The sequence below is a fragment of the Eutrigla gurnardus genome (genome assembly GCF_963514095.1).
Source record: "Eutrigla gurnardus genome assembly, chromosome: 11".
NCBI lineage: Eukaryota > Metazoa > Chordata > Actinopteri > Perciformes > Triglidae > Eutrigla > Eutrigla gurnardus.
In genome coordinates, this window is record NC_139925.1 from 14122180 (window position 1) to 14410537 (window position 288358).

The 288358-nt window shown below is 41.8% G+C and overlaps 1 protein-coding gene across 2 annotated transcripts; it reads right to left on the reverse strand.

Annotated features, from left to right (window-relative positions):
• Positions 1–13785: 13785 nt before the first annotated feature.
• grid1a (glutamate receptor, ionotropic, delta 1a) lies at positions 13786–229429 on the reverse strand. 2 transcript variants are annotated; one of them, XM_084020808.1, is made up of 16 exons: positions 228837–229419; positions 227103–227258; positions 95328–95612; positions 80682–80887; positions 53561–53614; positions 45057–45230; positions 41957–42118; positions 40269–40388; positions 32282–32383; positions 30844–31041; positions 29562–29892; positions 26978–27116; positions 21071–21266; positions 19496–19662; positions 17703–17943; positions 13786–14536 (listed from the first exon to the last, which is right to left on the reverse strand). In XM_084020808.1, the coding sequence occupies exons 1-16, from the start codon at positions 228913–228915 to the stop codon at positions 14099–14101; spliced, it is 3048 nt and encodes a 1015-aa protein (XP_083876934.1). In that variant the 5' UTR covers positions 228916–229419; the 3' UTR covers positions 13786–14098. The 2 variants fall into 2 exon arrangements, with proteins under 2 accessions (XP_083876934.1, XP_083876935.1); XM_084020809.1 differs by having other exon boundaries at positions 14401–14536; positions 17469–17943; positions 228837–229429.
• Between the last annotated feature and the right edge of the window lie 58929 nt (positions 229430–288358).

The window sequence follows — 288358 nt, forward strand, 5'->3', positions numbered from 1 at the left end:
ACGCCAGTCGTTGTCTTTCCACTGTTTCTCAGAAAGGAATAAAACAGTGATAACAAGCAAACAACCTCAGCGTCACTTTGCTGCAACAGGTTTCATTGGCAATGCCAACTCTGTTCTGCAGAAAAAATAATTGCTTCTCAAAAAACATCACCAGAGATGGCCAGATGATATCTTACTCATTTGCATAGGGATATATTTTCCGCAGTAGAAAGGAGCTAAACTTTGCGTGGAATGCACTGTGATCATCAGATCTTTTTGGATTAAACAAGCAAGTGGAACAAATTGATGGAGTATCAGCAGTACCTGCTGTTCCCCTCATACGTTGGTCAGAAATCCACTTCACTTGGAGAACATGGAGTTGCCATTTGCTGGATTGATTAAGTTACAAGAAGTGAACAAAGTTTTTTTCGCCCCCATGACTGAATCTTTAACAGACATTTTTCGGTTTTGTGAGTAAATGTGAATTATTGCAGCAGAATGTTTGCAGATTAGTCAACATAGCAAATCACATATAGTATTTCAACTTCCACAATTAATTGAAAACATTTTTTTCTGAGAATTCATTCTGATGAATTGGAATTTAAGGCATTTCTGGCATGTGAATTTGCACATTTCTGACTGCCTTCACACCTTGTAAAGAATGAGTGCTGAAAGCAGGCAACGTAGTTATGTACCCGTTTTTGCTGGGGTTGTCTAATTTATTTTTTACCAACAAAACTGTGAGATATTATAATCACAAATAAATGTCCAATCACTTATAATGGTGGTGGTAAATTTGGTAAATGTTTCAGTAAAATTAAATACATATTTAATAACTACTGACATCGTTAAGTTCACTTTTCTAAAAGTTCAGTTGTTTATTGTTAAGCCTGGGTTATAGATGTTTAAGAAGCACATTGGTTTTCCAAAATAATCTGTATCCTTTTGATGTAATGAATCCACTATGAATGGTATATTTGAACATTTAATATCTGCTGGAGGTTAGTGTGACACAAGGACACCCTGTTTTTATTTCAATTTTTTTCTTTACCGTTGCTGATCCAAACTGCTTACATGCTGATGTTTTGCAGGTACAATATTTACCATGTAAACTATCTTAACTTAGCAAGCCAATATTTAAAACACACAAACGTACAACCCCCAAATTAATCACCATCAGTTTGTACACCTGTTATTTTCTGTGTCGAATAAAGACTCATGAACACATTTTGAATTATCAATCAACAGCTCTAAAGACCATAAGCAATTAGGATAAATAGTTTCAATATTTTTGAATGTTTAACATTCTTTCCTTGATAGCCCAGGGCTGTTAATGATAGATTATATACAATTAATTTCAGTTTGAATAGCTCTGTCAATGTTTATTTATAAACAAACAGGGCAACTAAGGTGTCTAACGTGTCTAGTTATTGTTATAATTATGTTAAATGGCTCAATGCACAATGCAGAAGCAAATGAAGAAAAACATTTCACACATGCTGTATGTCACATTTAGAAAAAACAACCACATCAAAAAACGTTTTCATCAATTTGACAACACATTAAGACGTTGGCTATCGATGTAGAAACCACAAGCAAATATAGAAAAATGCAGCAACACAAAAAGAAGTTTGCAACGCAGTAGTAATTAGAAAAAGATTAACAGTGTGGGCCCTAGTTTCGTAGACCAGGCGCAGTCAGCTTTCAGCGCACCTGCGCCGCGCCGACGGGGTGTGTCCGCCTGGACTTTGCAAGTTTCGTGCACCGCGCAGGCCGGCGCAGGCTCGCGCAGGCACACCTCCCGACTCGCCCACCGGCGCAAGTGGGAAAGAGGGAGGAGAAGAAGGCGTGAGTGGGAGACGAGGAGGAGACGAGGCGTGGACTGGGATAAACACAGCCGATTCAGATCTTCACCAATCAAATGAGCTCCTCTCCTCTCCTTTAATGCGTTAGGGGAGGTTCAGTGCAAGTTCCGTCACTTGACAACCCGATGACAGAAGCAGCGCCGCCGCTGTGCGCGCGTATCATAATAATAACAATGCCGATATTATAAAAAACAGGAGAGAGAGAGGGAGATGTTTTGGTCCGAGAGGCTGAGTTTCCGTTACGCGTGCCATCCGCCTTTGATCTGACGTCAGATGTGACGGGACAATCTATATAGATATAAATTCACGTGTTGATTCAGTTAGTTGCATTAAATAGTGTTTGTTGTGATTATTTATTGCATGTAAATGTGCCTGGAACTGTGGAAACCTGCCTGTGAGGTCAACCAAACTTCCGATCCGCCAGCTGTGATTCGCATTGAATGAATGGACTTTATTTACATCTTACGCCTTGCGCCGAAAGTAGACCAGGTTGGAGCTGGCGAGCTTTCAGCGCAGTCTCGGCGAGGCTTTTTGCCACGAAACTTCCGCTACGCCAAGCTGAATCTGTGACGCCCCCCCCTGCTGCGCCGCCACACCCATCTTGGCGCAGGCGATCCACCAAACTGCCAAACTGACGGTGCGCAAGGCTGCGCGGGTCGAAACTTGCACTGCGCCGGCTGCGCCACCCTGCGCCGGTCTACGAAACTAGGGCCCTGTATCTCCAGTGATATAGCAATCTTAAAATCATAGTGTAGAAACTCACTTTTTCCAACTCAAAAGTGCACTTCCAGCATCCAGAAATTCAAATAGGGGTCCTTTCACTTGTTGTGCTCCATGTCATATTATTTCATTATCCTGTGGTATAATAGTTCATTTAAACTGTGTTAATTTAGTTGTAAATCTTTACTCTATGTATTATCCGACTAGCAGATACTTGTTTTTAAGAGGTTGTAATTTGGTGTCAAGTGGAAATTTAGTAGACTTAATAGCTTTTAGTAGCATGGTGAATGGTTGATATTACGGCTGGCCACATACTTGGCTCCCGTCTGCCTTTCACTCACACCCAAAAGAAGGGGAAACTCACCCAGAGGGCCTGTTAAAGAGGACGGGTGCCTCTTCAACACAACTCTGTCACGTCTGTCTGGATTGCTGGTACACACATTGGTGGTACATGTCTTTTTGTTTGCTAAGGCTGTTGGAAGGAATACTTTTCTAAAAAAGCAACAAACATAAGAGCATGTTTTAGGTAGATAATAATGGCTTAGCCCTGGGTGGTCGACATGGTGCTTCTCTTACAATGACAAGTTGTGCTCGTTGTTGACATGCCCTCCCTATTACAATGAAAAGTGCAACACTGCAGAGGATGCTTCACACCTCTGCAAACATGAAAGTCAAATCTCTCTCCAAAAAAGGCATCTATGAACTGCTCCAAGACTGAAAATAAAATAAGTAGAAATATTGCATGTTGATCATTGCCCATTATCATGCAATATATGCCATAGTTCAAATGAAGACACACACAATCAACCTACAAATCCATCCAGTGAAAGTAAATATACACATAATCATCTGCTGTCTCTAAATACCCACCATTGGACCAGACAAGCTGTGCAAGAGTGTGCAATAATGAATGCAGTGGCATATGATGTTTTTGTTTGTGCTGGACTATGACACGCATATATAAGTCATAATAAAAAATTATTAGTTGTATCTGCTGCAACATCGTAATGTTAAAATTTGAAGTATGCACCGACAACACTAAACCATCACCATCAAAATGAACAATGCTTAAAACCCACTCCCCCAGAGAGCTCCCAATCAAAGGGAGCTAAGTTGTATTGTGTCACCATGGCAATTACCAATACACTAAAATGTGTAAGACTGTATATTGATGGTTCCTCTGCATTCCTTTTTTCAACGCTGATCTGAAGCATAACAAATCAAAACTGACTCAAGGTGCCAAGAGAATAAGTACATTTATTTACACATTGTTACAGTCGTGTTTATTGAGGTCTATGATGAATAATATTATGACCGCTAGGTGATGGATCTCTGATACTGTTTCTTTAATCTGAACCAGATGGTCACACAAATTGCCACTCCAAAATAATCCTAAATAAGTAACAGTCTGTTGCTTGTTGGAGGCGCTTATTAGATATCCTCCAAAACAATGTGTGTTTGTATTTGTGTGTTGTTTTTTTCTTTTTTGTTTGGGCAGTTAACTCGACTGCTTCCTCTACACTTTAGAAATAGCATCTTCATTAACGGGCAGGCTGCAGGCGAAGAAGAAGTATATCGAGAATCAGTGTGGGTGCACAACAACCTGTTTGCTAGAAGAGACCGTCTTCCTAAGCACGCAAAAGACAGGGGGGAAAAAAATCTCTTAATACAAACATTCAAAACAAGCAACAGAGAAGGAAGCATTTTAGACATATTTGAAGAGACAGATATAGTAAGGGAGAAATCAGATGGAAAGAAATAGAGAAATATTTGGATTCTGCCCACTCCCTGGGTTATGTCTGGTATTCGGTGAGAGAAAGAGCCTCTGCGGCACAGAGCATAAAACTTTCATGGCTCTGTCTGTGTCTCTCTTGGATTATTTATCAAATACTGAGGGGTTGTTTATCTCACAGCTAATACTGATCTGTTCAGGTAGGAGCCGGCAACTTTGCATATTTTTGGGCCTCGTAATAAATATTAATCTGTTTTCCAGCAACATGAAGATTAACTTTTCTAAGTGTAAAATAAGGTGGTACGCAGCTTTAGAGTTCTTCCAATGTTGTCTGGAAAAACATATGTGACATAAATGATTTAATGAGGTTATTATAAGGGATGGATATTGTGCAGTGTTGTGATTCACCCAAGTTGAAAGCTAACAGAAAATAGGACTAAAATACCAAGCACAGTCCAACGGAAACAAGAGACCTTCTGTTATCAAAAGCAGTGTCTGTTGAGGTAACCATAGGTTATTGCTAATTGACCCTATTGAGCTCCGAGGGAGTTGTTTTGGCTCCACAACAAAATCATTAACTTGTCCTAATGACTCCCATTCTAAGCCATGCATAGGTCACTGATGGCTGTATGTCGCAGAGAGGTGCATGAGAGTCCCCGGCTATACTGACCTGCCACAAGAATAATGCTGAGAGGTCATCAGTAATGATGTTGCTACAGTTAATAAAAAATATCACAGATTAGCTTTTTTCCTATAGATCATAGTCCATAATACATGGAGTGAAGGCAGTCTCGTATTGATCCTGCAGTACAAGCTTTGTACAGTCTTGGACCTGTTGCCATAAAAATGCATTTATACGTCCTGCTGAGTTGCATGTATCTTTAAGGTATAACACATGCATTGAATGTATCTCTGTCTTCAACAAACATTTGCAAAGCTTTTCAAATATAAATCAACTGCATTGTTACATCCATGTTAACCTGCTTGCAGTCTTCTTCCCTGACATCAATGCCAGCTAATTAATAAACCAATGCAATGGCTTGTTGTGAGATGATCCTGAACTCATTTTATTATTAACAAGAGGAGGATAAATGGAATGTATGAATATTCAAATGAAAAGAGGACTTCATCATATTTAAGATTTTATTTTCCTCAGTTGACCCGATGGTGTTTGTGGTGTTATTTTTAGGCATGTAAACACCTGAGCAGCCAGGCCAATCACCTATGACACCTAAAGGTCCGAGCATACGGTACATAAAATATGACACAAAACCAACATTAGACGTCACTTTTAACATAAAGCCTGGAGTGCATCCAGCTGCCTCTATTAAACAGATCACCAGTAGATGAAAGTAGGTTATTACACTCAACAAAAATATAAACGCAACACTTTTGTTTTTGCTCCCACTTTTCATGAGATGGACTTAAAGATCTAAAATTCATTCCAGATACACAATATTACCATTTCTCTCAAACATTGTTCACAAATCAGTCTAAATGTGTGATAGTGAGCACTTCTGCTTTGCTGAGATAATCCATCCCACCTCACAGGTGTGCCACATCAAGATGCTGATCTGACATCATGATTAGTGCACAGGTGTACCTTATACTGCCCACAATAAAAGGCCACTCTGAAATGTGCAGTTTTGTCTCACAGCAAAATGCCACAGATGCCACAAGCATTGAGGGAGCGTGCAATTGACATGCTGACAGCAGGAATGTCAACCAGATCTGTTTCTCGTGCATTGAATGGTCAGTTCTCCACCATAAGCCGTCTCCAAAGGCGTTTCAGAGAATATGGCAGTACATCCAACCGGCCTCACAACCGCAGACCACGTGTAACCACACCAGCCCAGGACCTCCACATCCAGCAGGTTCACCTCCAAGATCGTCTGAGACCAGCCACTCAGACAGCTGCTGAAACAATTGGTTTGCATAACCAAACAATTTCTGCACAAACTGTCAGAAACCGTCTCAGGGAAGCTCAACTGCATGCTCGTCGTCCTCATCGGGGTCTTGACCTGACTCCAGCTCGTCGCCGTAACAGACTTGAGTGGGCAAATGCTCACATTCGATGGCGTCTGGCACGTTGGAGAGGTGTTCTCTTCACGGATGAATCTCGGTTTACATTGTTCAGGGCAGATGGCAGACAGCGTGTATGGCGTCGTGTGGGTGAGCGCTTTGCTGATGTCAATGTTGTGGATCGAGTGGCCCATGGTGGTGGTGGGGTTATGGTATGGGCAGGCATCTGTTATGGACGAAGAACACAGGTGCATTTTATTGATGGCATTTTGAATGCACAGAGATACCGTGATGAGATCCTGAGGCCCATTGTTGTGCCATACATCCATGAACATCACCTCATGTTTCAGCAAGATAATGCACGGCCCCATGTTGCAAGGATCTGTACACAATTCTTGGAAGCTGAAAATGTCCCAGTTCTTGCATGGCCAGCATACTCACCGGACATGTCACCCATTGAGCATGTTTGGGATGTGCTTGACCGGCGTATACGACAGCGTGTACCAGTTCCCACTTATATCCAGCAACTTCGCACAGCCATTGAAGAGGAGTGGACCAACATTCCACAGGCCACAATTGACAATCTGATAAACTCTATGCGAAGAAGATGTGTTGCACTGCATGAGGCAAATGGTGGTCACACCAGATACTGACTGGTTCTGAGTCCCCAGACCCCCAATAAAGCAAAAAAATGCACATTTCAGGGTGGCCTTTTATTGTGGACAGTCTAAGGCACACCTGTGCACTAATCATGATGTCAGATCAGCATCTTGATGCGGCACACCTGTGAGGTGGGATGGATTATCTCAGCAAAGCAGAAGTGCTCACTATCACACATTTAGACTGATTTGTTAACAATGTTTGAGAGAAATGGTAATATTGTGTATCTGGAATGAATTTTAGATCTTTAAGTCCATCTCATGAAAAATGGGAGCAAAAACAAAAGTGTTGCGTTTATATTTTTGTTGAGTGTAGTTCTTTATTTTATTACTGCCCCTAAATATGATGAAAAGACCAAAACCAACAGACTACAAATCACTTGAGCGATCTCCATTATTGTTCAAAATCTATGAACAACACAAGGACCACATTGTTGCCAGTAACGATACGTTATTATGACAAGCATGACAGCTCATCAAACTAACAATGTAGTGTAAACTGAGTCCTTGGGCATTCTCAGTGACCTCCTGCCTGACATGAAGCTACTCTACTGAGATTAAACATAGTCACAGAGTCGTTTCACCATACAGCTGCAATTTAGGATAATTGACCGTGTTAGGCTGTCTTGTCATGTGAGCGGCTCCAAGGTCGGGTTTCCCTCATCGCTGTTGTCAAAGGATCTGTTATAAACGGTAGGTTTTTACAAAAAAACTGAAGTCTTGAGACTGCTTTGATATAAAACTTAACACCAAACACCAAAACTCCATCTTATTGTTTTCCTTCTGACTTTCTGCTTATTGTAGAATTGAATAAAATAATGCTGCCTTCTTTCTTTTTGTCACTATAGGCATTTTGTTCTTTATTGGAATAGTTGAAGTACAAAACCGACCAGGGGCTCTGTGCTTGGGTTCAATGTGAATCAGAACAAGCAATATTTGAATCAGAATCAGAGGAGTTCATGCCAAGTACTTTTTGGGGGATTTTTTGGTTTATATTGTAAACATTGTCAATCAAATCTGATCAAAATACACCCACACAATCTTGATGGTTGGATGATGATTTTTGAGTGTTAACTTTGTTGCTTTTCAGGAGCTTTACTTGTTTGTTTTAGCTTTAGATACACAGACACTACTTGTTAGTATCAGCAGGTTTCTACATAATAAAAATATACAGATAAAAATAATCACAGCAGTAGCCTTAAACATCTTATACATCTGCTGATATAGATACTGTTTACTGTCGGGCAACTGAATACATGTGAACACCAGCTTTAAACGACATGCAGTTAGATTTAAGATGATTCATGGACGAACTAATCATACCAGCTATATTTATTCTACACAGGCAAGTTGAAACTATATGGCATCCAGCCAGTATGTTGTCATGTGTACAGATAACTGCAACATTTGAGGAATATTTTTGCTGTGAGATGACTGTCTAACCAGGGAGGCAGTTTTTAATGCAGACATTATTCAGATGTCTCAATAGAAAAGAGGGAAAGTGGGCAAAACAAATAAATGTTTATTTTAAAGTTTGGATATATTTATGCAGGTAGTCATATTTAAGAAACGTCTACTGGAGGTGGACCACCAAATAGTTTGAGAAGTGAAAACACATGATTTCACAATAAAGCATTTATGCAGCTTAACAATGTGAAATATCACTGTGTAACACCTGTGCTCTCACAGCAGAGGTGCTTTTGCTTCATGAAAAATTCAACATTTTTTAAGGAACAGCGTTTCTTATGATAATGCCAGGGATGAGATGCAAAATTGTACAATTAAATTGTATTCTATTCACATGGTATTTATTTATTTTTTTCAGGAAACTTTTGACATATTTAGTAGTCAGTTTTTGTCCACAACTTGGATTTAGAATGAAATATAGCAACAACTATTGTTGGCTGGATTAATGTATACGACATTCGTGGTCCCAAGAGGCCGAACCCTAATAACTTTGATCACATGACTTTTCATCAGGTCATAATTCAAATTTGCATATAGTTTGCTTTATGACCAAATACCTGCAAACAATTAACATCCACAGCAGCCACAATTGTACTAATTAGTGCTAATTAGCAGGCATAAGCATCCTTACAGGCTAAAGACAGATGGTGATAATAGGAGTCATGTTTACTCTCAGTTTGTTGTTATTGTCTTTGTACAGCCTCACATGCCTGCTAGCTAACTAGACATGTTTTTACACTTTCTTTATTGTCCTAACTTTAACTGAAACAGTTTTGTTTTCATTCCGTAAGATGTCATGTCTCGGTCTGGTGTGCTGCCCCTGTCACTTTATTTTATGAATGTTGTAAGTCATTTTCTGTTAACTTTGTTACTTACCTCTCATCTCCTTTCAGGTCACACCCCCTTCCTCGTGTGCTGCCCCTGGTCTGATTGTCTGCCCCGCCCTGATTGTTCATTCCCACCTGTTTCCCATCACCGTTGTTACCTCTTGTATTTAACCTCATGTCTCCCTTTGATTCGCTGCCAGTTCGTTGTACGTCAAGTCCTCGTCCCAGCGTTTTCACAGTTAGGCCGCGTTCAGACTGCCAGCAGAAATCCGATTTTTAGCCCATCCAGATTGGAACCGGATGACTCTTTTGAAGTCTGAACAGTCCCAAGTCACATGAAATCCGATTTTTGCGAAACGGATCGAAACCACCTCCGGGAGGTAGTTTCAGATCGCATTTGGACAGATGCGTCTCAGTCTGAACAGCTCCAAACACTCAGATCGGATTTGACTGTCCGTGAGGTCACTCTACGCGACGCCAGACCTGACCCAATGCGCCAAACCACCCGCCTGTTTCAAGTTGTGGAGCTACGTTACCGGTATGGAGCAGTCGGAAGAGGCCAAAAACATCAGTCCTTGGACATGCCTCCATCTTGTTTGTTGTTTTTCTCGTCGCTATTACATGACGTCACACAATACACGCCTCCGCTCCGACGTCGTTGCTACAGCAACCAGTCAGATGGGTCACTTGATGTGGCCCAGTCTGAACAGAGCCAAATGAGATTTGGACACTTGCTAAAACAGTGTGGACAGTCAGCCCTAAAAATCGGATATGAGAAGGAATCAGATTTGAATCGGATTTGCCTGCAGTCTGAACGTGGCCTTATAGTCACGGCGTGTTTGAACCTTGCCTGCCTTTTCTCGACCTCACGTTTTGGATCCCTCTGCCTGTGCTGACTGATCATCTGTGTACCAACCTCTGCTCGTTTGAATAAACCCTGCCTGTCTCATGCCGGTGTCCTGCATTTGTGTCCAGCCCATCTGTAGCCTCGTTCACAACAATATGTTGCAAGTGGAGTATATTAAAATGATGAAAACACCACTGTCAGAGAGGTCTGGTGACTCATAGGCCCAATCTCAATGTCAACACTCACGGACTCACAGGCTTTGATGCTCGTTCCTGTAAAATCCCTGAGGCTTTAGGGCTGCCATTTACTAGGTGACGTCGGTTGAGTCCCTGAGGGTTCGGGGTTTGAGGCTTAAGAGGGGACATTGAGATTGAGACTTTTAGTGTATTTACCAGGTTTGTTTCCCTGGGGCTGGGTGGCCAACATCTTCTACCACAGTATATGTAACGTTATATATCTTGGTTTTGTCATACATCACGATGCAGCAATTGTTTTGTAAATTCAAGTAAGAAATGGTTAAAGATAACCATAACTTCAACACATTTGATTAATTTCTTCTTTCATTTGAAGCTTCCGTACAAACAAACCTGAACATGATTTTTTAAATACAAATTATTTAAAAATGGAAGCTTCAAAGGTTTTCTGTATTCAGAGCATTACTACTGCAGAGCAGCGAATCACTATTTTTTGTGTTAACGCATTCATTTTTTTAACAAACTAACGCTGTTGAATCTCTGGGTAGGAAGTTTAAAGAGTTAAATCATAATTTATCAAAATCTCTAGTATGTAGCTAAACAGACTCCCTAAACTGTTTAAACTGTTAATTATGAATATCCCTACTTCAAACTCTGATCTGTTTGTATCTGGAAACACAAACAAATATTTTCAAAGTTATTGTATACTGTAATGGTATTATTAAGTAATCATATCATTATTGGTAAGTACTAAAATTAAAGTACTTGTATTCGGTCCGGTGCATACGCCTTCTGTCATTTATCTTCCCACAACAATATCCAGAGAAAATTAGAATTTTTCGAACACATTTAGTGATGGTAATTAATCGTGATTAATCCACAGCTACCCTGTGATTAATCTGATTAAAATATTTAATCGTTTGACAGCCCTGGTTATAACATGACATCTTCAATAACCTCTTCAGATGAAAGTAATATCAATAGCTCCTCTGGGGAATTGGATTTTTTTTTGAAAGCATGCAAAATAAGGCAGAGCTGTATCTGATGTGGAAGTGAAAGAAGGCCATGTCATAAGATGAGTCAAAAAACAGGCAAGACGAGACTCGGCTCAGCTCTCCGAACAAGGTCAGCGGTCCCTCTGAGCGTAGCCACGGAGACTGCAGCACCACTCAGCACCGCGTTTTAGAGTGGCAAGCTGGACCGCCAGACAGGGAAGGTGACGAGGGCATATCAACAATCTCAATACACATACGAGCGCCAACAAATCTCCGAACTCGAGGGAAGCAATTTCAAAGCCCTTTGAAGTTTTCAACTTTAGAGGCTCGGCCAAAGTGAAGCCACCTTCGTTATTGCTTGAAAACGCGAACAAACACTCTTGCACCATTGCAAGAACCTGAGCGGGTGTCATACCGGTCAACACAGGTGGCCATGTTTGCAGCCAGGGATCGTGTCTGCAGTTGTGACTTCCCTAGGAACTTTCTTTTTTTTCACCTGGGAAAACTCTCCCGGAGGTGAAAATGAGCAGATGGTGATTCCATGTGGATCAGAGGAGGCTCTTGTTAGTGTACAGCCTAACCAGGGCAACGCTGTGGGCCGCTGGGTGCAATGATCGTGCTACACAGAGGAGAACGGGCAACACCTACACCATGTGTATAAAGCCGTGTATAAGTACTATAAAAGCAATACAAGTGTAGTTGAGGAGTGAATGGTTTACATGTCGTACAGATGGAGACCATACTGTATTTCTCAAAGTGATTTTAATGAGCTGTTCTCATATAGTATAGTAAATGTAATTGCATTGCTTTTTCTCTGGTTGTTAAATGGTAGATAAAACTGACGGACGGAAAATAGAATCCCTTTCATGCAGTGACTGTTTTGCTCTCCCTGCAGCATTAGTCAAACCAGCTGTTATCTGATGCACCCCTGGTAGACAGGTGGACACGTTTCGGTCATGGACATTTGTCATCTGTGTGCACCCAGCGCTGACAGTGAAAATAATCAATTTAAAAATGTACATTAACCAGAAAGATAGCCCGAAATGCTATTTTTGTCGGTCTTTTTGACAATAGGTTTTAAAAAGCCTATTTCTCTGTAGGGCTTGTGTTTGCACTTACCAGAAGTTTGGCTGATTAGTTGTTATCTCCAGTAGCAGCCTGGAAGATTTGAGCTGAAGATCTCGTTTAGAGGCAGACGTCAGCAGTTAGCTCTGTGTGCAACAGGCTGCAGGTCAGGGGAATCTGTTAAAATCTCACTGTCTTCTGCACGATATCTTAAATTTATATCGCCATATTGTGTAATGCGCAGCAACTTTTTATTATACAAATAAATGAGTACACAAGAGTTGGGCATGCTGACTGTTTTTGTTTGTCTGGGTGAATTAAAGTTTGACCAGTTTGAGATTCTGTAACTTGAAATTACAGCTGAATGGTTGAACATCTGATTGAGATGTCATTAGCTGTTGTAGGTGTGCTTAGATCAATTTGATGGGATTTATCGAAGAGCAAATTAAGCTCCGTAAGACTGTCCAACTTGAAGGTGGCGTTCAGACCAACTTGAGTTTCCAACACCCAAAATTGCTTCCCACACACACACACACACACACTAATGCTGCGGCTGGCACTGGTGTCCAGTTTGTTCAGAGACCCAGTGTGTGTCTGCTTGGACTTGTGTTGGTTTGAAGGTGGCTCGAATGTGAGTTATTATCCTCAATGGATGGCTTTTCGTCTCCTTTAACTGCATGTGTGCTGATAGTGGTCCCAGGGTGGATCACAAGTGAGGCCTTTTCTTGGGCATGAAGTGAGATTATCAGTTACTATTAATGGTTAAAATGGACGATAGCATTTAAAGGTTATTAGATCGATGGAACTACAAATGACAGACAAATCCTTTCTTGCCAAAAATATGTATAAAGCTCATAATTTATGGATTTAATCAAAAAATACATGCCGTTTTAAACAGTTAACCCCATTTAAGTAAGGTCCCATTAACATAAACCATGTCTTCACGCACTAATCATTGTTTTAAATAAAGATTAACAGCTGGTGATAATGTTTTGCATTGCAGCCAGTACTTTGCATAGCCCTCTTAACCTGGGGATTTCCCCCTAATATTTAAAACAGTAGCTCATACCTCAGACCTTTTTTAATGATATATACAAACTAAAAATAATGAGCCAAATTCCTGGAAAATGTCTCAACATTTCAGGCTCTTTTCCCTTGTGTTAAACTCTAAAACACCATTTCATCAGCGATCCCAGTCATAGATACATAAACACACTAAATGTTTCAAGCAAAGTCTCAGTTGTTTTTGTATTATACCTTTTTTTTATTTTTTTCATATGAAACAAATCAATTCTTCCAATGTCCTCCTTTTTGTGAAATGTCTTTTTTAGCATGAATTCTCACAGTATACATTCAATTAATGTTGATCTGAAAGAAAACATCTCCGAACTTGGCACTTAGAAAACAACCACAAAGAATTGTCACCTTTATTGATTAAGAACAAAATTTACAAAGCCATTCAAACAGTCATTTTTTTAAACAGTTTTTTAAACTCAACTGAGAATAGTCAAAATACTCTTTTTAATGTTGCTTCTCTCTCTCTTTGTACTTACAAATATGTACATTAAAGTCTGTGTCTTGTCACATGTCGTCCCACTGACTCTTCATCACTGGTAATAAAAACTTTTGTTTTTTGTGTTTTATTTATATCTCTTGACACTGTTAGCACTCTGTTTAGCTCGCCACTATCTTTTGGAGCTGGAGTGTCTGTGAATGTTCGGTGTGCTCAGATGGATGTCCCGTGGCTGGGGTCACTGGCTTCTGGGATTGGTCCTCCTGGCACTGGTTGGTAGGACATTGGCATGGGTGTCTTGACTGGGCTCTGCCGAAAGAGCCCCCCATTGGGTGCCCTGTGTTTGCAGCGGATAGAGGGCATGGTGGCACTGCTGAGGGGCAGGGGCAAGGTCCTGCCAGTGGCCATGCCCAGTGTCCTTCCTGCCCCATGACCCTCCTGGAGGAAGGTGGTCACAGAGAGTCGTGACGGCCCCCGGTGGCCCGGGTAGTCCCGAGCAGACAAGGCCTCCAGGGACTGGCTGGGCTGCATGCTGCCAATGTCCAGGGCAGAGATCTCGATAGACTGGCCTGGCAGCTGCTTGTGAGCCAAGTCCTCGTCCAGGAGGCTGTTCAAACGATGGTGGACCTGTTCCAGGTTCACCTCCTTGTCCTGGAGATAGATGGAAAGAAAGGCAGAGCCACAGAGGGTGTGGAATAAAAGAGGCCAGGAGAAAAGAGGTTTTGATTGAAGGGAGAGCATGAATGTAATTAAAGGAGGAGTGTGATAAAGAATGAAAGGGAAAATGAATGTGCAGTGAAAGGGATTAGGAGGTTATAGGAAAGAAAGGGACGGGGACAGAGAGTGAACGAAGACAGGAAAAGACTCGGTTATAATGGTAGTTTCAATATCAGCATCATGTCCAGTTTACATGCAATGCAGTCTAGCTTATTATTATTGTTGTTCTATTCACATTACTTTGAAAGGTACTGAAATAACACAATGGTTAGATTTATTCAGGAAACCCAAAAATATATAAATTAATAATCTACAGGAATTTTTCAAGCAGCCAACACCAAGAGAGACATTATCTTTAAACACTAAATCTTAAATATGGGGTCGTTAAAGGTAATGTCTCCACTTCAGAGATGAACTTAAATGAAGATGTCTCTTCATGCAGAAGTGTTTAAATTTTCTCCACAATTAGGTGACCACACATCTGCAGTGGGCGACTCTTGCATGAAGAGCATCTGCTGTTAACAAGACAGGCTCCAGTGGACGCAGAGATCTAATGAATCAGACTGTGTGAGACAATAAAACCCAAACGAAGACGAAATACTTAATGGCACTTGTTCTAATCATCTACATTACATCAAAGAATATTTTAACATATAACAGTGAGGTAAAACAGGTGTGGTAGAGGGGAGGGAGAAGCCAAATAAGGCACGTGAATGACACATTTTGGCTGCACCCTACCCTCCACACAGGAATATCTTTATCAGCATGCACCCATTTAAGTCGAGCCACACCAACAGACAAAACACACACACAAAAAGCCAAATAACGGGAGAGACTATGGGGTGAGATGACAGATGAAGCAACTTATATCTACCCCTGCCCGGTCCCATGCCCCGCCCCTTCGCCCCCTGACACAGCCAATGACCATCCAGTACAGTATGTCAGGCCTCTCCTGACCTGTGTCAAGAGCCTCCCAGTCTCTCCCTCTGTCTGTCCATATGTGCCGCCTCCCTTCTGGCGAAGCGCTTGTTATGTCATTATATGTCAATGGACCAGAAACCCTTTCCAGACCGTAATCCTTAGTCACCTGCTGAAGATCATAGACAACGAAACATTACCAAAACGGTCCGCTGCGAATCCGGACATTGACATATAATTGCAGTTAATTACTACTTAGGTGATTAAAGACATAGTTGACATTTTGGGAAATATTCTTATTTGCTTTCTTTCTGACTAAAATATTCAGCAACCTTTTTTTTTGGCAAACCATCTGCTGACTATAGCTTCTATTTTATGGACAGATTTGAAAAAAGTATGAATTAAATATGCACCAATTTAATTTTCTATGCGGATTCTGATTTCCAATTTTTATTTTGTTTTTTAGAACTCTGACCTCCCAGTTCTTATGTTCTTTTGTATACTCACATTGACAGCAGAAGGCTCCAGACTATTTATTTTTCACCACTATTCCAAAAAAGAATTTGAAAGGTCCTGAAGTCAGCATAAATCTTAAAAAAAAAATGCTTATGTTGTCTATCTGGGTCTATATTTTCGTGAATTCAAATGATTTGGAAATAAATACATTTTTGCATTTTTTTAGGAAGTTAAACCGGCCATAATTACCTTTGTAATATATTTTTTTATTGATGTGTGAAGATTACATGATCAGCTTCATAATCTACATGGGCTCAATACTTATTTTTACTAAATATAACTTGAACGCATCATAATGTAAGTCAGTCAAACCTCTGTTAGTTTGGTGCTGTCAGCAGACAGTCACTCATATTCAATTACAATATAATAATTGTCAAGTTGAGTTGTTCCTCCACTGCTTATCTTGGGTCTGCCGGTTTTGCAACACATCTTCTCTCCCCTCACTGGTTTTGAGCTCGAGTATAAATTTCCTCATCTGACTTCAGAGAAAACAAATACGACTATTTCCCAAAAGGTCAAACAATTCCTTTAAAAAACTGATGTGTACAGCTCTGCAGCAGGTTTTGTTTGAAATAGCTTTCATGATGTCCACATACTGTGTGTCTGTGCTGTCATGGTGCTTGGAACTACTGTGATACTGGAGTGATATGCCAACCAAATCATTTTGGGAAGAAAAATCGCTTGAAGTTGTGGCTACAAAGTTTGTAATGACAAAAACACGTTGCGTAAATAGCATAATAGACAGCGATGTTTGTCTGTTGTGAATCTCATGACAGCAGTATGTGGTTATTATGAAAGCAGCTGCACGGAAAGACGATCAATAGCAGTAAGTCAAACTCTCATATGCACCAACAACCAGTAGTTTGATTTACTGTGTCCATTCAGGACAGGGTCGGACCTTTGAATGGGTGTCCTCTTACTGTAATGTTGGACTGTCAAGTCAAACAGGCAGGTCAGCGCCTACATTCTTTGCTATCTGCTTTTGCTCACACTTTAGTTTAGGGATCCATGTCAAGCCTTAGTTGTTTGGACGCCTGGTGCAGAGGGGCTGCCCAGTCGACCGCAGCCAGATGAAGTCAGAGCTCTAAAGCTTTAAGACTTGAATGGATTAGCTAAAGAGAGCTATTGTACGACTGAAACACTCATCGACTCAGCAGTACAATTTCAGTGTGTTGTTTTGAATTTACAATTCAACATTCTGCTTACTGTTATCACGTCAGCTGTGGTTTTCTCACACGAGCACCAGAGACTGCGATTGTCTATTCGGGCCAAAGTGTAAAACAAAAGTGAATGTTTTTGCGTGTCAGTATGAGAGTGTTTCAGAGAGAGAAGCCTCAGAGGTCCCTAACAAAGCACCCCGACCTCTCTCCCAACATGAGAAGGAATGAGCAGATTGATCACAAGATGTCTGGACTATCATCGGGGGGCACACCTATTACAACTGGGTGTACTGCAGCTCTACTAAATCGGGGCTGGCGTCAGCGCCCGCTGGATCCATAAAGTAGAGTGTGGCAGTGGCATCTCTGGGCAGGACCGGGGGGCCCGGGGGTCTGGGTCTCGACCGGGGCCTTGGTGGGGCAGGGGGACCCGTTGTGGCCACCATGGACCGGTTCTGGGTTAGCAGGCTCGGGACTGGGCCCTGGCCCGACGAGATGTCAGTTGTCACCTCTTTGGGCTGCTCTCTCCGGCAGTGGTTGCTGTTCCACCAGGTCTCCAGTGCCGCCACCAGGAGCGCCAGCAGCAGCCCGGCGGCTAGGATGCAGAACACGCCGGCAAAGCTGTGGAGACGCAGCGCCCGTCCTTCCGGCTGGGCGTCTGCGTGGCTCTGCAGGTCACAGCGGCCTTTCCTCGGCCACCATTTCTGCTTCAGTATGTCAAGGTCACCTTTTTCCTGAAGTTCCAGTATCCTGTGGAGAAGAAACACCGAGTTGTTATTTCACATAAATGGGAACGTGTGAGGTCATCATAACCTCAGGGCACTGGACAAATACAACTTTATTTCATTATAGCATTTATTTAAAACTAATCAAATGACAAAGACGTTGGTGATGAGCATGGGAAATGACATTGTTTATTTTGAGAAGGGAAATTTATATAACCATGCTGTGCATGACTATAATTACTTGATAATGCTATGTTCATGTACTGCATTAGCATTGATTGCTAGCTCACTAAAGACCCACAGTGGGTATAATTCTATTAAAAGATGCAGTTCGCACAGCAGCAGACTGCAAGATGTGACGGATTGTTGAAACAATTTCCAAATGTTAACGAGAGCTCAAAGGCCAATTCTAAGTCAACAAGGCAAAGAAGAAAAACCCCAGCTCCAACATTAATTGTATGATATCAAATTGTATCAGCATTGAAACAAAAAGAAGATCTTATACTACAGACAGTTCATTAGTTATTGTAGAATCTGAGTCCGTACCATTAGAGCGGTTAGTTTCTGCACTTTCATTATTCAAAATCTTCAACAGTGAATTGCACACGTTTGTGTAGAAGCCTACACATTCACTCAAAGCAAAACGCTTTTGACCTAAATGCACATTTACACTCATGAACCCACTTCCAGTATTCACAATGTCTTTCTTGCAAGTCAATTAAGATCTTTCACCAACGTTTACAAGGCGATCAATCCTCCCATTCAAATGGTGTCTGTCTCTGATTTAATTGAAATTATTTAAAATCTGGTTAAACTGCACTGAAAATGTTTGTAGCAGAATATTTCTATTTCTGGGGAAAAAGCAGATTCATCCAAAACAATGGAATATGTATTTCCCAGTCTGTGTCTTCAGGAGAAACAGTGATGAGAAAAAGTTCCATGTAGTTACCAGTCAACGTTCATTTAAACAGTACTGCTTGGTGTTTCATTTTATTTTCATAGCTCTGACCATCTGGAGACACATTAAATAGCCAAAAAATAGCTCCAGCGAGGCAATAATTAAGAGCATTCAGACGATCACACATATTGCAAACAAACCTCCAGGTCAGTCAAACTTTTTGGAGTAAACCAAAGGCGAAAGGTAAACGTGAAGAACAAACTAAGTTTCTGGTTTCACTTCAACCGACCGTGCTTGTGTGCGTAGTTCTCATGGTGTTGCTGTGCAGTGAGGGATTAATGGGGCTCACTTTTGGTTTTACCTCATAATAAAGTGCTTTGATAAACTGGTTGAAGTGTCGGCTCATTTACAACCTGTCTGCCTGCGTGTATTTCATGCTCGGTTGGACCTATTTTTAGGGATGTGTCTGCGTTTCCAAATATCAGCAATTATTTAGCGTGTCAAATGTTATGAAAACTGTTGGAACAGATGACCAGACCTCCGCAAATGTTGTATATCATGGGTTTCCTTAAATGATTTTTACAGGTTGAATGATACAAACATCAGGAATTATGAGCTGATTCCATTACTGCTTCAATGAATACATGTATCAATACACAGGTATAAGATAGATACGTACTTCTGAGAGAAGAGGTCTCTGTAAGGACTGCCGTGCTGCAGGGCCATGCCGTAGCCTCTGGTGCTCATGCCGTTTCCTGCTACAGTCAGTGTGCAGTCGTCATCTGTCAGAGCGGCGTACTCCACCACCGCCATGTCCCACAGAAAGGCATACGACTCTCGCTTTGCCTGGTTAGTTTACAAAATAGACATGTGAAGGATCAAATACATGGCAGATGTGTTTAAACCTATACAACTACATTTTTTATTCGTCAATTTAGGAAAGAATGACAAGAGTTTTTTTCCTTTCAAGCATGTCGCTGTGTTGGTTGTGCACAGGAAGACTTTTCACTGGGGAAAAAAAAACAATTAGCGGAGCAAACATTACAGTTAAATGTTTGCACAGGAATTAGCAAAACTATGCGTCACCCTAATTAGACTAATCATTGCAACATTAGATTTCTTTAAAACGTTTCGGGAAATAGTTGCATCCCTTTTTATTTTCCAGCTTTGCATTCCTCTGCGTGTAGCATATTTTCAGAGATCATGTGCTGTAGCCTTAAGCGCACACTGTGGAGAATATGTAGGACAACCACAGCTGAAATCTGCCTCTAATATTTCTGGACTATTTGTATTTTTTATTTATTTTTTTTATTTATATGTACGCACTTCCCTGGCTTTCTTCCCCGTGGTGTCACTACATCCTACGTCTTCCAGAGTAACACTGTGCTCTCAACAAATACAGCTGAGCAGCCTTTTCACCTCACATCTCATTAGGACTGCACATGGCTTTCAAGTTCACTCAGCTTTAATAAATAAACACATACCACAGAAGTCACATTACCATCAAACTTAAGTCAGAATGAACACTTGCAGAAGTTTGTGGGCTTTGAGAAGCACTGTAGTAATTCAGCAACTGTGTCTAAAATGGCTTCTTCTCATCAAATAGGTTTGGAATTGTTTTTAATTTATTTATGTATGTGTGCAATGCAAACTTGCCTGACAACGCTGAATGCAATTAGCTGCCCAAATAATAAAGTAATGTAATGACAAGTGCATGTGTCTAGACTCGAATCTGTTTAATTATGGATTATTCTTCAATCTGGTGTTTGTATGTGTTTGTTTATGTGTTTAAGGAAGGTGGAGAACAGTGAGAATGCATGAAATATTAATAGAGTAGCACACAATGAGAATAATTGAACACCCTCACAATTGAAGAGATGAAAAAATATCACTCACATACCTCTGTGGACCAGGGAACTCATTTTTTTCCTAAATGGTGGTGTGACTTAAATATAAGTAAAACGCTATATCTATTTATCATCAAGGCTGGGCTGATGTTTCACATGAGCCGGAGATATAATTATATTTTTAGATCAAATATTTAAGAGCCTTTATAGAATCAGAGGATAAATCAATGCTTTTATTTGCAGCCTGTTTCATGTGAAAGAAGAGCTAAATACAGTATTTAATTCATGTGTTGGTTCAAATTGAAATAATTTATTAAATAGTTTCATTTTTAGTTTTCAACACCAACAGCATGAGTTAAAATTGTTCTGGCAACATTTTGTTTATGAACACCAAAATAAATGCACACCTTCTTGATTCCATCTGATGGGCTGGAGACCGAGTTCTCAAAGGCGTTGTTCTTGTTGATGGTCTTCCAGAGCTCAGCAAATGTACTGTCTTGCTCCAGAGGGTTGGTCCCTTTGGCCTGGAAGTACTCGTACACTGCAGAGTCCCTCACTGTACCATAAACCAGATCCACCTGCTTGGACAGGTCCTGGAATGACCTACAGTCATGGTGAAATAAGGTAAGTCATTAAATGGATTTGAGGAAAAACATGAAATCCTTTTTAAAATCATACAGAAACAGACCTTTAGAGGAGAACAATTCAGTTTGTCATGTAGAGAACTAAAATTATATGACTATCAACAGGAAATATATCTATTCTACTTGTACATATTAGAGAGCCCCTCAGGTTCCAGTCGAGAATTACGATTTTTTTTATTTTTGATAGTGGGGATTTGATTTGTTAATATTTGGATCACAGACTGTCTTTGATTTAACAATGTTTTATTTAATGATACTGTTATTCTTTCATACCATTATTTTTCCACATTGCTGCTAACAATGCTGTTACTGCTTACAATATGCCAGCTTGTAAAATCTAAATCATGTCTTAATCATAAATTGCATGTACAAACACTTAGGGGTGGGCGATATGGCAAACATATCATATCACAATTTTATTCAGGCAGGATCACGATCCACGATCTTATCACGATTCTTTTTCATGTTGGTTTGTAAGACTATTTTGCAAGTTACTGAACAGTAAAACCAAACTAATTTCCCTATTTAAAAAAATATAGCCCTGCAAGGTAACAAAACTGAAAGAATAACAGACCATTTAGGCCAAAGTACCTTTTCGAACAGATTTTAATCAAATTTGCAAGTGCAATTCTGCAAAGTATGAACATTCAACAAGAATTTTAAAAGGTAAAGCAGCACTATAAATAGCGGAGAGAGGTGCGCAATATTCAGAGAAAAAAGTCGCAAATTTATAAAGTAGCAATTTTGCTAAGTAACATTCCATTTCAATTAAAACCATTCAAAATAAGTTATAATTTTTTCAAATTTTATATGTAATATTCAATTTGACATTCAGCAGTGACTTTATTTGGACGAGATGTTGGCGAGAGGTTAGGTTGGGGTTGTATTAAGTGCAGCTTAAGGCTACTCCACTACCCGGTCTGTTCCTTGTTGTCTGGTCGCAGGAAAATAACATGGATGAAATGAGACGTCAGGTTAACTCAGCAACGGGAGGTCATTCGATGGCAGGATACTGTTATTAGCCCTGATGAAGACCTACAGCCGTCCAAAGATGTTGGCTTCTTTAAGGATTTAACCCCAACAATAAAGCCTTTCTAATACTGCCTCTCATCTTTTTCTATCATTTCTATCAACATACCTTTACAAAGAAATGCATAAAGTTACAGTCAATCTCCTGCAAATTGTGTTAGGAAACAGTTAAAAGGTAAAATATCCAGATAGTCCTGTCCATCATTAACATAGGCAATTTCTGACAGGGTTTGAACATTTCTCACTCGTGCCGCAGCAGCATCAGCATCAGCATCAGAAAAGACACTGAGCTCGACAGGGATTCCAAGCTGCACCTGGAGTGTGCTGCTTGCTATTCTGATGATGCTTTCCCCAGCAAAAATACTGTTAGAGCATGAGGCGTTTATTATGAAAAACAAGCCTCATCCTGAGCTGTTAGTATATGTTAAGTTATACTGTCTTTTAAAACAGCCTTGTCCTGTGTTACCTCCCCCCCCCCCCCTTGTCTCCTGTTGACATACAGTGAATGTTGGGGCCAGGGAGATCATCGTGAGCTTCCTGTTAAGATACAGCTACTGGAGGCTTTTATTTTGAAGAGGTTGGGGAGATGGGGAGGGAGAGAAGAGGACTGATGTCTGATGTCCATAGGGAGAAAAGGCCCTTTGTTTGAGAGTTCCCAAGTCCTGTTTGTGTGTCTGTCTAGAATTGGAGCAGGATCGAAAACTGGTAAAGTTTTCTTTATTTTGGTAGTTAACATGAGAGTCTATGCGGCAGTTGAGTTCATTTTTAATTTTCTGCTGTCCACTGTAACTGCTGACTCAGCAACCAATGGTTGCTATGGTGAAGGTAACTGCGTTGTGGCTCCTCAGTTACCTGAGGGGTTATGACCCCCTGATGAACACATGGTGGGAACTCTGTGCGTGTACTGGCAAAATTGTGAGCAGGGGAGCAGGTTAAACTGTTTGCTGTGTTTGTTTCCGGTTAACATGGGAGCCATGAGAGTCAGTATGTTCAGTCTGTTGGAGATCCTCTGACTTTCAGGTTCCTGTTACCAAATATCAGTCTGTTTGCTTCCTCAGGACATGGTAAGAAAGAGCACACATTACCTATATTTTGATCTGAATTTATGTATGATTTTCAAATTGTGGGAATGCATCCACTCTAACTGTTGGCTCGCCCTGTCTAGCTCGGAGCATTCTGTACACACCAATAAAAAAAAGTGAGAGGGTTTTACTAAGCTTCAAAGAAAGTTTCATATCTTAAAAAGTATGAATGGGATTTAAATATTGAAAAATGACCTGAATGTACAAAAGATGTGGAACATTTGAAAGTAGGAATGCAGTTTCTATGTGAATGTATGAATGAGAGCTGTTGAACTTTGAACATTTGTGCTTCCAGCGTTCACACCAATAATAAAGATGTAAAAGTACATGGGTTGTGAATGCTTCTAGAATTCAAACCAATTATAAATATTAAAGGTCATATTGATAACATTTTTATGTCAATGAATAGTTAAAAAAATAATACACCAACAGAGCTTTTAGAAAGGTGCAGAATCAAAAGTATCAATTCTCGTGAAAAAATGTCTTTTGATTGTCGATTTTTACATTCACATTTAGTGTGTTTATTTCGGTCTTATAAAAAACAAATACAATAGACAAATATAAAAGTATAGATACAAAACAAAACATAACAAAACAAAAACAATTTTTTAATTAATCATTTAAAAAAAAAAAAAAATTAAAGAATTGTGTCTGTCTGTAGTTAATGTTTTGTTTACCTCTGTGTAGATGTGTAGACGTGTGGCTGCGGCTTCTAGCAAGGCTTGTGAGCCAATAGAATAATGACGTTGGTATCACGTGGTATCTCTGTGTTGTCAGGGGTCAAGAGTCTTTGGAGTTGCCAATTAGTGTGGAAAAAAGTAACGGAAGAATGGCTGAGTGTGACGGTAGGCGAGCGGCATTTTGGTACCAGAACTAAGTGCTGAGTACAAAAGGAGGAGCAAGACCAGAGTGAACATTGGTTCAGCGTTTGATCATCGGAGTCAGCTGAAGGAGTTTCAAGGACTGAAAAGCCACGCCGAGGCCACTTTCCTTCTTGACCGGTAAGATATCGTTAAAGCTAGCTTTTAGCTAACACGAACAATGGCAACCCATTGAGGGCGCATGCGCTTCGAACAGCTATGTTGTGACGTGAATGCAATGGAAGGGGGGAGTGCGAGGGCAACATCTAGTGGCTGGATGTTATCAATGTCAATAGCACCTTTAAGATCCATCCGGCTGTAGGTTAAAGGCCCTGCATTGTAAGATCAGAGAGTCGGTAAAGTGATGATATCGAGCAGTGGCTTTTCGAAGTAGATACTGTATGCACTGTGGACATATATCACCTATTTTTCCTTGATAGCCTTTGCTTCTCAAAGCAGTGCAATGCACACATTGATTTGCAATCAATACAGAGGTCCAACCCAGTTCATTAGATGTAATGGCTGAAGGATGACTGAAATAAGCCCAATACCACACACACACACACACACACACACACACACACAAACACATTTCTCTTCTTATGTGTGCATGTCACTAAATAACTGACCGCACAGTTGGTCACGGTATTATTTATCAAAAGAGTTCACTTAATTAGCATTTAAGTCATGTGATATCCTGGCTCTCTTTGGCTCCCTCTCAAACATCTAATAGTTTTATATTACAGAGAGCAAGGGAGAATAAAACACCTTTCACCTCTTTGTCCCAAGGTGTTTCGAAAAGGCTTAGTTACAGAAAGAACAAACAAAAAGAAAAATAACATGCAGTGTTTGAAGAAAATGTATAATATGCAAATATTATATCCGCATCCGCAGCGCGTGAACAAATGCTGCATTCAAGTGCTTCTCTAAAGCGCCGACAGAGCCAATTCAGAGAGAAATACAAAGCATGGAAACATGCAATTTTATTGCAAAACCGTAAATACCTCAATTCACAAGTGCGTATTGAACCGTGCATGGAGTAGCGTTAGGTTCAATATTATATTGAGAACCGTTGCATCCCTGATATATACTGTATATATAATATCCAGACAAAAAGAACATTTTCTGGCTATGTCTGAATGATTAAAGTTTCTTTACAGTTCATCACCTCCAGGACATTTGATTGCTCATGAACATACTTCGGTTTTATTACACTGTTTGGATTTTTCGCATCAATTGACATAAGCTAAGAGCTGTGCACTGCTTAGCATTCGCTCCCTCTCCTCACATGTCCACATTTGGCTATTTGTTCAACAGAAGACAGATCCAATGCAATCAAAGGCCTCTCTGCCCATTCTTTGGGGAGAGACAGCACACCAAATTGGATTCACTGACAAATAGCATTTGGAATGAGGACAGGCTAGTTGTTAGGCAGTGGGTCAAAAATTACAGAAAAAGCAGACAGAACCAAACACCAACTACAACTGATGAGAGATGCACTCAGACGCACCTACGAACCAGCACCTTTCCCTGTAGTAAAAATACTGAAACATAGTGTATGATACCTCAATATCATCCCACACTTGCAGCATAAACAACCCTGTTTCCACATTGTTGAAATAGAAATAGGTCAAGAGATATATACATTCGTAGCTTTCAAGGGGAACTCAAATCTTATATCCAGAACTTTGTAGCATAGCACATGCAACTGAACTGTCAGCAGTCAAGTTGCATTGGGAGTAAAGTAGGTAGCAGGTTTTAGTAAAGAAGAAAAATAGACAATATCTCAGGATCTGGCTTGCAATGTATTGGAGTGTAACGCTAAATCATTTTTAAAATTTGAAAAAATGCATTTTTACAGACAGTCCTCATCCCATAGTATAGATCAGTGGGTTAGTTGCTTCAGTGCTTGAGATTCTAAATTACACATATTCACATCGACACACAATATTTATTAGAGAGCCGATCCAGGAAAGTTTTAATCTGTATCAGTATCGGATAAAATAAAGCGCATCAAAATCTGATCTTTTTTTATTTTAACTGAATTCTGTGTGTCGGCCTTCCAGTGTTTCAGCACTGATCTCTATAACGACAGCTGGGTGTTACACTGAGAGCATTTCTATGCATATTAGAGTTAAAAATTAATGTGTAGGATGTGAAAAATGATTTGCAAGATTTGCACTGGTGATTGACTTCGTTTGGCAGCTGTTTGTTTTTGCTGAGCTCCGATGGTAACAAATCTGACTGTGGCTTTCTCTGTCGCTGGCTGCAGGTCAACTGTCTCTTATTAACTGCATGAAGGGCTAAAACTCAGAGAGTCAAGAGAAAACAAATTCAGGAGTTGTATTTTCCCCACTTTTGACAAATAACATGTCACATTGAGAAGGCAACGGCTGTTATTTCATGTTGGATACACATTTGATAATTTAATAAGTTGGTAAATATAACTATAATAATATTAAAGGTGGGGTTTGGCCAACATGACGTTTTATATAGAAATTATACACTGTAAATTGTATTTCAGTGCTTTTTACATTCAAGGTCAAAACCCACAGAATAATAGAACCTAAATGAATCCTTTATTACTGTGTCTACAGTACACATGTACTTAGAAACGCATGAAACATAAATAAATCACTGGTTTTTGCAAGTTAAATCTTGTGGACAAACAATGTAAACATGAAGAAATTGGGCCTTACCGGACAGCGTTGTCCATGCGTGACACGGTGAGGTAGGCAGCCAGGTTTGCCGTGTATGACGAACAGACAATTAGGGTGAAGAGCCACCAGCTGCCCATAACAATACGCAGGGCCACTGATCCCAGGATGGAGTCACTGCCTGTGGAGGAGCAGGTACACAGAGGCTGATCATATTATCATGGTATAACTACGCACTGTACAACACCATCTCTTATCCCTATTTCACTGGACAAAAACCTTAACATGCACTGCAATCCCATTCGAGCAATATATATATGTCATACATTTCATGTAGAAGCTATAATGCTGCCAAATGTGTAGGCATGCTATTATTTTTTCAGTTAGTATTTTATGAAATGGGAGGGGCAAGAAAAGAAAGGCTCTTTAAAGCTTAATACCTTGTGTTTTGAGTCACTTGGATTATTTCCTGCATTTCAAACAAGCTTTTAGGAGATTACAAATGAGCCATACTTTATCATCAAAAAGGGATTTTGTAGTATTTTGCAGTGTCTTCATGCATGTCTATAACAATGAAATAAACCTGCTCTCCAGGTTTAAAAATACATTTATAAGATCTTATTACAATTTTGGAACGGACTATTAAACATACTCCATTAAACTTATTGGACAGTCTTCTTCTGAAACTCACATTGTTTTGTGCCGTTAAAGTACCCAACATTTTGTGTTAAAGCTGCTGTAAAGTGAAATTTGTTCTCACTTACACGAATAATAGTCATCTTTAAAATTAATTTATGACCGGAAGTGAAAAGCAAGACCCTTGAGCAAGACCCTTAACCTGACTGGTTTTAGTGGAAAGCCTCCAGCTGTGAATGTAAACAGGGCCTTGCTGAAAAAAATAAAACATTGCTCTCATTGAAACTCTCCTGAATAAATAAAGGCACAAAAAGAAGAAGAAGAAGAAAAAATGTAATTGCTGTAAATTTTCATTACTTATTTTCCCAAGTACTTACTATCTTCAGAACCCATCTAGCATGAAATGTTACTTGCACATTTTTATATTCTATTACACATCCAAATCCACTTAACCAAAAACTGCAGGACTCATTAATATTCAATCCTCTTCCTGTCTTTTTAATGCTCTTTCTTTCGAGTCAATGATCGTTTGCCCCTCCTTGTTTTCTGTGAGTGGAAAAGACTGGTCCGTCACGTTAGTTTTCCTGTCTTCTCCTTTTCTCTGCCACACCGACTCCTTCTCTCCAAATATCCAACAGCATATGAGGTGCATGAGAAAAATGTCAGCACACATTCTAATTTTGAAGAGTAAAGCCATAGAAATGTCATCTGAGAGATTCAGGAGTGTGAAATTTAATGAAAACACATTTGTCTGAAAGTGTCACAATCAACACAGCTGCACCCTTAGGACAGTTTAAAAAAAAAACTGAAGGCCTGTCAGATAGATAAAACCCCAGCATCAGTCATTTTTATTACAAACGGCTTTGACTGATTTCTTAAGGTCATTGAATGTGAAATGTAGATCTTGAAACTTTGCTGGATCTTGCCCTGCCGCAGACCCTCACCGCGGTGCCGCCGCTCTCCTCTTTGAAACGAGCGGATTAACTCTCTGATCACAATGAAACAGTGTCATTTTCATCAGTTCTCCTCGATGGGAGCAGATTATTTCCTACCTCTCCTCGACCTTCTTATGGAACAAAAGGAGGGCAGTCCCTGTTTGAAAAGGGCAGCGTGGAGGAAAGTCAGCCTGTCTGTGGGTGGATAGTTTAATCTGCATGAACATACAACTAAACCCAGCCAACTGTTGGCATATCATTAGGAGATCATTGGGGGGATGTGGTTGCCAAGTTTCTGCTCTCGAACAATGGAACACTATGCATCAGCATTCAGATCCATTTCAAAGCAACCTACGTCATCAGAACAAAACAAATGCAATCCACTTGACTGTAACAGAAAGTGGCAACGTTGGAACGCAAGCCAGAAAAAAAGAAGAAAAAAAAAAAAGACTTGGAATTTAGCTTCTCTTGAGATAGTGGGTGTTGGGTTAAAAAAGGCTCATAGGCAGCGTGCCAGACTTTGATAGATGCTGTTCGGCATTTAACATCAGCTGCTGAAAAGTCATTTATCCAAGCCAGACATACCTGGATCATCACCAGACCTAAAGATGGGATGTTCTCCCTGACAAGGGCACCTTTAGAAAATGCTATGGTGGGCGTTGTGCCTTCAACTGATTCACTACTGAATCAGCATTTGTTGTATACTGACATCCCCATGTGCATTTTCATTTATTAGACTAATTTTTTTATATTTTTAATCTTCAATCCTTCATCTTTTGAAGTATTTTTTTTTTCTTCTTTCACTTTTATACGGCTTAGATTTAGGGTTGGACATCTAAGGAGTGCACGGCTGGCTGCAATGATGCACCACTGAGGTTTTCATTCATTCAACAGTGACATTGACTTTGTCAGGCAACACGTCTTCAAACATAAGTGTTAAATAGTAAACGGTTGATTTGGTAGAATGAAAACCTGCCTTATCCCAGCCTTGCAATACATAACAAATGCATCATTTTAAATCAAATTTAAATCGAGTATCAAGCTGTATCACCCACCTTGTTGCACAAAAGCACCATAGACAATCCAGATGGCACTCTGAAGTGAAGTGGAGACAGAAGGCGGCGGGTGGCCTCCTGCATTGCTCTGGCAGCGCACTGCCTGGATGCGCCTGAGCAGGAAGATCATAATGCCCACCACAGGGATGGCTGCGGCAATGCACGCCCACACCGCCAAGTCAAATGGTGCCAGCAGAGAGAAAATGTTGATCTTTTCCTCCGACTTGCGCATCAGGATTCCGACTGAATAGTCCAGGTAGCGCTTGCTGAAGTCCACCACACTCTCACGCTCCGGGGTGATAGTGATTGCTGATACGGCCAAGTCAGCTCGCTGTGGATGGAGTCATATATTTGATTAACTTCATAAAATTTCTTTTTAAATGATATGAAGAGGTGTAAGCCTTTTGTATGTTGTTAGATGTTGGAAAGATCATGCTTCCACCGGGGAAATAAACTTTTTACCCAGTCCGTGGTTGACTTTAAAGCTAGTCAACCAGGGAGATCATTGGTGAACAGTGTAATTCTCGAGTGCTTTCTCTGTGATATTATGTCCCCTATGTTGAATATGTAGAGTGTATGTACCTTACACTAAACTGGTGTTTGTATGCCTCTGCCAACCAGTGTCTATCCAAAATGTCACCACTTCATGTATCCTATTAGACTGGCCTATCTGTGTGAAATTGTCATATTTAGCATATGAATTCTTGAGTCACAGCTTAAAAAATGTGTTTTGTGGTGTCACATTGACCTTTGGCCATTAAAAATCAGTTTGAATTAGTTCAACCTGGAATGCAAGTGGATGTTTGTGCCAGAATAATTACACGTCTGAAATCCAATAGAAACAAAATGTAATATCCACAGAGAAGTAAACACTGTAGCTGAGATACAGTACATAAATCAGAGATTGATATCATTTAATAAGCCATTATGTAATGAAAAATAAGTAAACTTCTATCTCTTTCCAAGGGAGTTAAAATCCCATTATCATTATGACCCAGAACAGCATTTGTCAAGGTCTCAAACTTCAGTGTCCTTCCAAAAAGCAGAAAACAGACCCAGTTCAATCACTCTGTGATGTCACCCACTGGAGAAAAATGATGTGCAGATAGAGGCTGTTGGCCCGTGCAGTGTTTTTCTAATCTTTTCCACTTTACTTATAATTGGGATCCGGATTCAAAACAAGACAATGTGGCCTGACTCCCAGAAAAAAATACAAAAACAAAAAACAATTGGAGTGAAATCGGGACATTGATTGATGGAGATAAAATGAAAACACACCAACCTTGCCAATGAGTTCTCCTATCATGCCATTCCAGGATCCGTTGGGGAGCACTGAGCCATACTTCCCATCTCCGACTTGGTAGATGTCATACTTGAAGCCCAGGATCTTGGCCAGGGCGTCCAGGACATCAATGGAGAATCCCTTGTATCTCTTGGGTTGGCCCAGAATATTCTCTGCCACCATCACAAAAGGCTCTTCCTGTTTGCATAAATATTGTACTTTTTAGATGACTTGACAATGAAAATGCTGAGAAATGTGAATTTGTGAGGATTTTGTCTCAAAGCCCTCATTTATTCTAGTTTCAAGTTTAGAAAACAAACAAGAATGTGTACTTTATCCCAGGCGTGTCATTTAGGAAAATGCACCATAATCTCCTCGGGCCAGATTGGTGGACCGAAGCGAGGGAACGTTCAGTCATCTTAATTTCGAGATGACACCTTTATGAAGAGCTTCTTAGGTATTCTAAGTTAAACTTCATCGAAATAAAATAGTTTCCTCAGTGACTGTTGACCTGTAACACATGGTGCCACGGCAACCGCTACGGCTAATCAACGTGGAAATTGCCGTTTTAAATTTATTGCATCCGACCATGGTTCTTCTTTATGGGTTGAAAGTGTCAGGGCAGAATTAAATAGGTAAAGGAGGAGTAAAGAGAGTCGACGAAGACAGGAGGAGAGGGCGGGGTGTTCAAGTGGGCTGGGGGCAAATGACTTGATTAAGTGACGCTGCCACGGGAGAGCTGAGCAGAACCAATGTGAATAAATATGGTGCGTCATGTGTGAAGAAGAGGGAAGAGGGGGAGGGAAAAAAAGGGATAGTGGGGGAGGGAAGTGATTTCAGCTGCTGGAAGTTGTGACGTTAGTTGAAGAAAAACTGCTGCGATGCGGGATTGATTATAACCGCCTTCTGTTGCTTTAGATTCACCAGATGGAGAGTTCCCTCTTCTAAGTGTGTATGACCAAACAGTGTGAAGTAGACTAGAAGAGGTCTAGTTCTCCAAGATCCTTGCTGGTCTGACAGCCTCTACCAGCAGAACCTAAAGCACCTTGTATATCATGGTAAATTTGCAGATAGCCAACAGATTCTGTATTTCACTCAACTGAGAACACAAATAGACTTTTTCTTTAAGACAGGCTATTAATGGAGACAGAACTTCATTCATTAAGCCCTCATGCTTTTATTGTGAAAGATCTGCATGTTGAGTTTCATTAACAGTGGCTGAACATCGAACAAGGCAAAGCGACATTAATGAAAATGAATCTATCAGCGAAAGTAAACAACATGTTTCTCCATTTATTTCACAGAAGAAGCAACTGCTTAATCCGTGGGTGTAAAGAACAACCTAATGAATGCCTTTACCTCTACTGTGGTCTTTGTTTCCAAATATTTGCCTACTCAGGTCAAGTGTTAATAGATTCATCTTACTCCTACAACTTACCAGTAACGTTACAATCTTTAGCGTCACTCCCTGCATACTGCTCTCGATCCGGTTCTCCTTTAGGCTGCCGTTCAAACCACGAGTGGAGTCCCAAGACGCCAACTAATGGAGAGAAAGAAAAATCAGATGGATACGGATGCATAGATCAACATGGAGCAGGTCTCTGGGAGACCAAGGTGCCAAACACCATATTAATAAACAATGAATAGCAGGATAACAAAGTGAGAGAGCTACAAATAAATTCATCATCCTGTCATTTGCTGACTCTGTAGTGACATTTATCAACGAGTAGCCAATGTACATGATGAAAAATGAGCTGGTTACCAAGACAACAAGCGGCAGCCATTAGTATGCTTTCAGGACCGTCTGGTTAGGCTTCACCACAGAATGCTGCTTTGTATTGTCTGGCTTTGTAAGCAATACGGAATACTTTAGACCTGTTATCATACAGATGGAGGAGGTGATGATGATGATGAGAGGAAGGATGGAGGAGCTGAAGTACAATGTTGAATAATGAGGACTTTTATCAGACTCATCATGTCAAATATTCTGAAGAAAAGCCAAACACAGATATACATTTCACATGTGTTACACATCCCTTTTTGTTTTGTGAATCTAAACTACCGCTAACCTTTAAAACTCTCATTCCACCCTGTCGACGTTTTGAACCATGTCTCAAGTCAGGAAGCTGATGTTCGTTAAATTCTTAATCAGCGCTGCGAGCCGGACAAGGATTCTCAAGGATCTGACAAATCATTCGGAGTGGTCAATGAGATTTGAGCTGACAGGACAAGAACAGTGGCTCGGGGACAAACAACGTGCGGTCCAGGCCGCGGCACACCTCAATGTGCAGCACGTGTTCCCCGTCGGCAGGAGGCTCTTCCTCATAGAAACGCTTCATTAAAAAACAGCTCACTTTTAAAAATGTTATGCAAATGGATCTGGGGTTTTGTTAAATTAATCAATTTAAAATGTTTTATTTTTGTTCTAGCTTTTCATTTTGGATCACAGTTTGCTACTTGCCATTTCCATTCATTTTAATAACTAAATATAACAGCACGCAATTCAATACAAACATTTATTATGTGAGTTTACACAATAGTTAATCAGTCCTGATATGTTATCACTGCCAACTGTCCCAGCTTGAGTTCAAACCAGATCATTTCTGACTAGATGAGAAACGGCATCGGTGTCTCATTTTGGCACAATGAAATCCTGCTGAATCTTAATAGGCAGTGTGTATAACTCACTTTCATCAGCGAGGGGAAGGTTTAAACAAAATGCTGAAAGACTCTTGGCCCCCTCAAGAAGATGGATCTTGACTTTTCATTCAATATTAAGCAGAGAATGGTACCAGAGATCAAAAACGCGAGGAGGTGTCGAGATATATTTATGCTCCAAGATTTCATCACAAGTCCTGCAATTAACTTTGAACTCTTACTTCATGAAATGATGAGGCTGCTTTACTCTTTTACTTGATTGGACATGGGCAGTTGGGCTTGCGCCTGGGGGAAAAAACTGAGTGTATTGTCTGTTTAAAAAAAAAAAAAAAAAAAAAATTGTATTCTCGTGATGTTCCATTTGGCTAGATTGATGAGAAAAACAAAATGAACAAACAAATCTATGTCACCATTTGGAAAGGCGGATGATTATACAATCAATGGAAAACAATGATAACTACGGATACACAAGGCAGCAACAAAAGGCGCAACCGTGAATGAAATAGAAGCATGTGAGGCAATGACAAAGGCCTGCAAAATCACTGCTATTAGTTAAATATTGTGTTGTTCACAAACCATCTGCAGAGCATGAGCTCCTCCAAATACTCAGCCTTGAGATTTACACTGCCATGTACAGCCTCGTTGCAAACGGCTACAAACCGCTAGTGAATCAAGTTTATAACCTCCCAGCTCGTACGGGTGTACATAAACAGTTTTCTCCCCATTCAGGATGTCACTCATGATGTCTTTATTTAAGCCATGTGTGCAGTGTGTTTGTTGTAAATATAATATGAGGCTATGCAGTACTTTCTCATAAACTGTGTTCATACCATAATGAGCACAGTACTGCACAATATAATTGTAATAGCTTACCTGTTCATCTGTGAATGCAGATGTATCCGACTGTGTCCAGTCATGTTTTGTGTGTGTGTTTGTGTGTGTGTGTAGAGGCAACATGTCAGACTGTGTTGCGTGCTTCACAGGGGACTATTTTCTCCATGAGCAACTTCGTCCTCGGTGAAAAAAGAAGAAAAAAAAAGACGGAGCAATCTCTGCTCTGTAAACTGAAGAACACTAAAGAGGAACGCTTCTACTTCACAGAGCTGTGCACACCAGCAACCCACTGGGAAGGTCACAAACAATACGTATAGCGGAGGCAAACTTCCTGCATATAAACGACTAACACTTCAGTCCACACAGTGTGATCTTTGATTACCAGATGTTCAAGGGCAAGACACAGACAATTCGGACTGAGAACAGATGTGTCGTATAAAAACATGCAAATCATGTCAGTAAAAAACACATTTTTGTTGCTTGACAACAAATCTCTTCAAACAAGGCTGAAGTGTCAGCTCATTGAGGATTTAAGTTTAAGATAGTCTCTCCTATAAATATGCATAGCATTCAGTCACCAAGAGTGTACCTATGAGTGAGTATAACTGAGATTCCCTCTGGAAAATACATGCTTTGTTTTTGTCCACAGCACAACAGAGAATATCTAGCCAATGAGATTTTGGTATATAGAATTTGAAAATGTACAAATATAACACAAGCACTATTAAGTTAATGGTCACGATGCTCAATACGGTAAAACAATCATCTGTAAATGGGCTGGGCAAATGCCAATGACCACTTAAATCAACAAAGGGATGAAAGTCAAATTGGATTCATAGCGCTACAACCATGTCAATTACAGTATACCTCTGAAAATCTTATAGAAATGGAAGCATTTCCACTGGATCATTATCCCGTAGCTAGTTCCGTTCGCCAGGTGCTTACATATTGACAAGCCCATCATGCTACCGAGCTTCTTATTGAACCACGCTCTGACGCACCAACTGGATTGACAAGACTGTGCATGCTTCTGTGTGCAAGTGCCCATTGAACATTAATAGCAGTAAAAAAATTCGAAAGCAATTTCCAGCCAGGCCAATTAGGCTTTTTTTCCCGTTATGAGGTAGGCGCTTGTGAGTCTGCTTATATGGCTTATGTGTCGGCGTCACTGCTCTAACCGAACTCGAAAGCAGCATAACTCATTTGATTGACAGATAAACATTATTTTGTGTCAGAAGTGGGCGAGAAGTCTGTAGATTTGATTGGATAGAAATACTAGAAAATTCCCCCGCTGGAAATTTTGAAAGGGCCACGGGGGCTACTGCCGGAGTGTTTATACATTACGATGAGATTCTTCGAGATTTCAAATGGGACAGAGTTGTTTTAGAGGCAAATACAGAGACTGCTTGCTGAAAAACTGTCCCTGAAAGGAACACGCATCAGCAGTTTTGCATGAATTTACCTCTAAAATGGCTCCGTCTCGTAACGTTACATTATTATCACATAGCGTGGTGAATTTGCAGGTCACAACTTGTCCACAAAAGCGTTTTGGAGTTGTTGGATTGTGTATTTGATGAGTTTGATGAGTTTGATGAGTTTGATACATGTCACCGAGCTCAGCTGTCACTCAAGTACTACCGAGTACTACCGAGTACTACTGAGACTCAAGTACTGAGAACTACTAGGTACTATGTATTGTCAAACAGTTGAGTGCTTCGCTGTACTGAGAATTATTGAGAACAACAAAGAGCAGATCATGTAGGTGATGCTGAGTGTTTCAAATGAGCTGGCTGATGATATGGTCGGTAACAATATTCCATGAGAGAGAATAAATTAAGGTGTGTGGAGAAATATCATCCAATATTTATCCAATAACATGAGTCTCTTAATGATTTACTTTTGCCGGTGTGGCAGTAGGGTCAAGCTGCAAAAATGCAGAATGCGAGAAATGTCAACACAGTATGACCATGTTGCAAAAATGTTGCTATCATTTAAAGTGGCCAAATAAATAAATCCACACTGGATATGAATATGCCACCACTATATAGTTTTTGTGATTTATCAAATAGAATAATGATAATATGTGTTGCTGCTTCTTCACAGTGCTGTTATTCCTGATGATGAAAGTCCCAGCAGTTTCAAAAACTGCAGGAGCCAGAGAGTACGTTTCTGAAATATTTTCAGACATATCCGTGCTTAACAAATTAATCATTGGATCGACCCTAAAACCCCCCTGCAGATGTATTGTTGGCAAAAGAGCAACATCTTTCAGAGACTATTTAATGCAATTTCAAGTGTCTGAGCCAGTGAGAAAGCCTCCGGACGAATACGTAAGCAACTGCAGTTTTGTAGACGCAACACATGAGGCACATAGAGTTCAAGTGTCCTGGGCCCTCACAGCCAAACACATCAACTACTACTGCTTAAAGGGGTGATGATAAGCACTTGGAACAATCTACCCTGTAATCCACTCGCAGGGCCAAAAAAGCTTAAGATGAATCTCAAAAAAATCGAAATAAAATAAATTGTTTAAATAAACTTAAAATTCTCTTCTTAAGTGATATTATAAGCAGTGATAAATGTTTTTGTGCCTGATTACTTTTTCCCCAGCAACATTCAGCAAACAATAGACCGGGTCAGAGACGAAGGCCCGCCCCTACTCGGCCTCTGATTGGCTCAGACCATGGTATTTCTTCTTCTCTCTATGCTGGTGGGGGGAAAACATTTTGCTACACACATAAACATACCAGCTAATTGTTAGGAGCACCGGTGCGACCAAGGGAAATATTTAGTCGCACGTCACTGATTTTTGGTTGCATGTGCGCCCAAAATGGTCGCACTCTGAAGCCCTGAACAGCCGACTGTGTTCCACGTTTTGTTTGGTTCGGTGCAAAAAAGGTAAAGCCGGTGTAATGTGGGGTCTTCATTACAGCAGTATTGATCCAAAGCTGGCTTATGAAAGATAGCTTCTCTAAGAGAGAGTGGATGTTGCACATGAATGCACATAAATAAATGAATAGTGCCACATGCTAAATAGAAAGCTTCAAATAGACCCTGTGATCACTTATGGCTGATTCTGCTGATTCGGGTGATTGGACCCGCAATCCTCATCGGAGCACCCCGACACTTGGCTCTGTTCGAGCAGCAGAGGAGCATTTGTGAGCCGGCCGTGGTCAATATATAGCAGCAAGATTTGGCTAGCTGTTGGGGTATGGACTCCGGCTTATTTAGAGGAACAATCAGCTTCAGTTAGCTGCAATCAGGCTAGCTTCGGACCAGTGTTGCCAAACAGAATTGGATGGATCCTAGCACTGATTGCAGTGTGTTGTTCTTTAAATCTGGCAAGGATCGAGGCATTGGCTGACTGAGTCACCACAACGGAAAGAAATTCTCTTAACTTTTAAACCTGAGGTTGTTTTTCACCTTCTTGATTTTAAGGACAATGGCACTAATGGTTAGACTATTTAAAAATGATATTTGCTATGTGCGACTTTTATGAAAAATATATTTTCACGCACTTTGCGACCAGTAAATTGAATGAGGAGAATCCGGAGCTGCTCCTTTCAAAGATACGCACAACATCAAGAAGACATACATCATTAGGGTGATGTTTTCATAGAATAGTACAAATGTCACGAAAAAAATGCACTTTGAAAATACAATAATGCCGTCTTCATGGACACTTTTGACTGCTGCATGACGCACGCAAGATGCTTGTCTAGGAGGAACAATTACACTCAAATGAATTGACTTTTCTCCATAAAGAGCTTTGTGTCAGCTGGAAGTCATTAGCAATATCTGCTTAGAGACGAGCTGACACATCAATAAGAGCAAACTGGGAAACCAAAACAACAACAACAGCATCGATCACTCTGCTGCAGCACTGGATGGAGGAGAAAACTCACAGTAGCCAACCAGGAAATAGTATTTCAGTCTTCATTACAGTGTCTAACCAGGAAGACGCCTCATCTAAGAGCCATCAGGCTTGGGAGAAAATGGACTGAATGCAGATAAACGATGATGGAGAGGGAGGAAACTAGGGCTGAAAAATGGGGAGAATGGGTTAGGGAGGAAGAGAAGAAGGGAGCGGAGAGGAGAGGATGGGAGACGATATGAGAGGAAAAGATAAAAGTGGAAAGGGACAAAATGAGGATTGGCGCTGCAGGGGTGGATGTGGGTCGGGGGGTGGAGCACGCCATGTAATCACTGTTACTGGAAAAAACACAAACATGACAAGATGACATTATAGTACAAAGCTGAGGTAAATAGTGTGGTGGCAACGAGGAAAAAACATGCGGAATGCATATAAGCATCCTATTACAGAGAGTTTAGCTATATGTACATAATAATAACGAACACCATTACTGAATGCATTTGTCTTCCCATTATCTGGCCTTGCTGTCCCTTTCTGCCTCTAATGATTTTCAGATACAAGTGCCCACATGGGCTCCCTGGCCTCCTCTGTCTGTTTGCCTGGCTGCATGCTCTCAGTGTCTGAAATGCTCTCAGTGTGTTTTGGTGTAAACGTGCTTTGGGACTCCATTGTTTGTGTTGTTATGCTGGTGGACATGTGTATGTATGTTCCTGTGTGTGTGAGTGTGCGTGCGTGCATGTCAACACATGGCTCTGTGTGCAGTGGGTCTCTTCCTAGCTAATGCTAATGGCCACATTATGATGAATTGGCTTCATGATTTCAGTTAGGCTGAGTGGTGATTAAATCTTCATTACCGCTTCTGGTCAGTCCTGCTCTACATAGATTGCCAAGAAACCCAATTCCTCTTCATTCTGCAGGAAGTGCCTGACTGAATCAGGACATCCACAGCCACAAACAAATTACAGCTACGAGAAGACTGATACAAATAATGCTCTCAATCTCTCACTGCAACACTCAAAAGAACAGACAGGTTTCTCAGTCAAGACTTCATGGTCAGCTCATGAAGCCCGCTCATTGTTTTTTAAATGTCCACGCTCAACACTTACCACACATCAAACGTACACCGACAATAGTCAAAGGTGAAGTGGAGGTGAAATTTGATTATTTATTTATTTTTTGCAAATCTGTGAGTAAAGTTAAGAAGCACACATTTGATTTATTCTAAGATTGAGGTGGTCCAAGACAGGATGGTGGGTGAGGTGAAGTGGAAGATTATAGTGGACTGGTCTGGTTGATAAGGGAGCTCCAGTAGAGGGCGACCTGATACCCGACACCTCACTGTCAACCTTTAAGCCCAGAAACGTGGTTCTCAGGGATCAGAGTACAGCTGATTCCCAACCTACCAGCTTATTTATTTCACCTGAAAGGAAAAACACACTGCAAGGTCCTGAGGATTAAGATTGAGAAACAGTAGTGTATGAAAAAACAACATGCAAAAACAATAGATTGATGCAAGTGTTTCAGTGTTTGTACCTATCAGGCACTCCAATGGGCCCCCAGGAATTCTAGTAGAAGTGGTACTCAATTCTGATCCCTGAGGACAGGCGTCCTGCAGGTCTTTTTACCTCCCTGGTAGTAAATCAGCCACACCTGACATGTCATTAATTGGGACTAAAACCTGCAGGACACCAGTTCTTAAGGACGAGAGTTGTTTTTTTTTAATATCAAGCAGTAGATGGTCACATTGAGACAATGAGTAAGCCGACATCTATTTTCATCAGTGCTTTCACAGTACAGTACCTTCTGTTTCTTCAACACCTACAGAATGGAGAGTCATGTAAGTCTGTTCTAGCTCTAATTGAATGGGCTGTGATCTAATGCATACAGTATATATGGCACAGTTGCTTAACTTTGTGAAATGAGAAAAGAATACTACTGTGGACTACTGTGTTAACAGTTCAGCTACATAGTGATAGTATCTCTAAGCTGAAGACAAGAACAAAAAACTACATACAGAAAAACATACATACATAAATAAAAAATCATATTCTGGACTCACCCGTTTCACATCTTTCCCAAAGGTCTCACTGTAGCTGGTTCCAAGAATCTCAAATTGCACATGGGAATTGGAGCCTTCAGCACGGAAGTCCATCATTCCAGTCAGGCCACTGATCCGTCCCTATAGCAACGACAAGCAGAACATAGTTATTGTGTGAAATGTCACAAAGACAGCAGGAGCAATGATGGTGGTGTTTAATAGCATTTAGTGTTTCAGTTCCATAGGTGTCTGCGAAGAAAAACAGCCTGCGAGCATTAATTAGTACCAGATGTGGGTAGTAACGCGTTACATGTACTCTGTTACATTTACTTAATTAACCTTTTGGATAAATTGTACTTGAAAGAGGAGTTTTAACCTCCTTAAGACCTGGCGGCCGTCCACATGTGTGGACACCACATTTTGGGGTGTCTATACCATAATACTTAGTTATGTTAGGAGGTGGGCAATATTCTGAGAAAAAAAGTCGCAAATTTGCTAGTTTTAAGTGGCAAATGCTTGTTTATAACGATGCTAACAACCGGCATTTATGCTTGCTTACTTCCCATTGATGATTTCTAATTAATCCATCCCAACGTGTGACAACGCTTTGCTAAGGTCCTTAGGGTGATGGCTGTTGATCGTTATTGTTGGTTGTCATCTTATGGGTGATGACAATTTGGCCCATATACTTTTTTCTCAGAATACTGCCCACCTCTTGGCTCCGTTTTTTTATTTTTTCCTACAGTGGCCCTAATACGCCATCATACAATGAGCCCAAATAGCAAAGAGAAATTAAAAATGCATACCAAAAAAGAGCTCAGGTCTTAGGAGGTTAATGCAACCTACTTTTAACTTTTACTTGAGTATATTTGTGAAGAAGAAACGCAACTTTCACTCCATTACATTGCGCTACGTTCTGCTCCTTACTTTTATTTTTTTATCCATTTTTATTAAATGCGCAATCTATTTAGAGTCTTCTGTCGGAGGCTATCACATGACTCCGTTTCACCAATCAAATGCAGCCCAGCAGTCAGATGACAGTACACAAAATCTCTGTATAGATATAGGCGTACGTACACACAGCAGCACAGTGTAAGATAACAGTAAAGTTTTTTTTTTTTTTATTGTTTTAGTTAAAGGGATATTGTTTGGCAGTATCTGAATTGGCACATTGATATTTTGTCTATTTTACATTCATGCTCTGTTTATTGAACCAGTAAATCAGAAGTTACTCAACAGTTACTCAGTACTTGAATAGTTTTTTCACTGAATACGTTCTTACTCTTACTCAAGTAACTATTTGGATGACTAATTTTTAATTCTACTTGAGTAAAATGATTCTAAAGTAATACTCTTACTTGAGTACAGTTTTTGGTTACTCTACCCACCTCTGATTAGTATCCAGCATCTGGTGTGAATCAATCCTGATGCCAAACCTGGAGATCCCATTTAATCATACAGTGTCCCAAGGGTATTTAAAAAATGTTTTAATTTTAATCTTTTGATAGTTTCCAGCAGGGATCAACGTAGTTCAATTGAGTTTCCAAAGAAGTGTTTTATTGTATAAACCTTTATACTTGCTCATGTGGAATTTGTGTACGTTAATTTAATCTTCCATGGTGGGATTTTGAAGACGCTTTTATTCATCATTTCAAAATACCAAATACACAGCAAGGTAAAATAAAAAAGGTAACTTCCAACTCAAATACCTTTTGGATGGTGTCCAACATAGACCATCCTCCATTCCAGGGCTTAGTGGACTTCCTCATGCAGTTAAGGCTGGCCATACTGTGCCACTTCCTGTCCTCTAGTTTTCTGTAGAAGGCGTTGGCTAGCATCAAAACACTGTCATACAGGTAGAGATTGGACACCTGTTGGACGAGGGGGAAAAAAACAAGCAATTTTGATAAATGCATTCTCAGATTGCACAACAGAGAACTGGATACAACAATCCAGAGTTTGCGTTCACTTCTCTCTTTTGTTTTTTGGCCTCCAAAGATATCACACAGCCCCTCGGTGAACCCTTGTGAGTGAGGCAATGAAAAAAAATGCACTTGTCTTTCAGTCTGGTCCTGTGAGGAATAAAAGCTTGTCTCCTTGTAACTTGGACAGAGAATGGACTGGCGGGCATTTTTTTTTTATTATTTTGTCTGTCACTCTTGTAGTTGTCATTCGGTGTCAAGATGAAGACGTGGTATCTTTCTTCGATATGACAATGTTGAAGGCTAACTTTCTGGTGAAGCACTGAGGTCGATTTGCTTAACAGGGGATTGCTATTCCTGCAGCAGGTGAAATGACATGCATGATACAACAAGAGTCAAAAGGTGCGATCTGAAATCTGAAAAGAGAGGCACGTTATTTACGGTCCAATCATCCTCCATCGAGTGCCATCAGTCCAATTGTTTCCCTCCGACTGCAGCGTCCCCTGTCAGGATACATATCTACCCCTCCTGTCTTGCTGCAACACTGGATTTGATAGGTCCTCTGGGTCAAGTCAAGTCAAATTCTCCCACAGCAGAAAGATCCATGGAAGCAATACTTAGTGCCACTCCAGGCATTCAGCTCATGACACCACTAGACTTAATCCAAGCCTCTCCGTGGTGAGACATCGCACACGTCAAGCTTACTTGCCTCAAGGTCACTCGGTCAGGAGCCGAGTCCAGATGTAATGCAATGTAGTAGCTCTGGATATCTGAGATTACACCGCAGCTGCTCGTGAAAGGGATTAGTGAGGTAAAAAGGCACTGCAATCTACTCAGTGTAACTATTCTGATGAGTTCCCCTATATTTAACCCTCTGTCGTGTAAAATTGAGAGCTGTGGTTGCACATACCACATGGTTTTTGCCATCTGAGTATAAAAGGGAAATGAACATGTCAATAGAGCTACAGGGATCTGCACTGCCGATGGTTTCAGCAAAAGAGAAGACTAAGAGGTGTAAGGAGGTGCTCACTACAGGAAGAAATAGGTGGCAGGGTGAGTAAAGTTATGAAGACCCAAAGGATGGAACGACATTGTGTTGTCACGGAGCTGAAGGGCATAGCTTCCTTTATTGACTCTCGTTGTCAGAGAGTACATCATTTACCATAGGCTGGGTTTCTGGTCGACAAATCCTTAATACAAATCATAGATAGCATAATCTTTTTTATAGCATAGAGTGCCTTTCACAATAGAAAACCTTTGTTAGGCACGCAATATCTCAGCAGTTTATGCATCAATAATATATTGTTTTTGTTCACCAGACATTGAATGTTTGCTTTTAAATAGATTTGCATGTTAATGAAAAACAAGCTTTCATTTTCTTATTTTACTATATTTTACTCTGTTCTGCCTGTTATTCCCTAAACCCGCAGGGGTCATTTATATTCATGGACGTTCATGTCCTTTTTAATTGCCTTATCTAGGGAGTTTAATCTTTATTCAGTTGCATACATAAGAGTGTTAAAATTTGTATTCATGTGGCACTTGGCAGATGCTTGTCTAAACTGTCTTACAGCATGGCTGCATGCTGTAAAGTCACTACTGAAACTGTGAAAAGCGTGTGATCAAACAGGGAGCATGCCATCACAGCATATGATACTGAGGGAACAACAAAAAGACGGCATCGTGTTTGTTTTATGGTTCTGCCTCTCCGGCTGATAAGAAGCGTCCCTCCTGTTAGCTGCTGTAGAAAGTGGATGAATGCTGGTTGTTGCCAAGGCACAAAGTTGCTGTCCTAAGAATACTCACAACAAAATGGGTAAAAATAGGGATAAAAACACAACCTTGCCACTGGTCAAATACTCAATACAGCCTCATCCATCATACCGCTTCCATGTTGTGCATTCAGCATCCTGAAAGCTCAGACTCACCTGTGAAAGTAGTTTCTGTTGGTTTGGAGCATAATGTGCATTTGCATTGACAGCAGAGCAATTTAGGGGGGTTTGAACATTTCCTTTGATATTGATTGATACTTTTTCATGAAACCATTGGAGTTCATTGTAACCAACTGAATTCAAACTGACCACAGAAAGGGCCGACCTTTAACAGCTACCATTCAAGACTACGGTGGGTGACCATTTGAAACTCAAAAGCTGGTATTTTGGCGTCACTACAAATTATGGTAGAAGTTAAATTCACAGTTGAGACCAAATGTATCTGTATTTCTTTCCCTGTCTGTACTTGGAACATGTTGTAATGTGACCCAATATGAACTAAGAACTTTCATGTTTTATTGCTCATTACACTATTCACGGGCTGCAGATTTTAGTTTTTGCATTTGATTTGTAAATGCTCTTCTTTTCTGATGTGTTCTGCTGGTTAGAGGATTATATAAAAAAAACAGATGTTGGTAAGGGAACCTTTTTGTGGCAGATTTTATTTGTAGAGCTTTGAAGACAAAGCTCTTTGTTTGCAAATGTATTTTTAGAGTCTTGTCGGTCTGTGTGGGCACTTCAATACACATGACACAATAAGTCACTTTTGTTATACTTCTATGTGTCTACTTGTTATTTAGAAGGCTATATCAAAAATGTGTTAACAGTTTCAGTGTCATTTTTTTAGAAGGTTAAAGCAGGGACCAAACAATAAGTGGCCCATTTTGTTTTTGTTGTCTATCCATATTTAAGAGATGCTGCATTTTTTCAGAAATGATTGCAGTTACTTTAATGAAATGTATCTGCCACATGCACTCATTAAATGTATTTTGATTGTATAGCTACTGTACATCTGGTCCTCTGAAATAATCCTTACGATTTTCTGTTGTAACAAGTGATCTATTTGACAATAATTCAGGAGCTTCAACAGTAGGCGTTTTTTTTTTTTTTTTTACCTCCAGGGACTGCAGATAGCCTTCCTGCGGGTCGCAGAGCAGGGAGGAGATGCGATGATTGTTCCTCATACAGCGAACGTTGGTGTCTCTCCATAATGGGAAGATCTGACGAATGATGGTCATCCGCCCCAGGGAGCTGTGCACCAGCTCCATGATGTCTGCGTCACTCACCTCCTGAATAGAAGGACAACAGGAGGAGTTTAGTTTAACAAATCTTCACTTTTAATCCTACTGTAAAGTTTTTTTTTATTTTTTTATCTTAATGGTATTTATTTGCACAGTGGGGGAACAAACCATGAATTATGAAGTTTTTGAAAAGTTTCAAATAAGAAACATAATTTCAGAAGGTTTTCCATTGCCTGTGCCTGGTTCTTAAGCACCTGAAGTATCAGATGAAAAATAGGGGATTACAGAGCGATAAGATACGAGACAAAATTAGGTCATTCTAACAAGTAAAATGGAGTTAGAGGTCAAGGTTGTGATCAACTTGATTTTGAGATTTTTCTTTCTTTGTTGCTGTTTAGGACATAAACCCAATATATACAGTATTACCAATTATCAACCAAAACTTCATTCACTTATCATCTCTGTCCCAACATTGGTTAATTCAATAGCTTGAATGAATTGAGTGCATGTTTTAAGCCAAAACCACAGACATTTTAAACAATTGCTGTATTCTCATATGTCAATAAGCTAGAATTCCTCATAGAGGAATCAATGACCATCATAAGTATATCCTTCATGGTAATAGTGTAGGCGACCTGTGGCCTTCTTCTGTGGGGGATGAGTGCATGGAGGTCTACACAGTGGAGGGCCAGATCAATATTCATGAGACACTGAGCAGCCTGCCGGTCCCCAGAGCAAGACAGTGGTCAATGCTGAGGCAGGCAATCACTCAGTCTCTTGAGAAACGTTCGGTTCATACACTATCTGATAATAAAGCTGTGAGGTTACTGTCAGGTCAAAACTTAAGCAGCTTGGGGGTTGATACTATCCTTAACCACACATGCCTGAATCCAAGTTTCCTATCTGATTTCCTAATCAGACGGTTTGATCTCCCTCTTTTGCATCGACCTCTGCTGTTAATGCCGAGGTCTGTCCTTCCTCCCCGTTAATTGCTTCAGGCTCCCCACTTGGTATGTTTATCTCGGATGAAAGTCAATATTGATATTTTTGTAGAAACTTACTTTTAAACCCCTTTTTTCCTCACATGCACATCTCATGTCATGTACTACTTGCGATGCAAAACCACTCATGAGCAAACCAAATCGATTATATGGATTCTTTCTTCCAGAGCACAGTATTCCCAGTCCATGTGAGTGGAGCGTGAGTAAAACACTCTTCAGGTGATTCTAGCTCATTAAGTTTAATCCACCAACTTCTTTTTTTCTGACTCAGTCAGGTGGAAATTATGAATATTCATCAGTTGCCGTGACACATTAATCAGATGAATTATCCCGTATGGTTCACAGAGTTGAACCGTCACGTCTAAGCTAATAACTCCCAGTGCCATCCAGTCCAAGTGTTCTGTCAGCATCACGGTGATATTTGTGGCGTAACTTGACCCGGCAGTGACATTGACCAATGGGACATGGCGGATGTGACCTTTTTTTCTTTTTTTTTACCTCTGTTTGAGGAGAAAGTACAGAAGATATGGCATATTTCACTTAACAATATGCACACAAAAAATGGCCCATTAGTATATAAAGAATACAAATGGCTGACACATCAAGGCCTCTGACCACAATGGCCACCCCATGGACTTTTAGAAACAAGTATTATTAGTCTAATGATCTCCTTTATGTGATTTATGATAGCAAGTTGAATCACAATATTACTTCGGAGCTGTCGCAAGCGTTTAACATCGTAATTTGCCTTTATTTGAAACCTACGGCTCTCACACGATCAGTTTCGGTGGAACGTGAATACAGCACAGCCCGGCCACGTTTCAATGACAGCCAGCGTTCAAAATACAATCACAAATCAAGTTCAGATGACTGATTATCCTCTTTGTGCTGCTCAGTCAATGTCATTAATCATTCACTAGAAATATATATATATTCTTAAAATGACTGGTAATCACAATAATGATTTAATTGGATGTTGTGGTGCTTTTTTAATCTGCAGGCAGAATGAGAAGTGATGGGAGTCAGGGAAGAAGAGCGAAACACACATTAATGTACTTTCAGTGTATGGTTGAGAAAAGGGCAATTATGAAAAATATCTCGACATTACTTTATTATTCAGTTGATAGAATCAGATGATTGGTGTCCTATTGTCCTTTTAGAATGGAGGGAACAAAACCCTCAGATGAACACAAGTACACATGTTTGCCGTGTTGTGATTCTCTGACCATAGTGATCTGAGCTTTAGTTTCCAGTATGTCAATATTTATATTATATATTGAGCTTCTCTTATTAACATGAAACAATGCAAGGTATACCATTCGTCAAGTAGAACAACTGGAACTAAATCAATGAGTTCATATAGCAAAGAGAGATGACATTTACTTGTTTTGACTACAAACAAAACACATCACACATTTTTGTGTATTAAACAATACAGCAATGACTTATTTGCATTATGTATTTAGCACATTTTGGGGGCTTGAAAAATGACCTTCACTGTAGATTTGAAAGGTTTCTTAAAATGCAACCACAGTTCTAAAGAGGTTACATGTAAGTGAACTTTTTAACAGCGTAATGATCTGCACTTAGTCTTTTATTAACAACACTGCAAGTGTTAAATCAGACTACATGTATTTTTAGTGAAGGAGGTCAATTCACAATAGGGGGAAAGTAACTGGTTAACTTAGCTAACTGTGCAGTAACACAGACCTGCAGCAGCTCTTCAGTCAATCGTTAAATCATCAAACTGGGATGTTATGCTAATGAGACATCAGCTAGGATTTCATTGAGCTTTATTAATAGTACTCTCAATCACTGCCAGTGAGAACCGTTAAATAAGGTAAACAGCTGATTAAATTATTTATTTCTTATTAAATATCCAGTGGCAGGTGTAGCACTTTCAACTATGGCACGCCATAATTCTGTGGACTTTGAATTTCTCGAAAAGTATGTGGAAAAATCGAATACCGGTGTAACCTGCATATAATTTATCAAAAATGTTATTAAAAAACAGTTGAATTCAAGTTAATCATATGCACATCCATGTACTCTACGACTAAAAACAGACAAAAGCAGAAGACTGGCTGCTCTCAGACCACCTGAATAAAGGAAGGACCATTTGCAACAACATCTGTTGTGTGCAGGCAGAAATGCAACACAATTTTATGCCAAATTGCTCTGGCACCGTCTGATCTGCAGCGACATAACCGTAGCTTTGGCGGTGCCAACCCCCTGTGTACCAGGTGCTACCTAAGAGCACAGCACTACGACTGGATATATGATTCTTGGATATCTTATGCAAGATAAGGTGGAACAACATGTAAATAATGAATACATGAATGCACTCAATTTTAGAGTTCAATCCAATATCCTACTACGAGTATGGCGCGGTGTAGTATCTATATGTGAGCTGGTGTTGAGGATTGTATGGTTATGATGGAGGTTTCAATGAAACATGCTGTAACTGCTGTAACATTTAGATCAGGTGGTACATGAAGGGAGTCGCCTGTCTGGGGTCCTTTAGAGCTATGACCACGAAGCGGGACATTTCCTGTGGTCACCATTTGTTAGAACATCATTTATTGACATCTGAATTGGGTTTCTGCATAGATTCTCATTGGGGTTAATTGCACAAAGAGTCAGAACACCAAATCCAGGGTTTTGATAAATGCAGTGTTATACAGCACTGTGAGCAGGCTAATTGTAAAATGAAAAAGACATTCTGGTAAGTGTCCTCTGAACTAATCCACGTTCTTGTCCCACAGTCTGCTATAGGGCAGGCGTCAGAAGGAAAAGGGTTTTCATCTCAGTTGCTTGACATCAGTCATACCATGACTGTCCTCCTCGACGGTGTCTGTCAAAGCAGGCACAGCCTCCTAATCCATCAACCGTTCTGAGGTGTCAGCGCCCCACCTTTGAAGGGGAAAAAACAACAACAAATTCTCCCGGACTGTGCAATCCATCTGATTCCACTCGACAGTGTCAGAGGCAGACAACCTTCTGTGTGCTGGCAGCTGCAGGACCCTGCATGTTATCCGTGGGTGGTGGAGGGAGACGCCCTCCTGCTCACATCAAGCTGCACTTCTTACACTAACTTTCAAAGCTTTTTCTCTCTCTTTTTTTTCTCTTCTCCATAAACATTAAGTTGGTCATTTGAGCGCTGAATAAGTTTGATACCCTGAAGCCCTATGAACTGTGTTGCCATTCAAACCCACTCCTTTTGTTTAAAAATGTGTTAGCGTCAATCTCAAACTTAAATGTTTGCAGCTGAAGGAAAGTTAGTTGGGAGGAAAGTTCATCGTTTCAAACTCAAGCATTTTGTTTTCATTAAAAGGACACATACATTTTGTTTCATAATGTCTTCTTCGGCTCTGGAAAAACTAAGTGACATCATGTCACGTTTGAAAGACCAGGTAGGGAAGGTCTAATAAAAAAAAATGCTATCAGGATGCATTATCGTAAATAAAAAAAAAAAAACGTGTGTTTTGGATTTTGACCCAGGGACTAAATGCCAGGATATCTCAAGTCTCTGCTGCAGCCCACAACTTTATATTGAGTACATCCATGTGTGATCCACAACCTTTAACCTATCTCCTGCTTCTTTAGGTTACAAGGTGAAATAAGTTTCATTGTTTATGCAACCAAACGTAGTGTGTAGCCCCTCTTTTGCTACATAAGAAAGAAAGAATACACACCATAATAGTATATGGTGGAAGATGGAGGATTACTTTAGGAGTCTCAGAGCCTGAGGAAAGAAGCTGCTCTGAAATCTGGTGCTACGCCAGCTGATATATCTGTAACGCTTGCCAGATGGCAGCGGGGTGAACAGGCGGTGGCTGGGGTGGGTATTGTCTTTTAATATACTCCTCGCAGTCACCTCTTCTCACCAACATCCCTGACGCTCAGTAGATGGGTACCAATGATGTTCTGGTTGTTTTAATCATCTGCTGTCCTGGACGTGCACATCCCATGTCACTGACGTTTCTGGTCAGGATGATTGCTATTGCTCCTCTGTTTAACTTCTTTTTTTCTTCTTCTTTTTTCCAGGTTGGCTGTGATGCTGATTCTCCACTCCACCATTGATGTAGACAGGGGTGTGTGTCTTTGCCTCCTTTTTCCCTAAAATCAGCTCCTTGTTTTTACCTATGTTGAGCACTAGGTACTCCCCCCTCCCCCTGCCGGATCGTTGATTCCTCTCTAGGAGGGCGCAGAGCGAGGTACTCAAGCACCAGAGTGCTAGGTTTACCACTCACTTTCATGGGGGAGACAGTGTTGACTGCTGAGCGGAAATCAACACACACTATTCTGATGGAAGAGTTCCTCTGAAGTGACATCCTCTGTGGATGTGATCGTAGGCAAACTGTCCAGGCTTGTGGTCTCTGATGTGCTGGAGGACCAGTTTACTAAAGCACTTCATCAGAACGGAGGCGAGTTTGAGACACTGCAGACTTTTAGGTACAGGGATGATGGTGCGTTGAAGGAGGTGTGAACACTCTCACTGTGACAGTGATGTGTTCGACATGTCGGTTATGACATCAGTTAGCAGTAACAGCCAGGGTTATTATCAGGCACAGCAGCTTTACTCATATTCCCTCTCATCTCACAACTGCTGTGGTGACGGATCGTGACCGGTCCTCTAGAGGCAGGGCAGACTTTGACAGCTGACTCTTTGTTGAGGAGATCAGAGCGAGCATACAAGGTGTTCGGCTCATCTGACAGTGTGGCCTCATCCACGCTGACACCGTTAACTTACTGTATGTAATATTGTCTCTCTGTTGTAGTGCTCATGCCGTCCCCGAATGAAAACATGTTTTATTCCTTTTTGTTTAGCCGTTAGCCTGTCACACCTTATTGTTTTCCAACTTGTGATCATACTCACTCATCATCATCATTTCCCGTCTCTATCCATCTCACTCCGGGCTCTTATCGCATTTCGAGCTTGACAGCGACATTCATCGTGCCACATGTTGCCGCCGGTGGCAGATTAGCATAACCGTTTGACGTGACAGTTGAAAGGAATGCGAGACCTAGCTGACTGTGGCACGAGCCCCGGGGGCGCTGGTGGGGTGGGCAGCAGTGTGCCTCAAGATCACCTGGTTAAAAATGAATGTCACAACTCAGTGATGACCAGGCAGCTGAACAGAGCAGCCGTCTGCAGGGGACAGTCGGTGGAAAGCTGTTATTTCCCTGCAGGATATTGTGATACAGCCAGAGTGCATCTGGTCAGGCTAACAGGATTTCAATGAGTGCAGGACACATTATCTAGTATATTACAGCTGTGTAGTAAAGGTGGGAGTACAGAATTCACCGGCTGCTGCTACGGAAGGGCAGTGATTCGTTGTTGTTGCAGTTTTGTAAAATAACCTGGAAAATATGACTCTAGAAAATAGAAAAATACGTCAAATCCGATAATCTCATTCTGATCATCACTTTGTGAGACGGCCCTCTCGTGCCTCGTTGAATTCAAAAACCTTTCACACACTCTTTGTGCTATCAGGCATGTTAGGTGCTTCTCAGAAATCACAGGCTGGAAACAAATTAGCTTTACACCTTCCTTCAAATCACATTCCCCTTTAGAGATAAGCAAGAATTGTGGATGAATGTTCTGCTGTTATTGACATGCCTGGTTTCAATTTACACGCTCATGTTCTTGATAAAAAGCACACAAATGTAAAAGGCTCTATGAGAAAACAAGGATCTCAGTGGAAGGTGAACGAGTAAGATAATCTCACAGTCTTCATGTGAGAACAGATCTGGAGGCCAACGTCTATGAGAAAAACAGGATTGCATGAGGAGTAATTGAATTTTCTTGTTAGCCTTTTCAGCGAGGCTGTGTTATTCTTAATTCAAGGTGAGTGATGGATTGAAAGGCAGGGAAAGAAAAAAACGAGAAAAGGACAATCAAAGATTACAGGAATAATAAAAGATAACGGAGGGAAAAAAATAGTTTTGCTGTCCTTAGAAAGTGAGCAAGAAAAGAGAATGGGGATATATTTCAGTTCACAGACGCAACCAGGCACGCACTTCCCATTTAAATGTGTACCAGGGAGGGTTAACGCTACAGTGAGCTCCATCACATCAACCATTACGTTGAGTTGCCATAGACATTAACATGCCATTAGTTCATACGTTACTGGAGTCTGATGCAATTAAAGCAAATGTCTTGGTGGAAGTTTGAGGTAATTGACTGAAAGTCATGCGTGAGTCTGTATGTGAATACTGCTTTAAATAAAGAATCACAGTTCCTATCTCATCATCTCATTTGAGAAAGCCTTGTTGGAGACATATCAATGAATAAATATGATTTAAGCTGCCAGTCACAGAATAATCTTCAAAGAAATCAAGGTCTCGTTAGCTGTTGTAAATCAATACTTATGTGTATGCTAAAATGCATGGTGGAAATGATTTAAAACATGCATGGTAGTCATTCTAGAAAAGTGCATTAAAGTTGTTCCACCAAACAGAAGGTTTCAAACACATTAAGCCTCATTAAAACATATTTTGGTGACTGAAAACCAGTGAATTGCTGCACAGTGAATTTCTATTGCTAGCTGTTGATTAAAGTTGAATGTGGGCTGTGGGGAATATGCGTTTTTAACTTCTGTATGTATGTAGAGTAAATTCTCCACACAGAACTGCAGTATCTGAATGTTGAATATCGCTAAAATAACCCGGCTATTTGGGCTACGTTCACACATGAATCATGCTCCATGGTTATATGGATCAATATGTGCCATGTTTTGAATGTTGAGCACATGCTCAGATGTTCGTATGTGTGAGGTGGTGACATTTGAATAAAACCAATGGACATTGATGTATGCGTTTGTGTGTGTGTGTGTTTTGCAGGAAGCTCTGAATAGGCACATCACTGCTAATATTCCAGATGAATCAAGAGGGAGAACACTTTTATCTAATGTCTTTCATCCACTGCTTTTAGTATCGGACCACTCCTGTGACTCCCCCCTTTTATCTCCATATTAACTTGAATCAATAGAAATGCAGCGCTCGGGCACTAAAGCTAAAGACTACGGTTCTGTATTCACAAAGTGCACCTGAATTCTGTGTCGTTACAGCCACTTTAGAATACCATTTAGGTCAATGACAGACACACAGAGTGCTGATACAGAGGGGAGGAAAGACACACGAACAGTTAAAGAGAGGGCAATTAAACAATATAATAATAAAGGCTGTGATCCTCGGGCAGTCATGATTTATATAAAAAACGAAATATGTGCTGCTGATTTCAATGAATATGACATTTTAAGAGTGAGCCTGTAGGTTTCCAGGTGTCCATGTGTTGTGCAGTCAAACTGACACTTAGATCTAAATTAGCTAAATTCACCAGGTACACACAAGTGTGTTTGTGTTTGGCCTCACCTCATTGGCATAGACCCAGTGACTGTCCTTCGACGCCAGGTTGGTTTCCACAGCCTGCAGTGATGAATAAAAAGAAAAAGAGAGAAGACAGACAAAGGATGAAGGACATGTTATGAACCTTGAGTGCAATACATTGGCATTGTACAATAGTCAGTGTCAGTCTGCCCTTGGGTATCTCCGGAGCTTAAATTGAAAGACGTCCTGGATCACAGAGAAATCTCATGGAATCGAACCAGCCATGATTATGTTATTATTATGTTGAGCACAGAATATTTTTACACTGGATGTAAGAACGAAGCCTGTAGAGATGAATGTGCAAACCTCTTTGTGAATACTAACTGGTAAGATGTTTAAAGCTCAGACAGACAGACAGACAAACCTTCATTACCCAGAAACCAGGCACTGTAGTGATAGTGCAGGTAGATGGATTTCATTTTCAGAGGTGAAAAACTCCACCAACACGTATAGCATAAAGAATAACTCCAATGCCAATGCATTCCTGGAGTTTTGACCTCTTAAAATTCAATCAGTGGCACTGTAAAGAAAAGCTGTGCACTCTCAGGACATTATGAACGTTATGAACTCTTCACACCCAATCCCTTCTCCATCCACCCCGGTGTAACATGCAGGTGAAATTGTGCCAGAAATCCCTCCTATTTTTTAAAATGTTTCTTGGTGGAATCTTTGTCTAGGCAGATAGCGGCCACTCTGTGAGAAGTTTGGTTTCAGTCAGACATAGAATGGAATTATTTGAATACCTTATGTAATATTCCCTCTCTTCATCCTTTCACTCTGCTGTCATGGTGATACATTCCCTATCTGAAGTCTTTGTCAGGCAAATGTGTAAACCTTGTTACAAACACCGAATCTTTTTTTCCCCCTCAGGTTTCTCCACCTCAATTACAAACACCGTGTTTCTCTTATATATGAGGATTAGAAATCAGGTTACGCTTGGACTGTAATCGGTTTACTGAAGCGCATATAAATGAATCAAGTGACCGGAAACCTCACAGTACAGGTGAAAATAGCTCCCCGTGGAATTACCTAAAGGTATCTGTGTCATTATGAAGTTCCTACACCTGTCATAAAACCGCACACATTTGACATCTGTCACGCTTAACGTCTCAATGCGTGTCCCCTCTCCTGCAAATTGCTATCATTAGTGTCTAAATGAATCCCTAAGTAATGAAGACCGATGTCTCAACATATAACAGGCGGAAACATGATGCATTTCTACTCAACAACGCCATGCTCATCAATAATAGCTGCCTGGTGCAGAGCACAGCACCCGAAAGCTGCCAATCGATCGTCTAACCTTGGACGAGTCATGATTTGATTTTAATGCTCCCCTCGTTCCCAGATTGAGCTCATGAAACTGCAAGAGAAACCAAACCAATGCAAGAGCAATATTTACCTCCACGGTTGAAATGCCGCATCTCTCGTGCTTCAAATTAAAGACTTGTCTATATGCCGCCAGAAATGAGCCTGAAATCCAAATGTATGGGCAAAACATTATGATGGATGCTATGAGACATCAGACAGATGCTGGATTTATGTAGTGTAGAGCAAGGACCTGTGTTATGGGGACTACCTTTTAGTCTGCACCAAATAAAGTTGATTCTTATGTGTTGGAATGTTTTTGTTTTTCAAATTTCACGTTTCAAAGACCATTTGGTGCACAGTACAGCCCCTTTTTTCCTCATTCCAACTGTTGTCCACTGTGCATAATGAACTAGAATGAAATACATTGCCTGTGCTGTTCTTCCATCAAGGTTCGGAACATTAATTAAACACATTCACAATGTTGGTAGTGTCATTGATGTAGACATTTCTATAATATGGGCCGTTATCATGCTGCAAGTGACATTTCAAATGTGATAAAGGCAGAGAAGAAAGGAAATATTTCACTACTGTGTCCACAACCTTCCGGCAAAATATAACACTGGAGGGCCTGTGTGTGTGTGTGTGTGTGTGTTCATTTTCTCGCAGGCGTGGAACAAAGCACCATTCGGAGAAAAATGAAGGCTACAATGCGGAACGTAGAGCTGTAGGGACCACTTTAGGCAAAAGGTGAACAAAAAGAAAGCGCAGAAGCAGATATATGAAAGTGAACTGTGTGTGTGTGTGTGAGTGTATTTGGAAACTAACACTGAACAGTGTTATTTTTAGTAAAATGAGGATTTTTCGTGCAGGAACCATGTTTGAGTTTTATTATTTCAGTTCCCCAGCCTAGCTTAATGTGCCATGTAAAACATATCCTTTTGTAGATAGCACGAGGCAGATTTTCTCCCATGGATAATCACATTAGCACTCAAACCATCCCTAAATAACACAATGGGATTGTTTGCTTTGACGAGAGACATAACTTGACACATTCTTTTATCGGCGTGACACTGTAAACGTTTAAGTTAAAAATCACAAAATAACTAGGGGGTTTCATTCATGTAATATGCATGATGGGGAAAAATCCTTTCATGTGTGGGCAATCCATTCATTCTAATTATAATAACGTCTCTCTGGTCCTGAAAACATATCAGGGGATGAGAGCTGTTGTCTGCCTTGAAGAAGAAGAAGAAGAAGCTTGACATTCAAGAGAGACGACAGCTCCTTGAACTGCATTCACTGTTCTAGACAAAAATCTGTTAGTGAAAAACAAAGTCAAGTACATTAGTGTGGGTTACTTAATGTGTACCAGCTGGGGATGCAGTGTTTTGTTGAAGCCCCGGGGCACAACAGGACCCACCACTTGAGAAGTTCAGCCCCAGTTCACTGCACAACTCAACACTTGACGATTTTAGACACTCTAGAAATAAAGCCTTGTTAAGCAAAATGATGGTTTGCGTGCTGCTGTATGGATGTTGAAAAATGCATAACCGTGCTGACCGGCTGACGGGTTTGAGAGTTGCTGTAACAGACTGAACGTTGTACTGAATTTATAGCCAATCACTGTCATTGTAGTTAACTTGTGAATCTGAGAAAGCAAAAGATTTGAACGACTCAAGTTTTCAATTTCACAGGAAAGTGAAATATACCGTTTATGTCAGAATGCTGAATCAAGAGTTTCCATACATGGCTTGTTTTCTGTCAACTCTAATTGTGAGTAGCCCATTGTTCAGATTAATTTGTTGAAAAAAAAAAGTGATTTTCATTGAAAAGTGTCACCAAAGATGGTGCGCTTCAGGGAGCTGCTCATTTGGATTCAAAACGTGCCAGTCTTAAATACAAAAGCCTCTAATGTCTCTGTACAATTTTTTACATTATTTCGCCCAATAAGCCCTTTCCTAATCGCACAAAGTCCTACTTGAGCTAAGCAGGGGTTTCCCCCTCTGCTTCAAAATAATCACAACCAAAGCCGAAAAATCCAATGGAGACCTTTAATGTTATCGACATCCAGACAGAGTAATTTCTTGCTTTGTGTGTTTTCTTTCTTTCCATTCACTTCAAGAGATGATGTAACGGTGGAACTCTGGAGAGCAATGCGGTGTTGGAGACGGAGGCTTAGACAAGAGCCTGGAGTGACATCTAAGGAATACTCTACTGTTGATAAAGCCGCTGCCTGGCGACGGTAAGATCTCTAATCATAGAGGCAAAGTACCCGAGGCATGTTCTTGTACAGTAGCAATGCCACAAAGGCAGCCAGACAATGCCAACTCCAATTTAAAAGCGTGACAGCCGGTGAGGGATTGAGAGGAATTGTGGTTAGAAGGATGTGAGAATAGGTAGGGGGGAGGTTTGGGCAGGGTTCAGACGACTGAGGATGAATCTTCTGAATGTGAGAAAGACGAGAGCGCCATGTGTAAACTCATTCAATACAAATATTATTCAATACAGATATTTAAATCATTCATGACATGTTTGAAAGCAAAGCCAGTTTGAATTATACACTCGTTCTTTTTTTTAAGTGAAGGAATATTCGGTCCAACACAACATTCCTGCAGTAAATCCTGCTTTCACGAAGGTTAGAATGTTCAGCTTCTGTTAAAACTGTGTTAGAGAGGTTTCGGTTCATTTTTATGATAATTTTGGGGGATGATTCTCATTTTGTCCAACCACATTTTTTACTGATGAGTGTAATTAAATTAAACTGTAGTTATTATAAATACAATGTGTACATGATTGGTTGATTAAAATTATCGTCTGATAATAATAATAATAATTACAGCACAACAACTACTGCATGTATTCCAACAGCGACATTTCCACTAAGATGTATACTAAATTATAGGAAAGATATAATAACCTACCTATAGACACACACACGCACATATACAACATGGTTTGTGTAGTAACAACAAAAACAACTTTCTCTTTTTACATCACAGTGTACAGAAGTCAAAGTAAATCCCACACCCAGCAGCTCAGATAACGATCCAAACCCAATGCGTCTTGCAAACAGTTGCTGCAGTCTCACAATGTGGAACAAGCACTCTACTTCGCAGCTGGAATAAAATAAACACATTTGTTCACTCGGTGCATTCGCTGTTCACTGGATGATCCACAAATATGCAAGATTTGTTCATTCAAATGTCTCATTGGTTTTAGTGAGTCAATCTCAATCAAGGAATCTGAATGTATCCGTGTGAATCTACACCTCCAGTAGATTCTACCTCTAGATCGGTACGTATAAATATGAATCAGTCCCTCCGATCACACAGCTGCATCCCCAACACTCCCACGATAAAAGAAAATGTCACACCATCGACTCCCTCGCTGCCTGTGTTAACTTGCAGGAGACAGAATGTTCTGGGGCATTTCTGATGCAGCATAATAAATGAGGATACAATTGATTTATTTAAGTCAAATATTAAAAACAAATATCACAAACTTGTGGCAGAAGCAAATTGGCTTTTGCATCGCAGTATATTACATGGTGTGCATTACACATTCATCTGTCGTTTTTGGGCTTGCTATAAGTGTATCTGACTATAGCCGGTAGATCCAGATACATACTAAATCATCTGATACTAACCTCTAATATTTATCCCTTCATTTATCGTACATATATGATGGGTACATTTGTGCACCCATTGTTATTTTCTTGTCACTGAAATGCTTTCAGAATGCAGAGGCTTCATTTGAAGCAGAATGCTTCATTTGCCGTCCTCCCTTTCCCTCATTCACAACAACAGATTGGCCCCTTGGTATCACACCATAGCTTTGAGGTCAACTTTGGTTGCTACGCACCCAAAACTGACCTCGTTCATTGAAGCCGGGGCTTTTTGCACAGTCTCAGTATTTGGCCATAATTTGAAGGGTGGGCAATGAAAAGATTTTTTTTGGAGGCAGTCCCGCCTTTGTGTGTTATTTCAGTGTAAACATCTCACAAAGAAGCCAGGAAGGACTAATGAGGTCTGTCATGAACGATCCACAATAGCCTCTCTGAACCAGCCCAGCCACCGTTGCTGGGGTAACACACCTCCAGCGCACTTAATCTGTTCCATGGACGCAGCATTGAAGACAGATGTGCCAACTGCACTCAGGGCGCCTTTCGACAGACAGGTGATACACAGATATACGAAGGGACACAAACACATGTTAACATGGCCATTTAAACCACACATGCATGGGTTGGTTCAGAGCCCGGGTTCATTACCGCCATCTAACCATCAAGTAATGACTGAAGCTCAAAAGACACAATAACCGATGGAAACACGAGCAGTCAGCTGGAATAGTGATCTGCACTCCTGAGTGGTAATCCAACACCTGATCAAATCTCTCCTGACTGTCAGTATTCAAAACCAGGTGGCCCTCCCAAGAAGATGGCAGACACGTGTCACATTAAAAACAAATCACGACTCCCATCTGCCCGAGTACCGGGGCCGCTAGCTTCTCTCTGCATGTAGTTACCATCCCACAGGCTTACGCTACAGCCATGAGTGGAATAGCTAATGTCCCCGCAAGGAGACTTTCCATTTGGCACATTAGCCTCATTATATGGACTGAATTACAGGAAATGTAGCACTGTACCCAAGGTCCATTTGGAATACTATTTTTGCAATAGCAATATTTAACTACAAGTACAATTCATAATTTTTTTTGTCAAATAGTATTTAGAAAGCTAAAATCTGACATGTGCTACAAACTGAGGATAGATATATTGAATTAGACTGACTGGTTTTCAGCAATATCACAGAAGCACGTTTTTCTCCCATGAACTATCCCTCCATAATATCTGGACGGATACTGAAGGATGTGAAGGCTGCTCCTTAACTGTACCTGTGACACATTCCCCCTTTGGACCGCGGCACATTTTGTGAGCTGTAATGTTGTGAGGGGAATTTCCGAGAGTCACTAACAGGATTAAAACTATGTGTGACATTTTATGAATACCACAGCTAGCTGGAGAGCCTCCTGAGTTCAGGTAATCAGCAAGGCATAAGAGCTGTCAGGGCGAGGGTTTTTGGAAAAGTTGCTATTTTTTTCCCAAAGTGCATGGACTTAACCAATCACACCAACAATATTGTAATGAGAAGGTATGTACATAAATAAACCAGTCACATCTCTCTTCTACTGAACCACTATAAAATACACATATAGTACTCAAAGCATTGTTTTGTTATTCTGGTTGTGATTGCTTTTATTACTCAAATAATATTTTTCTCTTTGAATAATGCAGCCAAATAATTCCTCCTTTTTTTTAAATAAAATAATGAATAAATAGTGTGAACTAAAAACCTAATACACCAATGCTGATGAATTGATCATGTTGAGGTAGTTACACTCTTTTGTAGGCAGAAAGCATCGAGAACATATCCAAAATATTCAACTTTCTCACAGGTTTGATTAGCCGTTACTGTTCCACATCTTGAGAAACAAAGCAAGCTCAGTAAGTGTGAGGCATTGTGAACAATCTTTAAACACAGATAGTTTACAGGGAAAAAAATAATTTAGTTAGTATTTTAACAAGACACCAATGAACCCTTCTTGAACAACCCATCTTAGCAAAATGCAAATGACTCATCTCTGCATAGCGTCCTTGGGGAAGCACTGAGCGTAAACTAAAACCCATCACCTGGGGGAAATTTATGTTGTGGATCTTTGATGATATTTGCAATTGGATTTTTATTGCACAGCTGATGAATGTAATAAACCAGGATAATTAACACAGAAGAAACTGATTACTTCACCGTTAGTTATTTTTGTTCAGCTGTGACTACAGTTACAAGGACACGCAGATATAAAGTCAATCTACTGTAAAAAAGACACAAGCTTTTATATATTCATAACACCAGCGCAAATGTAGAGTTATGTATACACAACGGTATTTTAACACAGTGTGAAATGAGAGGACACTATTACACAGACCATTAATGTTCTACAGAACAAACACAATAATTTGACACTGCATGAGGATTATATTTTTGGAAACATGACAGATCTTTCCTGACCTCCCTGAGATCGTTTTTTGTTTTATTTTTAAAAACATGTTCACGAGTCTGTAGCGACTCTGTGATGCTCTTTAGTGTATCAAGAAGGATCCAAGCAGAAGCATGAGACACCATTGGTGTAGGATATAAGGTGACAGCTAAACCCGGGACCAGGACGTCCGGGTAAGACCTGCAAGTTGACAAGCAAAATCCGAAAAACATCAAGACCTGTAATTCACAGGAATGCATGCTTAAGACAATAAGCAATAGAATGCTATTTAAATGCACCTGAATAATGCATGGCACCATTACCTAACATTAGTCAACTGATTTAAGGTGAGCGAAATACAATAATTGCTTTCCATAAAAGCACTTTGTACCACCAAGGCCATTAGCTTGGAATAATGGATCGCAAAAGTTTCCTTTCACACCGAACTTCACACCCAAAATACACATCTTAAGAGAGAGTTAAGTGATTTTTATTTGGAAACATATAAATAATTAAGCCACCCCTTTAGTCAATGTTGCATTCCAAGCAGCATAGGTAGCATCTTACAATACTGGCTCAAACAGAAAACCCTCCTTTTATTTAAACTTCGGGGACTAGTTCTGTCTAGAGGTGCTTGACTAAATAGAACTCGTTTTGTTCGCCATAAAAGCTGACATGGAAGTGAGACCTAATTACCCCCCCTATTTTTACAGCCAAAAATAGACCTGTTTAAACACATGCAAAGGGGTCCTAGAGGAGCATTGTAGTAAAGTTGTCGAGCCCTCCTTGTCCTTACATCACACCCATGCCTGTGCCCTAGCATGACCCCTCACGCTCTCGAGGTATCTTGGACTGGTTTCCTACATACAAGGAGACACTGCCCACCACGTAAGAACACACAGACACACATTGGCAGATGAACACAGACACACTGCTGTAATCTCTGCTTGAGGGGACAGGATCACCCCGTCATATGATGCAACCACCTCAAAGTCACTGCTCACAGGCGGCTGCCAGGCGAGGAGAGTGAAAACAATGTTGAGGTAAGAAACCCGAAAGAATGAAGGTATTATTACTAGACGAGGAGCATAGTCCACTGTCAGATTTGATCCTCTGGCACACCTTCCACGTCCCTTATTGTTTTGTTTTTTCCCGCAATTTGCAACGCAGTGTATGTGAACGAGACATACAGTTTGCAAAGCTAAGAGAAAAACACAATATACCTTTTTCTGTTCTCGAAACAACATGTTTGTGCGGTCTGGGGGTTATGATAGAAAGGTAATCACTCCCTGCTGCAAAGCATACCTATGATGGATACAGCCTTTAATACGCACTGAACATATGAGGGGCTTCAACTCAGCTGAGAGTGGCTATTTCTGTCTCACTATAGAGGTTCATCTGTAACATATACAATAATAGATTGTACAGTATACTGTTTGTACAGGTTTGTATGCATTTAGACATAAGTACATAATGCATTTTGTATTATATAAGTACACAGTATATGTTGTAGGTTGTGTATAGATTTAATAAATGTAGTATTTTCTGTGATATTTTTGTACACACTTGAACTTTCAAACCTACATTGGGTCTTTTGCACCAAGCAAGCATTAATGCTTCAGGTTTTTATACATTTCCTAAAGAGGAAGTGTGTCACCCCCCTCCTTCAACCCCCTAGAGGAAGTAATCTGCATAGGGTACATCATTCCAAACCCGTAGCACATTAACAGAACCACACAGCTTATTAATAGCAACACTGAATAAACTGGATGTGGGTTTGCCACCCTATGCACTGTATCACAAGTTTCCCCAACCTAAGAGCCAGTTTGGTTTTTAATATTATCTTAATGTCGACTGTGGGTCAAATGCACACGTCTATTATTCTTCCTCAAAAGTGAGTCTTGACAGACAAAACAGAAGAAGACGTGTAACTGCCTGCCAAGAGAAGAGGAGTGAGGGACGACATTTGAAGAAATTGCTGCTTTTCTGGAACATCATCCCGTGAAAATAAGACAGGAGATGTCCACCTGTGCAGATACGCACCTTACAGCCACTGGTGTGAAGAAAATAACAGGTGTGGCTGTCCAATGTGCCAACGTGTCCGGATTTAAAAACTCCATCCTCACTCAATAACCCTTCTTGATGTAATTGAAGCTCTTACATTAGAGCTCAGTGGCTGGTGGTAAGACTGCTGCACGGCGGCTCCCTGTAGTCTCTAAGAGGTGAGAAGCTCCGCAAAAAGACCATTCAGGCACAAAGCTACTCTGAGAAAATAAAGTTAAGAAAATAGACACGCTCATTAAATAAAGGGTGCAGCGAAAAATTTCAGCTTGTAACAGCCTTTCATCCAATATGAAATGTCAAGCTCTCACTGTCTCTGATCTTCAGTGGAGTAAAGAGGAATATTTTCAGGCTGGAACAAAAAAAATAAAAAAAGGGGCAGAGGCCATAACAAATGACAAACAGGTGTGCTTGATGCTTTGTTTCCCCCTAAAAACACAACTACAAAGACTATCTTATAAATCACAATGTGACTGATGGATCTGTGCTGATGCCATTTCCCTCTTCTTGAACAATCAAGGACTTCTTTGTGCCTCTATGCGCCAAACTCATCCTAATTAGGTATTAGTGAGCGAGATAAGTGGGCAGGCAAATAAGAGAGAAATTAGAAAAGAGGACGCAAGAGAGGTAACTGTGGGAGGTGAGCTGGGCCAAGGATGAACGTGAATCTCATCCTAATTATTCCAGCACAGGGTGAGACGTGTCTTCTCAGAACACCACGGGAAAGGAGAGGTGTTATGGAGAGTGGGAGTGTGAAAGTTTAAGTTTTGACATAATGCTAATTCCAAACAGCACTGTCAGCCAGGGAGGCAGCAAGAGAAAAGGCGAGGAGAAGGAGGAGGAGGAAGCGATGGCCCTTTGCCAACTCTTAGCAATGTTGAGAGGTATTGTTAAGAGATATGTTATTTTTTGTACGAAATGTTTAATGGTGGTAATGTTTTGCTTAATCAGCGCTGTGTTTACAACAACGGGCTAAGTAGAGCACGCAGGTATGATATTTGTTCAGGGGCAATGAGTACTTAAACGGAGGCTTTTATACAATTATTCCCAGTAAACAACACTTGTGGGCAATTAGAGCAAGGTCTGGATACAGTTGTACAGACAATACATTAATAAAATGTGCTGTAAATAAAGCCTTTCTTAATGCTATTTTTGTATTCCCCCAAGACCACTGTGGTTAGAACAGAGATTCAAAGAGTTTTTCTCTGAGCAGTGGTTAATGCCTTGCATGGCAGGAATCTAATTTGCCAGTGCGCTCTGGTTGTGGTCTGGAGTAATGGTTTGCTGCTTTAGAGCAGGCACAAGCTTTTCTATACACCTGAGGAGCACTTTAATTTAATCTGTCTCATCAGGATCAATAAATGTGTCTGAAATGGGCTTTTTTTTTTTTTGGAGATACTACCCGTTAATGGTCCACAATGATTTTAGAGTGACCATTTTCTCCAAGCTCACAGATGCAGTCTGGTGCTATACGGGAAATGGACTTATCAGGCCAGAGGGCCACGGCACTGCCAAAATGTGCAAAAGCAAAGCTCTTAAGTACATTAACAGAGGACTAAAAAAAAGACATGATGTGAAAATTCACTTTTCAATCTCACAGCCCCTTTCGATAAAGTATGTACTGTAGCGAAGTGGACAAGGAGGGCCGGGATGAAAGAAGGATAGGAGGGATGGGAGACAAGGGTTTCCCAAAGCTCAGAAGAAGGCGTAGTCAGGGGAGAGGATAGAGGGTGCATGATCAAAGCCTATATTTTGAAATCACTTACTTCTCCATTAGTTTGATTAATGGGACCAGCCTCACAGTCAGACAGAGGCAAGGGGCTTGAAAAATGATGCAATTACTGCTTTTTGAATAGAGGGCTGAAAAGGCCTTCTTGAAAGAAGGATCTGGAGGAGATTCTACCGGGCATCCTGGACAGTAGACTCCCTCCTCTTCATCCATCTATCCCCCCCGCCGTGCCACACACCCTGAGGCCCCACAGCACTGCCATCAACCCCCCCCCCACCCCTGAGGCCTCACTCATCAGGCTTAGTGACATGCTTCACTGGCGCTCCCTAAACCGGGGCAGCACACAATAAATTGTGATTAATATGTATCTGCAGCATCTTTCAATGTCTGCGTCACATTCTGTTTAATACTCAGATGATGCTCCGCTCAATTCCCTAAACGCAGTCTTTCTTCATTGGATGTTTTCGTTCTTGACAAATATTTCCAGCGCATTGATAATGTTCATGTAAAAAACACTAATTGTGCAATATGAAAAGAATATTACGCAAACCTCTTGAGTGATCAGCTGCAATAGAAACGTCTCAAGTGCCTCTTGTAAAAATGTTTTGATAAAAGCGTAAGTCAGTTATCGCCGAAAGGCTTTGAAATCACGTCGACTTTAATTGGGTGGAAATAATTAGACATTATGCATTCAACAAAAGGAAGCCACTATATCCTCTTTTCATGCCTTGTCTTAAGTGTCCTGATCTGTGTTACAAAAGAAGAAAATACAATATTATCTAAGCATTGTGTGGGCTGAAAATTAAATTACAAAAAATAACAAAAATGATAGGTACAATTTTGTGAAGGGGAACAGAAAAAAATATTAAGGAGAAAGACAGACAAAGACAGAAGGACATTATAATGTAATGCATTAAAGTTTTCAGCTGCATGTTGGAGGTAAACACAACTGTTAGACAACTAGAAAAGGAGAAAGGGCAGGAAAACCTTTGCTTTAATTCAGCAGTTCTTAAATGTCACCGACTTCTGTAGATTTGTATAATAACTGCTTTTCACCGCTCCTCTGTTGTAAACTATGATTACATTTTGTGCTCTGTGAGAGTTGTCCTAATTATTACTTTAATGAGACAGAAAATGTCTATTTCCCGGCAAAGCCTGGGAGAACTCTTTAGTTTATTTATCGACTTAGTGTAAAATCACAGTCACAGTGCCCATGGTTGAATGTAACACCTCTGAGACCTGTCATGTTACGTCAGCCTGTGTGCCTGCATCCTTGCTTGTACGTGTGTGTGTGCATGCGTGCAGAAGTGTTTATCAGGAGAGATGAAACATGGAGAAAAGTAGTAAGAGTGCTGCAGGAGAAGCTGGAGGGATGCCCTTTAGAGAAAAGTGAACACAAGTAAAAAGGGCAGTTGGACAAAAGCAAAAATACAGAAAAACACCCCCAAAAAAACAAACAAAAACATGTGGATTCACAGATTCGTGAAATACATCTGTGGCATTTCTCACATTTAAGTTGATGAAAGGCTTGCATGACAAATGATGAAATATTTCAGCTCTAAACCACGCTCAAATTAAATACCAGATCACCGGTAAGTGTTAGCACAAAAACATCAAGCAACATTCTTGGTGGAGTGTGAAATGTCCTCATGTGCTCATTTACACATTAGCATTTACAGTGATTCTCTCCGGAGTGCTCTTTGGGTTTTTTGTTTTTTTTACATAAAAATCAGTGAAGGATTTTATTCAATGCTCCCAATGCAAAGTAAATCCGCTGATGCAATTGCAGAAGTACTTGGAGCCTTATGACATTCCCACAGCCTTGTGGAAACAGCATGTTTATATTAATAACAATAATAATAATAATAATTGTGACTATGTATGATCAATAACACAAATGATAATGGAACAGTGGAAATCTACAGTTTTACAATCTAACTTTGTAAGCTGTAAGATTTCAGTCAATCAAAATTATATACTATATAATATTCACAGTAAAGGTTATATTCAAGATATAAAATAGATTTGTATTTAATTGTGAATTTCATATTATACAACAAACCAGAGGCAAAAATCAGATAAGGCACCAATATCAAGCTGCTGTGGTAATTTCCTGAAGACCTAAACTGACTGATACGTGTGATACACTAATACATCCTTTCACTTATTCATGCTGCTGGTATAACTTTGGAAAACATCCGTTTTCTAAACTGACCCCAGATTATAGTTCCTCCCCAGCCGCCTGCATATCTTTACAGTAGTCGTGCATAAATGAGATGCAGTATTATATCGTTCTAATGTAGGTGTTAACACAGACCTGCGAAGGACACATCAAAGGAACATATGAATATGCATGTGCACACTCAGTCATACATATTAAATATTTTGTGTAAGAGCAAAATAAGGACAGTAATAGGCAAGCAAGTAAGTACAGGTAAGAGAAAGGTAATAGGAAACCTGGAATGGAGTTTATATTTCTATCATTTCCACTGAGGCTTTAATTTTCTCCGGAGCTTTTGGGTGGCGATACGCCGTGTGCTGGGTACCAATACAGCACTTGTTTTCCGAGCGGTTGGCTTTGCAATTACCCTTATAACTCTTACTGTATTTTGAGCCTGCCACATGGGAATTGGGCAATGATCCTGAGCCCACAGCAGCAATTTCACAGACAGAACCCTCTGACAATATTGTAGGGTTTTGGTATAATTGCATCTCATATCATGCTGCAGGGCCAAGAATAAGAGTGATATACTATGAGTAATAAAGTTATTAACATGACAATGTAACTGTGTTTTTTCACATTCCAATTTAAAAAGAACATGAACTATTGCAAAAAACGTAGAAATGTCTCAAATGTGTCTACGGCACGACAAATTAAATATATAGTGGTCAATTAAGACGTTCTAACCTGTTTTGTGCTCTGAATCTGCCGTCAGCTAATTTACTGAAACAAAAAGAGAGCAGCGCGCTCTCAGAGAGCAACTCTGCTATTTAAAGGACTTCTGTCACTTATGCACAACTCCAGAGGTCACCAGATAAATGACATACACTTCAGCGGGTACCTTTTACGAGATTAACCTTTTTTTTCCCCTCCCGAAGAAATAAAGATTGCCCAAGAGGTTTACCGTTTCAATGATGCTAAGCATGACTCATAATCGCAAACATCAATCAAAGTTTATCACCATCTGTCAAGACAAGACTTTGTTTAAGGTGCTGCCAAGTGTTTTTGTTCTCCGGCTGTAGTAAACATTTCCTTTTCTCACTGAGCAGAAGCATAAAAGACAAGGTCAGCGTGGTCGCAGCGAGGAAGCCATCTGCTGTCAATTGCTGTTTTCATCACTTTCCTCATCATCGTCATAACCACTTTACCCACCATCATCATCCTCATCAGTGAAACAATGTTCAAGTTGTTTACACTTTGATGGCCCTTTTCCACATTTCAAACAGTCCCCTGACAATGACTAATGTGAAGGGATAAGCCTTCAACTCGAAACACACCGCGGTTTTAATTCTCCAGCATTACTCATGAAAAGCCAAATTATTTATGAAAAGCTCTTTAACTTTATCAGATGATTCATACTCGCGCAAGTATTAACAATCCATCAAGTAAAGAGCTTGCCAGCTGACCCGGTTTCAATTTTAATACCAGAGTTTGGATATACAACCAATTTCTCTTGATTATTCCGCCCTCCCATGAAATATGTACCTGAAGAGGTGGTTTTATTTAGATTTGGTCGAAGTGAGCTCCCTTGTTACAAAGTATGTTATTAATATATGAAAACTCGCTGACTGAGATTCTCAGCAGCTCCCTGGGGCTGGTGTTAATTGATCATGGACGGAGAGGCAGCCATGTATTATGTACCTGTCAAATTATAGCGTTTATTCATCACACAAAGCAATTAATGTTTTCTTTTTATGCAGTGCAGTTTCTCAGGTAATAAAACTTTTGTGGTGAAAATTACATGGACTTTCCAAATTTAGTCGAACCAACTAATAATGTTCTCCATCAAGCCAGTGATGGAATTAACAATTAAGTATCGAGGGCTATAAACTGACTCTACTATCCTCTTCTAATATCTACGGTGATGCTAGAGTTGTTTTCACCTTGTGGGTCTTCATATGTCATCATGGCAAAATGTGGTCTTAGACATCTAGTGTTTGTACTTCTGTCTGTCTGTGGACACATTTAAAGAAAATAAAGTGTGTGATCTGGGCACGGGTGCCAGAAATAAGGTGTGAGGAAGTGGGGAAGAGACGCTGGCTCCTTCATTTTACACCCCTTGTCTGATTTGGCGTCGTCTCTCGTCTCTAGGTTGGGTCTATTATCGCTTATACTGTGAACATTATCTGCACTACCTCCGTGTTACCAAATTACTGCAGGGCAATAGAGACTACTAAAGAGAGTACGAATCCATACCGCAACGTATCGGTCTGTAACGCAGACACAGAGATGACAGAGCAAATAGAGAATATTACAGAACAAACCAAGTTTGCAAGGCGGGTGAGGAGAAATGAACAGAGGAAGAGAAATGGAGACATAGACAAAAGTATACAGTGCAATAAGAGAGAGACAAAAAGGAGATAAGGTTATGGGGGGATGCAAGGGCAGAAAGATAAAGTGCCCAGGTAGAGAGAAAATACGAAACCATTAAGATGGTAAAAATACAAAGACGAGGAGCGGGAATGTCCTGCAACGGGGACGGAGATACAAAGAGAAAGAGAGAGGAGAGGAGGGAACAGAGGGCAGAGGAGGATGAGATGTAGGACAATGATAGATCGCTTTCTGGCAGGCTCAATTTGTCATGCTGTTATTGGGAGGAAAATGGAATAGAGGAGCAGCAGTGAGGGTCAGAGGGAGAGGACAGGGGTCCAGAGGTGGAAGAGTTAAGCCAGGAGGGAGCAACACCCACAGAGGGTAAGTGAGATAAACTCCACACACCTCCTCACCTCTGGCCTGCAGCGGATGATCACTGAGGTTTCAGTGCTCTGATAAGTCCATCCCAGTAACCAGTATCCTACCATGGTGGACTAGGCTATGTTTAAACCTATAATTTCAATAAGTGCACATTGCTTTACACGTAGCTGGATGTACTTGAGTTGGACTGTTCCACTTTAAAACTCCAGGTTCCTGTTGTGTTGGCTGGATGAAAACACGCTTTCTTCATTAAAGGGGGCATGGAGTTAGTATTAGTGTTAGTGTGGGGTATTTTGGGATTCTACAACAAAAATACTTATGGCAGTGCAGGTTTACATGAGCAGTGGGATTTCATTTGGTAGATCTTTATCCACTGTCCTTTGGCCTTTTGACAAATAAAACAAAAATATTGTAATTTATTAATAAATGTATGGCAATTATGTTCAAGCTGTAACAGAACTAAACCTAAATTACATTTTAATTACAAATGGGACATTATTGGACTATAGTTCTCAAGAATAATGCAAAAAATACAATTTCAGACTGTGAAAGTGTCTCCTTATACAGTCTGGATCATCTTGACACTGCATAGTCTCTCACATGTCCTCTATTCAAAGCTCTACCTACCCCTATTGTGATGCTTTGTTTGTCACCACCATAAACTCTCCCAGCTCTCCATTCCAAATGATAACACTCGTGGCCTTCATTTGTACCATGGGCCGATCTGACTGAATCTTCTGGGTCGCTGAGTGTGTTTTTTCTACAGTGTTTAAAACAAATCCGGGCTGAGAAGTACTTTGGGAGCTTTGTAATTACACCTGGCCTAACTCATTAGCCCTAAGGGAGGGGGTGTAGACGAAGCTGGCAGTGATGGATCTAGGAAAGGAATGAGGGGTAACGCGGTTAAGGCTTGCATGTGTTTGGGCATCCTTCTGCATGGATGCAAAGGATGTTGTTTGTGCCAGCATACGCTCCCCTGAACCAACACCACGCACCCTGTGTCAGGTTAATGAGTCATGCCGGGATAAACACTTCCAGGTCACGGCCAGCTTTATTCCTTCTGAGAGGGGAAGGGCAGCTGCCAAGATACAACTATGCTGCACACAGCAATATTTAGACAAGGGAAAATAAACACAATTACAAGAATGTAATAATTGTGATTGTTTTAGTGTGTTTTGTAAAGATGAAAATGTATGTTGAAAACCAAATGAAATAGTAAAAACTGGGGGAAGTTGTAAGAAAAGTAAGTAAAAGACAAATACTGGGCCAGCATGTGATGATAGTCTAGACAAAGGGGACATTAGCTCTTACTGCTGATAGGTGCTGTAGGTGGGAAATGGTTTTGGACCTTTTCCACAGTTTGAAGTTCAAGAGCTGAAGATAATAAGAAGTTAGTAACAACTGAATTGAAAACATTTTTCTCAAATGCTGTCAGCTTTTGTAAGTATGCTGCTATTTGTGGAACGTACAAAGAAAAATGGTATCACCCTTTCACCTGAGCTTTCAAGCGGACGAGTCTTAAAACATCATTTTTTTCATAGTGTCTTTAACCTCTGACACTCTGACTTTGACAAACAATTGCAAAGGACACAGAAACACTACGAAGTGAGAGCTAACTGTCAAGCGGTATCTAACGCCTTTCATGTTAGAAAGTGTGTGTGTATGTGCGTGTGTGTGACACTTGCATGCTAAAATGCGTGTGTGTGTGTGTGTGAGTGTGTTGTACCTCCACAAGCTTTCATGTCAACGGCTCTGAATTCCCCAACCAAGGAAAAGCCCCATAATAGCATGTCAGCTCAGACCGCTTTTAAATCACCATCCACAAGCGTTTGTGACAATAAGACGGAAGAGTCCTTGGCATCCAAACACAATTCCAAGCAAGGGCAAATGTGTTTATTTCAACTCACACTCAAGTGTCACTAGGGTCCATTTTTAATCAGCAGTCAGTGGTCTCAAGTCTTGACAAGTGAATCTGCTTCCAACACTGGAACCTCCCCTCTGCCACGCAGCCAAATGGGTACACACGTCCTCAAAGGCCTTCCATGCTTTTGATGTCACTCACAAAAGAGGCAATGTGAAGCAGTGGTGAAGAAGTACTCAAATATTTACCAAGGTAATACTTGCAATACCATATTAACATAATACCATATAACAGCAAGAGGTTAAGTATTACAGTAGAAGTACTTGGCAGAATGGTGCCTTTCAACAAGTTATAGAATTGTATATTACTGGAATATTATTACGGATGCTCAGTGACGTTGTTAGGTTTACTTTAGGGGGGCTGAAGCTATCCTAAATTGTTCCCAAGCCCCCCAAATATTTTTTAAATTAATTAATTTCTTAATTTTGTTAGTTTTTTAGTTTTTTTTTGTCTTTATTTTCAGAATAATCTCATAGTGATGAAAGGGTATACATATAGTTTTATGATTATAGCATCATAGTCCGTAGAAAGAATATATTTTAGAAAGAAGCATTTCTGTAAAGCCTATTTGTCTGTCTGTTTAGTGTTCTTTTTTACATACACTATCCTCATTTTGTGGGAATAAATACAAAATAAATGCATACAAAATACAGTTACTTGTTACTAGCTTGAATTCTTCATTGGTTGTTGTGTAGTTCTAATACAGAACTAAAAAGATGCAAGCACAAAGATATGCTTCTCCTGTGGGCTTAGCCCCCCCTGTCTTTATATCCTAGTGACGTTCCTGCTGATGCTTTAACGCATTAATCCCATGCATCTGGTGGAGTAAAAATAAGGGTTAGAAATAGTTCCCTCTGAAATCTTGTGAATTTGATATATAAAGCAATTGAAAACATTGAAATAACAAAGCAAGGTAAAACATAACCAAGTAAACAACAAAAATAATCCTCCATCACTTATGACCCACTAGTAGTGTGTGGCGGTGTCAGTATCGTCAGAGACTCTGACCTCTGCCCGTGTTTTCTCTTTTCTTTTTCTTTTACCGTGTTCGGTACATTTCTGGGCGTTTCTCTCCCTGTCCCTCTAACTCTGCCTCCAGCTGTCACTTCTCAGCCTTTTCTCCCCCGGAGCTCTGTTCTGCCCCGGCTGACGCCGTAATCGCTGTCGTCTCAGTCGGAAGATCAGCAATCTCTGCTGAATTCTCCTGTCCGGACACAAATACTGGCCCTAAAACTAAAGCTAAACTAGGTGGCTAGTGTCGCTGAGTTGGAATGAATGTTGCGTTTACAAACTGCATACTCATTATGCCTCTAAGTACAGTACTTACTACGTGTAAATTTACTTAGTTTATTAATCAATGAAGCAAAGACACATTTTCACTGATTTGTTTCATCCCACATGACATTAATAACTGAGGAAACACAAAGATGTGAATAATTATTTACTTAAATAATATTCATCATCAAACTTTCGGAAGTTTTTCTGTGACAGAACAAGCAAAAAAAGGTATACATATACACATGTTTTTACATGTTTTTGAATGTACTGTAAGCAATGGAGAGCAAGCTGTTCCCAGCATGCCTCTCGGCGGTCTATCAGTTATTGTACATAATGCACTATAAATAACTATGTGGATTTCAAGAGCTCACACTCCAGACTCCATTTCCTTGGTCCTCACTATGCACCCACCAAATGAAGTCTTCAGATGAATGGTTGTCATGAAAAATAGAAGGTAATTATGAGCTTTGCAATATATCAGTATCTTAAAATGTCATCAGATGATTATGTAGTTATGGGGGGAAGTTTTTCATTGATGTTTAAATGGTCATAACAAAGTACAAACTAGCTTTAGCTGATTTTTTTTTTTTTAAATAAATGTGATTGGACCATCTTCCAACTGAATTCATTGAAACTGTCAAAGTAGGAGGAATGTTTGATAAACTTGCCAACAATTTTGCACCTTTTCCACATAAGTTGCATTTACACATTCACAGGGAACATTAAAACGCTTACATCTGCCTGAATGCATACCTTAATTATCTCTTCGCACAGAAGTAATCTTCATCCACCTGTTTTAAAATCCTCCTCTGTCAGAAACCATACTCAGTTCCAGTCTTGCAGCACTCCTCTCTTTTGTCTCTCTTCACTGCCATCTCTTCCATAGATTTCACCCATTATTGTTTCACACAGAAGTGCTTTATGTTGGAAGAGCTCCCCATCTCTTTCTCATCTTTGACCTTTCCTCCCTACAGCCACCTCCTCCTGTCCTGTCTCTCCCTGCATCCGTTTGTGCTCTCTCTCTCTCTTCTTGTCTCCCTCTCTTTACCCTCCTGTCTCCCTGGCAGCAGGCAGCAGCGCTTGTCACTCTTGCAGCGGTGTATCCACCGCAAAGGAGGCGGCCCTCACCCGGCCTCTGCGCCATCCATCACCTGACCTGGAGCGCTGGCATGCCAACTGGCACTACCTATTCCGTTTGCACTCGCATCAACACCTTGAGGAGGCTACTGTCCCGCAAGCACACAGAGAGAGAAAATGCAATAGAATAAGGAAAGATTCAACTACAGACCAAAAACCCACAGGTCTAATATCCCTAATGTTAACATGTATTAGTCTTACTATTAAGGCATACTATTCATTTTCACAATTCAGTAGAGGTTTGGGATCAAATAATTTCGGGGACCCCCTGCAGTAAAGCTTTCAGACCCCCTGTCGAAGATTTCTGGCTTAAAGTATTATAATCAGTGTTAGTGAAAATTAATGATTATCTCCCAAAGCCAAAAAACAGAAAGCCAAAAATCTAATTTGTGTGTGTTGAAAATATATAGCTTGGAGCTACACTGTTGACAATTCATTGGAGACGGACTCTGGAAACTCATAAAATATGTCACGTTGCTGTAGCTAAATGTGCATCGTTTTAGGTAAGTGATTTAGCAAATTCTCACCAATACAACCCAAGGACATCGGAATTGGACAGTTGAAAGCTTAAAATCCCACTTTATGACCCTCTAAAAGGTTTGCGTGACTCAAGTGAAGTTATCCGATCATAAAGGGAACAGAGAGGAGTTGGGTGTCAGGAACGAGGCAGCGCTGAAGCTGACAGAAGACGCTACATCCTCTCATAGCCAAAGTAAATGAGAGGCGAGATGGCAACTGTCTGGACGGGAGAAAACACGAGCCCAGAATTTCAGCATAAAAATTGCAGGCGCTGTCAATGACATGCATCTTCTTCAAAGAATATGAAATGACTTTGGCCTGAGAAAAGACTGGGGAAGTGACAGCTGACTTGTGACAGAATATCCTGCGGGAAGTGGAGCATTATCGGAATAGAATACTACAGAAAAGACTTTTGCTAATGCACTTATGTCCTTTACCGTTCGTCAGGTGAACTTGAAATGAAAGAATATACAGTGTGAATAATATAGTCCAGCTATAATAATCCTTTGATGTACTGCTGGCCTGACAAGGATGCCTCTCTTTTATCTGCTTAATGCGTAGAGACAGTTTCCCCTGACCTGCACTTGACCTTACAGAGGAATAAGTAAAATGTTTTTTTTTTATTTTCCAGCCGCTAAAGTCTCCGATATCCTGGAAAATATTACAAGCGTCCTGGTCGGACATCCCCACGCTAGAGGTAAGATCGGGCCTAAAAAATCCAGCCCGACCCGACCCAGGCCCGCGGGATTAAAGCCCGACCCGGCCCGAACCCGAGCAATTAACTTGATTTGCAGGCCCGAGCCCGAACCAAACCCGAAATTTCATATTTTATTTGTGAGGACTCAGAGTACGTCCTTAAGAATCTAGCGCGGCACTTTAAGAGAGAGAGAGAGAGAGAGAGAGAGAGAGAGAGAGAGAGAGAGAGAGAGAGAGAGAGAGAGAGACGGGGAGAGGGAGAGAGAGAGAGCGCAGAGAGAGACGGGGAGAGGGAGAGAGAGAGAGCGCGCAGAGAGAGAGAGAGCGCGCAGAGAGACAAAGAAGAGCAATAGGTGCGTTTCCATCAGCTGTTTAGATGCGCATCTAGATGTATCGCATCGGAAAATGATGATGGAAACGCCGTGATTCGCATTAAAATCCCCTGATTCGCACAAAATGAAATACGCTCGCTATGGCCGGGTTTTGGTTGATTCGAATGGGATGGAAACAGCTGTATGCGAATCAAGTGTGACGTAGCGCACTTTCACCCCGACTGCTTCCGGTGTTTGACATTTAAATAGAGACCTCAACCACGCCGAACTGTCGGGACTCTCACCGTCAGAGCTTGCTGAAAAGCCCTCGGACATCGGTCAAACACCGGCCCGCCCAGCCCCACGCGAGTCCACACAGGCGGACTCTCCGTCGAACGCGAAACGCCAAGACGCGCAGCACGCAAACCAGCCGGGAGACAGACAGCTGAACACGGCCGAACTCGGGCCACTTGTGCCCACAAGGCTGTGTGAAAAGCCCATGCACCTCACCCAAGCACCGGCCGGTCCAGCCGGTGTCACCGGCAGGAAGACGACGGAATGTTTACAGGCTGGTTGCCATGCCAACCCGCGGAAAATCTCGCGTGACTTAGAAAACTCGCGCGAATCTGTAGTTTTCACCAAAGTCCGTTCTTTTGATGGAAACACACATGATTCGAATTTCTTTTAATGCGCATTTCCCAGTAATTCGAATCACTTTGGATGGAAACATGGCTAGTGACGGGGTGGATGTCTGTGCTGCGGCTCCTGTCCCGTTTAGTTAAATAGCAATTACAGCGCCCTCTCTGTTTTTTTTCCCCTAATTATTTATTTTATAACAAGTATTCCTCAGTTTAGTATCTTATTCTCCACACATCGTTTACACATTTCTATAAACATATATTAAAAAATAAAAAATAAAAAAATAAAAAAATAAAAAATAAAAAAAAAGTCAGCGAGAGAGAAGCCCGGCCCGACCCGACCCGAACGTAATGATTGACATTTTATACCCGACCCGACCCGAAATTCGGGTCGGGTCGGGCTCGGGCTCGGGCTCGGGCTTAAGATCTTACCTCTACCCCACGCTCAGATCCATGTCATCCATTTCAGCTGCAGTGACTTTCCCAGTCCTCTAAAAAAAAAAACTTGATTTAAGCAAACCCCATTGATTCACTCATGGACCACGAATAACGATTTATCATCTCCGGTCCCATCCCTCGACTCAACAAGGGCCACACCTGGCCTAACTGTTCTATCCATAATGTGTATTTTATTTAATTTTAACCTCTGAATGAAATGTCCAGCCTTTTTCCAGGTGGGCAGCATCTACCCAAAAAGGTCTCAGCTCCTGTAATAATATGGCATAATTATTGTACATTTTACCACATGTCCACTCCCTGTCACTTCCAGTATCCAGCCAACCTCACCTACTCCAGCTACCCATAGGTATGCATCGCTCTAAATGCAACAGTAACTTCACTCAAGAGTTTTCTGATCTCCTACACAAAAGGGTGGAGCTAAGTACAACAGAACTCTGAACTCTGAATAAGACATTTTAGGTGACTAAACATTTTACAATTAATTAATGAATTAATGTTTACAGAGGTAATACATCAAGTCAGCCAGGTGAGTCGCCCCCTGCTGGCTATTAATAGGAATGCTAGTTTAAAGTAGCTTTGCTTTGGCTTACTTCTCAGACACAGAGGTCGACGCCTGATCTCCTGTCATTCACTGCCAAGCGTTTTGATAAAATGTTTTCAGAGATTTTGACATTCACATCTGTTGCCCATCTAAACCCCATGGTCAAGGGGGTTTTATGCTTGGTGGACTCTTTTAATCTTGTTCAATCTGCTGCAGACACATATCCGAAAGGTCATACACTACCCCTTGTGTTTACGTCTGCCTTCTTGTCCCCTTCACTTCTCAGTCCAACTCCCGCCACCCGCAAATTTCTCCCAACAATTTCTCCCTTCACGTCTCCAATGCCCTTTCCTCCTGCACCACCACCGAGAAGCTAGTTGCTCTTTTCAACTTATCCAGCTATGACAATCTGGATTGTGTAGGTTCTTTAGAATTGAAAAGAGCCACATTGGGTTGGGTTCCTTGACTTGACTGACCTCACCCGTGCCCTGAGGCAAGATTGTAGGAGGGTACAGCACAAAGTGGAAGAAATACAAGACCTGACCAGCTATAAGACTCCTTTCATGAACTGCCTGCCTGACAATGGTGCCTCTCTTTCATCCATCCACATTTCCCTGACCCCACTCAACCTTGGAGAGGGATAAGTAGGCATGTCTCTGCGGTAAGCAGCACTGCTGCTATAGTTGATCAACTTTGGATAGTTTCATGAAAAATACTTAACCATTCCTTAATGCATTCTGTCACGCCTTGTGCAAATTGTCAAGACCACTAGTACCATCAATCCTATTAATTAACCACATTTCTTAACATTTACATCAGGGGAAAAAAACAACAGATTTGTCGCCTGTGCTGAATTTTCACTCCAGCATTCTGTCGAATTCTCGTCACCATGGCAACTTTACTTTTCTCCTCTCGTGCTGAGACACTCCATGAGTACTTTACCCTCCGAGGCATCATCATCATTCTCCATTCAGATATTAGCATATTTACATTTTCTCCCCAGTATCTAGTGGCTGTGTGTACACTCTGTGACAACAGTAACAGCATCAAGGTATTAATGTAGCTTTGATGACTTAACAAATCTCCACTTCTCAGACATTAACATATTCACAGCAGGATTTGGGTTCTGCGCTTCAAGATGCCTCATGTTAATTGTATTGTAAGGAACACACCTGGTTTACTTGTAGATGTAAAAAGATGTCCACAGCAGTCTCTGTGTGTGTGGGTAGTAAAGCAGTTAATTGGAGTAGAGGGATAGATCAAAGAAGAATTTATTTTGAAACTGAATGCCTATACAGTAAGTCCTTCATGTTCCGATTAATAGTGAAGCCTTTAACAGAGGCTAAATGTTCACTGTTCACTGCCTTTTTCTACATTTTCTATGGTATAAAGTATATAGTATATAGGTATAGTATAAAACATTCAGAAGACTAAATAAAAAATTCAGAGCAACAGAGTTACAAACAAGTATTTGCTATGCAGGGATGTAGTGTGTTTTTCTGAGCTGCGTTTCCGTAGCCAGTCCTACGGCTTGTGCATGTTAGTGCACATGAGTCCCAGTGTTGGCTAGCTAACAGCCGCCACTCTGCACTGCACTCACATCGCAGTTTAGGTGAATAATTGATCCTCGCCTCCTCCAGTCCGCATTGGCGGAATGTCTATGGGCAAGGCACTTGCTTCCGAAATTTGCCACAATAGGTGTGAGTTGAGTTGCAAAAATGTGTTAATGACGCCTAGGAAGTTGTGTGAGTATAAGCTTTCAGATTAGATCCCGATGAGCTGCCGGCACCTTCATGATTGTATGAATGGGTGCGTGTGTGTGGATGTTGACATGAAGGAAAAAGGGCTTTGAGTTGTCAAAAAGCAGCATGGTAATATCAAATGTCCCAGGAGGATTCACTCTTATCCTCCAGTGATTCTTCAATGTAATTGGGCTTACAATGCAATAACATAACACAATCTGGGCATGTATTTTATATCCCTTTTGTAAAGCATTTCAATCTATCATTATATGTTGTTTTTTCTTTTAGTTCCTTCCATCTATACTCCAATACAAATGTATCTTCACTGAGTAAGATGGATAAGTATACAGAGCTTAAGTTAAGTCTTTATTCCATAGCAAGTGAAATGAAAAGAATTGTGAAATTATTTTCCACCAAGAGAAAATACCTTCTCAAGGTAAATAAATCTTATATCATCTCATTGAAAAGACATATTGGAGAGCTTCCTGTTAAATAGGTGGTGTAACCTTTATATATATACAACATTTGCATTTTAACAACCCCTTGTCTACTGTCCTGTATTTGAGGTCCAATTTGATCAATGATTTATCAGTGTTTCACTGTCCTTGTAGACGTGCAGAAGATGAAGTGTCAGACCGCGTTTACTGGGCAGAACAAGACACTCGGGTCACTTTAATGTTGCCATATTTTCACTGTTCCCAACACTGTCAATGCCACACCAGATGGTTCGTCAATCATGCCAAACATCTACAGTGCAAAATGATTCAACATGGTTTGACCCAGTGGTTATAATAAAGTAAAACTCCTGCATACGGTTCAAGGAACACCGTACACTTCTGTCTGCCCTTCGAGAGGAGACCATATAGAAATGTGATCCTTGTTAACATAACATCCAACCCAATTACTTTTAGTTTACTGGAATTTATGTAAGTCATGGGCACGGCAGCTCTTATGAGCCGTTTATAGGAAAGGGAATCTGATTAATGAATGAACTTGAATGGAGCAAGGGGAGATGAAAGAGGGAAAGATGTGCGCTAAAGTTGGAGTTGGCATTTACTCCTACACGTTCCCATGATTCTGTCTGCTGTAGCCTAATTGGCACACATGATGTGTAAAGAGCAAATGGAGGAGAAGGTAGATTCCAGGATAGTATGAGCTGCAACAACTAATTGTTTAAATTGATCTAGTTGTGAATTAATTTCATCATTGTGATGGTCATAATATTTTTAATATATATGATTAATTTAAGTTATAAACAACAGATGAATTACCTATTAACATAGTTGTTAATTGCAGCCCTAGTAAAAGCTGAGAAAGAGAAGGAAGATGCAAATCACCTGTGGCTAGGACTTTGACTTTGTTTGAATTTTGCCTGGGGATATGTTTAATGCTGTGGACGTGTGCAGTAAACAAAACTCCCTATATTGGCAGTGCAGTGAAGACTGAAATATTTTTTTTTCGTTTACTATCGAGAGATATATTTGTAACATTTGATGAAGAATATTGGCATCTGAAATGTGTTTTTCTTCTGGCCAAATCAATATCGAAGGCAACACACACACAGTCTGATCTCTGCCATCTGCTTTAGGTCAGAACTCCACACAGTTGAGACGGGGAGTTGCATCTCTTTCCGTCAGCTTTAACCAATGAAGGTAAACAAGTGTGGGCTTAGTGAGAAGTTGCAGGTGCCAGGCAAAAATGCTTCCCTTCAGGAGTCATCAGTTTTACTTTTATACATGTTTTCTGTCAGACCCTTCCCTTGTCTCTTTGACTGTAGTGCCGATCCCTTGATTAAGAAAGGTCTTGAATGTAGCCTACCTGGTGGATGAACACCTGTGCACCTCGAGGGCTCATGAGCAACACGGCCCGGCGCAGAGTGTCCCGGTACCGGTTGAGCTCCTCGGTGCGCATCGTGTTGAACAGGTCAGTGAAGACTCTGCTGACGTTGCGGTCGACCCTCTGCAAGGAAACATCCAGACCTAGACGAGACGACTGGTCCATGAAAGTCTGCAAACCCCGGATGTCTGAAGGGGAAAGAATGACAGCTTTTAGGTTGATGTAAACATTTGTGGACATAAACGGACAGAAAATTCAAAACACTTTAGGCAGCTGTGATGTTTTATAATACCGTATTCCTGAAGACTTTCCTAAGAATTGTGGGAACAGCCTGTAATTTCAGCACCTGCACACTATTTTCAGGCTTTGTTCAAGGCGCTTCAAGGCAGGTTTTGTTCTTTGCTCCTGATCTGAAGCGTGACAAAACACAGCAAGCACTCCTGTCTTTCTGTTTCCTGGGGTTTACAGGATATGAAACTGCAGGCAGGTGTTGCTGTCCCAAGAGATCCAAGTGTGTGTGTGTGTGTCACACTATACAGGAAACCACTTAAAAGAAGCCTGTACACACAAAGTATAGGTGATGTGCAACATAGGGCTCACAATGAGCGCAACAATTCCAGCCGTCACAATAGGAGCAGCAGGCCAGCGTGAGCCAAGACATACCGCACTGTTGAAGAGAGGTTAGGCAAAATCACTAGGGCCAGACCCCTTACTGTATCCACAATGTGTGTGTGTGTGTGTGTAAAAATGGATGGATGGGTTTTCCCCTGTTGCATCTCTGGGGGTTTGTTGGGTCATCAAGTCAGAACAGATGATATACCGAGGGATAAAAACGGGCAAACTGGCTCAAACATATATAGCAGCATAAATGCACGAAACACACACACACACACACACACACACACACACATCTATAATATATGTAGGGGTGTGTGGTCCTTATTTGAGGCGATATGGCATATAGTTTTTAGATGCTCGGGGCAAACACTGGAAATTAGGCTAATATGAAAGCCCTTGTCTTCGTCTGAGCAGTCAAGCAACATATTGGTATCTCCCGTTGCGCAGTCTAGAGCTCTGGAGCTCTGGGCAAAGTGAGACAGCAATATGACTAAGTACTATATGGAGCAAATCATAAAGAATTAGATGCATTCTTCGATTTTTCCTGCCGTTTGTTATATTGCAATTTATTTTTAGGGATAACAAAAAAATCTCCCAGAATAAAAATGTTCAAAGGGCAGAACAAAACATGAAATTAAATCATTCATCATTTTTGAAGCCTCGCCAAACTCTTACTGCAGCACTCTTCGAAAACTCTCTCCCTTCCAAACACACTCACACACACACACCTCTTTGTTTTTTCTTTGTCTCCAAATTGAAACAGTTACCCTCGGTGGTGTTGCTTTGAATACAATGGGCAAAAGCTCAACCTCTGAGTAACCCCTCCTTGTGTTAGCGCACCAACACAATTTGTAAGTTAATCATAGTTCCTTCCCTCCTGTCCCTTGACTGGACTATTGGAATTAATTTGAGATACTTTATTTTCTGTATTCAGCTGCAGATAACATGGCAATATTGACTATGTACTAAACATATAATCTGACTTAAAGTAGATTCTGTTCTTCAGTGTGAGCCATATGATACAAAACCCAGAGGTTAAAGGAGTGTAAAACTTCTGTACATCTGTGATGACTCATGAGCACAAATTAACATGTGGAGTTGAAGAGATTTTATAACCGATCCAAGAGGCTTCGTCAACATTATTATTTACAGCAGGATGCCTACGAGAGTCTTAACATGGATGGACGTTGTACAACCTGCATAAATTAGATGAACCTTCACAACGTTTAAACTTCCAATGCAACATACATCTCAATGGGACAAACCTGGTTAAATAAAGGTTTAAAAAAAAAATCTTTAAGAAGAAATAATTCAGCTTTTACATTTTTCCATGTTATCTTGTAATTGGTTGCTGTGCTCATTATTATTTAAGTTTTAACTTAGTATTTAAATTTTTTTGTTTTACTTTGTATTATTTTTTAAATACAATTAGAAAATGGTACTGTTAAGGAGGTAGATTACTGTTACAAGTTATTTGATTATTGATGTTTGCACTTTTGTCTTGCATGTTGCATTTTCTTGTAAACCAAAAGCATTTCTTTTTACATTCATATTTATTATTTTTTTATTGAAGAATAAGCACATGTGTGTGTGTGTTAGATCATTAGTGGGTGTGCAAATGATCAATAGTATTATTGGCGCCATGGAGAAGGGGGAGGGCCCTGAAGCAAATCCTGCTCAGGGCCCCATGAAGGCTTAGGCCGGCCCTGCTTGTGGCTGAAAACCATGTATCTCCCAAATGGGAAATAGAAGAAACATACTGCAACAAACAAACTGGGTTTTTAATCCAAAGAGGTGTCAAGGGAAAGCTACCATGCGATAACTTCTCTAGGACCCCGATAGAAACATCGGACTTCAAAGCCAGCGTTCCAAACCCATAGCAGGCTTTTCCACGGGGCAACCGTGTCAGCCATGGTCAGGGCTGCAGAAAAGAGGATTAACGTGGAATTAAAGGTCTGATTTCTGGACATGTTTACCCGAGCATCATTTCTGAACACAAATCTGCTTCTGAAAGTTTCAGATATCAAAACTTAACCCTTCATCTTCCCCTCATGTATCAGCATCCTTCTCTCTCTCAACATGGCAACCTACTCAGTCAGCGGCAATTCTGAAGCACACCCGACCAATTGTATCAACTCTTCACATGATCAAATAGAGAATTGACATCGCACAATAACTATACTATAATAACTACTAAATCAATCATCTTTGGATATCTGTATTTGACTTTATATAGGGAATATATAGCCTATGGCACCAATTTAAATTTAATATGAGGTCCTTTTTAAACAGGCATATTTCGTAAGTGGCATCTGAATCAAGACATTGTTGAAGGGCCCACTCTCTCTACCCCACAGACCCCAGTGCAACCCCTCTGCCTAGATCGTCACCCCAGTACTCTGTCCTCTCTTAGACGTATCTGTTTGGGAAGGACAGGAAAGAAAGATGGAGGTAGACTGAGAAGGATGAAGTTGCTCTAACATCCTTCATCGCTCTCAGCTCTATCTTACTCGTGTTGTATGTAAAGCGAGACTCCCTCTAGGATTGAAGCGATGCAGAAATGAGCATCTCATGATCAAAGGGCTCAGAGGTTTTTTACTGAGCTGTCAAGCTGTGTTGCAATCCAAGCAGTAAAGCCCTAAGAAAATGGCCATGCTATCAGCCTGTGTTTACGCAAAATCCAGATGAGTCAATTAAAGCAATCACTGTTTTACTAGTGACAATAAAATCAGTTAAATATATGTAATATGGGTTTTGGGGGGTATATCAGAAGTGCATCTGGTGCTGAATGTGTTATGATTTGCCACAAGTGCAATTAAAGCTATTTTTATTATACACTACAACAGTTAACAATGTATTTTTAGGTAAATATGGGGATATTGACTACCTGGATAAAAGGAAAACAAAATACTGTATATCTGATGGCATGGATGCGAGAATTATACAGCAGGGCTAACATGTGGTCGATGTGGATACGAGAGCATAACACATTCAGTCTTTGTCTGTCGATCTGTGATTTGTACATAATGCATCAGGAAATGGGCTCTGGAGACAAACCAACGCCCGCAGTGGAAAAACACGAGGTGGAAGAAATCCTATGTTCTCACACCATGCAAAGCACAACTGTTCAAAAGGCCCTTAGTGTTGTGAAAGGCAGCTCCAGACTGGCCGCCAACTCCTAGAATTAGGGCAGAGATAAAATTCTGAATGAAACAGATAATTCGAAGATATGCAACACAAGGTCGTTCCATTCAGATCTGTAACTCCAGTTCGCCTGATTTTAATCTCATGTTAGGATCTCTGCCCATCATATAATTATAGGGAATTAAAAAAAAAAGAGAAATGTGAGGCCAAGAGAGAGCGGATGAAGATGAGAGAGATGGAGATTTTCACAAAAGCCACAAAGTTAATTTTGCAGAGGAAGGGACAAGGTTAGTGTGGAAGAAAACCTAGGTGCTAGCTTATAGCATGTCAAGGTATGGACCATTTCATATCCTTTGAAACAAACAGAGACATTTAGCTGCCTGAGCTGATGCCATGTTTTAAATGAAAAATGATATATATTTATATACATACACACACAAACAACAAAATGGTTCCAGTCAAAACAGTTTGGTCTGAATGTGCAGAGTGTGTTAAGTTATACAGTCACAGACTCAATTATTTTTCTCAGTCCAGGCTTGGTGAATGGTCTCAAAGATCCTGTCCAATGAATGCATTTTTGGCAGCGCCATCCTGCAAGTTTGGGTATAGAATAAAATAAATGGCCCTACTGTGTAACCAAGTGTGACTGGCACACTTTTGGGATGCTGTGTGCTTAGATGGGAGACCAGAATGCAACAAATTGAATAATAAAAATGGGATGATAATGCACAAATAAATAAAAACAGAAAAATCATCCCTGCACAAGACTGTAAGGTCAAATTTCAAGTAAATTTGACTTATTTATCGATTTTAAATTAGGTCAGGTTTGGGGTTAAAATAATCCATTGGGATTCAGAAAATTGAGACTTTTTCTACTTTTTGTCAGCAAATTGTTGAGCATCAACACAAACTATGCAAATGAAGGCTTACCAATTGTTTTAACCTTCCATAAAAAGGTTAAGTTCCTTTCTGTGTGGTCATGCATGCAAGATTTAATTATTCATTTCCAACTGGTAATCAACCCATGAGGAGAATAATGCAGCAATACCTGAGTGCAACATCTGCATATTACAATTTCCTACGGTGTTGCGATGGACATTTTCTTTATAGTTCTTGGTGAACCTTTCCAGATGAGATTTAACAAAGAGAGCTATCAGAGCCATTCCCCAACTGGTATGTTTATACAGTAGTATACATATTTGTATGGTTTCTCTTCCTTTCCTTTGAACCCACCTTTCTTTCTTTTCTTTCCTCTCCTCTATTCTTATGAAAGCAGATCACCTGTGTGTTCGCACCCTGTGAAGTCACCTGGCAGGTTAGTTGGCAGTGTTATATCCTCTGTGTTTGTCCTGCCTGTGTTATAAATGCCCTTTCTGCATAAGGAACCACCTTCTACATGGGACCAAAAGCAACTACATCAATCTCACACCTAATCCCAGCCTAATTCTCTCCTGCTCTAACAGAGCCAGTCACCACGGGGTGGCAGAGATGGATATAGCTGCTTCATAGTCATTACTAAGTGCAGGTTTACTCAGACAGACCTGCCAAGGAGCCTACTGCTGCTCAAGAAAACAAACCTTTAAGATTTCCGATAATCGCGCCTCGGTCGCCACTTATGCTCTCCTTGTTATTATAAAATTGTGAGTCGATTTTACAAAAGCTTTTGTTTGCAGATAGTTAACCCAATGTCCCCCCTCCCAAACCGAATCAATACGGCTTTCTTTTACACGCACACAACTGAGAGCACAATGTAAGTGCAACCTAAATGGCATTTACAAAAGGCATACAGATAACATATTGCAAACCTTTCAAGGGATACAAATCGTCCACAGCCATGCTATCGGCACTATGAGGCTGTACTTTGGCACAGCAGTGCTTTGAGCCAAATGCTTGTGTCAGCATGCTGGCGTGCTCACAATGACACTGCTAATGAGCTGCAGGTGAACATACAATCAATGTTACCAGCTGATGTACCAGCTAGTTTAGCAAGGTAGTGTGCAGGACAGGTATTTAGCCATGAACCAAAACTTGAGACAAATTAAAATGTTGAGCTGATGATGCCGCTAATTGGCAAGTGAAAAAATGGGCTATAATGTTACAATTCATCCAGAGGGGGCAATTTCATGGCAAAACATGTCGAGACACCACCATCTGACGTACATTGCCCTCTGTATATTCTGACATAATATACACAGTTACTCTGACATCATTTCCAATCAGGTTAGCATCACTATAGTACAGCAATTTTGGTTAAATCATTTTGGATTTGTTCAGGGACGATTGTAAAGAGAGGTGACATCACTGTCTTTTCGGTACTCTGAGAAGGTGTGGGTCACACAGGAAGGCATGTTGTGTCTGATTTAGATCAAAGCATGTCACGACAATTTGCAGCCATCCTGCTGAACGGTGTCTATTGAAAAGACATGGTTGGTAAAACAAGGGGAGAGGAGAGGTCATGGTCAGATTTAAAATGAATTGAAATAACCCACATCTTTTTGTTTCACTGCAGGAACTCAACCCACAACTACAGGTTCAGACGATGTCATTTCATTGCAGGCAACAGAAAAAAAAAACAGCCAATAATTGTATGTGTATGAGAGTTTAATTTGATATCTGGACACTGATCAGTTTGAGAATTATGCCCACAGTGTTCAAGCATTTTTCATTAAGAAGTTTGTTTTTCAGTGGGAGGGATGAACTTTATGACCTTGACATGCTCTGGGTCTATTTTGTCCTTTTCAAATGAAATCCGAGGCATTTGCCTACCCTTCAGAGTTGTCAAGAGGGCAGCCCTGTTTGAAGAAAGCAAAGCAGAGTTGGCTATAAAAAAAAATGTTGCTGATGAGAAAGAAATATGTATGTGTGAAGGGTCCTTTGTTTCGCTATGGGCTGTTAAAGGGTCATCACATAATTGTGTTCTCTCTTATTTGCCTGAAGGATAAGGATGTATTGCAGTTAAAACAAAGCCAGCTCCCTCCAGCACACGAATAAGGTTATTTCTGTTACTTTTATTATGGAAGATGCTCTCTCATAACAGAGAATTAAATAATGTGTTGAAAATGTACAATGACGAATGGAACCAGAAGAGGCGAAGTCTTGGAAGTTGTTTACATAATGGGCCTTTTATGCAACTGATACATCGCTGAAGACCGAATGAAGAATGAATCACCTTGCCTGACACATCGCAATGAGATACGTTGCCAGGTCAAGGAAGCCGGCTGTTCAAAAAACAAGGAATTGAAGAAACATGATTAAATAAAATAAATATTGTCTGGATGAGTGAGATATATAGATGGTGTTTTGGGCAATTATTTGTACGTAGAGCTACAGCGTGATATCTGACTTATGTTAAAGGAGGTGCTCCATCTTTTCTAGCCTTTGCTTTATAGACTAACACACCATCAGCAAACTGATGACACAGCAGCGTGGCAAAACTCGGCCTTATCCCACGACATTCAGGAATCCGTCAGTTCCCCCTGCTGTTTCATGTTCAATAAAGATGGCCTTTGGTAGTGCAATTACGCTTCTAATGAATCTGTAAATTAAATGTCCTTTTGAAACATTCCGTCAGTCTTTCATTTTTGGTTTGAGTTTTAAATATCAGATTTAAAAACTAATTGAATGTGATGATCTTTCTGATCTCTGATAGAATCAAACACTGACTTTCCAGGCAGATATATCAAACGACACAGACTGAGCGTTCTGATGATAACACATCAGGACAGTGTCTTGTCATAGTCGCAGTCAATCAGCAAATATGATTAGGGCTGGGGGGGATGCAATGGCAGTGTGGACTTCTTGTCCAAAATATGAATGTACTGTAACATCAGTTCAGAACATTTCTCAGAATTAATTGAAGTCAGTATCAGGTAAAAATGTTATGGAAATGAAATTCCATATTCAAACAGTCTTTTGTTTTTCTTCTAGATTTCTTTGTCTTATATTATTGTAAAATCAATATCTTTCAGTTTTGGTCTGTTGGTTGTGAAATCATGAGTGCCTTGCCAATAATCTTTAGACGTTCTTGCTGAAACCAAAGAATTACCTGTGTAAACTCCGCAAGTAATACATTTACATGACAAATAGAACATAAATCCAAGTAGGCATTTCTACACAAAAAGTTCCGTACGTGAAACTTCGGAGAGGAGAATGTGACAGATACCATGAAAGGAACTTCATGGGGATGACACAATATTGTACTTGTCCTTTTCATGTTCAACGTATAGAGAGGAAGAGAAGGCATTGACAAGATCAAACTAAGAAGCTGATCTGAGGCCCGTGCTGCGAGTTAAAATACATAATCTCATTTCTCTTTGATTTTCACTGATCTGACAAGGTGAGTTACAAGTGATGGGGTGTTCAACACCTGTCTGCCAAAGTCTGTACTTATGAAGGTTCAGCAATGATTGAGGAACAAAGATGTCTCTGAACAGTTCGCAATGAGAGATGTTAGACATGGTAATATATACACACACACACACACACACACACACACACACACACGGGAAACACTGCTATATATATATATATATATATATATATATATATATATATATATATATATAGCAGTGTATATATATACATTTTGAATAGATTCATAGATCAATTTGACCAATTTCTTACAAACTGCTGGTACTGATACAAATGTTGACATATTAATGGGGTTGAGGAGTTTAAGCATTCAAGAAAAGATGAAAACAAAAATGACTAAAACACAGTGCTGAGCCTTTATACTATTAGTTTATTATGACTATTATCATTATTATAAATATAAGTGGGTGACTATTCCTCAGCCTTCCTTGGTGTTTTGGTTTTGACTCAAGCCCTGTTCATATACGTCGCCACTCGCCCATCTCTGAGCGACAACTGTCAATGGAATGTGAATGTGTTCTAGCGGAATGTGGCCAGGACAGGCGATGCGATGTGGGCGGGGACGGAGATAAAATACGCCTTGCCATCGCAACGGGGGAAACAGAACGTTGATGAGCCAAACCAGCCACGAGGATTCCCCCTTATAATAAGCGCTGCTGCCCTCCTGTTTAGGCCTATCATTAGAGCCGCTAGTTAAGTCCTTTTGCCTTGATAAAATAATTTTGGGCGAAGATTGAGACTATGTCGTCCTAAATCGATGCGGTGCACCATAGTCTCGTCAATGTGTGGGAAACACTGATATATATATATATATATATATATATATATATATATATATATATATATATAGCCCTGTGTTATAGTGATTATTGTTAAACAAAAGAAAAGCAAGTTACTAAATAAAAGAAAAACACTACACAAGTATTTATCTTTACAATGCATCTGTTGAAGAAACTGTAAATAACTGTACACATTCAGCACATTTTAAGTGTTTTAATAAAGAAAAAACACATGAAGATCTATTCTGATGGAAAGTAACTGTTTTTGTTTTGATCTTAATCCACAGGAACAGTAGACCGTTAGCCCTCTAATAAATTAATTAATCAAATGTGGATTTTTGGACAGTTTTTTCCTCAAACAAAATGGTAGAGTGATTCACAGAAGTGTTTTTCATTTTGTTTGATTGGATCTCTCCCCGGGACTGTGTGAGTGTGTACACACTGACAACTTCCTGACTCGCCTGTTAATCCTGCTGCACATGCTAAAGAACAACACCTTTATGTCTCTTTTAGGTGGATATACTGCGGCTACCTCTGCAAATCCACAGGATGTTTTTTTAACACAACTAAAACTGAAAATGTGACTAATCAGTCAGACCAACTGCCAGCACCGATGTGGGTGTACAGCCGCCGTTATTGAGCCTCGGTCCTTTGATGTATGAACAGAAATATGTCCGTAAAAGCCTCAAATGCTGGCATCCAAATGTCACATTTGTGATATGTTGAACTGAAAACAATGAACATACAATGAACACACAATAACAATATTACACTGTTTTGCTGAGGAGAAGATATTCTATGAATGCTTGTATTTGGGCTGCATCTAAGATTTGAGAACTATGGCTTCTTTTGTAGATTTTTTTAATTTGCAGAAAAAACATGTTAAAAGTATTGTTTCCTAAATTGTAGCAACATTGCATTTGTTCAACAATGCCCGCTCCTAGTAGAGAAGTAAACCCAACTCAACTCATGTCTGAGAGCATAAACACTGTACACAAATACATAATCTAAATAAAACCGGCTGCAGCTGCTCATATATCCTAGGCAAGAATTCAACATTGTCTCTACGTCTTTAAATACTAAGTGGCAACACCGATTTACAGACGGCACTTTCCTCTCTAGGCAGTGGTGAGGGTCACTGTATTACTGCTGCAAGGCAGGCACCATGGGTATTTTGACTGTTCTGTGATGAGGATTCTAATTAGCCGCTACATTCCTTAATTTAACGAGTGCAGAGTTAAGCAGTGTAACACAAGCACAGATGTCAATGGTGCCGACTTTGCAAGACCTAATTTAGCAGACTTGGGGAAAAAAGGGCTATTTTGTAAGAACGACTATTTCCATCCATTATTTCTCACCAACAGTGCCTTGTTACACAGAGCCCTCATGCATTGGACATAGGTTCCCTCTCACAGGACTTGCAATTTAAGGCTGTAATGCACTGTGCTGGAGTGAGATGTTATACATAAGGAGTTTCTGATAGGATATGACTCATTGAATGGAACTGTGTTGCACCAGGGGGAGATTGAAAACTCCTTAAAATGCAGATGGATGGATGGAAAACAAGACAGACAGTCAGACAGCATATCTTTCGAGTAAGAAAAGGAGCTGGATGAAAGACCTTTTCTGTGGAAGAAAAATCGTAAAAATCGGAAGTACGGAGTGGGTCAGATTTGTCAAACCAGTATACGGTTGATGGCTCATGTCTAGGCAGCATGACGAGCCAGCTACTTTATATGGTTATGATCAACAATGTCTTTTGAAAAGGGGCCAGAAGATGTAGATACTGTAGGTCTCTGTGGATGCTGGGCCCTTGTGGCAACAAGGAAGGAGGATGGAGCATGCAATCAGAGAAGTACAATGAGCAGCTGCTGAGGTGGTTGTGGAGGTCATGATTATGGGAGGTAGGTTTTCAGTAGAAAAAAACTCAAACGGCCTTTTTCCACAAGGAAAAGCACAAATGTACATGGCCTTGATAAGATCCGTGCTGGATGTCGACAGTATAGCTCATTGATCAGCAGCCAGGAAATTGGATGGGATTCAGGCACTGAGATTGTTTCAGAGCTTCGAAAGCATCACCAGGACCTGCATCACCAGGACCTGCATCACCAGGACCTGCCCCACAGGTCCAAATGGCAATTAGAAATGCTGTTGTAATTAAGGAGGTTGTGACTTTGAATGTAATGACTTTGTATCTGGCACTGAAAAAGTTATTTCCCAAAAAACAAGCTTGACAAGTTTTGGAAAATTTAGGACGCCTTCTAAAATTCCCTGGAAAAGTTGTTAAATTCGGCAGCCGTTAATATACCTGTGTACACTATACCATGTGTGGGAGTGTTGGATCTGAGGATAAGCCCTTCAGGAGTTTACTGGTGATGGCTCTGTAGATGTGTACCAGTATAGTGATTTTACGATTTATGAAGATGGTGCTAATAAATCTGAGACAGGAGTGATATGATGGGAGGTAATAACACACAGAATTGTAATCAAGAGAAGTGAGAGTTTACACAGTGGAGATGCTGGCATTGTTGGTTGCACTACGATGGATGGAAAACAACTAGGTCACAGTGATAGTAAATCAGGGAGGTCAACTTTAATGTCAGTGTTCCACCACAAGTAGGGGGATGGGAAATCAAAGAGTTGGCAAAGAGGGCTTTAAAGAAGCTAAATATAGAAATGCTAATTAGTGTCAGTGAAGCAGAGGTCAAATGTCAAATCTGGGGGAAAACAACTAAATGTGACAAGTTACTAGCAGTGTTGGGTGAGCTACTTTGAAATTATGAGATAAGCTCCCAGTTGCTTTATATCACTATACTGTAATATCCCCTCAAAGAAATGTAGCCAGCTAAGCTTCCCTAACATGGCAAAAGTAGCAAACAAGAATGGAAATTATTTGTTTTACAAAAGTCAAATCATTGTCATTAATATAAGAAATGTAAATTATGGATTATATACATGTCTAAGATAGATATAAATGATATAATCAGGGAAACACCACACAGGCCTGTTTGAGTGAAGGAAGAGGAGCCAGTGGAGCCCATAGTTCTGAGTTATAGGGGGTACGGATATATACGGATATATGAAAAAGCACATCAGTAGGATGACTGAACATGGGTGAGAGAGCACATGTTAAAGTACTATTCACTTTTTTAAAGGACACAGGGATTTTATAGGATATGATGGTATTGCAGGGATATGGTGCAAGAGTGACTGGAAAATATAGCGAGGAAGCATGGAGGATAAAATATAGCTTGGGGTGTTAGTGTTTGGCAAAGTTTTTTTTTTAAGGGATTTAGATTGAAGTCTATTGTCATATCCACTCTAGCAGTACATGGTGGTAATGCAGCAATAAGGTGGGGGTCGGCCACAGTGAAACAAGAAGAGGAAGATGACGACTGTCAGAGAGCTAGTGAAAAAGAAAGAAGCCAGATAGATACCAACAAATCTAGTCAGACAGACAGAGAGCCAGGTAGTCAGACAGACAGAGAGCCAGGTAGTCAGACAGACAGAGAGCCAGGTGATCAGACAGCAGTGGCGGCGCCAGGATGGGGCTTGGTTGGGCTATAGCCCCATCAAGAATTGTGTTAGCCCTACCATTAGCCCTACCATAAAACCACCAAGAAAAAAACAACAACAAAATAACCAAGAAAAGTGCGGAGTCCAACAGCACCACCACGTCACGTCGTAACGGCATTCAGGCAGCTGCGATTAACTGTCACTGATCTGGGTTCATTAACAGACTGTACTGTCCGCACGTCAACGTCACTCATGTGAGCCCGCTTTTAGTGTATGCTCGACACAGAGACAGTAGGCTACTAGTTTGTAAGCTACCTGGCTCTAGCAGTTAGCGTAGCGGCTTAAAGTCACTCACGTTAAGTTAACGTTAGTAAGCTGGTCAAAATTTATCATGGATAAATTTGTTTTTAAACGTCGTCGGACGGAACAACAGATGGCGGTGGCGGGCGTGTTGGATAAAACTACGGACACACCGTTGACACCTGCAGGGGAAGATGACCACTCGGGTCCCGGCTGTTAACGTAACTATTCACGTTTCGCTGTCTCTGTCTCTCTCTCTCTCACCGTGTGTGCGTGTTTATAGCTGTGGGAGGGTGTTGTCAGCGGCACCGCCAGGATTCAATTTCAATGTACGCGCAGAAACGGCAAATACAACAACAAAAGGAAAAATACTTTTTTAAGACAAAATCTAATGTTTTCAGTATCAGTGAAATCAGTAGTTTATATCATGGTGATAGGCCCCGGTGCAAATATTTTTTTGTGCCCTCCATCCCCGCCCTAAACACAAGCGCACGCTTGTGAGCACTCCACGCACGCACACACACGCTTGGACACACACGCACAGTACGGTATGATAACTCTGCCGGCCCGGGGGGAGAGACATGCATCGGCTCGGCCCACAGTGCTCAGCAGCAGAGAGGTGACGAGACTAGAGCCGAGCTGTATTGTGTAGTGGAGAGGGGCCAACACATGCTATGCATGTAATTGCGCACACACGCGCGATCGTCCACTCAAATGCGGCTGCGTCTCTCCAGGTCACTGTGTGAGAGAAAGAAAAGCTCTGACTTGCTTGGTCAGACTTTGTTTGGTGTCACCCGCTGATTTGCATAATTTAAATATCCAGCCCGCTGAATCTTCCAATCCGGCCCCGGTTCAGCACCATCAATTTTTTTTTCACCTTCAAAAACAGTGACAGTGCGTACTGGATTCCGGCTGGCGGCGCCACTGGGTGTTGTTGTATATTCACATTGAAATTCTGGCATTGATTTGAGCCCCACCGCCGTATGAGTTAGCCCCACCATAGTTGAACCAGAAAAAATACTCTGGCGCCGCCACTGTCAGACAGACAGAGAGCCAGGTAGTCAGACAGACCGCTCACTCATTAGTTGGACAGAAAGATTCTACTCAATGCTGAGGTGTCACTTACTAGACTAAGAGTATCAATGTCAAAAGAAACCGAAGGACAAATCTCTGTAAATGTGAAACAGCATGTAACATACAGTACATTCACATGGAGCACTGTGATTGGCCATCGGCTGGAAACGTGTGTGGGGTCAGTAGGTGTCTGTATTCCCTTGGAGGCTTGCTTTACTATCCTCTTCATCAACCTGTGGCCTCTGTACTGGTAAAAATAAACAGATTTACGCTCTTCTCTAGATTGCACTCTTCCAAGTAGTAAAACGACTCGCCAACAGCGGCAAATTAACTTCTGAGAAACGCCAATGCAGCGATACATTCTCTTCATCTTTCTTACTCCTCGGTCCACAGTCCTTTGCCTATTGCCAAATCTGGGTCATGAAAGGTGTGTGTGTGTGTGTGGTGGGGGGGGGGGGTCATTGCGAGAAAAATGAAACAGGAATGGAGAACATCTGAAAATATATAAAGTCCTACTGGGACACCATCACTCTCTGGTGCCACAAATGAGCCAATTAGGCTCAGACTGGTCTCTCCACGAGAATGCTACATATGGTGAATGTGGCAATGAGATTTGTGTTTTTCCCAACAATGTCTGTGGAACTTTGATTTATTTTTCAGCAGTGTGTGTGTGTGTGTGTGTGTGAGTTTTTTCTCAGTTCCTACTCCAGCATAGGAAGTGTTAATATGCCTATTGGTTTTGGAGCATTAACATTTAGATGAAAGAGCTGAAATGATCTTACATACAAACATCATGTGTATGGGACTCTCACACGTTTTAACTCACCGTAGTCGCTCTCATAGAAGATGATGAACTTCTGCCAGTGGAGTTCCGAGATGAGGGTGAGCAGGACGTCGTTGATCCGAACAGGTGGACGGGCGGCCAGGGTGTAGCTCTCTCCGTCTGGGCTGGGGTTGAGATGGCAGGCAGCACGGGGCGTGCCATCCCCGTTCCTCTGGATGAAGAGGTGGGGAATGTGCATCGAATCCGTCAGAGACTGCAGGGCACTTGCGGCTGCGCAGCCCGTGGACGTGACCAGAGCGAGGATGCCCTGGTTCATCAGCTCACATGCTGGACCGGAGAAAGAGTAAACGGAGAAAGGGTGGATGAAGCAAAAGGACAGAAAGAGAAGAAAGGGACATACAGATAAGGACAGAGGAGGAAGAAAGAAAAGGAGATATATGGAGAAAAACAAGGTTGGGGAAAGGGAAGTGAAAAAGGAATAAATTAAAATATGGTCAAACTGATCAATTCCAACAATAGTTTGATTTAAAAAATCATTCATTTTTTATGAGCGCCGTACATTTTTAAAGAAAATGTGCTCAACTGGTTTTAAAAATTGAAGATGATTCTTTGTGTATCCTACTTAGGATTAAATCTGAGCCTCTGCAATCAGAGGACAGATCACAGAGAGGAGGGACCTGCTACTGAACTTGTATTTTAATGTGTAGATGAGCGATTTGGTTTGGTTGAGTCTAATCCTTGTCCCCAGACTAAAATGAGACAGCTGATTAAAGCACAGATGCCTGCTTAAGTCAACAGTCACTTGAAAACGGCACATAATTCAGAGAGCTACAGGAGTTGCTGTGGTTGTCAGCCAAAAGCACAGAACAGCAAAGTCATAATTAAAAAGCAGGAATATTTTAGCTGAATGCAGAAAGTTTGATGCATAACGATGCCTTCCATGAGTCAAAGCTAAATACCGTCCCACAAATCCTTCACATGCTCTCTTTTATGAGCATATGGCGAATATCTGTCAACCAACTCAGATTCAGACACATATTGTACTTGTCATGTCTGTGCTAGGTCTTAACACCCCAACGTTTTATATTTACACATGTAATTCTGGCCAAATCTGCTTACAATCCTCTTAAGGCAGGTCAGCATGTCTGCTGGAACAAAATGCCCCAAAAAATCTAAGACGAAAATGCCATCCATTATGTCTGAAGTTGACGAGAATAGCTGTTCTATCCGAGTGGTGGTAAATATTTAAAGAGAGATTTGAATATGAAGTGATCAGGCACTTATTTACTCTTCAAATGATCTGACAGTTGATCAATTACATAAAGAGACATTTCATACCAAAGCCACTCTATGTTAAGTGTACAGTAAAGATAGTATCTTTAATACAGTTATGTGTATTGTAAAAGTGTGTTTTTCTTTTGTTGTTGTTTTTACTACAGTTGGTTTTCAAGTGCATTTAAAACATTAATCTGCAGAAAAAAGATAATTACATGTTTGACATCCCTAGGTTTAACACAAGCCAAAACTAATTGTGCATCACATCAGGCAGTTTTTCACCGGATAGATTTCTTCGAAAACAGAATTATTACACAATATTATAACATTTCTCCGTTGAAACCAAGTCTTATGTTACTCTCAGAGGAGAAAGAAAATACACATTCAGAATTGTTGACCCTACACAGTCTTGATCTACGCTTCTCGTATTGTATTTTGCCTCTCTGAGGCTACAAGATGCAAAACACCGGAATATGCAAAAAGAAAAAAAAGGGAAAGTGATGTGAATCTGAAATGCAAAACCATTTTAATGAATATTAAATTTGCATTTAATTTTAGGACTCTATGTCTGTTAGGAGCTGCATAATCATCTACTACAGGGATTGTCTAATTTCACATGTGGCACAGGACAGGCCACTGAAAACGCTGCCTTGAAAATTCAAGTCACCATTTGTCACACAGCGGGGCTCTTATAATTTTAGCATAAAGAGCTGAGCATATTGTTCAAAACAGCAATTAAACGTTTCCTCGCTGCGTTTCATAATGCCACTTAATTATAAAGTCTACCTCGATGTCTGCAAAAATGCAGCACAAGGACACAGCACGAGTCCAAGACATAGAAACAAACACATACAAGTAAGACACCCTTAAATTAAATCCACCGTGATACCGGAGGAAGGCGTGAAGCAGAAGTAGGAAAGAAGGAGGGTGGTTTTGGAGAAAAAGGCATTAGGGATGAAGTGGGAAGCCTGAGAAGGAGGGGTGGGGAGGGGGAGAGAGGGGGGTGGGGGGTTCTGTGAATGGAGCCATACTGGAAAATGGTTGTGTATGTATGTGTGTGTGTGTGCGTGAGCATGGATGACAGAGTAGGAGGACTATTAAAGTGACAAATGAAGATTTCAACTACTGACTTGCAAGCACAGGAGTGCATTAAGGCTCTGTAAATCATGAGTACAGGGGCAACTAAATAACACGATGAGGAGGAGCGGGAAGCAGGAATTCCACCCGGCCAAGCTGGAGCAAGACGCACTGTGGAAAAGTAGAACAAGGAAGAGAGTGCAAGAGAAATAGTAGAATGTAGCTTTTTGCATGAACGGCCCAGGAGAGTGCAACAAAGACTTCTCCAGAGTGTGTTACTGTTTCTGTGTGTGTGTGTGTGTGTGTGTTGTTGACACAAAAAGAGAGCATGGACGCCAGCATGTGCACTGAGGCACTTGGCTAATAGTCCTTTGTGCAACATGAAATGTGAATACTCTGCTCAGCAGGAAGCCACATGATTGACAGTAATACAAATCTAGCACACGCTCTAACACTGATCCAGTGTCTAAATGTGTCAGCTGGCAACAATGAACTGTACATCGTACTACACATTGGAAACGGAGCCGGTTTGAGAATCACTGGTGTTATAGCTGCATGTTGAATGAACAGTTATATATATATAAACATACATATATTGGAGCTGAATGGTTTCATTTATGAATTAGTCAATAACAACGCATTAAGTAGCCTACCAATTTTGAAAAATGTTCGACTTTTCTGAGAAGTTGCATAATTTGTAATGGATATTTTCAAAATGTTTTGACATTTCATTGATTAAACAAATTGAATCCTCAAAGAAATACTCTTAACAGATAATTGAAATGAATTGCTAATTTGCAAAGTGACTGCAGTATAATATAGAGATGCACCGATTGCCATTATCTTGGTCAATTCAAAATATTTTTCTAATTCTGATCCGATTATAACAATAATAGACTCACCCTCTACTACCATAAGAGACCCTGAAAAATAGTTTCAACCACCCTAAAATCAGTGTAAACTATCAAAAAATGTGAATATTATCCTTTTACTTTGTAATTGTCATCTACTCTGGTTATCTGTATAAAACACACAACTCAAATGATTAGATATTAAATCATAATTCTTTATTGAAATACTTGCTTTGATTTTGTTATGATTTATAAGCCATTTAGAGCTAATGTAAGGAAGTTAAAGAGGTCATAATTCTCTCTCTAATGCTTATTTTATATTGCTCTGAAGATATCTCCTTCAAACAACTGCATCTAGCCCAAAACTAAACTTTACTAAAAGTAAAAAAAAAATACTTTCACCCAATTCTCATTTTCACTGAGTAGAGCTGTAAAACTATCATGTCTAACCACATCTATGATTTATTTCCTCCACCCTGTCCTGCAGCCACTTTTATCAGAATGTGGCTGTGTCTGCGGTCATTTTGGCTTCATAATGTAAAGCCAAGGTTCATTATAGAGGAGACAGCCTTCTGACAGGAGGCAGGAGTACTCTAGAGTCATTGGCAGGGATGATAATGGTGGAATAATGACTCTTAAACGTTACCCCCGAAGTGGACAGGGACCATCACTCATTCCCTGCTAGTTAAATGACATCTAATGTTAGCAGTGTTAAACACCTTAAAGGAATAGCTTCTTTTGCCAAGACAATCCATATGAATCATCCAAAAACCATTCCTCTATTATAATTCTATCAATTTGGACTAATTTGATAAATGCAGAGACTGTGTGTATGGATAGAAATGGATGGGAGGAGGGATTTCTTTAACAAAGTCAATGAGTCTACTATAATTAAAGGAGTTCTAATAGGGAGACGCAAACAACAGCTGTTGTCTTTGGAAAAAAAAAGAGATTTACTAATCTATCAAATCCATTGTGGAGTCATTCTCTTCTCTGTAATGGAGCGGTTGATTGATGGTTCATGAAGTAGATCAGTAGAGGTTAGTGAATTTTTAATAATCATCACTGCATATCTTGAAAAGAGCGTTACAACAATCACTGATGAGATCTTGTATTTCCACTTGTCAGCAAATTCACAGACCGAATGAGGGGAAGGAGCCGAGATTCTTTGTTCCCACAATGAGAAACCATTAGAAAGGGCATCTGCCATGTGCATCAGGGTTGATCAACAAACACCGCATTTTTCTGCAGTAGACCAGTTCAGTTATGCACGGATGGTCTATAGGGAATGGGAAAATTAGCATCTAGACACCAGGCTGAAAGAGGACATTACGACTTTGTGCCACACAATCTGTTTGCTCCATGAAAACACCATGTCATCAGTGTCTTGCCCTCATTTTACCAATGTAACATGAAGGGCAGAAACAAACCACCACACCACTGATGTAGTGAATATTTTATTAATTGGGACTGTTTCAGTGATTTTACAGTCTAGATAAGCCAGTCTCATTTAGTTTGCTCTGACTCAGAGCACAATCATGGGATTCAAAGGAGTCGCCACTGAGATAAATGCTGCAATGTTTTCAACACCCCTCTACCCCGCAGTGACAATGGTGTAACTCTGATCTAATTGAGACAGCATGTAATGCGTGATACTGAATTGTAGCATACAGAGGTCATTAAAAAAAACGTGTTATTATAATGCTCCTTGTTATTTTTCAGGATGAGCCCCTGGTTATTACATGTAAATATGAAATCATTAGATGAGGAAGCTGTTAAACCTCAAAGTAAATTAGATTGTGACCACAAGAGTTAGATTTGGATGAAATACAAACATTTATTTCACAAAGAAACTTGAGTATCGACTACACTATTGAATCTGAGTTTAGATTGCCAAGAAAAAAAAAGAAAATTGCAAAGATATTTAAGGTCTACCAAACATTTACATACCACTGTGTACTTGCTGCATCAAAAAGCTAGAACATATTCCTCAACTTTTTTTTTCAGCACAAAGGAGTGATTAGAAGATAAAGTGGTGATATTGAGGTACCCTCACGCTAAATTGGTCATTGGTGGTTTTTAAGCATTCAGCAGGGAAAACTAGCACATAATGTGCAGCTTTTTTTAGCGTTTTATCTGCTGGAAGATTCATAAGAGCTGTAAGTGATCCATATCACCCTTGGCGAAGGGGAGACTGGATCTTGTGTCCTTTCCTCATTATGAATGAGGCTTTCCACTCTACTTTTGGCAGCTTCCCACGACATAAAAGCTCCTCGCCACACCGAATGGAGAAAGGGGAGAGCTCAGTATTATACGGCAGCCGGACCACAGCTTAGCTCAAGGTTTAAGTGTGCGGCAACATTGCATCTCCAATAAGGATGAATCGTCCCACCATGGCGCTCTCTCATTCACTCACTTGTCCATTGCCCTTTCCCCATGCCTGCACTCCTGCTGTCAGACTAAGATAAGGGTACATATCCCCATCAATACTATTGATGCTAAGACTGCCCATGTCATCTGAACTGTGAAGGAGGGTTTCACTGCTGCAAATAATACCCTTCAGACAACTGAGAGGCAGAATGGCACAAATAGACTTCGTACAATAGATACTGGTTATATACAGGGAGTACGACAATAACAACAACAGCACCCATAAGGCACAAGCCAATCCAATAGCCATCATTTGTGAAGCTTGAATGTTCAATTTTACATTTTGTCCAAAGGGAGGGGCAAGAACACCTCGCAATACAATGGGATTTTATAAAACACTACCAGACGGATGTGTGTTTCCAGGCTGAATTGTGGGTAAGTGTATCTAAAATGATGCACAAGACATCAACAGTATGGTGTTCGTGTATTTGGATTAGCTGTAAAATATATTTATATTTCAGTGAGTTTTAATATTTTCAACAAAGTTGATGAAGGCGATACACAATATGTATACGATGGAGTTTTTAGTTTTTTTACTTGACGGACAGCATGAAAGGCCCCCTAAAGTGAAGCCAAATAATATCAATTGCCCCCTGTGGCTGGCTGCGTTGAGGTTTATAATAGTTGAAAGGTATTCCATGGCCTTTGGGTGCCAAAACAGGAAGAAGAAAAAATGGTGCACAATAAGTTCTGACTTAATTAACAATACAGATATTTCCATTCTGCAATCTCAAAAATCAAATCAACTTTTCTCATTTGACTATCATATGTTATGACAAAGCCACTTATTGTTGACTTCAGCACTTTCTAATGAATTTCTAATGGCTGATATGGCAACACTAACTTGTGAATAACTCCCTATGATGCCGCAACGTTGCAGTACAAATGCTACACTCAATCTTATGAAGCACGACTCAACTTCATTTGAGAAAAGAGGGATGGTCCTTTGTGAGCTGCTCGAGCTCACAAAGGACCATCCCTCTTTTCATCTAAAGCTTTGTGTTTATGGCGGCTGTTTTGTGTTCTTCGCTCAATTTGTTTTTAATATACATTTCTGACATTGGAGCTGACAAAAGACGATAGCCGCTTTGCCCTGTGAAAGTTATGCTTGGGGGATATTTTTGACATCTGGTACCCGAGGCCTGCAGTCTAAATGTCAGCAGCCCAGGAGAATAGCTTGACTGAATTCAATTTGAATCCATTGTGCATAGAGTTTGTAAGCAAAAAAAACAGCAGAATTATTATTATTATTACTGAGGCGGCGCACCCAACGCGTCGTTCTCATAAAGTGCTGAGTCACAGACTGGCCTTGCCGACACTGAAACTAATGCCAGCAGACAATGATATAAACAACACCACCAAAATGAGATACAACTGGCTGCCGTGCCACGTGGCATCAGTTTCAACTGCTGGACGATTGGTAGTGACTTAGTGTGCTTCACAAAGCAAACATGGGCGGGGAATCGCTGCCTGCAACATGAAGGACATGATTTAAATGGACTGTTTCTAAGTCCCGCCTTTGAACGCAGACTGGCCAATCCTAGCATAGCTGCAGCCTTCACTCTGCATAAGGTCCAACAACTATACTGCTCTGACTCTCGTGCAATTATATTATAATTTTTTGTGTAGTCATGGTTTAACGTTATGACACTTGTTACCTGGAGAGGGTTGGAAAGAGATCACGCTGTTGCTGCTAAATCAGTTTGACATAATGGATATATCCTAAAAAAAAAAAAATGCATAATGTAGAGACCCTCCTGTCTGTCTCTCTGAAATCACCTTTTCATTATTTTTTCAAAAAATGTATAATATGTATTCAGTGAGTGCAGTAAGTGACGATGCAGGCTGGTAGCACTGACAGAGGCGAGGGGGTGGGGCTTAGCGAAGGCTTCATCCTAACTTCATATTGATGTCTCGTTAAAACAAGAAGACAAATAACACTCTGAAATTGCATTCATATTGGGCCATTTAAATGAACCCTCACCACTCTGTGCCCCTCTTGTTACGACTCCATTCTCTACTTCATTTTTCATAGTGCTTTCGACTCTCTGTCACTTGCTCTCTCATCAACTTAGCACAACCACTGTTCCTTCCAGGGCTAATATGGTCAGTCTAATGTGCATAACAAAGCCCTTTGAATACACAATGATGTTTGTGCATCTGTTTTTTTACCAATATGAGGCTGATAAGCCCCCAAACAATTAACATGAAACAATGCCAGTTAGGACTTGGTTCTCCATTGGCAGCACTGTGCTGCATGTTGAAACAGGTAAATAGGGATATATGGCAAACATGTGTTTATGATGATTGATTTGGATGGCGTTATCGAGAAAGACCGACGAGCATTATCGGAGGATAATCATGACCCGTTCGCCATTGGAGACAGGGACACGCTGGGTGTTTGCTCATCTGCTGGAATTAGAAACATTAGGAAACCCCTCACGCGCGCTCTTGGTATTGTGTCATTTGCTACAACATCTCATTTCTTTGTCCGTCTTTGCAGTTTTCTGGCCTCCTTCTTGCTCTTTATGGCTCACTGTCTCTTTCCTCTCATCTAATCATTCTGTGTTTGCCTCCCACTTGTCCTCTTCAGCTCACCCCACGATCACAATCTGGCCTTGTCTGCCTCGGCCCATCTGCATCTCGAGCAACACCTCAAACATGCAAGGTAAATCATTCATTATCATAAGTTCATTCAAGTGGGCTCTCTGTCTTTGCGCTACAGAAGAATAGAATATGAAAACACAATTTAGTGTTTTATTCATCTTTTAGAAGGGCTTGTTCCTTCCATAAGCGGATTTTATTTTTTAATTCAACAACAGTGGAAAAATAACGAGAGCAGGTCAACACATAAATGAGCATAGCTAAATGTGCAAAAGAGCAAAGGTATGTCTGTTCTATGAAATTCAGAGCCAAATGAAATTTGTGATGTGGATTCAGTCTGAATTCCTGTCCAGCACCGTGTTCTTTGATTTCCCTGACAGGACTAACATGTGGCTTACATGATAACAGTGCAAAGAGGTCCCCGAGGGCTTAGGAGTAGAACCTCTTTAAGTGTCCGAGTGATTTATAGTTCCGCTCTGACATCTCAGAGATACAAGTTTTTAAATTCTTCAGGCAACCCCTCAGTTTATAAATGGACTTAATCTGTCTGCAGAAGCTAATGTTTCGGCAGCAATGGTAAGTGAGCAGTACCACAGCTGATTGTTGGTTCAAAGTGGTGTTGTGGAAAAATGAATCTGCCCAATAAAGATCAACAACCAGGATCAGCTTTTTCTCCGAGGTTTATTCCACTAAGTATTCTCATCTGCAGAGGAGGTTCACCCCTTGCCTTCTGATGCAAAGGTTCAGAATCAGCAGGAACGACCCTGAGTCCAACAACAGTCTCCCTTTTAAGGAGGAGGAACCAAAGGACGGATCATGTCCTATCTTACAAAGACAAGATGTACAGGCAAGGTCAAGATTTACAGAACACAGGCGTCATAGTCCTGAAATTATCTTATGTCAATGTGGCACTCATGTTCATATCATCTACAAACAGGCATTCATTTTCGTCATAGCATAACAGTCAGATGAGGAGATGCGGATCGACGTCTGGCCTGACAAATATTCTGATTATAAAGTACAAACATCCAAAATTCCCATTACAGTGGAAAGAATGCTACCATGGTTACCGATAGCTTGCACCTAAGTGAAAATGTACTGGCCGAGTGATATTGTCATGCAACTGTTTGTGTTTATATTTTGGCAGCAGTGTGCATTGGTACTATAGCAACCAGAAGCCACATTTAGTTGAGCTGTTTCGTCTACATTTTACATATTATTTGGGGGGAAATAACAGAAGAAAAGAGGAATATTGATAATATTTACATCCTATACTTCAGGATGTCAGGTTTTGACAAACTAACAGAGAAATCTAATATTTATGTTGGCATGTTAGATTTAAGCTGAAGTAACTTCACTGTAAAAGAATAGGCTCAGCTACTTAGCTATGCTATCCTCCACTGCAATGACGTTGCATTCACCATTTCAATGGTTTACGCATGATTAGTATTTGGAGACAGTAGCACTACAGCATGTTGGCCAAACTACTACAAACACTGACCAGCTCCACTGAGGCTCATGTTGGCACACAAGATCGCAGCCACCTGTTCCGACAGCTTGAACAAAGCCAGACATGTGTTCATATGTAAGCCTAATGGCAGATAGGTGCTCACCTACTCTGCAGAGTAGCTCCTCTAAATCACTGCTACCATTATTTACCGAGACCTGACTCATAGTGAGAAATAACCTTCTTCTTTAAGTGTTAAATCAGCTTGATGGGCTGACCCATTCTGCTGAGTTGACAAATACATAAATGTAATGGCAGGCGGTGAAAGGCACAGGACCTGTGTAATGTAGCTTTTGGCACTGGTACTGTACCGTCAGTAAGGGACTTCCTTGAAGGACCTTAATGACAGTACCAGTGCTAAAAATATACCAAATTCCTGTGAGGTACTTTAGATAAAACAGGCATATGTAGATGTTCGCTGCTCTTTAAACTCAAAAAGGTTAGAGACAGAGAACTTAATATTCAAATTCCTTGTGTTCTGAAAGTGATTGCTTTAGCTCGACTGCCAATCCTTCTGTGAACCAGAGCCTCCAGCTATGTGTAACTTTCAGCCACGTTGACCTTGTTATTTTAGTTTGCCACAATGATAAGTGTTGCTCTGCTTCTCAGTGACCCCAGAAATATTCAACATTCTATAAAGTATTACAGTGTTTTATCTGGCAATTGGGTTGGCATGTAGCAGTTTTAAGATCCCAGATATTCAGAGGAGTTGGCCAAACGGAGGCTGAGCATGAGCGAATACCGGACTTGTGCTGAGAAAGAAGAGTGTGCAGGGGCAGCTGTGGCTTGGAGGTGGAGTAAGTTGTCCTCCAATCGGAAGATGGGCGGTTCCATCGGCTCCTCCAGTCCATATGTCGCAGTGTCCTTTGGCAAGATACTGAACCCCAAATTGCCCCTGAAGTGCCATCAGGGTGAGAATGCACGTGAATGTGTTAGATTACCTCCTGATTGGCAGCATCATGTTGCCTATCAGCTTGTGTGGCAGACCCCCCTTTGTGGTCAGAAGACTAGAAAAGTGCAATAGAAATGCAGGTCCATTTACCATTTCAACCATTTTCTGTAATAGGTTAGCAGTGTTTCTGTCGGATGTGTTCAAAACTAATCTGTTCAATTAATCTTTAGCTTTTTTTTTCTTAGTGGGTGCAGTAATCTCTACAGACGGTCCTCACAAGGTAGACATTAACTGGATTGCAATTAGCACCAGTAAGGTCTTTAGATGAAGGTAATGGTGTGGGTAAAAGTAAACAAACTCCAATGAGGCAGATGGAAGACTATTCATTTAACCTGTTCACAATCCAAAGCCATGTTTCTCTCTCAGGGGGGGTCGGCTTATATGCAAGCCATTTGGAGTGATTTAAGTAAATTGTGCATTGACCAATTTGCAGATCCCCTTTCAGTCTCCTTCATTCTGGAAGGAAGGGTAATCCTGTTAATTTCCTGTTGTCAGTAGTATTTCTTTTTCAGAGCACCAGAATCGTCCAGGTTTCAATAAGCTGTTATTATCTGAAATTGACATGCACTGAAAAAAAAACATGAATTATTTAAACGAGATCAACAGCCAGCAACTAATCCATCAAAGTCCACAGTGTACTTATGATTGTCCTTTTTGAAGATATATTCATAAATCTGTTTTTGTTACAATAAAGCACAAATACATCTATATTCTGTAACATGACATGAAAACAGTTAAAATGATAATTTGTAGTTTTGCTTGCCAGTTTCTGATAAACGTAGAGGCTTTGGCTTGTGGTGGTAGACGGCTTTTTGCTTTTACACTCATCTTGCACATATTACCTCATCATACAATTTAATGATCCCTAATAACTGAACGCAAAATGTTTCTGAAGGTTGAAAATGTATCATTCAGAGCAATTGCCTGGCACATAATGGTGGTTCTTTCTTTTGAAGAAGAAGAACGGGCTTTTCCCGAGCAATCTGCTCCCTGCTTAACGTTAGCACTGCTCTGTTGAAAAACAAATTAGCTCATTATCCTTGGAAGGCTGGGCACATAGGAGCAGTGTCCTGACGAGCCAAGCCTTTGGAAGTGCCAAGCTGAAAATGTCAACATACTACCTTGAGAGTGCACATTAAAATCAGGCGGTAATGGCTGTCACAAGACAGATCCCCATTATGAAGTCCATTAAGGTGCCACACTCCTCCCCGACCCCCACAACAAAAAAACACCCAACAAGCAGTGGGATTTTAAAGTTCAAAATGAGCATCTGTAGGTAAATGCCAAAGTGCCAACAACATCCATTCCTCAAAATATTCATTAAATATCCACTGAAGGAGGCTTGTGTCAAAACATACTTTTGTATGCATGCATGGATGTTCAAGGACTGCCTAACGTCATAACTCCCTGGTGTAATAGACAATTGAGTTCACTAATGTCACGATATTGCCTGAGTCTGTCCTGCATCCGACACTCAACCTGTACATACAGTAGGCTCATTATTCAAAGGGCAACACATTGTTGAAAACACATTGGAGATTATGTATTCTTGCTGGTAGTGGTTGTGTCCTGAACTGAATCTACAAAATAATATTTTTTTTAATCTGACAGATGATACGTTTGCCAAAAGGCAGAATAAATGTCAGTGAATTGTCAGTTACAACCAGGCTCTAAACATGCATTCTCTCTACTGGCCACCAGGGGCATGCTCCTCGATTTGAAAATAAAAGTCCAATTGCATGAAAGTCTATGAGAAACTAACCCATACTTCTCAATGGATCCATTCCATCAGTAAACATGAGTTTATGGTCTCATTGGCTACTTCCAAGTCTTCTTCAAGACTAGTAATTATCATTAGTAAATGATGGTCCCATTTTGACCAAAGATGGTAAAGCAGGGTTAGGTTGATTGACAGGTTGCTGCCGTGGCCTCGCTGCTGTGGCTACCATTCAATCAATGGAATTAGCTTCTAAAATAACTTTAACACTTAGCTGTAAAGTTCACCTCGAATTATAGAAGCTACCTTCGCACCATAAGCCAAATCGACCCAGATGCATTAAGTATGCTGCTTTCCCGCAGTCGAAATATGGTCATGTCCGTTCAGTGATTGCACAAATTCCAATATGAAGACTGTCAAAATCCAAGACAGCAACAAACAAAATGTCAAGCTCAAGGCTCCAAAACCACTATGTCCCCTTCCATTATGCCGTTCATGGTTGCACATTCTCTTTGTTGTCATTTCCCTAAAGCATTTTGTGGCACAATTAAATTGGCCTGTGTGTGGCAGGCACCAGAACTACTTCAACTCAGCAAGACACTTTCAGATAAAGCCCCCGCAACCGTTTGTTTAATTCCAGGAGTTCTTATCGTCTAAAATCCTCAACAGCAAACCACTAATCATTTCTTGAATTAGGATCCAATTTCCTAATCGTCAGCCCTTCTCTTTGTTTTGTTGTGTTCTGCACACCAGTTTTTTTATTTTTTATTATTAATTTCCTGTCTTGGGATTTGAGTTGTGAGCAGAGAAACAACCAAATGCAGAAGAGAGGCTCCTCATGCATGAAATGAAAGAGGGCTTTGCCCTCCTGTAAGGGCTGACATTGACATATTCTCTAAAAGGTAAAAGCCTGCATACACTTATTGCATTTTACCACTCTGGGTTAGATGGCCTTCCGGAAACACAGATCCTTCTTCAATTGTATATGGCAGTGCACTGCCAATCTATAACACAACTGAAATATATGTTAGTCATGTTTGTATGCCTGTAGCTATAGCATGTTTGTATGTTCTGCACCTTTATTAAATGGGAGCAGTCTTGTGAGAGCAGATCAACAGGTCTGACTATATAACTCATGAACCTCCAATCATACTGTAGTCACTCATTAATATTAAGTCTGTGAGCTGATTCTATGTATTAAGTGAATACTAACTCATCTCAACAAGTATTAGCAGTGGCTATAATTGAATGATGCCATATCATTATTATAATTTGAGCAGTGCTTTTACCCTGTTTATTTTAGTCTCTGTTAAATCCTGTTATGTTGCTGCTACAACAAAATAATCTCGAGGGGAATCAAAATGTATTTATTAAATTCTATCTAATCCCAGATTAACCTTACTGCTCTACTTGTATCTCCAGGTACTGCTCCAAGCGACACAAAGCTGCGTATTTTTCTGTGTGCCACTTCAACAGGTGGCATGGAGGAGTCTCGAGCCGAGCCATCTGCTTGAAAAAAAAACTGAGGTAAACATGAGCAGACAGAGAATCCAGTGGAAATGTGATCTACTCTGTGTAGTCCCTAAGTAAACTGTCATCCCCCATAATGCAAGAAGGGAGCAAGCAAAAGTGGGTCTATTACCATGTTGATGACATCAATTTGAAGTGTCAGTACGGGGGTGAGCTAATACCCGATTCCTGGGAGGCTGCTCTCTCGTCTCCTCGGCCTCGGGTTTCTACTTTGATTAAAATCACAAACCAGCCATTGTTCCACACACCTCTGGCACCACTAACCCCCCAAACTACCACTACTCCCATACTATTCAATGTAGCTTTTTTTTTTTTGGTATGAAACACAGGTGGCTTACTGCTGATTCACTGTCTTCTGCACGGTGCTCAAATGATCACCGCTCCCAATGACCCAGCAGCCCCGAGCTGCCATCTGCTTGAGGACTCCTGCTGTTCTCGTCTCCGTCTCTCAGATCCTAACATCTTCTACGTGTGCAGTCCCTGATCGCCGTTCCTTGCGTCTGTCTGCCAGCATCGGCACCTTTCTTCTCCCTGGTGTGCCCCCCCCCCCATCCACTCTCATTTCATCTCTCTACAACTGCACCACACATTTCCAGTGCAGCGATAGTTTCTACCCACAACACGGTGTAGGAGACAAATCACTCATTAGCTATGGAAGCATACCTATACTGGGAAACTGATAAACCGTCTACAGCTAAATGTACGTACTGCTACATTTGCTCTCTCTCATATAGGGGCTGTATAGGTATAATAGTATCATTACAGTATTCATGGTTGAACTTAGAATTAATCAAGGTCTCTTGTCAGCATCACGATTCTCTGCCTGCATATAATTAAACGTAGGCAGACAGCACCAGAGAGACTCTTCACAGGTAGAAGTACTGAGTAGCTGTGAATAAACCACAGTCCCTGCAGAAATTCTCTCTACATTTCTCAAAGCCTGAAACACCTTAAAAAAATACTTTGCAGACAGGAATGGCTGGATAAAACAAGGTATATTACTGAATAGGACAACTTTTAAATGTCATATTTGAATACAGACTTAAACTAAAACAAGTTTGGGTGATTTTAATTAAAATACAGTGAACATGAGAGTATTTCTTGGTTTTGCATCCATTCAGGCCTCCAGGAGTTTCAATTGGACAGCTGGCTTTGCTTTGCCAACTATTATTTTCTTTCTCTCCCTTTATTTCTCACTGCTCCTCTCTTACTAACCAGTAGCTCAACTGGACAAACCCTCTCTCACCTCTATATAATCTCTCTACTGTACTCTCCAGTGCTTAGCCTCATCTCTAAGTCCTATTTGCTCCTTGGATACTGCAATTTCTCTCTCTGTGTCTGTATTGTAAATGAGCGAACAAGCAGGCGTGCACTCGATTTCCCACTGGCTTTGTTGTTGTTTAGCCCCGAGGTCAAAGTGAGAGCAGAGTGAACCAAGCAACCCAAGAACAGCTGCATTTGTCCGTTCTCATGGGAGCTGACAGCTAATACGACTTTTTTTGTGTGTTCATGCTCTCCATATACAAAACAATGATGCAAATCTACATATTTGAAGGAATAGTTTGACATTTTGAGATAAAATTGATTCACTCTCTGGTTGAGTTAAATGAGAAGATTGATACAGCAAAAATATTAAGATTAAAGCTGGCAGCCAGTAGAAAAATAGTATCAACACAGAGGAAACGGCTAGCCTTGATGGAAACTGACTTCAAGTACATAACAAAATGAAGGTCCAGCTTGGGTCAATGTTTAAACGTGTTTTTAAAGTGTTTCATAACTGCTGGTGAAGCTTTGCCATACCCCTTCATACTTCAGCACATGTGCTTTAACACGGAATAAAATGTTCACTTTGGTCCATCTGGCTATTGAGTAATATCCAGAAGAATTCAGATTTTAACAAGGTGTAAAGATCATCTGGACCAAGCGTTCTTCAGTCCCCATCAAACAGCTTATAACCAGATGCCCTCCTGCTCGTTCTCCTTCGCCTACTTGTCTGTTCACTTTATTGCATTTACAAGCCTCTTTATATGGGCCCTGTGATGCTAGTTGGCTAATCCCACACTCCTGCTCTACTAAGAACCTCCCGCAGGTAGTATGCATTCCTTGACAAGGATCCTGGGTCTCCTACTTAACCATTAAAAGGAGAAACTGAATGCATTCTGTTCCACACAATGGCATACAACAGAGCATCACTGAGCTCCCAGCAGACTTGGTTTCAGATACATTGCTTCCAGCCTCAAACTCGTCCGTTTAAAGGCAGATAAAACGAACATTGCATTGGATATTGCTGCAGTGTGGTAAATTAGCGATGCAATATCTGCAGCAAAACTGGACGGAGAACGATTGACTCATACCTGTCAGCAATCTCAGTCACACTGCCCACTTCCATCCAGAGCCCCCCTTGCTGTGCACCTGTTAGTGTACCTCTCAACCATGACTGATAAGTGGAAATTAAAGCTCCCTTTGAGGGAGGGACAGCTTTCTCATATCCCCAATACAGGCCATCTGTTTTAAAGGATAAGGATTGAAAGCCAGCTCTGAAGTCTGATGTCTGATTTTATTGACTGCTGTCAAGGAAATGAAGCAATAAACGTACACTTAATTACCATTACACTAAATCTGCCCATGCCCATCGTTTATTTAAAACTTGATTCAAACATTTTGTTACTGCTGTTTTCACCATATATTCTGTTGGATATAAATGAAATGCAGTGAAAGCTCAAACTGCATCCCCTCATCTTATCACTTTTATGACTATTACGATGAAATGTTAGCGTACGTACAGTAGCCTACAGTGTGCAGATCCAGGAGCAGCATCCACAAATACCTCTATTTGTATAAAAATGCAGACAAAAGTATTGTTTTTTTCATCCTGTATCGGCTTCTTGTCTTTTTGAAGTGTTAAAGTCATGTTGTAGCTTTCCTGTGTTGCAACCCCGGAGGGCTTCTGGGAATTACCTTTACGATTACTCCAGATGCTCTCATCTGCTGCCTCGGGTTTCATTTTACATCTTCTTTACTCCTATTTCACTATCTGATCCAAACACTGATCGCTCAAGGCTTTTTTTTTGTGGTGTGCTCAGAATCAGATGTTTTGTTGAATACCAGCCCGGAAAAAAAGTCTAAATATCTCTCTAAAAAAAAAAAGGAAAAAAAAGAAAAGAAAAAAGATTTGTGCTGTCAGAAAACAGTCCATGCACATGGTCTCAACTCAATGCCACACATGTGCTGTCTTTATATCAGGCTCATATCTGTTTCATTCACTGCCACTTCGCTCCATTTACTATCCATGAAGAGATCAGGCATTACAGGTGTGTAGAACTTGGCTATCTCCGCCTGTTGAGTCCCCCGGGCCTATTTGTTAGCTGTCAGTGACTATCTACCTTCATCCCTGCCCCATTGTGCTTGCTGGCTCATGCTGCCAGGATCTGCCATTCCCGTAGGGTAACAGCAGAGCTCTGCATTTTGTTAAATCGATCCTGGGAGATGCAGAAAGAAAGAAAGAGAATATGAGAACAAGGATGAGAGGGAAAATGATAGTACCACACCGGGACGCTAGTTAGAGGGTGATGCTGAGGAGCAAGCAGACAGGTTTGGGTTGACAGAGCATGAAGATAAAACAACATGATGATGGATAGTGGAAATGAGACTGAAGTAACAAGGCAGATCTCCCTGAGCAACAGATGGCTGGTGGGTGAAAGGGAAAGATAAAATGATGAGATGAACAATGTGAATCAAACAGAGATGGAATAAGCGTGATGGGAGAGAACGATAATCAGCGAGTATGAATCTTGCTTTTCCGAGCGGTGCATGGGTCGTTGCCGAAAGCAGCAGACGGCCCATTAATATGTAGCATGTGTTTATTACCTTTGACCGACCCGATACCTTTCCAGCCCACATGTACAGCACATGTTAAGAATGAGAGGATGCTGTGTGTCTGGGCCAAGCCAGGCTGGGAGTCACAGAGATTACAACTCACTAGGGGGAAGGAAATGACAGAAAAAGCCTAAAGCGAAAAACGAGAGATGCAGTAGAGGATTGGCTGATGGAAGGAGGGATAACCAGAGAGAGAGAGAGAGAGAGAGAGAGAGAGAGAGAGAGAGAGATCTCTGAGTGAAATTGTAGGTAGCAAGGCAGCCGGATGGCAGTCTACACCAAGAGCCATACATTTTCATTAGCAGTCTCTTGCTGTCTCAAACTTACATCAGCAGAACACACACACACACACACACACACACACACACACACACACACACACACACACACACACACACACACACACACACACACAATGTTGGAGTCACATACATAGTATGGAAGCCTGTGTGCTGGCAGTGGAAGTACATGCAAGTGGGCAAAAACAATCCATCTAAAAATAACAGTGTCTGCCATAATGAAACTAAAAAAAAGTACATAGAAGTCACCCCTCCAGATTGTGGTCCATCCCTGTACGGAGAAAAACCTCAAGACAGAGAAATAGGTGTACGCCCTGCAGACAGTAGATTATTTTACAATTCAGGCATGGCTGAAAATGAGGGTATTACAAATGATATGACATTGGATGTCAATGTCAAGCTTCTATAGAAAAATGATTTCCCCTCATAAACATTGTCCTCTCTCTTCTTCGACCCCCACAGGTGCACACCTATGTACAAACGCACTCGGAGGGCAAAGTGCTCTTTTGTCTGACAGCGGTTTTGCGGTTCCCCCGAGTGATGGAAGGCAGAGGAGCGACCTGACAAGGACAGACAGAGACATCTCTCTATCACCGGGCCTCTGGCCCCGGGGGCATTGATAAGAGCAGACATTTTAATTTGCTAGGTGAAAACAAATGCCTCAAGACTCTGCCTGAAGAAGCTGGCTGGCCCAGGGAAACCTAATGGGCTCATGAGTACCGCACTGGCAGAATGGACATCAATTACCATGGTTCCTTATGGTCATTGATTTCTAATGGATCCTGTGCCAAAAAAATCTTTAATTAACTAAAACAGAGAATGTGCCGTAGTATTAATATGATATAGTCTCGCATATGCAATTTACAGGGGGGAGATATATGACCTCAATATAGATGAATGATAATGAAATAGTTTGACATTTCAGGGATGCATACATCTCTAACTGAGATTTGAGTTTGGATTAATACCACTTTCATATCCGTCTTTTATATACCACGCCATAGCCAGTATAAAGACTGAAAGCAGAGGGAAGTGGCTAGCTTGGCTTCGTCCAAAGGCTGAAGGTAATTATACAGACACAAGCACCTCTACCTACAAATTCCCACTAAATATACCTTCTTTGTTTGATCTGTAACACCGAATTCTAAAAATAGCCATTTGTTTTCTTATGAGGAGATTTGGGCGGGCCGTTTCTTGGACAGGTGCAGAGACCTCCTGGAGTGTGGCCCCGTGAGGCCGTTCTCCTTCACTTTCAGACAAGTAGCGCTGTTTAAGCTATTGACAATCAATCCACACATCAACATCTTCACAGGCGATCAGAGAAGTGCTCAAACTGCCGAGGGTAAACAATAGCAGTGGATTTCCGAATCATGCTCTCAGCATGGTTTAATCTCACAATGCCTTCAGAAAATATTTGCTCCATGTACTGTATTTGGAGGAGTTATTACCTTTGAGTTGCTTCAACCTCTTTTTGAACATGAACAGACTCCAAAACTGAACCACACAGTGCACAAGACAATAGGCAGCAATGTAAAGGAAAACAGATATTTTTTGTATCGTGGACATAAACACTATGGCAAAAAGCTTTGTGTCATTCGTAAACCAATCTGCAAACAGCAAACAGAATCAATGAGGTGTGGTTATGAAAACCACCCTGCACTTAACACCAAATAAAGTAGTTTGTTTGCAGCAAATCTGACTTTCACAAGAAAAAGAAATATTACCTTTCGAAGAAGTGGGACTGATTTTGTTGCATTTTGGCAAACAGATCTGTATGGACATTTTAATATAAATTGTTGGTTTTAGTTGTAACCGACAATTCGGGACGGTTTAGAATACGCAAATAAAAGCCAGAAGGACCAAACTGTAACTCTAACTTCAAAAGAAATTCGGAATATAAAAACTTTCCTAATAAAAGGCTTTTACACTCCAGCAGCTTTTTTATTTCTTGCAAAAAATTTAGCTCACCAATGTATTTTTTTCTAACGGATGTTTTGTAAGAATGTGAAAATATCATGGCAAAAAAAAGCAATGTTATTTTTTTCAGAACATCGATTTCTTCTGAGCTTTAGCACCGCGAATAAAGGCATCAACCAATTACCTTTCACAATAACAGCCCGAAACATATACACTGAGTAAGTGAGAGGGAACTCAAATTCACTAACGACATAAGGAAGCATTTTGCATTCTCGTGTTGTTAATTCACCATGGCCTAGAGTGAAAAGGCCTTAAAGGAGTAAGTGTAAATCTGACTCTCTCAGTTTAATAATAGTCTTAGCACAAGGCTATCAAGAAATCTGCGGAGGGCGTTCTCGTTAATTTCAAGGTGAAGTAAATATTTTGATGAATAAAAGTAGGCCAGCGAGATGTGCTGGTGCAGCTTCAGAGATATAAAGGAGTCGATCCATAGAGTTTTTTCATGCCTTCCCCAGTTGGTGAGATTCTTCAGTAATGAGAAGGTTTAAGGTGTATTGCTCTCTTATCAGAGAGCTCTAAAAAAACATGTTTGGCTCAGGATGACAAGTTGTAGAGGTGCAGAGAAAGGTAAGCTATCAGTGTGTTATTTTAGAAACAAAAGGAGGAAGACAGAACTAACATCCCTGTGTTTCTGGCAAAGATTCAAACCGTAAAAGTCAGAACTGATAACACCTAAACACGAGGTGTCATCAAAGGATGAGTGCAGATACAATAGTGAAGTGGATATCCAGGCGTTTTCACACCTCTGTGTGATTCTGTTCCGTGTTCTGGCAGATGATGTCAGCACTCTGTGCGATTAAAAAAAAGTGTGTCATCCATTTAAATTATTTTGCAAATTGATCCTCAAACCATCAAACAGCTAACAAGCATCGATCTCCATCTAATAATTTTCAAACCCAGTAAGTGATCCATTTCAAGTGGTTATAATTTACAAGGAGTTATTGACAGAATTGTTGACTGTCATGCTCCATTATCTTAACATGTGTTTTTCCTTTGTTTAATAGCTTCAGCCTGACACAAAATCTTCGACATTGATTTAAGCCAGTTTCGTTGGGTGTGTTAGCAGGCTGGACGAGACGACACGTCACACGTCGTGTTTGTATGCGTGCACAGATCTTTATTTGACTCCCCAAGTTCTGAACTGTTGTTTATCTGAAAGATAAGCATTTATATTCTGAGAAAATGCGTGAACTCATAAAGCGTAGAGATTCGATTTATTATGACAGTGAATAACTTTTCAGCAAAGATTTATGTCAACTGTTTGTGGACTTTTAGTCGGAAAGCAGCAATCCTTCTGTAATGATGGATCACGGTCATGCCACAAAAGCTTCACCTGCTGCACCCATCCATCCGTCCGCACACAGGGAGGCGGACAGACAGGCAACAGAATAGAAATCTTCACGTTCAGCCCTGATGGATTGGCAGGAGCGAGACCCACACAACTGTAACTCAGCCAGTGGTTACAGGGCTGGAGTGATGGCTGGATGGAGGACGGATAAAATGAGCTCATGTCCTAAAATAACAGAAAAAAAGACTATTTCGAGCTCATTAGGAGGAATCTACACAATATGTAACCATGTAACATTTTGAATAGGGTTTTTTTGTTAAGCATACAAATTGCCATGTTCAGTCTTTTTGGCTACAAATGTGTTATTACTGAAGGGAATAAAAAATAAAATAATTAAATCTGTGACATCTTATTTTCATGCATGACAAGTCAAGTAAACATTCAGAAACACCTGAGGTGAAGCAACATCTATAGGCCAGAATGTGTTTTAATGAAGGTGACAAGTGGAGAGACGACCAGGCGATGTCTCAGCCATCTTCTGATGGAATATCACTCCCTTTACTAGTCCGTTATTCGTGTCCATTTTAAAAGACAGCTATTTTCTTGTGACGGTTATAATGGATACACTATCTGAACATATCTCTAGAATATTTTATTCAGAGATGTTTTCTTTTCACAGCCTTCAGCTGCAATTTGGGGTTCAGCATCTTGCCTAAGGACACTGATTTGCTGGTTGGAAAACCACCCGCTCTTATATATTTTTTTTAAAAACAAAATTTAAATAAACTGAACCTTCATTGAAATGACATGTTGGCTTGAATGTGCTATCATTTCAAAACCGTCAGAGGTGGAACAACGGTGCCGTCCCCTAGCGATCAGATCTCAAATAACCAATATTGAATCTTTCTTTTTTTAATTATTGCGATGGTATTTACACATCCACATCCCAAACAAGATTCTCCGGCCTACTTCAGTGTCCATTATAGAGGTAAAATTGGCCAAGACATGTATTCAACAATACAAGAAAAAGCATACAAACACTCAATCACATGAACACACAAATGGCTCCTTGTCCTGGAGTTGGGGAAAAGAACAAGCCTGATGTTGGCAGTGACCACAGGCCTCGTTAACAATGCCAAAACAAAATGCTGCACTAATCCCAATTAGGCTTCTGTAATGAGGGGAGCCTGCACACAAGGAGGAAGTGCCAGGCTGCATCCCCAAAACCCAATTACACAGCCATCCAGGCAAGAAAAGCAGTGACAGAGTCCAGCAATGTGTGCATGTGTATGTAAATTTGCACATGTGTGGGTGTGTGTGTGTGTGTGTGTGTGTGTGTGTGTGTAGGCATGCAAGTGCAGAGATAAGGCCCTAGCCATAGAGCAACAATGATGGACACAGAGTAGGGAAGCAGAGGAATTGTCTGGATGCACAGGAGGCTCAAATTCCAAAAGAATACATACACAGAGCAAAACTTAATTTAAAGTCAGTGTTGTTCTTTAAGGGAGCTCGATGTTCACACATGAAGTGTTGCAGCTGCAGGCAGCAGCCATTTCAAGTAACAACAAATGAGAGCAAACTTTGTTTCTGAGGTGAGACATGAGGTCCAGATAAAAATGTCAGCAAAACTCACAAAAAGTTTTACAATTGATGTTAAGAACCCACTCCAATGGAAGGTCTACATCATATTCACAATGTTGGAGTTATCAGAGTTGAGGTAATTAAGAGTATTAAGGGAAAAGGTTACTTTGGGTGAAATGTTCACCGTTTGGTCAGGTAGACTCAATAGGTAATTTCTCCATTTCAAGCAGGCTTATGGACATGACTAGAGGTGTGAAAGCCATTCATACTTTATTGAATATTCTCTGGGTGCAGACCCCCCCAGTCAAAGGAGGCGAGGTGATTTCAGTACAATTTTTTTCAGTACAATTTCAATCAGACACACCTTTAAACACACTGCACACAAATTCAAATGACCTGCAGGCAGAATCTGTATTCATAATGTCATACTGATTCAGTAAAAGATTAAAATTGATTTCTTAACTTTTTTTTTTACACAAAGTTTGTGAATCTTCAAAGTTTTATGAATCCTGCATGCTTCGCTTTCCCTGCCTGTGTGTGTGTGTGTGTGTGAGACTGTGTGTGACTGCATTTACGATGCTTTAATGTTTTTGTTCCGATAGGTAAAACGTTCCATTAAAACAATGACTCTTAAATGGAATAGGAGGGAATCATTTGTGCCACATTACCTGTCAATTTCACCTGCAGATGACAGATGACATGGCATATGGTGCAGTGATTGCATGCTAACTCACTGGATTAATAGTCCTTGACTGGTGCGTGTGCGTGTGTGTGTGTGTGTGTGTGTGTGTGTGTGTGTGTGTGTGTGTGTGTGTGTGGAGAGGAAGGAGGAAGGCTGTCTCCTGTAAAGGTCACCCGGTCCACGATTAGACACATCAGCAGGGTATTAGCAACAAGGGAACTGCCAGTGCCTTTCCCCAATCAATGAAAAGGATGCCATGTAAAAGGACAGCTACCAATTGTATCAGGCGATACCGTTAAATCCCCCATCATAAATGAGTCTGAACGTCTCGGCAGTGAGGAAACCAACACTCCAAATATGGAATTAATTTACCTCAAAAGCGTCTAGTATTACACTGCAGCAATAAAACAGATTAACAAAGAAAATGAATTAAAAATGAATAAGATCTCTAGAGGTTGAATTGGATAATGGTTTGCAATGCTATTACTGGGCCACTAAAAGTGGTGTTTCATACGTGGACGATAACACTGTGTGTGTGCGTGCATGAGTCTGTGAATATATGCCATTTTCTTTTAATTCTCTTATCATTTAATGTTTCAGGGAAACTTAGCCTTGCATTTAAAGCCTGCTGCCGCCACTGAAACACCTCTAAATCCCTTCACACATAAACGCACAGCCATAATTGAATTCCTCCTATTTTTCAGAGTAATCTTCAAGAAGCCCTCACCTCTGGCTATTTTTATGCTCACGGTGCTGCAATTCAAAGTTTGAATGACAGTAGCATTCTGATGAAGTGCCTTAATGCCTTACCCACACACACACACACACACACACACACACACACACACACACACACACACACACACACACACACACACACACACACACACACATTGAATCACACTGCATTTCTCACTGAGCAGACTTTTGATCTATCACCGTTTCTATAATTTCTTGATGACTTCATTTGACTAATGTCCTTGAGGAGAGCTAGTAGTAAGAACATTAAGTGTCCAACGTATTCATGCATGTTGCCTCCAGGAGTCATTGTAGCTCGAGTCAACACACAGGTCAGACAACATCTTTGAGTAGCTGGGTGATCTGTTATAATAAAGTCCTAAGTCAAGAAATCTGGTTTTATTTAGATAAACTAATCAGAAAGAAAAACATCCATTGTTTTGGACATCGAATGAGAGCTGTCCAGCAAATATTACAGCAACACTAACAACAGGCTCATTGGATTTAGTGGGGATTATTATTATAACGCAAATTGCGATATTTGTTATCTGGTTCTAATTTTCAAGCATTTCTGCAATTTTGTAATATTATTTTCAACATTACAAGAAAAGCTTCAAATGTCAGACATTGTATGACCCCAAACTAGCAAGGATTAGTGTTTGCAAACGGTCTTCCAATAACTAACAGCATGATTAGAAATTATGTTTTCTTTTGCAGTGAACAGTTCAAGTGGGGGTTCTGAACTAACAGAGAGTGCAGAAGTAAAACCACTCCAGCTTTGTTTCAGATCTGCCTTTCTTTCTCATGGTCCTCTAGTGTGAGCCTCACTTACATCTAACATGGGTCTCCCGATCTATTCCTCATCGCCAGCGTGTCAAATGTGTGAGGAGCTGGGAGCTAAATGCCAATCTGACAGAAAATGTATCTCTCGTTTTCCATTTTAATTCTGCACCTGTCTTTACTCAGTGCTTATTTATTTCAACCAACCGTACCCTTCTCCACCCAGTTATCCAGTCCAATGAAGAAGCAGGAGCCTGGTGTTTATTTGTAATTCCAATTACAAAGTCAATAAGTAGACGGAAATCAGAGGTCTAGCAATTACAAAAAAAAAACTCCTTCCAATGATTGTTTTAATTAGTTGCCTGTGCTTGAAGGGACTGCACAATTCAAAAAGGCCTGTTTTTAATTGAGAGAAATAATGATTTGCCTTTTTTCTAATGCACATACTGTATGCTGACGGACTTATATCACTGATATGCAACTGGAACTGTGCTCAGCACATACATAATGAAAAAACATTGGTGCTGCAGGTAGGGTTGCGAGGAATAGTCGACGTCCTTCATCCACAGCTTAATAGAACATTAATATATCCTTTTAGTGTCTCTTAGTCTCTTATTAACAGACAAAATATAATTAGAGCTGGAAGCAGCGATGACCTGGTCCTCACACATCTGCACATGTCGGGTTACTGCTGGGACGATGATTGACTTGGAAGTCATTTCCTGCATGGAGTGCGGTATCTACCACCTCCTGTGTCCACCACGTAGCGTGAGAGAACTCACATTAATTATACATCATGTTGCTGTATGTCAAGTGTAGACCAACCTATGTGAGTTCCATGTAATTGGATGATCTTTGTCCCATAACCTTTACTTCCTGTAGGTAGTGATGTAGATAAGGGCTGAGATCTAGTATATGGTATTTTGGGCAAATTAGATGTAAAGTGAAAGCAAAACCCATCTCGACAAAACATGCAAGTTGTACACAGAAAATCAAAAATAACTTTTTGCCTTCTGCAAATCTATTTTAGAAACATGAAGTTGAAAACGTGAATTGCAGATGTATAATCCCTTGGGTTGTTTTCAATGAAAAGCATGTGCTTTGAATGACTTTTCACACAGCCATATACTACATAAATTTGTACCGTGTCACTCTGGAAATAGTAGTTAGGAAGTGATAAAGACATCAGTAATTATTAAGATAAATTTATTATTCCAAGGTTGAGCATCAGACTTTAAATTTTCTTAATAATTACATATTTATAAGATGGTACTTGGCTGAAAGCTACGAGTCATCAGTGCTGCCTAAATTACATTTGACCTTCAGCCCACCTCAGCAATAAAAATCAAACATCAAGGAGGCTACTAAAAAAAAATTTTTTTATTCATCCAACTGCACCAGATGACTCCAGCTCTGAATGGAGATCTGCATTATCTTGGCTTGTTCTATGATTTATGTCTAGAATGAGAGGTGGAAAGTAAGCTGGGGATTTAAGTGCAAAAAGTGGGAAGGTGTGTAGAGAAAAAAATGTCCATGCTTAGTTGGGCCACGCTGGCTTGGTGCTTTAAATGGGTGATCCATTTCTAATGTTTCCCAGGGAGGCCTCAGCAGTAGAAAGTGCTTACTCGCCACGGACTAGACTGTGCTGTGATGCAAACACGGAGCTCGTTGGATTCAAAATTAACGACCCCAGGGAGAAAACAGTGCATATCAATCGAGGCCACTGAGAATCAATAACTCCATGGATAATCAAAGTAGAAAACGCTGCTATAGAAGTGACCAACAGAGGACACCATCCATCCTTGCCTTACTGTGGGGGCAAAGGTCAGAGTCAAGTGGAAGGAGGATCGAAGGAAACTACATTACAATCACATATCCCGGAGACAACACTGTATCTCCTTGTCCACCATGGCGGGGCAGGCAAAAAGAAGGGCACATCTCCTGAAACCCATTATAGAGGATACACTACAGTAGGGCAATCAATGTCACTTAACACTTTATAGTGAACCCGGCCCACTTTAGCCGGAGGGAATGATGGTTGAGCACTCAGCAATCTTAATTAGTAAAATATTAAAGGCCTCTAATAGGCACTTTAGCTTTGATGGATGGTGTGGACCTGCCCACCTATTGTGATGTCACAACAGTGACCTGCCACCGATGACCCACTGTGAGGGGATGCTTTATCCTTCAGATTGGAGACATGAAACAGCATTAATAAAGGTCCGAATCCAACCACCAGACTATGACGTGGTGCCATGCTGATCCCACTTTAAAAAAGGTACAAGGGGGAACCAGTGACATCAGTCTGACCTTATATTATTGTCCTGTCATTTCATTGTAGTTGCATGACTTTTATCTGTTTATATTATTGCCTTGCAACCCCCATTACACTCTCCTGCATGGACACAAGTAGACTTCTTTTTTTTTGCCTCAGCTCGATATGTTTTTTCTATGTCTCCCTCCACTGACCTTGAGCTGATCGGGCAAGATTGATCGGCGCTCAGATGGAAGGAAAGGAGGAGACATAAAAATGAAAGCAAGACCTAGAGACCAAAGAATGAAAGGAGACAGTTGACATCCAGCATGTCCTCTCTCCGTGAATCGTGATGATGGCTTTCTTTTTAGCACTGCTGGACAGTAGTCATTACCCTTCTTTTCAGAGAAGTACATTGTGAACCCTTTAAATACATTACACTGCTTTATTACACCGCTCTTTATTTTAATACCCCATTTCCCCTCCCAGCCATGTACTAACAATGTTGCTCTTTAGACAGCCCAAGATGAAGATGTCCTCTTAACTGTGATTTAAGCTTTCTAGCAAGGTTTCAGTCCCAACTGGCAAGGTGCAGAACTCATTGTGTAGACCCGGCAAAATCCATATTAACGAGACACGATTCAGAGTGCAAGGCTCGACAAAAGCAAAAAAACAACAAAGATGGCAGCTCAATTCATGCTTGACATTCTTCAGCCACAAAATAACCGATATTGGCTAAATCAGATATACTTCATTAGTACTAGGAACATATTGACTCTATTGATCCACTGCAGTCAAAGTATTTTAAATGTAAAAGTATGTAGGTCTTAAATTGCATAACTATTTAAAATCGAATTATAACAGGATCAGAACATTGTACCATAATATGTCAAACTTTATGAGAGTACAGTTCTAAGACATCCTGAAAGTAATCCTCACACTGCTTCAGATGGATATTCGTAAGCGTCCTTTTTGCCACATTGCTGTCTAGGTTTGCATGCGTCCATTGCAGACAAAAAGAGCAATTGTGCGATCCAGAGGACGCGTCAACAGGTTGACAGGTTTCTCTTTGCAGCCTCCTATTCTGTCTTTCGCCACTGGAAGAAGCACAGCAGTTTTGGTGAGAGTATGTTCAGTGGTTGAGATAGGGGGAAAAAAAACACCTGAGGCTCAGCTGCAATGTTTTATGGAAAACGCATAACTTTGGTGCCTTCACATCAGAGCTATACTCCTCCATACTGTTGAGACTTTGAGCCAACTGTGCCATTAGGGCTGTACTAGTTTGAGATTGTGTTTACCGGGCAAACAAAGACAATTCCACACTTTTCTTTTGACAAAGGAGAGACAACATTGTGCAACAGAACACAAAAATGCAATCCAATGCACCATCGCCACATAGTGTAGCCTCAAACATTACAATAGACATAATATCTGTCTACTGGCACACACACACACACACACACACACACAGAGATATACACGTGTGTGTGTCAACTGAGTAGAGGGGAAAAGGAACCAGCAAGGATTTCAGCATCAATTTTGACCAATTAAAATGGTCAAGGTCAGGTGGTGCAATTGCGCAAAACATAAAAAAAAAAAAGCAGGGCGAGCATTTTTTCAAACAAGGGCCACATTGCTTAGCCTGTTTGCTGCTGAAGAGGAACGCCGGGCCGCTGCGACTATGCACGCTGCCATCATTTAGTGTTAGAAAATCTAACCTGCGACAGGAGCCTTTGGCCAATCACAGGTCATTTCAAAGTGAGGGAGTTCCTATTGGCTTTACAAGCGCAGACTAGCGTGCTGTCCTAGTCTGTAAACCTGATTCAACAGCAGAATAATTTGCAGAAAAACTTGCCGTTCCATTATTGGCAAGACTTGCGGACACAAAATCATATCAAAAAGCGTCCCTCAATATCTCTGAAGTGTTGGAGAGAATATGTTGGTTTAGCCTTTTGCTTATGACCATCTCACGCTACAGGTATCAGGCTAAACTATCAGCAGCATTTTCTCTCCGACGCTGGGTTCACACTATAATGTTGAAAAAACACAATCACAAGCAGTAATGACATGTGAATGTAGTGGATGGATTTTGAAATCTGATCATGTGGAAGGTGAATCAGGGGAACCTGAAACTCAAGAACAGCAGGGAGAGAGAGAGAGAGAGAGAGAGAGAGAGAGAGAGAGAGAGAGAGAAAGTCAAAAGCGTGGCATGCATATATATTATCATTAATCAGAATGAAATAATTCATATCACATGCAATACATAATTTATATTGTTGATGGTGGACTATCAGTGTATTTTCTTGCAAGATTCAGTCACGGCTGAACTATAGCATTGCTTCCATTTCTGAAATGCTGTGCCGATATTGTAATTAGATAACACAGTATGTCACCTCAAAAGGGGTTTACAGAGTAACAACAGGAGGGCAATTCTCATAGAATAGAGAAGGATCACAATTGGGATGATTTTAAATGACTAGATATTGCACAGGTTACTAAAAGAAGTATGCACATTTGGTAGACTAGGGGCAGGACTTAGGATAGAGAAGGGAGACAGGAGAGCTGCAGGATGAGGGCCGTATAGACATACTGGAAGGAACATTCATCATGCGTCTTTCCATCCGCCCCCCAGCTTCAGGGTCTCCCTGTGTGATTGATAGTCAGCATAACTGTGACTAACATGTTGTCCGACTTAATTAGCAAAGATGAATGGCGGCGTGTTGAGGCAGTGTCGGCCTTGTTTGTAAAAAAAATGCCTGTGTGTGGAAGCTGGCTGCCCACCAGAAGCAGTGAAGAGTAAAACCATAACACCTTGCCAGCACAGGTTAGTGTTCATTGCACGGTGTGAAAGACAAGACAAAGTTAAACTACTTGATGCATTAAGACTGAGACAATCATTCTTCTAGTGCAGGTTTATAGCTGGGATCACTAGGATACTTGACTTATACATAGATGTTACATCTATCTATCCATCTATTTTCAGACACAATCCTCTGTTTATTCCTATTTAAATGCATCAGTCATCACTTTTGACCAGGTGCAATGATTACATTATGTGTCCCAATTACCCAGGTGAAATGAATTCAGGCATAACATTTGTTTGGCGCTGTAAAATACAAGACATTTGCAAATTATTCCAACTTCATGGGTGACCCTGTACATTGTGGGATATGCAAAAACCAGAGTCAAATGCCTTGTATGCGCAGGCATACTTTGCCAATAAAGCCGAAGTCACATCTTCAGTCACCTCACATACCAGTCACCTTGATGTCTCTCAACCCTCTGTGTAGTTTCTGTCTAATCATTCCAATAAACATGCAGACTTCTCAGGGGATTTGACCAAAGACGACCACCTGCTGCTCTTAATTCTCACACCTCCAATGCTTTACACAGCGTTACATAACTCGAGTAAACTGTAACATGGCTTCACCTTCACACCACGGATATACAGCAAGGCGAGTGTGATGAACTTCAAGCTTAAACACTAAGCATTTCCCACTGAAGCAAAGTTGTGTTTTTACTGTCAGAAATAGCAGGGCTCATCACATCACAGTGGCAGCAAAGGGGAATGACTGTCTCTAACTGGAGGGGGCTGAATAACAGAGGTCAAAGTGAGCTACTACATTTTGTGTGTGAGTGAGTGAGTGAGTGACCATTGCTCTGTCCAAATTGTAGTTTTGTTCGTTGTTTTTTCTCCCCGCAATTTTGGGACAGGCTGTACCCCCTTATGAATGCCATATTCTCTGTTGTATTCTACTCCAATCATAGATTTATATCCCTATGGGAGGTGGCTGGAGGTGGGTTCCTGCAGAATGTCCCTCAGTAACAAGGCAATGAGAATAGAGAGCTAACCTATGCATGTGAAAACTGGACATTGATCTGCTGCTGTGACTGTCATCTCTACAATGCATGTGCCCTTGGATAGCCCAACAGGAGTAGTGTATAGGGGTCATAACCGCACACAACTCTGGCTGCAGCTGAGAATACAGAGTTTTCACATCTCACACCCAGAGTGACAAAATCCCAGAGATGAAGAAATGTTACCATGACCAGAGTGAAGAAAAGATTAAGGGCACACTCACACTCAGCAATCCGTACCGTGCCCAGGCACCCATAGTCCAGGCTTGGAGCAATGTGATTGTAGGGCAGCAGAATCCTGCTTCTGCACAGTACGGAGCAACTGGGCTAGTGTGAGTGCTCCCTAAATGATCAAATTTTGGTCCCACCCAAACTAAAAACCTAATGTCTGAAGACATTTTCAGTCACGGCAGATCATTTCAGTGAGTCTTAAATATATGGGAATGAGTGAAGTGGCAAACAACAATTTGAACCGTTTGAGAGGAAAGAGTAAAATAAAAATAACCTCACGACTTTCAGAAAATGTTAATCTGTATGTGTTGCTTTTTCCATCATCGATGACATTGGATTGTTCTTATGATTGTTATTGTGAAACTCGGGGGCAAAAGAAAATGAGTTGGAATAATATTGCAGTTTTTTTTTCAGCCAACGTTCTGCCTCAACAACAGTAAATCACTCTCTCCAAAAAAACTTGATTGTTTCAGATGATGGCTTTTCAAATGATAGAACTTCCCCACCAGCATTTGGTCACGCTATTCATTACACAAAAGAAGAAAGGGCCTCTGGGACATAGAAAACACAATTCAACTAATCTTAATGACTATAAAAAAAAGCGGGTCAGAAGCAAGTAAGGTGTGTGGGATGATGAGGGGAACGCAATGCAGAAAAACTCCCAATACTCTCTGTCAACTACTTGAGAAATGTCATTAAAAAATGTAACTGCTGGACTTGTGAGGAAGACATTTTAATTTACTCAGACAAGTAGGCTTGTAGCACTCTAATAATTTCCTGAAAATGTAATAACGCCTGAAAATGTAAGACAATATGCACTTAACTCGATCGAAAATGTGATAAAATCCAATAATCTAATAACTTCACCAATAATGTAATACAATATCAGGACTGATATTGTATTACATTTTTACTGATAATGTCACCTTATTACATTATTGGGAATTTATTAAAAATTTTACGCTGGATGTACTGTCTGGGATGTACTCATACTTCTTTCTTTCTTTTTGTATAAGCAGATTATATATAAATATGGTTGACAATGGTGATGGAGGAGGCCTGGTAAATCCAGGCCTTACTGGAGTTGAGGTTGTTTTCTCACAACTGTAAATCTGACACACACACACACACACACACACACAAACACACACACACAGATTACATGGACGGGTTATTACAATGTAAAGTTCACTACTGGTAAAATAATTGAAAAAGTCACAAGCAAAGACAGATCGCTCTTATTTACACAGATGTCAGCTAGCCAGCATTATCTATGAGCCGAAGAAGTCCGGACGGAGAAGCAATGTTATGAACTAGCTCTGGTTACTGTACGACCAACAAAGTCAAATGCAAGCCCCTAGTTTTAATACTAGAACAGGGTTAATGACAACTTCACAATAGGTTGGTTTCACGTGACGTCACAGTGCTGCATCGCGAACGCGCTAAATCCAGATGGAGGGCAGGAAGTGAAGTCTGCCCATAGAACTGCCGTGTGAAAAAGTCAAGATGCCCATGTTTTGTGTAGTTTACGGCTGCTCCAATCGTTCTACCCGTGAAAAGGAAACGTTTTTTTAGAGTACCAAAGGTTGTCGTCCATAAAGGTGAGAATTGTAAAAAGCTCACGGAATAACGCCGTAAAAAGTGGATTTTAAACCTACGTCTGCAGGTCTGAGAGTCGCTTGGGCAGTCGCAGGCACCAGTTGCCTTCGTCCCCCCAAGTTCAGACTTTGAGATTCCCGGTGCGGTGCGTGGGCCCGTCTCGGGCTTGCCTGCCTCTCCGTTCGGCGCGCTCCCCCCTCCTTCCCTCCTTCCCCGACCCTCGGGCCGGCGATGGGCGCCTGTCGGGCCCGCATGAGTCGGGCGCGGCTGACGGTGGACTACCCGTCTCCGTGTTGACCGCGTTACGCGTACGCAAGTCCGACGGTGCCGCTCTAGCGGGGGAAACGAGGGCAGTGTCGACAGTCAGGGTTTGGCGGGTCGCGTCGGCGGACCCTCCTCCTCCGCCTCGGGGTACCCGATGCCTCAGTCCGTGAGCCTCCTCCGGGAGCCACATCCCTCGCTCCAGAAAACTCACTCATCTTCAAATCGCGCCCCCGTTACGCGTCATCACAATCACGTGACTGAAACCAAGTTATAAACACAGAGGCTGATGCTAACACTGAAGCTAACTTCATTGGTAGTGTAAACAAACCAGGCTGTGACAGTTTGTTTACACTACTACTACTACTGCTAAGTACGAGACGACAAACAGACTTGACACAGCCAGGTTTGTTTACACTACCAGAGGGGTATTCCATCAAACTCGCTAAGTGCAAAGCCGGGCTTATTTCGATAAGCCTCGCTACCTTTAGCGAGAGTTGCGTTCCATCAACGTGACTTGAAGCACTCTCCACTAAGTAACCATGGGAATTTATCCGACCAAACTAGCTTGCCCCGGGGCAGGCTAACCATCAGGCTTACTTTAGCGGGGGTTTCAGAGAAGGCTGTTTGTCGTAAACAACTGTACCAGCAGAAGGTTCCGCCAAGCCGACAAACCTGTTCCGACAAACAGACTATATTTTCAGCAAGTGTCTAAGAATACATGCTTGCAATTAAAAAAATATGAATGAATCGTTTATTTCCTGAACACCGACTGGCCATATTATTATCTAAATACATATGTAGGCCTATTTCACATGTTGTTCATACCCCAGTTGGGTAAGTGGTGATGCACCTGCCCCCGGATGCGGCCAACCCGGGTTCACATCCCGGCGAGGATGTCTTATGTGTTATTTTTTTTTTGCTTGCATAATTGTCTTTCGATCAGAGAATTAGACCAACATTTTTTTGTAATTCAAGTTTTTATTTCTTTTATCTCTGGTGTATGACATTAGAACATTTTACATTTTCAGACATCTTATGCACGTTACATGAGGTGTCAGTGGCATAGAAAAACAAAAATAAAATAAGAATACCACATAAATTATGTAAATGATATAAATGATGCGATGATGTAATGATGACCAACATTTTACTTTAACTATAATAAATATGTCATACAATTTCCACAGAACCCAAATATAACTTGCAAAAACATGATAGGCATAAATATGTTATTATTAAAAGCATGTTATAGATCCCAATGACAAAGGCATTGCTGCATGCAATTGTCAGCCACATAAATTCCTTTCAGGTGAGTTCATTAATTAGTTCATTGAATGTGTTCATTGAATTGTTGAGATAAATGTGTTGGTCAATGTATTTACTAGGCCTATCTAAGAGAGAGAGAGAGAGAGAGAGAGAGAGAGAGAGAGAGAGAGAGAGAGAGAGAGAGAGAGAGTGAGAGAGAGAGAGAGAGAGTGTGAGTGAGTGAGTGAGTGAGTGAGTGAGTGAGTGAGTGAGTGAGTTCCGGCTAAAGAAAGACATTTCTCAAACTTCCATACGTTACCTCTACACTATCCTCACGTTAGTGAAATATTCGTCAGTATTAGGCTATATTAGAACATGTTACTCTTATGGTACTTAAGCATTTGATCGCTCGCCAATTCTTGCCCAAGCAGCCTCGCAATTTTTATTTATCACTACAGTATTCCCTGTTTTGGTTATGATGGGTTTGTACTCCTCGTACAGTTCCATCAATAATTTTTGCTCTGGTCTTTTCTGCCATTTTCTCGATGATTCGACATTCACGGTTCTGGTCTGGCTTCATATCCCGTGAACACGCGTAACTCACGACAACGTTAACCTGGCTTGAATTAGCGCGGCTGAAATGCGTTAATGGAAAGGGTTTAGCCACAAGTGGAAGTTGGCGTTAGTTCTAACCAGGCTTAACCAGGTAAGCGCCGCCTTAATTAGCGAGTTTGGTGGAATACTCCTCAGTGCTAAAGCTAATCTTCCTTGCACAAATAACAGTATTACAGAACTATAGTAACTCTGATAACTGATAGCATCTGGATGCTGCGTTATCCTGTGCGTCAGGATATTTTATTACATTACTGGTGAAGTTATTACATTATTGGGTTTTATTACATTATCAATTGAGTTAAGTGCGTTATTACATTTTCATGAATTATTACATTATAGGGTGCTACAAGGCTAATGTGCTATATTTGAGAAAAGTGAGCTGTGAGATTACTCTTAGTTTTCTTGTTTTACTGCCATTGAGTTCTACATGCAAAACTACTTTTTTTTTTCTAGTTGCTCGAACGAGGCCGCCGTTGTATCATCAACACAAATATGATGCACAGCAACTTCGCTTGCGGTTGAAGGGTCATGTAAATATGCAAGAAGAGCAAAAGTTCACCATTCATAGTTGTTTTGAAGCCACAAGCTCATTGAGTATGTCACACGGCCTGCGGCGCCATCTCTGCCTATGTTTCCGCAAAGCTGTGATGTTTTGTAAAAAGAAACACAGTTGCGGCGTCACACTGCAAAGCAATTTTTTTTAGAAACAGCATGTTTCATAAACATATTTTAACTCTCTGTGATTACGGCGCAATCTTCTGTGTAAAAAAAACCCCAAATGTAACACTCGGGAGGGTGTGCTACGGCAAGTGTGACACCCAGTGGGAAAGGTCGGTACAACCGGTTCGGTCCGGTCGTTGGCTTAGTATCAGACTGGGCTGAAAATGTTTAACCCGGGCCAAGCCCACCTTGTAGTGTAAACAAGGCAGGTTTATATGAGTGAGCATCTCTGCTCCATGGTGGTGGCATCACACTGACATCTGGCAATGTAACTTTGCTCAGTCAACAACATGTATTGTTAATGTGGTCATTTAGTTTGTGATGCTTAAAGGGGGCACTTTAATGTTGACACTGACAAAGGCATAGACCAAGTGATGACAACACCAATTACCACTACAACGTGCTTAAAAACACCCATTTCTTTGACTTGATGGGCAGCAGATAGAGTCAAAACAAAAACACTGCTGCACTGACTGTGGTATCATTCAAAGGCCAGAGGAAGTGAGCCACACAACAGGCAACTCTTGGCAGTCTGGTGTAGCAATGAGGCATAAGCACACTGTATACCACTATTAACAAGACATCCAGCCAGGCGGAAAGAATAACAAGCTGCATGTCACAAATGCATTTGCCGGTTCTGGGGTGACAAGATCTCGACTTGCCAGGGTCAACAGACATTTCTGAATTATCTTCCAAAGCAGAACATTGTGACATAAGCCAGTTAAGCATTTGTAACACCACAAGAATAATGACTATCCACTGAAAAGTGAAAATGGTGGCCCTCTGTACATCTCTATGCCTAGCAGTCAGTTGTGTCCAGCTTGCCTGGCAGCAACAGGCCACACATCATGCTGTGCAAATGGACCCTCCTGCTTTCTAAATGAGATCATGGCTCTCGACACCCTGGATGACTCGGCCGTTTGGATAAACAAGAAAACTGTAACACACAGAAAAATATCCCATATAAACACACACATGCCTGCCAGACCCTCATTAAACCATCACCACCTTCTGAAGGCAACTTATCCAGCGGGTGAGGTGGCAGCGAGCTAGCAGCAGCCCTTTGTCCACGCCTCATTTACCCAGGAAGGGGGTCGACAGCAAAATATGCACTGTGAATATTTACACGCAAGTGACTGCTGCAGCTGCCAGTAGTTTAATGTATGGATCTATTTTTTCTATCCCGTTTGAGTGTATAAATAAATATAAATATTGAATGAAGGAAGGAATAAAACAGAAAACCCCTGAAGGGCTTTACCCTATTTTCATCTATCATCTATCTATTATCTATCATAATTTTATCTAACATCTACCTAATCATTCAGTCAGTGCCGATCGTACTGCTGCATTCTCTTCAAAACGTGGATTTTTGTTGAAATGGATTGTCAACATGCTGGCGCTGAGTACGGAGATGGAAGCTTATTTTTACGCGACCGTTACAAAGTGTCTTTGACAACGTGCTCATTTTCGGGAATTGCCGTTTTTTAAAGTTCCGTTGAATTAGTCAGTATATACTTTGGAATTAATTTCCCTTGCTGCATCGCTCCTCTGTCTTAATGACATACATTTGTCCTTAGCAACCTATCGCACAAATGCAAGTGGACTTGGATTTATCTTCGCACATAATCATTTTAATAGCAAATGCGATCAAAACTGTTGCACTGTATAGCCCTGCCCTGACATGATAACAAGTAATGGTAAAAAAAAAAAAACCTCTACAAAATATATGGGGGCCTGTAACACAGGAGCAGAATAACCTTCCGGAAGAAAATCTAAGCAAATCATAAGAAATGGTTAAAGCACAAGGATTTTTATTTAATGAAAAATAACGTATCCTTGTAGGCTTAATAGCAATTTACACCAGACCACATAATCCACTTCTCCAATACTAATGACATTCTTTTTTTATTTATTTTTTTTATTCATCCACTGCTATTTCTCACTCTATTTGTATTGTCCATAATAGGGGGAGACCATTTGGCGATAAAGCGGGAATCCATTACGTGCATTCACTCTCTTCTCTGACCTGTGAAAACATTTTTTTTTTTTGGGGGGGGGGGGGATTCTGAGTGAAAAATGTATCATTAAAGTATGTGACAACGCCTGCCACGGTGGCTGTCACAGCGAGGAACTGCAGTTAAGACGTGGCCCAAACCCACGGCAGGGCAGAATAAGTGGACCGACCTTATGACTCTTATGACCGGAGCGCAGCAATAAGGCCACCGGATGCTGCAGGCTCAGCAATCACACAGTGTGTCCTCCACGAAAGGCAAACAGAAAACTCTATTGGAAATACGCTGCCGTCTCCACAGCGTACCCTGGCAACGGGTGAAATCTGATGGTCTCATGGGTGGAAATTAAATCATGGACACGTCATGTATAAATGAGAAATAACAGCACCGAAGTGTACAATAGACATTATAGAGAAAAAATTACCTCGATTGTGGGGTTGCCATATTTAGCAAAAACTGCGGATAAGATCTTAATTGAATATCCGTCTGTGGCCAGTTCAATTCCTATTCACCCACGACAACTGGATTTGTAAAGACTTGTTTGAATGTGAAAACTTGTTTTTAATTATACTGTTGTTTTCTAAGAGTAGTCAGGCATTAACTGTGACAAGAAGAAAAATAGAAGGTGAGAAATAGAGCAACAGCTAAAGAATGAAACGGGGGGAGAGAGATAGAGATAGAGAGAGAGGTCAAATACACCCATGCAGAATCAAAAAGCCTCCCATTAAATGCTTTTCTTCTCCTTCACTCCACCTTAGATCTGCTTAGACAGAGTGAACATATAGATGACTGACTGACCTGGTTTATTTTATTAAAAAATACAGATATGTCAATGTAACAGTCGTGTGTAAATAGCCACGTCCGAGCCGAGAGCTTCCACTCCCCAATTAGCTGGAAGTAGAGCTGACGGAGGGTGAGACGTTTCAATCAAAGGGTGTAAGGGTCTAGGGTGGATCAGTGGGTCTCATTATTTCTGGCTTCTCAGTCCTTCATCATATAAATCAAGACGCATTAGGTGTTCGGTTCCTTCTGTGACCAAACAGTGAGCCCGAGCGAACAATGATCTAAGTAAGGAAAATTAAAACACAGCAGTGTTACTTCTTGAGTGTTTGATTGTGAATAAGACTGTGAGAGCACATTTCCTCTCCATGAGGACAGTAAAGACTGAAGAAGATATAATTAAAGACATGCTGAATGAACATTATTATAAGTCAAGTATATCAGGAAGGTTTTCTGACGTTGATATTCAGCCGTTTTATATTTTCTGTTTACTTAAAGGCCATGTAAGGGTGAGAAACTTTAACAAGCATGAAACATTGTTGTTAAGTTTGTTAAATGCTTTCCCTTTGCCCTATAGACTAACGCAAAAATACATTCGCCAGTGATTATCTTAACCGCACTTCTGTGATTAAATAAATCCATGACTTCAGTAAAAATACTTATTCTTCAATTCAGGTAAAGGGTTGCTATAGCAAACAGTGATTCAGTTAATCTATCTGTAACAGCAATCCTTTTGAACTTTCTGTAAGGTGATTCTGATCAGGCATTTGGCAAATAGGGTGAATTGATTTTTACATTTGATTTAAGAAAATTACTGATCAAAATATTTCAATATTAATCAGGCAAATGCTTGATATTAAATAGGGGTAAAAACATAGCAGGATGGTTAGCATATGTATGTGCAACGCTGCCATTGCAGAGACCTGTGACAGGTGTAGTGGGCTAACTCATTCTATATGGTCAATTCACAGTGCTGAGCACCATTTTCTTTTGAATCCTTTTGTCCTTACCTCTACAAATCCATCAATGTAATTTTGAGATGTTATTGAACTAAATCAAACGGTTTAAAAGTCTCTGAATGCTGGAGTCTGGGTTTGCTGCTGTAGATGCTGCCACTGCTTGACTGTTATGGCAGAGCTTGAAATAGCAGGGATTGATAAAAGACGGACAAGGCTGAGTTCCAGCTCCTCAATGATGTGTGTTACTCTTTGTATTTCTCTGCTGCTACATCATTTGGTGTTCCTTTCAGCCGAACCTAGGCAACAGCTCCGTGCTTTCAAATCAATCCTTAATGGCTGCATGCACAAACAACTCTAGTTCTCCTCCGTGCTCAGCCCCAGAGGCCAACAACATCTGGCATAGATGAAGGACCATCGCCAAAGTCCAGTCCTAATGAACTGAAGCACCAAACATATTAAGTGTTTGGGGAAAAGACATCAAAAACAAAACACTCCAACTTTATTGAGTCCTCAGTTTGGCATGTGAAGCTGGTGGATTAAACATAATGACTACACAATTGCTTTTATTTTGTTTACAATGATGTACTTATGTATGTATTTATTTGAACTTTATTTTAAATGTCTAAATGAAAGCGTGCATTCTCCCGACGAACAAGCTGCAGCTAAAACCCCTTACCCACGATTCCCAAGGATGTATTTTTGATGGGGACCCCACAATGTGGTGCTCTGTAATCTCTGGAAATTGGAAATGGCTTATCACAGCAGCACAACTGCAACGCACAAAAACTTCCAAAAGGGAAAGCACCCCGAGGCGTTTTGTTCAGATGGCAGGAAGACAGCACCGGCTCCTGGTTCCTGGTTGCAAAATACATTCACTAGCTATTATCTTAGCTGCATATTAACATTAATCAGACACGTTTTTAATATTGTTTTCTTTGTTTTCTTTAAAAAACTTGTCTGATTAATGTTATATTAATCAATTAAAAAATAATCGTAACAATAATCAATAAGTTGATAATTGATGAAAAAAAATTTGCTGTTGTACACAATATACAAATTGTACCCCTTCACCAAAAACATATTAAAAAAAAACTAAAACCTGACCCATTTGCCATGATTGAAGATGTTGTCTGTCGATGTTCAGGTTGCACCTGCCCTAACTGACAATGCCACTTTGCCTTTATGCCAACTCGCACCGTGTCGGTGTTTGAAACAAACAACATCAACAGCGTCAGCACAGAAGTGTCACAGTTGGCCAGCAGCCGTTTCTCAGTCCAAACGCCGGCTGGTTCAAAGAGATCAAATCAGATCCACACGGCCTTTCACCACAAACCTGGCAACGCCGCTTAGACACCTCACTCACTTCTAACAGGTTGACAATGTGCAGAGAGTTAGCATTCAGGATTCCAATGTCAGTGTTTGTTCAGAAAATGAGTTTGACTGGGATGTTCAGGAAGGAGATGGAACCAAAAACTGAGCCTTAAAAAATGACCAATGCAGACAGGCAAACAAGGATATGGAGTGAAATGAGATTGTTTTTTTTTTACTTAAAATATATATCACATAGAAGATGATTGAAGAGATTGAGTGATCAGGGTTCAAACCTTTCCAAAATATAGACATTTCTTAATGTAGTGTGTCTCAAAACATTGTTATCACTTTTAAAACTGACAGCCAGCTTTTTCAAAGATAAGCTTTCCTGTCAGCAATCAACACCAACTCCAAAACTCAAAATCAGTTGGAGACATGGGTCTATATTAAGAATATAATTAATGCTTTAATTGTAGTTATATCACGGTGTTCAAACTATTATTAACATAAAATAGCTGTGAATTCAATACTTGACATGTGTTGGCATCCACTGTAACAATGAGGGATTTCTGTTTTATTTATATTTTTAATTTAAGTATTCAGCTTCTGTTTTGTCACCATGAAGAATGAGCTCAAAAGGTAGCTTGTACCGTAGTAAATTTCTAAAAAACCTTCCAACAGTGGAAAAAGTGTGACACGAATTCCATTCATGATCCTCCGTATTCAGGTATTGTGCAGCCAAATGGCGAAGCCTTTCACAATAACATATGCAGCACACACAAAAAACTGATTTCCATAATAATCCATGAGGCACCAAACAGTCGGCACCATGTCTTCATCCGTGAGATAATTTCGGATTTTTGAACTAGCAGCCTTGCTTTTTGCATAATCCTAAAAACATGGAAGGGCACCAATGTGCAATTCTGCATTTCTATACGCCGGGAAAAGTCAGTAATTACAGAATGTCTTGAACTTCGCTCTGGTTCCAAAAAAAGAAAAGAAAAAGTTACAAAAGGAAAAGGTGTGTATTCAGCTTCTGTGTGTGTGTGTGTATGCCAAGAATGTATGATGTGTTTCCATGCATACCTATGTGTATGTGTGTATGCACATGTGTATAAGAGAGATGGAGTAGAACGGAGAACAGGGCTGCTTGAAGCCCCTGTAGCTCAGTCACAGAGACAGAATACTGATAGAGAAATCCACAGTCGTCACACTCCACTAGCTCCTATCTCTCTATCTGCCCCCCTCAAACCCTCCCTCCACCTCGCAGCCTGGCTCTGCACTCTAGCCCTGATCTATCCCTTCCTATTCCAGGCTCACTCACTCTCTCACACATTTTTTATATTTGATTCATGCACACCACACATTCAGCCCCCGAAAATCTCTTCCCTCTCTGGTCAATATCCCCACACAGTAAATACTAATTGATCTAATCCGCCTCTGATTCTTCCACCGTCTATATTACCACGTCTCATCTCCATCGCTCACCTCATTTCCTTCTTCCCCACACCCTCTAAATACTTGTTAACTTGAGCAAGACTCGGGAGTCCCTCCAGCTCTGCCATCTCAATTAAGAGACCACAGCTCATTCAATGAGCCCTTAATCCATAGTGAGGAGTAACATGACGCCTTTGCCCCTGAATATGTCCCTCTTAATAAAGGGCTCAAACTCCGTCCCCGCCGGCTGCTGTGTGCTCGAGTGCAAACTTGTTGACAAACTACTGCAAAGACTTACATCGGATCTCTCCCGTGGATCCCTTTTTTTCTATTTTTTTTTGGTTTACTTATTTTGTTTCTTACTGAACCACATGACACGTAGTTCAAACCAAAAACAGATAGGCAGCTGCTTGCTTTACCACAGGGGGTGAAAACCCAAGGCAGCCAGCCAACATTCACTCATGATGGGGGTGTTTCAAACCTCTATAATGTACAGAGGCATCTGTTTACCAATCCCCCACTGCTCCCAAGGCTGTGCATCTCTTTATAAACAGAGAGCCAACCGACAGTTTGCTTTTTAGGCATTCAGAAAATGTAATTATGTGCACATATGGGCAGAACCTTGAGACCCCCCCATCCCCCTCACTCTGGTTTAGTGTGGGATTATGACAAAGTGGGCCAATGTGATTTCATTCAATGCTCAAAGCCATATTAGCAGGGACGACGCCGCTGCTGTTTTGGTGAGTGTGTGGATTTTTTTCTTTTCTTAATGCCAGCAAGAGGCAAAGGACCAAAGGAATACAGTTGTCTTACTCTGCTTTTTAGACCACATGCACTGTAGTTTCACATTGTGTGTGTGTGTGTGTAGATAATAATGATAAAGCTGGACTTACCTAGTGTTGAGGAGTGGCAGCATTCATTCAGAAGCAAGAGTGAAAGAGAAATGGAGAGAGAGGGAGGGAGAGAGAGAGAGAGAGAGAGATGGTGAAAGAGAAACAGGGAGAGAAAACGGAGACACACAGTTAGTCATGCACTGTACCAAATCCATTTAGGAGTGAGTTAAAAGCGTCAGTGGCAAAGTGACATCTATCAATGTCATTGTTTCTGCACGTCCATATTTGAACAGTCATTAATCACAGAGCCTGGACTGATGTGGGCCATAATGGCACATTCTAGTCCCAGTCCTTGATTATGATTGGCATGGACACCTAGTCGGAACTGGTAAAAAAAAAAAAAAAAAAAAAATTAATCATAATCTCTTACAGACAGGCAACTTTTTTATGAAAACCCTCACTTAACCTCAGTGAAAGGACTTTCCAAAGTTATTTCCCCATTCACGTTTCATGCTGAAATAAGGGGCTTCCGGTGCTTTCTGCACGTGTGTGTCATTCTCGCCATTCTGCTTCTTACAGAGAAGCCGGATGACAGTTTCAAGGTTACTATATAATTCTCTATTTGCCATGTAAAAAGATATAAGGCTAACTGGAGTCTGCCCACGACTATTCAGTTTAAATCTTATTATGACATATAGTGGAGATATCCTTAAATAAATCCCAGGCACTCCAGACAGCTAAAACGCTTCTGGCCTATTGTCTCAGAAAATTAACCTTATAAAATGATAAGCCCGAAGATTTACATTTTTCTGCCTCTCAGTCCTGCTTTCACATGGCTGCTGAGGACCAACTGAAGAGGCAGATTTTTAAAACATTGAGAAATTTGGTACCATTGTTGGTCTCCTGTCCATTTTCAAACAATGTTTAAACCCAAAGCAAATAAATTAAAATGATTTCTTAATGAGTCCAAATACTCCAAAACTTGACAAAGCTTAATTTGTTTAATCCACTTATCTTAAGGGAACAAATAACCAGTGAAGTTAATCTTCATGGAGGTTCCTCCAGCTTTGTACACAATCAAGGATTACTTTTAAACATTTTAATTTTGGGCTGTTTTTGCACTTTTTATGACAGTAGAAGGTCATTTTGGAAGAAACAGTAAAAATGCTGTTGATTTTGTAATGAGGTGTGTTGAATATTTCAACACATAAGGATGTTCATTTTACAATGTGAGGCCATTTCTAAACCAGTCAATAAGCAATGAAGCCAGCGACGATCTTAGATGAGTTCCTACAAGGTCGATGTGTCGACATGCACCAGCATCACACATAGATCCAGGTTTCCATAGAGCACATCAAGGCACAGTGCACATTTATATTGCACCTTTTCTTGCACGACCGTTCCTCAAATGAACAGGCACACAGATGCATATGAAAGGGGCTCCTGTGATTCCTGCAAGTCTCTAAAGATGGCAGGTAAATGTCGTTTCCACTCCAGTGCACCTGTTTAATAAATGACAAGGAGGTCTGTGTGTTCAGGCACAGGATACATCAGGAATTAAGGTACACGTCACAATAAATCTGGCAGGCTCAGCTGACACTGTGACCTCTGTTTGCTGCTTCACTGTGCCTTCAGAAGGATACCAGGAAATAGCAAGGCTCTCCTCTCATTCAAGTCCAATTAAACTTTTTATTTTATGCATGAAATGATTGAAAAGCACTGCTCTTTTGCCTCACGCCCCCAACGTGTAGCAGGACACGTTAGTGCCAGAGAGACAGGTGTGGTCCACAGACATCGTGTTGGACTGTATTGCCCTGTCACTCATGTCACACTTATATTAGCTCTTCCATTTAAGCAGGTAGCTTTTCAGTTTCAGTTTATTCACAACACTGTTCAAATACAATCCGTCTGTACTTCACATATCTCAAGACCTGCTTCACACTTGGCAGGTGTATTGCTTTGAACCAACAGCAATACTAATAGATGAGCAATGATGAAACACTTTGAATAAACAAGTGAACAGCTCTCTGTGCAGCAGCGGGGGGCGGAGCTTCAGGGCTCGGCACTTCAGCATGTTGTCCACACAGCAGCTCATTGGCTGCAATTGACTTTTGTTGCTGGATGCTGGACACGGTGTGCTGACGCTATGCTGGATGACGTCACAGACAAACCTGTCTTCACTTCAGTCGACGAGCACGCGTGGATAAGCCACAAGAACTATGCCACGCTGTCATTGCAACTCAAATCGCTTATGTTTTTGCAATACTAACTAAACTTTAATACACAGTAAATTGAAATGTTTACTTCAAGTGGAGGGAGAAAGAGGCATTATCAGGACAATGTACTTCACTTTAAGTAGAGCTTTCAATTCTGATGCTGGTTAGTTTAAGGAATAATAATGCATCATATTTTAAGAGTTATGTTTTATGAAATCTGAATCTGCAATGTAACCAGTCTCTCTGGCAGGTAAATGTAATATTATAATGTACAAATATACAGTAGGTAGTGGAGTTGCAAATTAAAAGTGCTTTATTTTGGGGTATAATGAGTCAGAATAGTAACATTATTCAATATTTTTCATACCTCAACATCATAATAAATCTATAATCATGCCTGGGAGGCTATAATCTGTTTGGGTTGGCTTTTAGTTGTGGGCCCCAGACTCACGTGGTACAGGTGTATTGCTCACCACTGAAGGAGGTTGTTTGTTTGAGTGAATCTGGAGGAAGCAGCAACACAGCGGGACAAGTATTCAGCATTCGTGTTTTGAACGGGCACTGCGCTAGCAAGACATAATGGAGATATGGGACACCCCGACAGCAAACAGATTTTAAAATATGTTTACTAAAATATTGAGGGATCTTGACGACTGGATGTTTTTTCGAATGCAAAGGGGTACTGATTCTCAGCTGGATTTGTGGTACGCACATTCATATTACAATCAGTGGAATTATGAAAAACAGTATTAATGGGTGTACTGTACACTTTATCAAGTGCAAAATGTATCGGGTGGTTTTATGAACTCAAAAGGAAAGAGGAAAGAGAAAATGCCCCTCTGTGATATTAAAAACATGTCTGGAAAGGTAGTCTTTCCCCTCTCGCCGGAGTGGTGATTGGATGCCCTTCTGGACCAGACCATTCTGTTTGAGCTTATCGGCACGTCTGATCACACCGCTTTAAAGCGGGCGGCCTGAGAGTAAACGCTCTTTGGCCGCTTCTCTCCTCACTTTCCCTGATTAGGGTCTGTGGGCCCCTGACCAACACGTTTTCTCCCTTCAGGCCCTTCCAAACACCTTGACTGCAACCTTCCCTATCCGCTGTCTACTGAACACACACACACACACCCACACACACTCCTAAAGACATACCTGATTAATCATAATTAGTATGCAATTATGCACCCAATAACGTGTGAGCATCTGTGTTTGGGCGTGAGTGTGAAGTGTCTGCGTTGAGCTGGTTGTGTGTAGTTCCTGGGTGCCTGTCAGCGTTTCATTCTGTTTGTGTTGTGCGTCTGCTCCCACCTCTGAAACCCTCTCTGCAACCCCTCTCAGTGTGATCATTACAACAAAAATCTTCATCTACACTGGTTTCGACAGAGCAGACACACATCTAAAGACTTTCAAAAAGCCCTGAGGAGCAACACGAACACATCACGGAACACGAGAGGACGTGCACAATGCAGGCCTTAGGTGGGAAACTGAAACGCAGCGTAAATATTTACAGCGCCCCGTGACGTGATTAATGGTGACAATACAAAAAATGTGGTATAATGGCGAATGGCTTTGATATGGCTTCAGAATGTTAGAAAACATGTTTACTAGAAACACTAGTAAGTGGAGTGTTTTTTGGGGATAAAGCAAGGGATCGCAGTTGGAAATCAATCAACGCAATGTGCTCATTTAAATGGATAGCATGGGGTTGTGGGAGAACGAAACATCACCCAAGGACAGCTATTATTAGATGTTTATAATTGTGGGCCGCATTTGCTGTGCCTCCTTCATCACAATCAAAGTGACACAAATGCAACACACATCGACAGGGGACACAAAATAGACACCTAAGCCTTTTGTCCCCAACAACAACGATACTTCACAATAACGTCTGCACTGAATGAAACCACACGGAAATAAAAAAGTGAACAGTAGGAAAGAAATGGGTGTGAATAAAGCTACTGAATGTAATTGGAATGAGACAAAGAACGAGTGATGACTTTCCACTTAAATCTCCAAGAAACTGATGTTTCCTCAGGCGCTTGTCTTTCCTATTCTTTACCGTGTCCCTCTGCTCTGATGTTGCAAGGTCAGAAAGAATCCCAAGGGGCTGAAGTCCTAAGGTTACAATGATTTGTTTGAGGACTTTTTTGGAGGTCGTTTACAGAGGAGTGGAAAGAAATTCTTAAAGCAGCAGCAAGTAGTGTTCCTGTATCCTGCCCCGCAGTTTAGTGGCTGGATTATGTTCATTTTGGTCCTTTTAACGTCAGTCATATATTTAAAATGGCCAGCAGACTTTCCCTTGATGAGAAACAATCAAGTCAAGACATTCAAAAAGGTAAATCTGAATCACAATGGCCCACAGCATTACTTCACACCACTAGCTGCCAGATGAGGCTTGCCATTCCAATTTGTGTCTTCAGCAGTTCACAGCACCAATAAGAAATTATTCTAATGGTAATGACAAGAGAGTGGAGATGAAACCAGATAGCAAATGTATATATGAAAATAAATAAACATATTCGAAACAGACATCTGCCTTCATGTGTGCAATCTGTTTAGCTCTTCAATCTGTAGCCTGCTCTCCATAAACGGTGGATATTCGTCAAGCATCCTGGGCCTTACAGCCACCATGTAAAGGAGGATATATGATAAATCTCCAAAGAGGATCCAACATCATTCAGAAAAACTGGATTTATGGAATTGACAATAATTATGTGACTAAGGCAACAGTTATGTTTACCTGAATCTCCCCGGCAGCAGTGAAGGACAAACTGAAGCAAACCATATCAAGGCCAAAAGAGCCCAAAACAGGGTTGACCTTTAACATGTTCTGTCTTCCTTTGCAATCTCTTCTAGTAATTGAGTGCTTGAAGTTTAGGTTTTTGTTGCACTGGGAGGATTCATGGGGGCCAAACCCCCCATCAACATGACACAGTTGGCACAAACATGCCTGGGAGGCTTCAAGCAAGTATTGATATTCTGATCAGATAGGGGATAAGAGAGATGGAAGCGATGATACTTTACATGACTGCTTGATGTTGTTTATGTGTACAAATTCAACATTTGAGATGAAGAAAAAAAATGAGGGGTTTAAATCACAGTATTAAAAAAGATGATGTGGTTTTGAAGTATAAATGTTGGAATCACAGTTAATCTGTTCCTCAATGTAAATTTCAGATTTATACATTTAGCTTGGTCTGTGTATTTAAAAGGATATAAGCATAATTCGTTGATTTGATATGGGCATTGGCCATTGAGTACGAGTCATGTGTCTTCCATTTCCTTGCCTTTGCTTTTGAATTCCTTTTTGAATCCATTTAACTTGGCAACGCAGGGGCAGGGTGATTTGTTTGAACATGATCCAGGACTGTGAATGCAGTTTGAAAATGATCTGGATCACAGTGTCCGATGGGCGGAGTTTGAGTTGGGTTTTTCCTTTAGTCCTTGATCAGTGTTTTGGGACCGTCAGATAGCTGTTCAGGGACTCCAGAAAAGATGATTATGTCCTGGGCTTTATGTTTGAAGGTCTGGCTTTTCATCATTTTTATTTTAATGCAGTGCAGTTGTGTGTGAAATCAAGGCTCGAGCTGTGTCAATTCTTTTCATTTCGACAATTGACAAGAAGGTCTCGTTTGTCTGCGCCTGTTGATATATTCTTTTCTGTGTTGCGGCAGACTGCAGGTCACGGACAGCGTACTCTGGTCAACGAACGCTTCCAGTTTTGTGATAATCTGTCGTGTACTGTATGCGAGTAATCTATGCAAAAGTGTAATCCACAGGTTGAAGTGTGGGCGGTATGTGAAATAAAATAGAGAATTAAACTTCTCCATCTTACTATGATTATGCTTCCTCACTTTAGAGCTCATTCACATTATCATAATGATAGTAAAGTGGCTATATGGGCTCTGCCCTGCTCGCATTATTGTCCTCAACAAAGTATGATTGAATTTATGAGGGGAACGAATATGGCTACTGAAAGCATGAGAACCTGTGATGATGTGTAACATATGTATTGTACAGCACCTTTCAAACAGTGCATTACCTTTTACTGTGAAGGTTGAAGCACAAAAAAGGTATTCATTTAACCTTTTCATCCATTTGTCAAATGCAGTTACAAGACCACTCCCTTTATCTTTAAGTGATCGATGCGCCTTTTAAAAAGGGCAAGATACCAAAGTTACGAGATGTTTTCTTCCTGCCAGCACACTCGGGTACATTAATGTCAGCCCTACCGTATGTCATCTTTTAAAGTTAACTTCAGTCCCTTGTGGAGAGTGCTTTTTTTTAAATTTACGGTCTCTAATTCCTTCATCTTTCAATCTTCCTTTTTTTACTGGTCATGACGGGAAGAAATGGCATTGAACCAAATGACTCCGGAGGAAATAAATGTGACAGAACATATGAACAAAATGTTATATTTCACATGGCCCAGTGTATTTTTAATCCGCCTCACTTCTTGTTGCCAACTTTACTAATAACACTGGCGTGTGCCAACAGCCGCTTGAGATGCCAATAAATGTTAAACACTTCCACTGTCAAACTACAGACCTCTGACTTTTACAAAGCCTTTCTATGTTTCAGGTAGGGCTGCAACGATTCATCGAGTTACTCGATTAACTCGATTATGAAAATTCCTCGAGGCAAAACATCTGCCTCGAAGCCTCGTTAAATTCAGGGATGTGCAGGGATCCGATTGTTCCACACGGACCGTTGTTCAGGAAGCAACAGCGCGTCATACACGGTCATTCATTCTGAATTTAGTTGGCACGATGGCGGAAAGTCAGACTCAGAATGTCCGTAAACGACAGAGAGTATCGGGGCTAAACAACGGTATCCTGCTTGCCCATGTGAGCGATTTATTTCTGACAACAAAACGAATGCGTAAAGTAGTAAAATGTGTGACTAGATGTCTCCTCGTCTCCGTGGCGCATTTCTCCGTTTTGTTGTATATCGATCACTTCTCATCCGCCATCTTGCGAGTGACGTATAGAGTTACGTTTATGCATCGGACGCTCGTATTGGCTCCCGTAGCAGCTTTTACAGCCAATCGGAAAGCCTGATTTACGCTTGGCCGTGAGTTGTTGTGTTTGCCCAAACGGACGGAGGAGTTCAAAGCAGAGAAAAGAACGGTCAAACAGTTACTGTAGTGATAGAGAAAGCTAAATAAAATAAATAAATAAATGGCACAGAAGAAGTACACTATATACACACATATTTAGGGCAGGGAGAGGAAAGGGCCATTGCTGGCAAAAAAAAACGTAAATTAAATGTTATCCATGTTTTATCCAAGTTGATTTAACTGTATTGTTGTTAAATTCTCACTGGCACTTAATAAATGGGCTTAGTTTTGGAGCCAAATTTTGGAGTTGGAATGAATACCTCTGTTTATTTTTTTTAGAAATGCTTGATCATTTTACAGCCACATCATTTTCGTTATGCATTATTTGTTTTGGTTGTTTAAACGCAATTTTTTTTTATCCGATTCCTCGATTAATCGATCGATAAAGTGCTAAATTAATCGATTACAAAAAGAATCGATAGCTGCAGCCCTAGTTTCAGGCAACAAAAAAAAAAATGAAATAAATCACACAACTCAAGAATCCTCTACACTTCTCATGTAACAACTGGTAAACGCACAATATAGAAAGTTCCCTGCAGTTCACAGTTATTTATTCAGGGACATTACTTTATCAAATACTTCTCTGACTCACTGACTAACTTTATCGGTTCATTTTTGGGTGATTACTTTTACTGTTTTTTCCTAGGACTTAAAATACCAGGATACTAACAGCTGTTGTCCTATCTTTAACCTGTATGAGGCATTTCTCTCAGACATTACATTTCACTTCATATTACTCATCATCACAAACATTCAAACCAGCAACAATTCCATAAGTGCTTTTCAAATCGTAAAAGAAGAGAAATCTAAGCGCCGTCTGGAGCACGGAGGTGAGGGCCGGACTCCAGACACTCATGGTCGGCTGCAATCTGAGCATTGCAGCTGATAAAATCATCATCGTTGGTTGTAGAAATCAAAGGCATCAATGGCATCAAATGGCATAAAAAGAATTGCGTAGCAGAGGGTCAACGTATGTCAATAATATCTTCTAATACTGTGCATATATCACTACTAAATATGTTGGTTTTCATGTGTTTATATATTCTGTTTATAATCCCTGTAGTGAACAACTTTATCTCGTCATTAAAGGGTTTATTGGATTCAGATAGATGCGGTCTACTGTACACAGACAGACTGGAAACAGCTATCCGATGCCAGAGCTCACTGGAGACAGACTGTGTGTGGGAATAAAGCCTATGTCAGCGCTCACACAAATATTCCATTCCATAATCTCATTATGAGTCCTAATCATAATGCCGACCAAGATAAAATGCATTTCAAATGATATTAGTGGATGTTGGGCAGCACTGATTGTCTTAATCATTTCGGAAGCAATAAGTCCGACTGCTGTAAACAAATAAATATTGGTGACCCTTGTAAGGTGCAATGGTGGACGCACGGTAACGGGGACCACCTCAACCACAAGCACCCTCACCCTCAAATTTCTGTGTTAGGAAAAATCCTTCACATATATTTCTCTTCTTTTTTATCCTTTTCTTAATCTTCCCGATCCACCAAAGCACATTTCCATGTTGATTTGGGATTTATAAAAGGGAAATTGTGCCCCATTGTGCCATATGTGAAATTTTATATATTTTCAAAATACATTTATTTCCTAATTTCTACTATATATTTAGTGTGGATCCTACACACAGTTTTATAAATAAGATCCCAGGTGTTTACCAGAGAAAGAAATGCCTGAGGAATGTGCCTACGTTTGATGGAGGGGATTTAACCTGGGGGACCGTCTGTGTGGGTCAGGTTGAGGCTGTCCGAGTCACTCTCTCCCTGAACCCCTTTACACACAGCATTAAAATCTTCAGTAGCGATCAACAAATCAGTGTGTAATGCAGCCTCCAGAGGCTTCTTCTCAGCCCTTTCAGTCAGATCAGATCTCAGTATAGACACTGGAAATGTATATTAATACCAGGTGAACATTTTATCTAGATACAATCTAGACCTACACATTTTAATGCAAAGTGAAAAGTGTTTCCAAACAGATTGCAGGGACAAGCATGGCAGCTTTCACCACTTTTCTGGTTGTTTTACCTTATAAGCAACCTCAGCCGAAACACTAGGACAGCAGCCAACAATCACTGCAGTCACTCTGCTGACTCAGCGTGTACAAGCAGGTGTTTGCTGTTGGCTATTCTGAAGGGGCTGCGGGTTTGTTGCATTGTGATGCTTAAGGATGCCGATGTCATCCCTGTGAGTCAGCTCATCTAGCACAGCAGGCATTTTGGGCGAAGGGAAGGAAACACCCCAGACACACATACACGGTGTGTTCAAATGCCATCCACTGGGTCTTTACTTTGATTATATTTTACCAACTTTTGGTTGAATTGCTTAATTATAGCTGAAAGGAGAATTTGGAGTAAGCATAATTTAATAAGAAGAGTCTAGCCTACATGTACTGACACACAAGCACAGTCACATCTCTTCGATCTTCAGACTCTTGAAAAGAATAAAAGAAAGAAAAGAAAAGAGAGTAGAATTATTTATACCTGAGGAGAGCATGCATGTTTAGTTAAGGCCAAGTTAGAAACCCACTGAGTCATCAAGCACACATTGTGACGGTTTCTTAGTGCAACTTTTTAGGTTTAATTAATGCTGGGGTGCCAGTCAGGCGTCAAAGTCCTGACAATAAAGTTTGTCACTAACCCACACAAAGGATACACACTTTCAATAATGTACCCTTCATTAAAAAACACCTTCAAACACTGAACCCAGCACAAGCACAAGAACAAACAGGACACAGCCAAGGTTTCTTTTGTTTTCTTTTGTACCAAAGTATATTTCAATGTTCACAAACAATAAACAGTTCTTTTAACGAGTCTCTTTCTCAGTTTCTTCAACAAAAAATCCGATCTTCAGAAAAACAGAAAATGTCAGAAAAAACCCAAAGCAGTCATAAAAAAAGAGGGAAAAACCCAAAGCAAAAATAATCCAACAAAAATCAATCGGCAGTTACTCACACGCACCAGAGGGGGGAGTCGGTAAAGCGCACCAGTCAGAGTCAGGCTGAGTCAGTCAGTCAACAGTTAATTCCGGCCAGCTCCAGCGGGACCACACGGGAGATCGCTGATCAGTACAGGCTCGGAGGCGAACGCACGGGATTAACTACCGCTCGTTACTTTTTCTTTTGTTCCTGCTAGACCGCTTTAGCGGCTCGGATCGCGCTCACAGTTCTCCGGTCACACACTGCTTCGCTACTGCTGCTCCTGCTGCCGGCGCCGCCATGACAGTTATGACGTCAGTCTTTAACCAGGTGATCAGGTGAGCGGGGCATGACCTGGCGGTCACGTGAGTGGACACGTCAGCACGTCGTGTACAACTTCGGCCCGTCACATCCCCTCCCCCATGAGAGAAGCCTGAACAGGCGCTGCTAACACGGCCTAATCTCCGCCGTCGGGCTTCGGGAACCCAAGGAACTCCTCGTCGTCGGACTCCTCGGCAAAGAGCTCCATGACGCGTCGGCGCTGCTGTTTGTCCAGCTCGTTCGCGGTAGGATAGCACGGCTTGAGCTGCACCACATTGGCAACCCGGAGATCTTCACCTGAGTCCTCCAGGACGATCTCATAATTGAGCGGCCCTGTCCTCCGGGTCACGCGGTAGGGTCCCTTCCAGCGCGGAGCAAGCTTGGCCGTGAACGACTTGTCAGCCTTGGAGTAGGGGTGAGTTTTCAACCAGACTCTGTCTTTCTCTTCAAACACTTGCTCTCTTCTGTATCGGTCATAATTGAGTTTCTGGCGGGTTTTAGCTTTCTGTATGCTCTGTGTGACATGTTTCTGGAGGTCATGTATGTGTGCCATTTGTTGATAGGCTGGCTCATCAGGAGTGCAGGTCTGAGGCTCCAGCTCTGTGTCCAGCGGCCCTTTGAGCGTCCGGCCAACATTGAGCTCGGCTGGGGTCACTCCGATGGACTCATGGACTGCAGTGTTGAGGGCAAAACGAAACTCTGGTAAGTACTTGTCCCAGGTTTTATGTTTGTCCTCCACATATGAGGCAATCATGGCCTTCAGGTTCCTGTTCACTCGCTCTGTGAGGTTGGTCTGGGGGTGATATGGAGTGGTTTTTTTATGCTTGAGGTTCCATCTTCTACAGGTTTCACTGAAGACAGAAGAGATGAACTGTGATCCCTGATCCGACAGGACATAATCGGGTACACCCCACCGGGTGAGGATTTCTTTGTGGAGGACCTGGGAAACTGTCTCGGCAGTAGCTCGGCGGAGAGGGAATAGCTCGACCCAGCGTGAGTAATAATCAACAAACACGAGTAGATAGAGATTGCCGGACGAGCTGCGGGGAAAAGGCCCCATAAGGTCGACCCCCAGCATCTCCCATGATTGTGTGATCGTTGTTTGTTGCAGTTTTCCAGGGCGTCTCCGGTTCTCCGGTTTCTGCATTTGGCAGGTCTGACAACACTGGATGTAAGTTTTGACGTCCAAGCTCATTTTCGGCCAGTACGCCAAAGCCTGTAACCTCTTGTAAGTCTTGTATCTTCCGAGGTGTCCTGCTAGTGGGTGGTCGTGGAAGAGCTGGAGCAACTGTTCACGGAGAGGTAGTGGTATGTAGATCTGACACAGGGTCTTATGTGGCAGCTGCACAATACGATATACCTTGTCCTCAAGAATGGTGAATTTGGTATCGGAGGGGTTTGGCTGATCAGTAGCTTCCAGGATGGACTCGTAAAGTTTCTGTACTTCGGTGTCCTTTTTCTGAGCTTTCCAGATGTCTTCGTCTGAGATCTGGAGATCCTCAGATGTCTCCCTCTTCGCGGGCTGAACCGCAGCGCAGGTGGGGAGCAGGCTGGCGGTCTCATTCACTGGAGCTCTGGATAAAGCGTCAGGTACAATATTATATTTCCCCTTGCGATACTCCACTGTGAAAGAAAACTCCTGTAGCCGTAGTGCCCAGCGTATGAGCCTGGTACTGGGTTTCTGTGTTTTGAAAACCCAGACCAGGGATGAATGATCAGTGACCACTGTGAACTGTCTGCCCTCCAGGTAGTAACGCCATTTCTCCAAGGCCCAGACGACAGCCAGACACTCTTGTTCTGTGGTAGAATAATTCCTCTCAGCCGAGTTCAGGGTGCGGCTGGCGAACGCAATCACTTGCTCGCTGCCAACCCCTGTGGGCTGAGCCAGTACCGCACCCAACCCAACATCGCTGGCGTCTGTGTAGACGATGAAGGGAAGAGTAAAGTCTGGGTGGCCAAGGATGGGAGGAGAGGCAAGATGTTGCTTCAGTGTGTTGAAAGCAGCTTGACAGGTGGGAGTCCATGTGTATTTAACACCTTTCCTCTTCAGAGCATTCAGGGGCTCGGCGGTGGAGGAAAAATGGGGCACAAACCGGTGGTACCAGCCGGCTAGTCCCAAGAACCTCTGAAGCTCTTTCAGATTTCGGGGAGTGGGGAAGGACTGCACTGCCCGGGTCTTCTCCTCATCCACCTGAACCCCTGAGACGGAGACAACATGTCCGAGGAATTTGAGAGTGGTCCTGCAAAACTGACATTTCTTCATGTTGATGGTGAGTCCAGCTTCTCTCAGGCTGTCCAGTACCATTTGAATGTCATGGAAATGTTGGTCCAATGATGCTGAATGAATAATGATATCGTCCAGGTATACCATACAGATTTTCCCAAGGTGTTTGGCCAAAACCACCTCCATAAGCCTCTGAAAGGTCGCAGGGGCGTTCTTCAGCCCAAAGGGCATCACCTCAAATTGGTATAACCCCAAGGGGCAGATGAAGGCAGTTTTCTCCTTGCTGCGTTCCTCCATCGGCACCTGCCAGTACCCACTGTTAAGGTCAAGGGTCGTGAAAATTGATGAACCAGCCAGGGACTCCAGGATTTCCTGAATGTTGGGTATTGGGTAGGCGTCTGTTTTTGTGGCAGTATTCAGTTTCCTATAATCCACACAAAAGCGGGATTTGGTGGTATTTTTCTTAGGCACGAGGACCACGGGTGCAGCATAGGGGGATGTTGAAGGCACGATGACCCCCTCCTCCAGCATCTCCTCTACATGAGCCTTCAGTTCTTGTAGCTTGGCAGGTGAGCAACGATATGGCTTCTGCTTTACTGGCATGTCGTGTGACAGTGTGATTTTGTGAGCAAGCACATTCGTTTTTCCCACTCGTTTTGTACAAACGTCTGCATTTGTTTCGATCTGGTTGGTCAATTTTTGTTTTCCTTCTTCATCCAGATGAGTGGACTGAATGATAGCCTCCAGACCAGCAACCAGAGGACGTGCAGTGGAGGGGAGTGGCAGTACAGGTGGAACAGCTGAGTAATAAGCAACTTGTGATGAAACTGTGTTGCGTTCCGGTCTTTGTTCTTTCAGGAAGTGATATCTCCTCTTCATAGAAGACTTGAACCAATATGCATTTTCAGACACATCAAACTGCAGGCCGGAGATGGAAACAAAGTCGAGCCCAAGAACCACAGGAAGCGCCAGACCGGATGTAGGGAGGACCACCACAGGTACGGTCGTTGTCTGTTGCTGAATGTTGAACTGTAATTCGCTCCAACCAATAGGATATCTCCCTGTGCCATCAGCCAGATAGAGGGGACCTTGTAGCCATGGTTGTAACACTGCATCATGTCCTTTCAATCCCTTCCAGAGTGTGTCATTTATGAGGGTGTATGAGGATCCGGTGTCCAAGATGGCCGTTCCTCTCCAGAAGCCCACTGCAACTGGAATCACAAGCTGTCGGGGAAGAGGTGAGGCAGGTGAGGCGAAAAGGGGGTTCTGACCAGGGTGAGTGAGTGTGTTAAGTGTAGGGGGGGGGTGATTACTTCTTGAATTTTGACTGGCTGGTACTGGTGTTTGCTTTGGAAACTTGTTTTTGTCAAACTGATACTGTGGGCAGGCTGATGGGGCATGATCATTTTTACAGCGCCAACAGTAAACTGTAGTAACTTGAGTGGCAGGTGGATGGGGCTGAGCAGCGCCTTCTGACCTCACTGGTCTCTGCATTGCTTTCTTCCGCTGTTCATAATGACGCTGATTTTCTCTGTCCTTCTCCAGCTGTTGACCAAGCCGAACAAGAGCTTCCACGGTGGTTATGCGGCTGCCCCTCAGCTGACTGGCCATTGTGGGGTTGATATTTTTTAGGGTCAACTTTACCACTTCCTGCTCGGTAATGTCTGGATTCCAACGCTTGCATAGTGATCTGTACATGTATGCAAAATCCCTTATGCTTTCATCCTCTCCTTGTACGCGTGTTCTGACTCTCTCAGCCAACTCATCCTGATAATCCTCTGATAGGAAAGCCGATGTAAACCTCTTCTCAAACTCTTTCCAGGTAGCAACCTCCAAACGGGCCACATCCCACCAGTCACGGGCCGTGCCATGGAGCACGTTACGGAGAGTAGCGATGACTTCTGCATCAGTAAGTGGGTGGAGTGCCAAGAAATCCTTGCATTTTTCCAGGTAAAGTAGAGGGTCCTGTGTGTCATCTATTCTCCCAAACAGGGGGAAATGCAGGTTGATAGGGCTGTGCCCACGAAATATAACTTTGGCCACAGGGGGTATTTCAGCACGCACAGGGGAGATAAGCTCTGCGTCAGTAACACTGGGGAACATTGTTGACTGTAGCCTTGCACGGGCTGGTTGGGTAGTTGGGTGAAACAGGGGATGTTCATCAAGGAGGGTCTGTACAGATGCATGGACAAGTACAGGGGGGTGCATGGATGTGGAACTGTTACGAATGCTTGACACTTCCCCTGTTAAAGTGTGAATACTGGCTGCGCAGTGTGTCACCTCCTCCTCTAGGTGTTGCATGGTAGATACCAATGGGGAGAGCACATGCTTGAAATCTTTCACAAGTTCTGTGTGATATTGCTTGAGGCGCCAATTTATGGTTGAATTGAACTGATTATTTAGATATTCAAATTGTTTGTCCAATTTGTCCTCCAGGTCCTTCAATTGTTCCTGGTTCCCCTTCGGCAGGGGAATCAATGGCTGATGGAGCATGGAGTCTCCTCCCAGGCCCAGATCCAGTTCCAGATCCATCTCCAGTAGGGAATACCGAGTTCCTGGCTCACTGGGGTTCCTTTGGATGACAGGGTCCAAGCTCTGACTGTCCGCCATTTTGTGTTCTTTGTTCCTTTGTTCCAGTCCTGGTGTTTTTGTTTGTTTTGTAGTTGCAGCTTAGTTTGTTGTCTTGTTTCCAGAACCAAAGGTGTTTAGTAGGTTTCTGTTTTGTTTATTTGTTTGGTTGAAAAACAAGCATTTTTTTTTTTTCCGTTATTTGTTTTTGGCTTTATTGGTTCCTTTGTTTGTTCCACATTTGATTTCCTTGTTTAGCTGGGGACAGAAGATGTGAGTCCCATCTGGGGTGCCATTTTTTATGTGACGGTTTCTTAGTGCAACTTTTTAGGTTTAATTAATGCTGGGGTGCCAGTCAGGCGTCAAAGTCCTGACAATAAAGTTTGTCACTAACCCACACAAAGGATACACACTTTCAATAATGTACCCTTCATTAAAAAACACCTTCAAACACTGAACCCAGCACAAGCACAAGAACAAACAGGACACAGCCAAGGTTTCTTTTGTTTTCTTTTGTACCAAAGTATATTTCAATGTTCACAAACAATAAACAGTTCTTTTAACGAGTCTCTTTCTCAGTTTCTTCAACAAAAAATCCGATCTTCAGAAAAACAGAAAATGTCAGAAAAAACCCAAAGCAGTCATAAAAAAAGAGGGAAAAACCCAAAGCAAAAATAATCCAACAAAAATCAATCGGCAGTTACTCACACGCACCAGAGGGGGGAGTCGGTAAAGCGCACCAGTCAGAGTCAGGCTGAGTCAGTCAGTCAACAGTTAATTCCGGCCAGCTCCAGCGGGACCACACGGGAGATCGCTGATCAGTACAGGCTCGGAGGCGAACGCACGGGATTAACTACCGCTCGTTACTTTTTCTTTTGTTCCTGCTAGACCGCTTTAGCGGCTCGGATCGCGCTCACAGTTCTCCGGTCACACACTGCTTCGCTACTGCTGCTCCTGCTGCCGGCGCCGCCATGACAGTTATGACGTCAGTCTTTAACCAGGTGATCAGGTGAGCGGGGCATGACCTGGCGGTCACGTGAGTGGACACGTCAGCACGTCGTGTACAACTTCGGCCCGTCACAACATGAAATTCCTTTTAAGGTGGCAGATCACAGCAAACTATCCAACAATCCTCCCACTAATTATCGTGTTCTGCTTAGATGCTGTTTCAGGTTAGCAATGTCTTCTAATCTCGCTGTGATTATTCTGTTTAACAAAGTAGTTAGTGGACCACAATAGTGTTTTTCATCAGCTATTTAAACAGCGTGTTGCTACAGTGCCATGAACAGTTGTGTGCGTGTGTGTGTGTGTGTGTGTGTGTGAGGTTTTTTTCCTTCCTGTAAATGGATTCTGAACAGCGGGAGATACGGTGTGAGGGAACAGTCTGTGTGAGTCGTGTGACAGAGAGGGCTGTTTTGAAGTTTTGTTTTCCTGCTCTCATAATCCACCTACTCAAACCCCTCTGGAAGGAGATGGAGCTCTGTGCTGAGAAAAAAAAAAAAAAAACACAGATGTTTGAAGCTTGACAACCAAAGAGATACAGTGCAAAGATGAGGATACTGGTATAAAAAAGTACATTTAAAATGGTGCAGTCCAGTCGCTCAAGTGCCTCAATGCCATTCACAAAAATAAGGAAATAGTAGCCACCTGCTCGACAATTAAGTTACAACGTTCAATCGCGAGTGTCTCACTGTCTTGACCGTGAAAAGATTCCCATTGGCTTACTGTATTAATGCTTTATAAACGCAGCTCTTCATACATGGCTGATGAGCAGAGTTAATTAGCAAGCAGCAGGATGGCTCTGGGGTTTATGTAATGTTACACCGACTCTGTCAGGCCAGATTAGCCCAGTACAGAGGGGAAAAGGGCATGAACAAGCAAATGAAGAAGGGAAATAAAAGAACGGTTTCCTTGCAGTCTGGCTGACTTCCAGAATGTGACATAGCTCAAGTCAAAATCCTGCAATTATGTTGGGATGCAGCTGGCCGCAAATTTAGAGGAATTCAGAACAGAAGTACAAAGCCTGATCAAGTGTGAGAAAGAAAATAAAATGGGAATGATTCTAATTCATGGTAATACTCGGCTGCCTCCATCTTCTTCGTGATCTACTCCCGCAACTGTGAAATGAACTACCTGACAATTATTTTGACTATGGGAACCACTGACTTGTGCAGTGCATCGTTGCATCACTCTCCACGCTTTGTAGTCGGGGGTTTCAGCACACTCGCTGCCTGAAAAGTTATCCGAGGAAACGTGAGCAATGACAGAACCCCACGAGTCTAGTTTGGGCCACCAGCAACGTGCCTTAATCTGTCTCATCATGACACCTAGGAAGGCAGAGCGTGATGTAAATACAGATGGAGATGTGGAAGCTGCGTGGTGCAGATTTCACAGAGGTGGATACACAGAGATGGGAAAGTTAATCTCCGGACTCACAGCAGTTAAAAATCCCCTCGGCACTCGGGAAAATGGACTTATGCTCTTGCGGTGTCCCTTCAAAATCTCCCTAAGACTTGCCTAGCTGGGCTGTCATGCCAATTAAAAGAAAATAATGAATGGGAATGGATTATCATGCACAATTTGGTCATATCATTCTAGAGGCAGGACATAAAAGCAGGGCTATTCTGTTTGGTTCCATTTACAGTGTAAAGTGGTTAATAAGCTGAAAGGGAAGAAACGGCTTAAAAGTGTTTATGCCAAAACAAACTTGTCTTTATCTGCTTATGCTTAAATATGAAGGAGCAGCCATTTTGGTTGAATAACAATATGAGAATCATAATGAAGAAGACGTGCCATCCAAAATCACTGCAGTGTTAATGTTGAGGAGCATGTCTCATTGGAAGTTGTCTTCTGGGCAAAATAAGTATTTTTCTTTCTTCTAACCTGCCGCTGCCGTTAATTTGGAAATTAATGAGAAAGCCCGCCAAGCTTCCATTCAACAAGTAATGATGACATTGTCTTCAGGGACAGTATTTCTCCTTTTCAGAACAATGGAGTTAAGGAGAAAAGCTGCACTTCATCTCTCTCTCTCCTCACCTGTCTCTGGTTTCGCCTGAATGAACGTGATGCAGTTGTTCTATATAATTGAGGTGGAATCAAGGGACCTCGGTACATTTTGAAAAATAAGTCATCATAATTTGTGCCACCACAGTTAAGAGATACATCGTTATGTCTCTATCATAAATCTCAGTTTCTCAACTCAAATACTGTAAACATCTACAGAAATAAGTCAAAAAAGAATCCCTCACGCTTCGGTGCACTGCTGCAGCTGCTCATTGATTTGTTGACTAAATAAATACATTACATTTACATTTACATTTACATTTAGGTCATTTAGCAGACGCTTTTGTCCAAAGCGACTTACAATAAGTACATTTGTCAAAAGAAGGAAACAAAGAAACCACGACGTATCATTGCCGATGCAGTAAGAGCTAAAAATAGAACAAGTGTTAGGTCCTCATCTGAGTAAAGTAGTGCTTCAAGAGTAACAGTGCTACGATCCGAGTTTTTTTATTTTTTTTATTTTTTTTTTTTTGCGGGGGGGGGGGGGGGGGGGTCGAGGGAGGGTGTTAGTGGGTCATGCTATGTAGAGTCGAGGTGAAGTCTGAACAGGTGAGTCTTGAGCCTTTTTCGGAAGATGGCAAATGACTCTGCTGTCCTGATATTGGTCGGGAGTTCGTTCCACCACTGAGGCGCCAGAACAGAGAAGAGTCTGGACTTTGCTGAGCGACATTTGTTTGATTTCAGCGATGGTGGTACCAGCCGGCCAGCTGAAGTAGAGGAGCGGAGTGCTCGCTTCGGGGCATGAGGTTTGACCAGTGTTTGAAGGTAGGCAGGTGCCGTTCCATTGATGGCCCTGAAGGCCAGTGTCATCGTCTTGAATTGGATGCGTGCTGCAACAGGGAGCCAGTGGAGGTCACGGAGGAGGGGGGTCACGTGGGAGAATTTGGGTAGGTTGAAGATAAGGCGTGCTGCAGCGTTCTGGATACGCTGCAATGGTTTAATCGCATAGGCCGGGAGTCCGGCCAGGAGAGAGTTGCAGTAGTCAAGGCGGGAGATGACCAGTGCTTGGACCAAGAGCTGCGTTGCATCCTTTGTGAGGAAGGTCCGAATCCTGCGGATATTGTAGAGGGCAAATCTGCAGGATCGGGCCACAGCAGTGATGTTGGGGGTGCAGGATAGTTGGTCATCGAGGATTACACCCAGGTTCCTCGCAGTTGAGGAAGGAAATACTGTGATGCCCTCAACAGTGACCGACAGGTCCATGTGAGGGCAGTCTTTCCCTGGGATGAAGAGGAGTTCGGTTTTATTCAGGTTAAGCTTGAGGTGATGTGCAGTTGTCCAGACAGAGATGTCAGCCAGACAGTCCGAGATGCGAGTTGCAATGTGAGCGTCAGAGGACGGGGGAAAAGAGAGGAACAGCTGGGTGTCATCAGCGTAGCAATGGTAGGAGAATCCATGCGATGTGATAACAGAACCTAGTGATCTGGTGTATAGTGAGAACAGAAGCGGTCCTAATACTGAGCCTTGAGGGACACCCGTGTCCAGAGAGCAGGGTTTGGACATAGAGCCATTCCATGTGACCTGAAAGGTGCGGTTTGTCAGGTATGATGTAAACCAGGTGAGAGCAGAGTCGGTTATGCCAAGTTCAGCCAGAGTGGAGAGGAGAATTTGGTGGTTGACTGTGTCGAATGCAGCGGATAGGTCAAGGAGAATGAGAACGGAGGAGTTGGATGATGTTTTGGCGTCTCGCAGGGACTCGGTCACAGTGAGGAGGGCCGTCTCAGTGGAGTGGGCAGTCCTGAATCCTGATTGGTTAGGGTCTAGGAGGTTCTTCCGCAAGAGATAGGATGACAGTTGGTTGTAGGCCGCACGTTCCAAGGTTTTAGAGAGGAATGAAAGAAGAGATACAGGTCTGTAGCTTTGGATGTCAGTAGCGTCAAGGGTGGGTTTTTTCAGGAGAGGCTTCACGATAGCGGTCTTAAAATCCGCTGGAATGACACCTGAGGTGAGGGAGGAGTTGATCAGGGTGGTGAGGAATGGCAAGATGTCGTGTGAGATGTCCTGGAGAAGAGAGGAGGGAATCGGGTCAAGGGAGCAGGTGGTGGCACGGTTAGATGTAACAAGTGCGTGAACGTCTTCAGAGGTGAGGGGGCTAAAGCTGGTAAGACCATCCGAGTTGAGAGTTGGGGGAGATGTCTTCTGGGAGGGAATAGGCGTGAATGATGAGCTGATGTCATTTACTTTCTTGGTAAAGTAAGTTGCAAAGTCATCGGCAGTAAGGAAGGAAGGGGGCGGAGGGGTAGGAGGGGTGAGGAGGGAAGAGAACATGGAGAAGAGTTTCCTGGGGTTGGAGGCAGAAGAGTTGATCTTTGCCAGGTAGAAGGCAGATTTAGCTGCCGAAACAGTTGAGGTGAAGTCAGAGAGGAGGAGGTGGTAGTGAGCAAGGTCCTCGTGCTGTCCCGATTTCTTCCATTTTCTCTCTGACGCTCGCAACAATGATCTGTTGGTTCGCAGAGGTTCAGACAGCCAGGGAGGGGGGGGAGATGATCGCGCCGGTCGTGCGATTGGGGGACAGAGAGTGTCCAAAGAAGAGGCGAGTGAGGACATCAGGATAGAGGAGGTTTCCTCAGTAGGCATTAAGGAGAACTGTTCCGAGGATGGGAGCGAGGAGATAACAGTTGAGGAGAGAGCGGAGGGAGTGAGGGATTTCAGGTTGCGGCGGCTGGTGACCATTCGAGGCGTAGAGGGGAGGGATGTGGTGGGCTTCATGGGGAGGGAGAAAGTCACAAAGTGATGGTCGGACACGGTGAGCGGGGTAACAGAGATTGCCGAGATGCCACAGGATCTTGTGAAGACAAGGTCAAGTTGGTTCCCGGCCCGGTGAGTTGGTGGAGAGGGGGAGAGCGTAAGGTCAAATGCGGAAAAGAAGTCGATGAATTCAGATGAGTGCAGCTTTCCCGAGTGGATGTTGAAGTCACCGAGGACGACGAGCGGTGTGCCATCATCAGGGGAGCAGCTCAGGAGGGCATCCATCTCATCCAAAAAGTCACCAAGAGGACCGGGTGGGCGATAGATCACTATGATGTTGAGTTTGAAAGGAATGGTGACAGCGACGGCGTGAAATTCAAGCGTAGATCGGGGTAGGTGGTCGAGAGGAAGGACCTGGTAGGACCATGTGGGTGAGATGAGGAGCCCAGTTCCTCCTCCTCGCCCTGTTCGTCTTGGGGAGTGTGAAAATGAGTAGGCAGTTGAAAGGGCAGCTGGAGTGGCAGTGTTTTCTGGGGTGATCCAGGTCTCTGTGAGGGCCAGGAAGTGGAGAGACTGCAGGGAGGCATAGGCTGAGATGGTGTCCGCCTTCTTGACTGCAGACTGGCAGTTCCACAGCCCCCCTAGTACTTCAAGTTCCTTACCGGTGGAGATTGGTGGGTAGCAGAGATTGGATGGGTTACAGCCTCGAATGAAGGGACTTCGGTAAAATCTTCTCCAGTGCGATGTCCTGACTGGGATAAGACACATGGCTGCGAGGGGGGGGGGGGGTTGAGATGTTATACCTACCTCAATGGGCTTCCTCGATGGACTCCCACAGATAGACTCCCCTTGTCTTTGTTCAGCTGTCTTCGTTCTGATGGCCCGACGCTGCAGCTGACGCTGTAGTGACAGCCTTTTAAGTGCTCAATTTACCGCAAGTACTGACTGTGGCTCCTCCTTCCCTCTAATCAAGTCTATTCACTACAGGTGAGCTGGCTTCAAACAAGCTGATTGCTCACTTACCATAGACAGCTTCACAAGAAGTTCAACAACAAGCTATCAATACTAGACTAAATGTTACCACTAGCTTTACACACACAATGCCTAAACCCAAATCTACAATTAGTTTCTGACTTACCAACAAGAGACAAAGCAGCTTCCTTCCTTTCTCCAGACCAAATGTGGTTTGAAGAGAACTACTGCTGTCCTTTAAGTTCTGACTGGGGCTCCTCCTTCCCTCTAATCAAGTCTATTCACTACAGGTGAGCTGGCTTCAAACAAGCTGATTGCTCACTTACCATAGACAGCTTCACAAGAAGTTCAACAACAAGCTATCAATACTAGACTAAATGTTACCACTAGCTTTACACACACAATGCCTAAACCCAAATCTACAATTAGTTTCTGACTTACCAACAAGAGACAAAGCAGCTTCCTTCCTTTCTCCAGACCAAATGTGGTTTGAAGAGAACTACTGCTGTCCTTTAAGTTCTGACTGGGGCTCCTCCTTCCCTCTAATCAAGTCTATTCACTACAGGTGAGCTGGCTTCAAACAAGCTGATTGCTCACTTACCATAGACAGCTTCACAAGAAGTTCAACAACAAGCTATCAATACTAGACTAAATGTTACCACTAGCTTTACACACACAATGCCTAAACCCAAATCTACAATTAGTTTCTGACTTACCAACAAGAGACAAAGCAGCTTCCTTCCTTTCTCCAGACCAAATGTGGTTTGAAGAGAACTACTGCTGTCCTTTAAGTTCTGACTGGGGCTCCTCCTTCCCTCTAATCAAGTCTATTCACTACAGGTGAGCTGGCTTCAAACAAGCTGATTGCTCACTTACCATAGACAGCTTCACAAGAAGTTCAACAACAAGCTATCAATACTAGACTAAATGTTACCACTAGCTTTACACACACAATGCCTAAACCCAAATCTACAATTAGTTTCTGACTTACCAACAAGAGACAAAGCAGCTTCCTTCCTTTCTCCAGACCAAATGTGGTTTGAAGAGAACTACTGCTGTCCTTTAAGTTCTGACTGTGGCTCCTCCTTCCCTCTAATCAAGTCTATTCACTACAGGTGAGCTGGCTTCAAACAAGCTGATTGCTCACTTACCATAGACAGCTTCACAAGAAGTTCAACAACAAGCTATCAATACTAGACTAAATGTTACCACTAGCTTTACACACACAATGCCTAAACCCAAATCTACAATTAGTTTCTGACTTACCAACAAGAGACAAAGCAGCTTCCTTCCTTTCTCCAGACCAAATGTGGTTTGAAGAGAACTACTGCTGTCCTTTAAGTTCTGACTGTGGCTCCTCCTTCCCTCTAATCAAGTCTATTCACTACAGGTGAGCTGGCTTCAAACAAGCTGATTGCTCACTTACCATAGACAGCTTCACAAGAAGTTCAACAACAAGCTATCAATACTAGACTAAATGTTACCACTAGCTTTACACACACAATGCCTAAACCCAAATCTACAATTAGTTTCTGACTTACCAACAAGAGACAAAGCAGCTTCCTTCCTTTCTCCAGACCAAATGTGGTTTGAAGAGAACTACTGCTGTCCTTTAAGTTCTGACTGGGGCTCCTCCTTCCCTCTAATCAAGTCTATTCACTACAGGTGAGCTGGCTTCAAACAAGCTGATTGCTCACTTACCATAGACAGCTTCACAAGAAGTTCAACAACAAGCTATCAATACTAGACTAAATGTTACCACTAGCTTTACACACACAATGCCTAAACCCAAATCTACAATTAGTTTCTGACTTACCAACAAGAGACAAAGCAGCTTCCTTCCTTTCTCCAGACCAAATGTGGTTTGAAGAGAACTACTGCTGTCCTTTAAGTTCTGACTGGGGCTCCTCCTTCCCTCTAATCAAGTCTATTCACTACAGGTGAGCTGGCTTCAAACAAGCTGATTGCTCACTTACCATAGACAGCTTCACAAGAAGTTCAACAACAAGCTATCAATACTAGACTAAATGTTACCACTAGCTTTACACACACAATGCCTAAACCCAAATCTACAATTAGTTTCTGACTTACCAACAAGAGACAAAGCAGCTTCCTTCCTTTCTCCAGACCAAATGTGGTTTGAAGAGAACTACTGCTGTCCTTTAAGTTCTGACTGGGGCTCCTCCTTCCCTCTAATCAAGTCTATTCACTACAGGTGAGCTGGCTTCAAACAAGCTGATTGCTCACTTACCATAGACAGCTTCACAAGAAGTTCAACAACAAGCTATCAATACTAGACTAAATGTTACCACTAGCTTTACACACACAATGCCTAAACCCAAATCTACAATTAGTTTCTGACTTACCAACAAGAGACAAAGCAGCTTCCTTCCTTTCTCCAGACCAAATGTTGGTCTAACGTTGAAACATCTGCAGGACGTCGCAGTGAGAGTCACGACCTTGTGAGTTGGTGCAACCCACTGTGAAGGGGGCATTGCAGAGGAACCTCAATCCTAGACTGACCCTTCTGCACACAGGGGAGTCAGACTCACCTGGGCATGCATATAAACTCAAGACACGCACGCACGCACACACACACACACACACACACACGTGAAGTTGATGCATATTTCAGTGTACAGTAGCTCTATTCAAGTCAATGAGCAGGGCTCAGCAATGACATGCAGCTTTATACCCGAAAGACAGACTGCGGAAAGGCGGATGAGGGGAAATTATGCTGCACTATGATGCTGTGACATTCAATGGCCAATTATTTAAAATCACTTAGTGTTTTCTTAGAGTGATCATTGTAAAGCATCAACAGAGAGAGTGGCTGTCAAAACGGATGCAAAGACAAAAAAAAGTTTCTGTTGTGTCAAGATGAGGAAAAGACCTTGTGGAATACAGAGTGTAAGTCCATTTTAATTGGAACATGACCAGCTCACCTCTGCAACTGAATCTCAGCCAGGGTATAGGTATATAAAAGATGCATACATACAATAAAAAATACATGAACACAGAACATAAGGAATATATAGACTCATAGATTGTAATCAATTACTTAAGGGTTCTACTTCATTTTTCATTTAATTTGAGCAATCATTTCACAGTGTTAATGCTCTTTTTAAATTTGCATTTCTGATGTTGATAGCGACACCTCCCCGTTTGTATTGTGTGGCCAAAAACATCCGCTGATCAAAACAGAACAAGAATGCACATTAATATCGGGTGCCATTGTAAAATTCATAATCAAAGTCTCAGCTCTACATGGGTTAGAACTATGTTTAACTCTGGTCTTACTTGTTAGACACATTTAAACAGTTATTAAGAGGGAGCATTTTTGCATTTTTCTTCCAGAGCAACCAGAACCCACTGTGACCAAGCTGTGTGTTTTATAAACCTGACCTCAAATCCATTACAGCAGGCAAAGACCGGATTAAACATTCACAAAGAGGTGAGGAAATGTGCAGGGAAGCATCACAGGCCAAAAGGATATTTTTCTTTTATCAATATTGAGATTCCGATTATGTGTCATGAATATCTATTGATTTTAGGGACAAAATATCTTCATCACACTTTAAATAAGTGCGATAAAGATACTCCCCTTTAACTTCGATACTGAGCTACATTCCTGCTAATGTACAAATCTTTGCATCAAAATAGGACAAAATATTCACAGAGCATCTCATAGAAGCATAACTGCTTGCTTGATTTTATCCAAAATGTAATCAATACAACACCGCTTTTACTTTCATGTTGCATTACATTCCCGCTAATTACATTTTTTTTGCAGGTTTAGGCATAAAATAAGGTTCCCCTTGGGTATTGGATTTGATACACAGTAGAGTATTCGATGAGCAAAGCACGCATTTTAAACGTCAAGTTCGATCTATGGAGCAGTGCACAGGATGCAGTGGCATCTAGTGGTGAGGTTGAGGATTGCATCCCACTAACCCATCCCTTCCCAAGGATGTCGGAGAACTAAGGTGGCCTTCAGGTGACGTAAAATTAAAAAAAAAGAATAAGGTTCTCTCTAGAGCCAGTGTTTGGTTTGTGGTTTCTAGATTATGTATAAACATGGCTGTGCAACACGGAGGACCCACTCCCTATGTAGATACAAGTGGCTCATTCTAAGCTAATGAAAACACAATGATTCTTAGTTTCAGGTGATTTCACACTGATGAAAACAGTTATAAATACTATATTCGTTCCTGACAATAAATACCCCTAAATCTTACACACCGTTCCTTTAAATGTGGCAGGGTAAAATTGTGATTTGACATTAATACAAACTGTGCAGCCATGGTAACTGCTACTCCCCATCATCTACCCTGTCTCTTTGCTTTTCTCAGTCTCTCTGCTCAGGTGTTTCTTGCATCTCCAAAAAGAAAAAGTGAAGACAGGTACAGGGACATAAATGAGACCCAGGTGCTACTCTTCATTTCGTAGTTTTTTCTTTCACCTCTCAGCTCACTTGTACTTGTGTCCCACATACTGATTGACAGTTCTTGCTAGAATGCTGAAATACTGCCTGCAAGCTAACGTAATGCTCACTTGTACTTGTTTCCCACTCTTTTAATTCAATTACCTTCCCCCTGACTTGTACAAAAGCGTCGACAAAAGTAGCAGAATCTTAAACAAACCAATTTGAATAATCCTATAGCAGAGGAAGGATACATTTACATAACCACAAGCTGGATTGCACTCAAGGCATTGGATGCTTCGACTGCATCTTTGGATTACATTCCATCTCCTACAATTGGCTGGGAATTCATATTATTTACTGGAATATACAGTAGCAAAACGAGTCCTTTAGAAAAACAATAATGTAATGCATCCTAGAATGTTGCAGCAAAAGCTCCGTCTATTATATTTCTGTATTCTCTATATGTTCTGGGTATTGTTTTTAATATACCGACCCAATGCATCCTTCCTAAATAACAGCAACATCCTTTTGCAAAGGCTTTGGACTTATGCTGCCTTGATGTGTAGAGCCCTCAGTATCTCAGTCTGATCAAAGCAGTGCCCACAGCTCAGCAAGACGAGGCCGGAAGAGCTCCAGATAGATGAATAGATTAGCATCATTAATTGCAGTGACACAGGGATGTAATTGTGACTCTAGTGTTCTGGCTAGCATGGCCCCCGGTGGGCTCTCTTAGCGCTGACTGATTGGCTGAGATGTCAATTTCATAGAGCTATATCCATGGCTACACTTCCATTTGGAGAGAGCTGCTTGTTCATCTAGATGCATCTACTTGACAAGCAGCTAATTATTGGTGACAGACTTCTCCAAGATCACCAGATTATTTAAGAAGAATTTGAAGGAGCATTTTGGGCCTTTTAAGAGGCAGAAGAAAAAAACAAAAACAAACTAGGAGGTAAAGGACTGTGAAGCAGACTCATGAATGCTAATGACTGAACTGGTATTTGGTTCTGATGCAAAGAGCCTATAAAATGAATAGTTACGATAGTAACGAGATTTTCTTTCTATAAATTACAACTTCCTGTTAAGTGCATGTGCTTTTAGCAGTTCCATTCAAATGTCAAGTACATTTTGAATTTGCACTTAGAGGTATTGCACTGTTACAATCATTTGTGTCACAAAGTTCGAAAGAAAATGAAAATGCATTTAACACAGTGCAGCGGTCTCACTCATTTACTGGATGGTTCTCATGTGGAGCATGAGATCTGTATGCATTAAAAGACATGACAGGCGTGTTTCTTTAGTTTTAATGCATTTGAGGGGAATTATCGATGATCATTTTTGAATTATGCGAGATTCAGTTAGCCTTGCAAAAACCAGCCAGTAGAAATGTCCTTCATAGGGATAATTTTTACTTTATATTATGCCTGAACTATTTTACTTTACTATATACTAAGCATTTAGGAGCAGTGGGCCGCTATGAAAGTGCTCCAGGAGCAACTTGGTGTCTTGCCCAAGGATACTTCAACATGTGAATGTGGGTCGATCACCCTTCTGATGATCAATTTATTTGTATTGATCTGTGGCACATGACAGCTCACCATTGGTGTTTTGTAAGCATGATCGTGATGCTTTTGTCCACCAGGTCTATGCGCTTGTGTTTACAAATGCCGGTTAGTCTTATTAAATCCAGCAATCCTCAATTCCTGTTGCAGCACTCCCGAGTCATGTCATGGAGATGGGCAAGACAGAGTATCCATGGGGGGCTCAGCCCAACGGGCTGGGCAAAAGCCTCTGCATGCTGATTATGCACATGCACAGCTGGACACTGCCCAAGAGGTGGTGTGTAATGCCCAGGGACCGCAGCCTCAAAACGCAGCTGCTTAGGGGGAGGAGGCCCACAAACGGGACTTGGACGTTCATCTATACTCGCACAGAGGGATGAGGAGAGGCTGAGCGCAAGCAGAGGTGTATGCACTTTCCACATGAGGCATGACAACAGAACTGCATATTTAAGGAAAAAAATCACCCATTTATTTATTTTTGAGTAGATATTGCAGATACCTTGTGTAATAGCTTCACAAGGATCAGAAAAACATACCGTTTATCTTTGAAGAAGATATCTGATACAATTGCTTCAATAAAAAGGGATAACATCTAAAAGAAATGCAGCAGCACACTTGACAATGGTATACGTTCCTACTTTACCTCCCTTGCGTAAATGAGTTTCTTTTAAGTATCACTATATCAAGGACAACAATTTGCTACAGACTTGGGAAGACATGACTAGGGATGTAACGGTATGGAAATTTAACCTCACAGTTATTGCGACCAAAATGCTCACGGTTTTCAGTATTACGCAGTATTTTTTAAAAAGTGTGTTCAATATGTTCAGAAAGCACTGATAGTCCTACACAGTTTCAAAAAGTGTAACAGTGTTTATTATATTTCAATACCTTAGCAAAAGTGCAACTCTTCACATCGTCTGGACCATTACAAGTAGTGCAGGTTTACATTATATAAATCCAAACATTCAACCTTCATCATCCACAGAAAGCCAGGCCTCTCAACCATCAGGAAAGGCATCATGTCTTTTGCTATGCAATAGGCGATTGCTGCGGTCACTTCTTGGGCATTTTTAGATGCAGGCGCGTACGCAGACTGTTTTTTGAAGGCTTGCTCCAGTGTCTGTGTTACTGATGAACCAGTACCTCGTGGCCCCACTGCATGTCCTTATTGCCATGTCATTATTGTTAATTATTATTAGGCTACAATTCCTATCAATATACATACAATTTTGCCTATAGGTGTTTTTGTTGCTAAATCGAAAGAAAAGGATTGGCTCGAGATTCATAATTTTACAGGGCAAATAATCATGTTTCGTGTTTTCAAAGACACATGGTTCAGACCTTCACCGTGTGACATAGGAAATTAAAGTTATCCAACTTCGCTAGAGAGCCTCCGTCTAGCTCCTAGGCTAGCAGCTAAGGTAAAGAAAAAGTGTCCCGATTAGCCTAGCTATTTAGCTTAGAAAATTAGCTGTTAGATGCGTTGTCGCTGGCGGTCGACGCTCCATTCAGGCTTCTGTTTACATTAGAACTATTGACAAGTTAATACCTTAGACAGATGGATCATTGCATTCTTGAAGTCGACAAACCATGCATTCAGCTAAAACGTTAACTTACCTTGCATTGGCTATAAAGCTGTGGGTGATGTTCACGAAGATGAGTATTGCTGCCTCTAGTAGAAACTTTTTTCCTGCACGTTCTGCAGACAGCATAATTGTCTTCAACTTACTGTCCCTCGGCACTCTTTTAATATCCAAAATATGCCCATACTTCGGACTTAGTTCTCTTAGAGGGCTGATATATGTCCCGAGCACTGTCGTCTCCTCCTACCACCATATTTCCAATGTAAATAAAGTTGTTGTAGTTGTTGATGTAGTCTACGCAATGCACCTGCGCAGCAACTTCAGGTGACTCGGATGAAGCTGGGAAAGATCGAGATAACCACAGAGATAATCATTTTATTTGAAATGAAAACGGTAATCGTTATCGTAAGTTTTTTGCGTGGTTTACCGTTCCATCAGTACCCGTTACATCCCTAGACATGACCCAACCTTTAAATGTAAAACGGATGCTTTTAATGGCCAAAAATGTCAGTGACAAATGTAATGACAAACCACCACTTCTTCATCACGTTCTCTCATCATTGACACATCTTTGTTCAAAATGGAGTCGATCACGAGCACGGATACCATGCGTAGAGGTGGTTCGGTTGGTTGATTGAGTTCTATCATGCCGAGCAAACTCAATCAATGGCGGCGATGTATTTGAGAGAATATAAAGGTTTATTCAATACTCTGCTACGCAATATGATCATAAACTGAGCTTTCTGAAGAGTGAAGACCGCCGCTCTCATTACCGCATCTACTTTAACTATTTTCTTTTTCCTTACTGGACTATCCGTTTCAAACAGAAGGGAAGATGAAGCAAAAGAAAGCATCAGAGATAAAGGGAGAAAATGCCACATGACTGCACAAGGGAGGCCCATCTAATTTACCAGGACCAAACCATGACCAAAGCTGAGGGACATTATGAATAAATAACATGCATTATTTCACACGGATCTACTTTGACTTTCGCCGTTTTGGTTAACTTTGTCATTCCCCTGCTCACAGCGCCACACCTGAACAAATGGGAGCTCCTGAAACAAGTCCAGAGTGCCAGCATGTTCCTCCTCCCCTTTGTCTGTGCTGTGGAGAATGTTCCTTCATCACGGCGGTGCGAGTGTCCCCTGCTTCGCTGATGGATCTTCACAGGGTGGATTCAACAGCGGGATCTGATTGAATTCCCCTCCTCTAGATTAATCTGGAGCAGACACATGGGGCTACCTGCACATACAACTAAAATGCATATGCACAGCCGCGTGAATATGAACACCAAAGAATGACAGATGCACACGTACACAACAGATGTGCATCAACACATCCAACCTAAGTGTTTTGTTGCACCGCCAGATGACCGTGTGGTCCCCTTTGCAGAGCCGGTCAAAAAAGACTACCATGTAGAGTAAGGTACCACTAAACATTTTACACGTTGCTTGTCCTTGCAGACACACGGAACACTGTGTGCATGTGCACAGTGAATATCCTGGATGAATAAAGGAAGCTCAGCTGCCACACCTAAAGTATATTTTTGCAATAAAAGGGAACCAAGAGACACATTCAAACAATCGACTCTTCAAACCCGCTCACCTATTTATTATGACCACAACGCAACGATGACATAATTGACAGCTATGATTATTTCTCTTAAAGCGATTGTACTTTGCATCCAATTACTACTTTCAATGTGAAAATGTCCACTTGTTCCACTGAAGTGTTACGGTCCTCTGTAGTCAAGCTGCAAAGCAAATCTTAAGATGGAGATGTAGGCAAAGCCTACATGGAGATAATTATCTCCTCATATTCAATTCAAGCATAGTGGATTTAGTTTTGTTAACTGCAAACCATAATGATCTATTATTGTAACTCCCTGTATATAGGGTTGACCCATTCCATCCTTTCTCAACACCAACTGGTTCAAAATGAAGCTGCTCCCTTATAACTTAACATATTGTACGAATAAAACATATTTAAAGACCCATCTTTGGCCCCATGGCTTTTGGTAAGTCCCCTCATCTTCTCTCTGGTAATTAATCTGTTCTATTCTATTTCACTTAACGTCTTATTTTATTTTTTTTACCTTTCCTTTATTGTATCATATTACATTTTATTGCCTTTTATGCACACTATTGTGTGTTTAATTATGTATAGATGCAGATACCATCCACCTCACTGCAAAGCACTTAGGGTCAACTGTTGTTTTAAAATGTGCTATATTAATAAACTGACATTAATAATAATGGTGTAAAAGGTTAGTCGATGGAACAGTATGCCCCTGTTGACGTATCCTTTTAAAACAATGGGAGGCCATGGCCTCTCTGTTAAACAGAGCAAGCTTGCAGAGACAAAAGAAGTGAGCAAATACATCAATGAGTAAACAACTGAAGGCATAAATAGTGATAGGGAACACATTAGGTGCTTATCTTTAGGTTCGTGCTCTGTAATAAATGTATGGTAACTGAGCCACCACGTCTATTTAAACAGTAAAATTAAATATCTAAAAATCTCTTTTCCGTCTTTCCTTGCGGTTCAATAGTTTTAGTAGGAAAATTGGATGTGATAGTTTTGCCTGGACTACGATGCCACTGCTTCTGCTGGACAGCTGTTTGTAGATCCGGTAAAGATACTGAGGAGGACCTTTTTTTTGTTCCTTGGCATATGTTTATGTTTGGAGGAAGCAGTTGAAATTAATCTCCGTGGAACAGTTGGTTCCCAACACAGCTGTTTGTGCTCAGAGTTAAGGGTGTCATTTTTAACAGTCTTGCTGACTGTCAAATGACTCTCTGCTGGGGTTAATTCTGAAGAGGAAGGTTGCTTGAATGTGTCAGCGTATGCATTTATTTACTTTGTGTTTTATTTGTTCGAGGGAGTCTGTAATCACATGCTACATTTTCAAGGATACAATTAAAAACCTCATAAATAATGATGTTGGTTAGTAATAAGATTGATAGAAAAAATATGATAATTTTACATTATCCAATTTACTTAATTAATTATTCAGAAGAAAGCTAGGTGTTACATTTAAGTTTCAATATGTCAATTCAAAATGTATTGTTTTCTGAGAATTGTATATCAGAGCATGTCAATTGAGAATGACTGAAAGCATGAGAGTTGTTTTCAAATTTGTATTAACAGTATTATTGGGCTATACATCATGATTTATGATAGTGGAAGACCCAAAGCAATTCTATGTGAAATTGACTTTCAAAAGGGAATTACCCTTTGTTTCATAACCACTGTGACGCGAGATTGCAGATATCAGTGTAGTTTTTCCAGCCTCTGTGTCAGGACACAACTGATGCTTTAGAGTGAAGAAAACACAATATCATGAGTGGCATTAGACACAAAGAAGACTTAATTGTCACTTAGGCTGAACAGCAACATGTAAATCAAATCAGACAACCTGGTCAGCTTAGCAACATTTTAAACACTCTAATAAAGTAGTTTACATCTTCAGTATTTTCTTTGAATGGGATCACTTTCATCACTACTGACAGACAATAAACATTACGACCTCTATAGAACAGAAGCATTCATGCCTTTGTGGGTGCTTGAAAAGGGCATCACTGGCCTTCTAATGGAGGATTACACAATCAGAAGTAGTGGATAACCTTTATATATTTTAGATTTCTATGGTTTCTTTTTGTTATTTATTTATTTTATATTGACAATATGCAAGTATTTGAGTGCGTTTAGTGTTAATGTAAGAATTGTGGCCAGTGAACTGTTGAATGTTTATATTTTTCAAAATCAAGTAACAAAGAAAAGGTTGTTTTCTGCATTCTTTGTATTCCCAATTGTACTGAAAACGGACCGAAACACTGAGGTAACGAACTGTGACTTTTGTGTACCGTTACACCTCAAATTATGAAACATTTATTTAATATGTTAAGAAGGCTTAAAGAAGAATCACATAGAAACATAAGCCAAATTTAGGCCTTGGTTTGGTTAGCTACCTTAGCTTGGAGAAGCTTGAACAGTAGTGGAATAAATCTCCCAGGACAGGTCATAATCGCTGTGTCATTTCTTCGCCTTATCCCTCTTCAGCTATATAGGTGATGCAGCATTCTAGACAAATAAGCAGCTGTGGCCACTGAGGTCATCGAGATGCCGCTGCTTTCTGCCTTCACGGCAGATGGCGAGCCCAGTCTCACCTCTTTCTTCTCGTCCCTCCACTCATTTTCTCCATTTCACTACGGGTGGTGGTCAACGCTAGCCTCCCTGAGAGAGATATCAACTACCAACTACCAAGGATGGCACCACGAGGCCCGGCCATCGAGTCAAATGAATGCAGATGCATTTATGAGATTCAATCTTCTGTTTACAGCAATGATTTCTCTCAGTGAGGGCTATCACGGCGAAGCACCCTGCATATAGATCATCTGTTAAACGCATCTCATCGCTCTCTCTTCCTACCTTCCTCAGCAAAACACTGGCTAATTAGTTCTCCCCAGTTTTGTACTAATTTACTGCGGTGCTTTTGCACCCGGCCTTTAAATCTCAAAAGGTGTTTAAAGAGAAATGTGCCTGCACTATTGTTGTCCATTTGTGTGCATGCATGCTCGTCAATGTGTTCCCCTGGATGGAGACGCGTCTTGCTGGGATGATGTATGCATGATAAGTGATTGTGATTCAAACAGAGCTGAAACGCAGCATTGGAGAGAGAATGACAGAGAGACACTGGAAAGAGAGAGAGTGCCGCTGAGCCTCTGGGCTGGGTAATTGTAATAGTGTCTAATGAATAAGGTCATTACTGTTAATGTCTTCCGGGGCATTACAGTCTATGTGTTATGTTCTTTATACACCCAGGCAATGCCTGGATTATGACAGAGGCTAAAATATGATTTGCATCACTTGAATATATAACAAACAGACAGATTCTATTTTTGTTTTATTGTCCTTTATATTTCACACTGATGACTGTGCATGAAATAATGGTGGCTTTCTTGGCTGTGGATTACCTCGAGTGACTAATAAAAGAAATGCAGATGAGTTCTCCTGCAGTATCTTTTAGTAATATAAAATCATCAAATAACTTTTTCCCATAAAACCCCCAAGTTGAAAATATCTCTTCCTAAAAGCTTGTACACATCTCAGCAAAGATTAACAGAATATAACTGTACCTACTAGACAGGCTATTAGTAAATCAATGAATTAGTCAATGGAGAGAACAATCATTTGCAACTACTTTCATAATTGATAAATCATTTCTATATTTTTCCAAGCACAAACAAAAGATATTCCCAAGTCTGCAGCTTCCCATTTGATTGACTATTTTTTCCCCTTTGGCTTTAGGACATTGTGATTTTTTGGTCAGTTTTCACTCGTTCTCTGGCGTTTTACAGAACAAACGACTAATGGAGAAATAGCTCCTAATCGCTAATGAAAACAATCATTAGTTGCTGCCCTTTACAAAGAAACGCAAGAAAGGGCTACACCTGCGTCACATGCACCTACGTGCTGCTGATGACCCTTGACCTTGTTGGATGCCCCCAGGGCCAGGACAGCACCATTTGTCTAGTTGATGTGGCTGACAGTCTGTCCACCCAGCAGGTGCTCTCAGGCCTTACTTTCGGCCACTGACACGCACTGATGTAAATCCAGGCCGTCTGTTAGATTTCTCAAGCCAGGCTTGTTGGCACATGGTGCATCCCACTGCCACCCACAAACAAGTTACACACTCACGAGCACACATCCACAAACATCACATATGCAGGCACTTTAGCATAGTTACTGGTACATGCATGCAAATACTTCACACACACACACACACAAACACAAACACACACACACACACACACACACACACACACACACATGCATGCACAGTTGCTATCTTAACATGTCTCAGCTGGCGCCGAGCGGCTGCACTAACACCATGACTCCTGCCATATGGCCAGCGACATACTGCTCTTCATTAGGGCTCAAAGCGAGAGCCCTCCGGGGCTAAGCTGTAACTCACTGGCTCATCACAAGCAACAAGAATTCAGCCCAAATGGCTTTTACCTTATGAACATCCATTATAATGCTTTTATTTCAAAAGAGATGGCTTCAAATAAGTGTTCACATCTTCTAATAGACAACTGCCAGAGTTTTCCACATTTAGGAGAATTTCCAGCGTTGGCAGAGAGCAAATATAATGATACTTGTAGACTGAGGGGTGGGTTGGCGATTAACATTGAGTAATGGTTCATTTCCACAATAGTCTTCAAAGAAACGACCCTTAAAAAGCCAAGTTAGGAGTAATCGACATTTTCAACTCTCTCATTGGCGCTGGCCAGGGTCGGGATGGACTTGGCCCGTGTTGTCATGGCTACAGTAGGGCCCTATGATTTCCGCAATGTGGAAAACGCAGACGGAATCGCAGAATCTGACAATGAAAATGGAACCAACTGTAAAACGCCGAATTTGTCAAAATCTGGATACAATTTATAAACAAATTGGGTTTTCACTAACAGTATAAGCGTTTGTCACCGCACCTAAGCTGAAAGAAAATAAAATAAAAACATGTTGTCGAGAGTCTCTACTGTGTTACGGGCACATCGCTTCAGTCAGCATCTCTCCTCTCTGTATCATCTCCTGTCTGTATCACCAGGGGGTGGGGCTGAGACACACACACAGGGTTGCCAACGCTCACGCTCCTGGCGTGACACTCACGCTTTCACCATCAATCTCACGCTGTCACGCACACGAACGAAATGCCACGCCAACATAACAAAAATTCTCCCATTCATTTTCTGTAGATGTCTAGCAGCTGTAACATCTGCCTACAACGCTGAAAACCATGCACCTGATACGTCACAGTTGCCTGTGGAAAATAAAGTTCAAAACATAGGTTCGGAGTCGGAGCCCACTGATGCGCGTTCGAAAGTTTGGATGACAACAAAGATCCTTATTATTGTCATTTCTTAACACTCTCTGATGACAATCAATCAAGGTGAGCTGATAAAATAGCCTAACAAATCGAATAATCTATTGTCTAACACAATTGTGTGCTTTGTCACAGTAGCCTGCCCCAATATCAGTCTAATTGTGTGCTGAGGAGACAGTACAGACTTCAACTAGTTGCTAACGTTATCTCACGTGCGTTATCAGGGCTAGGTAGCTGCTAATTGCTAAATAAAAGGCTAGTTACAAGTTGCAAGTTACGTTTTGTTAGATGAGCTTGCTGAAATATTTCAAAAGAAAAACGGATGATGGACATGGAGAGGAGAAGAATCAAGCAGAGCTTCAGCAGGTAAGCTGGTCACATAATGATTTATGTTCAGTTGTTTGTTAGCAAAAAGAAAAAATGTACCCTACCTCTTTATTAAAGATTGACAGTGTGCCCTCCACCTGATGCCTCACTCAAATTACCAATGTTAGCACAGGTCTAGGCCTACATGTAATTTTAATGGAGATGTCATGTCATTGTGATTAGGCTACCATGTCATTATAAGGCTGCAGGTTTTTTTTAACACAGCCTACCTTTGTTTTAGATCGAGGAAAGAGTGGAGAAAGTCAATGAAGTGGTGATGCTTGATGATGAGGTGCTGGTGGAGGAGGAGGAGGAGGAGGAGGAGGAAGATACAAGCACAGTGCTCACAGTAAAGAATAAGAAAAAGGCAAAATCAGGGGCAGCTGCTAATAATTCCAAATTTAACAGTGCCCTGACTAAAGAATTGTCAAAAAGAAAACGCCTGCTACCGTTTTCCACTCTAGCCAAAGTCCCAAAGTTGGCAACCCTGCTCCCACGCACACAGATCGATAGTCATGTCAAAGATGCATGTGGATGGTCTCTGAATGACAAGGAATTAGAATTTGAACTACTAGAATGTTTCTTAACTAAATTTCTTAATTTCGATTTATCAACCACATGATTAGACACCATTTGATGAAAAGAAAATGCTCTAAAATTGTAAAATACAGTTAAGATTGTCGTGGCTTAAAAGCTCATTATAGAAAAAAACACCCACTATGTTTCACAAATGCCTAAGAAAGAACACAACATTCTGAAACTGTTCACAATGAATCAACAATTGATTTAAAAACAGATGATGATGTCTTGGGAAGTGCAATTTCAACAATATACATCCGTTTTTCTATATTGTCCGTCTGCATTACAATTGACAGATTAGTCGATCAACAAAGTGCACTACTTAAGCGGACAGATTGTTGTGTACTGAAGCTGCCGATTGACAATATTTATGCACAATGTTCAACGTCTGAAAAAATGAATACTTATGATGGTCATATTTAAACTAGAACTGCATTCTAATCCGGGTAGAAACGCCTCTGAAACAGGATTTTACATGAAGTGATCTACTCACACCTTGATCCTGTAACGCCACTGGTTTTCCTTTTTACTCCCTAAACTGTCAAATTTCCTCTCATTTATTAAAAAAAAAAAAAATCAGCATGGCTCCTTGACCTTAACCACCTTACTCCAGAGTGGTATGCCAGACCATGGCAAAAATGCCAAACTGATGACATTTAAACATACGACTCGGAAAAAATGAAAGGTTTTGCAATGCAATGCATCCGGATGCAAAATACAGTGCAAACTCCCAAAACTATGCCCTCCATTTACAGCCTACACTTTCTCTCTTAATGCTGTCACACCTGCCTTTTCCCATTCATTGATGGTATGTCATCTGTATTAGGAACCTATGAAATCTGTTTTATTTTTTTCCAGATTCCCTTTTATTTTTTCCCAAATAATGTAAGAAAAACTAAGATTGTATTTAATTAGTTAATTTGTCCATGCCATTGGGAAACACAAGTAAAACAGTTCCCACATTGTACACCGTCAAATTGCTTTGACAGAAAATATTACCCATGCTTCAACAGACTGTTCAGAATCACAGAGTATTTAAGTGCTTTGAAAGGGCTATCATTTACAATTCCACTTGTACGCCCCACTCACTTCTACTTTAGTAAGTTGAGGCTGTGACTTTCAATAACTGTAATTGGTTAGTCAAACTTCTGATTCGAACACATTTTTAATATATTTATGTATATTATCAAACTTTAAACCTCTGAAACCACAGGGATCCCAGCCGACATTACTGTATTTAAGAAGCAGGTTCAGTCTTAAAGCTAGAGTGAAGATACTGTTATCATATGAAAAGAAGAATAACCTCTTTTGAATTATTTGGTACCAACTATGTCAGGCTGGCTTATCGAGATGGGGGCTAAATAATGCTCCTGGCATGGCAATCTTTGAAAGAAAGAAATGAAAATGGGTTCTGCGGGTACCCACCAGTCTGCCCATCACAGGCATGCTCACTGGATGCTAATACGATGCAGGTTTGGGCAAAAACTGTTATTTTTTCCAAGCAGTATACCATTTTCACCTATTCAAAAATAGTGTGTTTAAATATTTGTGCATAATGGGTAGGCATGGGACATCCAGCGATTATCCTAACCAAAATAACTGTGAATCACTATATTATCCTGATAATCATTAAAAACTTAGAAATGGCACTAAAACATACTAGAATCACTTTAACACATATGTTGTTAAGAAAAACAACAATAATTGTATTGCATCACATAAGGTACACTTGTTTTTAGTTGAAACTTGGGTAATCAGGAATTTCCCTGCATAAATCAACAATAAACTAATTGAAAACGTTTTATTAAAAATGGCAACACCATCTTGATAAATGATGACAATCTTTCTTTTTTTTAACATGATGTTTAAAATTACCTGTTGTGACTAGGATAATCACAGCCTCATGAAACTTCACAAACTAAAGTCCAAGGCTAATTATATTGGCATTGGAGGTTTCAGAACAAAAACGTCCAATTTTTTTTAAAAATACAATCATTGCAGAAATCTCCAAATGTCAAAAGATTCAGAAACCAAATCAAACCATCGCTTTATCTAGGGTGTTCCTCAAAGTCAACTTTGTTGATGTACTCTCCCTGCAGAACGATCTTGAGGGCAACAGTGACATGATCAATGTAGCCTGCATATTAGTTATTAACAGTTATGATCTTGTAATACTTGAACAGAATACAAGATAGATCGACTAGTGAAATAGATTAAAAGGGATTTTGCAAGAAAGAAAGTGGCCGTTTGAATGTTAAAAAAAAGGAACTGCATAATTGGGAGTCTTCATGAAAGCTAGCAGGTTTCATTTGCTCAAGATAAAACACATTGGAAACCCTATTAACCCCATTTAAATGCTTCAGTCGGTAACTAAATAGGTTGAGACCTTCTCACGTTCCTATTATGATGTTGCCAAAACAGTCTGTTCATCTGTTGTGGAAATAGCGGTCCGCATTTTTCTAATGTGGCATAAACTTGAACATTTTAATGCATGCTCTTGGCATAAGTCCATGCATTCTGTGGAAATATGACATATGGATGCAAACACTGCTCTTCTGTGTCTAGAGGGCTCGTCAGATTAATAGGGCCGATGCATTCTGCCAACCATATTGTTTTTGTCTATTTGTCCCCGATGCAAATGTTAGCTACTATACTTTATGATGAGGTTTCACTATAAATGCAAACATGCATAGACAGGTGCGGTGGTCAGTTTCCAGAAAAGATAAGAAAGAAAAATGCATCTGGTTTGGAGCGACAGGGAAGCAGGGGAGGAGGCAGCAGCAACCTGTAGGACTATCGAACTTCCCATCTGCCCTGCAACCTTGCACAGATAACAAACATGACCAGGGATCTCTGCAAATACCCCCGTCATCGCAGCAGCGAGATTAAACACTGCTAGAGTCCTGGATGAAAATATAATGAAAATGTGACTCACATTGGCATGGTGGGTGCTGTCATTTGCAATCATGATGTTTTGTTGTTCTGGTAACCCAACGCAACGCTAAATCACATTAAAAGAACGGTTAGAAACAAGCATCCTTGATTCACACCATTGTGATGGGAACAACAGATTTATTTTACTACATTTTTAACTAGCAATGGATCATATGATGCCTTCTACTAATGACTGTGTTTGCTATTGTAGATTATAACCCTGAGAGAACTGTTTGTAGATAAGAGGTTTTGCTATGCACAGATAAATAAATAATAAATGGTGTGTCGTTCAGTGAATTGGCCTAACTGGCCAATGGAGTGTGCAAATTAGGTCTCTAGCAGCCGTTCCCATGGAATAACAGAAAACATTATTTCCTGGAACCATCGAGTCATAGGTGGTAATTGTGTTTTAGATTAAACGCTTAGTAGACTAGATTGTTGGTGCTGGCTGAATCAATAAGCAGGCTTGGTGAGAGGAGTGCACACTGGACCCACCGTGATGATTAAATACATGTTCCCGAGTTTTATTTGTGATCAAACATGGAGATTAAAAGCAGCGGTGGTCAGGGAGGAAACTGCATTGAAAAAAAAAAGAAAAAGAAAGGAGGTAAACTGAGTGCCAAGGGGTCTTTAAGTTCACTACAGGCTTGCTAGTAGATCCATCTGCAAACACAAAGCCCTCAGGTGGCTGGATGCTTGCGCAGTGCTTCGACTCTGATAGCAAAAAACATGCTGGATAATGTGTTCCCATTCGATTAAGCGCCATCATAACTCCTCATTGCCCAAAGCTCCTGGTTCAAAGGGGAGTTTACTGAGATTCCTTTGGACAGCGTGTCTCCAACCTGACTGTAAGGCTAGGTTTCTTATGAAATGAGAAAGCCATGTCACACTGAGAGCAGTCACACTGAGCGGTTGACATTCTGAGAAGTCCCCGCTGCGTTAACCCAGGTGAAAAAACATCATCATCAGCTCAATAACAATCTATTATGGATAGCATTATGTGGAGACACCAAGCCGTCACAATGGGTTATCATCCTAAGGAGTAAAATCTGCTGTTTCTCACAAGGCCTCCGATATGTAATTATTTACAAAAATATCTACCTTGTGTCACAACTTCGGATGAGGATGAAGCAAAGTTTACTGACAAAGTTACAAACGCACTTCAGCAGAGATAGTCTCAACCAGGTTACTCTCATGTAAGCAGAATTGGTAAATTTGATCCATGTACAAAAATGCACAAAAGGAGCACAGTAGATATGATCTGTCAATCTGCTTCATCATATATACACTCCAGACACAAACTCAACTAAAGGTCTAAGCAACAAGACATGTTAGCTGTCTTAATGCTTTCATACACAAGGCCTTCTCAGCTAAGGCTGGTCAGCAAGCTGCCTGTCGAATATTCATGTTTTTGGATGCATGTTGGAACATGAGAAACAATTAAATATTCTTATTGTTGCTGTTCTAATTCATATTTAACCATCTATAAATCGCAGCAGACACTATGAAGTAGTTTGCCATGTGGTCCAGTAGTGGGCGTTCTAACCTGTTGCATGCCTTATTGACTATCAGTAACCTAAGATAATAAATTAAGAGGAGGACACATGGGACGAAAAGTCCTTCTGATCACTGTATCACAGACTTCCCTACAGTTTACACTATACGTTCAAATTATGCATGAGAGAGATTTTTGAAAAAGCAACAGCGAGCGCGTTGTGCATAAATTCACACAGAGAATCGCACTTCACTTGCTGTGGACTCGAAGAAAAACAGTGTCCATCAGCGTGGAAAATAATCTCAAGCCAACATGCCACCATGCTGGGAAGCAGTCACACGTTTGGGATACAATAACAAAAGCATTCCACATTTAGATTATTTCAGTGTTTTGTTTGGGCCCACACTGCTGCGTTACAAGCATGGATGAGCATCGGGTTTCCACTTGTCAACACCCTTCTATTTATTCCACTGTGATCAGATGCATTTCAAAGTAATTTCTGGAAGACGAACAAGGGAGATACTTCAGGCTACTCGCAGGCAGTTATTTAGTCTGACCCGAGTCCATTTTTCCCACCTCATCAAATGATCGAAACTTAGATAGCGGCCTGCAGATAAGAGGATTCACCTACAGCTGGCCATAGCATAAAATACATTCATTTTGTGAAATCAGATTTAAACAAGCATAATTCCCTGGTTGTTTTTCTGCCCATCAATTGACTCATTGTTTTATCATCAAAACAAAATCTGATTAGTAATCCCTGTGCAGATTTGGACCAGAAAGTTCACTGAGGATGATGATCTCCCCTGCACTCCTTCATTCATAATTAAAAGCGACACCTGCTGGCTCCTGTCCCATTCATATTTACCAGCATCCCTCTATTATTTTATGAAATTGGAAAAGACTGACTTAATCTTCACACCATGCTGGCAAGTGGGCTAAAAAAACGTAATTTAACAGCTCATTAACTAAATCAGCTGCACCTGTAGTTAGAGCTCGTGCTGCGCCACACTGATATGTAACAATAAATCCAAGCCGCTCACGTCATTTAACACATAACTAACGACGTATCACAAAAAGCCCATTAAGGCAGCAACACCACGGCGGGTGTCGCGTAAACAAACGCAATCAACAGCGACAGTTGATACTAATCAAGTGGAGCTACCGTGAGTGGAGGAAGAAACAGCATCCGGTTCCTCAGTTTGGGAAACGCCTTTCCGAGTTCGCTTTCCTGCCCGTTCTGGAAAGTTCGACGTGACGTTGCGGACACACGCTGGATAGCTGCGTCATGGAGTTCTTGCTGTACACGCGCTGCTCTGATTGGCTGCTGGGGAACAAGAACGCCCTCTAGCGGTGGAACCGACACTGTGGGGAACCGGAAAAGTCGTCTGATTCGGTCCCTGTGATACGCGCCAAAAAGTCCGATTGCTTTTTGTTTGTTTGTCCCTTCCTGTTGTTGTTTTTAAATGTGATATACAAATAAAGTTGACTTAATTTTTATTTTATATCTTCAAGTCTATTGACAAACTCTGGGCACTAAAACCTGCAATATGGAATAAAACTGGCTACTCATCTCATCTGCCCGCCAACAGTCCAGTTCTTAGCTTCAGCAGCTGACAAGTCCCTTTGGTCCAACGGTTGTTTTTACATGCGATATAGCCTACAAATATTGCTGATGCATTACAAAGTCATATTCACCGCCTCATTGATTGCACTAAAACCTTGCAATAGCTTATGGGAACGCTTGATTGCAGCACTCGGTCGGCGAGAGCTGAGTCATAGTGGTTACCGCGGCACTCGGTCGGCAAGAGAGTCAGCTTACTGAGTCGGATTGGTTCTGAACCTTCATTTCAGCAAGTGAGCAGCTATGACTAGACGTCAAGCATCCCTGTATGGCAGTGGACTATAATCAGACTATAGCTGGCGGGTTCCGAGATTGCATTTCGGTCAATGGTTACCGCCTCTTTTTCTCTCCACACAGACTGTTTACCTGCAATCAAACATGATAGGTCAATACTACTGCAGAAGACAAACAGAAACAGAATGCTTCCGATCCCAACATCTTGTCTCGCTGCCTAATGATTCGAAATATGAATGCAGAATCTGTTTATAGAGATTAGTCTAATAATAATATGAACTGTAGTACAGAAATCATATCAGCTTTCTGCCACAGACAGTTTGATAGCATGCCAATATACACATATCTTTGAATCACTCATTACACATTAGCAGTTAATTCTCAAATTAATTAGCATCATTTACTACACACAATAAAACAAATCTTATAATACTAAAAACCATTAACCATTATACAAATATTTGATTGACTAATTATAGTCACTAGTAAGTATGTATTCACTAGATTAGAGCCAATCAATTGTGATTTAAAGAAATTTAAATGAAACTAACTGATGATGATGAATATAATGATCAGCCCTTATTTACATTTTGGGTCCCTGGTTGTAAAGTGTTACCATGGCTACTACTAAAAACTCACAAGTTGAGTGTAAAATCTAGCCAAGAAAGCCAACCATGATCCATCCTTCCAAAGGTTGTGATATTAATATAAAATTGTCATTTCAGAGAAATACATGTGGAGAAACTCCCGGTGCGTTTGCCTGTCACACCTGAGTGTGTAGGCTATACAAGCATGTGTCTATTTATGCAACTCCATTTCGATCTTTTGTGCGAGCTTGATGCAAGTCTATATGAGTGTTTCAGCTGTGATTGGAGGGGCACTGCAGCGTTGTAAAAACCCATCACTCCAGTTTTTCTTTCTCCACTCGTCACATTTTCATATAAAGAGCTGACAGCCTATCGGACACCATTATAGCTGTGCTTTCAGTGCCTCCTGGCTCTGTAATGAATACCTCGTTTTTTGAGGGGGGGGGGGGGAGCGATGTGAATATAAACAGTACCTGCTGCTCCTTTACACCTGTCACGCGGTAAACACACAAACAAACAAACACACACAAACCCTGACACCTTAAAAAATAGACTGACTCGGTACCTGTAGCCATTCAGTCACGCAGCGTGATATTTCAAGAGAATGCAAATACTGTTTCTCTCTCTCTCTCTCTCTCTCTCTCTCTCTCTCTCACTCTCTCTCTCTCTCGTGACCACACGCACAAATGTGCATTTCATGATTGTGTTTGGTGCGATGGGGGGGCTGGCGGGCGGCAGTGGGGCCATGCATTTGCAGCCACGCTGCAGTAATGGAATCAAAGACTGATGAGTGTGCATATCCGACTATTTACTCCGGCTCCAAAACAAAAAGACACGATCTCCACAATCTATCTTCCAGTAGGCCTTCCACCCCATCTCACACATACGTCCCGCTGCCCCTCTCTCTCTCCCTCCCTCTGAACTCTGAGTTAATCATTTAGCAATAATTAAATTCAATAAAGCGGAACAGATTAAATAAGAAACAACGATTGGGCGTTAAGGGGCAGGGTGTGTAGCAGTATAGCTCCCTCCCCCGCTGCAGGGACGAGCGAGTGATGTGCTGAAAGAGAGATGGGCAGTAGGAGCTGGACGGAGAGAGCAGAATGACTCAGAAGAGCTTCGGGGGAGACGGAGACAGACAAATGTGCGCAGCTGTGACAAAAAGGTAAGAAAAAAGGAAATAAAAGAGGGAGGATGAAAAGAGATCCGAGAGTCAGTTAAATATTCATAACGGCCGATGGTGGTGATGGGTAGTGACGTAGAGCAGCGAGGGAGACAGAGGAGTCTGATGAGAGAGGCCAATAATGAATGAATGAATGGAGAGAGAGAGAGAGAGAGAGAGAGAGAGAGAGAGACAGACAGACAGCTGGCGACAAACTCACAAATACAAATGTGCAATTATAAAGAAGCAAACACACGTGATCCTGAGTAAATTACTATAAGGCTGGCTTTCAATGTATTACTTACTGGTAACAAATCCCACAAAATATCAAATCCAACTATTTTTTAGATGTCTTTTGATACTTTCCCACTTCCTCAGCCTGTCTGTAACCGTCCTGAAGATGTACATCTAAAAGAAACATAAAAGAGCCACACATAGAATACTTGTCCTTTCATTTTCAAATCTGTCATCATTTCCTAAAATGCTGGCTGCAGCAAACGTTAAAAAACTAAATAGAGCTTTAGTTGGGTATTACTTTTAGTCACATGTCAGCTAGTGTGTTTAATTGATATCTATTTAATGGTTTCTATGGCACAAAGCTATATCAGGCATTGGCTACACACATATAAAAATGTTTATGCAACCATTTGATTTTCACGATGGGACTTTTAACAGGATTTCTGCACAGTGAGAAACAAAGGATATCCTCCGACTTATCCTTTAAGGGTGAGGTAAGCTGATTTAGTGTGGGTTTTTTCCACAAATTGGATTCCTATTGGCTGCTGCCTTAGGAAGCAGACCAATATTGACCTTGATAAACAGATCCCAGCTTCTTTGCTGTGGTTTACACTGCAGCACCTCACACCAGCTTGATATTTAGGTCTTCTTTCACCAACAAAAAATTAAAATAAATAAATCAACTTGCAATTCCCTCCCCACCTTGTTTTTAAATGGAGATGAGTTGTTAGTTGTAATGTAGTTTTATCTTATATGTAGCCCTTTTCAATTATTTATCTCTTTTTTCTAAGTTGGCCCCGGTCTCTCTTGGCCATGCAGTGGAGAAGGAGCTATTGACCGGGCTGCACTGGATTGGACATAAACACTGTATTAGTGTGATTGGCTGGATGGAGCTGATCCATGCTGGGGGCAGCCTGTCTGCCTGCCTGCTGCTGCTAACCAATCTCAGAGGGAAAATCAGAATTCAATTAGTCTGGCCAGAGGAGCTCTCGCTCTCTCGCTCTCTCTCTCTCTCTCTCTCTTGGCCTTCTCCAACTTTGCTCTCTTGATATTCCTCTCTATTTCTGTTTATCCTCCCCCTTTTCTCTTCTCTCCCCAGAAAACCCGGGTCGGAGAGTGGAGAGAGAGAGTGGAATTCAATTAGTCCAGGAGCTCTTTCTGGTTCACCATTCTTCCTCAAACTCTTACACTTCATCTGATGGTTGCTCCGATTTCTCCTCCCTCTGCTCTTCCTCTCTAGCAGTTTTTTCCTCTGTCCTCTTCTAGCCTGCTCCCAGCCGTGGTATAAATCCTCATAGATGGAAGGATAGGGCACGGGCGGAAGAACAAACGGAGAAAAAAAAAATATATATAAAAGAAAGCTAGAGGGAGAAATGGAGAGCGATAGCCATAAGAGGCAGTTGACATCCAGGGGGCTATTAAAAAAGAGAAAGAGAAGATAAAAGAGGTGGGAGAAGGGAGAGATGGACCTGTAAAGAGAAATGATGGGATAATGGAGCGAAAAAGTAAGAAGTATAAATAACTGGTTATGATGGCAGCATGAGAAATGGAGACACACAAAATGAGAGCTAGTGGGCGGTAGAGTAATATGAGACATAAGAAATGATGGACTGAGAAAACAGAACGAGGCAATAAGAAAAAGGCAATTCGAGGTATGCATATTAATGTGCAGCGGCAGCCAGAAAAGACAAAAATACAGAGGGAGAGACTATGGAAGATGTTTGACGCTGGTATGAAATATATTCATCATGAATACGTCAAAACCTGAAACCCAGTCGCCACTGGCCACTTCCTCCGTCTCGCCCATTATCAGGCCTCTCTGCCGGCAAACCCCACAAAACGCCTGCACTATCACAGGCTCATACACTACACGCTGCTCTTGTGAAAGTGCAGACGCCGGCTACTTTCAAATCCCCTCAAACAGCGGCGAATGTAAGTCGCACAATTTATCCGATGTCGCTTTTCAACTGAACGGGTGTGTGTGTGTTATCCAGCATCATCCCACGCCCCACCTGTGGACATTTCTATTGCTTTGAGTCTTCAGCGGAGGGGAAACGGTGAGAGTTGCCTGAAAGAACTTTGGATTTGATCAATAATGCCACGGTGTGATGTGTACACACTGTTCTCCAGCGCCTGCCAATGGCTTGCGTTATGCTCATTCACAAATCCCCGGAGGATCGTGAGTAGTCTGCCTACCTTTGATGCTGCATCTACTCTCTGTACTTTGTTTCAAAGTTGTGGATTGTGTAAAGTTTTCTCTTCCAGTCTACTGAAAGAGATTGAAAGAGCGCACCATCAAAAGATAGCAGCGTTGCATGCCAGTTCAGCCAGGCTCACTTGGGTAAATCAGGCTCATTTCCTGGATCTTAAAGCAGGTTTAGAAAAGTCTCACTTAATTGTCATAAGCATGGAAACTTTACCCTGAACAAGTTAAGACAGGTTTTACTCCACATCGTAGTTTCTCTGGACTGATGTACTGTAGGGGGAAATATTTGCTAGTTGAGTACTTTCACTGAAATAATAAACAATATTGACCCAAGGCTCATTTAAATTAAACATCCCTGCTATGAACAGTTTGTTCACCATCAAGATCAATTTGTATACATTATAGATTATATTTTTATATATAATATTAGCTGGCTGGGCTCGCTATTGGAAGCTCGTTATTTCATGTCAGGTTGCATTTTTACGCATGGAGGTTTTCCTCTTAACATCTCAATTTTCTTCATTGAAAACTGATGGGATTTGTGTTTGATGTCTTAAGTCTCACATGAAAAGTCAGTTCTTAAACCTGACTGATTACAATGGCTCTGAATTTGCTTTATTCCTATTGTTGAGATCATTCAAAATACGGTTTCACACTAAGCCCTGCCTGTCTGAGCCTTCTTTATGAAAGATGCTTATAAAATAGCATTTCTATTGCAATGTAGTCACCCATGTTTAGCTCATCGAACACGCTTTACAGATGCACGTTGTTAATGAAGATGAATGGTGGAGAGGAAGCTGCCTGTGGCCCCCAATATGGGGTGACCATTATTTCTTGCACACCCACGGAAAAGGGATTTGTAATGTCACTTTGTTGCCAGTTTGTTCCTCTTTTGATGTGTGCTACGTGGGATTCAAAGCCAACACAACACCTGTCCTAATTTAAAAGGTGCTGCTTTTAAGTCATTCATGGCAAGGGCTTAGACAAAGCTGCTGATTCCACAGAGAGATAGCAGGGCACGACCGCATTTGATTAGCATGCTGTATGGAGAAGATAAGATGGCGTGGAGGAGTGGTGGACCACTAGGGAGTTAAAGGGTTTTCGAGACCAATCGTTCTCAACATCTTTTTCTCTTTTGAAAGGAATTGCCTTGGAGCAAGCAAATACTATTTGTGGTATTTTCTTTGTGTGTGTGTGTGTGTGTTTACTCGCCTGACAGCAGGCACTAGAAAGATGGGGAGGAAGTAAACGGAAAAGTTATACTGCATACATGCATTTGTGTCAATGTGAGAGGGAGCTTTTCAAATCCCCAGAGAAAAGGGCGTGTTTCTTATCTGTCCTTGTGTTTCAAGGGGGGGATGAAAGCAATCTTCAAATGGCATCTGCAGTCTAGGAGCACTTGAACCCAATCAGCACCCGTCAGACTCAAATGGACCACGGGTGAGTTTCTGTGGCGAAGGAAGCTTAATGCCAATCACGCCAAACACTCACATTCACACACACATCAATCAGGCGTCCTCATGCGATCCGGGGTAATGAAAGGACTAAAACTCCCCGGACACTGGTTGCACCTCTGGAGGGAGGACACACAACCAAAGCATGAATAAGCACAGCTTCGAGGCAGCAACAGATGCGGGGAAACCTGTGGTTATGGGGCAGATCACACGGGCGAATGGCGCCAGCCACGTAACAGGCTGTTCATTGGTTTCAGTGCCAAAAATGATGCTTGTCTTCTTCTTTGTCCTCCCTAAACTGCTGGCGGCTCTCCTGCAGGACCTCCATCGTCCACGAGATTTTCCAAGCTTTAATTTTCTCTTAACTTCAGAGTCCACGTGCCAAAAACAACTCACGTTCTGGCAGGTATCGCTGATATCATTCAGTCACGGAGACTCTGTAAATCTGGTGTTAAAATGAAAATAATGAGCTGCGGGTTGTCCACGTGCCAGTTATAAGCTAGTAGAAAAAATCATGCATGAGTGACATCTTGTTATTTTTTATTCTTGAGTATAAAGCTTCAGTGTGTGTAGATTTATGATTTTAATAATAATAATAATAATAATAATAATAATAATAATAATAATAATAATAATAATAATAATAATAATAATATGGAAGTGGCTTTGGTATTTATTTAAATTGGCTCATTTTGTGAATTCCACTTCCTCATGCACAACAAATCAAAGCGTGAAATGTATTGAAAACTATATTTTTGTCTATATGACAGCAGCAGGAGGTGCATTCCATTTTGGAGGAGGACAACATTAAAAACATTAAACATTAATATAATTTGACTCACCATTAGTAACCTGGAAACTCCATTAATTGGATCACATTTTCCATTCAGTCATGTAAACAAATAGGGAAGCTACTTTTGATGAATACCCTTCAGGAGGCTGAGTGTGTCTGTGTTATGGGTGGATGTTACGCTGGTGGGAAGTTTACCTGTAAATATGATCAATTTTGTGTTTCTGGTAAGAGAGAGGAGGAAAAAAGAAAGATAAGTGGACCTCTAGTAGTGGGCAGCATTATATTCAGGGCAGATGGACGTTTTGTATGATACAGTGTTTTTAAGTATTATGAATTATTTAAGAGATTTATTGTTTGGCTATTAAAAGGGGCATTATTGTGACCTCTCAAATCCATTCCATTTATCAGGTGAGATCGGGCTGCATGCCAATGTCTGAGTGTGTTTTAATGACAACCTCCACCTGTGACCACTTAAATCCTACTTGGGTGGACGTGGAGTGGTTTGTCTAATTTGGAGAGCCTATCACAAGGAAAGCTGCAACGGGCAGTTTTTCGCTCTTATTTATACTCTAAGGATAAGGACACAAAAGGTGGCACTTAAAGCAACAAAAAAAAAAAAAAACATTTAGACAGCGTCTGCGGGTGGCAGGTCCCTGCTGTGTAGCCATGGCAACATCGTATGCCTTTAGTGCAAGCTGGTTTAGAGTAGGATTCTTTAGATTCGGGCACCGGCCTTCGTGCTTTCTTGCTGAATCATTTCCAGTTGTTTGAATTCTCACGTCATGTTTATTATTGTTTTTTATTATTATTTATTGTCTCACTCTTCGTGTCACATCCTGTTTAAATATGCTGTGAGCTTATTGTGCCGTAAAACTGTATTGCCAGTCTGTGCACGCACTGTTTCCTTAGCACATGTTGCAAGTTTTACCCTACGCCTTGGAACTACTTGACATTGTTATCCTAATCCATGCAAATAATATGCTAAAATATTTAAGCTGGAGTGAACATGACAGCATGACAGAATAACTGTAATTCGTTTTATATTCAATGAAACCACAGTTATTAGTTTGGAGGAAAAAGAAGACCTTGGTTCTTTTATCATCACCAATTAGCAGGGGAAAAAACAGAGAAAGAAATTTTACAGCATCATCTCAAAATTCATGGAAGAAGAGGGCCGGTGAGCTAAAAATGGAAAGCAACTGCCTCTGAGCCAAATGTAGAGTGAACATTGGCATTGACTTTCCCAGATGAAAAGCACTCAAAGATAAGAAAGTCCCGATGAGTAATGCAGATGTGGGTCTTGAATTGCTGCTCGTTTCTCTCTGTGGCTCTTTTCAACCTGTTTCATTGTTTCTTAGCTGTGGTCGGCACCGAATGACTCCTTCGTCATTGTTTTGGGCTGGTGGACTTCACTGAAGGAACTTCTTTTTCTTTTTTTTAGGAGGATTTGCTTTTCGGTATTGTCGACTAAACATTGAAGTCATCATCACAAAACATGTGCAATGTAGTTTAACCAATACACAATTATTATCTTTGGGGCCATGGTATTTAATTGTTTCCATATTCCAGCATACTATTGTTTTAGCAGCCAATACTTTTATTTATTCAATTTAATTAGAAATGTATGTTATTACTGGGAAAAGCAATGTAAAACAACAGGAGTTGCTGATGCTTATCACAAAAAAACATGGCTCCACTGAGACAAAAACAAATAAAGCAAATAATGGATTATCAATTGCATTGTATTTTTGAGCTAATGAGTTTTGCTTAAGGAAAACAAACACAGAGGATGGTCAGCCCTACGGCGAGTGAGCTGGGCTCTAACAATTGATTGCCTATGGAGAACAGCAGAGTGGAAACTGGCCACAGCGATGAAAATGTCACAAAGATTTGCCTCGCAGTCAATGTTGGAGCGATGACGATAAATAGTATCAGCTTGTCAAAGAAAAATCATAAAAACCACAGTCAAAATCTGATTCATACCAATTACTGGTAAAGGTTGTTATGGTTTACCAATAATCGCCTTGCAAAGTAATGTCATTATAGCTTTAAGAAAATGATAAGCAATGACCCTTCACTAAGCCCCGCCCCCTGTTGCTGCTCCATCAAGCTGTACCCTGAAGTGTATATCGAACATATCAAAACTCTACTGGTCACACCTGCATGTTTACACATAGAAGTGCTAGTTAATGATGCTAATGTTAGCTCCACAGGCTTTTACCTCATCACCATGACACAACATTGAACCGCAACTAGTTCAAAATCCACCCAACTGGACTTTAGATTGAGATCTGAAAATATGGCCTAGAAAAGATGAGGGTCTACGGAGCAGAACCAGGTAGTGGTTGGACCTGGTCGGAGCTTGCCCGATGCTACGCTATGATTGGTCAGTCTGGGGGTCAGGCAAGGGGTCACTTGGTTCCCTATCATCCCCAACACTGATCAATAATCTTCTTTAATAGAAACAGCAAGCAGTGTTAGCAGCATCAGCCCTTTCTGCAGAACCATCCCATCTACGACTGTCATTCTTAGAAAGCAGCTGAGGAGGAAACAAAAGGGATTTAACATTTAAAAGCAGGAGGCTGCAACAAAATATGGCGTTTTTGCTTTAGAGCGTGCATGCATGCGTTAATGCGGCGTATGTGTCTACGCCTGCATGGAATCAATAAATGAAAAGCGGAGTATGAATTGAAGATGTGTTTGCGTGTGGTCCTTTGAGATCTTGGCATCTGTGTCACAGTCATTATTAACAGATTAGCCCTGAGAAAATCACCAGTGATGGAAAAAGAGATCGGCAGAGTCGGATTACAGAGGCCTCTGCTTCTTTTGATCCTTTGTCAGCCTCCAAACAAACACATGCAACAAAGTACTCTAAAAAAAAAAAAAACACAATCTTAGGCGAACAACTAGATATACGCGATTCGTGGTGACACGAAGCGCACGAGTGACACAAAGTATGTCGGCTCCGATCAGGAAGTATTCGTGTGCTCAGCGCAGTGTTTGTATTCATCGCTTCACGCTTGCACAGGCTCATCCAAAGCGACTGGGAGCGAGCAGTGCCCTCGGAGTTGAGTGGCTCACACATCTAACAAAGGCCTAAAAGCACAAAAGGGACCGCTAATTAAATATGGATGGGGCTAAACTTATGGCTTAAGACATTTCGCCAGCGGTGTTAAAAAGAGCATGGGACCGCTCCTTTTGTTTGTCACTACCTATTTATCTTATCCAGGCATTCTCTTGTATTCTGTCGGTCGCCGAGGTTACTACAAATTCTCTCTTCTTATAGTCCACTTAGAGGAGGCTGCTCCACAGAGGCAGAGGAAGTTGCTCCTTCTCTATTTTTGAGAGGCAAGAGGAAGATCAAAATATAAAAAAGTGGGTCCAGCCTGAACAGCTGACAGGGAGGCCCAAGGCTGGACCAGCAGAGCAGACCTCTCCATTCTCTCCCCGCGGCATCCCACTATGTCGCTTGGCCCCCGGCAGCCTCTGGACTTGCAGTCAGCTGTCCGGTCTGGACCCAGGTGGGTCTCCAGCGGTGTGAAGCAGTCCGATTTCTGTTCACTGACAGGCTTCTAGTGACACATAAACAAGCAAGGTTCATCTCATTCAGAGCCTGTAGTTTCTGTTGTAAAGAAATCTTGAGTGTTTCTATTTTCGTTGAGCATAGGAAAGTAGCAATAATAACAAGTTAGATTACATGTATTCATATCCCACTTTTCAAGCTTAGTCAAAAAGTGCCTTCCGGATTAAAAGATTTCCAGAATAGCACACACCCATAGCATTTACATAAAAAAAGGATTTGATAAGCTTGTGGAATACAATTCATTGTTAAGGCTTAAACAAGTAGTCCCTGGCCTTTTTTGACTTGAGATGCTTTAGAAAAAGACTATGAATTCATTTTTTCCCCAACAAAAAAAAGCTTCATAAACAAGAAGAACATAAATTTGCATATCTTTTTCTCCTTTACAAATGGGGTAAACTAACTGTATATAAAAACCAGCGTCTTAACCAACCATGGCAGTAAAATGCCACTTATTCACTGATGCATCAATAACAGTGTAATAAAAACTGATATATGAGTCACAGGGGCACTCTTTCTTTTACTTTTGGCACTTTAAGTAAATGCTTTTAAATTATTGTTAAATTATTAAATACATATTTCTGTACTTTTATTTTATTAGGATCTTAAACGCAGCCCTGTGATAGACTGGCGTCCTGTCCAGGGTGTACCCTGCCTTCGCCCAATGACAGCTGGGATCGGCTCCAGCCCCCCCGTGACCCTGAATACAGGATAAGCGGTAGACGATGGATGGATGGATGGATCTTGAATGCAGGGGAGTTACTTGCAATGGTATTTGTAGATTGTTGCATTGGTATTCCTGCAGTTAAGGATATGGTACCACCACCACTGGTCTTTATGACTCCTTGTTATGCATGTTTAGCTCTTCTTTAGCAGCGACATGAAGGGTAAAAAAGATGTATAGCCATGAACAGACTGCCCCATGGGCTTTACGTGTTAAGTTATCAAACACACGCTGCATATTTTACCACCATATAGGCCCTTACAAGCCACCACTAAAGACCAGCGCCAAGCAGTGCGGGGGTAGCCTCTCTGGAGAGCCGCTATAACAAGCAGGCTTGTCTGAGCAGATGGCAGTCATGACACGTGGTACGGCCGAGTGCGCCCGACTCACTATGTCAGATCACAGTGGTTAGAGTCATTTTCGTATTAAATCGGCGGAGTAGATGGTTAAATTAAGGCCTCATTTTGGTGAGGCATTGTCAATACATTGGAAGACGTGTGCTGCTCCCACGAAAAAGGTCAACGAGAAAAAAAAGAAAGACAAGGAAATCAGGCAACTGCTTCCTCCCAATTTAATAATAATTCCTTGACAAAAACCACGGCTCCTGGAGGGGGGAGAGTGAAATCAGAAATAAAAGGATGAATATCTGGCAAAAAAGAAGAAGAATAAAAAAGCACTAAGTGCTAACATCATGCCGTAAGGAGAGAAATGAGATGGAAGATTATCTCTTATCTAACCTCAGAAAGCCGAGCCAACGTGAGATGAAAATGACAAGCATGGGGACACTTTAGTGAAAATGGGATAAAAGAGTCATTTGAATTCTCCCGCACGGCGTCATTGTTATCTTCATGTTACACAACCCTCGCAATCAAGCCAGTTTTCTGTCACATATCTGTGTGCCGTGCGAATGCATTTGCTTATGTATAGAAAGCGTTTACCCATTCCCAAGTGCCTTTTTTTTTAACACTCTCGGGGGTTCCTACACTCCATGCAGATCACTTTAAAACAACCTACACAAATAACCACACACACACACTCACACAAACACTAATACAACACTGGTATAAGCACACATGCAGGCACTGGGCACGGCTCATAGGAAACATCCATCAGCGCTGAATATACACTTGTGAATCTAACGCTCAATAAAGCAAATATAAACCTCCTGTTCCTGTTATCGGTCTTCAGCAGGTGCCAAACGCTGTGACAGGAAACGGAGAGAAGAGAGAAAAGAAGGAAAAAAGACGAGGACCGACCACACCGATGCATCTCCTCATCAACTTCCCTACACGAGGCCCCATTATCAGAATGCCTCACTGTCGCACATACAAAGATGCATATAGGAGAAAATATCTCCATCTGAAGATAGTGCATCACAAATATATCCATCCCCCTTCAACAGTAGAGAGAGCTGGTTCAGCTAAGCAGAGGCTCAGGCTTGCTGTAGGAGGGGAATTAACTCCCATATTTCTCACTTCCCGCTGGTTCCCTTTTCTCCCTTTTCTCTTTAATTTTCTTTCTCGCTCTCATCATCTCACTTTACATAATATCACTGAGCCTTTTCCCTCTCCAGCGAATATCCTACATGTACTCCTCTTAGTAGTAGTTCCACAGGGGCCTTATACATTATATATGCGGGAAATGTGCGTCTGTGTATTTGCTCTCACTTTTATACTTATGCAAATGTTCATACATGCACTCCCTACTGCTTATGTGCAAACCTGCACTTATAACTCATGAAAACTAAGCCTTCTGCATGTGTGTAAACCACCACGACCAATCAAAGTCTTCAGAACTAACAACTGCACTGATCATTTAAATGACATATGGTTTCATCAGAAGCAGCTGGATCTGGAGTTGAGTTGTTGGAGGATGGGCGTATGGGTATATGGGTTGTTTTGGAAGGCATGACAAAAAAAACTACTCCCAAAGATGGATGAGACATGTGACATTTGGATTGTGAAACCAGGGCTGCAACTTCTCAATCTCCCTAATATCTCTTGTGCACAATGGCATGCGACATCTATACAGACAGTATCTGGGAGTCTGAAACAGTTTCTATGTTTTTGGTTTGGTGTCACCGCTCCCTCATGAGAAAGGTCGAGCTTGAGTGAAATCAGCCAATAAGACCTTCACTAGCCCCTGTGGCGGTCGACCCACACGGCAGCAGCGTTTTCTTGAGCTAACCGCTTGACCATTAATGATTTCTCTCCTCACTCTGCAGCCATTTATGACTCCGCCTGCCGTTATCGTAGCCCCCCAGGTGAGGCCATGCTTCCCTGGAAAGAACGGAGGAGGGAGAGGCTGATAAGAGAGTGATGGAGGGAGAGAGACAGAGGAAGAAAGAGAAAGAGATGAAAGGAGGAACACATCATCGAAGGGAAGCTTGGGTGTGCAGATTTAACAGGTCGGACCTTATGTCATTGATATTTTCTTGCCTTTGAAACACTGACTGATATAACCAACATCCATGCACACTGTAATTGATTGCCATTTTTCTGCTGAGATGTAAACACACAACAGGTCGCAGTGGCAATAAATCATAAAGTGTTGGAGGAAATGCAATGTTCAAAATGCCGTGGAGACGGTTTAAGGAATTAATTGGGTGTTTTCTGTGGGAGGCATTGAAGCATGGTGGTAGATTATCAATAAGCATACCGCAGGATTCCATCAAACACTGAGCATGGCTGGAGCTGTAACTAATGCATCCGTATTTAAGTCAATCTGTTCCGGTGATGGCTCCTGCCTATTTTTCCCATTTTACATGTAGCGGATTCTTCGGCGAGTGCATCAGACGTCCCGCGCTAAGCATTAGCAGGAAAGCCTTTCACTGCATTTGGTGAAGCATCCAGGGATGAAGGGTGCTTTTTTTGAAATAGTGGGAAGGATGTGATTTCCTTGTTGGGGATATTTATTGAGCTTTGATTCCCAATGCTCCACCGCGTCAGCTCACGACCCAGACACTGTAAGTCAGAGCTCGCTCACACAAACTCACAGGTAGCAGACGAGAATCTGGAGCTCCAATTATTCCACGACTAAGCCGGCGTGCTCTTTGCGCTGGGATGCACACTAAGATAGGTGACATTTGTTTAGGCGTACTCAAACAACGATGAACACGCCATCGATCCAGCATTTTGGATCATTGGTATGCATGAGGATCTCTCGAAAATCTCCAAAGGAAAGAAAGGCAGCCACAAACGGAAAACGGTTTGCCTGATGTGTCACACTTACAGGAAATGGAAAGATGGATATGAAATGACAGTTAGGTCAGCGTGCTCACTGTAGTTTGTGATGAGAACTTGATATGAAACGATGGTTGTAACACAAAACGCATCAACTTTTTTTGGGCCTCCTATCCTGAAAGCCACCGTTGATGAGAACAATAGCGAGTGACTGTACATGATGTAGGTGATGAACGCTTCCTTAGATGTATTTACAGCAGCAGGGGCGTCATTGGAAGATATTCACACTAGAATCTCGGCTCCATGTTTTTTTTTTTTTTTTAAAGATTTTTTTCATTTCATTTTATGAGCAGTGGACAGATAGGAAAGACAGGAGAGAGAGGGGGATGTGACATGCAGCAAAGAACCTCCGGCCAGGATTCGAATGGGGGTCGGCTGCGTATGCGTACGTGCATACACAGCATGCGCTCTAACCACTCCGCCACCTGCAAGCCCTCAGCTCCATGTTGAAAGACGGTCTTTCGCAAACCCAAAGGCTTGTTAGCATTTAGCTGATTTATGGGCTGTGAAAAAAAATAAATAAAAAAACCTTCATCCGCTGTTGTGAGGACGTCTACTGACCGATGTGAAACATCAGAAAATGTCAATGAAAAACGTCTCTCACGCTGAGAATCTCTATAAATGTAAATGTTGACATGACATGTGTGACTCTCCACTGATGTTACGGCAAGCAATTTGTGTTCGACATGTTTTATTTTGACTGCCAACACGTTCTGCATCGGGGATTCTGAAGTCCCATCCTGGTCTGAGCTTAACCCACGCTTCAAAGAACGTGATATTCCTTGGACGTCTTGGTTCAGTTCCCATCAACACACAGCGTTTTAATGCAGATGTATCTTTCCCTTAGTTATGGAGGATTAGCAGAAGTGGACGTATTGCCCACCCAGGCCATCGTTCCCATCAGTATTCACAACCTCTGTGTCAGATCAGGCAAGGGCTTCTGTTTCGATTAAACTTTGCTCACTCCAGGACGACATTTACGTGAGAGGACAGCTGATATTTTCACACTGTAATTACAGGCATAGGTCAATGAAACACAGAGGCGGCTACCGCGCACTCGCTTCTTACCGCCCAGCAAATCAGTGCTGACTCAATCAACAGAGCTGAAGACCACCTTCAGCCAGAGCCGCATATCATTCAGAGGAACAAAAGTGGAACTGTATAAATGATTTGAAAATGTAGGTCTCTGGGAAGCACTCATCCTGACAATTCATTTCTTTTTCTTCTTCCTGAAAGAAAATTGTATTGTTCTTGCTGGCTGTCACGCATTCGCCAACGGCTGGGCTAAAAGCAATAAAAAAAATGTGTTCAACGCAATAACACCTGCTCATTTTTTTTCTATCCACTTCTTGAAACTTACATATTTTCTGGTATTCTATTTTCACTCACACATGTTTTTAGCTGAGACCAGTCCACCCTGTCAGTCAGGCCACAAAAATATTCCAGCCCTTTGGCTGTCCTAGTGTTTGCCCTCAAGGCTGAAATTTGGCGTGGATGTGAAGGTGTGTGTGTGTGTGTGTGTGTGTGTGTGTGTGTGTGTGTGTGTGTGAGTGAAAGAGTAGCCGATAGCAAAAACGCAGATGAATGTTAAACAGATTCAAGAACCATGGCCAAACCCATGAACCGTTTGTCCTAGACTCGTGTGGGAGGCATCATTGGTCCCAGCAGCGTTCAACTTCCATGGAGGTCAAGTGTTTGTGAGCTTGTGTGTGTGTGTGTGTGCGTGTGTGTGTGTGCTCACACGTGGTTGTACTACAGTATGCATGTAGGCCGGAACTATTGCTGAAGTCACCTTAACAAAACACTATAAAATTCAATCTGGCTGCAGTGTTATGTCGTAGTGCTGCCATCAACACTTTCAGAACGATGCTCTCACACGATGTGGTTTGTAGACGAGAAAAAGCATCCTGCAGCCTGTCTTGCCTGCCTATATGTGCCACAGGCTCTCAACACGACACAAATAATCTTATAGGTGTAGGAGATACAGCAGTCCATCGGCCCATCACAAAAAAAAGTATAATTTGATGAAAAGCTCCAGCTCAGATTGACTAAAGTCAGGGGCTTGTCGAACTGCGAGGGGAGTTTATTACGGATTAGTTTTCATCTGGTATTAAAATCTCCCCTCTTTGCTGATTGGCTTTATTGATCTTGAAGTCAGAGTATTTATTAAAATTAGAACAGAAATGGAGAAACAGTTGATTTCATGGAGCCAAATCAGGTGCGTCTTCTCAAGGATTACAAGCTTGTTTTCCTTCCATTTAACTTTAAACCATCATTTGCACATTTACGTTTTAACAGCTTTCCCCCCATTGGCAAACATTTTAGTTTAAAATACCTAATTAGTGTGCAATTCAAATCTGAGATCTAGGTATACATGACATCTTTCTTAATGAGGCTGCATCTGTATTCAGTGTGTGAAACGTTTGAGTCTTTTTAATCACTTTCCTCTTCATGCAGCATATCTGCCCACCTGCCCCCAAAAACACCAGTCGTATACTGGACCGAAGTAATGCTCAAGAATCTTCTTCCTGTCTTCCTATTTCTCCTTCCGCCTCTCTGTCCGTCTCTGAGGGAGCTCAGCTGGGTGGAGCTGTGAAGCCGTTTCATCAGATGCAGGCCGATAACGGGAGAAGCCATGTTGGGTTAAGGGGTGGATAACATGGCCGACTTCAAAGAGGGAACAAGTCCAGACTTGCAGAATGCCAAACTAGGTGTTAACCATCTAAGCCCCCCGAGACAGGATGTGTGTGCAGGCGAGCCTTAACTTGGTAAACAAAGTTGTCAAATCTGGAAAACACAAGCGCACACAAACACACCGGCAAACACGCTGCTGATGAATTATCAACCTTTACTAAATACAGCGAATGCTAAATTAGCTGCACTAGAATTTTTATGTTTCAGGAATCACGGTTGGGAATTGATGGAGATGTTGACTTTCAGTCTAATTTTGCTGTTGTGTTACTAGACAGTCATTCTCCATGATCATCCGTATCCCATATGCTCCCTTCAAGTTGTCGTGGCACAATTGTGGAACGACAACCACGATTCTCAAATCCATAGTTCATTTCTTATGAAATATGCATTTCTGTAAAAATGCTAATGAACTATAAAAAGGTGACATGTGTTATTAATGCTCATTTAGTAAAACCTCACACGTAAAATATTGGTACAAAATGTCACACACACACACACGTCATAAATCTTTTAAATATAAAGGTTTGTAGATTTTTAGTAATATGCTGGAGTCAGAAAGAGAAACAGAAATAAGTCACCGTCAAAAAGCAAGTGGGGAAATGATCACATGTCAAATTCTGTTTTCTCAGACATATTTAAACTGCAGGGATGTGTTATGTTACATGGATAACGCTGGGCAATATATTGATATCATGTCGATATAATGATATACGATGATAGATTTTGAATATTGCGTTATTGCAATATGGCATCAGGCAAACTTTCTGTACTTTCCTGTTATGCCTCATTACAGTAAAGTGATATCTGATCTGAATCTGTGTAATCTGAACTTTTGAACTGTTACACACCTATCCACATTATTTTTATTTTTTTAACGATTTTTTTCTGGCATAGACGCCTTTTATTAGCAGTGGACAGATAGGCAACATAGGAGAGAGAGGGGGGTGTGACATGCAGCAAAGGACCTCCAGGCTGGATTTGAACCGGGGTCGGCTGCGTATGCGTATGTGCGTACATGGCATGCGCTCTAACCACTCCGCCACCTGCGCGCCTCCACATTATTTTTTAATCAAACATCTCAGTGTGAACATTTTTTAGATATTGAGCAGGCTAAAGTAGCCCTTATGTGTTGGTTTGCTGAGGGTGTGGAAGAGTCAGAGGAGGAGACAGATCCTGCAGGCTGTTTGTAGTCACACCAGAGACAAGTAGAGGGGGCTGGTGTCTGTCTGTGTATTTGAAGAGCAAATATCAGATGTGAAGGAGATGAAACGATGTGGCCGGATGGGAACATTTCTGCAGTACTTCCTGATTGACACTGAAGCTGTCGTGTTGATACTTATCTTTACTGTTGGATCAGCTTTGAATTTTATAGCACATGACTGTCACTGTAATGTGTTTACTTTGAATTAGAAGTAAAGACTGACAGTAAGACACGTGTGACATTTCAACATTTTTTGAGAGTTTGTATTGTGTTGCTGATTGAAGTCTACGTGAGAAATACATCAGGATAAACTGATGAACTGGTTCAGGAATTAATATACACAGGAGTCCAATGTTGGCTCACTCAGGCGTTGCCCAGTAATCAGCTCATCATTTCATTTTTGTGCTTAAACAATTCAGAAAAAACCCAGTATAACTCCAACATGGAAATGAGAGCTCAGTGTGTTGATGAATGTCATGTTTATAATGCAGTGGTTTAAAAATGATGATCTGGATGCCCTGCTTTTCACCTTGTGCGTAAATACATAATGGCAAGGCCGTTAGGATTATCAGCAAGCATGCAGACCACACACGCATTAACGCCAATGGACCAGTGCACATATGTTAGTCATCTGAAGAGATATCTTCTCTAAACATAAGCCATTCGGTAGACGGCTGCAGAGCGTGACGAGGTTGGGATTGTGGATGGGGGCGATGCCTGGGAGGCAGCTGGAATAAATGGTTTGTTAGCTCGAGGGTTGGGCATAAAGCTGCAGTTTTCTAATTAGTTTGCCTTTGGCTATGGGAGGCATCAATACACAACCTGCAAAGTTCTCTTATAGCAATTTAACCTTTCAAAGGTCTAAAAAAAAAACAGATTGCATAACTCATTGGTGGGCATTGCAAATGTATGTGTGTGTTTGTGTGCGTGCATGCATGCAGGGGGATTTGTATGTGTGCTTGTTTGTGTGTTAAATGCTATCTGCCTGTCAGCATCCCTGTTGCAGCTTTCGCTTCCAAGTAACTGCTGGATGTGATCAATCCAAGCCCGGCGCAAGAGCAGGAAATCTATGGAGAATAGACAACCCTCTGTGCATCTCTGTGCTCTCTTGGCAGGTTAGAAGTTCATCCTTTCAGAGAGGCCTTATGTGTGAACCTGGCACGTAGAAGATGTGCACACCCAAATAGACTAAATCTCTCAATTCTCTCAATGAGTGAAAACAATGTGAAGTGCAAGATAACATCCCCCCCTTGACACGAGCCCAGCGTATGCTTTCCCCTGGTTTGACTGCCCTATTGCTCACCATGCTCTAAAGCAGAGCATATGACATGTTCCATTCACTTCATGTGACAGCTTCAAAAGTGGGAAACACAGGGGCGTCGAGGAGGGATGACAATTTCATTTTAGGCAAGTAATTTATCAGCGCGGGGGAGCCAGGGATTTGAGGTGTAATGATCTGATTCGCCGGCAATCTTGAGAAAGGTCAGAAGTAAGATAAGTGTCATCCGCGGTGAATCCAGGGGAGTTGCCAGGAACTCAGAAATGAAAAAAAAAGACAGGTATTGACTTAGGACGTTTTCAAAAGGCTGCCGGCTGCTGCCTCAGAGCCATAGGCCATTGGCAGATAATAATAAAGACATTCAAAAGCCTGACTTTTTATTTTGCTGCCTGAGTTGAGTGCATAATGGCTGATAAAATATTATTATGCGGGCCGTGATGGAAATCAAAAGAGATATGTTTCAGAACATAAGAAGAGAGTGAGAAAGGCCGCTACAGGAACTTCCAGTATAAATAGTGCATCACATGATTTCCCTGTGGACCGTGCCTACCTCAAAGCACTCTTTGTATGCTAAAGAACTGCATTAGAAGCACGGTGATTGATCTCAGACCCCCACCCACACTGACGGGATGATGCAGTACCTAAAGGCTTGACTCCATGCCAGGCAGAAGGAGACAGCCGGAGAGAAGTGGTCGAAGGAGGAGACGGGAAGGACGAAGGGAAAGACAAAAGGAAGAAGTGGATAAAGATAAGAAAGGAAGGAAGGAAGGAAGGAAGGAAGGAAGGAAGGAAGACATGTAGGAAGGAAGGAAGTTAAGGAGTCAAGGAAGTTAGTATCGAAGTAAGGGGATGAGAAAGGAGGTAACATTGGAAGGAAGAAAGGAAGAAGGGTGGAAGTATTGGGATGTAAGGAGAGAGGAGAGGAAGGAAGGAAGGAAGGAAGGAAATTAAAGAGAGAAGGAAGTTAGTGTCGAGGTAAGGGGTTAAGAAAGTACAGAAGAAAGAAGGGAGGTAACGTTGGAAGAAAGAAAGGAAGTAAAGGAAATAGAAAAGTTAGTCATTAAGAAAGGAAGGAGGTATAAGGGAGCAAGGAGGATGTAAGGAGAAAGGAAAGGGCAGAGCAAAGGAATGGTTTAAGGTAGTAAGAAAGGAAGTATGTAAAAAGGTAAGGGGTTAAGGAAGCAAAGCGGTAAGGAAATACAGAGATGAGGGCGAGAAGGACGGAGGGAAGGAACGACTGAAGGAAAGGGAGAAGGAAGATAGGGATTAAGTAAGAAAGTAAAAGGATAAATGTAAGGAAGTAGGAAAGGAAGGAACAGAGACACACAGACAGGCAGACAGACAGACAGACAGACAGGCAGACAGACAGACGTGGTGCTGGATGCTGTTAACGTGACTCATTCTCTCCCGACTCCGTAGCAACCATTTTGTAGTAACAAAACATTACAAAGTGAACAAGGATTCAAATGATGGATCATTCTCTCACCGGAGTGGCAAACAACATTTGTGCTGCAGCACCTATTAAGTGATGCATTGTTTGTGTCTGTTTCAGCCTCGTTTGTTCCCGGATGGCATTTTATTTAGACAAAGGTGCAAGAGGAGCGCGGCGCGATAGGCGTAACCAATACAGTTACAAACAATAAACATATGGCAAAACAATTTGCAGTTAAACCTCGTAGCTCCGCGTGGTTTATGAAGGATCATAACTTTAAAGCCATGGTATTCAATAACAGCTCTAACCATTTAAATATAATTTTTACTGTTGAACGGGGAATAGGTAAACGCAATGGAGGCAATAGGTACACATAAGAAAATGACCACTCGATCACCCCCATCATCATCCAGTCTGCCAATTGGGACATAGTATGAAAACAAACGACACCCTCAACTGTGTGTGTGTGTGTGTGTGTGTGTGTGTGTGTGTGTGTGTGTGTGTGTGTGTGTGTGTGTGTGTGTGTGTGTGTGTGTGTGTGTGTTTAATCCCATTTGCACTGTGCCTCACATGTTTTGATCAGCATGATACAACCGCTTGCAACTTCCCTACAGAGAAAATAACTGATGTAGCCCTCGTGGCTTTCTGTCATTTAAGTATAAAATTAGTCACCAAGCCGTATGAGAAGAGCTTCAATGGAAAAACAAAAGCAGCTGCAGTCTGAGACACAAGCAAAAAAAACCCCAAACAAACAGGTCATGTTGTTTCCAGCGCTATCATGGCCAGAACTTACAGACATTTTGTTGGGAATAGAAATGAACATTGGCTACTATTGCTTCATCTAGTGTAGTATATCATAGTATGAGACACGTGTGTAGTGTGTCATGTTTCTCCACCACTCACAACAAATATTTCTGTCTCTATGATCGGTTTATCTGACAGTGACATCTCTATGTAATGTAATCTCAGCATTACTGTACATATTAACTAGACTGCATATGTGGACGTAGCCGCGTTGGTTTGTGAATTACGATGGTGAAGTCTGGGGGTTTGGCATTTTGCCCGTCGCCATCTTGTTTTTTGTTTGGCAAACAGAGGTGACACGAGAGGGTGGAGCTAAGTACAATTGAATGCTTAATAAGATGTTTTTAGGTGACCAATTAACTACAATTAACTATCTAGAACTGAAAACACACCGGGAAAGGATTAAAGTTCTAAAACGAAAACATCCAGACCAGACAACGCCATGGCAACGGCCTGTCAATCACAAGGCCTCAAGCACACCCTGATTTGTCCTCACATAAATGGGACTATAATTGACAACATTGACATAATGCTGCGTTGAAGTAGACTTGTATGATTCATCTTCTCACTCCCTTCCATAGAATGCCATCAGTCCCTTGTGCTGCTGTACATGCATGTCTGGAGTACGCGTGTCCGTGTGTGCTTGAACGTCTACATCCCTGCCAGTGTGCCCTGTAATAGGCTGTCAACAGGTTAATCCAAATAAATCCAGCCATCAAAATGATTAGGGGTCTTCTGCGGCAAAGTGATCAATACGGAGATATAGAGAGGGATGAGCTATGTGCAGCCAGCTCTCCAGATCTGGCTGCTCTCATCAGAACAGCTCCGGCGTCGAGCAGCTGAGGGTGGAATTGGGGGGGGAAAGGGGACTGCGGCGTTTTTTAATTTCCAAAGCGCAGGCTGCCTTATCAGTGTGTCAGGGAAGAGCCCGCTTTTGATTCACAGATGCAAGCTGCGAAGTGGCCAGGCCCTTATTTTCAAACACACAGTTAACCCATGCAGACGTCAGCTTACACAGAGGATTGAATCACATGTGCATCACGCACACAGACACACACAAACACTTGCAATACACAATCACTCATTATTGTTTCAGTTCAATAATGAGTGGGCCAGATGTGTATATGTAAGGACACATAAATATAGCAATGAAATCTCTGGAGACAGATGAGTGCATGTCCACTAATGCAGATTAAGACACAGCCTGGCAATTAGCAAGCAGTGTATAGATGGTAGATCGTCTCAATTCACCTGCTCATGCCTTCTTCAGGGTGAATTTAGCCCCCCTGTGAGCTGCGAGGGTTCATTCATATACATCACACATTATTTGTGCAAAGGTAAGGTCATTATGTATATGGATTATAGATAAAAATATGTATTCATGCATAACGTTCATGTGTGTGTGAGGAGCAAAGGGCAACTCCCTCTACATGTTGTATGAAAGAAAACTGGAGAGCCTGGCTTTTCTTTGACCCACGGAAGACAAACCGCACCGCGCATAAACCATCCCTCTCATACCACCATCGATAATTACGACCACAGCGATAAATACGTCGGATCGCTTCCAGTCCACATCCATCAACATGTCTTTCAGATCCTGTTTAAGTAAAAAAAAATCCCCTTGGGAAAATGTTTTCAGACAAATGGAGCCAAAGCATCTCCCGCCGTCTAACCAATAACCTTCTGTAACGGGGACTCTAAGACCACTTGGAGGGGAGAGAAAGGGAGGAACATGAGTGGAGGGCGAGGGGGCTTGAAGTGAGTTTGATTGTCTGCAGAAAAGATGGTGGAAGAGCAACTGAGCTAATCACCAGAGAGCAGAGGCGACAGGCGCGATAATGGCTTTGACACTTATTGGCCACATAGCTGTTGTCCCGGTGCCACCAAATGTAATCTCTTCAAGGCCTCTAATCCACCAGTCACCTATAGGCATAACCCGCTCTGTTTGTTGAGAAATCACAGCTTATAGGGTCTCCCCACAGTGCTAAACTGATAGTTCACGTCTTTCTGATGGCTTCATGGTATTACAGCATCATCAGGACTTCAATTCTCACATCAGGACTTCAATACTCACTATGTGTATATTGACTGGTGGACATGTGACCAGAATGTCAGTGAATGTGAAGCGTTCAATATGCAGGAGTGGGGTTCAATAAATAGATTTTGCCCAAATGAGGTAGATATATATATTATGATTATTTAATTGTGTCATAGATCTTATACAAATACATACGTATATACTTGTCAGTATCTTGATACTGAGATTCTTTTTTCCAGATATCAAGATATAAAATAGCCATGAAATTAGTGTTAAATAGCCTTACTTATTTATTTACTTATTCTGCACCAGTGATTTTTTTTATGTAGACTCACTTACAGTAATGATCTGTGAGTAAGTGAGTTCTCTGAAGCACTTTTTGGTTCGATGAATAATTCCAATAGACGGCTGATGTATTCTAAGTTCATCAGCAACTGCAAACTGTCTTTTCCAATAGTCCCAGTAGCAGAGAGTTGTGCAAATTGTCACCTCCGGTGTAATTGGATTGTTTTTTTGTTTGTGAGCCAACTGAATCCTGAATAACTCAGCTGGCCTACATTGAAATATGCTTTTAAAAAATTCATTATTAGTTGCATTTTTCCAAAAATGCTGATGCTCTGAGGCGTATTACTGGCAGGAGCTGACCCAGACTCAGGAGCTAATTTTAGCACTATAAGCCTGTGTGGATTACCATGAGACCAAAAACAGAGCGTTTTAAAATGAGGACTAACACCTCCCCTTATTTGTAGGAGTTTATAAGAGCTACTTTTAGCTTTAAGGCAGTTTTGTGACTACAGCTGTCCAGGTATGCGTATCACTGTGTTGCAGCCCATTGCTGCGCAAACGAGTCCACAGAGGATCTACAGTAGTGCAAACACTACTCTGAGGGTCAATGAACTATGTCAGTTTCTGTGTGGAGAGTACAGTTGCCATCAAATATGCGACTAAATATAGTTAGCTCTTATCTGAACAACTAAGCCTGGATCTGAAATAGAAACCCACATCCTCTCAATGGGAAGAAGTGAGCTTCTGGGGATGGTTACCGGAGCTCAATGGGAGAATTAATGCTGGAAAGATCACCGACTGGGAGACAAACAGCGCGACGTGGGGAGTAGGATGAAAAACAATGAGGGGGATTCAGGACACGGCAAAAGACTGACACATCTTTTATCTGGCACAGAGACCCTCAGGTCACCTCCCTCTCTCACCACCTACCACCTGCCAGCCGCATACTAAACTCGCCCAAGTGCCCATCACGCCGGGGATCAAAGTGGAAGCCCCTGCCTGCCTTCCTCACTGTGAAGAGAATCATGTTCCTTGATCTCTCCACTGTTCACTGCATCCCTGTCTCACTATGCCCTCATGCAAGTACACCTCCATCTCTCCGCATTTATTAACTGATCAGATGTTGTTTTTCTATCCTTCTGTGAACCACAGGTTCAGTGTGAATATTATTCCAGTGATAAATGATGGAAAAGATGAAGCGGTGATAAAAGAATAGCAGCTCATTTAGTTGAATAAAAAAGGAACATACAACAGTTGTATAACAAATGATTTGAGCGTTTCTAGTTAACATACATGGTGCAAGTCTATTGGGTCTATAATTAATAATTAAACATGCTCGCCTCACTGTATATCCACTATACCATTTTGCAAAAAGGGCGGTCTATTTAAACCCTCAGTGCTCTGCTCGTTCTTTAGCTCTGCCGTCCCTGCTGCCGCTCTGCTCCACTGGAAGCTACTGGAGATGCTGCATGCAGAGCTTTGTAAAGCTCCACTTCAGCATCGACCCGTATCCTCTGAGGCCGAGTCTCCCCCCCTGGGGCAGATTATATTCATCACTCCCCATTCTCTGCAGAGGTCAGTGGATGATGACGGGGGGGTTGGCGAGGTCATTGCCAAATATCACCACTGGAGGAAGGCAAGTGATGATGTTTTAAATACATTTTTTAACACGTTTTTTTTATTGATGAAGCGAGGGTCTAAGGATAGAGGGTGTCATGATTGTTAAGATTGTAAAACTCCTTGAGGTAAATTGTTAGAATAGGCGATAATAGAATTGACTTGACCTGATTAATATCTCGATTATCCGTCCATCCATTCATTAGAAGTAGCCGCTTATCCTATTCAGGGTCGCAGGAGCCGATCCCAGCTGACACTTGCCTTCTTTAAGTATTTGTTAGCCTACTACCTACAGTCTGGTGTAGTCTTACACGGCGCCTGGCTCAATGATAGTTCAGCAGAAAGGATGCAGATGTTGGCCAACATAAGGGCACCGTGTAGAGGAGAATGGCAAGAGTGAGTACAGTAGCAACTGCCCCTCCGCTACCGGGTGGCCAGTGATGTGGGAGAAAGGCGAAGGGCGGTTAATGAAGTGATTTACATCAGGGACAGGAGGTGGATGACCCCTTTAATTATGGTGTATTGAATGGATTCTGTCAGCGTCTGGCCCCCATGGAGGACAAGACGCCTTATTATGCAACATGCAACCCGGTAATTTGTGCTATTTTATTGTGTGATCATGGTCTCGTCCTTTCAGGTGAACTAACACACACACACACACACACACACACACACACACACACACACACACACACACACACACACACACACACACAGCAGTGATTCATATCCCCCCCACATCTATTACAAAACAAAGGATTGGGGTCGTGCTTCTATAAGAATTACATAAACGTCTGTGCCATAATAACAGTTTCACTCTTTTACTGTACGGCATCTAAGAAAAAGCTCATGAACAACACCGCTTAGACAGCTTAGACAGACTATTCCCTCATAAGCGAGAACGGATGTTTCCTTGTGCACTTGTTCGTCATTTGTTCTGCGCCTACTGTTTTCAGTGTTGATTCCCGACACCCGCTGTTCTGTTTATTGTATAACTTTCTGTCTGCTGCCTCCAAACTCTTCATTCAAGAGCCTCTTTGCAACCATATTATTCATTCTAAGACGAACACCTTAGTTAACAGGGACAACATAATACTGACGGCACTCAGAACAGAACCAAAGATGCATATTGCAATCACGTTTACAGAGATCGCCTGCTGTTCTTCTGGTGAACATGCCGCAATCGATGTAATATAGCCACGAGTAGGTGGGAGATGTGCAGCGTCGACTGCTTAAATGTGAAGATAAACCGTGGCGTTGCCATTCTCAGGGCCTCTTTGTGTCTCACCACGCCCTTGAAGAGCCCCTGTAAGAGCAGAGAGGAGTGCCTGAGAGAGGTCTAATCAGCCTGTGACAAATCAGCCTCTTCTCCGGCTTGTTTTTCATTTGGATAATGCTAGCCTCCTCTCTTAAGTGATAAAACAACCTCTGTGGAGCGGTCTTTACACAGCCAGATTAAATGTGATCACCTTGCCAACATACCCTGGGAGATTGCCATGATTAACAGGCAAAAGAGAATAATGATAATCATATGCAGGATAATAGCCCATACCAAATGGCGGCATGATCTGTACATAAATCATAGCCCATTTCCCACTCTAAAGGACACGGTTTTACCCTTTGGCTGGATTTACGCAAGAACAATCTGATGTTTTAACCCCCTATAGGCGACCACCTGATTATCTCACTACCAATTTAAAATAGAAAAACCTCCCACTTAAAATAAGCTGGATCATTTTGTTTTATTTTGTTTTCTGTGCAAATGCTTTTTTTTTTTTTTTTACTCCGTGTGATCATACAGCTTTCAAGTCAGCTAAAAGACTCCCAACACAGCAAGGTTGACACCTCATGAATGTTACAATGAGGTTAATAACCCTGAGCAAATATTAGCTCGGCTTAAAACAACACAATACTGACAACACGAGCTGGGCAAGGTTGGAGGGTGCAACATTGTTAAACCGCTTCATGAAACCCTGCATGATGTACAGCACTAAAAAAAAGCATGTAAAACTGTAAAATTCAGTTGATGCAAAACGGGTTATGTCTGCTCGTCCGTGTGGCCGAGACAGGCAGAAGCTGGAAGTGGTGAAGTGAACAGATTTTGTTGGACATAAAGTCTGCAATTGTGGGTGTTTATATCACTTAATGAAAGCCTAATCGCATCAGAAAAGCTTATGGCCCAACACCAGTACTTTATTCTCCCTCGTAAGCAGAGAGGGTTTTTAGGTATTTACAGGCTGTAGAGCTGCACCAGACAGAGAAAAAACCGCCAGCGTCTCAAGAATCAGAGGCGGCTCGTGCAGCAAGTGTAACACGGCGGAATTAATTAGCATCAACTCAATTTGTGATCTATGTGATAGGGCAGAACAAGCGTCCAGGTAAGACCTCTGACAGGCTTCGGCATTACCCACAATCCTCAGGAAAATCGACCCCAGAACTAATCCATATGAGCAGGGAGGTACATGATGAGAGGGGGTGGGGGATAACACAGACACAGAGCACGGCATTAGATGGAGTAACGGAGAGAAATAGAAGCAAGTAATGGGAAAACAACTGGACCTGAATCTTAACATTTAGTCTATAATGAGATTTCCTCTTGAGATTAAGCATGGGCAGAGGAGAATGGAAAGCAAAAATGAACATGCATCAACATGAAGAAAAGCACAACTCTTTCTCTCTGTCTATCTTCTTGGCTGGGTCAACAGTGTTCAGCAGTGGAGAAGGAGAACTGCAAGGTTGGCGCCTCAGTAGGCTGCGTTCACTAACTTTGTGCTGCATATGGGAACAGCACAATATGAATACATTTGACTCTGGTTTAAAATAGTTGCTTACACACTGCAGTGCCAAGAAGAAGTATAGAGGAAGAAATGTTGACGGAAATGAACAAATCTAAAGTATTATATGCAGGCAAGTATAACAATATATATCTTTTACATGAACAAAGCCTAGATTTGTCATATATGAAATAAAAGGTTCTTTATTAATCATGTGGAATGAACTGGGGAGTCCAGTGATTTCTGCTGACTCCATATAAGACACCCACTTCCTTTGACCACTACAGCTTTCAGGGGAGGGAGGTGAGGTCATTAAGCTGCAGTCTAACAGGGAATTAAACGAGGGAATCATCAATTCGGACAGCGCGGTCAAATCCTGTTGCTCAAACACTGCTGCATCAGTCTTAATCACAAGATCGTTACACCGCGAGCCTGTGATGAGTCCAGGAATGACCCCGGCATCGACACGACGTCCTGATGAGAATGAAGCGGCTCCAGGGGAAGGATGAGCAGAACTTTATTCCCTATAGAAACACCAGCTCCTCCACAGGCTCCACCGGCCTGCTATGTACAGAGTCCTACAGGTTAAACGATTCTATGCCCACATCATTTGAGAATCAGTGGTAGCTTGCAGGTTCAAGAAGTGAGTTCATAAGATGAAATCCTCGGGCAGAGAAAGCAGATGAAAGTGAATCTATTTCACTCGGCAACGGCTGCTGGTGTGATTCTTAGCATGGAGGTTTAACATGAAAAGCTCACACAGTACAAGAGCATCTGTATCATCACGACATGATTCTGCCGAAACTCGATTCATGATTCAAATGAATTATTGCTAAGGCCTAATGGAGTGAATGTGCTCTAAAATGGGAAAACAATGCACCATTATGTTGAATTTTATAGATAATCATGGCCTATATCCAAAGAAAACCCTGCGCATTCTACATTATTTATTGCATATATTGTATGCTTTATTACTCCCGGCACCACATTTATGAGGCCCCTTTTATATCTCAGAACCTAATAACACCCCCTCTTGAATTCAAAGTCCGTGGGTGAGTAATAATCAAGCAACCATGATCAATATTCCACACTAAAACACAACAGAAAAGACACTACTGTGGTTTAATTCCCTCTATTTTTAAGCCGAACATTGATCGCAACTAAAACAGTGCCAGGTGTAATCCATTTCTGCTGAGAGCACCGACTTCAACGTATTTTTTTTTTAACTTTCTCTTCTGCTTCAGCAACACAGCAGTGGCATCAACTCTACAGTCACATGCACTGCAAAGAGGTGATGCTAAGAGGCAATAAAAGACGTAGAGATGTGTTGGATTAGAAAGGGTAAGAGCAGCTGTAGTATGGGTTTGTTTAAAGCAGGGATGCCAGGGTGAAATTGGACAGGGGGCCAGATTTTTTTCAAGTGAGACCTCAGGGGGCCGGATTACACTTTCGGACTGAAAAGTCCAAACATTGACTCAACACATGGATAGGTAGGCTATTTGAAATTATTCATGAAGGCCTACACATCAAGAAGAAATTGCGTTGGCACCAAAATAGCCTCACAATGAGGCCTAAATTACATACATTACAAAGGAGGAGGATTGACAGGCACTCTCCTTCATACAATCACGTGCACACTTCATGGCTGCACCTGATTGGACGATCGCTTTCACAGCCGTCCTGTCTGCTCCCGGATTTCAAACCGACCAACATGGCGGCTCGTTTGGAAACTTTCTCTTATTTTACGACAATAGTTCACCGAAACGTGTTTCTGAAAACATTTTATGCGAGAAATAAGCTATGCAGTTGCTGAATCTGTCTTTATTTTACATGGACAACATTCAGTTTAAAGATTTTCGAGAGCTTGCGGGAGGCAGTAAATCCTTTAATATAGAACTCAGCCAAAATCTTTGCGACGCGAACCTGACTGAATGAATGGGAAGGGTGGAAATAACGCTGCCTGTCGACACTTGCCCCGGCCAATGTGACTGGCCGGTAATAGAATACAGGCCAGTATTAGAGGATTAAGGATATATATATATTTTAAAATAGATAAAATAATAATAAAAAAAAATATTCTCCCCTTATCACCCGCGGGCCGGATGTGACGTACAGTCGGGCCGGGTCCGGCCCGCGGGCCGTAACCCTGGCATCCCTGGTTTAAAGGGTTAGCAAAAGCTAAAAGGGCATTGGCAGCACTAAAAAAAGGAGGATTGAAAGGCATTACGGGACTACAGAGATTATGGATGACACATCCCAAGAGACTTTTCCTATTCAGACTTTGTGCTCCGATGGAGGACCGCGTTATCGGAGCTTTACACTGTTTAAAGCAAAACCCTAAAAGCTGTGCACCGCTGAGGGGGGATGACACTGACCAAGGCACACAATCAAACACATGCATTAATATTTGCAAACACATTAATGAACACCAACAGCAGCATAAATCCCTGATCTGGCTCATAACAAAAGCCGCCATTAGCCCCGTGAACAAACGGACTCGATGCCAGGCAGGCATTTTATTTATTTTTTCAATATCTAAAAGGAAAAATCCCCGCCAAATATTCTTAACCCAGCGAGAGCAGCTTGTCTCGATGCTCTCCGAAGGTAACAGAAACAGAGCCAGACAATTAACTCTCACAATCTGCCGCAAGAACTATTAAAACGTTGGTAACGTGAATTTGTTGAGATCAAATTCTGAAAAAAAAACAACCTGCATTTAAAAACAAAAAGTTCTTTATTCCACTTAAGGAACCAGGAAAACTAAAACAGAGGTGCAGTCTCAAGAGACACCTCACACAGGTTCTAAATGAACACTAAATGAGCTGCAACCGTTCCATCACCACACAGGCTGGCAGAACCAACAGGAAGCGAAGGCAATCCCAGCAGCCAGAATAGCAGTGACTTTGACTTTCAGGCTGATGCATTCTCTCTCCAATGGGCCTCGAAGGGGGAGAAAGGGTCATTACTGCTTGCTCTCTTCCTTTTCTATGACACTGAACGAAGCGGAATATAACTGTCGCTAATCTCCGATACTGTCTCCGTTACACACAGGATCGCAATATATCAGGCATTTGTGAAATGAGCGTGGCCAGTTTGAAGGAAAAAGAGGGCACTGCTCAGCATGCAGTCATTATGCCAAATAGAATATGAATTCCCTCGTGAGTCTGGATCTGCATTTTCTCAAAAAGAATACAAATGTTAAAAGCTCCAAAGCGCCGCCTTAAGTGACTGATTTTATCAGGCGGTTATTTCGGTTATGAAGAGGGAGAAAATCATCACACCTACACTGATGTTTTAAATGATAATGCCTCTTTGGTGCTACATGTGCTTTGATTTTCTTATCTCGCCTGCAAGCGCAATGTATTTTCAATTACTATGTCCCGATCCCTGTTTCTCTCCTGCCAACAGGTGGAGGAGGAAAATATGCTCTCTCTCAAGCAGGGAGCAGTTGCCATATCAACTGGTGCATTGGATCAAGGCATGTGATTGCTCAGTCCAAGTGGAACGTGCAAAGTTTGTAAAAAGGGAGATTATCATGTCTTTTTGTGTAAGCGTTACAGAGAGATCTTAAAAATAGTGTACCAAAAACACAGTAAAAAAATCTAAAAACACAAGAATAACCGATTAGGAGAAAGGATTCTAGGAGAGATTTGAAAGAAGAAACAGAGCTAGTCTGGCTGATCTCCTTCAGCAGGGAGTCGTGGTGCCCTGAATCCAAAGTCCTTGACCTAGGAAATACTACCAGACCACTACCGGAAGATCTCACACACACTGTTTGTGCTGGAATCAATGCAACTGTGTCCGAGATCTTTAACATCTTTGCGCTGTTAAAAGGAGGCTTTGTTATGGCGACGAGTGGGCATGCAGTGAGTCAGTGAGGGACATCTATTCAGCGGGGAGAAGCCTCCTTTTCCTAGCCTCTCTTCCTGGTTACACTGCTGTTGCTAGCAGGAAGCCAGTCACTGCCAGAGATGATGACATTGCCTTGATAGACATCCCCCTGCTGTCTAATAGAAAAAGGGAAAGATGGAGGGACGATCTGAAATGCTGTCACCTCCTCCTCCTCCTCCTCCACTACCGTTCCGCTCCTTCTCCCCTCCGGGCGATCCACTTCTCCTCTCTTCCTACTCATCTCTTTTGTGTATTTCCATACCGCCTTTGAGAAATATGTTTTCCCTGATTGTGATACTGATGTTTTTCGGGAGAAATAAGCCTCTTCACCCCAAACTTTTTTTTTAAGCGTGTTCCCTGTGTTTGACCTCATGAAAATGTAGCTCCTCTAAGCATTTCATTACATTTTGTTCATGTTGTTGCCCAGGACACAGTTTGTTGCCGTACCAGTGGTGAAGGCACTGAAAACAAAGTGGCTGGAAATCAGGAGATTCTATCTTATTTTCGCCTGAGGGTGGCCCGATTGTTTTGCTGTGTGTGTACCTTTATGCAATCTCTACCTAGAAGGAGTCTTAGACACACTGTTACTAAGTGCAACCTACCTAAGGGCCAGCCCCATCATCGTTTGGGAGTCAGTGGGTGGGTTTTGCTTTTTCTAGTGTGAAAATGTCCTTTTCCCTTTTTCCATCTCCAAACGGACTGTTGTATGTGAATAATTGCAATAGAATAAGATCCCATCTGGTCTTTTTAACACCGAGTTGCTTATAAAATGAAGCTAAATCCTCCTCACTAGACCTGCAGGTTTTTATCTCTTATTGAAAAAAGGAAGATGATCCTAAGGCTGGATGCTTGGCATATTACTCTTTTTCAAGGACCACACAGAAAATCGAGACACTGTATCCAATATATACATGGAGGTCATATGATGGATGAGAAAACGCATTATGCAATTCCCTTCGGTGGGAGTCCAGGCATATGCTTACGATATTTGAAGCCACTTGACACGTGCATTCACATCCTGACCTCCTATAAAAATGTATCTGGAGGACAGGACTTACCCTGGCCCGACTTGACCCCCCTTCTGTGGACACACTTAAAGAGGCTCTTTACTTTGCATGGTATCGGCCCCGGATAAGTGGATGAAAATGAATGGATGGATGGTATCCTGGTTATTTTTGGCCAGCATTAGGGTCAGTTATTAATAAGTCTAGCGGGACTAGGGATGGGAAGATAGAGGATTGTATCGCCCATCGGGATAAAAGACACTCACAATAATCGATTGTGGTGAATTTCCATAATCAGGATAATCGTAAATATCGTCATGAGTGACTTGAGAGTGATGTCTAGCTGGCCATCATGGTAGTGAAAAATGGAGCCTCATTTAAAAAAATACAGCATACAAAATAATTTTAAACTGCATCCTTTATTTATGCAGGGAGTCCATATGATTCATGATTATCTTATTTTAGACTGTTTTTCTTTTTTTAAGTGCCATTTAAGAGTTTTAAGCACATTTTGATGATTTACTATTATTATTATTTATCATTGATTGTCGGGATTATATTGTGATTGCAATTATTATAGGCAAGATAATTGTGAAATTAAATCTTCATATCGTCCCATGCCTAAGCGGGGCCAGCCCTCTGAGGGCAGTGGGTTTCAGTTTAAATATAGATTATGTTTGTAGGTGTGACGATTCATAAATGCACCTTCAGCCACACCAGTGGTCTAATCCCTCTGAAACAGCTGTAGTAATTAAAATGATGCATGACAACAATAGCTTAGTAACTAGAGAAATGGCTTTTCCACTTCCACTCTAGTATAATACATCTGGGCTTCATTTCAATGTTGTGTTTTCTTAGATTTAGCAGCTTTTGAGCCCCAAAATAACACATCAAATGTCAACATTCAAGGCAATGCACAGAAAGACATATGACAGGTCAGAGCTGCTGAAAGGCATGACAAATTAAACACACAGGAAAAGCTATGACATTGTACACTGTAATTATTTACAGTCCTAATGGGCTTTCAATCCCATTGCAGGAAAAGTAATAGAGCAGTGATTGAGCTGACAGCGGAAAACTGTCGCGGCAAAACGCTTTGAAAACATGTTGTCTAAGGCAAACAGAATGACTGCATGTCTCAGGGTGACGTGATAATGCCACATGATGATCCTGCTGGCTCGCTCAAGTGAAATAATGTGCATCACCTTGGGTTTGAAGAGGCACAAATAGTACATTAAAGCTGCTCTCTTTGTCACCTCTCTCTCTGAGGAAAGTGATCCTCCTTAACATAAAAAAAAAATCATCCGGCTGGGATTCAAAACCTCAGAGTCAGAAGCCTTTCTGACACGAGTTCCAGCTTTGAAAAACCAAGAAAAAATGAAATATGATGTTGTAAGTGACACTTCCGTTTGACACATTTCCTTGCAGTCTGATATAATGAGTGGTGACATGTATATATACTGTATAACCTTGCTTTATTTGTTATCTCTATATTTTTAGTCACACTGGCGCTGTTGCTCTGGAGACGGTAATGTCTGTCTGTCAGTCTACCTCTCTGGTCCAGACTGGAATATCTCAATAACTACCAGATGGATGACATTTGGAACAGATTCCCGCTGTGCTGATTCTAAATTACTTTGGTGAATCTCCAATTTTCCAATTTTTTACCTGGCACAACATTCCGTCAAGACCCAGACGCTGTATCCTTCTGACCTCGATGATTCCCTGGCAATCCCTCTAGTGCCAAATTTGTGTTTTCAGTGAATATATCTCGACAAATATTGGATGGCTTGCCACAAAATTTAACACGTTTAACTGATGATAATCACAATTAATTTTCCAGTGGGGCTGCTAAGTGGCTGGCAGATCAGACTGGTTGTACCGGACAGCTTCCAGGTGTAAATGTGTGAGAAAAGAAATCTGGGGTTTGCAGTGGATATTTGTAATATTCATGGCATCATAAACTTGGTATTCTCAATTTATAGATAATATGCCTTAGATTATGAAGGGGCTGAAAAAACACTCGGCTAGAGAAAGTTGCTTAAATAAACTGTTCTTATTGCTGGTTTCAGATTACTGTCATGAATTCTATAGTGATCCAACACTACAGAATATTTTTCCAGTGATGATTGAAACCCAACAATGACATCTCGTGTTAATATGAGCTACAGATAACTCCCATACTTAATAGGTTACCACAATGGGAATTAGGCCTAGAGTGCTCCCAGGATCAATTGGCTTGATTTGGTAATGCAGTGGATTAGATAACATGACAAATCCCGGCCTAACTGTCCTGAAACACTGCAATGTGTACTCAGCTCAATAAAAAAATAATGACAAATGACTTATTCATCTAAGATCTATCCCTTTATCTTCAATCTGAAACAATCTGTGAGTAAGACAGATGACCTTCAGAGTGCTGGTGTGTTTTCTCTCATTTGGAATAAACTGAAGTGGGGATTTCTCCATTTACAGACACGATCCCATGCAAAAAAGAGATTGAGTACTGTTACGATAAAAGGGCAAACAGCAGATGAATGAGCTGAGAAATGAGCGACTTAAAAGAATAAATCAGCTCATCGTTACGAGTTTAAAAAAGCAGAGCGATATTGCAATCGCTTGTGATGATTATCACTGTAGAAAACAGTGAAAGTCTTATTCATTAGTCATACTGTTTGAAGGATCTCTTACCATGCGTATTCGACCCAGTTTTCAGCGACGTCTGCGTGTTTCGCCCCTCTTCACTGGCTCTCACTCATGAGGTTTAAGCTGGGTTTTGATTTCACTCAGAGAGGGCTTACACACTAGCTTAGCCTCATCTTTGGATAAAATCCATGTTGCCTGGGCATGGGAGAGGACCCATGGCAGTGAGAGAGAGACAGAGTCAGAGACTCAGCGAGGAGGGATACTTGTGACAGATGGTCCCCACTTGGTATCTCTGTCTTTGGGCAGTAATGCAAACAATGGCTCCCAAATACAATTTGGCACCTTTACATCAATGAGAATCGTGAGCTGAGTCCGCAGTTTCAAAATGACTTTGCCCCACTTCCATACGGCCCAAAATTCCACAGCCTCTGCTCCATTCCCTCCCCTGTATTATCTTTAACCCCCCACCTCTGTCTGAAAAGAGTGTGAAGTCGGAGATAGCCACGCAGCCATTCTTTGGCTGACTTCTGTTTAGCCTCTAATAGGATTTACTTAGGGGCTGATTTTCTGCTCCTCGTCTTCCTTCCTGGAATGAAGTCGTCTCGCTGCCAATGGTGCAGGTGGTGGGTAGTAAATTATACACACTTCCCTTTGAGCTAGTCGGCATCAGGTGCGAGTGCGACACACTACCTCTCTCCACCACACCATTTAAAAAAAAAACACATCCACAAATGTGTGTCGATAAAAAAACCCCACCTCAGACGCACAAATCACAGCATGCACACACAAAGGCGTGTATTCATACCACCATGCACAAACAAGCAAATCCTCTCCCGCCATTCATACACCCACTCTGCCTCTGCCATCCTCCCTGTCGCAGCTTAGAACTCAATAAAGTGGAAGCATAACAGTGCGTAAAAAACAAAATGATGCTCGTAACACATGGGACTGCGGTGTATCACAACGAATGGAGGCCGGGGGCCTCATCAGCATCAATCGCAGTATTGATGATGATCCCCCAACGGTGGTCGGGGGCTGTTTGGGGTCGTGCAAGCACTAATATCTGTCACAGTGTTCTCCACAGCTCGTTATAAATCTGTCACACCGGAAAAGACAGGAACATGAATAAGACATGGGGCCGACAGACCTGTGCATGCGAAAGCATGTCGCGCGTTCATATGTATGCAGAGCAGGCGGCCCCGTTGAGTTATGTGTGGCGTGTCTGCAGGTGGTTTGATATATTTCCTGCTGTTTTAGCCGTTCGTCATACATCAGATGCTGCCGTCAAATCGGAAAATCGATACAGGTGCTAAATGTCTCTCAAACAACAATTACAGGCCGGGATGAATTTGGTCACATGTCGCGTTTGATGTCATAGTCTGACAGTGGTAAATGGCACAAACAGATTTCTCTGATGCCAAATTTAGGATTCCTGCGTGCAATACGGGAGGAACGGGCTGACAAAACATCAATCAAGGTTTACATTCAAAATGTTTCAAATGTGTTTTCCGTGCATTTGTCCTTCAGAGACAGACAGCCATCATACCACCCATTAGTCAGCCTTATACACAGTGCCCCCCCACAGCACATTCTCAATCAAATGTGCCAGTGTGAAGACGGATGAGAATGCGTTGAAAGCAACCCTCAGCTGTCTGAGGCAGCCTGAGGGGTGTGATGAATACATAAACGCACAAAGGCCCCAACATGACACTCTCTCTAACTAGCTCAATACAATGACTCTGTTTACATAGCACAGGGAGCATAGCTTCCCCACAAAAAGCACATAAGAAAAATCTGTTGAATGCTGCTATGAGCAAAGCAGTGCATTGACCTCCCTCTCTTTATTCTGTTTTTAACATGGTGGGACTACATGAACACTTCCCTAACATCTCCAGGCTGGCCATGTTTACTCAAATTAAATGATTAACCAAATTACTGCTCACGGTGACATTTAACACCCTGCCGATGCTTTCTTTGAATACAGATTAGACATTTGAGTGAACTGAGATGACAAATTTTTTAAATACATAATTGGATACCGCCTCTGTGCTCCTTTCAAGAGTGAGAACTGCCAAATGAGACATCTGCTACAGATGTCGCGACTATGTGACACAGAGGTATCCCACCGCAGGAGAGCCATACTGACCGGCTGTTCCTGTGCAGCACAGAGGACAAAACCTGTCGGCCTGCTAAGCAAATACCTCTGTCTCTGTTTCTCTCTCTCTCTCTGCAGCAATTATCAGAATTGCTGACTCTGTCTCTTCGAAAAGAAAAGCTGGTGGAATACATTTTCTCTAGTGTGTCCATCAGCCTGCAGTGGACTACAGGTCCCATCGTGTCTCCCCTGTGTCGTCTACACTGTATGGTGTGAATGGCAGAGGCACAGAGGGACAAGTAGAGGTTCTCATAATCCACAGCACTGCACAGCTACACAACAGGCGAGAGTGACACAAAAAGTGACCTGTGTAACAAACGAAGAAGGATTTTGCCTTATAAATCTCTACTACAGATAAAACGAACTGTGAGGAAGCAGGCAGAGCAAAGAAGGATGAAAAGAGTACAGTAAGCATTCAGCGAGGCAGGGAACCAAACAATCGCTGCACTGAACATACAGCACTTCGATAATATCCATAACACATAACCTTGGCACTTCATACAAATACAACACATCCAAGCCCTGTGATATACTGTTAATCACAGTCTCCGTCTCACAGCTTCACAAGAAATACATGTAATCCAATACAACAGTTAACGCATCTCTCGCTCTGTGATCACAAGCTAAAAACTCAGCGTGATGGCACCAATTCAAGATAAGACTTTCCCGGTCATCAGAAGACAGGACATCGTCTTCAAGTGTGTTCATGTGTCTCAGCGTTCATTCTCCCTTATCCAAAAGTCCAAACTAAATCTTATCCGCTCTGTGTTTGATATGGGAGATACGATTTGCAGTGCCAAAGGGGAAAAGCTCTGTGTGCGTGTGTGTGTGTAGTTCTGACTTCTGCCCTCACTATGCATGTACGTGCACAGCTACGCTGCGAGTCTAACCCATTTGCAATAAAAGTTACTGACTGGAAGCAATCATGAAACTGTGAAAGCAGCACTTGACAATGAATTCAATGATGGTGATTACATGTAGGAACACAATGAAGTTCCGTGAACAGGAGTTGGACCAAAGATATTAGACAATCTAATGAGTACTTTAACAAGAAAACTGGATTCATAAAAGTACAGACTAGCTGAACAATCTGTTAGATTGTGCAACAAGTACAACACAATAATTCCTTTGATAAACAGACACAACAGAACGTATGAGCAGGCAGCTAGCATAGCGGCTAGCTTGGTTAGCAGTAAGATCGTCACGGAAACATGAATAAATCACAAATCAACAATCACAGCTGTAATACAATGAGTAGATACCATGGGTGCAGATCCTGGGGGGGATCCCCCAATTCTGAAAAACATGAATTGTCCCCCCCAATAAAAATACACTAAATTATTCAAATGTATGTTCAGACTTCACATTCTTCACATTTTAGATTTTAGATCTAAAAAGAAATGATTGAAATGGTGGGTTGGAGGGAGGCGGAAGATAAGAACATGAGTAGACATGCCCAAGACCCTTAAAATTATGATTTACTAGTATAACAGTTAAATAGGCAGTGATATGGGCTGTTGGCTGTTTAGGACAAATAAACAAGAAAGCTAAGCACAATAAAGGATTCCCTGTGCAGTACTTTTTGAATGATATGGCGAGCCTCTATGCAGTTGTGATTTATGGTGGCATGGTATGAGTTGCATAAAAAAAAACACTTTTGTGTCCCCCCCCCAACCCTGACATTGGATCTGCACCCCTGGTAGATACAGATGATGCTCCAACAAGGGGATTTGGAGAGTAGATCAAACATGTCTGTCCGTCAATATTTGCCGGGACTCAGATCTGACAAAATGGGGAATGTAACAATGTTGCTACTAGCTACGGCGTGTTCAACTAAAACCAACTGCTGGTGGGAGAACACTGAGTTATTCTGCAGTTCAGGGTGTAGTCACACTGAAGCTTCCCAACACAAGTCGACCCCACCGATCCGAATCAATCGTCTGACGTGGAAACAAGCTCATGTTGAGAAACATGCCTCGGGTAGTTTACCTGATGTGCCGTCTGAAGAATAATTGTCATGCGGTAGTGATGTCTCGATGTCAGTTATATCCACAGGCGCTGTGGTAAATCCACAGATCGGACGGGTCGGGTCATAAAGAACTCGCCTTCTGATTAATAGCGGATTGATTGCGCATTGGTGAAATTATACGTCATTAAAGAGGGAAATATTTATTACATTCTATAAAATGTGAACATGGCAGAGGAAAGAGCACAGCTGCTCTGCGGCAGACGGCTGAGAGATGCTGAGCAGCAGCGTAACTTCATTAGGTACTTCAGAAGTTTAGTTTGGTTTCCTCCAGGATGTTTAGAACTAACCGAGTTTTTAGTTTTGCAACTATGATATTTGTTGCAAAGTGAAATTGATATTTGCAATAACTGAAAGCAGCCTCTCTAATTATTAAATGAATCATAGTTTATTATAATATTTATAAGGAATGGCAAAAATGAGTAATACTCTTTTAGAAATGCTCTTCCAAACAGGAAATGAATCTTTGAATTTGACCAACTGGACCCCCAGCGTGCAACCAACTAAAGGGTAACTCTACGTAGATGCTGAGTAGTGTGCCTTTCACTGCAAAGGGATTAAACGGTGAAGGGTATACCTCCGCCGCAACATCACTTAGCTGATTAAGTTACCAGCGGGCCTTTATACAGCCCATTGAGGGGCTTATGACGGATTAAAATAACCACAGGGTAATTAACAGAGGCCGGGAAAATGGCCCGATCATCCCCCCCTCTGTGTTGAGCTGGTAAAAAAGACATAAAAAACAAACAAATCCATTACCATGATTTATGCAGCATTATAAAATTCACCAGGACAATAATAGTGAAAGGGCAGCATTCCATCACGTTTAGAGCACGGCGAGTAATGAGTTGTCACAAGCAAAAAATCAGATGGAGGATATTAAATTTACCCATGCAAACGCTTTCAAAGGAACCATTATTTCACCTTTTGTCATTACAGATTGAGCAAAAGGAGGAGGAAATAATAAAAATGCACTGCAAGAAGTCTATTGGCTTACAGAGCCAGAAAGAGTAAAGAATCAAATCCTCCTTGACATTACCTTGGCAGGGGTTAGGTGAAAATGGAGGGTCACTGGTGGTGTGGTGTGTGAAGAGGACTCAGTGGGACAGAACACTCAACAAATGACTGCACATTAGAGGAGCAGGAAGCTCCTTCCCCTAACTGTGTCCAGATGGCTGTTTCCTACCTGCTAAGTGTATGTTTTTAAAATGAACCGGGAACCTGCAGGGGTTTTTACAAACCTACACAAACACCTCATTAAAAAATGATTTTAAAAATCAGATTGAAAACAGACACTGAAAGTTCCCGTTAATGAACGCTCAACATATGAAATCCGTGTTGATTAGTTTCAACTTGAGTTTCTCTATTTGTCATATTTTAAGCACTGTGGTCCACACTTAGAGGTCCTAACAACTACTGGATGGATTGGCATGACATTTGGTACAGCTATTCATAGTGGCCAGAGAATGACCCCTAAGGACTTTGGTGATCTGAATTTTCATCTAGCGCCATCATCAGGTCAAATTTTGACCCTAACCCTGCAGCTAGAATGGCGATTTGACTCTGATTGGCTCTCTATTAAGTGTACTCTAATTGTGGTGCATGAGAGCTGTCTTTCTCAACCTGTTTGACTTACAAGCCCTCAGAATAAGTGGGTTCGAGACCCCGCAGTTTTGTATTGTTTGAACAGATTGCAATTTGTCACCGACCCGCCAAAAATCCCCTCTCAGAAACTCATGTGCACGCTTGCTTTTACGCTCACAAACACTCGTAAAATCTATTCCGAGCCAAATTAAATCACTTCACAGTAGGAAATGAGTATCTTTTATGAGATGTTATTTTGTCCATCCCTTAAAAGCTCTGATGCCAGGAAAAATCCCAAATGTTGCACAAATTATGTGGTCATCCATCACAAACCCCCACCTGCTCTGAGAGATGGAATAAATCATCAAACGGGGGAATCTTTATATGTGGTAATCAATGTGAAAACATCATTTGAGCAAGCTTCCTTTGAATAAAAGTCAAGATGGAAAAAGTTCTTGAAGCTTTGTTTATTATAGAGTATATACGTCTATCTTGCCTGGAGGCCAAACGTCTAGTTTTAAATCAAAGTAGGAAGAAAGTCTCGGGTGAGAAATCTCCAGTTGTAATGCACATTCCTTTCCTTCCAACAGATGTCCTTGTCTGATTCAGAGACATATCATACTCTTAAGACGTTCAGCTGTGTATTGTCCAACATACTGGTACCTTAACAGGCTGTGGTCATGCTCTGAACTTAAACCTTCTCAGGTTATTATTGACTTCATGCTCACATCTTTAGGAGATCCAGACGGGTTTTCTCAAGTGATGGCTGTTACTAGATAAGTGAGGCGGTAGTGTTAAAATTGCAACCCTTCCTTCCAGAAAACTGTGTGTAGTTTAAAAAGCATGTATATCATCCTTACCAGAGCCTTATCTTGATCTCTAGTACAACAACTGAAGGGGGGGGGGGGGGGGAGTAATAAATATGGGGTGAGGCTGTTGCACTGCCCACATGTGTGTTTGTCTTTTATTCTCTGACAATATTGCAAGCTGATGGTATCTTAAAAACTCATGACAGGCATCAGATAAGCTCCATCCAAGATATATTTTCTCCTGAGTTTTTTCACTCCCGGTGTTGAAGTCGCCCCTATTCATACTCTGCAGTCGCTCCGGCCTATAAATAGGACAGCATCTGCTAGTTGTGTGGTCAAGCAGTATATCCAGCCAGCCTTGAGCTGTCATCTTTAAACGTGGGTGGACTGAATAGCTGAGTGTGTCTGTGCGCATGGTATCGGTGCAACATCCTCGTTAATATATGTTCAACCAGTGCAAGGACGACGGGAGCCAAATAAGGACGAACATGACGCTGCAACTACTCCACTCACTGGGCGGGCGTGTTCTCCTCATCACCTCACCCATATCTTAGCTCTTCTTTTGTCCACTCATGTTTATTCAGGCCTTGCTCATAATTCTCTTCTCTCTTTCTTACCCGCCGTTGCTGGTGCTCGTGGGTATTTCTTTATCCTCATTGCTCTTCTCACCCTTAATCTCCCTCCCTTCCTCTTTCCTACAGCCCCCCCCCCCCCTTCTTTTCCTGTTTATGCCCTCCCTCTTCACCAGGCAATGGCAAGTTCCTACGTACTGCCACTCACAGTGGGGTGGCAGTGAACAAAAGAGCAAAGCAAAAGGTCAACTTATCCCAGTTGCCACTCATCAGTCATCACCCTGCGGTGGGTCTAGTGCAAGAGTCCGAGGTCTCCCATCGATCCCGCGTCAAGTGCTGCAACATTATTCCCAACTCCCTCCACAACCCAAATCACCCCTGTGAATATGTCATTATCAGGAGCCTAACCATGAACAGCAATTGATTATACTAAATGATACCCAATCAAGGCTAATGAAAAGGCAAACAACAAGCAGAGGAAACAAGCTATGAATCATTTTCAATGAGCAATAACAAGCTCTGCACGTTGCAGAACTCTCTTCACACCTCTAATGTTTTTTTTACAGCATCGTCGACAACTTGTGTATGTCCTGCAGGCTTTTGCACGGGCGTGACATTGGGTTATAATATCATCTGCAGAATTGTCTCAAGAAACCGAATTTAGGATGATTAGTATTCAGGGCTCAGTGTGTGTATTCTTCAGAAAGTGTGGGTTTGACACTCCATCTCTGACTCCACCACTTCAATAAACATCAGAGCACTGCACAAATGACAAAACTATTTGCTGGTGAGCCAATTTTAACCACCACACCTTCGCATCTCAAGCAACGGCAACCGGTGAATTAACCGAGTCGCATGTCAGCTTTAAAAATGATATTTAATCTCATATCTGCAGCAGCAACCTGAAACGTCTTCTCTGTGTACTTTTACGAACGCAGTATGCATCACCATACTAGATATCTGAGATGTTGATCAGGACCACAGCTAAAAGCCGTGGTGTAGTTACAGCTAAAGGAAGGATAGTTATTATTTCCCTGTGCCCATCAGGCGCACTATGAATGGTAATGACTCATCCAAGGCCTTTGTGCAGCTGGGGACAAAAGTACAGGCTTGTAACTATCTGCAGAGGACATAAACAGCTTTTGAAGGTCCCTAAGAACATATTAAAGTCTTAATGATTTGTTTTAGTGGTAGAATTTTAATCACTTTTGCGGTCAACTGTTTGGGACCACCTTTCAATGACTGAGAGACGTAACCTTGACAAAAATAATCTTATTGCTAGTTTCCTGTGTGGTTTGCGGAGGTGTGTACAGTCCCTTATGTGGAAAAACCAAAATGAGGCAGGCGAAAACCTTTCAAGGAAAAAAGCTAAAGGGAGATAAATGTGCACAAACAGGATTCCAGTGCTCATCCTTCAAAGAGGCATAAAAGCAGAGAGATATTTCTTTTCTCTCCTGCTATTACAGAAGTGAAGCTTCGGCGCCCGGAATTACATTTGATCATCTCAAAATGATTTTTATTTCACATAACACATTAAGCTTAGCTGCGGTGCTTCTAACTCAATGCTTCCACCTAGCTTTTCAACCACAGAAGACACTTTGCTTTGGTACAACAAACGCACGCACGCACGCACACACACACACACGCACACACGCACACACACACACACACACACACACACACACACACACACACACACACACACACACACACAGAGGGGCATCATCTGTGACTCCTTCCATAGCGACCACACCGACTGATCAAGAGGTGAAATCATCAGCTCATGGCCCAGGCGGGCAATACTTTAATGCATCGGACTTCCTGCGTGATCGTAACTAGGGGCGCCTTCTTGGCATGCCCCGCGGCAGCGAGTAATCAAATCAAAAAGCAGGGGGCAATTTATTTGAGAAATCATCAAGGGGTGGGGACTGTGCTTACCTTCCTGCACAGCCTGGAAGGGATTGTTTGGCTCGATAAGTTTCACCGAGTGGGTGATTTTCTCGCTCTGCAGAATGTCATCGTTCAGACTCAGGTCTGAGATGGCCAGTTGGAAAATCTCGTCGTCTCTCATGGCGTTTTCCTCGAATATGGCACCTGTTGCATGAAAAAAAAAAAAAAAAAAAAAAGTCATTTGGAGAGAAAACACGAGGGGCTGAAGTGCGGTAGATCCGCAGTGGGGCGTCGCTATCACAGACTAAACAGAAGCCTTTCATGTTATTGTCATAGTGATGTACACAATTGTAAGTGAAATTGATCTTTTTTGGGGGGTTATTTAGCCTTGAAGTTGCGCAACATGTGGCTCGGTTCGCCCGAGCAGGTTTCAGCACCACGGAGAGCGACACGGCCACAGACTCTACTATTCGATGCGTAAAGAAGGCAAACTTCGAAAAGAAATGGCTGCGTGTATACTAGATCGATGGCATCCTACCCAATAAGCATTATAGGCCTGTGTGGGAGGCTTACTGAAGCTTAACTGTCTCTCTGAACACCTCCTCCTCCCCCTCCCTTCCTTCCTCCTGTTTATGGCATCAGCTGCTCTTATGAGACGCACATATATCACAGAAAAAGGTTTCAGGAAATGAGAAGTATTATTGGGGTAGGCTACCCGAACCATACGCCATCAGCCAATATTATCTGGATGGAGTCCCACCTCTGTATTAAGCCGGAGACTGAGCACCTGCTGCTTGCCAGACTGTTGCAGTAAACGGAACACCGGCAGCTGCAGCAGCAGCAGCAGCAGCAGCGGAGGAGCACTGAGACGAAATTTGCTCAGTGACATTGACATTTTTATCTGACAGCACTACGCCAGTCATTATAAGCGGCTACGTGATCGTATGCATTAAAACATAAATTACTCCCTGTGTGCCATGTATGCGATGTGGAAAACTGTTGAACGTGATGCGATGTTCAGGGACAAACGAGATCCGAATCATTTGGACGTCGTGATTAGTTTACCCCCCCCCCCCCCCCCCCACACACACACACACACACACACACACACACACGCGCGCGCGCGCACACACACACACACACACCCAGGGAGGAAAAAAACAGGCAGATCTCGTTTGAAGTTTGCGAACAAAGAGGCTCTATGCGTTTTGCATCTCTAAAACGAGAAGTCCACTGACATCCCCCCCCCCCCCCCCTCCTGTCTTGTCATTGACATTGCAGTCACGTTCCGGCCAAAGTTGAGGCTTGTACTGGAGCAGACAAGAGGTTGCTTGGTCTAAAAAAGCCTCGGCTGCTTGACTGCCGGACGTTCATTTTTCGTCCAAAGCTTCTACGATACAGGCCTTACTGTAGATGCGTGTTTTGAATGCAGAATTTCAATGTACAGGCCGACGGTGATGAGGTTTGGACGTGAATGCGTTGATTCGCCGTCGGGAGAGAAAAAAAAGTGTGAGAGATCTCTGCAGAAAACGGACTGATGAATTGATCATTGTAACAAACAGGAGAAAACAGGAGGTGGCAGGAAAAGGTCAGAAGCACGTTTACAAAAACGCCAACTTTTCAACTCGCACGAGAGTCAAAGTGTTGCTTAAACACAGGATGCGAACTGAATAGTGTTTATCCCGCCCTCTCACACCAATCCCTGTGATCAACGCAGTGTGCGTGTGTGTTTCCCCTTTACACCTGTCTAACCGACGGCATGCCGTTTCATCGGACGCTTACCGATATGTATGATGGAGTCCGCGCTGGCCGAATTGCATTGCAATATCCACAGGGAAAGGCAGATCAGCAGCAACTCCATCTCGGGATTTCAGCGAAGCCGCTCATCCAAGCTCTGCTCGACTGTCCTATACTGTCCAAATGGAGCACCCGAAAAAGAAGAAGAAGGGGGGAAAAAAGAGAAGATGATCAAAACCCAGTGCAAAACAGAACCGCGGTCCTCTTCCTGGCGGATCAGACCCGCATGAAACCCTACAGTCTTTCTTTCTCTCTCTCTCTCCCTCTCTCTCTCTCTCTTTTTAAGCAACAAAAACAAGACGACCGCAGGAAGGTGTGCTCAGAAAAAAAAAAGACGAGAATGAACCGACGGGAGAACCGAGGTAAGACTGAAAGGACAGGTAGCCCGGCGAGAGACCGGCGTTACCTCTCTCGCTCTCGCCTCTCTCCCTGCGCTCCGGCGTCTAAAGCATGGCAAGCAGCAAAAAAAAAAAAAAAAATGCGGAGGAGGGACACCCCTCTAACTACACACAGAGAGACGCTCACATACACACTCCAAAAGAAGAAGAAGAAGAAAAAAAACCCACGCACACTCTTCAGTCCCGTTTCGATCACGTGACTGCAGAGACTTCACTACTCGGCTGCTGTCCCGACAAGCCAGGTAGAAATGATTTGGACTAGCCGGAGAAAGACGCTCGGAGAGGCCGATAACTAAAACACACGATTGGAGGTTACAAAATATCATATGTATGCCTCGGTGGAGAGAGAGACACGCGCGTGACAAAAGCTCAAGCGCGCGCAAAAAAAAAAACAACAACCCGTAAAGATTCGATAGATTGAGATATGAAAAGTCGACGGCGGCGTAAACAGTTCACTTTTGGAGAAGTTGGCGTTTTTTTTGTTTTGTTTTTTTCCAGGGACGGTGTCCGGGACCCGTTTTCAGCGTACTCCAGTGGCGACGGAGAGCAGCTGATGTGGCAGAGGAAAGGATTTACACACCGTGTTCCTCGGCGAGGGCTGATGGATGAGGGACAGACGTGACAGAAGCCACGGCGCCTGACTGAACTGGGGTGAAACGCTGGATGGAGTTAGCCTGTACCGGAGGAGCATTCTGCAGAGGAGAAACACACAAAACAGCTGTTTTAATTATGACTCCTGCATGGCTTGTTTGACTCATTGTTTGTTGATTTAGCAAAACTGACGCCCTCGTTTGTATCGCAGGATGGCACTGGGGCTAATTTTTATTTTTTATTTTATTTTATTTTTTGTGTGAATGAATCCGACTGCAGGGTGCCAGTAATTCTTATTGGGCACCAGTCACACGCCTCACTATGTTTGACTGATGCGAGGTGTCTGCAGAAGAGGAAGAAGTCGTTCAAAGGGACGCAGTTTCGAGATAGACATAGCCTTACAATTAAAGGATATTTCTCGTGACTGCAATCAAAAAACGGAAATATCTCTTAATTGTTTGGTTAAGTCTGTCAGAGGCGCAGAGCACAAACTTTCAGCACCACCGGCAGCGGACAGCTCCCTCGCTAGACTGCCGAGAGAAAGTGGGGGAAAGGCACCTGTAGAGCAAACCCGGCGATCTCCCAGGCTACTAAACGCCTCCATGTTGTTTACTTGTTTATTTCTTTCCAGGGGACGGATTCCAGTGTTGGAAGCAAACCACACCCAGGGCACATAACTGTGTTTCTTTCAGACACAAAACTAAATAAATCCACAGCTCCCTCACTGTTCTGTGTCACGGTAATCATCAGGTTCTCATTGCTGCCGAGGAATAAAACATTCATGCGTCCAAAGTCGTTGTAAAAAAATAATAATAATCACACACTACCCCCACTGGCCACTTTTGGGTACTGCAGCTGTGTTTGCGCAAAAATGTTTCCATCTTTTCTGAAAGCCTTGCGACATTTGTGTGCAATTTAGATCAAATATTTGGTGCAAGATGGGGTCGAAATGCACACTGCTTTTTAGAACAAACTGTGCCCATCACATTCATCTGTAAAAAGTGGAATACAACATATTTGATCTGAATATAATGCTAACTCATATATCCAGTGCAACATATGGTTTATATGGAGCAAACAAGGAGCACACCGTAAGCCACGAATGGATTATTGCACTTTGATCCCAATTACAGTTCCCATAACACAGAAGCTCAATCTAGACTCATTTCAAGGGGATCAACACACAACAATTAACATTGAGATTCGGGTTCTAAGCTGACAGGCATCCACAATACCATAAACAATTCATCACAGCCCAGCAATATGTTGCTGAGATTTCATCAAAGAAATCATTTTAACTGGCAATTCACACAGGATTCATTCTTTGAGCTTTCTTCTGCATATTACTACTACTGTGTCACACTGCCTCTGTCCCACTGTCGCTCTCTCTCCCTCACTGTCTCTGTCCCACTGTCTCTGTCCCACTGTCTCTCTCTCTCTCCCTCACTGTCTCTGTCTCACTCTCACTGTCTCTGTCTCACTGTCTCTGTCTCTCTCTCCCTCCCTCCCTGTCTCTGTCTCACTGTCTCTGTCCCACTGTCGCTCTCTCTCCCTCACTGTCTCTGTCTCACTGTCTCTGTCTCACTGTCTCTGTCCCACTGTCGCTCTCTCTCCCTCACTGTCTCTGTCTCACTGTCTCTGTCCCACTGTCGCTCTCTCTCCCTCACTGTCTCTGTCCCACTGTCGCTCTCTCTCCCTCACTGTCTCTGTCCCACTGTCGCTCTCTCTCCCTCACTGTCTCTATCCCACTGTCGCTCTCTCTCCCTCACTGTCTCTGTCCCACTGTCTCTCTCTCTCTCTCTCCCTCACTGTCTCTGTCTCACTGTCTCTGTCTCCCTCCCTCCCTGTCTCTGTCTCACTGTCTCTGTCCCACTGTCTCTCTCTCTCTCTCACTGTCTCTGTCCCACTGTCTCTCTCTCTCCCTCACTGTCTCTGTCTCTCTCTCCCTCCCTCCCTGTCTCTGTCTCACTGTCTCTGTCACACTCTCTCTCTCTCCCTCCCTCACTGTCTCTGTCTCACTGTCTCTGTCACACTGTCTATGTCCCACTGCCTCTCTCTCCCTCACTGTCTCTGTCCCACTGTCTCTCTCTCTCTCCCTCACTGTCTCTGTCTCACTGTCTCTGTCTCCCTCCCTCCCTGTCTCTGTCTCACTGTCTCTGTCCCACTGTCTCTCTCTCTCTCTCACTGTCTCTGTCCCACTGTCTCTCTCTCTCCCTCACTGTCTCTGTCTCTCTCTCCCTCCCTCCCTGTCTCTGTCTCACTGTCTCTGTCACACTCTCTCTCTCTCCCTCCCTCACTGTCTCTGCCTCACTGTCTCTGTCACACTGTCTATGTCCCACTGCCTCTCTCTCCCTCCCTCACTGTCTCTCTCTCTCCCTCACTGTCTCACTCTCTGTCCCTCTCTGTCTCACTGTCTCTGTCCCACTGTCTCTCTCTCTCCCTCACTGTCTCTGTCTCTCTCTCCCTCCCTGTCTCTGTCTCACTGTCTCTGTCACACTCTCTCTCTCTCCCTCCCTCACTGTCCCTGTCTCACTGTCTCTGTCACACTGTCTCTGTCCCACTGCCTCTCTCTCCCTCCCTCACTGTCTCTCTCTCTCCCTCACTGTCTCTCTCTCTCTCTGTCCCACTGTCTCTGTCTCACTCTCTGTCCCTCTCTGTCTCACTGTCTCTGCATCACTGTCTCTCTCTCTCTCCCTCACTGTCTCTGCATCACTGTCTCTCTCTCCCTCCCTCCCTGTCTCTGTCTCTGTCTCACTGTCTCTGTCACACTGTCTCTGTCCCACTGTCTCTCTCCCTCCCTCACTGTCTCTCTCTCCCTCCCTCACTGTCTCTCTCTCCCTCACTGTCACTGTCTCACTGTCTCTCTCTCTGTCCCACTGTCTCACTCTCTGTCCCTCTCTGTCTCACTGTCTCTCTCTCTCCTTCACTGTCTCTGTCCCACTGTCTCTCTCTCTCCCTCACTGTCTCTGTCCCACTGTCTCTGTCTCACTGTCTCTCTCTCCCTCACTGTCACTGTCTCACTGTCTCTCTCTCTGTCCCACTGTCTCACTCTCTGTCCCTCTCTGTCTCACTGTCTCTCTCTCTCCTTCACTGTCTCTGTCCCACTGTCTCTCTCTCTCCCTCACTGTCTCTGTCTCACTCTCACTGTCTCTGTCTCACTGTCTCTGTCTCTCTCTCCCTCCCTCCCTGTCTCTGTCTCACTGTCTCTGTCCCACTGTCGCTCTCTCTCCCTCACTGTCTCTGTCTCACTGTCTCTGTCTCACTGTCTCTGTCCCACTGTCGCTCTCTCTCCCTCACTGTCTCTGTCTCACTGTCTCTGTCCCACTGTCGCTCTCTCTCCCTCACTGTCTCTGTCCCACTGTCGCTCTCTCTCCCTCACTGTCTCTGTCCCACTGTCGCTCTCTCTCCCTCACTGTCTCTATCCCACTGTCGCTCTCTCTCCCTCACTGTCTCTGTCCCACTGTCTCTCTCTCTCTCTCCCTCACTGTCTCTGTCTCACTGTCTCTGTCTCTCTCTCCCTCCCTCCCTGTCTCTGTCTCACTGTCTCTGTCCCACTGTCTCTCTCTCTCTCTCACTGTCTCTGTCCCACTGTCTCTCTCTCTCCCTCACTGTCTCTGTCTCTCTCTCCCTCCCTCCCTGTCTCTGTCTCACTGTCTCTGTCACACTCTCTCTCTCTCTCCCTCCCTCACTGTCTCTGTCTCACTGTCTCTGTCACACTGTCTCTGTCCCACTGCCTCTCTCTCCCTCCCTCACTGTCTCTCTCTCTCCCTCACTGTCTCTCTCTCTCTGTCCCACTGTCTCTGTCTCACTCTCTGTCCCTCTCTGTCTCACTGTCTCTGCATCACTGTCTCTCTCTCCCTCTCCCTCACTGTCTCTGCATCACTGTCTCTCTCTCCCTCCCTCCCTGTCTCTGTCTCTGTCTCACTGTCTCTGTCACACTGTCTCTGTCCCACTGTCTCTCTCCCTCCCTCACTGTCTCTCTCTCCCTCCCTCACTGTCTCTCTCTCCCTCACTGTCACTGTCTCACTGTCTCTCTCTCTGTCCCACTGTCTCACTCTCTGTCCCTCTCTGTCTCACTGTCTCTCTCTCTCCTTCACTGTCTCTGTCCCACTGTCTCTCTCTCTCCCTCACTGTCTCTGTCCCACTGTCTCTGTCTCACTGTCTCTCTCTCCCTCACTGTCACTGTCTCACTGTCTCTCTCTCTGTCCCACTGTCTCACTCTCTGTCCCTCTCTGTCTCACTGTCTCTCTCTCTCCTTCACTGTCTCTGTCCCACTGTCTCTCTCTCTCCCTCACTGTCTCTGTCTCACTCTCACTGTCTCTGTCTCACTGTCTCTGTCTCTCTCTCCCTCCCTCCCTGTCTCTGTCTCACTGTCTCTGTCCCACTGTCGCTCTCTCTCCCTCACTGTCTCTGTCTCACTGTCTCTGTCTCACTGTCTCTGTCCCACTGTCGCTCTCTCTCCCTCACTGTCTCTGTCTCACTGTCTCTGTCCCACTGTCGCTCTCTCTCCCTCACTGTCTCTGTCCCACTGTCGCTCTCTCTCCCTCACTGTCTCTGTCCCACTGTCGCTCTCTCTCCCTCACTGTCTCTATCCCACTGTCGCTCTCTCTCCCTCACTGTCTCTGTCCCACTGTCTCTCTCTCTCTCTCCCTCACTGTCTCTGTCTCACTGTCTCTGTCTCTCTCTCCCTCCCTCCCTGTCTCTGTCTCACTGTCTCTGTCCCACTGTCTCTCTCTCTCTCTCACTGTCTCTGTCCCACTGTCTCTCTCTCTCCCTCACTGTCTCTGTCTCTCTCTCCCTCCCTCCCTGTCTCTGTCTCACTGTCTCTGTCACACTCTCTCTCTCTCTCCCTCCCTCACTGTCTCTGTCTCACTGTCTCTGTCACACTGTCTCTGTCCCACTGCCTCTCTCTCCCTCCCTCACTGTCTCTCTCTCTCCCTCACTGTCTCTCTCTCTCTGTCCCACTGTCTCTGTCTCACTCTCTGTCCCTCTCTGTCTCACTGTCTCTGCATCACTGTCTCTCTCTCCCTCTCCCTCACTGTCTCTGCATCACTGTCTCTCTCTCCCTCCCTCCCTGTCTCTGTCTCACTGTCTCTGTCACACTGTCTCTGTCCCACTGTCTCTCTCCCTCCCTCACTGTCTCTCTCTCCCTCCCTTACTGTCTCTCTCTCCCTCACTGTCACTGTCTCACTGTCTCTCTCTCTGTCCCACTGTCTCACTCTCTGTCCCTCTCTGTCTCACTGTCTCTCTCTCTCCTTCACTGTCTCTGTCCCACTGTCTCTCTCTCTCCCTCACTGTCTCTGTCCCACTGTCTCTGTCTCACTGTCTCTCTCTCCCCCTCACTGTCTCTCCCTCTCCGTCTCACTATGTCCCTCTCTGTCCCACTGTGTCTCTCTCCCTCACTGTCTCTTCCTCACTGTCTCTGTCTCACTCTGTCCCACTGTCTCTCCCTCCCTCACTGTCTCTGTCTCACTGTTTCTCTCTCACTCTCTGTCCCTCTCTGTCTCACTGTCTCTGTCTCAATGTCTGTCTCCCTGTCTCTATCTCTCTCACTGTCTCTGTCACAGTCTCCATCCCTCCCGCTGCCTCTCTCTCTCTCTGTCTCAGTGTCCCTGTCTCAGTCTCTCTGTCTCTGCATGTCTCGCAGACTCTGTCTGTCTCTTCCTCAATGTCTCCAGCACTGTCTCTCTTTCTGTCTCACTGTCTCTGTCTCTTTCTGTGTCTCTCTTTCTCTCTCTCCATTTTAATGTTGCGCATAAAAATCTGCATAACAATGATGGAGAATGATGAGTTGGGAGTTGCAATGAAGCCGTCCAGTAATATTTCTGTGTTTTATGCACATAAGATGTTGAATTACTAAATAAAGAAAACATTTTTTGGATGTTTGATTGTTGCAATACATATTGTATCAAGTGAGTCAGGCCAAGTCTCGCTACCCTATCCTATGTTGCACATTACCATATATCAGACATGTTGACTGTAACGTTTGTCCTCTTATATGTATTCTTTGCATATAAAAAGGTATTCATGAGATACTTTTGTGCCGTGAGTCGGAGAGGTCCATGCATTAATAAGTAGATTTAATATGATAAAGGGGAATGCCTTTCCATGTAAATTAGGCCATCCAATAGATAATCACCCAGTTTTGGGTCGATTATGCAGTTATTTTATTTGTTTACTCACAGGGACAATGGATTGCCAGATAGCACAGCTAAATATCATCAGCAGTCTTTGGCCATTTAAAACCATGGCATCAGGAGTTTTAATTCAGAAAGATACAGATCATAAAAAACGACAAGCATCGTTGTTTCAACATATCAGGTTATACAATAAAAGACATTATTAGAATACTCTTTGTTTGGTCCTTTGTGGATAATAGTTGGTTGGATATGATTTTAGCTGAAGAGAGTAAATTATCTGACAATGTTGAGTATTCCAAAAGTTTGCAGCTCTAATGGAGAAAGATGTCCAGCCAATTTCAGTGGGCCTGTGTTGTACGACATAGATGGTCTTGTTTGCCTCCTAACTTAGCTGAACACTTCTAGCAAGGAGTCCCAGCTTAGGACTGGTTTAGGAAACTTCTCAGAGCAACAAGAAGCGTTGGTCTTAGTGAAGTGTGATGACATCGTTGCTACGTATGACACATTCTTTTAAATGGGTGAGATACCACAAATGGTTGATCCCACAAAAAAAGAAAAAGAAGAACGTACACTCTGGTATAATGGGCACAGTTTGTACAGTGAAATATATAGACCTCATTATAGAATGTCGGCTCTGTTCAGACATGGTGTAATAATGAATAGAATTTCATGTAATGATTGTCTCTGTTGAAAAAGATGTAAACTTTAAAAGTAGCCTATAAATGTTTTCTTGTTTTGACTTCAAGGGGAATCCTTTGAAAACGTCATAAGTCTAAGAATGTTCTTAGAATGTCTTCACTAGGAGCAGCTCTTTAACTAAAGAGCTAAAAAAAAAAGCTTCATGAATACGGCCCTGATCCCCCTTCCATTGAGCGGTCAGTGGGGGAGGAGCAATCCCGTGGGTCATTTTGTACATTAAACACAATTTTGCAAGGCAGACATCAAACTTCAAAAGTATGCATTTTGTAATATGATAGTGATGATAACTCATAGGCTTTTTGTCCAATATGTTGAGAGTTTGTAGAAACAGGCGTGGGCCAAAGCCTTTTTTGCCCTGCTTGGGACTAAAGGGTAATACTCTATGACAGGTGTGGGGGAAATCATACAGCGGCGTGTACAACTTAGCAGCATCTGTTGACAATTGGTTCCTAATGAATCTGAAGTTGCTGAGGTTCCATGTGATTGTATGGACGATGTTCTACACCCGTTAGGTATGAATCGATTTTGGGTGTGAGTTCATTCACACTTGCTCTGTTTAAAAAAATTGCAGACATCTGTCTGTTGTTACTCCCCCCCCCCCCCCCCCCCCCCCCCGTTCTTTCGGCTGCGGTTGTGGAACACACCGCGTGCATCTCCATGGGTGTCAGCATGAGTTAGCCTCAAAAGTGTTGCAAACAGCCACCGAGACATTGGCGGGTAGGTCACGCCCGCTCTCAGCGATGAAGGTGGAATTTCATTGTCACACAAACCTGAGTCATTAATGGTTATGGCTATGTGCAATGGAGTGAAACGGAAAGTTTTTTCTTCTCCTTTTTGGAAAAAGGCCAAGGAGTGAATTTAGATGAAGAAGAGCTGTCACATGCAGAAGTATCATCGCCCCCCAGAAAACAAACTGTTAGTCATGAGTAGATAAGTACCCTGCTACACAGTGACCCCTTACTAATGGCCTATTCTTCCGTGATAAACACATTTTTCTTTTATCCTAAATAACTTGCTTCCCTAATCAAAAGCCTACAGCACAAGTGAAGGCATGATTAATTGTTTCTATAGAATAGCGCCTTTGTGTTCAGGGCTCCTCAGTTCCCTCTGATGAGCCCCATCCCTCAGTTTAATCTTAAATTATTTTCTCATGCACGGCTCTGGGCAATGCACACTGCTGCCTGTGATTTCTGCGTACAGTGAAAGACACATGCCTTGCTCCTGCAGCTGGTCTCTGTCACCATTGATTAGTAGTACTAGAAGTGCTATTGTCTATCCACTGAATCTGCTTTTGTCTCCAAGAGTAAGAGTCCACGTTCATTCAAATACAATCATCCATACGCGGTATTGGCTAATTATGAGCTGTGTTTATTGTGTTTTAACTTATCTAGCAGACGGAGGTTTGATACCGATGTGTTGTAGAACAAGTCAAATGTATTGTAAGACGACATAATTAGAGAATACATGACTACATATGTTAGTGTCACAGAGGAATTTCACCGAGAGCAGCACCAGCAATGTTAGAAGTAAGTCAAAGTAGTTGCCGGCAAGGAGGTGACACTTTAATATCATGTGTTGACAGAGTCCGTCAATGTGAAGTTGGCCCTGTCCGATGTCCCATTGTCGTACAGGATGTAGATATATGAAGCCCCTGCACAAATTTGGAGGAGGGTTAAACCTCAGACAAGTTGAAAATCCATTCATGTCAAGCAGAACAGTGCGGGGAATAGCAATAAGTGTCTGCAGCACTAGAGGTGAATAAGCAAGACCCTCTCTTCCAAATACACAGCCTGAGGTAACATTATAGATTAATCATGTTATGGGAGAATAAGCACAGACTCCATCACAGACCCTGAATTTCAATGAGTGAATTGTTGACTACCCGCATCATTATATATTTCAACATTACACGGTACTGAGTCGTAGTGAAATATGTACTAGGTAATAAATATATAAATTATTATGTGTGTGGAGAAATATACCAGCGGACAGAAGCTCTGACACAGCGAGCAATGTCGGTCTATCTGTGTCAGCCCGGAGCCAAGAACTTTGACAGCTGCCAGAGCAGAGGTTTTGTATGTTTTCCTACCAGGAACATGACTCTCCATTCAGCCAAATTAAAGTTGCAACCTTCAAACGCGGTCTTGCTCGCGGATTGCATCAAAACCCTGTTTTAGATGTGATAGTAGGTTAGTCTAGGAAAGGACCCCTTTTATCCTAAGAACGCCCACTTTTGGACGGAGTTTGTATTCATGTCTCACGCTATTCTATTCCCACAAAGAACAAATACCAACAAAAGAAAATACAAAAAAAAAGACTTTTGGAAACAAAACACAGAAGCACAGAGTAGCCTACAGAATAGACAGCTTGTGCGATCAATTGTGGTTTGAAAAATGCAAGAGAGGTTGTTTGAGGTGGATGTGCTGATAATGACAAGCCCCCCCAGCTCTTCTGCTGTTCTCTTCCCCTTCTCCCAGTTGTCTAACCACCACGTGTCTCGTCATCATGTTGATGTCCAACTGGGAGTGGAATGTAAAACACAAGATAAGAGCACATATACCATATGTGGCCAGGTTTTTCTGATGTTGCTTCCACAGTTTCCATTGTTCATTGTCAGCCGGTCTGTCTCTTTGTCCGCCTGTAGAAATATAGCACCGTATCAATCAGTAACTTTATTTGTCCCCGATGGGGCAATTGGCAGCAGGATGCATACATTTAACAATTAATATGCAGTAAAAATGCTCAGTCAAATGACCCTTTGCTAAGCCCCGCCTCCCACTGCTACTCCATCAAGTTGTCAGAACTTCTATGGACGCGCAACTCCCTGCAGAAATACTATAAACACAAAAAAAAAGTGGTTTCAGTGAGAAGCAGGAAGATAGTTCTACACTCTGACTATCTGTATAGATATCCATCAAATGCAGTCTCTGGGTAATTAGTGTCACTATTACACAATGTTTAACTGTGACTAGCGTTGGCGTTTGAGGGGCGGGACTCAAAGGGTGGATTTAAAAGACACAAATCAAATAGCTATCTTTTCCTCCTAGGATTTAGGACGGATATGGCAGAGGATATGAGGGAGTGTTTGAAAGTATTGATTTTAGTGGAAGTCTGAGGAACTGAAACTGCTGATGAAAAGGATGGCAACAATCGGAACAAATGGATTTCTTACATACCTTCTTTGCATTTCAGTCCAGTGAAAGTTATTTTGCTATTCGACCAACTCGTTGAGTAAATTTTTTTGTGATTGACCTTGATAGATCGATACCAGCTGATAAAAGAGAAAGGGAGCACAGATGCAACAAAAGGTCGATGAAACATTGTCAGGGTCTTGTCAGGACGTTGAGAGTTTCCTGAGACAAAAGAGAACGCTGCTGGCTTTTTCTTGTACATCGCGTCAGTATTACTCTGGTGTCACTTTATTGTCCAGGAGCCTAAAGTTTCCAAATACTTGCAGGTGCTTGGCCACAGGATATTCCTGCCACCTATCACTTTACTGTATGGAGAGGGGTGAGAACATCTAAAATCAATGCACATGTCCTTTGTCTTTCACTTATTCCGTACTAGAAACAATTGATGATACCAATCTGAAACACAGATAACAACAGGGCCGCAGGGCCCCTGTCTGTTTAGCAGGCTCGCTGTGACTGTCGGCAAACTTAAAGATGTACTGGTTTTCATAAATAATGCTGCAGTACTTCTTGTACCAATAGAGGAGAGAAAATGCATCCCTGGGGACAGCCGGTGGATGTTACGGACAGTTCGGAAAATGTACTATTCAACTTTTACTCTTTGTGTCTGCATGTGAGGAAGTCTCGAGTCCAACTGACAACATGGCTGTCTAAGCCAAACTTTGATTGGGCTTCTGGACTAGCAGATGAAGCCGTTTTGAAGAAAAAAAATACTGTAAAAAGCTTGTTTGATAATTATCTCTCATCTTGTCAAGAAAGAGCCTGGAAATACAATAAAACCCCACAATTGTAAATAACATGGTTTGCCATCACGGCAACATGATATGTCACTGCACATTTCTGTCCCATTCATATTTATATGTGGCTGCGGGAGCTGATCATAGACAATGCTAACGATTCCACCTGAAGTTTCCCAGAAGTTGCTCTCTGACTCTGCTAAAAAAAACACATGCCTATAGTCCTGATACTGTCCCAGCCTGAGCTCAAATCATTTTTACTTAGCTTGTCCTCAACCTTTTGTTTGTAGTATACTTTAGTCCTCCTAATTTCCTGCTTGATCTTCTTTTGTCACCTAAAAACACAAGGCTAAGGAACATTTTCCCATTCAAAAGCCTATTTCCTCTTTTTAATAACACTTTGAGGCGTCTGCTCACCTATGATTTAGTATTGGGGAAGATCTAAACTGTTTTTACAGAAATACCAATTTCCTCACAGCGTGATCAGACAAAATCCCCGAGTTCATCATTGTCTCCAGAGGATTCAATGAACTCCTCTCCAGGCTGTGATGTTGAGACAACCTGGCAGTGTCAATGTGACTTCCTCTGTCCACATTTGAACCTTTTTTTTATTCCCCCTCTGAAGATATATACGATGACCCCGGATACACAAAGTTGTGATCTGCCAAGCCCAGCGGCATCAACTAACCCAAACTATACAAGCAGGTCCAAGAATCAGAAACTTCCCATTTGTTTGCTATTCATGTGGAAACTCTACCCATAAATTCATAATGAAATAAGGAGTTGTTGTTCGAGCCAACGCAGCCTTCTCATTATCCAGCATTAGCAGAATTTGCAAAGCACTAATTTTGCCTTAGGTGGTTAGAATTTATACGGCCTAATAGCGACTGCTCCACAAGCCATTTGTTTTGGGTCCCCTGAGCAGCGCTATTGAACCTAGTGTCAGCTACATTTCACTCCAGCTGTGCCTGCTAGACGGGCATTAGGAGGAAGAGGTTGTTTAAAGGGGAGCCGTTAAGCAGATTCACACGGAGACACGTACCTGCAACACTAGAATCCTTTGAATGTCGATAGTCTTTAAGAGCAGGCCAATCTGATTAATTATTAAATTCAGTATCACAGGGACTTTTCAAAATGTAGCACAAACACAGTGGCGAGACACGTAGAGGACCTGTCTGATATTTAAAAAGCTCTGCTATTGACTATACCCACATTTTGTGTGTGTGTGTGTGTATATATACTATATATATATGCTATATATCCTATGCTATATATGCTATATATACTGTATATATATATGAGAGAGAGAAGTTTTGCAGTTTTAAATCTATTTATAATGAAGTCAAGGTTGGGTTTCAGTGCTCTGGAAAGTTGGCCCTGAGTAGAAAACTAACAAAAGAGATGCCTTCTCTCTCTCTCTCTCTCTCTCTCTCTCTCTCTCTCTCTCTCTCTCTCTCTCTCTCTCTCTCTCTCTCTCATAATGTGCGTATGTGTTAAAGATGACAAGAGTCTTAGTATTCAGCTCAGATCCTGGTCTTCTTTTAACTCTATGGGGTTCCTCTATTCCCTTTGGCCCCCAAATCAACTTTTAAGAAGTAAAAGGCCTTGGGCTTAACGACAAAATCTAACACAATAAGCTGATATGAAACCAAATTGGATTTCCTATAGTGCCTCCAAATGTATTCATACTCCACTACTTGTGAAACTCGCCCTGACAGTTACCAGAGTTCCTATGGAGAAATATCCCTCAGCAGCTGGTTACCAGACACGGCCAAGATGTATTAACGTTCCCGTAAATCTGTCACTTCCATACTGAGAATATGCAGGAATATGCCTCATTGCCTTATTTTAAAAGCAGATATTATTTAAAAATCTCTGCAGTAATTTTACTAGCTTCCATTTGGGTAATTATCCTTCAAATTTAGGGTAAATGACAGAGTATCCTGGTGGCATCTGATTAATTAGAATGGCATTTAATGGGCCTAGCCAGGCTCTATTGGATTAATTAATTGGCAGATGATATAGTCTAGTGTTGCAGTCCTATTACGTTAACTGTCACACTGCATTTGATGACGAGGTGCCAAGCGATCCATTCAGTGACACAAACATGATTGGAGTAGGATATTATCCCGCTAAGGGAGGCCTTAGATCATTTTAAATACACGCCGCTAAGACTTAACAGTTATGACAATGTCATGAATAGTCCGATAAATGCACATTACTTGGTGCAGCTGTCATTCAGAATGAAAGGGGCTCCCCTGCAGATAGGAGCAACCGTTCACTTGGAGGAGATAGGTGCAGGACAGTAGCACTGCACTCCTTTCTTTCATTTGCATAGACATTTTGACCAGGATAGATTTAAAGCCATTCCTGCAATCTGGCGCTTCAATAAGGTTCGGGAACTTGGATGTGGGCATGAATGTGAATGTATTGCTGTTAATGAAACAGATTTAAACATTGCTGGTGTCTGATAACAGCATTATCTACAATGACCGTGACAGGGAAATTGTACGTGTATGTTCATTTCTGCTTTAGCCTGGGGGGAATATTGGATCCTGAAAGGCATCTATGTCTAAATTTCTGTAAAGTGCCGTTTAACCAGAGTGCTGTGACAACTGTTGATCACCATTCTGAATACATACTTTGGTGAGATCTGAGCATTCACACGGTGGCACGTAATCAATTTAAAAACAGCCAAATTAGCACAGGTCCAACTGTAGGCTCCCGGAGAGAACCGATTATAAATATGTTTATTCTTGATATTTCAATGTATTCAGCCTGACCACTGATCATTAAGCCATAGATTAAAACACATAAATAGATAAAGAGGAAAAAAGGAATATCCTGATCCAGGATCTGTGCGCAAAATATTTCAGCGAGCAGTGTTATTTCATTATTTAGTAGTTTGAAGTAAGCAGTGTGTATGTGCGGATGTTGCTAAGCAGCAAGAGGAATGGTCCAAAGGGTCCAACACCTTGAAGAGTTTTAACCCTTACTCATCACTGTGTTAGAGCCCCTCTCTCTCTCTCTCTCTCTCTCTCTCTCTCAGCAGCGATCCCGAATCACGCCAGTCTGCTGAGGCGGATAATACAAACAGGTGAATCGACATACACACCTTGTTCTCTTTAATTGGTACACTGAGGGATAAAGGTGGTTCGATGACAGCTGCATGTAGATGAATTGCTTAGTACCGTTGCATGTGGAGATTCACGCCAATTTCAATGTTTTTTCACGCTGCTCCTCGGTGGTGAAAGAGTACTAAACAGTGAATTCTAAGCAGCAAAAAACAAAAAGGCTTTCAAATGCACCCAGTAATGAATGTCAAGCTACAACTGCAAAGCTGTTTTTCTTCCCTCCTGAAAATGTCAAATTTCACGGTGTCCACAAACATTTAGTGCAAACACGCCTCGACATGCTTGAGAGGTGTGCATAAACAAAGGAAACTATTGATTCATCTTTAAAATATTGTCTGCGTGTATCTAATGTCACTCTCACCAATAACCAGACCCGGAGAGGGACTATGACCGTGTCCCCCCGGGATGTCTATAGGGGTGACAGTGGGAGTATGGTGATGTTGCCACAATGCCATCTGGTTGTCATGGAACCAATGTGTGAGCTGTGTGTGTATCCAAGAAACTAAAAACACGTTTTCAGTGGGTGGTGGGCTCTGCTACAGATTGTAATATGTGTAATACTCAAGATCCCAAGGAGGGGAGAGGAGAGTGTCCAGCGTGGGGAGGTCAGAGGTTTTTGCTCTTTGCAGATGATGTGGTCGATCTGCGTTCCAAGGCTCACCTCAAGTTTTGGGTAGTGATCCAAAGAACAAGATCATGCCACGAGGAGTCCACTGAGGTGGTTTGGGAGAACATACTGAGCCTGCTGCCATGGTTTTCTTAGTAGTTAATGATATGCACTGAAACATGAAGCTGATTTGTGTTATGCATAGATATTTGTATGGAACGCTTCCTTTTTAGACGATGTTCCTTTTGTGTGAGTTTTTTAACGAGGCAAAAAAGGTCAAAACACCCAAAAGAAAACAAGAGGGCCTGAAAGGGTTCAGTAAATAATGCATGGTGTATTGGAGACGAGTTGTTGAAAGTATTTTATTTCTCTAATGCGTGGAAGCAGAAAACTGGTGTGCACCTCCCTGTTTGTCTGCATACAAAGAGTTGCCAAACAACTTAACCTATACAAACGCAACACTATAAGCGGTTAAAGCCAAGAAACAAAAGATTCTGTCATTTTAAACCATTTTGCCAAAAAAAATGTTTTTTTTTGCAAAAGTATGAATAATCGTATTGAGCCACAAAAATGTCTGTAGTCAATTCACACCCTGGATTGATTTCTTAAACAGCTAGTGTGCACCAGTGCACAGAATGCTTTACAGCTAGATCGAAGTCTGATTGCGGTCCCTTTGTCTGATTTCTGAAGACAAAAGAAAAATACCAACCGAGCAACCGTAACGGCAAAGAAAAAGATCCAATCCATGTCGCTCACTACCCCGACGTGAGTGGACTTGTTAAGCCTTACAAGAATAGAAGCTGCTTTGAAGAGGTCCAAAAGTGTAGATAACAAGAACTGCCAGTTTATTTTCTGCAGTTCGATCTGTTGTGGATGTACCGTCGGTGTGGCACGGGGAGCTTTTGTGTGTGTGTGGCATTCCACCAGCCCTCTTTGTTCATATACACTACAGTGCTTCATTTGTTTTTGAGTTGAGAACCCACCCTGAGATATAATGCAAATGAGCTGACTTTTCAAAAGACATCATGTTCTGTGTTCAGAAAGCTAACAGCCACTCTGTGAGGTGGCCGAGGCGTGCGCGCCGACTGAATGTCGGTAAAGCAATTAGTTGAATTCTGCATAATGGAACTTTCCATGAATGTGTGGAGAGTAGCCTATCCAATCCAATGAAGAAAAAGAAATCTGGCTTCAATGCAGCTGCGTGAAGCCAAAAGGGAACAAGATCTCCAGATTTTGAATTTGTGTTAAGTGACATCACTTTCAAGCAAAACAATCTAAAATAACATCTTAAATGGAGGACTACAGATCCAGTAAGTGAAAAAAAAACACAGTTCAAGAAGTTCCTTTTAAAGCAAAAACATCACTCCAGATCCAGATCAGCCCCAAATGACAAATGTTCTGAAGAAATTGTGGCCAGGACACATGAGATCCAGCATCCCATTAGAAAGAAGATCAGGAGGACAGATAGAAAAGAGCTTCTCTGTGCAGCAATGAGGCTGGTGAGAACCAGAGATTGACTCTGGAGGTGTTTGATAAACCCGCGGTGAAATTACTCTCACTATTCCACTCGCTTCCCCGGCAGAAGCCCAACCACCATCACCACCTCCAGACCCGGCGATTGCGAGAGAATAGCTGATCAGCCATCGTACAGTGTGTGTGTGTGTGTGTGTGTGTGTGTGTGTGTCCTGGCAGCCTGTGTGTTCTTGTGGGCATGCCCGTCCGCGTGCTTGTCTGCAGGAGAGTTTCATTATCCAGTAGCTGATCCCCTACAGTAGCCAGATAGCCTGATCTCAGCATCAGTCTCTCAGACTCTTAAGGGACACAGCTAAGAGATTCCTTATATGGCGCCGGGGCAATCAGAACCGGGAGACCCGTCAAAGAGTCGGCCACGCTGTCCTGTGCAGCTCACTGAGCCGCTTCTGAGCCTCATAATGCTTTCGAAGCCATCACTCCATTAGTCGAGAGAGGTAAATAGGGAGGAGGGCGAGGAGGATGGAGTGGAGAGGGTGAGGAGGAGGGAGAAGAAGTGACAAACGAGACAAAGCTCATTGATTTTTCCTTTAGGAGAGATCATTCAGTGCAGGCAAGCGTGTTTGGTGTTTTTAGAGCTTTTAAACAACAATATATATATATATATATAAAGGACCCCAGGGGCAGGTGTCTAACAGACCAGCATTTAACAGAAAAGTCAATTATGCTCAGAATATTTCCTGCAATATGTAGGAAACAAATATGATCATTAAGAGAGGTCTTCATACGTGACTTTTTCCTCCGCCAGAATACATCCACTTATATTAATAACAAGCATCACTACTTTTTGACAACACCAAGATGCCAAGTTGCATCACATTAACCGTGACAGATGCTTCCTTTACAGCACCCCTATTGCTGGCCAATAACCATTTACAAGCTACCTCGACGTTTCACAGTCTCCATTTATTTAGACACATTAAATCATTACATGCGATATTCCATACTTCATAAACCTTAAGAAATTGCAGCGTCGAGGAGTGTCATCCTGCTGCTGGAGACATTAACCCGTGATCACTCTTACTTGAGTTTTTAGCTTGAGTCATGATGGGAAGGAGCTCACTAGGCAGATTACACTCTTATGTTACGTTTTTACAGACATTTAAAATCCAATGCGGTTTCAGCATTTACCAGATGCCACATTATGATGAGCCTCATCCCTGTAGATGGATACAATGTATGTTGCTTTTGTAATTTTCCAGAGGGAGATTTTTCGCTCTGCATGGCTAATTAGAAAAAAAATAATAATCTAAAAGTCCATACATTTTCTGTCAGACCACCTGATTAACCCTACCCTCTTTTGAAATATGGCTTCCCTTGTCAAGGCCATACTGGCAGTTATTAATTGGCTACCAGGTGTCTTGTGGGCAGCAGACAGAACGTCGAGGAGATAAGCACGGCCTCGCCTTCCTGCCAGAGGACACGACACATTATTAAAGAACTCATGCATATTCTGCAAAAAGCCTGTCTCCATTGGAGCAGACAGCTACTATATGCACTTATACACTTTCTGGAGAATACTCCAGACCGCAACACCCAACCCCCCCCTCGGGTACCGACCCCCTCACGGCCCCTGATTCGTGGTCATAAAACAGGATTTCATGGCTTATGGGGTTACGTGGAGGGCTAGTAATTGATCCGTTAGTGTCAACCCATCACGCACATGCACACGCTCGCACAGAAATTACAAGGTCCGTCTCCTCATTAGCATGCCCTGTCTGCACTTGTTTATGGGCACACGCACACGCGCTTCTTATGCATAACGGTGGAAACGCTGATACACGTACATTACTTATTTCATTACTCACAGACAGTGTTGGTAAGAGTTAGAGTAACTAATTACTTTTACAATGTGCTAAATGAGTTACTTACTCAATTACTTTTTAGGAGAAGTAATTTGTAACTGTAACTAATAACTTTTTTTAAAGTAACAACACTGTCAAGCACACATCAAAGCAGATAGCTGATGCAGGACTAACAACAGTAAAGATGCCAAGTAAATGTACGACGTAGGTTTCACTTTGTGTACGAAGAACCTTCTGCAGCCAACAAACTTCCCTGCATAAATAACGTTAATGTTAAGCAGTTGCACGGTTGAATGTTTTATAAATGATTCTCCTACGTACAACGCCACGTCTATAATCTAAAGTCTAATTATCTCATACATAAGGCTTTTAGGCTGTAAACTACATCTGCTCTTATTAATGTACTGTGGTTTGACTGGATCCACTAAGGCTGTGCAGGCCTCAATCACTGTCATAACTGCAACAATAACTGAAGGTCAGAAAACCACTGGATTTGTTGGCGTTGTGCAGAATGAAGGAGAGATATTAATGACGCACCAACATTTTATTAGGGATTTGCTGACGTTTAACATGTTTAACATCGTAGTTGCTAACATTTGCTAATCGAAACACAGCTGAGGCTGATGGGAATGTCATTAGTTTTGTATAAAGGACAGATTTTTGCTACTTTTTAGAGTTGACAAATGAATGGAGACAAATGCAAATATGCATTCCTCTCACCACACACACACACGCACACAGACACACACATGTCCACCATATGCCACACACTCATATGATAGGATTTTCTCAGAGTAATTCGATATTCATGTAGTTAACCTTTTCATCCTAAGTGAATAAGAAAGGCTTAAATAAGCAACTTGCTCTTGTGGTTTGAATAACTGCTGCTTCATGACCTGACTAATGGAGCAGACTATCTGCTGTGCATGCCTGTTTGTCCAAGAGCAATCGCTTTTAATGTAGGCATGAGCAGAAGCAAAACAATCAATACGCGTGGATCAATTTCATAGCAGTGGTCACTGTTAAACATCCCAGTCTTTGCGTCTCAGAAGAGAACAGTAGGTAATAAACATGTGATGTTGTGCGATAGGAGAGAGAAAAAATTATGTATATTATTTCTTCATTTAAAGGTTGTATCAGCGATTCTGGGCCGAAACATAAATGATCACATTCATCTGTTTTTACCTCACGATCCGCTAGCTGCCCGCCCCATAAGCAGGCCGTCAAAAAAACGCGTCTCTCTAGGCAGCCTAGGCTCCGAGATCGCACACAAAAACAAATGGTACTACCAACACCTCAAAAGCAAAATAAACAGTGTTCCAACCAATCACAGACAAGGGGTGGGTGGCACGTTCATGAAAATGCGCGTCCATGATCATTTTCAAAACACGGGAGGGAGGGGCTAGCTGGCTCTGTTTGTTTTGGATCTCGCAACGGAAGTGAGGTCAACCAGAATCGCTGATACAACCTTTAACTTCTTATTGCATGATTAGTACACCTTCACCTCAACATGAATTCACATGAAACTAACAATCCTTAGCGATAAGTTATCCATTGTAATGTATGTTACTCTATTTTGCCATTCATGTTTTAATACAATTTGATATTCTTGAACTAAATCAGTCACATGCCAATTCCTCACTTTTTAATTTTCACATTGGAAGCAGATGATAATGTAAGTAATGATCATCCTCAAGACATGCATTTGAAATGCATCAAACTCTTTGGTGAAATTAAAGTGTTTTTGTTCTGTAATACACCATCAGTATATACAGTACATATCTGTGAAAAAAAAGATTATCATCAAGAGAGTGAAAAAACACTTTTAATCTTGATTAACCTGACCTTCAAATCAGCCGCAGCAGTAATGAACATCAGGTGGTATAGAACGCGTACTATGAATATCTTAATATTGTAGATATATGGCTGTCACATGTCCGTGACTTGACTTTATAATAAACTATGAGTTAGAATATCAAATTCAAGTAAACTGGCCACAAACAAATGCCTCACACAATTGTTTTTCAGCTGTATCAAGATCAGATTGAAGTTTTGGTAAAGTTATTAAAGTTAGAGATATGGTAACCTTCTTCATGAGTTAAAACCACACACACACACACACACACAAATATATATAATAACAATTTTTTATTTTGTCAGTCATTTACTATTATTGTCAACAATAGTAACAACAATAGCATTTTTCCTGCTCATCTGAATATTATTTTACACTAAAAACTGTTAGTATATATCTGTGTAAATATTCTATAATGACAATACAGTTCCTGTAAGGTTTTCATTTACTGTAAGGATGCGACTCTCACCTGTTTGTCACATGTCTCACCTGTGGAAAATCAGATTGGGTTGAACCCTTCCCAAAGTGCTGTAAATCCACAGTGTTGTGCAGGTTGTGGTTAAAGCCAGGAGAGAAGTGTGGGGGGTTTTGAAATCTGTGTTCCATCAGTGAAAAAGGAAGTAGAATTTGGTCCACATGAAGTGCTGCTCTGCAGACTGTGGTTTAAGTTTGGCACATGTAGCTGCAGTCGTTGAGCAATCGAAAAAAACTGGCGACCAGGTTAATGCAACATGACTCACTGGGGGTGTGAGGAGGAGGACGGGTGCTCACCTCTGATGCAACAGCTGTGCATCAATGGCACGTTGATCCGAGGCAGCAAGAAGAGATGTCATGCAAAAGAGATGACAGCAGTCGTTTATGGTGACAAGTTGAGAGGAAAACATCTCCTTAGGACTCCCGCAACTCGCACTGTCTTCTGAAAAACACGCCAACAAAAGCCGGGTTCGACTGGCACAAGTGATGGAAAACAACCTTTCAACACGCTGGAAATACAGCACAACGCTTCACCCTGGGAAAGCAGCAACGGAGGGTGAGACGGCTGACAGACTTGTCCCATCAGAGCCTCCGGGGATTCAACCGACCCCGCGCAGTTCGTGACACGCTTGATTGAATGTCAGACGTGCAAGCAGTCAGTGGATGAAGCATTTGGTGTTTTCATTTGGCGTTCACCATCTGCGGCTTGATACGCGACTTCGGGGAGAGGAGATTAAAGACTATGAACCGAGTGCATCAGGAAACCTGTCATTGAATCTGGCGGGGGGGACATCTGATTTTCACCGGCGGGACATTTGCAGAACACATATGTAACCTTGATATATATAAAAGCAATAAAAATGTATAGTTGCTGTGGGTGAGGGGTGAGCTCTTTGCAGGCTAGTCCTCAGCGGTACTGTATGACACTGAAACAACAAAGATTTGTTTTTTTTTTTGTCTTATTTTCAACAAATTCAACAAAGAGACCAAAAAACAGCAATACATTGATACGTCTAAGTATTGGCTGAATACAGCCGGATATCTGATCCCGTGCAGTAGACCTCCTTTGTCATCCAGAGACTTTTAACAAGCTGAGCTCAAAGCTCCAGTGATGCTTTGAGCTGAAGGTAAACACTTACATGGTAAATCACAACGCTTACAGCAGGCACAATGTTAGCCATGTTCACCATATACGTTTAACAGCTCAGTATGTTAACATTGGCAAATTAGCACTAAACACACAGAGCTGGGGCTGATAGGAATGTCCAATTCTGAGATTTATGACCACAGTGAAATTTTAGCATCACGGAATCACAGAAGTTGTCATTTATCCTGAGGGGAAGATGAATGTGCTTAATTTCATGGCATCAAATGGTTTTCAGTACGACGCTATTATGTTCTATAACATCTTTAACATCAAAGATGTTTTTATTATCTGATTGAAGAATACTATATACAGTATTTTAGAACATTTGGTATTTATTTGAACTCAATAGATTACAGCTTACTCTTAAATATTCCATAAAGTAACAATATTAAATATTGAAAATAAAATAATATTCACACACTTTGCATACTCAGCATGTGTTGATGTGAGGTGCTTCATAAGATTGTAGTTGTTTGAGGCAGACATGGATGAAGTCTTTTTTCCTGGGCATAGCGTGCATGGTACATAAACATTCTTGCCTTTAATTTTAATGAGTGAGAAGTAGTGCGGGTACTTCCAGTTCGAGCACGCTATCTTTGTGTTTCCCTGGCCTGTTGCCATTGTCTTGTTGGGTCTGGTAGTCAGAGCGTGCAGTGAGACAGCGTGAGCAGGGCATGATCTGCTCACCCAGCCAATCATCATCACCTCCCCTGCTCTCTCCAGGCAGCTAGCCTGACACCTTGCGAATCATTCAATGGGATGGGAAAAGTAATTAATTAGATTACTCGTTACTGAAAAAGATAACGCCATTTGTATCGCTGTTGTACTCTTAACGCCGTTATTACCAACACTGGTGCTTGACCACACAGCTGCGTCCTTACGCTACTCCATCAAACAGTGTCAAACACACATACAAGAAAAATACACATTTTATAGGCCTACAAAAAGAAAAACGTCGGTGTTTGTGTTGAGAAAGTGGAGCAGCTGATTGATCGCTAAGGGGATGTTACCAGCAGAAACAACGTTGCGCCCATTTGTTTTGAAAGGGCAACAGCCGACGGTGAAACGTTATCACTCACTTTGACCAATGGTGTAATTTCATTACTCGGCAACTTTATCACTCAGCCACATACTTTCCGCTTTGCTGCGGTCCGGCTGGAGAGTGCGAGAGGCAAACCTCGGAAAACGGCTTCATGGAAGAAGCGGTTTACGCAACGCAACATCAGACTACATTGATACAAATGGATTTGTCACATCATCTTTTGGACTCAACACACATTCTGTAAGAGTGGGAAAATATTTAGAGATGAACTAAAATATCATTGGATTTGTTGACAATGACAAACATATAGATTATCACCAGCCATATCCTTGAAGTCGAGATGAAATGAAAAATGGCTTTTTAACTCTTTTTGGATTGCCTCTGCCACAGCCCTACACAGAGTGGTCAAAGCTGCAGGAAAGATCATTGGGACCTCAACTGTATGCACCTCCCCGCTGCATGCGCCGTGTAAAGAACATCTTCCAGGACCAGCTACACCCAGCACACCACTTCTCTGGAACACGTGAAAACTATGTCCGTCTTTGCTCCCAACTGTATTTTGTTGTTACTAACAATGACAAATAAAAACTGAACTGAACTATTCGACTTTGCACAAATTGCAAAAAAAACTGGAATTTCTTCATATTTTTATATCAATATCTAGTCATGTTTTCTTCCTGTAAAACAAAATATGACACCAGTGTAATATGGTACCAACCACTTTCAACCAAAAGTATCATGACTAGCTAGCTCAGCTAAAGTCCCCTGCACGTATTGTGCAACTACATTCTAAGCCCGCCCACTTTTTAGCAGGCCAATCAAATGCAGAGGATTGTCACAGATTGGGGATAAATCCTTATTGTGATTAAATGCCCCTACAGCAACCCTGCAGGGTAGGCACGCATGGCAGTGAAAAAAGCAGTGAGTGCGTCATGTGCTTTATAAAAGTTAATGGGTGGTTGGGGGGGTTGATTTCTCTGCTTCTAATGGGCAGTGTGACAGAAAGTTCGACAACAACTAGAGCGGCTGTTACAAGTCCCTCCAGAAGTCGACAGATGCCACATTTTAGTGATTTTAATCCGTTTTTACATTTTATATGCATGCATTTCCCTGTTATGGGCACTAATAGAGACGGTCTTAACTGAGTGGGGACGGGAAACTCTGGGAAAAATACAACTTTCATATCTTGTTCTGAGGGCCATAAAATATGCCTCCCCTTCACGTTAGTGTTTTGTCCTCAATCAAGTTTAGTAGTCAGAGACTCTAAGGTCATCCATGCTGTGTGTGTGTGTGTGTGTGTGTGTGTGTGTGTGTGTGTGTGTGTGTGTGTGTGTGTGTGTGTGTGTGTGTGTGTGTGTGTGTCTTTCAGCCCTGCTATCTCCGCTGTGCAACCCTGCACCCTGGGCTCTGCCTGAGTTGACAGACTTGCACTGCACATCCACCCGCACAGATGCCACTAACAGACAACCTCTCTTGGCTGGAGTGGTTGTATATTTGTGCACAGTAGTGTGGGACTGCATGTGGATATGTTTCTGTAAAAATAAAATTAATATGTTTATGGAAATTTGACATTTATCAAATATGGTTACAATAATGTAAAGGGTCTACATGCTAGGAAAGGTTTATCTTAGCCAACTGCACTTTCAAAAAAACTTTCAAAGACCTGGTATATATTGTAGCACTCATCTGACAATCAAAGTGGCCACGCCCTCAATCATGCCTGAACTTCAAGCCCGATTGTGATTTAACCAGCAGACAAGAGGGAGGATGCTGAATCCCTGGATTCTAAAGAGAGATGGTGGTCTTGTCAAGACGCAAACCTCTGAAGATGAACAAAGAATTTTGGAGCGAAGACGCCGTTTCAGTCAGACTCACATCAAGGGATTGACTTCTGCAAATAGCTCCACGGTTAGTGGTAGAAACAGCTCTGCTCTTTGAGGCAGCGCTCAAAGAAATTGGAAGGGAGTACACATTTTTCCTTAAAGGAGCACTTCACTGATTTAGCATCGCACTCCTGTTCGAATCATAATGTGCGTGCGTTGAGTGTTTGATTGCACTAAAACCGGATATCGGTGCATTCCTTTATTTTTTTATTGTAAAAACCTGGCGCATTTCCTATAATCTTACTCAGCCGCTGACAGCTCAGTCAGATATTTGGGTTACATTAACATAACATAAGGTATTTGGGTATATATTTGTTTAGATGACGCTGGATGTAGGCCTATATGTGTCCCCATATAAGACTTGTTCATGTGGATACCTCATTGTGTTGGTCAGAGCAGAAGAGACTGAGTGAAAGAAGGTCTTTCGTCCCCATCATCCTTGAGGAAAGAATATCAGGCATTTACTGCATTAACAAAAGCATATTGGCTACCCTATGAGCCAGTTGGTTTTTTAGTTTTAATAATTGCATGAGCCCTCACACGACTGCACATGATTTATCAACAAGGGTATTCATTTATAATGTCAGTATGTGTGAAAAACACTCATATAGTCAATAGATTTCACACCTCTCGGTCATTATCGGCTTTCATTCACTCTCCGCGGTGGGGAGGCATTCTCTCTGGTGCAAACAACAATAACACATGACATTTGTCAGGTTTATTTTTAGGTGTGCATCACCCCGGCAATCATGGCAAAATAAGACGTGTTTATTTCAAGGACCTTTCTCGATGAGGTTATTACTGCAGAGGGAACGGATAAGCTGTCGATCCAGGATGGGAACTCCACTAGTTTAGCGGTTTCACGTGGAATTATTATGACTGCACGGAAATCAAATAGGCCGCGCCTGGTGATGTTTTAAACAAATGACATGACTGGTTCCATTTTACAACAATAAACCCTCGTTAACTGGGTGATGTTTTAATGGTCTCATATTGTAGAAAGTGAGATTTCTTTTTAGGTTATAAAGCAGGGCTATAGGTGCTAAATAAATACTGTGATAGAAATGCACTCAGCCTGTATTCAGAATCTGTGCCTATTAAACAACCTGTAAGGTGGTGATGTCACAACTATAGGCTACATATGGATAGTTAAACTCCCTGCCTTTGACACACCCGGTGAGTCCAGTGCAGTGACGCTGTAACAGAGGGGGAAGGCCAGAAAACACTGAGCAATTAGAGCAGACTGGGTTTTTTCAGGAGAGGGCCTTAAAGAGACAGGCGCTAAAACGGAGCGTTTCAGACCGAGGGTGAATACAGGTGTATTCATGCCCATAGCATGACAAATATAAAGTGCTTTTTCGACCATTAAACCATGTAAACATGCTCTTAGTAGAAACACAAGATACTAAATAAAATAGTGTGAACCTGAATAAGAGCATGATGTGCCTCCTTTAAAGTTTTGCAGTCAAAGCAAATGAAGTGAAAGTTGTGTTCCTTCATCTCATTTTCATAAGGCAGATCAAATGTGATCAAACACTGTCTGTAATAAACTTTGAACCTTTGAAGACAGGTCCTTCCTGGGAGAAGAGGAAGAATACACACACGCACACGCACACACACACACACACACACACACGCACATATATGGAAATAAAGAGAGCGAGAGCACTGGTCTTCTTAAAAGTGTTGCCTGCGGCTTTTGTGCTACAAAGTCTATCCTCAGATCAAATATGGGTTAGGTCTTCATCAGTCGGAGAAACCGTGCACTCAACACCCCCACAAGAGATAATAAGCTATTATTTGGGCAGACATTTTCAGCATTTCACTCATGTAGCTGCTTTAAACATACAGTAGGTAAATAATAATCTAATACGACCATCTTGACACAGCTCCCTTATAAATGATTGCTTCATCCATCAACATCAAACTGTTTACTGAAAACAAATATCTTTCCCCCAAACGCTCTCAAAATGTGGTTTTTGAAAACCTCAGTTTTAGAACAATCTTTTGAGGTTTTCTGTTCTTCAGATTTTAAGCTGTTGTGGCCTGGATGTGCTGTTCAGCACACATTTAAAGCTGAATGAATCGACTCTGCTTGCTTGCAGTCATACCGCTTCATAACACATGTGATGTCATTTGAAAGGATCTGCTAGGAACAAGAAGGTAAACACATAATGGTGGTTTGTGACACGAAATGTTGCAGATGAGCGGAGCAGCATGTTATTCTCTTGGTTTGTCACTATGAGTAACACTTTAAACACATATATTCAATTATTTCCTCATTAGTGTGAACATGATGCTTATGTCACAGATGCTAATGGAGGCTTTACAAGCATCTTAAGATCAGGGACACAAAACAGCACACACAAAGGCCGTCAAAGGGCAGCTTTGTTAAGCTTTCAGAGTTACCACAATGTTTCTGCATTCACTGAATAAATATTATCACATTTTTAGACTAAAAAGTGTTTTCAGAGAAGAGCAGACAGAAGGGTTTCCAATATGCCTCCATCAAACCTGTTCAGAAGCAAAAACAGGTTAAAAACTAGAAAGATGCACTCAGAGTGCAGTTCTCCGCCAGGTGTGGTTTTGTTTTTCACTCATGTCTCACACAACAGACGACATGCTCTCATTTTAATCCATGCAGATGTCTGCACTGGCTCGTGTCTCAGCTCCCTCTAATTGGTGTATACGTGACTTGAAGCGTTTATTTAGGTCCCAAGTCTATTTTTTCTCCCCGACAATATGCAAACATGAGGTTGATGCCTAATAAATAGGCAAAGAATCGGGGTCTCCTGCCGTAGATCAGCGGCAGAGCAACCCGGCGGGGGCCAGTTAGGAGCAGTGAGTAAGGGTTCAGCAGTCAATAAATGGTAATATCAAACAGGCAAATGGGGTTTTGAAAAAGTGTACAGTCACAACAGGTCCTTGAGTGTGCAATCGAATCTATGAAACACTGTTAACACTGTTCCTGGAATAAAGGAACCACCACGTCTTTATTCAGGTTTAATCCCAGGAAACAGGTACAGGTACGTTCTAGCCACAAACCATCAAGAGTATGTAAAAGTATGTTAATACTTTATGGCTGCAATCAGCTGTGGCGACTAAATCACAGCCAAGCGTATTGGCGGGGAACGCATGTTGGCATGAAGCCTCTGAATTGGATGTAGAATCTGTCTCATCCTACTAGTATGACTTTAAAACTGCCATATTAGTTTCTTTAACAAAGTGTGTTTACTTATACAATAAAAAAATCACGTCCATGAGGAAGATAGATCACGGCCAATTTCATATTCCTGCTGTAACGAATTCTAAGCTGGAAGCAAACCTAAGGTTATCAACAAATGTATTTTTCAGAGATGCGCTGAATACAGATGTAGCTCTGCAGGTAGGGTCAGAAAAATTAACATTCTGATTAAAAGCAGACGGGTGGGATGGTGAAATAATACATCAATAATGAGAAAAATTGCAATTACATTCTGTAAAATGCGAACATAGCAGAGCTTCTCCACTGCAAACAGCTGAGCGACACCGTGTGCATTTACTTGCCTGATTATTTCAGAAGCTAAAAGTTTACTTCTGTTTCCTCTGTCAGATTTATTCATTATTCCCTACTAGAAAAGCCTCTGCTCTGCCAAAGCAACACACAGAAATACATGGTTGAATGGCGCAGTCCACTGAAATGTTAGCTCCACCAGTTTGTGAGCTCCAAAACATTCAGTCTGTGTTCTAGAGGCAGAACTTAGCAATGGTCAGTTCCCGCGTTTGACATAGGATATAAAAAATGCTTTCAGGGATATGGAGGTATTGAAATCCAAGAGGGAGATTAACCATTCATATTCTGCATACAGCCCGTGTCCTGCAGGTCAAAATGACCCGCCTTCACTAATCCCCTAAAATAAAGCAGCTTATTTGAATTTTAAACACCAAAACTATTTTGCCTGAAGAAACAACTTGTCATTCACCAATAATTGTGTGAATACCTGAGTTTTCCCTCTTCACATGGCAGAAAGACTGCATGCATTCAGGAGACACGACTTGTTTCTATGACACTGTCAATTGTATTATTTTTTTAATGTATAGGTGGTAGGCAATATTTGAATAGTATTTATATAGCCAGAAATGTGCAAGAAGTCATTTTGAATGCATTTTTATTTATCCTAATAAGTCAGGTTATTTTTTGCCAGTGAACAATGTGACTGTCGGGTCATTTTGACCCGCAGACAATATTAGTACCTTTATTTGTATAGCTTACATGGAAATATGAATAACGGCCAAATTTAACTTTTTCTGATGTTTGGGTCAATCCAAGAAAATCAATAAAAAACTGTTTGCTAACAATGTATACAATTAATTCATTTTGTGTGGCCAACAAAATCAGTTAGACATGTAATTTCATCGACAAATATTAAGCGCGTCTCCCTGATCTCGAGCTGCAACCTCGTTCACATGAAGCCATTCACGCATGATTTGATAATGACTCATTTCCTATAATTTAGTCTTCAGTATACCCAGTATATCTATTATACAGTCAGTATACCTATTATACAGTACATAATCAACAATATTATAATGCAAAATACAATAATGCCTTTTTTACTCAGTTGTCATGGTGGCATTTGTGTAGAGACTTACTCGGTTCCCAGCATAAAGTTTTTCTTCAGCACATGCTGCTTTGGCAGAGTGGCTGCTTCTTAATAATATATGACCAAAATGTTCCTGATTTAAAATTCTCAATTTAGGGAAAACATTTGTACGTGCAAAAGCACCAGCAGGGTGTTTTGACCTCCAATTTTCCTTTCTAATGGGGGTCTATTGGAAGGTTGAGCTGCCTCAATCAGTCTCCACGACAACCTCACGCAGTGACGGACAAAAGAGAGCAAGCCAAATTACTGACACGTGTTCGAAAAAGGGCCATGTAATCCGAGAGCATTGGAATTAATTACATCTCACGATTCCTCGCTGGATCTATTTATATTCAGACCTGGCACACTGTATTTTTAGGCATGCACTGTTCTTGCCAGGCTGATTGATGCCTGTATGATCGGGGGAATAAGAAAAAGCCATTTGGAGTGCCAGATACCACAAGCTCATTAAATGTCCTGGAGGCTCAGCAGGTCAGCATTCAAGTAAAATTATAGCAATGAACTGCATTCTGCAGACTGTCCCATAACAGTATACAGAAATGCAGTTAAATATTTTAGGCCAGCTGCATCGCATACGGACTAATATCCTATTGACTTGCTGTCAGGCTTGATATGCAGCCTCCAATAAAAAACATTTCATTGAGTATGTGAATTCTTGTGCGGTATGTAACACAAGGGTCATTATATTGTTGACACATCCATCTTTTAACATATAAAACACAAACTAAATGGGTTTTCTCAACCAAAAATAACCAGAGATCAAGCAGCAAGTATAACGATTTACATTTGCATAATCCGTCTTTTACTTACTCGCTTATACTTTTAGTGTGTTTGTGCGTGTGTGTGTGAGTGAGCGAGAAAATAAATTAATATTCTTTAATCCAAATCTATTTTCAGATTGAACTTCCACACATCTCAGCAGACCAAATATCATCTCAGTCTGCTCCACTTTTCTGTTTGAAAATAAGTTTAAAAATAACTCAGCAAACAACTGACTGACACAGCAATCAGGGTACCATCGATAGATCACCGAGGATAGTCTATTAATACATCGTGTCATGTGATATGTGTCACTTGTACTTTCTATTGTGGTGCAAAACGAACGGTTACAGCTAGAAAAGGCTGCATATTTTGAGACAAGGCTCAGTGTACGTGTTCTAACAGGGCATGTCACTCTTGCCTGTAAGCAATGTGTGACTTATCTGAATATCATCTGAGAGGGAAAGCTTGTTGCAAAAGGAGAAAAGTTTTGGGCGAGTGACAATCCCGTTACTGTCACCGACACGGGTGGATTAAACATAAGCATACAAAATGAAAGGTGCTCTGTAAACACCGACACCTTCATCCCCCAACCTCCGATACCCACATTGCAACTTGCATCTCACAATGTCTGGCAGACATCTCCGCCTGGACAACTGCGCATCACATCAAGCTTAACCTGAATAAAACCGAACTCCTCTTCATCCCAGGGAAAGACTGCCCTCGAATGGACCTGTCGGTCACTGTCGAGGGCATCACAGTATTGCCTTCGTCAACTGCAAGGAGCCTGGGTGTAATCCTCGATGACCAACTATCCTGCACCCCCAATAGGGTGTCAGATTTGTATAGAGCCTTCCAGGCAAAAACCAGGCCAAAACACACCGTAAACAGGCTTTAATATGTCGCGAAAAAAACACCCAATCTGGCAACACCAGCTGCCAGTGTCGCACCACCGCATACGTCATCAAAACAAAAAAACAGCACGGAGGTGACAGCAACGTGTCGGGGACAAAGTACCAAGGAGGCGTTGTATTCTTGTTTAAATTAGTTTTATGACAAGGTCGGTGAGGATGGGAACAATATTAGATTTCTGTTAAAATTGAAAAATAGCTGTGGTCTGTGGTTTTATATAATAAAAACCGCAATCATTTTTTTAAATAATAGTTTGCAGCAACATATTGATAAAAAGAACTATGAACTAGTTCATTTTTTGGAACTGTGAACTTAGTTCAACATTTTTTAAATTATGAACTATGAACTGAACTAGTTCATTTAAAAATTTGTGTAATGAACTTTGAGTAGTTCATGTAGAAAGTGAACTTTCCCAACACTTTTTCATTTTACTAGAAAATGAAAAAAGCAAAAGTGCCTGCACTATCAGCTATTTGATTAGCAATGAGAATATAGTGCCACGTCACCAGAAACACAGGACATAAACAGGACTGTAGCTGAATACATTAACATGGATCTGATCTCTGTTCACCCTGTGATGAAAGACTACGTGGTCACCAACTGAATCCAAGGTTTAACCTTCATCGAATAATTATATGTACAGAAATCCCTGAGCTATACAACACACATCAGCAGTCATTTCTAAAAACCTGGCGAAGCGCTGGGATTTTGATGCATGTCTATTGATGCCGTTACGGCACTGTTACTTGGAGCAGCTAGAAAGGATGAAGAAATACCTACATTTCAACAATAATTTCTCACATTTTCTAAACCCGTCAACCTGAATATAACCATGTCGAATTACAAAACATGTTACTCAATTATTATACAATATTTGTATACATTTTTATACAATTTTTTGAGAAAATGAAAAGAATGGTTAACAAAATTTAAAAGAAAATCCTACATAGGTCTATGAAAATATTTACATTCTTGACCATGACTAAATTTAAATTGATTTCACTGTACAGTTTTTTTTAAATTTCTTAACAAATTAAATGGTAAAATCCCCTTAAATGTATGAATAATGTATTAATAATTAAACAGAAAAGATTATGAATCTTTTCCTTCAGGTATGCTGAGGTTTCAGTTTAATTTGGTTCAGGATGACCCTGACTATGACCATGTAAAATTTTACCATCGCACTCCACAAAGTTAATTGAAAAGCCGGAAGCCCTGGAAACAGCTTCTTCTTGCAGTCAAAACCAATGCTATAACAGCAGTGAGAATGTACCCAAACAATAAAGTTGTGGGCCAGACACAGGGCTCTCAAGTTTTTAATTTCCACGCTTCCCATTCATTGTCTATGTAAGAACCCGTGCAATGCCTTCACGCTGCAAGCTCTCGAAAATCTGACCGTTGTCGATTTAAAAATAAAGACAGATTCAGCAACTGCATAGCTTATTTCCTTGCATAAAATGTTTTCAGAATTATTTTCATAAAATAAGAGAAAGGTTTTTTTAATTATCCCGGTAATTTGTCTGCGTGAGAAATACTAGATGTGGCGTGTGAGCGTGTGAACAGGTTAAAATGCATGTGTGTGAGACTTGAGAGCCCTGCAGCCAGCTAAATAAAGAGATGAAACTCCATACTCTAAATTATGAAGCTCTGTAAAGCCAAGAGGAGCTGCAGATGCTCTGGGTTCATACAAAGACCCCTTTGTGATATTGTTTTCAGATGACTGATTTCATGAAAATAGGGGAAAATCCTGATTTCGGTTAATTTATAATAAATCATACGTAGCCTATTAAACAATACCATATACTTTATCATCTAGTCTGTGTATACGCATGGATGTACTGCCATTTCTAGGACTGTAGAATATCTGCATCAACCTCTATAATCCAGTACTGTTCCGGTTGTACCAGGAACCAATCAACGGTGAGTTAACATCCATGTTAGCTCGATACCCAGGTGGCAAAAAATACTGGTGCTAAAAAGTGAATTTGCTCATTTACCAAAGTGCAATACTCAATACTAAATGTTTTAATGAAAAAGCACAGTGTATTGGAGTAATTGATCCTTGATCTCAGCACTAGTGTATTTCAGAAACCACTATCCATCTCTGCCAGATGCACACTCCCACAGGAAAAGCGAAGGGGACTATAACGATGGGTGCCAGACTATGGATTAGGCGTGGGGAAAAACGGATTCTTAGATGCATCGCGATGCGGATGTGGACGATTCTGAATTTGATTCAGAAATGTCAAAAATCAATTATTTTTATTCCGTATTGTTTACGGAACACAAAAGGCAGAACTCGGAAATGCAGCGGCAGGACGCAACCGGCACCCGCTGCATTTTCACCGATAATGTTTCAACATTCATGGCCAAATACACACTAATACTGCTTTGTACAAGTTGTGGTAGTCCCAGATACACCGGGAAACTAAACGGCGTCCTGCCTGAGTTTATAACTTTATCTGGAGGGGGATCGGTGAATCTCATAGAGCTGCATTCACAGCAGCGTTCGCTACCAAAATACAACATTGTGATTTAATTACAAAATACGAATAAAGAATATGGCCAAGTAACGCCTATTAGTAAAAAGTCCAAAGTCATGGTTTGTTAAGCCTGTCTGTTGAGACGATAGGCGAATAATTTTAAAAATGCTTGTATTTGCAAAGCGTTCGGCTCGCTCAGAGCTAAGCTATGCTAACACTGTAGCTGCTACATAAACACTGAACATAACGTCGTCTCTGCATTAATACAGCAGCGGACCTTGTTTTTTGCTCCACGGACAGTCTCTGGTTTTACGTAGTTTGTTTGGTCTCAATGAACAAAAGTAGAGCTGAGAAAGCTCTTTTTCTTGAAAGCTTTCTATTTTTTTATAGACTACAGTATACCATTTTTCTCTCAGGAATATGCTCATCACCTGTAACAGGAGGATTTTGTGTTCGTAGAAAATAATATCTATTTGTGGCAAAGAAAAGCCTTTTCCTTAATAAAATAAGGTAATTAACCTGTTGATTTTCTTTAATGATCATCACTAAAGAAGGAAGTGACTAGCAAATTCTAATGACTAGCATTATTTTATTTTTTTTATTGCATCGAGATGCGTCGATAATCGCTGGAAGAATCGAATCGTTGACCTCTGAATCGGAATCGATGCATTAATTCCTATGCCTGATAGAAAGCCTTAAGGCCCGGCTGAGACAATGACTCCCTAGAGGCCAGCCAGAGTTATTGAGCTACTCTTGCTCAAGTTATATATCTGCTTACATGATATTTATTACTGCTATAACTAAAGAAAGGAGCCAGAGACAACCTTCATTCCCCCCTTTTGGTCCAACAAAGAGGACCCATTAGCTACGCCGTTCCGTGCTTACAGTATATTTTGCGGGACTGAGCCACATTGTTCGATTGCCGTTTAGTTAATTTGGTTACATTAATGCGAACAGCAGCCTTGCAGTAATATACATTGCCACTAACTTATGATCTATTAGTCGTTCAGGGCAAAATAAAAGTGGTTACTGGAAAGTGTGGCTTGCGGGATGGAAACCTGCTCTGCTCCGTTGGGAGGGTTGGGGCTGGGCGACTTCCCGCTGGCTGCTCGCAAACGTGAATGGCATGAAAACTATTTGCTAATAAAGCTTCTTTGATTATTGGACCTGCAGATCAAGTTGTGATAGAACAAAGAGATAGTTGGAGATTAATGTATTCATCATTTTTACAGACATTTGCTCTTATTGTCTTTGATGTCCTGGAACAGCCATAGTACAGATGATAAACTCATTCGGGTAACAATTTGCCCTTAACTTCTTTCCCTTGCTACTGGTCAGGATGTAACAATAGCAAAGTTAACTTTGCAGCTTTCATCCAACAATTGATGTGTTATTAATACAACGCATGTTGGTTTAACTGGCGCCCAACTGGGATCGGCTCCACCCCCCCGCGACCCTGAATACAGGATGAAGGGTAGACGATGGATGGATGACATGTTGGTTTACACATCTCTCCACGCCACCCTACACATAAGTGGTTATTTATGGGTTAAACAAGCGGGTAGTGGAGTTGAAAGTGCAGGCAAATGGAAGTGTGAGAAGAGTAAGGGCGTTTTCACACCTGCCTTGTTTAGTTCGGTTGAATCGAATCCTGGAGCGTTTCACCCCTTGGTGCAGTTTGTTTGGGAAGGTGTGAACACATCAATCGCACTCGGGTGCGGACCAAAACAACCGGACCGAGACCTCCTGGAAGGGGTGGTCTCGGTCCGGTTCTAAACAAACTCTGGTGCGGTTCGATTGTGGTGAGAACATCATCCAACCTCGATCCGACCCAACAGTTGAGCCTGTTTTGGACCAAACCACCTCCTGTAGCCAGCTGCGCTGTGCTGATGAGCATGTCACAGTTCAGGAGGATTAATGTGCACCTCCGCCTGAAGTGTCTTGATATGCATCGTCGGTGACTCCAGTGCATCATGACATTGTTTTCCAGCCTCAGCCTTGCCTCATTTTCAAACAGTACTGTTTGCCTACAGTGATAAGTGCAAACGACATAATACACGATGACCAGGGCCAAGAGCAACCCGCGTAGCTTTCCCTCCATTGTAAAATTGAAAAGTAGCGCTCTGGAGGCTGCTCTTTGTTTACTTCCGGGAGTTTCCCCACGAGGAAATTCCGACCAATTAGAGAGCAGTTTTCCCGTGCATCAAACATTTTGGTCTGCTTGTGAATGCTGACGTGTGAACACAAACCAAACTCGAGGAAATTTGCAACATTGTAACAAGTTGGTCCCTGATTCGGACCAGAGCAAACGAACTACAGGTGTGAAAACGCCCTAAGTGTGTGACTGGACCAGCCCTTCCTTTCCAGTCATTGCTCACCGCTGCTGGTGGCCTTTTAAGCAGATACTCTGAATCCAGAGCCATGCTGTCGCAGCATATCTCCACTTCAAGACTTGTTTGTTTGCACAAGCACGTGGGTAAGGATCGTGGACGGGGCACTGAGTGCATGTGCATAGTGTGTGCATTCTCTGCCTCCATCTGAATGCATGTCTACACGTAAATAACTAATGAAAACATTTATTCATATTTATTCAGGCATGAATGTGAACACCTCATCTTCTTGCACGTACTGCATATGGACTGTATGTAATCATCGGATCTGCTGCGTACGCAAGTGAAATATCGCTTGCAGTCACTTCACCCTCGGTACCTTTAGCTTCAATTTGAGCTCAACTATGATAGCAGAGAGACATTTTAGTAATCACCTCCCTTTATATTCGCTCAGCAAAGGATTTCCAACGGCAACGTATTACTTGAAAGCATTTGCATGCACGTCAGAATATATTTATGTGTTCATAACATTTAGATTTCCCAAATGGGGCAGAAGGTGCAAGAGCAGATTAACAGCACAACTCAATAGATTTACCTTTACTTATATAGGAGGATATAATAATAGATGCCCCCTCTATAGATTGCACATGCCTGCATATGTTCCTCAACGTCTATCGTTCTGTATTCTTCTATTGATCTGGCCGCATGCTCCAAAGAAATACAGGGTAGAATTTCAACTCAAACTTGTCAAATTTACAGTCATGAATTATATTTTTTAAAAAGCCTACTACTAACATAAGCAGGGCAAGAATATGCAAAATTCAACTGAACTGCTGAAACTCGCAGAGGCAGTCAAAATAACACTGCTATCTTATGTCTTATGCCAATAATTTGTTTACTGCCCCACAGACTGGGGGCTATTATTGGATTAAAGTGGCAGAAATGGGAAGACTTGTATTTTCGCAACTAGCATTCAGCCGACGGATACCTCCATCCTGGGTCTCACCAGTGTAATGGCAGTAGCAGAAAGTTTGCTGATCCAGAGGAGAGTCGGGGTGGTCCACTGGCGCTGGCTGAATGCGAGTTGCTATAGCTAACCGCTAACTGAAGGTCTATTTGCCCTCATCCACCCACCTAGTGGTGGGAAGACAAAACTAAAAAGTTGTCTTGTTTCTGCCACTTTGGAATAAGCAAATAAACAAACTTTGAATAATAACAGATTCTGGGTGGCTCTTCTTCATCTTTTCGTGTTGGACTGAGGGCAGACTGGATGCTACAGTGGCTCAGTGTCACCTTTAGAGATACACGGTGTATTACAAATCAGGGCTGCCAGGGGCAAGCTGCTCATTTCGGTAGATATCTCCAACGTAATACAACGACATAAAGTCAACACTGTAACTTCTTCATATTCGGTTGATAATGCACATTTTTTGCATGTTTTAAACAAAAGTTCTGGCCAGATCTGAGACATTGTACCAAGTGTCAGATTGGATATTGAAATTAGGTCCAGCTTAAGGCTTTTGTGTTAGGGGTGATCCAAAGGTTTAATGGTGGGGGATGGCAGCTGTAATGTAAAATGAAAATGTTGGACCCCATAAAGTAGGTGTTGACGTTCTTAAACATCTTGACTCCATATGTTCTGACATATGTTTGTATTTATGCGTCAGCCTCAATGCATTTATATGGTATTTATGAGTTCATACATAAGTCTGCATGTGGGGGAATCATATGTGCCACGGGAATAAGGGAAATATGGAGTTTATCAAATGACACCAGGGTGTGTATTTGTTGGGTTCCGTATTTCAGACTATAATCAAATTAGAGAGGTGAACAATCATTTCGTCTCCTAGATCTCTATCAAGATGCTCCTCTGAGCTCAATTAAGCCATATATTCTCCACTGTGTCTCCCCAGGTAAGCGTCACATGCAACTAAAGTTTGACAACCTTTATCTTTTAATCAGTCTCAAGTCGACACGTTCGCCCCAAAGAAGTGGCCTCGCTGTTGATGAGGTTAAAACTGTCTAACGGTTTCGGTGCTCTTTGTCTCCATCTCCCTCCCTTAGGCTGGTCATTATGTCCATTGTGTCGTCAGTCTTCTCTAGTGTGCCGCCTTGCAGAGTCCCAGTAGCAAAATTGCTTAAAAAAAAACACCAAAGAAATTGGACAGGAGGAGAGGGAGTCTGTGGCCTCAAGTATTCTATTTGGCGGTTATGATAACACCACGCGGGGTTATTATTAGCATCATTATGACACAAATAATATGATTTTCAAAAGCGAGAGCATGACGGCGGGATTTGGTGCAAAGAGGCGCCAGAGATGTGTACTGAATAAAACAGTGAGGGTTGGGGAGATCAACGTCTGACACTCAGCAAGGTGCAACACAGCGAGTCCGGAGGCGACTCGGGAAGACTGTGTCACATCCAGCCCCGTTGGAGGGTTGTAGTGTTGTTGCATGGACAATGTAAGGTCACGTCCTTACTAACTGGTCTCAGAGGGGCAGCAGGACGGGGTGGAACATCAAACGCCATCGCAGAGTCGGGTTAGCGCAACAGTGTGAGAGCCAGGCAGTGCAGTGACCCTTAAAAGTGACCGCTGGGTTTACACATGGCCCCTGCCGAATGCTAAAAAAAGGTTTCAGTTCTCTGGTGACGCACAGTGTAACATGACTGAGAGTCTACATAGCGGCTCCGTGAGGAAGATCCGAGCACTGCAATCCTTGAGCTAAATGTTTTCCATCTTCATCTTTTAGCTAATTCGCATGCAACACAAAGTACAGCTCACACGGATGGGGATGTCATTAGTTTGGTCATAAACAAAATGTCAGGAGATCAAAGATTCAAAATCGGCAAATCACGATGACAGCCATGGCAAACATCAGACGTCCCAAATTGTGGAGCAACTATGAGGCCGCCATTGCCACCCACAGAACCGTTCTGCTTACTGGGCTGAAATGATGCACCATCTCCCTGAACATAAAACGTCTGATTTCATAAATCCTTAATAATGTTTAGCACATAATTGTGCTATATTTTAAATACACACAAAACATTTAGGAAAATATCCAGAGGTTTATTTGAATGAGCTTTATGTCTTCTGCATTTCTCATTTGACATGTTTGCCTCCCACATGCCTGCTTTTATGTGTTGATTAGCTTCGTCACCTCGCATTTTCACTTTGATTCAAGGTGAGCCATCTCTCATAAGTCTCTACCCTCTGATCTCCGCCACGACTCTGTTTATATTTTTTTTTATTTGACATTTGAAAAGATTCCACAAAGCCCTCAAGTGAACCTCGAGTCGTTAGCACTTTGGTGGAGGAAAAGTGGGTCCTGAGCCGTCAAGTGAGCTATTCACATGGGTGTGGATGGGCGTCAGTTACCCAGAATGCCACCAAGTGAGTCACGACATACGCATCATATGACTAGCTAGCTTATGACTCCAAAAGCCTTGATTGAAAATGATAGTTGATTTTCTTTGAGCAAAATTGAAACATCCAAGTTTTCTTAAAGCCTAAAACATTGTCATTAATAATGTCTTTAAATGTAGGAGTTCATAAATGTTTTAATACATTTAGTTATCATGTTTTTCCGGTGCAGGCACTTGTGTAATTGAATAAGCGCAGGCAAATTCTCATATTAACATGCACCACCACACTGTGCTTAGTTACATAATTGGAATACACAAGCAAAGATCTGATCTCTCTGGAACTGCATTAGGAAGCCGCTACAACTGTTTGATTAGGATATTGGGAGTCCACTTTCAAACATAAAAGGATGATGAAGAACCTTATTAGCATCTCAGTGAAAGCTGTAAATACTCATTTAACTTTGAGGTCAAATAATTGCAACTAGGTTTTTAATTACCTGACAAACAGGAAGTGGTGGTCACAGGGTGAGCGAGTGCAGTGGTTCTCAAGCAGAGGTGCTTGTATTGTGGAGCCGCTCAGCTAATTTGTCAAAATTAAATTAGGATTCATATAAACACACCTCCTACCGCGAGTCAGTCAATGAACAAAACATTTATCTGCAGCCGTTTTGATAATTGATTCGTTTCAGTCATTTTTTCCCCCCAAGCAATAACTATGAATATCCAGAAAGTCCAGTGACCTCAAATGTGATTTGGTGCTTTTTTGACATTTCTTCCACGTTTTGACATTTCATAGACGATCAATCAATCAGGATAATAAGCTGCAGCTCAATCAATAATGAAAGTGATTCATTTTAGTCGGAGGTATAACAACAACACGAAAACTAGTTTAGTGAGCAGCTGGCAGCAATAGTACGAGTTGAAAACCTCCAGCTGCTACAAGGCAAATTCACCAAAAGTACTGAAAATAATACATAATACATTTTATCATTCCAGGATTGCTACAGCTTAAATAAATATTATGGTGTGGAAGAATGCAACATTGGCTCATTTGATAGTGCTTTAGGGGTACATTAAACCAAAAATGTAGTGTTTGTGAGCGAGAAACTGTATTTCTCCCAGCTCTCGTGATGACCCAGTAAGGCCGGTCTCGACCCCTGACCTGAGAAAGAGGATTCTCCCATATGGGTAACACATGCTGACAAAAACACATCCTGTTGCCATGTACGGTTTGTAAATGCTCTCTGCACAGAGGCAGACATCAGTCACACGGTGCTCATTTCATTACTCCGCCTGCAGGGAGAGTCCCAAGGGGGATCAGTTTCATCATGATCCATGCACACCATCCACACCTCCACTTGGTACAGAGATGCCCCAGTTCTGGTTTTACAAAAAGGAAAAGAGAGACGGCGATAATCAAACACATCCCCCATATCCCCCTAATTCCTTTTGTCCGTCTCCTGCCCGTGTAAATGACAGTCAAAGCGAGCAGCCCGTTTATATTTAGTCACGCGACGCACTACGATGCTATCAGCGCCCGTTCCTACAAGCTTTGTTAATACAGATCCTGGCTCCACTGTAAGTGCCCGTCAGGGGGATTGCTTTCTAGATTTAGTTTGGCCCCCCTCACCTAATCTTCTCCTCAGCGTTGTTGCACTGTTTCATCCCATCTCATCACTCTCGCTCTATTTCTCTTCATCTTCCTCTCCTCCTGTCTGTCCGTCTCTCTCTCTCTCTCTCTTTTTTTTGTAATGCGTGTTCCTCAGAAACAGCCAGCGGAGGAGGAGGAGTGTGGCAGGGCTGGATGATTATTCATCCAGCGAACGGCAGATAGCTTTTCCCACTCTCTCACTCACCTCCTCAGCTCAGAGCCACGGGTTTCCTATGAGTGCTTAAATTCATCAACGCCCGTTTCTCTACAGACTCTCCTCAGAGAGAGAGAGAGTGACCTCTGATGGCAACTCTTTCAGAAAAAGCTTCACACCGACATTTTCTTTACATCAAGTCTAAACTTTGCAAAGTTTAGTATATTCCTTCATATAAGAGCAGAATTTGTTGTTTTGTGCTTTGGCCATAAACATCAATTGAATAAGACGCATGCTTTAATCTCTCTTATGCAAACTTACACACCAAGTTTCCCAACAGGCCATTACAAACCAAATTGATATTATGCAAATACAGACAGAAAGTGAGCTCAAGGGATCATGAGGCTGCTATTGGGACAGTCCAGGGCTGCCAGCAGTATGAATTAATTGTGTCCTTGCACGTGGAGGCCCGAGGAAGCGAGAGCAAGGGGGGGGTTTCGTCCCTCTTGGTGCAGCCCGGAGCTCTGCTGGAGTTTTAGATTTGGTGATTAGGCTGAGAGGTCGAGCTGCTCAGCGGAAATCTCCTCTGAATTCTGAGGAAGCGCTGAAGGCATGTTCTTCACTGCATCAGAAGAAGAGGAGGCCGAAAAAAGCTGCTTCGTCTTCTTCTTCTTCTTCTTAAGATAGATTAAAATAGAGTCGGCCAGTATACAAAAGATGAGACGACTTCAAGATCCTTTGATTTGAATCCCGTCTCTCATTGTTGGACTTCAGACTGAACCATTTTAGTGCAGGACGGCACCTTTGACATTTTACTCGTCTTGACTGAACTTTAAATTTATGTTTCAGCTTGTATTTAGCGTCATGTAAAGATGATTTGTGTCATAAAAAAACAACAATGAATGCCATTATAGATCACCTAAGGAAAAAAAGCCTTGAGTGCTCAAATTTGTTGTATAACTGGCAATCCACGTGAAAACAACTGAGCTGAGATGCTGATTCTCTGGAGATTCACATTGCGAGGGAAATAAAAATGCCCAAGGCTGTATTTCCACCTCAGGCACTGCATTATTCACGAGATAGTCTGCTGTGGGTTTTGGTGAACAGCATGCAAACAGTCTTCCATCTCTGGTAGACGAGGTATACATCTGACATGATACACCTACACCTATCCCTCAGCTCGGCCGGCTTCTAGAAGGAAAATCTGTCTTCTCTGACAGCAGGCATTAATGTGTGAAAGCATGTCAAGGTGCAAATGTTCACAATAACGTATATACTGTATACAACTAGGCTTTGTGAATGTGGGGCAGTGCATATAAAGACCTATATACTACTATACATCAGGCACAATGCCAAAACCTCAACAGGGGTGTTGGAATAAAGCATATAGCATATTTGAGATTAGTGAGGTAGGTCCCCGTAGTATTTTATGTTGCACACGGAACCAAGCAGGTTATGCTCGAGATAAGGGATCCACACGTACAGTAGCACCGCCTGCTTACCAATCAAAGCTTGATGCCATAATATTACACAAATACACAAAGGACAGATTACATCTGACTAATTGCATGTGTATTTGTAATTAATGTGTTGCTTAGATGTATTCTTATGGCGTGCATGACAATATTTTAGTCTCTCAGCTGTAACTGACGGCGGGGGGGGGATCAAAAATGAATAGGCGATAATAATTCAACGCCTTGTGCTGTGGGTGAAATAATTTATAAAAATACATCTTAGTAACTATTCATTTAAAGGAATACACATGTAAATACATCGAGATCTATTCATTCTCGAGATGTGGCCATGAAATTTTATCAGTCTATTAATGTACAGTCACACACTCTCTGTGATTAAATGCCAGCTGTCCTCCCTTATGTCTCTCCCTCACATCTAACCATTGCACAACTTTAAACATCTCCAGGTCTGTCTTCAGGTATGACAGGCATGCTGCAAGACATCCATGCTGCAAGACATCCATGACGTGAAAATTATTATTATGCTTCTAATCTACCATTTCTTTCCAAGGTGCTCCTCCTGAAGCACTTCCTGTAAAGTGCCTCCAGCACAGCAGTTAAGTACTCTGCTGGGAATCCTTTAATTGCATCACTCGGCAATCATGACACACTCTGATCCCCTCGGGGAGAAGAGGGTTTCTTTCCATTCGTGTCAATCAAATTTGCTGTGCTTAACCTTTGTCACCTGTCACTCATCTGATTAAACACTGGGAATAATGAAGAATGCAGACAGAGGAACTCTGCTGGGCGTAACAGGCCGGGTGGAACACGCTCTCATAATAATTCAATATTTGCTGCATTCTCACATGTACTTGTATATGGTCATTGGAAAACATGTAAATGTGTACGTCACCAATACAGACGTTTGATTATATTTGAATGTTTTCAAAAAAAATCTGCATAATGAACAGAATTAAGCCAACAATACAGTGTCTTGCTCACAGTATAGGATATTTCAGGGCTTCAGTCCAAGTACAAAGCACACGGACATGTTCAATTCCATGAAAATTGGGCACCGCAGCTTCTGCTAAATGGACCTTACAGCTTCGCCAATGCTTCTTTCAAAGGTCAAGAGTGAGTTTTGTAGCTCACCCATTAATATATGTATTAAAATGCAAATAAGTCTGCATTTCTTTATTAAGTAAATGAATGCAAAGTCATGAGAAAGTCAGACAGTATAAATAGTACGTATATATATATATATATATATATATATATATATATATATATATATATATATATATATATATATCGCTGCTCTTATACAGAACAAAAGTGTACTCATATTTCAATAGTAACACTATACATTATACAAAATGATAAAAGTTAACAGCCAAAGGAACTACAGCCAGACTTCCTGACTTGGAAATAGCTTACATTGTTAAAGTACCAGCTAAAATGATTTTCTGTGTCGGAAGTCAAATCAAAATAATGAGAGACACTTTTGGAAGTACCCAATCTCCTCTGTCAATCTTAAATTTGCAAACTCCAGTGTCTTCCCTTCGCGCACTCATCTGTCTTCAGCCACTTACAGCAGCTGTTGCTAGGTAACAGTTCACGCCTGCATGTGCATATTAAGTTTTGTATCAAAACAATATTCAGAATGCAATGAATCTGCTTTTTAAATTAAGAAATTACACATGCAAGGCAAGTTGCTTTCGCTAGTTCAGTACTTTAATGTGATAAAGAGAAATTATTCTATAATATATTACACTACCTTTTTCGTAAGGAGGGTAATATAATCACATTACCGTGTTACTTAGTAAGGGAATTGTGATGTTACGTCTCAATCTTCAGGCGGAACAGTCTCCCCTTTCCCCTTACGTGAACCAGAAACCCGTGGCTGAACTGCTCACAGTAAACACTGCTCTGTAAGCAAAAGCTACAGGGGATTTCTAATTAGGTAAGGAAACAGACGCAACACTGCAAGTGGAAGACGCGATGAGCGGGAGTATAGGAAGGGGTGGAAGAGGAGGCGGATCGGGGAATGCAGAGAGAGGAAGCGAATAACAGGAGAGAGGTGGGAAGACGGAAGGGAAAAAACAACGGAAGTTGACAGGAAGACTGGAGACTTATCAATTAATCATTGCACCAAGGCAACAAGAGATAGTCATAGCAATAGCATGCAGCGAAGGAGTCATGGTGAGGAGGAGACTGGGACAGACACCAAGAAACAAGCTACAGGGGGATACAGAGATTTGCACATGCATAGGGATAGAGAAATTTGCACATAAAAAGACTAAAAATGAAACCAGATTGAGGGAATGGTGAAGGGGAATAAAAAGATTAACCATGCGGGCCTGTAAAACGTGATCCGAGAAGGAGGCGGGGCGGCGTTTCAGCCCATCTCACGCTTACAGACCGGGCGGCCGATGCTCCAGAGTGGCCCGGGCGCCGTGGCGACACTTCCCAAACACAGAGGTTCTTTGAGTAGGCATGACACAGTGGTGTTGTGGCCAGGGACCAGCCTGGGTCAGCCAGCACCGCAAAGCCGATACGTGCCTAGACTTTTACCACGGAGCCCCTGAAGGCCCCGCAGTCAATGAGCCCAGAGATCGTTGTGCCGCTTTCACTTTGGGATGCGAGAGCGAGAGTGGAGAGGTGAAGCCACGGCGCCTCTGATTTAGGAGTAAAACAAACAGACGTTTGAGAAGAGGATGCGGCTGGCTGCTTACGTCTTCGCCTCCCCCCCGATGTGCATTCAACACGAGCAGCAACGCAACAACAGCATATCCGAGCAACATGCTGCATCCTATCTGCTGTCATCCCGAGCTAAAAACCCATTTGAATTATGAAGCTGAAATCAGGGTGTTTCAACGAGATTACTCTCTTTGTCCTTATTTGCAATTCACACAGGTGGCGTGGGCCTCCGCCGAATCATACTTGCAAATGATGCATGGGAGTACTGGTAAGTGGGTTCACAGGGATATCGGGAGGTAAGCAAGCAGCGTCTAGCCAACCAAATCTAAACCAATATTTTAGTAAATAGCCCATTGAGGAAAGCATGCGGCACACTGAGTTCAGTCAAGGCATTACCTTCAAGCCAACAGCAAGCTGCAGTGACAGATAGAGAAATGGAAAATATTACTGGACGGTAGAGAGAGCACGAGACACCTGCAGAACAAGGAGAGAGCCAAAGTCCTGTCCTCCATTATAATTTGGCCAAATATTGTGAATGATTGTTTTTAAATGTGTGTGTGTGTAATTACTTATGATATAGTGATTCAAAAAATACAGCAAACCACTAGAATTACCCTTTTAGAGAATCCTCATTCACACATCAAGAGGTGAGGTTTGTTTCCATATTTTCCAGTAGTTGTGCTAATGGTTTTTGGGAAAGTTCATTTTGCCTTTTGTCTTGTAAAACGTTTTTTTTTTTTTTTTTTTTTTTTTTTAATTGAGAAAGAAAAATAAGTAGAAAACTCACCTGTTTGTGGCCACTGCAAGATGTGCTATAGCCTTTAGCATTTTCAATATTTTGGCCAGGAGTTGATTTGACACAGGTCACGAACTCAAGCAGACTGATATATAGACCCATAATTCAATGCTCTCTTAAAGTGGCAGTGCACGCCCGTGGTAACACAAGAGCTACTCACCTCATTAAAAGAGAACATTTGTGTTGTAAATAATTAAATGCCTAATCAATATAACATGACCTTCGCTGAAATATAATTGTGTTTTTTCCAGTAAAAAAAGAATAAAGATATCTGCTACCAGATCACCAGAACAAGATATTTTTTTCTTTACAAATCAGCAGTGCATATAGAGCACGGACAGAAACATATTTCAGCTTTCCTAAAACACTGAAACTCAATTACAGTGAGAAATGAAAGCTGTGGAACAGAAGCAGACACGGCAAGGGTCATTCTGTTTAATATAATACACTTTGAGGAAATAAATAAAGGATTTAAAAATCTATTTGGAATAAAACACACAATTATTTTCAAGAAAATGTCACACCCTTTGGCCATCTCTTTATTCTACCAACAGCAGCACAACAGGTGAGCCTCTAATTCATTTCCGAAAGTAGGAGGTGAAATAGCAGTGTGAGGCAGATGCTTGTGTTAACTATGCAGCGATTCCATGCAATCACAGCATCTAAGAAGCTCAAATATCCAGGTCAATGTCATGATTGATTCATTAGAGCCGTGTCTGTGTTTGATTGAACATCCTAAACCTTCTTGATCACTGCATGTCCCTCTAAACCCCGATTCTCCACTCCAGCATTAAACGAGTCGGGGGCTTTTTTCGGTCTCTCTCCTGAATTAAATCTCACTTCACTTTACCACAGGGTGGAAAAGATCATCACTGCTTCTGAAGCCTCAACATGAAAGCTCAAACCCCCCCCCCCCCCTCCCCCCTCCATCACTGATGGCCATTTTCACAATATAGTTCAAAGCTCCTGTGAGGTTGAACATTATTTTGGTCTTGTGCAGGATGTCTTCAGGTGGGTTGAGCATCGGTGTGAGCGGCATACTGAGTGACAGCACAGCAATAACACAGGAGACAGAGAAGAGAGAAAATTATTAAAATTAAATTACAAACATGACAATGAAATAATGAAATAGGCACAAAGCCAAAAATAACTATCACAGACACATTTAACAATTCATCTTCATCAGGCTTCTGTTAGTATAAAACTCTGCCAGACATGTTTGGTTAGACTAAATAATTAAAGTCAACAAATTACTGAGCAGGAACTAGAAAGAAAATATCTAAATGTTTACTGATGGTGAGGTTACCATAAAGTAACATGTTCCTCAAAAACCCATGATGCATTGCTTTCTTTGAGGAGGCATGAAAAAAAGAATGTATGAACGTAATAAGGAAGACATGATTGATGCTTCCTTGTGTGCCATTAAGCGGTTGATTAAGAGCCAATTATGAAATGATTGATTAAGAAAGTGGTCTGAAGATTTAGGAATTAAAAATCAGTTCATTAGCACAATGTCTAACAGCCTGTTCACACCTTCAGCTGCATCACAGACCTCGTTCATACATAATATAATATAAAATATAAATATAATATTCTATTAGAGAGCAGGGGTCTCAGACTCGCGGCCCGGAATGATATTTTGCGCCCCCTGCCTGAAATCAAAGCTTGGTGTTCGTGCGGTCGTTTTTTTCTTCACTTTATCTGCGTGAGTCGTTGCCCTGTGTGTTTTGTATTTTTTAACACTCGTGTGTTACCATAGCTCAGGCTCGTGACAACAACACGAATTAGAAACATTGGTCACTTGTACCATCATTTCCGGACTATTGAGCGCACCTGAATAATGTATATAGTATAGGAGGAAGTAAGAGAAGCCTATGTTCTGAAGAACTGTTCATGTTCTGAATTGTTATTATACTTGATGCGGCCCCAGCCTCACCCAGACTCTACCTCCAGCGGCCCACAGGTAAATTGAGTTTGAGACCCCTGGATTAGAGTCACCAATTCAAACTACAGGTATTGAGATCCTCTTCATCCCTAAAAGATGTCTTTTGTTTAGTCTGACTTTTGAGAATTTGAATCTGTTCTGCCAGTTTCTAACATTTCATTTCCGATTCTGTCATTCCCTCAGCCATTCCACTTAGCTGATCCCCACCTGCCTGCTCACCTGCTCCAATTATATATATATATATATATATATATATATATATATATATATATATATATATATATATATATATATATATATATATATATATGCTCCCTTTTTCAATTTGCCTGCCTTTGTCGACTGCTATGATGTTTGCTTTGAATTCCAACCACATCAACCCACCCTGCTCCTGAGTCTTTTGAGCATCCTTTACCAGACACATTTACAACACTCGTACAGCATGACGACACTGACCAATCCTTCCTTTGTAACTCGGGGCATCACCTCTGTAATCACGTCAATATGTTTAAATGGCATACTGACGCGCGTTGTTCTTCCAAATCACTTCTGTGAATTGAATTGAGTCTTTAAGACAGCTCTGCATCACATCGCATTAGAGGCAAATGTGTTTCTCTCAAAGAAAATGGACACACAGGGGTCCATCGAATAAGCCTGGTCCCCTCATTGATTTTCTATGATAGTGAAACATGCCAAGAGCTTCGAAACACCTTGCAAAGCATTAACATCATTTAACATATTTTCTATTACATCAGTCTGTCGGTGTTCACATTCGAGTTAAGTAAATCAAATCTAATTATATTTTTAATCCACAGGGCTGATTATGACATTCCTGAGGCAACCTTAATAAAATTAGCCGTTTGATTGGTGATTTCATGCAGTGCGGTGTACGTTCTGTTTCTGTCTCGTTAAATGCTAATGAATCGACTGCTCCACTGAACCAGAAGACTGGTGCGTATCCTCTTCAGTTACCCGCATGTTTAAAATACAAATTGGCTTTTTTGCCCGTCGACCACGACAGAACCTCTGATATCTGGTCCACAGCTCCAACCGCTGTTCAAGCACTGCTGTCATCGTCGCTGTCATCGAAACCCTCTCTCCCGTGTGAGTCTTTGCACCACACGAAGTCATCATCGCTCGCCCCCCCCCCCCTCCCCCCTAAACCTAGAGGCCTTGAATGAAGAGCAGCATCCCAGGAGGAGGTCGGTCTGTGATCCCCTGAGGTGTTTGGTCCTCTGGCTGATTGTTAAGCTGAAGCTCTGATGGAGAGGGTAATTAAAGGGATGAGAGCATTAATAGTGCATGAGACAGCGTGTGTGTGTGTGTGTGTGTGTGTGTGTGTGTGTGTGTGTGTGCTGGTTGGAAGCAGAGCAGGAGAGTGTAACGGTGACATGGATCTCATGTTGGACACATTATGTTTCTTGCACACGACCGTAAGACCAGACAAAAGGTTTCAAACTTTGAAGGGCATTCACGCAACCATTCATAAAACACACTTGTGAAGAAGAGGTCAGAGGGTTGAGCCAGAGGATCGTGCAGGGCTGTTTGTCTTATATTAACACCCTCCACTCCCAACTGCTTCCATGGCAACCAACAAGACACCCAGACAGACGCACACACGTACCCATAATAGGAACACAGAGTACATTCATATGAAAACAAAGAAAACAGATAGATGGCACACCCGACAATAGGAGTTCACGTCCGTAGGGAGACATGCATGTGCATACACAGTAGTAAATATATATAATATGAAGTGTTTTTCTCTTTTAAATATGAATCAGCAGCCCTACTTTTTCAGTGTGTGTGTGTGCTGCATGAACAGAATGCCAGACAAGAGATTGGAAACAGTGCAGACAGTGTGATTGTAAGAATGAATAGGAAACTAAAGCGGAGGTAGAGAAACAGGAGAGTAAAATACAAAAATGGATATGTATTATTCCCCTGGTGCATGATTTGTTGGTGAGGACAGATTTTTATTTATTTATTTATTTTTTTCAGATATAGCTCTACCTGCGAGGATAATCAGAGCAGAGATGCTCAAACTTTAAACGAACTCTGTAAAATCTACCTAAGCGGGACCTTAGGGAGAGCGAGGGAAGCACACATTGTCGTCTGGATTTAGCATGCAAATGTTTTTAGTCACGCATGGATAAGAACAACGAAGCCACTTTAACACCAGAAGCCTCCGTTTAAAATGTTTTCATGCCTGGCAGACTCACCGCAACTCCTAAAAAGCCACAGCAAAGTGTCAGCAGTGATCACGATGGCCTGCACTCATCGATAATGGAAACGCTCTCAAGCTAGATGATGCACAATTTTAGCTTTACAAGCAGGTAGCAGAGTTGTAGTTACATATTTCCCTCCACATTGATGATTCACATTAAAGCAACATTTCTTCCTGATATCTTTATCCAGATATCCAGAGATGTTAAGTAAACCCGTCAGTCTCTTCCCCGCCTTGAAGTCTTATGGCTCACACCTAGATCATATCAATCAAAACCTTTAATGCAAAGTTCACGATCTCCAGATGATGTCTGTATGCAGTGGTGTAACAGTGGAGCAGAGCAATATAATATGTATGTTCATTTATTACTATAAGGTGAATGGAAACTCTGCACTGCTTAATTTAAAGTCAATTCCAGTGTTCCAGGTTCCTTTTTTGGACATTTTTTTTAAAGAAAATACAACAGATTTAACGCACAGAAAGTACGTTAATGTCACTTCTAAACTACTGAAAAACACCAGTGTACCTCTCCTGATGGCAGATAGGCCACATCTTTGGTCCAGACTAAAATACAGTATCTCAAACGATTGGGATGGATTGCCATTTTGTAAAAACATTCATGCATCTGACTAATCATGGATCATGCAATCAGCTTGCCATGCAATTCAAATAACTTTTCACGTAGCCATCATTGAAGGAGGCATATGCTCATTTTCAGGTTCACACTTGTGGTTTGGGTTTCTACTAGAACATGTTTACGCTTGATAGTTGTAACCATAGCGTGGCTATTTTCAGTAGAGTGAATGTTTTAATGGCAGAAATCCATCCATCCATTGTCTACAGCTTATCCTGTATTCAGGGTCGTGGGGGGGCTGGAGCCGATCCCAGCTATCATTGGGCGAAGGCAGGGTACACCCTGGAAAGTTCGCCAGTCTATCACAGGGCTGACATGTAAAGACAGACAACCATTCACACTCACATTCACACCTACGGGCAGTTTAGAGTCATCAATGAGCCTATCCCCATCCTGCATGTCTTTGGACTGTGGGAGGAAGCCGGAGAACCCGGAGAGAACCCACGCTTACACGGGGAGAACATGCAAACTCCACACAGAAGGAACCCTGGCCGACCCGGGAATCGAACCCAGGACCCTCTTGCTGTGAGGCGACAGTGCTACCCACTACACCACCGTGCAGCCCCTTAAGGGCAGAAATCACAAGCAAATTATTAGTCTGTATGTTTATTACAAAAATCCACAGAAAAGTCCAGCCTGGATGTTCTTAAAACTGGAAATATACAGTATATGTGTATCTGTATGGTGGGGTATTAAAAGAACAAGCACAGTTATCACAGCTAGAATCACTCACTATACTTGATAAATCCTCGGGATAGCAATAAAGAGAGCGTTCGTCCAGTTAACAAACTGGGAATAACAAGTTTCACACCGTGTTTGTGTGTTCGCTGACATGACAGTGACAATAACAGCCTTCTCCTCCATCATCCATGATGGCTCTTCCGTTTTTGGTTTGGTGTGATCATTATTGCAATTACCTCTTAGCACTGCGGAGGGTGACAGCCTGCAGAGGGAACCACATGCCACAAATCTGTGGCGCTCACTCAGTATATTATATGGAATTTACTCCCCCCCCCAATTTGCCCCCCAAAATTTCTTGTCTACATTTTATTTCGGCTTCCCAACATTTCCTAAAATTACTTTCAATAACTTGCAGGGGAAAAGCAGTGGGTTGTGGTGGAGAAATAATTAGTGATACAGACAGATATAGTAATGGCATAATGAGGCACGACCACGAAAAAAACTTTTACTTTTTACTCAAACACTGAGTTCTCAATTGCACCACGGTCCATTTCAGCTGATGCTCAAGGAGAAACTGGTATCTCTGCTTCTGTTATCATCTATTATATATTATATACAGGCTGTGGTTATAATAGATCTCTCCCTGTTTGTCTGTTGAGTTTAAAAAGTAAAGTGTGTTTGAATAATCCCAAAACTTTATGATCATTTTGCTTTAGATGGCTGAAAATATAGCCTATACAGCAAAAATAATTTCATGAAATGAGGATATGGATGATTTTTTTGGTCTCTTGATAATACACATCAGCCTGAAATCTTGAATCTTGAATTTTTTGTCTTCGGGGAAGTCATGTTTACAAATTTGAATTACAGCTGCCCAAAGTCATGAAATAAACACGAGACATCCTTATTTATAATGGATCCGTGCTTTAATTGTGATGGCGGGGGAGCTCTCTCCGGCAAAAGCTGAATTTCAAGTTTCTTCATAATGTGCTCCTGACCACGGAGTTAAGTTCATAAAAGTACTTGAAGATACAGCAGGTAACAATGCTGAGCTGAGGAGTCTAACAAGCCCAGAGGGTGTTTATCATCTCTTCCCTCCTTCAGGCTCAGCTGAACTCACCATCTTTATTTGTATTGTATAAGAAGTGTCTTTGTGTTGGTAATGTACAATTTGCACAAGGCGTTCATGCAAGTTAATTTTTTTTTTTTTAATCTACTGCGCCATCTCCCTGGATTCCTTATAACACATCTGGAAGACATCTTGATTTTCACGATGTCTGCAGGACTAGAAATGGAGTCCCAAGGTGTGGCGTTCTTCACATACTGTAAAAATGGGAATAAGTTCTGGTCTTGTGGAAGTTTGAATCAGGCTAGAAGGAACATACTACACTTGGGAGATACGGGCCTGAAAGTTTTTGCTTCGCTCCAAACTGTTAACACTCTCACGGGGAATAAACTGCTTGCATGCAAGTGTCATCAGCTTAAAGGGAATCCAAAATCCCAAACAGGGTCCTGAAAGAAAAATGTTCTCTGTGTTTAAAAAAAACTCTGCAGGTTAGTTCAGATTAGAGCGTTCCTATAGCAGTCCAGCAGCGATAAAAATGCAAAACATATTCCACTTAGTGACAGAGGAGACAAAATACTCCCATATCGATGCTCTCCTTTGTTAAAAGCATAGCCACAAACTTTTCCTCACCCTCGGGGGGCTAAACTGTTTTTAAAAGTTTCTCAGTTCCCCCTTTTTTTTCTCCTTATCCTCCCCTCTTCCTTGTTCCTTTGTAGTCCATAAGATGCATCTCAGGAGAATCATTGTTCTCCCCCAACAGGAAATAGGTTTACCTATATTCCACTTTCCATAAGGCTACCACAGTTCACATAATCACATTGGCAGTTGTTCGTCTTATTCATTCCGTATAATGCAGCATTTACCAATAACCCATCTTTATGTAGTTATTAACTAAACCTTGAGGCCATTTTATTGGCTATATACATACAAACACTTATTCATAAATATTAATTAATACTTCATTTTGCTCTTTATGTCAAATGGACTAACTCCGTCTGCTGATGAAGGTCATGAGATGCTACTTAAACTAAGTGGATCTCACCTTGAGATAAAACGTTTTTTTTTCAAAGTAAAGCTCAACATGCCTGCATGAGTTTGAAACATATTTTTAAACAGTTCTAAAACTGCCTGTGGCTAATTTGTATGTTATTATTTCGTATCAGTATGTTGGACTGGTTCACTGTTAAGGATATTTTCATAGGAGAAGTCATAATAGTTGCTTTACAACTGTGTCAAGAATGCTTACAAATGATAAATAACGGGGAAGAAGTAAAGCGTTTCCTCAAATCTTTATCAGCCGATCTTAACACAAAGTAAGAATCAGAAGTCTTTAGGTCTGAGTCGCCAGGCTTGTGATAAAAGCTCCCATTCATTTCCTTTACACATTTTTACAGATTCAGCAAATCTTGGGGGAAACCTTATTCCCTTTGCAGGCTACAGTGTGTGTAAAGTGCTATAGTATCCCGGGAGTGTAGTGTTCACACAGTTGACTAATAAAAGTCCACAGCGCATATATAGAAGTTTCCTTTCGTGCAACAACTAACAGTTACTGCTGCTGTTGTAAAACCGATTTGGAGAATGGTGTAAAGCTACTTTATAACCCTTAAAGAATGTTTTACTTGAAGAGAATCTTGGCATGCTCAGTGTCTACGTTCTCCCCCAGGCGCTTCAGCCTTTCAGGGCATCCTGCCACAGGATAGGATTAATATTAACTGTGTCCAAATTAGTCAGAGGTTCAATTATCCAAGATAATGCAAATATACAAGAGTCGGTTCTGATCTCCTCCCCAAACACACAAAAGAAATATGCCAATCGGAGAAGCATTGTCTGACTCAACTGTTTGCTTATGTGCACCTTCAGCAAGCTGGTGTCCTCTCTTTGCTGGTGAAATATTTGGTGTAAGGGTGAGACATTGCCATCTGCTGCTTATGTATAATGCAACCAAACCGTTGCCATCTAATGCAGCCTCAGTATCAACAGGCCCTTTTTCGCCTCATCATCTCTCCTGCATTGAAAGCTTGGCTTTCGCTGAACGCCAGCCTCCGGGGACGTATCACAGGGACCATTAGATCGGAAAAGAAGGAGGTTTTCAAACTTCTTTTGGAGCCGTGTGCTGCTGATTTTTCTGAAACCACAGGGGTCTCTCCTAGTTGGGCTGGCGTGCCCTCAAATGCTTCTGCGAGCTGCTGCAAACTGGCAGTTAATCACTTAGATCTCCAGCGATACAAAACAGCTAGGCTAAGTGAGACAAGTGAGAGAGGAAAGTCCATGACAGGGGGATGAGATGGGCAGCTACATTTGAGAGGCCATAGGGTAAGATATAATGCTTTTTTTTTCATTAAAGGCTATGCTGTAGCCTGACATTTGATATTGTAGCATATCCTCAGTAAGAAGGCAATTGAAAAAAACATGACCTGTCTTTGCTGACAGTAACATTACATTAATTAACAGTACACAGGCTCCTTGCTTAGCTTCATTTAGACTAACTTATTTTGTTATAACAAGCAGGAAACACAACAGACCTTCAGATCTTAATCCTCCTCCCAGACAGCTGAAATGACCGATTTAGCATCTATACTAATATTCATAACAGCTAACTCTTAACATTGCTCCCAGCTCTTTTACAGTATGTAGTATGTCACAGTACAAAAGCAACTGTTTGCAGACTTCAGAAAGGAATTTATAGTACAATATAGATTTTGAATAAACTGGACAAACTTACTGTCCCAACTTATATCATCACCAATGAAGCTAATAAGCTTGTGAACGGCTTTGTCACGTGTTAGTAGCTAAGCTAACTGTGAACACTTATTTGTATCATTAGAGGCTAAGCTAATGAGCTTGTGAACGTCTCTGTGCTAATATAAGCACAGTCTAAGCTAGCAACAATCCGGAGAACAAAACTGTGAGCAGCTTAGCCGCGTTAGCTTATTGTGGGCAGGCTAGCATGCTAGCAGTCAAATCTCCCGCTACAGTCGTTCACTAACTAGATGTGGGAGTAGCTTAGAGAACTTAATTCACACATAAGGATTTTGGACTGGCTTACCCAGTCAAAACAGTTTCAGTAGTCTGGCTGTCCAATCTTTTGGATAACACTTGAGTCATGTCTTCTTGCACTTGCAATCGGTTGCATTACAGCAGGCCTGAGGGTGTTGTCTTTTTGATTCATAGGGTCTAAAGGTCAGAATATGTTGGCCTCTGCTCCATCGATTTCTTACCATTCTACTTCAGAACAGGTCTCCTGTGAGTCCCTCAGCTTTATAGAATAGCAATACTAGATCACTGGAGGGACCAACATTAATACAAATAGGCTACTACTAATACAAATAATACATCTTAATTATGGACCACTTTTCAGGGTACTAAAACACACATTATACACGTTAATAGGCTCGTTAAAAACAACATTAGCCCCAGTCGACAGAAAGAGTACAAACTTGGCTGTATCTCATTATATACTACTGTGAAAATAAAGGTATTTCAGTGGTAAAACTTGGCAGAATAAATAAGTACAAGCGGGCACCATGGAGGACTAGCGATCATAAACTACCTACAGTGAAAAATAACAATATCTGATACACTGAAATAGCCCAATTCAAATCAGGGCGGCCGGGGACCTTTGTTGCATGTCATCGGCCCTCTCACTGTTTCCTCTAAGTCTCTGTGATCGCCCTTCAAACAACAAGGCAAAATGCCAAAACAACACAGGCAAACATTCTGCATGCATCGCTCGGTTGGCTCCAAGCGTGGAACAGTTTGTGTTGTGCACAGCAAGGGGAAATCTATATGTCTCCATAATTGCTATTAATTTATTCCCTCTGTTGAACAATTTTCTCTGTATCTCCCCCCATGACGATCTCGGGACCAACTCACAGGCACAGACGCAATGAATGAGCAAGTGTCCTCTGAGCCCCTCTTAACGTTCACACAACCCAACCCACATGCTTCACACAGCTGCCGGCCTCACGATTCTTAGTGTCCAAAAAAAGAAATCAGACACTAAAATTCATCTGCTGATTTGTGAATGTGTATTCTGAGGGTGTTTGGGTTTGCCTTGGGAATATCCTCGTGAATATGCGGCGTGTGCCCCGCTGACCCCCTACTCTCACCACCCTCTTTTCTGCCACCACAGAAAGGAAGACGGCCGACCGAGCCTGGAGGTGGAGAATAGCGGAAGGCAGAGGCGGTGTGGGGTAGTAATACCACCACTCTGCTCCTGCTCCTCATCTGGCTCGCCTTCGGACAAAGCCCATCCGTTAGAGTGCAGGTCACGTACACCCAGGAATACAGATGGGCTGCCGAGTCTTTCTGTCACACCACTCAATGATTTAAGGGATGAGATTAAACGAGACGGGCTACCTGCACGTGTAAATGAGCAGTGAGCGGCGTGCATTGGCATTTGTTTCCCTTTCGGATGTGAACATGTATTTTCACGCCTGTGTACTTACACATTTCAAGCAGAGGGACATGCTGTTGTGTTTTTGTTTGCAGCTTTCATTTCGAGTTGTTTGCCTGCGTTTTTTTTCCCAATGCGCCTGACTGACTGCATGCACCTATTAGTGCAAATGTGTACTTGTTTGTGAGTAAACAAGACACCGGTGGTAACATCCATTTAGGGCTGCCGTGGCACTGGTGGACAAACTGTTTGACTAAATCCTTTGGAGTGAAAACAAAATAATCCCAAGACTTGTGAACATATCAAACGAGCGCCGGGTCCATCGCCGCTCTGCGGTGTTGGTCAAGTGCAAAGTCCCTTCATTCAGTTGACAGTGTGTTGCTCAGGGTTGGCTCTATGTCCTCCTGCAGTTTCAAGATAATGTGCTCAGTTCAGCCTCAGTTTACCCTCTGACTTAATCTGTCCTGACGGACAAACTGAGGAGAAGGCGTTAGGGAAGAGTTATTCTGTGTCTTACAGCAGTGGTAGAAAGTAAGCAAATGTGATTCTGTAAGCAGTGTGGTTAAATACAGATCTGAGATACTTATAAGCATGGGAGGCTAATAAAAAAAAAACCTGGCAGAGAACGGAGACCTCAGACAAGAAAATGGGGTGAGGTACTACATGTTTTACAGGACTGGATCAGATGGAAGCACAAAATCGCAGTCATGTTCTAAAGGGAAATCAGTATCAGAGCTATTATAAAAAATAATAATGTTATAAGCACCCAAACAGAATACAAAGTCTGCTTAATTAGACCCGGTAGAAAGACACCTGCATAATGAGTACTTGTACTTACTTTAGACTTGAAGTGATTTTCTATATTTTGTTATTGTCAAGAGAGTCCATGAACACAACCATAAACTCATCCTATGAGCAATGATTGCCTAATAGATGATCCATTTTAGTCTAAACAAAAACACACCAGTTGGCCAGACTGTTGCACACGCTGAACATGGGCACTGTAGTTTAGTTTATTTCAGCTGCCATAAATACTCTCCAGTGCACTGAATCTAGAACATTAAATAGTCCCTAGAGCAGTATTACACTGTTTGAATAACATTTGCACAAACCTACAGTGCCCACGTTGTTTAGGAAATTAATATGTCTATTAAAAACAAATAATTTGTGAGCCGTTATTAAATATTTAGCCTACGTCCTCAGGAGGAATCCATTGGCTTGGGGCTTATGCTGTGTTCATGCTATATCGGAGTTTCCGAAAATAGGAGCTACTGAATTGTAAACAGCGTTACCACGGGGAACTTTCCCCCCATCTTGACCTCCCACCCGACATGACTTGAACGTGAATATTGTCTAATGCAGGGCTTAAACATGTAAAGTTTTTTACTTGCAGTATTAGTACTTTGTTTTAAACATAAGTGACATCTGAATACTTCTTTTAAAAGCCTGCTTATGCCTACATGCTCCTGCTTTTCTAAAAGAGGTAGCCTTGAGGAATTACGTCGTTATATGAATGAAACTTCTCTAATAAGCCATGTCGCATAAAGAAAAAAAAAATGCACCCACATAACCCTCATCAAAAGCACTCAAGAGCTGTGCAGATTTAAGAGACGAATGCTTCTTCACATTACCGTCTGTTTCACGTGTCGTAAACAAGCGGTGAAATGGTTCTGGAAGGTGACAGCTCGGTTTAAATATGCGAATAAGGGTTTCGATGACCAGCAGAGTAACTATCCAGCCTCTTCAGAAATGTGTGAAAGTGTGTGCGTACGCCTGCATCAGTGAGGCGAGGGCGTTTATATCTCCAAAGACAGCAGCGCTCCTACAGCTCGAGGGGAAACCAGTAGGCAACACCACTGATGAGAAGATACGTACATGTGTGTGTGAGTGTGTGTGCACTAGTACACAAAATATATGTGGGTGTGTGCACTTCACTTGCTACTGCGGTTTGGAAGCTGAGTACTCACACCACCTAGTGGCACCCAGCCCTCGTTCTACCTTCGGAGATAACGGCAAGAAGATGAAAAGATAAAATAATCAATATTTACACATTTAGCTCAGTCACCCAGTCAACCGT

Bases quoted from the DNA above. Each gene is read 5' to 3' on its own strand.
- grid1a (XM_084020808.1), bottom strand. From the start codon at position 228,915: ATGGAGTTGCTGCTGATCTGCCTTTCCCTGTGGATATTGCAATGCAAT. The intron at 19,663-21,070 runs GTGTGCATTTAT...TAAACTAACCAG, and splicing joins CATCAGATGGAATCAAGAAG to GCAAAGCGAGAGTCGTATGC. The intron at 17,944-19,495 runs GTACGTATCTAT...TCTTCTCCACAG, and splicing joins AGAGACCTCTTCTCTCAGAA to GATACTGGAACTTCAGGAAA.